This window comes from Cololabis saira, chromosome 13, assembly GCF_033807715.1.
Source record: "Cololabis saira isolate AMF1-May2022 chromosome 13, fColSai1.1, whole genome shotgun sequence".
Lineage (NCBI taxonomy): Eukaryota > Metazoa > Chordata > Actinopteri > Beloniformes > Belonidae > Cololabis > Cololabis saira.
In genome coordinates this window covers 10,253,228-10,540,487 of record NC_084599.1, presented here as the reverse complement: position 1 = coordinate 10,540,487, position 287,260 = coordinate 10,253,228, and the positions used below count along the sequence as shown (strand labels likewise).

Sequence of the window (287,260 nt, the reverse complement as noted above, 5' to 3'; positions counted from 1 at the left end):
AGCTGTGAATTTATTTGACAAGCCTCTATGAAACAGCGGGAGCAAGTGAGACTCAGTTTACCCAGTATGCACGGAGGAAACATAATCCAGGACTGCTACATTGGTATTGTTTAAACACATTTCTTAGCTGGCTGTGCTTTATTGTACTGAGGCCTAATACAAACAACAGGCTCAACAGCTGAATTACGTGAAATAGAAAAAATAAAAGTCGTCTGACAGACAAACATGGAAAAATGAAGACTGCTGTAATTTCTTTGTAGCGAGAAATGAATGGTCAGATGTAACTTTACAACAGATTGTTATTTGAGGGCTAAAGTTTGATTTTTGGAATCAACATAGCCTTAGGTTGTATACTCTTGCCCTTGTAAAAAAAAAAAAGGTCTCCACATAAGATTAACACTAAGGGCCTGATTTACTAAAGGTTTGCGTGCGTAAAAACGTGTGCAAACTTGACAGCACCCGCAAACCAAAGTGCAAGCTGATCTACTAACAGCGTGCAAAGAGGACTGCGCCTCTCAAATGAGCAAAATAGCACACGCAATTCATTTAGTACTTTTGCCCTGATGAATAATCAATATGGGGCGTACCCGCCAGAACACGCTAAATACTGGGAGGGGAAAATGCAAATAAGTCCATTTACCACGCGCAATGAGATTTACCAAGCCTGAAAGTTTTTGCGTGGATTGTGATTGCGTCTGTATTTAATACGTTCGAAAGGAAGGTTCTAATCTCCACATGCAAAAGGAGAAATATTTTATTTGAATGTTAAATCGAGCATTATTCAGCAAAAGGTTGCCACAGGAGGCACATTCATTTTTTTATTTGTGATAATAAATAAATCACGTGTTTTCATGGAGAAAAAAGTGTTTCTCATTGTGCGCCTGTTCTGTATATAAATATATTGAAGTGTGTGTGTGTTTTTTTTTTTCTTGGTCTACTTATCATTGAATATACGAGGGGGTGCTTTTCACGGCAGGGGTGCTGAATACGGCACAACAATTTGCCTCTTCCTCGTCAAATTTCATTTTGCGCTTGCAACTATCCTGCTTTCCATCCAGACTCTCCATGGCGCAAAGTTTGCGCCGCAAACCCTAAGACGCGCAACACCTCATTTAAATACTGCTGTTTGCACCTGTTATCAATTGCGCACGCAATCTTAGTTGATCACCCGCAAAACACACAACAGCACGCAAAACTTTTTCAGTGCACACGCAATTTAGTACTCTTTATTTAGGATCCTAGTAAATCGGGACCTAAGAAAGCCAGTGCTGTGGAGAGCCATCAGTAGCTGAGGGAAGGTCAGTCCAGTATCTTAACCCCGGCGTCTGGAGTTTCCAATTACTGTAATCCACAATAAATCAGAAAACCAATGAAAGGATTAAAGACATGATCAGAAAAACGCCAAAGAAGCAACGGGTTGACTTCTCACACTGTCTCTGTTGTCTTCTGTAATTTTAGAGGTGTTTTTCTTCAGTTTGATGAGTAAAACATTTATGTTTCTCTCTGTTGTGCTGCAGTAGAATCATGTGCTAAATACACAGGTTTTTTTGTTTTGCAACATGCATTTAGCCTACAGTAAATTATGTACATTTATTTCTCCAGCTTCACGTCCTGAGCAGCGTGTTTTTTATTTTTCTATGAATTTTTTAGTCAGTAGTGTATTTATTTTTGTTTGACTCCGGGCATGATTTGACAACATAGTTCAGTTGTGAGCATGGATTGACCTGTTTTGAAGTGAAGAGATTGGTTTTGCAAGAAGAGTCTGAGGTTTTGTGAATGTAGCTTGAAAAGTGGGTTTTTGTGTTCACAGCTTAGAGAGAAGGAGAGCAGTTCTCAAAAAAAGTGTTTTAGCAATATGGAAAAACTGTAATACAGTAGCCTACTTATTTATTATGTCCCAAAACATTATAGCATTCATATAATCTTTTGCAATATTTTCTTACAATAGAAATGTCTACAGTATTTTTTGTTCCAAAATACTCTGAGACTGAATCTGATAAAAGAAAAGAAGAAGAGAAATGAAAGAAAGTGTTTTTTTTCTTGTTTTGCAGAGGTCAAAGATTTGAGGAAATCTTTTCTGATATATTTCTTTTTTGGTTTTGGGTCCCGTATGCTCTCCTTCTTCAAATGACTCAGTCTGTCCATCAAGGCCTCTCCAAATCTTGTTCTCTTCACCTCCTTGTCCTTTGCCTCATTCATGGTTGATTATGTCTACAAAAAGCAAGGAGCATGGTGTTGCCTCATAGATTCTGGGTTTTATTTTGAAGGTTTGCTCACTCAGAAGGTACTGTAGGACTTGTTGTCCTTCCACTGGAGTTTTTTCTCCTCCTGTTCTGCTCTTGAACCGGAGCAGTCTTTTATTTTGAAGGTTTCTTTATTTTTCCAGCCTAAGCGGGCATCCACTTCTTCCGTCCTGGTCCTCTTAGCAGAAAGAACTACATCCAGCAGGCTGACATCTGCATGTGGCTCACTATTTTGTTTTGTTTACAGTTTTACATACAGAACAGCAGTGTCGTTCTGTATTTTAGCTGCTGAGATGCATGAAGCTCCTTGCAACTGTTCCACCTCATTTACGAAAGCATTTTCCTCCTTGAGGGACTCGTTTCAGTGTTCTTGGAGCGGAGTCTGTACTTGGGCCTGTGTAGCCTTAACTGCTGGCTTTGCAGAACTACGGAGCGCTCTTTTCCTTTTCAAGAGCTGATTTCAGATCTGACGCTGCAGAATCTGACTGCATCTTATTTATGTAAAAGTTCATTCAGCCTCTTACATCTCATTGGTAATAGGTGGGATTCTACTGTTGCAGTGCAAACATTTCTGTCCTCTCGATTACTCACAGTGTTATAAAACTCATACTCTGAGATCCCAATGAAAGGTTCTTGGGTGAGACTATGGTTCAGCCAGATTTGGTATTTCCTTCTGCAGCCTGCTGCTTCATGGCTGTCTCGGCTTACAGAAGTTGTAGAATTGGATGGTTTTTTTCCTGCAGCAGCCTGTGGCTCTAAAACTGCAACAAGTAGTTCAGAGGCTGGTGCTGGGTGTGCAGATATCACTGCAGGCTGCTGTTCTTGGTCTGCAGCTGGACCTTCACGTCGTACAGGAAGTGCAGCATGTACGTTGGTCTCAGGGGTCTTTTGCTGTAGAAAGAACTTCAACAGCAGTTCCAGGTTCCTCTGTCAGTGCAGCTGATATGTCCAGCGCCAGAGCTGACTGTAAAGGGGAATCTGCAGGCTTGGGATCTTGCTCCGCGGACCCTTCAGGATCATCACCACCCATTTACTTTGACTAGCTGTGCAGATCTTACTGTCCTGGGAATCAGAGGTGTCAAGTAACGAAGTACAAATACTTTGTTACCTTACTTAAGTAGAAATTTTGGTTATCTAAACTTCATTTGAGTAATTATTTTTCAGACGACTTTTTACTTTTACTCCTTACATTTTCACGCAATTATCTGTACTTTTTACTCCTTACATTTTAAAAACAGCCTCGTTACTCTATTTCATTTCGGCCTTTAAAAAAAAACTATCCAGTTAAATTGCTCCATCCGGATAGAGTGAATTTGGTTGTGGTTGTTTCAGATGTTCTTGTCCAGTTTTGTTCTTACATCCGTTCCCTCAGATTCCTGCAACTAAACTTGGATGTACATTCCAATAAAGGTTAGGATAAATGATAACATGCCTGTGAAGTTTGACTTTTTGCACCATTACAATACTTATAGGCAACTAGTCATCATATCTCCTGCTCTCTGAAACACATGTTAATGCTCAATAGTACACATATATGGTTCTTTAATATATTTGCATTATACTAAGATGCATTCATTTTCAATGGCTTTTTTTCCCCTTACATTACTTTTACTTTTATACTTTAAGTTGTTTTGAAACCAGTACTTTTTTACTTTTACTTGAGTAAAAAACTTGAGTTGATACTTCAACTTCTACAGGAGTATTTTTAAACTCTAGTATCTATACTTCTATCTGAGTAATGAATGTGAATACTGAAGACACCTCTGTTGGGGATGTTTGTCGTATTAAACCAAGTCATTCACCACAGATTAAGTTTTTGCATTTCTGACCCTGCTGTCTACGTGACTTGGGTTTCTTGCTCTTCGTCATCATGCCACCCAGACAGAGTTAAAGTTATCTCCCTTCTAGAGGTTTCATGTGCATTCCCAGGACCTGTGTGATTGAATAAGCTGCCCGTTATCTTCTTGGTTGGCTGAGTTTATGAAATTGAATACATCTTGTTTGAATCAGACAGGCTCTGCAGGTGGATGTGAGCTGAGAGATTCTTCTTCAAGTTGGTTAAAGTCAGACAGGATGACATTTAAGTTTCCCCCCGTAAATCTGACCTGCTGCTCCACTTGTCCCCATATTAAGAAGATTTGTTCTTTAAGTTCTCTGGGTTTCTTTGTCTGACGAGTAGAGTCATTTGTTTTTGTGTTTGTAGAGTGAGCGATGAAATAATGTGATGTGAAACTGTAAACGGTCTGCAAGGCCTTAACCCTAATTGCCCCATGGTGTGTACATCTCAGATGTAAGTCGCTTTGGATAAAAGTGTCTGCTAAATGACAGTAGTAGTAAAATGACAGTAGTTGTCATCACAATTTAGGCCATGCCACCTTCCAAAGAGCTCTATGATGTTGCCTGGTAACTGTAGAAACTCTTCACCTGCGACCAGATAAACATCTGTTGTGGTTATTACTGTGCGAGCACATCAAGAAAGGTACTTTTGGAATAAAGTTGAAAATTGTACACTTAGACTCTTTGCCGTACATCTGACAAGATTTTAGCAGATCACACAAACAGTTCTGGAGCCACTGAAAACAGACAAACAGACCTGAAAACAGAGATTCCTTGAATTAACTGAGGCGATATATGACCAAGATTATTTAAAAACTTGGTAAATGTTTATGCATAGATATACTTATATATTCCCGTTATTAACTCCAACAAGCAAGTATATTTATCCTTGAACAAGGATTTGAGAGCAAATTCCATCATCTGTCAATAAAATGTTTTGTTTTGTCTCTTGGCAATATTGCCTGCTATATATAAATATTTGATGTGCAAAATCTTCCTTTTTAAAAGAAAAAGTATCTTCTTCTCGTTATTACTAATTTTCAAACTAAACAGACGCTGCTGTTTAACACAAACATAAATAGAGTTGTCAAGCTTTAAGGATGTGATAATTTAATGATATGAAACAGAAATAAATAAAAGAAGTGTCACTTCATGTACCCAATTGTGAAATTAGACTATTCTTTTTATACTGTTTTTAACAAAAACAAAAACCCCTTTTATGTTGCAATAAAATCACATGGGATCAGCTGTGTTGACAAAGGAATCACTGATAATAATATGCTATGGAGTGGAGATGATCTGCCACATCCTCTAATACCATTTTGTCCCTCTAAAAGTGAACTTTGTTGTGTTTTATGGCAGGAAATGACACATGAACTTCCTACGGATATGAGGCCCCCATGTGGTCAAAAGTGGCATTGATACATAGAGTGGCTTTAAAACCAATCAGTAACCAGGATCCAGGATACTTGGAAATTAATAGCAAATGAAATAACAAATGATGCATGGATTACGTTTTAAAATAAACATCTGCCTCAAATGTATAAAATCGTTTGGGTCCTTAGTAAATCAGTTCAAGCCCTAATCTTCACATGAATTGTCCATATTTGGAACCAGCAGTTCGGTAAGGTCTGAAAAAAACTTCCCGTGCTTAAATCTTTGTAGGAAATAGTTTCCACAAAGAGTAAGTGGAACAAAAACTTACTTTCTTAAATCAACTTAATTTCATTTGATATGCATAAATTGTGTCATTCCAGGCTTGCAGCAGCAAAGCTTGGGAAAAGAAAAGCTTTTTCCACATTTGATTTGATAATGATGATGATTTGAATGATAATAATATTCTGCACCGTGGAAGGGGAAATATGCATAGCCCTTCCAATCTTTCTTTCCGGAACGTTGTTTTTAAATCATTTCAATGGCTCTATCTTTTATCTTTCTTTTTGTTTCTGTTCTATCAAGAGGAAACGTTGACCCTCTTTGCTGCTCAAACTACCAGCTTCTTGTGGATAGTGATTTTGGGCCAAATTCTCCTGAAATCACCTACTTTTAATTTTTGTCACCACTGTCCCACTCTTTCTTTCTTTCCAGACTTTGCTGCGGGTCTATATTAAAGCCACTTTATGTAGTAACAGCAAATTTGACCACATGGAAGTCGTCTATCGCAAGAATGTTTGTGTGTCAGCCAGGGGCCCAAGACACATCACAAAATGCACTTATAGTGGGAAGGTAATATTTCATGATATGCCAAACCATCTTCACTCATCCCTCCATAATCTACACCCACTTCTTCCTATTCAGGGCCGATTAACAACCACACACTCTCACCGACTCCTGTGGGAATCATATAATCACCATTTAGCATAACATGCATGTTTTTGGTCTGTGAAACGAAATTGGACTATCAGAGAAAACCCACAAAAGCATGGGTGGAATGCAAACGCCACCTGGAAAGCCCCCAGGCAGGATTGGAACCAGAAACAATCTAGCTGCGCGGCAACAGTCAGTACGGCATGCACATCTATATCGAGCTGTTGGCATTAATTGAGCTAAAGATTTAACTGGAGTTTCCAAGAAATCCAAGTGTACATGCACTGGAAGAGATTATTGAGTGAGGTGTGTTTGACTGAGCGATGCTCGGTGCCGCTACACGCCATTTTACGTTGGCATTCTCACGGTTAGTTGGAACAATTAGTAAACAAAACGTGACAGATTTGAAGCTTCCCAGACCCCAGAGTCCCAAGGCCAGTCAATGGCTCAGCTAACCGTGGTTTGCGTATACGAGCCAGAATAGCTCAATTTAGAACCGCCAGAGGTGTCAAGTAACGAAGTACAAATACTTTGTTACCTTACTTAAGTAGAAATTTTGGTTATCTATACTTCACTGGAGTAATTATTTTTCAGACCACTTTTTACTTTTACTCCTTACATTTTCACGCAATTATCTGTACTTTTTACTCCTTACATTTTAAAAACAGCCTCGTTACTCTATTTCATTTCGGCCTTTAAAAAAAAACTATCCAGTTAAATTGCTTCATCCGGATAGAGTGAATTTGGTTGTGGTTGTTTCAGATGTTCTTGTCCAGTTTTGTTTTTTGCACCATTACAATACTTATAGGCAACTAGTCATCATATCTTCTGCTCTCTGAAACACATGTTAATGCTCAATAGTACACATATATGGTTCTTTAATATATTTGCATTATACTAAGATGCATTCATTTTCAATGGCTGAGTGAGGTGTAAACGTGGATTTTAAAACTTCGATATCAGTCGGAATAAGGCAATAATTCGACTTTCTCTGCATATAAACGTTATGAGAGAAACACCAAGCTGCAGTGTTGCCCCGTCTCCACTCATTAGCACAGTTCTGTCAGTAGCTGTTTTACAACATAGCGTGGCTTTATCAAATAAAATAAAGCACACAAAAGCCCAAGTTAATGTAGGAATCACATCAAATGTATGATTTAACAACCGCTTTCCAGAGTTTGACAAGTGTTTAAAATATTCAGCTGTTCAGCCAGGTTGCATATGCAGGAAAAAAAAGCAAAAACAAAAAAAAAAAAAACACTGACATTCAGTTGTATTGACAAAATAGTGATTTCCGATACTTAAAAGATAGACTCATTTTGAAACACTGGGTGGTGCTGGTGGAGAGCTGCTGGAGAGCTGCTGGAGCTCGTCTGCGGGGAGAGCATCACGTACAGCAGCTTCAGCACCGCTGACACACTCAATATGATTTGTTGGTATTGGCAGAAATTCAATTACCTCCGACAGAAGAAACTGTGCTTGAGCGCTCGCCGAGTGAATCCGAGCGGAAACATCAGCACAAAGTCCACAACAGAGCACAGCCATCAGAAACAGATCAAATATCGGTGAGAGAAATGTGTATTACACATGACAACAGGCGCCGTCTCAACCGTGCTGATGCTGACCTGAATGCAGCACAGAAAACCTTCCAGACCAGGAAAAGGCCCCTCTGTCTCTCCTAATGATGCGCTGAATTAGTGCAATTTCACCAAAGATCAGGAATTTGATAAACTTGAATGGCATTTCCGAACTTCAAATGATTCATTATCTCAAAGTTAATACTACGTTCAGATAGACAATGATTATAAAGTTTGACTTGCATCAGATATCAGTGCCTCCAGATTATCTCTAGGTTTGCGTCAACGTGAGGTCACTGGTATATGGAGGATAATCAGAAACATACTGTTTCTTTCATTCGGGCCATTACTGGTTTAAATACACTTATTTCCGTGCCCATATCTGAAACTATTATACAACGATGTCTAAATATTTAGTGCTCTATATTGCAAACATCCAACAGGCCCCCTAATCCGCTGGTTTTGACTCCTCTGTTGTCGTGAGCTGGCACATTAGCAATCTCCTGACACGTGTCGGCACAGAAGGCTTGGTGAGCTCAGCTTGGGCTGCTCCAACATCACTGAGCGCAGGAAGAAATGCAGCTGCAGCTGTGTTTGATCCGTAAGAGCATTTAGACCAGACACCAGACTCTTTCTGTAGTCTACTGAAAAAGAACTGGCACAAGAAGCGTGCGTGTTTATGCTAAAACGGAGGAGGGTGTGTGCAGCTCATGATCCATCTGTCTGTATCTCACAACTCCGCATGGCTGCAGACAGGGATGGGAGGCTGGGACAGACCTGAGTCCTTTTACCGCTGGAATTAAAACTCATGTCAACCTTTTTTTTTTTTTGGCATGTATGCTACAGACCTATCCAACACGCAAGTGCAGATCGAAATGTAAAAAGCAAATACCGGTACCATGCAAATGAAAACCAATTGTTCATTCCAGCTATTTGAGGATGTTCCCTTTGAGGCCTTTCACTACAAACAGGCTTTTATTTTCTGTGCCGAGGACCAGGATGCTCATAAATGTGAGATTAGTGCAATCATTTACATTCTTTTCAAGAAATGAAGAAAACAGCCACACTTATTAACTACTGGTTACGTTTTATTCACTTATTCTTTTTAACTCTTGGAAAAAAGACGATATATTTACAAACCAAAAAAAAAAAAAGAAAATCAAACAATGGATATTAATATGTCTAGTCCTCAACAGAAATCCACAAATTTTACAATAGAAAAATGTTTCATGTCTATTTGAAGCCATAGTCTCTCATCAATCCCACACATCTTTTTTTTTCTTCAAAATATATTAAAACATTAAAGGGTTTGTTTTGCTAAGCTAAATTCCTGCTCAAAAGATGAAAAACAATTGATTTCATTAATTTACTGTGTTCATTGACTGTACCTGGGCATTTGAATAGACAAGATGTAGTGAAGTATATTCAACAAGCTCAAAGATTTACACTCAATTTGTATCTTGATGTCAGGGGAAAACAAAGTAAAAAATAAATTAAAAACGTTTTTTTTTTTTTTAAGCATTGATGTCTTTCCTTCTGAATACATGGGGGGGAAAGCAGCAGATATTAGTAAAAAGGCTAAAAAATAATTACTTTGGTTCAAAAGTTGACCAAAACGGAAAAAGGAAAATGGTAAAAATGACCATTTTCTTCAAAAGTGAATACCCGACAGACATTTTCATTCATAAATAATTTTGGTTATGAATTCAAACTTTGGGGCTTGCTAAGTGCAGCATTTGTTTCAACAAAACAAACAAAAAAACCCAGTCCATCATCACATCCACATAACAACAAAGACTTAAACAAAGAGCTGACAGAGGAAATTATGTATGCTTTACTTTGATCAGACGAAACTGACATTAACAGGGCGGGCTGCAGATAATTTTGCATCATTATTGTACACTGCTACCGAGAGAAAAATGGTCTCAAAGACGGACCACCGGGGCCGAGTTTACAGCTGGTGAAATGGACCGTGCCACTTTAAATGTGGAGACCAATCGAGAAAACATGCTATGATGCACGATGCTCTGGAAAACAGATGAATATTAAGCACAGCCTTTTAAGAAAATAGTAAATCAGTGAGGAAGTGGGCCATAAAAGATGTTCTACATTTATAAAACCCGTTTTCCTCGAGACTACAGCACAGAGTGGCAGTGGCTAATGCTGACAATGCTCTTTCCTAATGCTGTAAACCAGCTGATGAGTTACCTTACAAAAACATGGACCTGTGCTTATTTGAACAAAGGTGAGGATGCCTGACATCAATCAGAAAAATAAGCCCAGTCATGTTTGATTTTAGCAGCCAGTCACGAAAGACACAAATCCAAAGTTTCACCTCAACGGCTTACGACGGACCTAAATGAGAGTCATGATGGAGTGTAAATGAGTAACATTAGTGTTAAAAAGTTTTCAATATATAAACAGAGAAACAGATACAGGCTGGAGGTAGACAGAGCAAAGCCTGATCAATTTTAGTGATCCTTCCCCGTTCAAAACACTGGGAGAAACGAGAAGTTCGTTGACAGCTGTGACCTACCGGTGGGTGAACATAAACAAGACAAAACAAAACACGCGGGTTTCAGAGACTCTCAGATATTCAACGACATGAAAGCGCTCCAGTCTGAGTTTGATGCAGCCAATCGCACTCCGTTACTAGGATGCAGTTTTGTGAGCTGCAGGGAAGAAGCTAAGGAGACTAACCGCTAACCAGGTTCGTGCTCTGACCTGTACCTTAGTCTCAAGATCAAAGTTTGGTGCATCACATAATCAAAACTTGAGGATAAAGAGCGAGAGGAAGAGTTACATAACCATATATTGGACATATTTACTTGTAAGATGTAAAAAGATTTGTGAAGACAGTTGAAAACACATAAAACAAAGACGCTGACCCCAATGTTGAAGACAGGGTTACCTGAGCAACACCTTCAGTACAGTAAAAACTAAAAGAAACTCATTTCTAAATATGCATCATTTTCACTTTTCCCAAGAAATTAAATGAGCCACCAGTCCCGTGCATCCCCACAGCACACGTGGGAGAAGCAACATTACACTTCCCCTTCAGAACAATACAGTTTAATGCTACACCAACCAATCAAAGCTACTTCACTATGGAATTAAATCAACAAATCTGGTTGAAATTGGACTTGTTATAAAGTTTTTAGAAAGACAGCACTTGATTGTAGAGAGGCGGCAACAATCAAGCACATTTAGTGGTAACTTGAAGTAAAAACCAATTATCTATTTTAAACAGAAAAAACTAAATATTTTAGAGTTTTCTCAAACAATGGTACATGTCGGGTGTCATCAATGTGCTAAAATTACACACACACACGCACACACAAATGCACTCACACACACTTTATAATTAGGATGACATGCTCTGACGTAGATGACGTTCATGTTTCATATCAGTTTTTATTTTAACTCTTAGTTTTCTAATGTCGACAAAAGCTTTTTTCCCCCTCTTGTGGACATTTTTCGTGTTATTGCACAGTACAGAAAACAGTACAGCCACTATGTTTTTTTTTTTTACACAGTAGCAAATGTATGATAAGAAGAAAACTGAGCACGTCTTTCAGGCTGACTCTCCTTTCCTCTGCGTCTCATCGCTCCACGGTGGATTAAACAAAGCACAGTCCGCGACAGCGTGTTTCACTGGAAGCCGTGGTAGGCTGAGGGACGGCTTGGATGACTCCTGGAGAAAATTCCATTTGCAAAAAAAAAAAAAAGAAATAAAAAAATTAAGAAAACAGCGGTGGGGCTATAAGTGAACCATCAAAAATAATATCAGGTGTGATGATGATGGTAGCCGTGCCGGTCAGGCATGCTGTACTGCCAACTCTTGTCCTATGAAACGACGCAGGCGCTCCAGATACTGGCTGTACAATTCAATGTCGTTGTGGCCGGCTCCCTCCACCCACAGAGGCTCCACGGCCTTGGGGCAGCGCTCAAACAGAGCCAGGCCGTGAGAGAAGTCGATCACCTCGTCTTCTGTCCCGTGGATGATGAGCACCGGAGATGTTATCTTAGACACCTTTTCAATGCTGAAATGGAAAATAAGGGCATCAAAGATGTTAAAATAAAACAAAACAAAAACAAAAAATCTTTTCAGTTACTTGTCCCTATTTATGAATGTAATAGAAACGTAGATCATGTTGTAAAAAGGTAACCCACGTGACCCAAACTTCCTTCATCACCGTGGCAACCAGATCAAACCAATGAAACATGAATAATCAATGTATGGCTCCTACAGCCGGTCATGAACTTTCGGCCATATGATGGTCCCGTCTGTCACACATTTACTGTCAGTGTTTGCTATATAATATTTGCAATATACTGTGGACATCTGAATAAAAACCTCATAAATAGATTGAATCAAAGCGCTCTCCAGCTCTGCGTCTGATATACGTCTTTTTCTCCTCAGATCATGCCGAGCACAGAATCTTCTGACGCTCATTTCTGAGCATTGCAGGAGACCTATCTGCTGCAACTTGCAGGAAATGTGTTTGTGCGCCAAACCGCTGTGGAACAAGTCCTTAATCAATCTTTAAAAAATAATCCTTAATCTGTTGTTCCAGCGCCGCCATGGTAGCCATGGTTACCCGAACTGCCGCGTACCATGGATGTAGGACATGTCCGGGTCACGTAAACCCGACCAATTAAATATTAAAATCAAATTCAGTCCTGTGGCCCGTTTTTCTATTTCGTATTTTTGATCTGTGCCTAAAATTGAAATATGAAAAACCAGACGTTTTTTCCGTTTTTTGTGTTATAATAAAAAACAAAAAAAAAAATAACCAGTCACCTTTTCATGTTTTGGTTTTTGATTGCCAATTGAAAATGGAAAGAACGAATGATACACGGATTGGTAACAACCGTACGTGGTTAGTTTTGGAATATCTAAATGGATTTAAAGATGCTCCATGTTTGTCTGTGCAAAAATATTGATATATTTCTGGTGACACGTTTATTGTTTATGTTTTTCTTGTCTTTGTTGAGCTGTAACAGCGCCATGTCAAACAGCCAAGTTATTAAAAAGAAATTAAAATGAGCCCCCAGACATCAACAAATGCTTTGACCATACACAGATCTACAGTCGAAAGAGTTATTAAGTGACCAAGAAACACTGACAATATTTAGCAAATCTGGAAGGTGAAAGTACAAGCTCTCATCCAGGCACTTCCTTTTTTTTTTTTTTTTTTTAATGAATAAGTCTGTGTTTGGAGTTGAAAGGATGGCAGGACAAAAACATGTACAAAAATTATATACAGCCTTCTGTCAAAAGATCCAAATGAATGGTATTACCAGCCACAACTGCAATATCGACCAAACATCATGAGCTACTTTTATTAACACATCAAGGGGACGCCTTAAGGTTGTTGAGCCGGGGGGGCTTTTGTTGTGGATGATCTTTCACCTGACATCAGTACTCTGAGAATACCAAGTATCTGTTTGTGAAATAAAGATTCTGATTTTGGTTTAACGTGACTGAACAGAAGATGTTGATCCTTCATCAAAGACCTTTTACACCTGGATCAATCCTCAACAAGACGTAGCTCAAGTAGAACGGTGAACAAAGAAGAGACTTACTTGGGGAAAGCATCAAAGCAGTAGGTTTTCTTTGTTTCAGGAAAGGCCACTCTCATACCAGATGTTAGAGGAGAGTGAAGAACCACGGCAGCACACTCGTACCGCGACGCCAGATCCACAGTGGGAACTGTACCAATGCTCTGTCCATAAAGGATGATATTCTCTGGACTTATGCCGTACCTGATTAAAAAGGAGAAAGAATAGGTCATTTATACAGAATTCCAGTAGATGTGTTAAACACAACAGAAAAAGTACAATTAATGACCATCTATAAATGAATAATTACTTCATTTGATTGTTTTTTTTAAACATGGTATTAACAAGTAATCTCATGTGTTTATTTCAATGGCTTTAAAGACGGTCAGTTAAGTCAATTGAAACCAATTTAACTTATTAGATGAGGTCAGACTGACAGTAACTTTAGTTTACAGTCGTTAATTCACATAAAAAGCAACCAAGTGTAATAGGGTCTCATATCTTATGGTTATTTTAAGTGTGACAACATTATGGTGGTAGGATTAACAGCTACGCCCAACAAACTTTAGTCACTGTCTTGTCGCGTATGAAGTTCTCCTGATTATAACAGTATTAATATAACTGCCTCCACTAATAGGCGCTTCCTCAGTTCACATGTCACTCTTACATTCCTCACATGGTTCAACCTTCTTCGTCTCAGCTCAGTCCTCTAGTGCCTTCTGCCAGCTTCACCCGGTCTCTGTTAAATTATGTTTATATGACACCCTCACATCCATCTTCCTTCCCCCCCTGCTACCTTGAATTAATCTGCATCTTTTAACGTGACGTGATGGAGATATACATGCCAAAAAATGTCCCATCTGGAAAGAATATGACAGTGTAGCACAGGGCTATTCAATTGGCGGCCCGCGGGCCACATACGGCCCGCCAGGAGCTTTTATGTGGCCCCTGGTCATATTTCAAAAAAGTTGAAGTTGTTTGTTGAATTTTTTTTTTTTTTTTTTTTTTTAAATAATATTTTTATAACTGGCTACTATGGACTGAAATGCTTGTGCTCAATGCTTAATATAATATTAAAATAAGGAAATCTTGGTGGAAAGTGGTGCTTTGTCATTATGGCGTGTTTTATTAAAAGTAGGTCAATATCAATTTCATTAAGTTTGCACAATGCATGGTTTCAAAATTAACTTGCATTCAAAATAATATTTCTTTATCTGAATATTATATTTAACATTCACAATTAATAAATCTGGAGACAATTAATACATAATTCATATGTAAACTAGATATATTCAAATGTATAATACAAATGTATTATATTTACATAAGTCTTCGTCTTTGAGTGCAAAATACATTTTGAAAACCCCCACATTTTCAAATTTTTCAGCCCTCTCCATACAGTCCTTTTGCAGATGTGGCCCCCGGCCGAATCTAGTTGAATACCCCTGGTGTAGCACATCACCCTGCCAAGGAAAAAGGTGGAATTGTTTGATTTTAACGTACCGCGTACGCAGGGCGTGCCAGGCAGCATCGATATCTGCATAGAGGTTCTTCTCGGTGGGTTTGCCAGTGCTGATGCCATAGCCTGAGTAGTCGTAGGAGAAGATGTTACAGTTGATACGAGTGCCGAGGCCGATGTAGAAACTACTCATCTGGCCGAGATCAACTGCATTGCCATGTGAGAAAAGCACTGTAAATCTGAGGGGACACAAATTCAAAAGAAACATAAGAAATATGAAAATATGACTTTTGTTTATCCTATAGTAAGACCTAGATAAATATAGAGAGGTCACGTGAACTCCTTGCCCCGAAGTGTGTTAATATCTGCTTCTTGTTGGAGGACCGGTTAACCACAACAGACTCAAGTCAAACCAAGTTTTTACCATCAGAAGAGAGAAGCAAGGATCAAGTATTTTAACATCTCATGAAAAACTTACATTTTTATAACGAGATTACTAAAATTTTAAATGACAAATATACAGGACAAAGAACAGATGAGAATGCTTAAGTTTCAGAAATACTAACAACATGATTTTGACTTTTTTGCTATGATTATCATTATGAAACAGAGAAATGCAACTTTCAGGCTCTTGTAAACTTGTAGGGACTAAAAAAAGAGAAGAAAATAAGAGGGATTTTTTTAAAAGGAGAGAAAAACATTTTTTTGGAAGATTTTTCCATTGAAGAAGCAGGAAAAGAAAAAAAAATCTTTGACTCAGCTGAGTCAACAGGGAGACGAGCAAAGGAAGGAGACCTGAATGTGCACAAAAGAGAGCTGAGAGGGAAAAAAAGTGTTAAAATGCTCCTGAGGAAGTGTGCGAGACCGTCATAAAACGATTTAAAAGATCAAGAAAGCTGAAGTCTGCAACACATCACAATCACAGTTGTAAAATGCTAAGATGAGGAAACTTTTTAAATATAGTGTCACTCACCTGGCATTAGGTGCACAGCGAATGTACATGCAGCCGACTCTGTTGCCCCTGCTGGACCGAGTGACGAACACCTCTATCGTGTCCAGTTCTCTCTGAGAGTACTGAAACTCTGCTCTCTCCGTCAGGTGAAGTTTCCATCTCCCCTCGACAGCCCCGGCTCCTCCACTTCCAGCAACAGACGCTCCGCTACGCGTCCGCAGGCTCGATGTCCCGGTTGTGCTTTGTGCAGCAGGACCCGTCTCTGGGTCTGGCAGAAAGGTGTACGTGGGCTCCGGGGGCAGGAAGGCGAGCTTGGCTGCAATGCGGCTTGGGCAAGGCGGGCAGCAGAACAGGCAGCAGAGCTCACTGAGAGAGAGGCCATTCATCCTTCACTGAGCAAGAGAAGGACAAAGGGGATCACTGAGCCACTAAATCTACACCACTGCCATGACAACACAATGACACTCTTATTACAATACACAGTACGAGGCACTTGGTCTGAGGGCGACAGAAATATGAATGGAACACAAGAGATACACTGACGAGTCAAATTTAAGTGATAAATATATATCACATTTATGATTCATTGAACAACTGATAATTAAAATCTATGTTTAACCCCTAATGAATGAGGTCTATTTGTCACATTCCTGCTCAGAAATGACACCCCTAATTTAAAACAAGTATATTTCCTCAAGTACAAGGTATATTTAGATAACTGTGGTATGAAAATAGAAATAACATGCATTAAGTGTGCTGCCCCCCCGAGCAGCAGTTACTGGACCGTGGGCACAAAGGTGAAACCTCAGGAACAACGTGATGGTTGGGTTGACTGACACCTCTGAAATAATTACAACCCATGTCATTTCAGGCATCCAATCAGAACTACAAAAACAGCCAGTCTCTGAAATGACCACGAGGTGAGATTTATTTCTAATGAGGAAACACCAAAGGTAATACGAAAATCCGATAGGCTGTAGAAAAATAAAATTGTGTTTTGCCGTGTTTATGCATGTGCTGCTGCAATCTGAGTTAGCTTTAAACCCACAACAGACTGTGTGTATTTCACAAAACATGTTACTTTGATCTGTATTCTTGTCATTTATGAAGAATCATTGCAAACCTAAAAACATGATTTATGTTTCTGTTTCATGGTTATATAGAGTTGATAAAAGTGACAATTACATAATTAGGATCTGTACTTTTGCATTTTTGTTTGCATTACTCTGTTATTACACCACCAAATCCTAGATGGCGGTGCAGGGTCTTTCTTACAGTTTCCCGTGTTTTCTTTCATTAGCTACTTTTTATGTAACTCAGAGATAGCAACAGATAAAACAGAGTACACAACTACACATAGTTGGCATTTATTTCTTGTGTGTTGTTGTGCCAGCAACACACTGTAATTACGGCACATTTGCAAGCTTCAGTGCTTTTGTGGAGCACAGTAGCTTGCAGTCCAGAGGTTCATTTTGTTTACTTTCTTCATTCAGCTCAGACATGGTGACAGAAACAGAGCAGATCTCACCTGAACTAGAGTTGACAACAGCTGTTACTTTAAATGAAATTACAACAATCTCTACATCTGATTTGAAAATAGCAGAGAAGAAGTATGAGCTGAAAGAGCATAAAATGCCACAAAGTGTTACTGCAGGCCGCGTCGACATGCTGTGCAGTTACACTACCGGGAAAGTGCACCTCAGGCCACAGCATAGGGTACTAGACTATGCAACAACCACAGCACGGCTTCAATACAAAAGCATAAATCCCATATAAACCACACCATCATCTTTTTTAAAAGAAATGGCTTTCTCCAGGAAATCCTTCCCAAGAAAAAAAAAAAGATTTCTGGCACAACTTCACATACAAAATGTTCTAAGCGTAAGACTCCTTAAACAATAATACTGACTGAACCAATCATTTTGGTCTGTGATGCTCAAAAGGGTCCTTGGTAAGCTGCGTTTCCATTAGTGGGAGTCCAGGATAAAACCTTGGAGGGTGGAAATCTAACAGGGCCAACCTCCTCCAAACTTCTTTTAACCCGTGTCTCCATTTACAGTGACAGGGCCAGTAGGATGTATTGACCAAGCAAACTACATTCCACATCGCGTACTGGTGGTAGCTCACTGCTTTGCCTGTGTGTCAAATGCCAATAAAAGTAGTAGAAGACGGCAAAGACGAGGAAAACCAATCTAGAAAGACAAGATCAACACTAAAGCAGCCAAGGCGGCTGCTGCATTTCCATTTGCCGTTTGTGAATTCTGCAATGTTGATAATGTTGATGAATGAGAATAGATAACATATTCAAAAGAGGACATTGACATGGCTGAACAATGTCCTCTTCTGCTCACAGGACTACCAATCAAGTACAGAAGTACAGTCAGGACCACCATACTTGAATAGTGTTTTTTATCTTCTTCTTCAATGCTAGGGCTAAAGCCTGACATGCATTTTCTTTTTTTTTGTCCAGTCTGACCTAGGGGATAATTTGCTAAGATATTTGCTGTTTTGAAGTCTTGCATGTGGCTTGAATTTTCTTACTATACAATAGGGATGTCCGATCAGGTTTTTTCGGCCCCGATCCGGTCCGATCAGTCATTTGATTTTGAGTATCTGCTGATACGGAGTCCCGATGCAAAATAAACAGATCCAGGTTGTCTCCTATTTTTATTTTATTCACCTTATTTTATCATTTAGCACTTAAATACTGCAGTTCTCATTGAGGTAGCTTGAACAATCAAGTAATAATAGTGCAACTATTAAATAGTAAAAATAGTTCTATTTTAAACATAAATTTGAATTAAATAAAAACCGATCCTCAACTTAAAATACTCGTCAGGTATGTAAACAAATAAGCAAATAAAAGAGCCACAGTATCAAAGTAAGGCCAGTAATGTGCTTTTTAGACTGCACTGTTACTTCTTACTGTACTTTTCTGGCTTAAAGAAGAAAACGTTTGTGTTTGAAGTGACCTACAATCTTCCTAGCGCAAAATCACGTGGACCCATTGCTTGTTGATTTCCGTTGTTTATCATTTTTTCCATAGTCTGTTTGATGCGCTGATCAAAATAATGAGAGTAATATATATGTATATATCCGATCCCTGATCGGGATGCAACGTCCGATTTCAATCAGGTCTAAAACAACGTGATCGTGCCCGATTTCCGATCCTGTGATCGGATCAGGACTTCGGTTTGTTTTTAAAATGGATTTATAACTCAGATTTAAGGGCAGTAACAACTGCTTCTCTAGGATCATTACTGATACCTTTCTTCCTTGGTATTATGTTAACAGGCATCCCAATATGCAAGACAAGCAGCCTGTCTAGACTCTTATGATCAATTAATCGAGTTGTTGTTATAAGCAGGTCCCGTTACGGTTTACCCTCTTGATCCGTATGGAAGCAGTAAAAGTGTACCGGTATGTATAATTTTTCCACACTGCCTTATTATTGAGTTTTGTTACATAAATAAATAAATAAATACTGTAATACGCCATATGTTCTTTTGAGCCTGTATTACCCTACATTCAGACTTTGCCTGATCCTTTAAATATATACCGAATGAATAAAATCTAAGAATTAAACAAAAGGGTGTCATTTTGTTCTCTTATGAATGTATGTGTACATGTATGGCACCCCAAACATGACACATAAATTAAAAAAGGCAAAGAACATAAATACAGAAAAAAGTCTGTAAGTCATGCCAACCTATAACCTATATATATATATATATATATATATATATATATATATATATATATATATATATTCATAGATTAAAAGATGGTAAAATTAATAAAGAAAAACTGTTTTATAGGATAAACACTTTGTTACATTTTGAACTGTCACCATTGCGTTCGGCTTAATATAAACACATTCCCACCAGAAATTGATACAGAAAAAACACAGGAACATGTCCATAATTTAAAAATTCATTAGAAATGGGGAAATAAGCTACTCTACGAAGCCCCCATCCATGTCTTTCAGAACTAATGAGTATTTGTGAAATTATTTTCGTTCATACCAATTCCAACTGAATACCACTTTAGTGCTTCTGTTTTAGGTGTAATGGTTTATAACATCTTGCCAAAAGGACTACAGTTGCGAATTAGCCAGTTGGCTAAAACTGGCGCATTTACAGTAATGTTGATTAATGTTTACTGTCCTAAATAAACTGAAACTGAGTGTGTCACACACTACACCATCTAGGACATTATTTGATTATGAAAAAAAGGAAGAAAAAGTTGTTTTTCCCCAACCTTGAGGCGAATATAAGTAACTACATTCAAGCAGTTATTTCCATATTGTACCATAGCTGTAAATCATGAAAGAACCAGACAGTAACGTACCTGCTGAGCTGAAGATCTCGGTGTGTAAAAATGAACTATGAATCCTCCAGTAACTCAAATACAGGACAGTGAGCCCCGTCAGCACAACAAGGAAAAGTAGCGAAGCCTCCCGGATACCAGGGAAATGTTATTTACAAACCATGTACATTTGATCCCTTAAGGCTACAAAAGTCCTGATTCTACCCATTTTGTAGAGAAACTAGCGAACAATATCTAACAGATCTCCAAAAGGTTTCCTGTATAATTCAAAACAATTATTTCTGTTTTCAGTTTGTATAAGTTGTCTCAGAGTGCAAACACACTCTGAATGCTGCCCACTTGTAATCAGACGTGAACACAAGTGTTTTTCTTGTGTAAAGGAACAAAGCAGCTTTATATGAGGGAAACTCAGACCTGTCTGCGCAGCAGCTAGCCGGCTCAAGCTAGCCACTGACACAAACACGGATCCTCCCGCCACACACAGCACACACACGACTCCCTAACGCTCCCACTGCTCTCCAACGACCCATTACGGACGGTCCTTCATCATCCTCGGGGTTCGCGGACAGCGTTTTCTAGGATTTTAGTTAATCCATGTACGTGCGGTGTTTTTCAACTTCTCTGCTGGTTCACCGCATCCGGAAGTAGCAGCTGACCGGATGTGACGTCAGAGTTTTCCATCCCACTAACGAGGGGCAGACATATATGTCTATGCTTATCATAGACATATAAGTCTATTGTAGTGCCTTTGTCATTCATGTGATGTAATTCACCTGCATAGAGATGTTAGTCACAGCATTACCATACAGTGTTTATTCAGGTTTTAATATATGTGTTTAATGTGCAACGGTCCTTCTAAGTACGGTGACGTTTTTGGAGTCAGTTAGTTTGTTTGTTTGTCAGTTCACCGGTGGATTTAATAAAGGGAAACACGCTTCTGTGTCCGCACCGTGAGAAGTTGTCGGCTCATCTATTTTCACGACTTCTACACTATGCTCATCATAGACGTGTATGTCCATGATAAGCATAGACAAATATACATATGTATACTATATACTTCTTAACATAGACATATATTTCTATGTCTATACATATGTCTGTCTATGCTTCATATATATATATATATATATATATATATATATATATATATATATATATATGCTTCTTACCATATACATATATGTATATATACATATATGTATATGCTTCTTATCATATATATATATATATATATATATATATATATATATATATATATATATATATATATATATATGCTTCTTACCATATACATATATGTCTATGCTTCTTATCATAAACATGTATGTTTCTTATCATAGATTTATATACATATGCATATGCTTATCATATACACATATGTATATGTCTATGCTTCTTATAAACATATATGTATATGTTTCTTATCATAGACATATATACATATGCTTCTTATCATAGACCTATATGTATATATGTCTATGCTTCTTATAGACATATATACATGTATATGCTTCTTATCATATACATATATGTATTACCATATGTATGTATATATGTATATGCTTCTTATCATAAACATATATATGTATATGCTTCTTATCATAGATACATACATACATACATATATGCATATGCTTCTTAGCATAGACATATATACATATAGGTATATATGTCTATGCTTCTTATCATATATATATATATAGATATATATATATGTACAGTATATATACATATGTTTATATGTATATGCTTCTTATCATAGACATATATACATATATGTTTATATGTCTAGGCTTCTTATCAGACATATATACATATATGTATAGACAAAACACATATTTGTATATGTCTATGCTTCTTATCACTTTTTTTCTGCGAGTGGTCATGTTTTATTTTGAAAAAGACTTGAAGACTTCTTGTGAATCAACACTAAGATTGTAATAAAGCTAATGTCAATATTACTTACCATGTCTCAATACTGTAGTATATGACGCATCATCATGTATGTACTGTACGTTTATCATTACCCTTAACAAAGGCTATGTTTCACCATACAACAGGTATATGCTGATTCAATACTTTAAAAGTACTTTCATTTTGTAGAATATTTTGGTTTAACCCAACTATACCTTGCTTTTAAAGTCTTAAATGTGTATTTTTAAATCTAAATGTCAAATGTTCTGCCATGTTTATCTGATTATCAACCATTTGCAGAACTTTTCTGGTGGTTTACTGTAAAAACATAACATATTGTATACTGTATATTCTCCATACAGCTTAAATAAAAAAAATCTTTACTTTTAACGTGACAGAAATGGAGCGCTTAGGCTCTGTATAAGAAGACAGCTCAAGCGTCAGCAAAAAACTTTAGTAAGCCTCTGTTATTTAGTGTATTTTAGTTGTATGAGGAAGATATTGGATAGCTTCTGCAAGGCTGTAGTCGAGACTCAAGAGTGCAGTTTTATCTGTTGGAGCAGAAGCAGAGCTGTGCTGTGTCCAAAGAAACTGACCAAACTGATAAAGAAGTGGCTCTGCATGGTTTACAACTTGCAAAAATATGATAAAGAACACGGCACATCCTCTTTCTACTAACATACATTAGAAAAGGTGGCCTGTTTGCTTTTGGCTTTGCCTCCACTAACCACACATGCACCTAGTTTCTGTATGTCAATACAAAGACAGGCATCAGGATAAAGGTTAAACTCTTCACTGAGGTCCACCTCCTCCCAATGCATTTTCAAAAAAAACCTAAAGGAATTTTTACTTTCCACAGGAACCTAATTTACTTTCTCTACTCGACCTTTAATTTTATCGACCTTTAATTATATATTCTTTCTCATTGTTCTGCTTTTGTCACATTTTTTGTTCTTTCTTTGTGTTTTTTACTATTAGTTGTTTCAAGTACTTGAATTCCTGTTGCTATTGATCTTTGTCTTTTGTTGTTGTTTAGCTCATGCATGCTGTCTGCTTGTCCTTTGTTTTGTTTTTTTGACAGGGGTGGAACCTTGTACAAGTTTTTTTGACAGGGGTGGAACCTTGTACAAGTTCGCTATAGAACTTCGTTCCCTCCTTGCGCAGTGCTTCATGCATCTTTTTGTGCTAAATTAATAAACTCTAAACTCTAAACTCTAATAATGCTAAGCTTTTGAGCTTTCAGCAGTTGAATTCCCTTTTGGAAACTGCATGATACTCAATCTAATTTCCCAATTGTGTATCATACAATTCAAGTTACAGGCTATGTGACAAACACTATTCTGAGGCCAGAAAAGACTGAATACTAAAAATTGTAATGAAGGGTTTATACCCTGTTAAGAGTAAATATTTTGACATATTCAACCAGATAAAAAAAAATATATATATATATATATTTTTGAACTTCAGCAGTGGCCGTTTTGTACTTGGAGGAAGTTCACTGTAATCAATTACCAGGAAATGTAACAGAAGTGAGCCACTATTGTCAATGTTTCTGTGCGTTTGCTGCTAGTCTGTAGATCCAGAGAGTAAAGTGAGAATTTGGGGGCTCCAGGTGTCCAGTTTGGAAAGGGCTGAAGGGAAGCTATGAGGAAGTTATCACTGTGCAAAACATTTATTGATAAGGAAAAACAAATATGTACATTTCTTGCACATATCTGATTCAAATATTGTTTCCTTGTTTTTTTTGTTTTGTCTGAGCGCACCAACTCCCATCTTTTTACCGCTTCACAATAAGGGGTTGGACATTCCACGTTACCTCAGGGTTCTGTAAATAAAGTGAAATAAAACATGTCTTCTCTTCGTGTATGTTCTTTGCAACATGACACACTGAGACATACTGTATCACGTGCTATTGCAAAGAACCATTTGTTGTGTTCCCTAAGCCCAAGAACAACAGAGCATGATAAAAGCTACAGCTATACAAGTCTAGAGGAACGATTCAGTGATGAGTAGGCCCTACGTGTAATTAAATGTATTATACTTCAAATTAGTTGTTGAGTTTAAACTATTTACACTTATTGTATCAACTTCATGTTCAGACATACTCAACTTAATGCACAGTTGATGAAATACAAAAGACAAGTGTAAATTAAAATAAACTTTGTGATTTTATTGTTTTATACTTAACTTTTACACATCATACAATCCTCTTAAAAGAAAAAAAAATCTGGTGGTGTTTCTGGGGGACTGGAGTGCCAAGGGACAAGAACTACATCTCTGAATTATGTTAATTTATTTTGATATTCCTACAGCTCTTAAAAGACATAATGAACACAATCATCTTCATTTGTCTTTATTTCTGCATGAAACTTAAGCTAAACCAGTCATCATAACGTCAAGATTTATCACTGCTTCCAATCAAAACCCTTGCATGATGAAGACATTAATTATGAAAGACTATTCTAAACCGGAATTGAAAACAGCAGAAGTGTATAATAATGCAACATAAGAAAAATGCATATGTACTGATTTTATCTACTCTCGTATTTTTAAACATATGATAGCACTAATTGGTGGTGCCAACTCAAACAATCTAAATTATTTTAGTGGTGTAACTGTCCCTCAGTACAAGGCAAACATCTGGGTGTCCATCCTTTGCCCAAGCACAGTCAACATGAGGGCAAATTAATTTAACTGAAGATGGTATAATATACCATGTGATTTCTGGTGGTTTACATTCAAACTGCTCACATTAAGGAAAAGCAGGTTGAAAGGGTTGAGACCATGACATGAGCAGTCAAGTGAAAACAAGTGTAAAGCATGACAATTTTCCATAATTTACATAACTGAAAAGCCATTCTAAATATAAGGATTTCCCTATTTAGGACCAATAAATTGTAAAGCAAAACTTAACTTTTTGTATACAACAATGCTCTGTAACATCAAGCCAGCAAGTCTGACAGTTTTGTATATATGCAGAGCAGCACCAGCTACAAGTTCCCATACATTTCAAGCATTCGCTTTGTCACCAACCATAATAAACTGTGTTTGAATTTCAATTTTCAACAAAAGTGTGAGATGAGGAAGAAAATCATAATCAGGGGTTATAAATAAGTAACTTGTATAAGATAGTCTTGGTGCTGGCATGCCATCACTTCACGCCAGTCAATTACCAACACTTCAACAAGAATCCTAATGACGGAACCAAAACTAAACTTATCAAGGCCCAACATGATCTTTGAATACGCATCTAAAATAATCTGCATTTGCTTTTTGCATCCCGCAAATTCCTTGAAGCCTTTTACCCAATATTTAATAAATATTTAAAGATAAAGATCAAGCAACATTTACAGGAAAACTTAATATTAAAAAAAGATGAAATTTCAATTGTTTCCCTGAACTTGTCAATGGCCTCTCAACTTTAAGTAATATTGCTAAATTATAGACTTTGGTCGCGGGATTAGAGCATGAACTGGGTATTTCAGCATGATCTTGACTTGGAGGACAGAGTTAAGAATCTGACTAGTCCTGTAAAACGGAAGTGATGCAGCCAGGTGAAATGAAAAACACTGATAGTTGCTTATGAAATTGGGGAAAGAAGTTGAGAAAAATGTTAGTGCCATTTTGTGACACATTCCTTATTTTTTTTTGAATAATCGTGAAAAGCACTTTAAAACACATAGTACTATTCTTTACCTTCGTCTCCCACCTTCATGACCTGGCAAAAATCTACATTAAGAATATACTATATGAATAGGAGCCATATGTTATTTACATTTGGAAATAAAACAAACAAAAAAACCCAAAACAAACTGTGGAGTCCTATGAACTTGAACCTCAAGGTTCCAGCCATGCATTGTGCTACCGCTATGTGGCTTTTTAAACATCCCAGCTCAATTTCAAACTGCACAGTCACTTACAAAACAGTAACTGGCATGTTTTGGCTGCACACATGCATGTACGTCAGATCTTCCCAGAAGCGAGCTTGAAGCAGTCTTTGCATTAGAACTGGTCTGATTCTGAGCACAATGTAAAAGTACTGCACGCAACTCCACAGCGCGGTGACAATCATTCCTGGAACTTGAGCAGAGCATGTGTCGAGTAGAGGAACTGCGACCCAAGTCGTTTTCATTCAGCATGTGTCAGTGGTCTGCTGGTGGTTAGAAAAACATGGAGCTTTGCTCTGCTTCTCCCTCCAAAAAAAGACTTTCAAGGAAAACAAAATACCTTACGAAAATAAAATGATGTGTCAATTGAAAAAGGCAATTTTCTCAAGAGGCTGAACAAAAACCAAGCAGGTGTGGCAAGATAATTTTGTGCTCCACAGTTGATACTCCTTGTTGTGCTTCATCTCTGAATCCAAAATAATGGTCATTTTACTGCACAATGTTAATAGTAACGGCCCAACAGGACTCTTATCCACCATTTTAGACCTGCGTTTTTCCTGTCATGTTTAAATAATTAAGATGTAATCACATGAAAATAATTGAAAAAGTACAAATCTTAAATGATTTGTTGACACATGCTGCCAATCCTCCAGCACAAACCAACCAAACGATAAAAAATAAATAGAATGCAATCACACAATTCAAGCTAACTACAATATATTAATATAGATCTTCTGATGTCATATGCTCATTAAAACAGAAAGTTAAAAAATAAAACACAGAATTCAATCACTCAGTTAAGTCAAGGTTCTCGGTTTGCCCTCAGCTTTCCCTCCCCATCAATAACCGTTCATGCACCCAATATCCGCATAAGTCCATATAAAGAGACGTATCTGGAAAATGCTGAGCTTTTGAGGTTTCAACATGTGTTGACCCCTAACGTAAAGCAGTTGGGAGGGGGAAATGGAAGAAAGAAAAAGAAAAAGAAAAAGGCCAATTTAACAAGAAATTGACATCATTTTTCTGTCTAGGAGAAATTTAAATTCCAAAGCCCTTAGAGGTCTTGCTGTTCATTTTTCTTTAAACTAACTGGACCCTCTGAATATTTATATGCGCCATCATCCACGTTTTGACACATTCCTTAATAGCGTATCCCTATTTAAAATTCAACTACTTGAAGAAATTGTATAAATATCAACTTATACAATTACTCCAAGTTGATAAACAAAAAGGGGTAAAAATCAAATGTTTTTTCTCTTCATGGCAACACAAATGTCCAACAAGCCCCCACCGATCTCTCCCCGACTCTCAAGCAAATGTGCACACACACACACACACACACACACACACACACACACACGCACACACAAACACACACCTTCATACAAATACACACATACATAGCACTCGGGTTCAGCTGCAGTCACCAGCGGAGAGAGAGATGCTAGTAAGGGACATGTCTGGACTGTGGCTGTGACCACATCAACCCACCCTACCCGACTTTAACTAGCATGAGTGAAGCCATGATATCAGGTGTTTAATCCAAGTCGCCATTGTTCAAATTCTTCAAGTCAGAAAGACTTTATTTGCACGTAGTCCTCATAACTTCTGAATTTTCTCAGCCACCACGATGGGGTTCTCCTTGCGTATGCGTGCAGCAGCTGCACTCCGGTAATCGTAGGGACAGTCGTGTTTATCAGAGTAGCGATGAATGGCACAGAACAGGTTACCACAGCGACAGTCAAAACCTTAAAAAAGAAGCAGCAAAAAGGTAAAAAAAAAGAAAAGAAAAACAATTACTAAACTGAACACTAACTGCTACATATGCAATTTTGCATTCATATATACAAACTAGGGGATAAAAAAGTTAAAAATGTATATTAGTAAAAGTAATGTACAGCAAAATGATGGTAAACATTTTAAAAGGAAATGAATGAAGGTGATAAAACAGACTTCATTTGACCAGCCCTGTGCATAATGTCGATATGTGATTTAATTTAGGCTACTTTCTTACCCATGCATAGTCAGGATTTGCGCAGAGTTACATTAATACAAAATAAATCAGTCAACAAAAACTGATGACAAAATCAGTTGCCACTGGATCTGGAATATGCAACACCTCTTTAAGGAATTACATTAATTTTTCTTTTAACGACGTCAGTCAATATAACTGTAAAAAGTTTAAAAACGCAGATATTTCTGTCTTTGTTTTTGTGGTTGAGACCACATATTCTATTGTAAATGCAAAAAACATGCTTGGTGTGTTTTTTCTGAGACTAAGGCCAAAATAACTGCAGTTGGACATTAGTTGCTGTAATTTGATACAGAATTGATATATTTCTTTCATATATATAACCTTGAAATTCTTTCTTCACTTACCAGTAAGTCCTACTTTCTTCCGGCAAGAAAAGCAGCGGTTCTTTTTCTTGTTTTTGTCAGGAGTCTGGTCACCATCAGAAGCCTGTGCTCCTTCGCCCACTGGCTCTGATGAGAGGAGGAAACAAGTATACAAAAGAGATTTTAAACATTAACAAGTCACAATACTAAAACTAAGTCACAGTGTAAATTTCAATTACTGTAAAAAAAAAAGTTGAATGATCATTCATTTCCTCTAGGGGGAAATACATGTTACTGAAAATAAGAAAACATACAATAATCCAAAGCAGCAATTCAGATTTTAGCACTTCCCTCATTTATACATGGAATTAACACAACTACTGAATAGTTTGTAAAACCTTTACAATTTTCTGTTACTACATATATGTGGAAGAGGGGGGGATACTTACTCTTTATTATAGTCTAATCTATCTTCCCCTTTCATATTGCAATATTGTTTGGGAGAGTACATTTACAACTACTCTCCATAAAATCTTAATTCTCCAGAATCGTTTTGTAAGACTTGCATCTCGATCTGTCTGGGATGCTACTGATGCTCCTTTATTTAAAAAAATACAGATCCTTACTATTTATGACATCAACAGTTACCAAATATGCATTTTTCTTTACAAGATATTTTCCTCAGAAGGAAATGTTCCTGAGCACTTTAGGTCATACTTTGCTACAAACTCTCAATTTCATTCCTACTCAACACGGCAGGCCCTCGCCCTACATCCACCTAAATGTCTGGAATCTAGAAGCCAATTTTTGTTTAGGTTTAGAGGTGTCAAAGTCTGGAATAGTTGGTACCATATTGGAAACAATTGTAGGTCCCTATCCATTTTCAAAAGTCGCTCAAGAGAGCATTTAATTCAACAATGTAGTCAAGAAAGCTCTTGCTTTTCCCACTGTTAATGTTCTTTTGTACTTCATATTCTGTGTTGCCATTTGTTCAGCATAATATTCATACTTTTCATGATCATGTGATCATATGTTTACAGTAATATTTTTATTTTCATTCATGTTCTGCATGCAATTTTTTATGATGTATTATTTTTATTTTATGATTTTGTATCCTCATAACTATTTTGTTAAATGTTATTAGGTGGGGGCTCCTCATAAGCCTACTGGCTTGCTCGCTCCTCCCTGCACAGTTTCTTTTAACTGCACTTATTTGTGTGATGTTATTTTTTGATTTTATGTGCTAAATAAACTAATACTTAAATATATATAAAATAACTCCTTTTTAATATATATTTTTTTTATAAGTACTATATTTCTGTTAATCACTGAACTGAGTAGTAAGTATGTGAGCCTCGTAAATCAGTAGACCATAAAGTTTGAATAGGTTTTTGTTTTATTTAAAGACTATGAATTTCAGAGGACTTCAGGCAGTCGTTGATGCTCATCAGCATCACTATGACATCTCTTACAAAATCTGACTCCACTGTTGAACCGCAGCATTGTGTAGAAACAAAGAAAGCCCTAACATCAAGTGCAAAGCCTGACCACATGGTTTGAGACAAAAGCCCTTTTTACATTGGCGAAAACCAAGCGTTTAACACGCGAATCTAGCATGTCGCCTGCCCTTTTTACATTGACTGACGCGGGGTGACGTGTTGAGCTGGCCCCACGAATAACTCGCCTCCAAGGGTACACTTGACTGGTCAGGACTAATATAAACAGAACTTTCACGAGGCGGTGGGTCGTGGGGGCGATTTGTTGATGACAAAAAGAGGATATCTCAGAGCTCCTAATTCTCAGAGCGCTGGACGTCATAAACCAGTGTATTACAGAACTGTAATCAGCAATTGGCTACTAACAGACTGAGGCTTTGCAAAACACAAAACTAGAACTTATTTGCCATCAATGAACACAACAGCAGGAATGACAGAGGGAAACTGCTGGTCATACTTGTACAACATGATTTGGGAGAAGTGGCTGCGCAAATCCTGCTATTATTCAGCATGCAACCGCCACCGGCGCCGTCTCCTGCATCAGCTAACTCTTCTGATGTTGGTGAAGCTGGTGGGGCCAACCAAACAAAATGCAGGTTGTAATGTTACATAGTACCACTCAATAATGCCTCCCAACTCGTCTTCCCTCCCCTCAACTCGCATTCAGGCACCGGGCAGGCAATAACCCCCCTTGGGTTTACATCGCATAACACGCGTTATATCATCCAGGTATATTAGTGGGGTTTTATCTAAACACGCCTAAAGAAACCTTCTAAATCAGTGGTTTTCAACCCTGGTCCTCAGGGCCCGCTGTCTTATATGTTTTAGATGTTCCCCGGCATCAACACACTTGACTCTAGTTAATGGTCTGTCATCAGCTTGTTATCAATTGTTATTTTCACCAGGTTAAATTCCTGTGTACATTGTACATTCAGTGAAATAAAGCAATTTCTGATCAATGTCTGCACAGCTCTGTTGACAGTTATTTTTATCAGTGTGCGCTGGAGCAGGGAAACATCTAAAACAAGCAGGATAGTGGGCCCCGAGGACCAGGGTTGAAGACCACTGTTCTAAATGACTCCAATCCTCAGCAGGGTTTATTGTTTTACAACTCGGTGTAAATTATGTCATTGGCCTCTCATTGGGGACTGCCCCCAAAACCCAGCAGGGGTCCCTGCTGATACGCAGCAGCCCAGATCCTGCTCTAAATAGGCTCTACCCCCTTCTTGCTCTCACACAAAGTAATTCTGGTAATTTGGGATTTAACTCTCTTCTCTTCTTTCTCTTATCCTTTTCTACTAACCCACACACAACTCTTATATTCATGAGACCTCAGATTTAATTTGTTCTTGCTGGGTGACGAAATCTCGTCTGCCATTTTGAATCACGTGAGACTTGAATACCTTGTGGTTTTGTCCACCATTGTTACTATTAAACTCGTATGAACAGCCACACCCACACACATGAGGATCTGAGCAGTAACCAGTGGGATCTTTTGACCCTTCAAAAGGCCCTCTCACTAGGACCAGGTCTTACCACTGATTTCCTGAATAACCCAGCTTCTGATCTAGTTCAATTAATTGTTATATCATTACATTAGATACATCAACAGTCTGGCATATACTCAATGAACTTCAATTCTTAATAAATAATCAGGCACAGAGGAAGTTTTACACTGCCTTGTATTACAAACCTTTTCTTGTCATATCAACAACTCAATTTATATGCTTCTCTCTATTATAACTAAAGGTTACCTCACATGTGGGCTAAATAAATACATATAATAAATATGTTTCTTAATTTAAAAGGCTTTCAAAGAACTGTGAAATTTTAGGAATATTAATCTTTTTCTGTTTAGGAAAATGAACCCTCAAATGAACATCCGACAATTACAACTCGCCACTGTTGATCCAACAGTAATAAATATAAAAAGAACCGAAGTTGGCAGTTTAAGAGGGTAATTGGCAGGGGATGCTCATCAAATACACTTGATCAACTGATAAAAGTGTGGCCACTTTTATAAATTGATATGTTTTGGCAGATTGCTGGTCAGGAGTGTGTTGACATGATGTCAAGGAGGAAAAGTGGCCTACACTCCAAGCCTACGTGGATGTCTGCTGTTGCTGCTTCCGCCTGCCTGCACCCCCCCCCCCCCCCCCCCCCCCTCTGGTCATCCCGCTGCTGCTTCCACCTGCCTGCCTGCTGTGTGCTGTTGACGTCCCTGACTCCCCCAGTCTGGCCCTCGGCAGGAGGGTCCCCCCTTATGAGCCTGGTCCTGGCCCAGGTTCCTTCCTCCTAAAGGGGAGTTTTTCTTGCCACTGTTTGGCTTAAGGGTTTTCTCCCACTAGGGGAGTTTTTACCTGCCATTGTTTATATAATAATTGCTCGGGGGTTTATGTTTATGTTTATGTTTATGTTCATGTTCTGGATCTCTGGAAAGCGTCTACAGACAACATCTGTTGTATTAGACGCTATATAAATAAAATTGAAATGAATTGAAAAAGACATTAGAAATCATCTTAGTTGCTGCTAATCTGGATAGGGTTAGGAAGCCATGTCAACATTTTTTTTGAGTCCATCATTCTACACTAAGAAATCATATTTACAAGTTGAAAACCGTGGAAGGACCAACAGTGCAAAGCTCAAAGAAACTATAGGACAAAAAGCTTGAGACTGAATAAGAATGCCTTGCTTGGAAGGCCAGGAGAAAGCCCATGTCTCAAAGACGAATATCAAAGCTGAACAAGTCATAAGAACTTTGGAGCAGTATGTTCTGGACAGACGAGAAAAAGGTAAAGCTATTTGGCCAAAATGCACAGCATCACTTTAGCAAAAAACAATCACAGCACATAAGCACATGGAAACTGATATCAGCATAACAATCCCATGTCACTTCCCCTACTTTGGTAGTGTATACCAAGGATTGAAGAGTCAAATAAGAATTCACCTATTCAACAGCTAAAGCTTAGCTGAAACTGGGCCATGCAGCAAAACAATGATCAATCACACCAGCAAATCTACAACTGAATGATTAGTTTCATTTTCAGCCAGTGTTGCAATGGCCAGTCAAAATCCACACCTCAACTCGATTAAAATCCTGTCCCACGACCATAGGGGATCTGTGCATAAACACAAGCCCCCTAACATCCATGAAACTATGCTTTATAGATGAGTGGGCAACATTTCCTTGACAATGATCTGAGAGAATTATATCATCATACAGAAAATAATAACTTCAAGTTACTGAAACCATACAGGCTACTGATTCATGAGGTGTATGTTATCCTGTATGTGAAACATGGTGGTGTTAGTAGCTTAGTTTGGGACTGTTTAGTTACACCTGAGCCAAGATGGCTTGCCTTCATTAATAAGACAATCCTATAGCACAAAATGTCCTCAAATGTCAAAGCAAAATGCCCACGCATCCATTTACGAGCTGAATCTCAAGACAAAGTGAGTGTTGCAACAGGGGGAAAAAAAGTGGCCAAAGAATGGTTTAATAATAAGTTCCATGTTTTGCAATGGTCATGTTAAAGTCCTGATATTGATTAACTGGAAAGTTATTGGAAGGAGCTGAAATTAGAACTTAATTTAAGAAAACCCAGAAACATCCCGGAGTGGAGGCAGAGAAATGGGATAAAAATGCATTTGTGCAAGTGCACAAATGTGCTCTTGCGAACTGCGCTCTGACGTTTGGCACATTGTTTGCAAGATATTTGTGTCAAAAGTAAACTGACTTGTGTCTTAAGATGTGAGGAGGAGGGGGTGGGGGGTACATCATTGATAAGTCAACCAATCAGAGGGATGGGTTAGGACTCACTACCATTAGCCCTAAAAATTAAGCCACAGCGGTAGGGCCCTTGTAATCTTCCCTAGGGATTGGGACACCACTTGCTACATCACTGCGTGGTTTACGTACGGGTATGTAAGCAACTGCGTAGTTACGTTTGCACATACGTCACACCATATCAGGAAGCCCAGAGCTAAAAGCTGTTTTAATTTCAGCTGTAGCGCTGTTAATATGCCACTTTATTAAGTTTTAATATTTTTTCCACGTAAAAGTAACCGTTAAGATCCCCAACCTGGGCTCAGTTTATCCAAATAACACCTGTTAAGAAATTTGCTGCGATGTTTTTGGGATGAGAAGAGCCGCCGGGTCGGGAGCTGATTTATGGTTCTGCGTTAAATCGCAGAACCATAAATCAGCTTTTATTCTGGCGAGATCTTCGCAACAACGGGCAAGCGAGTGATTATGTACATTCACTGAGTGAATATTATGAAAGTAAGATATATATTTCTCGCTAGAAATGTAATCAAAACGCATTTTTATGCAGAAACGAACTCAAAATATTGATTTTATTCACTAAAAATTAGAAATGTTCGCCATGTTTTTTTGTTTGATTCACAGTCTGCAAATGATGATGTAATACACACTAGCCCTCGTTAAGGCCACTACCCCTAGATGCAAAGAGGAATTGTGACACCACTACCCTCACGGGAACGTGCAAACTTTAGGGGTAGGGCTGAAAAGGAGGGCTAGGGGGGGATTGGGACTGGCCCTTGGTCTTGTTGGACCTCCTGTCAGCTCTCCCAGCAGTAAATTAACACATGCCAACAAAACTTATAAAGAATTACATTAAGCTCAAGGGAATACGCACTCTGGATTGTATGAGAGTCGACTGCTGGCTAGCCATCATAGGAGTCACTCTGTGCCATTTTTATTTCGACATAATTTAAGTATATAATGTAAATATTGTACAGTTGTAACACTTGAATTTGCACATTGGATATCTTTCTAGATCTGCATGTGAATATTATTTTAGAGTGTCTATTAAGGACTTTCACCATTATAAAGTAATCACAGCACTGTTATTGTAATTCACTGTTTCATTCATATTTTCTTTAACTTTTTGATTTTTCTTAAAATAGTAAAATAGATTTATTTATAGACCCATTATTGTATATCAACTTAAGCTTTACTGCTTTTTATAGAGATGCCTTTTAAATTAGAGGATTATAATAAAAGTATAATATAATTTGTGTTAAACAAACATTCAGTAATGAATCCAGTTTTAAAAAAGCAACTGTTCACTTTCTTCTGTAACTTCAAATTCAGTTCACATGTGTGATTTGTCTTTACAGCAGAAAATTTTGATATACAAGATTTTTGTTGTGCAAGTTCTCAGATTGTATTCTAAAAGTGTCCACATCAAATCCACAAGCTTGTGCATTTTGGCACATATGGAAGTTGACAAATGTGTGTTTGTGTTACAAAATACTGGAAAAGCTTTGATGTATGATTAAGGTGCATCCGTGTCCACAAAATGCAACTGGGGTGGTTATCGAAGTAAGATTGCAGCTTACTCCAACCCTGCCTTTATTCATTTTCTGATGAATTAAGGTCATCAGAAAATGTTTGCACTGAGGTGGATGTACAGCTCTATGCAGACAATGGACACAGACTGACTTGGAACAGCCCCATATCTCTGAAGCTTACCTGTACTGTTGGAGCAACCCTCTTCCTCTCCCTCCTCAGTCTCCGCACGATCAGAGTCTACTGCTGCTGAATCCTGGGAGATGCTCATTGCTGTCATCTGTTGAGTTACAGGGCTTGGAGAGCTGGGACTAAGATTACACGAAACAGAAAAGCCAACATATTTGATCATACATCAACAATACCTTTTTAATTTAGATATAAGAACAAGGAAGTTAGACGTCTTCCACAATTTATTTTGTGAATGGCAATCTGAAGCACAGTAATCTGGTTTCTTTGTGAACACACTGTATATTAACATTTAATTATTCTGTCATTCAGGGAGAAATGCAGGAATTACTGGAGCAGGTTCTCTGGTACCTGTTTGCATTGTAACTAATGCTCAAATAAAAATGAAAATGTGCAGCGCTACTGCTGTACTGGGGACTGAATGATCACAGAGGTGTCTTACAGACGCACTCGTGTGACATGTTTTCTGATTTGAATGTCTCACACAGAGGGTCTGAAACTCACAGCATAAATACCCAAAACAAGATAGCAATAACAAACTTTAGATGCCTGCAAGATGGTTAGCAGCTCATTTTCAGCCCCGCTGTAAAGGGCTAACATCAGAGGTCAAGTAAAAAAAAAAAAAAAAACTACACTATTTATCTCAGGATAATGTGCTTTCAGAAACCGCTGCCACCACAGTCTCGGGGGTTGGGGGGCACAGTTTGACCAACCCCTCAGTTTGTTTCAGATTATACGGTTATGGCATAGTAGGTATGAACAGTTGTGCAGCAAATAATTATTTTAAAATAAATAATTATAGTCAAATTATTTTTGTAATCGTTTTCATAATCAACATAATTGATTAAGGTTAGGCTGCACCCCAGGCAGTAGTTATCAGATTTAACTTCAGTTCTATATTTGCTGTAAGTCAAGATAAGGATTTATTCAGCATGTTCCACATTTTTGTCTGTGTGTGTGTGTGTGTGTGTGTGTGTGTGTGTGTGTGTGTGTGTGTGTGTGTGTGTGTGTAAAACCTGCCAACTTTAAAAAGGGCTGGTTTAACAGGCCTCGGCTCAGGGTCATCAGGCAAAGGTATAATGTCTGACTTGAAAAACAACTCTAGCATAGATGTCAAATAGATGTCAATAGTCTCCCGTCTTGTCAAGAAGCCAAATCAAATGTAAGAAAGAAAAAAAAAATTCAAATCAACATTTATGTTGGTATTGAAATTTTTTTAATGAATGCCATCTAATTGTATAGATAGCAATTACAATGTTTTAATAATTGGAATAACAAACACATTTTTAAAAAAAAGAAAGTTTCTAGGTAGCTATGGTTCTGTGAGTGCCTGGATAACAGGTCACTAGGTTCGTCCTTGGCACGAGAAGATCTTGTAAGACTTGAAGTCATGTACCACGCAGTATTTATAGCACAAGAGCAATTGGTAGCCAACACGTCACATACGTGACTTTGTTAACATAAAAACTCAACCTGCGTGAAGTACGAGAAGACATGTCCACTTTGATAAGTGCCACTGGCAATCAGGAAGGGACGAAAAAGAACTACTGTTCAGCATACCTGGTACTTTGTTCTTCAGTTGGGGTGCCTGCTGCTTCTGTACTTAGCTCTGTAGTTGTGTTCTCCACAGTCACACCAGCTGATCCTGGTGATCCTGATGGTGATGTAGCTGCTGTGTTGAGACAAAACGGTCCAATGCCAAAACATAAAAACAAAATTCAAAAAATTAAAAATCACAGAACGTGTTGTTGTAACACTGATCACTGATGAAATGTCTCTTGTTTTTAAGTATCTCATCATGGCTAACTCACTGCACTTGCAATCAGATGCATTTTGAGTTAACATGAAACCAGAGATGATAATATAATGCTTGCTTCCTGATGCCAAAGTGTCAGAAGCTTCTGCTATCCCTGTTCTCCAATTCCTTTCTCGAATTTCAACCGCTCCCTTAAACCATATGCAGTAGACAGATTTCATCTCTCCAATCTTCCTACCTTTTTCTCCTGGGGGGCTGGATCGCCCCCCTCCCTGTTGTCTCTGCAGGTGTTCCTTGTAGCAGACAGAACACATTCCGTTGGTGCGGGGGTTACCATAGAAACCACATCCCATAGTGCAAAGCATTGGCACTTGTGTTTCATTAGTCTCCTGAGCCATGCTCTGACAGAAGGGTAGGGGGAATGGGAGAGGATATTCCTGAAAATGTGGTAAAATAGGTTAGTCAACATGTTAGCATCCTCTATTTCACCCCCAAATGTTTATTTCTTTTTGAATAAAAGAACATGGAAACTGGCATTGCAGCATGAGACCAGATCTGAACCCAACTGCAAGTTTCTCGGACAGACAGTAATAATAATGATAGTAATAACAATAATAACTTTCCTTCATTAGTCCCACAATGGGGACATTCTTTCTCTGCATTTAACCCATCTCTAGTTAAACTAGGAGCAGTGGGCTGCCATTTGTACAGCGCCCGGGGTGCAGTAAGGGTCAAGGGCCTTGCTCAGGGGCCCAAAGTGGTTAACCTCGTTTGCAATCCAGATATGATATATTAACTCCAGATATGTAAAATGTAAGCTTAAATAAGGGTGGAATTTAAAATTGAACTTGTAGTCATATAAGAAAAACAAGAAGAAACATTGTTATATTATTATTATTATTAAGTCCTCTCATTAGACAAATTACTTTATTTTAAATGGTTACATGTACAGTGTACACCATTCATCCGTCTATACATGTTTATTTATTTTTGAATAAAAGAGCATGGAAACTAGCATTGCAGCTTGAGACAAGATCTGAACCAAACAGCAAGTTTCTCTGACAGTGCAAGGTTGTTTTTTTTTAGTTTAGCGCCATTAAATGAGCCACTAACTGAAAATAAGTGTCACTTTAAGCTGAAAAGATAGTCAGATTGATACTTGAGAACAGCAGCAAACGTCAACTTAAAAAAAAAAAACAGAATAAAACTGAAAAACCCGCGTTTAAATAAAGAACACAACCATTAAAAAGAGAAAAAAAAGTGGTGAGAAAACGAGGTAAAAGTTTCCCTTTAAAAGGACAAGTTAGGGTTTGAAACCCAGATATGTAAAATGTAAGCTTAAACAAGGGTGGAATTTAAATTTAAACTTGTAGTCATATAAGAAAAACAAGAAGAAACATTGTTATATTATTAAGTCCTCTCATTAGACAAATTACTTTATTTCAAACGGTTACATGTAAAGTGTACACCATCCATCCGTCTATACATGTTTATTTTTGAATAAAAGAGCATGGAAACTAGCATTGCAGCATGAGATCAGATCTGAACCAAACTGCAAGTTTCTCTGACAGTGCAAGGTTGTTGTTTTTTTTGTTTAGCGCCATTAAATGAGCCACTAACTGAAAATAAGTGTCACTTTAAGCTGAAAAGATAATCAGATTGATACTTGAGAACAGCAAACGTCAACTTAAAAAAAGAAGAATAAAACTGACAAACCCGCGTTTAAATAAAGAACACAACCATTAAAAAGAAAAAAAAAAGTGGTAAAAAAACGAGGTAAAAGTTTCCCTTTAAAGGACAAGTTGGGGTTTGAAACCCCGGCAGCGAAAACAAGATGTTTGGACCAGCATGTTACCATCAGAGCCACACAGCAGGACGTCTCAAAGAGACCTCTAGTAAACCCTGGTAGTTCGTCCAGCAGGAATGAGAGCTGGTTTAAAGCAGTGAAAGAGTTCAAACACTGTAACATTAGCACTAGCTCCATGGCCGCTCTCTGCTGCTCTAACCCGCATACCGACGCAAACACGAGCACTAAACCCCCCCAGGTGCCTTTTAAAACAATAAAGACTTTGATAATTACAGAAAACACTACCATGTCCTTGGACACGATGAAAAAATACTCGTTTTTGATCGAAACCCGGCTGGCTTTGAGCAGGCTAACGGTTAGCTGAGGTGCTAACATAATCAGTTCGCGGTTTGTGTCCCGGCTGGTTTTAACCCCGGCGGAGCGGGGAGAGAGTCCCCCGTCGGAGTGCGGGGTCGGGTTCATACCTGGGACTCGGAGAGCAGCGGGCCGAGGTGGAGCCCGGATTGAGGTGCGGGGAGCCCGGGTTTAGGAGGTGAAGGAGCCAGCAGCCTAGCGAGGCCTGCGACCAGCTCGATGCAGCGACATGCGAAACAACGACCATGACGTCATCGCTCACATCGACCCGCGGAGCCGCGGAGTCCAGCAACAACACTACACAACAACACTACACAACTACAACACTACACAACTACAATATAACAACACAACTACAGTCCAGCAACAACACTACACACTACAATATAACAACACAACTACAGTCCAGCAACAACACTACACACTACAATATAACAACACAACTACAGTCCAGCAACAACTACACTACACACTACAACACAACCACAACACAACTACAACACTACAGTCCAGCAGCGACACCGCTACACATCAACAACACACTATAACACAACTACAACACAGTACACAACACTACAACTACAACACAACTACAACACAACAACAACACACTATAACAACACTACAACACTATCAGTGGAGTCCAGCAACAACACTACACACTACAATATAACAACACAACTACAGTCCAGCAGCAACACGATTACACTACACATCAAAAACACACAAGACACAACACAACTACAACACTACACACTACAACACAACTACAGCACTAGCGGCGGGGTCCAGCAGCAACACTACTACACACAACACTACAGTCCAGCAACAACACAAATACAACACACAACACTAGCGGCGGAGTCCAGCAGCTACAACTACACTACACACAACACTACTGTCCAGCAACAACACAAATACAACACACAACACTAGCGGCGGAGTCCAGCAGCAACAATTACACTACACACAACACAACTACACCGCTACACATCAACTACACACTATAACAGCGGAGTCCAGCAGCAACTACAACAACACTACAATATAACACACTACAACACTAGCAGAGGAGTCCAGCAACACAACTACAACACTACACACAACAACACAACTACAAAACAACTACACACAACAACAACAACAACACACTATAACAGCGGAGTCCAGCAGCAACACCACTACACAACTACAACAACACAACATCGACACAACAACATCACAACATCCACAACAACAACACACTACTACAACAACAACACATCACAACAATCACAACAACACACCACCACAACAACAACAACACACTACAACAACAACACACTACTACTACTACTACAACAACAACAACACACCACAACAACAACAACAACACACTACAACAACAACACACCACAACAACACACTACAACAACAACACACTACAACAACACACTACAACAACACACCACAACAACAACAACAACAACAACAACAACACACTACAACAACAACACACCACAACAACAACACCACACTACAACAACACACTACAACAACACACCACAACAACAACAACACACTACAACAACAACAACACACTACAACAACAACACATCACAACAACACACTACAACAACACAACCAGAGGTGTCTTCAGTATTCACATTCATTACTCAGGTAGAAGTATAGATACTAGAGTTTAAAAATACTACTGTAGAAGTTGAAGTATCAACTCAAGTTTTTTACTGAAGTAAAAGTATAAAAGTACTGGTTTCAAAACTACTTAAAGTATCAAAGTAAAAGTAATGTAAGGGGGAAAAAGCCATTAAGGACAAAAGCCATTGAAAATGAATGCATCTTAGTATAATGCAAATATATTAAAGAACCATATATGTGTACTATTGAGCATTAACATGTGTTTCAGAGAGCAGGAGATATGATGACTAGTTGCCTATACGTATTGTAATGGTGCAAAAGGTCAAACTTCAGAGGCATGTTATCATTTATCCTAACCTTTATTGGAATGTACATCCAAGTTTAGTTGCAGGAATCTGAGGGAACGGATGTAAGAACAAAACTGGACAAGAACATCTGAAACAACCACAACCAAATTCACTCTATCCGGATGGAGCAATTTAACTGGATAGTTTTTTTTTTAAAGGCCAAAATGAAATAGAGTAACGAGGTTGTTTTTAAAATGTAAGGAGTAAAAAGTACAGATAATTGTGTGAAAATGTAAGGAGTAAAAGTAAAAAGTCGTCTGAAAAATAATTACTCCAGTGAAGTATAGATAACCAAAATTTCTACTTAAGTAAGGTAACGAAGTATTTGTACTTCGTTACTTGACACCTCTGAACACAACAACACACCACAACAACACATCACAACACACCACAACAACAACAACAACAACAACACAACAACACACAACAACAACACATCACAGCAACAACACAACAACAACACACCACAACAACAACACAACAACAACACACCACACGCTGCTCATCAGCAGGTCAACACCACCGTAGATGAAGGCAAGGCAAGTTTATTTGTATAGTACAATTCAACACAAGGTAATTCAAAGTGCTTTACATCAACATTAAAAGCGGTAAGACACAATTAGACAGTAAACAACAAATAAAATGAGATAAAATCATGAGAAAAGAAGGTAAAATAATAAAAAGCACAAGTTGCTGAAAACTAAGGGCAGTAGAGTACCGCAGGTACACATCTCATTCCCGGTTTTCAGAGAGTATTTAATTTAAGAGTAAAACTTAAACTTTACTTAAACTTTATTTATTTATATAGCACTTTTCATACAGGTAGAGTGCAACACAAAGTGCTTTACATTAATAAGTAAAAGAAACAATCTCCCTTGACCCCCCCACTCCCCGTACCCTCATTCATACGACCAACACACACATACACACAGCATATTATTCAGATGCAGACACACCCGGCACCCCCCCACCCTTGTGATAAAAATGGAGTATGACTGAGCACCGATAGACCAGGTGAGGAAACACCATCCTGGGTGCCACCGCAGAGATCCCCCCGACCCAGACAGAGAGGGGCCCACACCACGACTATAAAGCCCTGGAGCAGGACCCCCAACCATCCAGGACAGCAGGACCCCCAACCATCCAGGACAGCAGGACCCCCAACCATCCAGGACAGCAGGACCCCCAACCATCCAGGCCAGGACAGCCCCCCGTAGGCAGACCAAGCTCCCGGCGTGGAGGGCCGTATGGGAGTACGGTTAAATACCAAATAAATGAAATAAAATGATAGGAAAAGAGGTAAAATAATAAAAAGCACAAGTTGTTCAAAAGTAAGGGTAGTAGAGTACCGCAGGTAAGTATTTAATTTACTTCAGTAAACAGTAATGTTTTTAGGCCTGATTTAAAGGAGCTGACAGTTGGAGCAGACCCAAGGTCTACAGGAAGTTTGTTCCACCGGTGAGGAGCAGAATAACTGACCACTCCTCACCTTGCTTGGTTCTGGTTCTTGGGAACCACAACAAACCAGATCCAGATGAACCTCAGGGGTCTGGGAGCTTCATAGGGAACTAACAGGTCCAGCATGTATTTTGGTCCAAGACCATTCAGGTCTTTGTAGACCAGCAGTAAGATTTTAAACTCTATCCTTTGACTCACTGGAAGCCAGTGTAGTGATTTCATGACCGGTGTAATATGGTCCAGTTTCCTGGTGTAATATGGTCCAGTTTCCTGGTGTTTGTAAGGACTCTGGCAGCAGCGTTCTGGATCAGCTGCAGCTGCCTGATAGATTTCTTGTTAAGGCCTGTAAAGATGCCATTGCAATAATCCAACCTACTGAAAATGAATGCATGAATAAGTTTTTCCATGCCTTGTTTAGACAGAATCCCCTTAATTCTAGCAATGTTTTTTAGGTGGTAATAGGCAGATTTAGTGATAAACTTTAGATGGCTGTTGAAGTTCAGGTCTGAGTCAATAATTACACCAAGATTTCTGGCTTGGATGGGGTCTTAGGTCAATGAGAGTACATGTGCTTCCACTTCAAACTCAGACTAATAAAATAATGACATTAGAATGATTTATGTTAAAATAAACTGAAATGCATGTGGACTCTACACTGTATGTCACCATTCCATTTTCGTTTGTTTAGGGTTGCCAACCGTCCCTTGAAAAACGGAATCGTCCCGTATTTATAAACTAAATTACGCGTCCCATATTGAGCTGAAAAGGGACGCACTTTGTCCCATATTACTGTGAGAGTCAAAAAATCGTCATAAAATGCCAATGGAAAATGGCTTCGAGCTGTTGAGTTCATAAGTAATTTTTTTATGTTTTACTACAACTGTAGCCTACAGTCATGGCCTTTGAGGCACAAATATGTTTACAAGTTTTCTACAGACTTTCTGTTTGCACTTTTGTTATGGGATTAAAAATGTGCACTATTACAAAATGGATGTTCTGCTTTCTTAATATTGTTTTATATTAATTTATACAATTTTAAGTAAAGCAGGACAGGTTTCTGTTTAAGAAAGATACTTATTTTATTCAGTTCATTTTGTTATTTTGTATTAAAGTGAATTGCCGGATAATAATTTGTTTTCCATGTGTTCATGGCATTCAAAAATATCCATCTAATTCCATTCAGGTTCAAGTCAAATAGTAAAAAAATCGTTTCACTCACAAAAAAAGGGGCAAAAAAAATTCACCATGCCAGGAAAGGTGAAGGCAATCAGGTCGGCCAGCTCTGCCGATGAGGTGTCCCTTATTTATTTTTCAGGGAGTTGGCAACCCTAGTTGTGTTCCAGACTTATCTTTTTTTAGCTGTTTGCAGAAAACATGTGACTTTCTGGAATGCTTTGAATACTGATTAAAAACGAAACATCATGTCAACAGACACTGATTCAGCTTTTGCACTGTTTTTCTTTCTTTCTCGTACTGCACTACTTTTATTTTCATTCCAATGTATATACTGTTTATATTTTGTAATTATATATTTTTTACCCTTTCGCTGCATGTGTGTGTAGGGTGTACTGCTGCTGCACAAAGTGAAATTCCCCATTGAGGTAGGAATAAAGGACAATGTAATCTAATTTAATCTAATTCAAGTGTAAAAAAAACAAATCAAAAGAGTATAGTTTCAAGATAATTAAAAGTGAGAATAAAAATAACTCATTTAATTTAATATGATAAATGTAATCTTCATGATATATACGGAAATAGGAAAATAAAGAAAACCCTTGCTTAATCTAACGTTTTTAATAACATGACATGACAAGGAATCATTACTCGGTCTTTCAATTCTTCAAATATAACCTCAGATGAGCAAGGACAAAAATTACATTTCATTATTTATTTACCATAAACTAGGTCTGGAAAAATGTGTTTAATTTAGGTACAACTCATTATTTAATAGCTTGTAGTATCACCTTCAGCAAGAATAAGTATGTGTTTTAATTATGAAATGATTAGTTGCTTACAATGTAGTGGAGATATTTTGATATTCTTCATTATAATCAATCATCATCAATTCATAGAGATTTGAAAGCACTATTTTACTAACACATCTCAACTGCCTCTGGTGGTGGTCTGGACATGGACAGGGCTAAGGCAGCATCTTGATTTTTTGTTTTAAAGCGGTTCTGTTGTATAGTGGCTCGGGATCAGTGTCCTGGTACATGACCCAATTTTGCCCAAGCTTTAGCTGATGGACAGCTGGCCTCACATTTGAGTCTAGAATTACTTGGTACACAGACAAGTTCATGGTCCACTCAATGCATTCAAGGTGCTTTGTTTATACAAAACAAGCCCAAATCATTACCCCAATGAGGGCAATGATCATCACTTTTTCCTCTTCTGTCCAAATTAAATTTTTCCAGAAGTATTATGATTTGTTCAGGTGTAACTTTGCAAACTTGGGCAATGCTCAGGTCTGCAAAAGCTCTGATAGGCAGCAGCATTTGCTTTCTAAGACAATAGCTTATATCTAATTTTAAGACATGGTAAGGACCAAATGGTTTTTATTTTCAATTAATAATAATAATTCTTATGAATAATAATAATAATAATAATAATAATAATAATAATAATAATAATAATAATAATAATAACTTTCCTTTATTAGTCCCACAATGGGGACATTCTTTCTCTGCATTTAAACCCATCTCTAGTGAAACTAGTGTAGTGTAGTAGTGGGCTGCCATTTGTACAGCGCCCGGGGTGCAGTAAGGGTTAAGGGCCTTGCTCAGGGGCCCAAAGTGGTTAACCTCGTTTGCAATCCAGATATGATATGAGATATTAACTCCAGATATGTAAAATGTAAGCTTAAACAAGGGTGGACTTTAAATGTGAACCTGTAGTCATATAAAAAAGAACAAGAAGAAACATTGTTATATTATTATTAAGTCCTCTCATTAGACAAATTACTTTATTTTAAATGGTTATATCTACAGTGTACACCATTCATCTGTCTATACAGAAGTATTCAAGTCTAGTTGCTTTGGCTAGCTTGTTCCATTTTCACATCAGTTTCTTCTGTCTCAATCTTCTGAGGAGCAAAAGGTCCAACCAGCCAGTTTAGGGGTGTATTGTGAAGTAGATATTCCATGACGCTATCCAGGGAGTGTTGGATCTAAGATAAACAGGTGAAAAATGTGTTGTGTTCAGTGATGATAATTTATTAAAAATAAAAACAGCAATAATTAAATATTACACTAAAGCATGTTGAAATTTGTACTTGTTTCAGGTGTACACGACTTCGCTCCAAAAGGTGGGGAGTGATTGTGCTAGCACTTCCTAGCGAGGCCTGCAGTTCTTCAGCGGCTTGCCGTGCACTGGTCAGCTGGTCCTGGACGGCACCTGGCAAACCCTGAGCGCTGGAAACCACGCTGGAGCATGCAGACTTCATCTGGTGACTGAGAACACGGACCATAGAGAGGACCTGCCAGTCCAGCTTCTGTGGAGTATGTATATATATTTACATATATAAATACATATTAAAAAAAAGGAGAAATAAATCAATTATATAAAGATTCACTTTAACCCGAATTAATACTATTATTATTATTATCTTCTTTATTACGGACTTAGAATGGACCGGACTATTCTAAATGCTTTTGCACAGATTAGTCCAAATGAACATTATGTACTTATTTTATGACATGCTAAAGGTAACAAAGTTAAAAAATAAAAGAGTAGAAAACAAAAAGAGAAAAAAACATATTTGAGCACTTAGCTCCTGTTCAGGTCCCTGTGAGGGAACTGGAATCTATCCCAGCTGACAACCACACAGGGCCAGAGACATAGAGGTGAGTGTGAGATACAACTCTCACACTCACCTCTGCAAATCTCCAATCAATCTAACACTTAAACTATGCAAGACAGGTAAAGCCGCGGAAAAATCATCACAAACGGTAAGAACGCCACACAATCCCACATAACCCTCATTAGGAATCGTTTAACTGGGAAGCAACAGTGATAAATTCCAGAATTCTAAACCACTTTGAGGAAAAACAAAACAAAACATGCTGCACCTGTTAAGTATACATAATATAGATTTAGATATGCAAGACTGTTCATTTTAGAAACCATTGGTTAAATCTAGTAATGAACCCTGACCTCATGTTCATCTTTGGCTCCATCTAGTTCGGATTCTGTTTGTCCAGCTTTATGATGTTTCTGCTTCCACTCTGCCCATTGCTGCTGCAGCTGCTCTGTGGCTCCTCCCATTTGACTGGTAGCAGTGCCCAGACTGGCACGGGCTTTCTCTACCAGGTCCAGAGTGCTGGTTATCTGAGCCAAGGAAGAATAGGTGGCATCCCTGGCATGTTGTGCACGGCCCAGGGAGTGCTCTAGGGCTCGCTGCTGTACCTTGGAAGAGAGTTTTCCCAATCGAACAAAGTAGCTGGAGTTGGCTGAAGTGGCGGTCAGCTCACAGCTGGGAGATTCAGCAACAGCAACTGAAAGAAAAATGCATTATAATCTCTCATAAAATCATTCCAAATGTTCTGTCTTGTAAGGTATCTAAATCTAAAAATGTGGTCTGAAAAAAAGAAAAAACGTAACAATTTAGATTTACTATATCCAAAAGTTCCAACCCTCAGAAGGAACCAATGCAGCAACAGTAAAACTTTAATTTCTGACATTATGGACATTATTATTGTGAATGTCGTCACCCACCCCCCCACCCCCTCCCCCCCCAAAAAAAAACAAAAAAAAACAAAAAAAAACACTGGGTTTGTATGTGTATATTTGTGTATGTGTACGCATATGTGTGCGTAGATATATGTATATATTAAATATAGTAATAATGCACATATATACACTTGGTTTCTGCCGTCATGGTATCGATCAGTAATGTGTGTGCAGACAAGGTAGAAAAAAAAAAAAAAAAAAAAAAAAAAAATTCTGACATTAAAATTTGATAATTTGTTTGTCCGTATCTATCATTTATTGTTTTCCACTGTTTGCTGGCCGTAGTGTATAATTAAAATACCTCTGGCGTGTTTCAGTTGGACACAGGTTGCACAACATACTTGACCAGTTAGTAGTTTTCACAGCTCTTTTGAAAAGTTGATAGTGTGTGTTTGATTGATTATCTTGCTGGCGTATTAATCTGATGCCAAATGTTTGGTGACTGGGAGCAATTCTGATGGCTGGTATTTTAAATGTTGGGTATTAGACACTGTTACAAGTTTTGAAACTTCATATCCTAATAATTACACCACTGTGCTTTACTTGGAGAAATATGCATTCATTTTGGCTGTTCTGTTGAGATTCAAGATAAACATGCGTGACCACATACAAGCTTGAAAATAATATCTCATCTTATCTGAACAATGCTGATTCAAGGTTCAATCAAAAGTTTTGTGCTGGGGAGAAAGCAAGTCCCTTTTTAATGTATTTGTTTATGGCAGTTGGCGTTATCTAGTGTACTTTGTTGTCACAGAAACTCTGAAGCATTATCTGTTTTTTATAACTAGATGATAGTGATAACTATTTGGGAAAACAGCAACTGTGGCTCTGATAAGGGAGCGTCATCCATTCCTTATGGCTTACAACTGTATTTCAAGTAAATTTTTTATTTTATTTTTTGGAGGGAGGAATCACTCATTTGTTTTAACATCTTTTCGTCACTGATGGAAACTCATCTGGTCTATTATTTCCCCTGGCAGTTTCTTTTCAATGTGGGGTCATGAAGCAGACCTGGAGATGAGACCCGGTCCTCAGCTTTAAAAGTTCTGGTGATAGTATTTTCATAAAATCGAAATAAATCCTGATTAAAGAAAGTTGTTGGTGTATACAGTTTTTTTTGTTTTAAAACTCTTTGCTTGTGGTCACAGGTAAAACCAAATTTTATGTGATATTGCACAGGAGGGTTGTCCACGTTGTTGTATTACTGTGTATTTTGGGATCCAACACAGTGAGTGTGAGCCCAAGGCTGTGATTGTAGGAATGTCTAACTTTTGTTTTTGATGTTTTCTGAATAAATGTGGCCACACATTTATTTTTTTACATGCACCATATTCGTTGCATGGATGAGTTACCGTAGTATATTATGAATGGTCGAAAGAGCCTAAAATGATTCCCTTCCATTGTACCAACTGGCACTCTTGTTTCAATCTGGCCACTTAACTCCAATCTGGTTAAAACACATCAGCTCAGAAAAAACTAAAAGATTCACTAAAAGATTCACCCTCTTGTTTTAAGTCTATGTGAGCTAATATATATGACACTCTCACTATTCAGCTGTTTAAACTCCTCTTTTGGTTTTGTGGTGTTGAATTTTCCAGTGTTCATAATTTTTAAATATGTGAAATTTAATATATTATTTCAGTACTGGAGAAACACAGGCTGCCAAAGTAAGATGAAATCATAGTAGCAGGTGTCAGAGCTGTGAGTGTTGGAAGTTGTTGGTGCTTTACAGTCCAAGTAAACAGAAGGCGAGTTCATTGGATGTCCCACCTTCCCCTCTATGAATAGGGCCAATCATTCATGTCTCCAGCTTCATTCACCGCAGTCGAGTTGAATCCTATTTATTACACCACTCCATTCTGCCAGATTACCTTCACTTGCCTTTATGTTTGTGCACAGTCTCATCGAGTTTTGCTCCACTCTCATTTGATTTAACTATCAGAGTACTCCTAATTTCTTTCCCAGGAGTAGACATGTGGCTTTATTACTCCCTCTGGTTTTTATGAGCTGATTAGGAATTCCTCATTTACTGCATTTACTCACCTAGCTCTTTTTCGGTGAGCGGTAGGTGCTGCTCAACCCAGTCCTCAGATCGGCTTAGAGCCAGGCCCATCCCACTGCTGACCATCTGGCCCATCCTGGTGCCCATGACAGTGCTGATACCTCCGCTGACTGCTGCCCGGGTCAGCTCAACGCCACCCATCACAGCTCCTACCACAGCATCTTTGGCTCCTGCCACCGACTGGTACATCATGCCTACTGTGTCTGACACCACCTGCAGGGAGTAAAGAGATGACAATGTTACATAGTCATAGAGTAAAAGCGGTGCTATTCAGCATGTTATATGTATCTTTTATTCTACAGAAACAACATTTGCAACTAAGTGACACAGGGTGCATCATTACTAGGGGTGGGCAAAAATATTGATACGGCAATATATCGCGATACATAGTCTCCCGATACGATATCGATATTCAATGTATGTATCGCAATATATTGCCGTATCAATATTTTTGCCCACCCCTAGCTGCACTTTATTTTGTGATTTCAGTGTGAGTGAGACACTGCATTTTATTTTTGTCATTTTAAGTCAGGGGCAAGTAGCTGCACTTTATTTTGAGATTTCAGTGTGGGTGAGACACTGCATTTTATTTTGAGTATTTTGTATTTAAGAATAATGCACACTCTGCACTTTTCATTGTGTTTCAGTGTGTTTTTTTCACGCAAATATGTTGCATAATTAAAATGGAAAGTTTGAATTACATTGTTTTGACTCAGTCTGTCCAATGCATTATCAGTATCATCTGATGTACATATATACAACTTGGATTTTAAGATGTGTAATGCATTTTTACATTTTTCGGTGAACTATGTAGAATATCGCGATATATCGCATTATCGGGATATCGCAATTTGTATCGTATCGTGGCTCAAGTATCGTGATGCGTATCGTATCGTGAGGTCCTTCCCAATACCCACCCCTAATCATTACGACAAAAGGAAGAAATGCCAGGACTATCAATTGAAACCATGACTGAGGGGTCTTAATACACAAAGATGACAGCAAGGGGAAAGACCTAGTGAGAAAAAGGTCAACACTGCCATTTATTAGTATGCAGTAAAAAGGTAACAAGAAAAAGAGCTTTCTACTTTTGTCTGGGACAAAAGTAGAAAGTAATGTTAAAGCGATGTTAAATGTAATCCTCGCATCGCTTCATTGTTGTGATAACATGGTTTTCTGTCCGACCTTGTCAGCTGGTATGTGAAGAATAGGCAGCTTTTCTTCCATTTTATCAAGTCCTTTCAAGGCATACTCATTCACTGTGGTCACTGAAACAAGCACACAGAATACATTCACTTTAAAACACAAGAGCAATAAGTCTGGGTGTTAACATACTGAAAAATATATTTTCTCAACCAAGTGTGAAGTAAAATGACTTAACAAAAACAGCAATCATCTTGCATTTTACATCACAGCAATGACTGAAAGAGCTTGAAAAATCCCAAATGAACAAAGTAGATATTCTGTAACAGGATTTCAATGCTACTTAAATTGCAAAAGTCTTGCATTATCTTTTTTAAGAATTTTCCCATGTTTTACATGCATGCTTTTGCTGCACATATACTAGATAATATTTTGCAAAAAGAAGAACCTACGCTGTGGTTCAATCATGTCCAAAATAGGTTTGGACCCCACTGTGGCAGCAGCTCCCAGGGTTCGGACTCCACTCTCTGCTACACCCATCACCCCCTTCAGCAAGGGAACGTTGTCTTTGGTGTTGGTGTAGGCGCTGGACACCACCCCGCAAGCTGAACTCACCAGGGGCAAGTTGCCCACCCGAGAAATAACAGTCTGGGCAAAGAATGCAACATTTTAACGTAAATGAAAACTGCAAAGTACAAACAAGAATTTGTTAAATGTGTCAAATGACACAATTTTTCTGAATTTGGGGTCATCCCGGGTCTGAGTGTTCCTCACCTGCTGGTCTCCAGTATCTGGTTCCATTGCTGCATCTCCAGTCTTATTGGTCTTTTCGGTATCTGCCATTGTGTCTGCTGGGTTCAGTCTCTGAAACAGAAGTCAGTGTGTTAGACACATAAATTCACTTCACTTTGCTTTGGGTGCATGATGAAACAGTTTCCTCTCAAAAAAGTTTTGTTAAAGTGACTGATATGCTTTATCTTGCAGGAATAGCTGTCCTGTAGGATTTTTTAAGCAGAAAAGCTGCTCAACCATGTTAAACCTTTTTGTCAACACTCTGATGCAATGACAATGAAATTGCTCTTCTTACACTATGAATTGGTGCTGCCATGCAAACAATTCAAAGTCTATGTATTTGGGCTAATTGAAATTTCTACTGACAGCTAGGTTGATAGCCTGTCCTATTAGATTTTTCTAACAGCATTTACTTGAAGTCATAACATCACTCTTTTTAATAATTTCACATTAGGTCTCAAAAGACCAATTTCAGTTTTTAAGTGCATTAAAAAAAGCAAAGTGCTTACAACCATCTGATTCCATCTTAGTATTTCAGTATTGTACAACAAAGTCAAACGTAAAATCCGCCTTTACACATGCTTGTATCCCTCGTTATGGATCACAGTTATACACACTTTATTCTGAGATCAAGAAATATAACTGAAACACACAACGATGGACATACGAAAAGAAATTGTGGATATAGAGGAAGTTCTGATTTCTAGTTATAGATTGGAGTGTTAATAAAATGATGAATTCTGGTAGGATCTGTGGACCAAAAGGGCTTTCACACTGATGACATATTGTTCTCAAGCTCTCATGAAAGCATACAGACAAAGGGCCCCTTTGATAGCATTATTCATCTAAAGTGGAAGAGAACAGAGTAAATCCGTAGATCTAATAATATAAAATGTTGCTTTACACGACAACCAGGGCAAATGAACTACTCGACATGACAGCTGTTAACACAAAGTAGTTTGTTAAATAAAAAAAAAAAAAAAAACAATTGTTTCAAATGAATATCCAATGATATATTTATTGGGCCACAGAAAGCTGTAAAATGCATTTTTTTTATTTGTATTTTTAATGGGAAGCAGAAACTGAGTGGTTTTCTCAGAGTGGCGTAGCGTCAACTTCACACAAGGCAAGAGGCATGAATTAACCGTTTCTCCCACCTGTATGCTCACATCTCTCTTCACAGCCTACATGAACATTTGTTTTGAGTGATCTAATCAAAAATAGGTGGCTGTAAGTTCACGTGTGAATACTTTCAGGTCACAGTGAGGAGGCTGTGAGGTCCCATTACTCCGACTGCCGTTAAACCATATGCTCTTATTACTGTGAAAAAAATAAGTGCTTTTAAGCGAACTGAATGAAATGCCTCAGCTAAGGAGCTCATAACTCAAAAAAACAATTATGTATGAATCCTGCACATGGTTGGTATGCCCTGGTATTATTAGTAAATCATTTTGTACAAGTCTGTGCCAAATACATCAGTAACAATCAAGCATTTTAAAAGGCATTGACTGTTTGGCCTCTACAGTAATGGCTTGGTTCACATAACTAGTATTAATGGGATGGTGTGGGTATTCTACTCGATTATCTGTCATGAATGAGCTGTAAATAGAAATTGTGGTTAATGATTCCTTTTTTAATCATGAGTATTTTACAGATGCCTTCAAATTATTGGGTCATTTATCATGTTAAAACCAAAATAATCTCACTGTGATGCTACAGCGTATTCTTCACAATCCCTTTAATGTTTTTGTCAACAGATGTTCATAAAATACTTTGGCTGAATGTTTAGAGATATTATATTAATTAATATTTTGCGATAAAGAGTTACCACTATATTCATATATACATATTTAATTCCCTTTATTTGTAAAATGCAGAAAAAAGTCAGATCAAGGCACTTACAAGTGGTCATATCTGAACCCATATTCTAATACCAGGTGTGAAGTAATGTACTTACAACTGTGTACTGAGATTGCAATTTGTTATTAGCTTGAACTCTAAAAGGTGATGCCATCTATCACCGAATATAACGTGAACTCAAGGTTCTTTTGCGCCATGTGAATGCAGAAAAATGCTCTTGAAGGTATGCAGCCCTTCTAGTTATTCTATGCCCAACCATTTTTATCAGCAAGCCTCTGAGGTTTTTTTTTTTTTTTTTTTTTAATATTTCTATCCCTGATTTTCTCCCATTTTATCACCCAGTGCTCCTATCTAAGTGACAGTCCTGGGCACTGCCATCCTCTACCAACCCCGGGAGGGCCCTGCACTGAGCTCAGGTCTCCTCCTTAACCTGAGGAGTGAGCAGGCCGCTTCTTTTCACCAGACAGGGTGGGGCTTCTCCGGCCGGACGTAGCGCGTGGAAGGATCACGTTATTCCGGCCAGATCCTCCCCACCCCATCTGGCGCCCCGGTTGGCCAGAGGGGGCATGTATAGCCCAGGACTGCTGCATGTTTTTGTGAGGGTAGCTCACATTAGCTACCAAGGGAACACGGGGAGAACATACAAACTCCACACAGAAAGATCCTTTCGCCAACCATGTTACAATCATGTAACAAAGAATCCTGGCAGAGCATCCGTTCCCTTGATCCATTTTAGTGGATGAGACATTTTTTCCTTGTATGCTTGGCATTAAGAAAGAGTGAAGAGGTATACTGGATACAAAAACTACCCCGTCCTTCCACAGTGCTTACAATTCGTGACTTCACCTGCCCTTACTGAAATGCTGTTTCCAAGTGTTTGACATGCTTTACCTGATATATATAGCACACGAGTCGCAGAAGGACAGAAGTCCGACTGGCCAGCTGTAATTGCTAACGAGACTAACATAAATACTTACATATATTGGTCTATATTAACTTGACAGGGGGGAATTGCTGATTCATCAAACTGTGCAGAGAGCAACTCCAGCCATGGCTGAGGCTTCTGTAGAAATTAATTTCACACATTTTCTGTCAAAAGTGGATGAAATCCTTGCTCTGATTTTTTTTTTCCATGAACTTTATTGTTCCAGACGATCTCTGCTCTCTGGGCACTGTGTGACGGAAGATTGCATTTTGTTGCAACAGCTTGGTTGAGCAACACACTCTATTAAGTTTCAGCTGATGACATCTTAACTGTTGCTTTATTACAAAGCAAAGTCTAACTCTGTCTTCAGTGATACCAAGCAAGATATGAAGCTGTGATGATGTGTGCAGAGAGATGGCATGTTAAGAAGAAGGTACGGTGCAAGAAACTAGGCTGCTTTAGTTCCTCAGAAATGATAATCTCATTCCTGCTGAATACTCATGAAAATACAAAGACGACTACCCTCCCTGCAAAGCTAAACTTCACATGACCTTTTATATAAATTATGCTGTATCTTAAGACATTTACATATTGAGAAAGGTGTTGAAGGCAATCCAAAAGGGAACAAAACAAACCACTCTAAATTAATAGTTTAAAAAGGAGAACACTGATTTGTGATTAAAAAAAAACAAAAGGACAGAAACAAAAAGAGACAACCTGTTCTTGAACTGTTGAATTTTGTCTTTCTTTTATTGGAAGATGTGGTGCTCCACAAGAAGTCGCAACCTAGAAGTGTAAGGCTGGGTTTTTCAAATCGAAAGTGTCTTCACTTCAGCTTTATCTGAAAGTGTATAAATTACCTAGATAACAGCTGGATTACTTTGTGGTTTCTGAAAACTATTATATCAGAAACATCCAGTGGTGCCAAGACAAATCTGACGAGTCATAGGATTATTTCTCTCTATTTCTCACAAAAAAAAACCCAAAAAAAACTCACTTGCTGAACATCCTTGCTCCCTCGGTCACAATCTGAGACGAAAGGTTATAAGAAGACATTGCTTCACATTGAAAAGAGTCACACACTGAGAAGATCAGCAGTCTTGATACAGATTTATTTTATGGAACAATAATTATTAGCACAGATGATCAGCTGGTAAGAATTTACTTCCAGTCCTATATGTATATAGTCACAATATTAGCAACTAGTAAGTAACAAGTGTTGCTTCTTCTTCCACTTTATGGGTGGTGAACTTTAACCCAGATAAGGTAATACAACTAATAACAGTGCTCCTTTCATGAGCCTCGTCTTATTCATGTGAAACTTCTCAGATTTAAGTCTGTTCAGCATCATAAAGGAAATTAAATCCAACTGTCTCCTCTGAAGATTTGTTGTGATAGTAAAAGTTGCTACGTTAAGGCTGATTTATGGTTCCGCGTTACACCAACGCAGAGTTACGCCGTAAGCTACGCCGTACCCTACGGCGTAGGCTCTGCGTCGATTTAACGCGGGACCATAATTCAGGCTGTAGTTAAGTGTGCTGAGCAGATGCTCCTTAATGCATGGCGGAGGAGTCCCACCTTCACTTCACTGACCTCGGTAGCAGCCTGCTGGTCCTCTGTCCTGCTGTGACCCTGCTGATGCTCGTCAGGAACCAGCTCCAAGACCGATCCCCTCTTTTCGTAGTGCTGTTGAGCAAGAACAAGTCGCTCTGTGGGCGTGGACTGTCAACTTTAAACCAATCACATCCCAGCAGGAAGAGACAGCCGTCCTTGTTGCAGGTCACCGCAAGTTCGAGATTAAACAGCCTGCTGTATTTATAAAACACTAAACGTCGTATCCAACATTCCCTATAACTAGGGTTGCCACCTTTCAGAAATAGAAATAAGGGACGCCCTGATTTCAGCAGCTAAGGAGCCAAAAAAAAAAGCCCCAAAACTTCTAAACTGCATAAAAATGTGTTTATTTTATATGAAAAAACAATTGATTTAATTGATTTAAAGTTTAAAGTGCTTTAATAGCATTGAACTTGCATGACTGTAGAGACAGCCAACCATACTAGCAACTGAAATAGCCTCCTATGCTTTGTATGTCCACATCAGCCCAGATGTATAATATAGCCTACAGGTGAAGAATATGGTGTAAAAGTTAATTTATTTCAATAATTCAACTAGAATATGGTGTAAAAGTGAATTTATTTCAATAATTCACCTAGAATATGGTGTAATGTTTATGTTTATGTTTATTGAAGGATCCCCATTAGAGACACATGACTGAGCCTCTAGTCTTCCTGGGGTCCTGAATAAAACAAATACAATACAAATGTACAGCTAAAAATACAATTTAAAATAAAAACAGAAAATAAAAATAAAAAATAAAATAAAATACAAAGAACACAGATACAAAGAACAAATTCACATTATAAATCAAAAGAACAGATTTACAAATCACAGTTATGTACTTGGCAAATTGGCTAGGTATATCTTGATATTCTTTTTGAAAGTAATTTTGCTATGTATTGTAGAAAATATATTTTTGGGCAGTGCATTCCAGAGGGTTATTGACCTATATATACCAGTATGTTTCAGACAGTTTGATTTAGGTGTTGTTTGTATTCTTATGTTACCAGAAGCTGCTCCCCTGGTGTTGTAACCATGTTCAGAAGTCATTTCTAACTGGTGAGCCAAGCTATACGGCTTGCCAGTGGAAATAATGTTCCGCAGTAGCATTATAAGACTCACTGCTAATTTCTTTTCAACCATTAGCCATGCCAGATGTTCATGCATATAACTAATACTTGTCATGTATGAACAGCCTAATGCCAGACGAGCCGCTTTATTCTGCGCAATCTGCAACTTTTTCAAATCAGATTGTGTAGCTGATGACCAGATAACAGGGCAGTATTCTAAATGAGACAAAACCAAAGAATGAATAACAGATTTCATTATCGAGGGAGTGATGAATGCAGAACACAGTACACAGAACACATTAACAGTAATGGTTAATTTATTTCAATAATTAAACTAGAATATGGTGTCAAAGTTCATTTATTTCAATAATTCAACTAGAATATGGTGTAAAAGTTAATTTATTTCAATAATTCAACTTAAAAGGTGAAACTAATATATTACCTAGTCTTATTACATGCAAAGCAAGATATGTTAAACCTTTATTTGTTATAATTTTAATGATGGAATTGTTTATTGATTTCATAAAATATTCTCTAATTTATTTTTTATTTGGGGTTTTCATAAACTGTGAGCCATAATCATCAAAATGATAACAAATAAAGGCTTGAAATATTTCACTTTGAATGTAGTGGGGAAATAATATATTTGTTTCACCTCTAGTTAAATTTACTACGAATGACGTTTTGCAATATATTCAAATGTTCCGACCTTCACCTGTATGACATCAATAAATAAGAGAATAATATATGTCCGTATTGGTTCAATACGGAACACAACTATTAATTCCCAATTCCCAACTCCTATCTGGAGGTGAAGCCCGAGTCCTCCCCGCTGTCTGGCACACACATATAAAGATCTGGGCACGGACGCAGCAGGTCCTGTTGTCCCGCCACAAAGATTTTGCTGGACTTAATCTTTCCTGTGTTTTATTTTGTTCATTATTGATAAAGTTAGTGTTGATGTGTGTGTGACAGACGTGTGTATGGGGCGTTAATGAAAATACAGAACAAATCGCGTCCCGTATTAGTTCAATAAGGGACGGCACATTTTTTTCTCAAATAAAGGACAATTCCGTATTTTACGGGACGGGTGGCAACCCTACCTATAACTCCAAAACATTAAACATTCTGGACATATAGTCTACTTCTAAATAAAAACTAAGATTACGTGCTCTTTCTGTGGAAATAAAATTGGAACAATCAAACCATGTCTGGCCTCATGTCATGTAACTCAGACATTTTGGCTTAAAGGGGACCTATTATGGCATGTAATATCTATTTTAAACAGGCCTTGAATGTCTTAAAAACAAGCTTTTGATTTTTTTCCCTAGATAAATTAGAAATTCAGCCTCTGAGGAATGTCTTTATCTTCCCATTTTCTAACCTCATTATCTATGTGGGATTCTGAGTGGGCGGGGCTATGATAATGAGGCTCTGTGCTGATTGGCTGCCTGAATGACGTGTAGCAGGGGAGGAAACAAAGCATCGCTCTGGGCAGAAGAGCAGCCGGCTGCGTACACTATTAAGATAAGATAAGATAAGATAATCCTTTAAAAGGAACCCTGGCTATTAAGACATGTAGGTCTTAAAAGATAAATGTTGGTATCAATTATAACAATGTGATATAAAAAACCTTGTTGATGTCTTCGTTTTTATAAAATTTGAAAATATAATTTAACTCGTAGGTCGCCATTGTTGTTTACATTCTGGGTAGTGACGTCAGACGGTGGCTCCTGCTAACCCCCGTCCACTGTTTTGACACCCAGAAACAGATGAAAACACAGCTAAACAGGTGACGGCGCACCAGAAACACAGATCAAAACACAGCTAAACATTAAGGTGACGGCGCACCTACAAAAAAGTAAAAAAAAAAAAAAAAAAAGTACCGCACCATAAAGCATGAACTATAAAAACACCATAAAACTCAGACAGACTAACAGACCACACGTTTCAACTAGCAGATAGCCGATGCTACAATAAAAACCCCAGCCAGATCTGGTGTCATTAAATTAAATAAAGATGTTCTTGCCTATTTGATGCGAAGTCTGTGCCTCCCGTTTCATCAAACTCCCGGGCCAGTCCCCTCAGCCTCTGGTCTGTCATCAAACGGTGGACCCAGCCCCGAGGCCGGTTTTAGGGGGGGGCAGGGGTGGGCTATGCCCACCCAAACGTGCATCCTACCCACCGGCGTCGGCGAGAGCGGATGGCGGAGCGCTGTAGTCTCTAGAGCCATGGCTACGCCGTCTACGCAGGAGCCTACGCCGTAGACGGCGTAGGCTCCTGCGTAGACGGCGTAGCCGTGGCTCTATGAGCCCGCAGCGCTCCGCCATCCGCCAGACCAGAGGCTGAGGGGACTGGCCCGGGACTTTGATGAAACGGGAGGCGCAGACTTCGCGTCAAATAGGCAAGAACATCTTTATTTAATTTAATGACGCCAGATATGGCTGGGGTTTTTATTGTAGCATCGGCTATCTGCTAGTTGAAACGTGTGGTCTGTTAGTCTATCTGAGTTTTATGGTGTTATTATAGTTCACGCTTTATGGTGCGGTACTTTTTTTAATTTATTTTTTTACTTTTTTGTAGGTGCACCGTCACCTTAATGTTCAGCTGTGTTTTGATCTGTGTTTTTGGTGCGCCGTCCCCTGTTTAGCTGTGTTTTCATCTGTTTCTGGGTGTCAAAACAGTGGACGGGGGTTAGCAGGAGCCACCGTCTGACGTCACTACCCAGAATGTAAACAACAATGGCGACCTACGAGTTAAATTATATTTTCAAATTTTATAAAAACAAAGACATCAACAAGGTTTTTTATATCACATTGTTATAATTGATACCAACATTTATCTTTTAAGACCTACATGTCTTAATAGCCAGGGTTCCTTTTAATAGTCCCACAGAGGGGAAATTTGCAGTTTACAGCAGCAAAGGGGATAGTTCAAAAACAAGAGGCATCAATAGAAAAGTAATAACACAGTAATAATAACACACTATAAACAGTAAACTGGTATATACAATAATAATAATAATAATAATAATAAGAAAAAATAAATAATAAGAAATACTAGTATATAAAAAATAACAGACGGATATTTACAGATGGATATTTGCATAATTGCACGTTGCAGTGAATGAAAGATATTAAAATAATAATATTAAAATATTAATAATATTAAACCGTGTCCTAACTGCATGCGATGCGTCAGCGACAAAATCAATTCCATTGCTTTATTTTCTATTGGACTGTCCTAACTGGCCGCAGCGACGCAGCGAGCTGAACATTTGTCGGACGCCCGGCTTCTATTTTCTTCCTATCGCTCGCGTTGAAAGCCGGTTGAAATCGCTGTAGGAAACGGTCATGGATGAGGAAAGGCTGATCCAGTTAGTTGAAATGAGAAGTTATCTCTATGATACCTCCTCATTTCACTACAAAAACCTCAATAAAGTGGCAGCTGCTGGAGGGAGATGGACAGAGAGCGTCTGATGTCACGCAGTGCTACGATAGTCGGACGCTCTCATGCAGTTACACAGTGTTTAGTTGTGGGCGTGGTTTGTATTTTGGTTACATAACGGAAGGGAGCAGAATCTGAACGGCTCGTAGATCCACATCACACTGGACGGCGCATCCAGCCGGGCTGCACAGACACTGCAGAATTTGGTTGCTTTCCTCCTTCTCTGAGTTGGCAGGCTGAGGGGAGACCACTTTATATATATGATAAAGCAAGAGAAAACGTGTTTTTCATAATACCGGTAGGTCCCTTTAATATTCATTAGTGGTTAATGAATAATATTGAATGTAAGACAGATTTTACAGATTTAAAAATGTCCTACAATGACAGTTTTTACGTCAACCGTCTAAGACTAAAAACATTATCAATCATAGAGAAAAAAAAAGAAGAAAGTGCCCCCCTCCCCTTCCTCCATGAAAAAATAGTCCATGTGCCCATAAAACTCTCTAAACTCCCCATCATCTTGAGTAAGCATATACTGCCAATTTAGCAGAGGCAAAAACAAAATGAAGTAGTCAGTGAATATATTTCTTCTTAGCAGAATGCTTAAGACTAAGCACAAAAGGAATGAAAACAGCTCTCCCAATATGAGGACACAACCTCCTCAGTCTTGGGCACTGCACAGCCAAATGTGAAAGAGTTTCAGATTTACAACACACTTTTCTGAATAAGAATTAGCAGGCCCAAAATGTGCTTTATACAGTATCTGTTGTAGCTATGGCACCACAAACAACCCTCCACTGAAGGTATACAAGTTGCCTGTACTGCTGGTTTGAAGTCCTCGAGAAAGCAAAAGAAAGACGAAACGAAACAAAATTATATTCCTGACAAAAATTGTTTTTAAAAATCTCTGAAACTAATGAAAGACCAAGAACACAAATATTGAGTGATACCTAACATCATTTGCACACTCAAACAGAAAATTGATAATTATAAATACTCCTTGCATGTCAAGTTATTTGTTATGCAAATATGGCTTACAGCTTACTAATGAGGATGTTTAATTGCTGTAAGTGATCTGAATTTCAAATCACAGAATTGTTTGTTTTCTGTACAGACTGTAAATGATCCCTTTAACAGTTGTTTGATCTTGAGAATGTATCTGTTTTTCCTGTATGCTTGCCAGTATATTCAACCATTCATCCATGGCCTTTATGCCTCGTCGTATTTGGGGTCACAGGGGTCTGCCGGAGCCTAAAAATGTGTAATATTTATGCCTGAAATGTAGTGGAGGAGAAATATCTAGCTTTGCAATATTGAAAAACTAAACTGCACTCAGTTCTGAAGTACGTAAGTAAAAACTTGTAGTTGCATTCCACCACTATGTTGAGGATATTTTTATATAATTATGTGAATATTTTATAATCATCTAACACCTAAGTAAAACATTTAACTAAGACTAATATTGAGAGTGGAGAGAGAGACAGAGAGAGTGGAAAAAAACACTGGCCGGACACACACACACGGGTAAGGGAGGGGGAAGTCCGCTGCACTTGCAAACCTATGACCTTGAGTGCAAGCGAAGCAAGTGAGAGGCGAAATAATGAAGATGATTGTAAATGAGCACCAAAGCTTCAGGTTCCTATGTGGCAGTTATCTAAGCGATGATAAAGGGAACATAAACAAGAACTTCAAAGTAGTAGGAACAGATGGGTATGGTGAAAATAATGCATTTATTGTCATATGTCTCTTATCTTCCTATAAAAGCCGTGGTTTCGGAGATAAAAATTTCAGAGTTTTCCTTGGACCGCGGAACATGCGATGCTCTCCTGTGGACGTCTTGTACTTTTTTTGGAATAAAGGACCTCCACAGTATTTGTTGGACGAATGCCAGCCGAAACTTTGACTCCTGTGTTTTCTTCAAGTCCACGGATGAAGGAAAAACTTAGACGATTTGGAATAATGGAAAACTTAGGATTATTGTGGAGATCCCAAAAAGGATTTTCTCTACATTTGGCGAGCCGAGCTTCAGGAGAAAGTTACCGGGTTTCAGGACTTACGGATCCCGGCGGGAGGTAGGAAATAAATCTTTTTTCTTTTTTTTTTTTTAAAAAAAAAAGAAAAAAAAAAAAAAAAGAGGAAAAAAGAGAGGAAAAGGAGAAAAGAGGTTGCAGCGGTTCTCGATGTAAAATTAAAAACAGTTTAGTTCGCCCTCTGCGGTTCAATTTGCCCTTGTGTGCTACGGATTTTCGGTTTTGTCATTAAATTTATGTTTTAAAATCCGAGTGTTTGCGCTGCCGTTAGCGGAGCGGTAGCGGCGCTCTGCCCGGCCTGCTTCCTCTCACACGGAGCGGAGAGGAGAGGAGGGAGTTTAAAACAGAGGGTCTGAAGATAAGAACCGCGTTAAATCTTCAGGGTTAGATCAGGGAGTGAAAAATAGTTGAACAGAGTTTTTCCTGTTTGAAATTATTGTTTGAGAGCGGTGGGACGATCGGAGCCTCCCGCTCGGGGGAGGACCGCCTGCCGAGCGGCTCGGGGGCTGGGTTTCCGCTGGCCGATTATGGTCGGGAATAAAAATAAATAAATAAATAAATTTAGTTTTGCTGTGGCAAATAAATAAAGGCAGACTCCTAGTCTCGAGCAAACTCCCCTAACAATTAAATTAGACACGCCGCCTTTTAACTCTTTTAACTCAGGGTCATGATCGTGCCTGTGGCGGGGGGGAGTTTGAGGAAATAGGTTCACGGCTTTAAATCTTCGGTATGACACGAGAGAATTGAGGCGGATCTCACCCATTTTATTTTTTTTTTAAGTCTCCCATATTAGACTCGGTTGTGGTTCCGTGATCGTGGCCGCTGCGGGGCCCCGCGTCCGCGGGGTGGTGCACCCCCGCGCTGCGGGCTCTGCCTCGGTCTGACGCGGGACTATGATTCGAACATTGTCCAACAAGGAATTTGACTCCGGCAGTTTCGCTCTATCTGGTTTCGCTCTATATCAGGATACTTTGTACTATTATGGGTATTATAAATAATAATAATTGTAATTATTTACGATAAGTTTCTCGGAAGCGGGAGGACAGTCATCCGCTTAGCGTCGGGGCGGTCCGCGCCCCCGCGGCATCCATCAGTGTATACCTACGACTAAGTTGTTAAGATTAAAGAGGCAGTTGTGTGTGTGTGTGTGAGAAGTTTTATTGCTTTTTCAAAGTGGAGGGAGGATTCTCTTATCTTATCTCTTCCCTGATGGGGCTACGGGAATGCTGTTTCCATAGAATTTTCAGAGTAGGCTCAGCACATGCACACATTGCATTGATCAGCATAAAACAGTTTAAATCAGCAATGGAAAAATTAAAGCTTGGTTGTGGTTCTGTGGGGGGCCGGTGCTTGGCTTGCGGATGCGGGGTGCGCGCCCCCGCGCTGCGGGCTCAGCGTCGGTCTGACACGGGACTGTGATTCAGGATAAGGGAGATTTATTACGGTATTTAATGTATATTTTAAACGGGCCTTGAATGTCTTAGAAACAATCTGGGGCTGTTTGTTTCTGCATGGGTCAGAAATTCAGCCTGTGGGACATGTCTCCCTGACATGTCTCTCTGAGGGAATGGGTAGCTGGTGGATTTCGAGGGGCGTGACTATGGTAATGAGGCTCTGTGCTGATTGGCTGGTTGATTCCAAGGGGCGTGACTTTGATCTGATTGGCTGGTGGATTTCAAGGGGCGTGACTATGGTAATGAGGCTCTGTGCTGATTGGCTGGTTGATTCCAAGGGGCGTGACTATGATCTGATTGGCTGGTGGATTTCAAGGGGCGTGACTATGGTAATGAGGCTCTGTGCTGATTGGCTGGTGGATTTCAAGGGGCGTGACTATGATCTGATTGGCTGGTTGATTCCAAGGGGAGTGACTATGATAAGGCTCTGTGCTGATTGGCTGCTGGAATGACGTGTTGGAGGGGAGGGCACAGGGGCCTCATGTGGGCTGATAAAGAGGGTTTACTCTGTCCTCGTTCACTGCTCTGGCTGCCATGCTATTTACTGCATCTTGGTCCCCATCCTTTGGACAGAGATCTCAACTTAGGCCCATAAATCATAGGGTTTTAAACATGAGTAAACAAGTTTCAACCATACAAATTATACCATTATCAGTACATTGGTTACATCTAGTTGGGAAGCTTCCATAGAAGCGTTTGGTTGATATCTCCGCTGTTTTGTGAGTGCAGCATGAGTAGTTTGGGATGATTATTCACTACTAGATGGATATACCAGTCCTCCCCTGAGGACTGGAAGTCTCAGAGTAAAGCTCAATAACTTTCTTTGGTTTTGGGGAAGTCAGGGAAGTAGGTCCCCATATGTGACCCTAGGGTCCCAGGAGGATAAAGAACATTTATGCACTATTGCTGGCTCAATGAAGGACCCTGCGTCTTCGGGAGATGTCATTGAACAGTTTCAGGTGCATTGCTTGAAAAATCTGAAAACATAAACAGGAAAAATTTATTACGATACTAATAGAGCTCCGTAACACAGAGTCACACCAGTGCTAATCTAAATACTTGACCCATGCAAAAGATCATACTTGTAGACAAATATAAATAACATAAAGATTAACGTTACTTACCGCTGAGTCGTGTGCAGTTGCCGGGTCCGTGCTGTTGGTACTGATCCTTTTATGAGGGTAAGTGTCGAAGCGAGGACTGTTAACACAAACCGAAACCGAACCGTGGGCTGCCTGAACCGCTGCACCCCTAATATCCTCCCTCCGGCCGGCTCCAATGGTCAGAAAATGCTGGTATAAACTTTCTAAAAAACCTAGAATTAACAATTTTTTAATGTATGGACGGTATCGGCTGGTATTCGGCACAAAATTAGAATATATGGATGAATGAATATGGCCAATAGATATTAGTGGTTGATTTAATGTTATTTACGGAAGCAGCTGTTAAAGTGTTTAAAAAGTTTTCGGTCTTATTTTTTTTCTTTTCTCCATGGTACGGAGATTTTAATTGTGTGTGTGTAATTGAAGTTATAAAAATTATGATTTAAGTTTTTGGGATTCGGAGTACAAAGTTTTTGGCATTTGAAGTTATAAAATTATGATTTAAGTTTTTGGGATTCGGAGTACAAAGTTTTTGGCATTTGAAGTTATAAAATTATGATTTAAGTTTTTGGGATTCGGAGTACAAAGTTTTTTGGGATTTGAAGTTATAAAATTATGATTTAAGTTTTTGGGATTCGGAATACAAAGTTTTTAGGATTGGAAGTTATAAAATTATGATTTAAGTTTTTGGGATTCGGAATACAAAGTTTTTAGGATTGGAAGTTATAAAATTATGATTTAAGTTTTTGGGATTCGGAATACAAAGTTTTTAGGATTGGAAGTTATAAAATTATGATTTAAGTTTTTGGGATTCGGAATACAAAGTTTTTAGGATTGGAAGTTATAAAATTATGATTTAAGTTTTTGGGATTCGGAATACAAAGTTTTTAGGATTGGAAGTTATAAAATTATGATTTAAGTTTTTGGGATTCGGAATACAAAGTTTTTGGGATTTGAAGTTATAAAATTATGATTTAAGTTTTTGGGATTCGGAATACAAAGTTTTTGGGATTGGAAGTTATAAAATTATGATTTAAGTTTTTGGGATTCGGAATACAAAGTTTTTAGGATTGGAAGTTATAAAATTATGATTTAAGTTTTTGGGATTCGGAATACAAAGTTTTTGGGATTTGAAGTTATAAAATTATGATTTAAGTTTTTGGGATTCGGAATACAAAGTTTTTAGGATTGGAAGTTATAAAATTATGATTTAAGTTTTTGGGATTCGGAATACAAAGTTTGTGGGATTTGAAGTTATAAAATTATGATTTAAGTTTTTGGGATTCGGAATACAAAGTTTTTAGGATTGGAAGTTATAAAATTATGATTTAAGTTTTTGGGATTCGGAATACAAAGTTTTTGGGATTTGAAGTTATAAAATTATGATTTAAGTTTTTGGGATTCGGAATACAAAGTTTTTGGGATTGGAAGTTATAAAATTATGATTTAAGTTTTTGGGATTCGGAATACAAAGTTTTTGGGATTGGAAGTTATAAAATTATGATTTAAGTTTTTGGGATTCGAAGTTATAAAAAATTATTATTTAAGTTTTTGGGATTTGAAGTTCAAAGTTTTTGGGATTTGAAGTTATCGAAATTATGATTTAAAAGAGTTTTTGTTTTAGTGTTGGACAAAGTTTTTGTATTTGAAGTTGTGAAGAGATGAGTTTTTGTTTTAGTGTTGGGAAAAGTTTTTGGTATTTAAAGTTGTGAAGAAGATTATGATTTAAAAGAGTTGCTATTTAGTGTTTGAAAAGTGGTTTTATTTTTTCCTTCTCTCTCCGGGGTGCGGAGAGTTGAGGAGCGTTTGAAGATTTTTTTTTATATATAGTTTCACATGTTTCTCACCGGCCGGAGAAATCTGTGAAAACCGCTGATGGCATATAATAATGTATAATACGTTTGAAAGAACATAACTAGGATTGGACGGAAAGACTGTGGAATCCTGCTATAGATAGTGTGATTGGATAACTAAATAATAGAAATATAAATATTAGCACAGAGGATCTGTGTGAATACATGGAATTATATATATATATATATAATGGAATGAATTGAGAGGGTAGAACATAGACGAATATTAATGGGACAATTAAGGAATGAATAACGAATAACTGATAATTACCTATAAATAATGATTAAAGGTTATGAAAAGGACCAGACTAGGTGTCTGGCCCTGTGATGTATTCACTAGTGCATAAGCACAGTGAATTAGTGTATTGTTATATAACAGTATGACTGTTGGAGTAGCAGGGGAATTAACCCCGGAGTTTGAAAATTTAGCCTGTTAAAACATGGGCATGATGGGGATGCCTGCAAAGGCGTATAGTCAGTTCTGTACAAGCTGATCTTGCTTAAATGGCAAGGGAGTTGGACCCAACAAATAAACTGTGTTACAAAATAAAATAAAAAAATGCACAGTATATTGGTATAAGGTAAAATAAAACCAAAATACACTAAATAATATTTGAAACAGAACATTAGGCATAAAAATGACCAAAATGATTATTATGAGTCTGCATTGATTGAGAGCGAGGCAGATTGGAAAAAAGGAAAAAAACAGGGGGACAAGATTAAAAGAATTAACTAAGCAACCACGGGCCGTGAGGATCGCTGTGAACTGCCAAATACCATGGGTGCCGGTGAAAGTAAAACAGGCGAAGAAGACAACACTGGCAGAAGGTAATAGTGGTTACCCATCCGTCTAACGAACAAAAGATTTTAAGAGGTATGAGAAGATGGCACAAAATGTCATCTGGACGAAAACACTGGCCTCTCGACGGCTGCTTTGATCCTAGGTGCTGTGATAGGGTTGACGGAGGGTTGGAAGGAAATACAAAAAAAGAGTATGTTGTAATTTGTAATTCTAAAAGGCAGGAAAATGCTGAGCAACACAATATATTGTAGTATTTTAATATCAAAGCTGAAAACTAGATAGGAAATATATGACAAAAAATGACACTTAAAAGTGTCAAAGAAAGGATAACTGGGGATGGAAAGAAAACGGCTATAATAAATTGAGCGACTTTAGAAAGATAGCATGCAAAGTGAATCCCATCTCGGTCAAAGTACCATAAGTTAACAGAAGGAGGGAGCAGACCAGTCAGGACATCCGTCTGACAGTACTACTGACGAATCAGAAGAAGAGTGCTGTAGAACAGAGGATGAATGGTTAATTGACTGTCCAGATGTACCAGAAGCAGGTTCAATAACGAGAAGCAAAGATCCGGATGACTCAGAGCATGGAGAGGGACGGGTCAGCCGGAGTCATCGGACTCCACGCCGGAACAGAAGTGAGTACGAATGCGATCAGCTCCACATCAGAGAACATCGCTGATTGACAGAGCCAGAGGCGGGACCATCTTACGGAGGGGTGACACAGGCACACCCACAATATCACTCCCTCCTGTTCAACAAATACCTGTTGTGCTTAATGCTTATCCTATAGCACCCTATACAGGTCGGGCCCAGACTCAGCTGGTTCCTCCAATCCAGGTTTATCTTAACCGAGGGGATGATTCCTGGGAGCCTACAGGCGGTAGGGGACCGCATCTGCCAATACTGCAAGCAGCTCCTGCAACACCACGAGCAGCTTCGACAATGCCTCAGTAATACTCAAGATTACAGTACTGGGGAGGTAGACAAATGGGACATATACAGATGGACTGTCCGATCATTCCGGGGACAGGGCCCCAAAATCCTGGGCCAGGACCTCCAGACCCTGGAGGGGGGACACGGGGGCAGCTTACTCCTGCAATAGGAGAAGATGGAGCCAACCTTCCCCGTGCTGCCTCGAAGATTCGGACAACACGCCAGTTAATCGTTTGGGAAGAGATGCGTTGTGTCAGCCCAATGCAAAAATCCAGATGGTGTATATTTTGAGATGGTACAAGACCAACCTGACAATATGACTGTTCCCATGATGCCACTAACGATTCCTGCAGAATCTCCACAGGTACCGACGAGCGACCTGGAGGCACAAGTACACTGGATGAAGCTAACAACACCGGACTCCTTCCTTCATCATGAGTGGGAAGCATGGAGACCACTGGTGGTGACACGGCTAGAAAACCAACGCCACCTCTCCTTTGTGCTATGCCTTTGAAAGAGACCAAGTTCATGAGGACTTTGAGTTTGCAGAAGTGGATATCACGGACTGGTTTCAAATCCAACTCGACACCTCATGGGAGTATTGTTTCAGATGAACTGTTTTTCAGAATTGCACTCACACTGGTGGACTAAGTCGTAAGAAGACGTAGAGAGGGTTATAGTATCTAGATGAAAAGATAAACGATTGGTTATGGCCAACGAACACATGGTGCTAATAGAACAGATCCCGTCACAAGTAGGGTCCCTATGTAGAAGAAGATGCTATAGAGGCTATAGCAGGGCCAGTGGAAAGGGGGGCCCTGATGAGAACAGATAGTGTATGCAATGCCTCAATCTTTCCCATCAACCGACCAGGTGGTAACGAATATAGACTAGTGCATGATTTGAGGAAATGCCAGTATTACCTGATCCCCACATGGTATTAGCTCTGTGCTCAGCATTTTTCAGCATGCCAGTTCATTCTTAATTCTCAGCATTTGTTTGCTTTTACTTGTAAAGGCCTACAATCGTACACTCTCCCTCCATCTTTGATCACGCGCTTGCGGATGATCGTAGTCAGTTAGGTATACAATCAACGGCTTTAATGTACATGGACGGTATTTTGATTGTCTTTCCTTGGCAGGCTACAGCAGACCCTGGGTGTGTGATTGTGCTACCAACACAGTCCCATTGAGAGTTTTAATCCGAGCAGGTGGACAAGGATGACAGTCAGCCCGGTTGCAGTGGACTGACGGGCAGAACGGGGGCTCTCCAGCTGCTAAGAAGGGAGGTTTCCGGACTGCCCCCGCTCTAGCCAATCCAGACTACACAGGAGGAAACGCCGGGCTCGTTTGGCCCGCCGGCATTTGTTTTTCCGCCGACTCTGGGGCGTGATTGGGTTTCCTCCGATTAAGACTAACTGCATGTTGTTGTTAATCCTGTATGGATTGACAAGGGGGGAAATTATAATATTAGCTAATAGTAATCCTAATAAAGAATAAGAAGGGCAGAACGTGGAAGCAGGTGTCTCGGTTTGAAAAACAGACCGATATATTCAGATTTTATTTTTATTTTTATTTTTTATTATTTAGTTTTTGCACAAGATGATCAATATGACATTTAAAGTTTAGACAGTTATCAATGAGGACCCCAAGGAAATTTGTAGAAGTTTACTTTGTATTTCTTCATCATTTTGTATTTTTTGATCTGAAAGGCAAAATATTTTCCGTATTTATCCATTTTTTACTGGAACTAAATAATTGATGAGCTTAACAAGGAATCTCGCTTTTCATTTATGGAAATAATTAATTTGATGTTTTTCATTTATTGTAATAATGAATTTGATCATCGGCCAGTAGTTTGGGGCTAATGTTTCGTGGGAGCTAATACATTTTATTTTTGTTTAGAAACGCCATTTTTCCATGAAGGTAACATTATTCACTGTAGATAATCCTAAGTACCCCCTGACCGCCTCAAAGAAGTTACTAGAGCAATTTGCAGGTCTGATTGTTCAGGTGTGTACACCCAATACCCAAGAGGAAAGAAATTAGCAAGCTTATCATTATACACTAGTAACTAATGTATTAAATCATTTGGAGTTAAGTTGCGTGGAGTAGGAAAGATCATGAGGGCGTTTGGTAAACACTAGATGGGAAGGTAATTCTCCCGCTAGGCGTTCAACAGCAACTTTAGGAACGAAAGTTTACTTCTCCGAACCGCAGAGTTTGGGTGCTTCTTACTCCAAACAGGTCAGAGACTCCAGAGGGGGGAGATGCCAGCACCACAGGCGGAGTGGGTTCCCTTGAGAGTCATCAGAAGCAAGTGCTCGGAGCTGAGGCGGGCGGGACCCAGAACGGACCACTCACACCGTTCGACTCCACGGGAAAAGAGACACGTGGTGTCACTGGTCGCAGTGGGCCCCAACCGACTAACCTCAAAGATCGGTACCCCAGATCCGGCTGGATCTGGCGCAGCGGCGGACATCAGACCTAAGCCCTCGACAAAGGGGCACAATAATCCCCTGGGCAGGTCAAACAGGTGTCAGAATAGTCTACACCCCTGACACCCGAAGAAAGAAGAATTACTGACACCCCGAAGAAAGAAGAATTAAGAAGATTACTCCTCATTAGTGTGCCAGGGAATCTTCCCTAGGACAAACCAACAGTACCTAGCTCTGTAAACAGAATAGGCATGGTTTGATGTGTGCTGTTATAATTTTAGTATTCACCAATGTATCTGATTGCATGCTCACGTATAATGCTATGAATTGTATATTACTCGTAAACTGTTGAAATGTGTAATGCTGACGTTGCCACCTGGCGAGGGTTTTACCACTCATCACTGTGGTGTTGAGGGGAAGTTTCCCTGGCCATGTCTGCAAGGGTCGGATAATGAAAAGGCCCACAGTGACTGATCGCTACACCATTGGGATGGGTTAGTCCCGGGGTGGTTCGAGTCGTGGTCCTGCTGCCACTTTGGCGGCTGGGGCAGTGTCTCGTATGGTGATTCTCACTGTGAGCTGAAATTACTGATGTACTCATGATGGTGACGCTTTTACCCTAAAAAGTTTGTGTGTTGTACTAATGAATCCTTATGGGGAGGACTATGTGTCGAGTTATGTGGGTTGGAGATGATACTTTTTAGTATCATAGGGGGGATTGTTGAGGATATTTTTATATAATTATGTGAATATTTTATAATCATCTAACACCTAAGTAAAACATTTAACTAAGACTAATATTGAGAGTGGAGAGAGAGACAGAGAGAGTGGAAAAAAACACTGGCCGGACACACACACACGGGTAAGGGAGGGGGAAGTCCGCTGCACTTGCAAACCTATGACCTTGAGTGCAAGCGAAGCAAGTGAGAGGCGAAATAATGAAGATGATTGTAAATGAGCACCAAAGCTTCAGGTTCCTATGTGGCAGTTATCTAAGCGATGATAAAGGGAACATAAACAAGAACTTCAAAGTAGTAGGAACAGATGGGTATGGTGAAAATAATGCATTTATTGTCATATGTCTCTTATCTTCCTATAAAAGCCGTGGTTTCGGAGATAAAAATTTCAGAGTTTTCCTTGGACCGCGGAACATGCGATGCTCTCCTGTGGACGTCTTGTACTTTTTTTGGAATAAAGGACCTCCACAGTATTTGTTGGACGAATGCCAGCCGAAACTTTGACTCCTGTGTTTTCTTCAAGTCCACGGATGAAGGAAAAACTTAGACGATTTGGAATAATGGAAAACTTAGGATTATTGTGGAGATCCCAAAAAGGATTTTCTCTACAACTACAACCATTCATTTTTTTTCTATCACTGATAAATAGCTTTGTCACAATGTGACAAATTCTTAATAATTGGTGAATTAAACGTAGGGTACAGTTAGATCCAGAGTGATGAAGCTGAGGTGATTTTTTTCAGCAATTCTGCATGAATCATTTGTTCAGGATGTCTACTTAGATTTTCACCAAAGTTTGTGGAACATCATGGGAAGACGAGGCCTAAACAGAGGCCTCATTCAATGTTTCTTAATATGGTCCCTGGCGGACTTTTAGGCTGTGAATCATCATCTTGATGGAGGAGATTTCTCAATCTTCTCTCTTTTCTCCAGATGTCTTGTACAATTTTTTTTCTTCTGTTTATTCTATTTTATTTTCAGTTATGTTAGGAGCTTGGCCAAAACCTCGATATTTAGAAAAATAAAAAATAGTCTTTCTTGATCAATAGTCACATGATGTGACTGAAATGTCTTGAAAATTTCTGTTGCTAATTTTGTCACTGTCCTCAGTTTAAGAGCATTCATCACTTATTTATACATCAGTTATGAATGATTAGCTCATTATAAAACTGCGGTATTCACAGAATTATGTATATATAAGATATCAAACAAACGTTCCTTTAACAATTTATAAATAGACTTGTTAAATTATATAAATCTGTTGTATGTATTAATGAACTTTTATCTATTATAAACAGTGACAGGGTGAAACAGTCAGTCAGAGATTCTCATGACTCCAGTTGATAGATAAGAAATAAAAACAAAGCCAGTAATCTCAAAGTATAGTGTATACAAACAAAATATACTGTTTATTGGAGAGAGGAGTTCATAGACCTTTTTTTACACAGTAGACTGCTTTCGTCAAGACCGCCCAGTCATCCCTCCCTAAACCTTGACTGACCTTGTGGTTCTTTGATTGATGTGTCCTTACATCCTTACGATGGGGTGGAGAAATGTTACCTCGCATTAAACCCCCCCCCCACACACACACACACACACACACACACACACACACACACACACACACACACACACACACACACACACACACACACACACACACACACACACACACACACACACACACACACACACATACACACACACACACACACACTCAAGGACACTCAGTGGCTGTCAAGGTGTTAATAACCCTGAAGGCTGAATGACTAGAACCCCCCGCAAAAACCACTCAGATCTGGGCAAGTGGTGAAATCTCTTTAAAAACCTTGCAAGGATGTCCACTTGCAATCTGCTTGAGCCTTTGGAACATATATTTGGTCACAATTATAGGATTATAAGTCATAACAAAAATACGAATAATTAAATCCTTATTACTGTAGAATCATGGGGTGTAATCTTGTGGAGAGACAGAAGTCCGAGTTGACTGCAGTTGGTATTTTGAACCCTGAGAGGGCAGTCTTTACTCATCGAGTCGGTTTATGCTTCAGCCTCGCCCACACAGAGCTCGACTCACATTTACATTCTTATGATCTTTTTTTTCACAGATATAGTACATCTCCAGAAAACCGAGCTCATTCTGTATTCTATACGAAACAAACTGAATATTTACATACATGCTGGGCAATTGGGATCAGGATAGTAAAAGAAAGACAGACAAATTAACTTCTTGCTCCAATTGAGAACATTTCTTTCCCCATAGTCTTTCTTATTAAGGTAGAAGTCACATAATATTGTACTTTAATATTGTACAGGTAGTTACACCCTTGCTCTGATACTCTGCATTAGCATCACATCCATCAAGTTGTTCATTTCATTTGGAAAGGAGTTATATTCTTCAAGTAATTACAGTCCTAACGACAGTTCCCTTTTAATTTTTTTGAAAATAGGCTCATGAGGGAGGAAAACTGATTGCATTCATTGAACAGTTCATTTAACCCTGCTGTAGAATAGTTTTGCAGGTTCACTACTCTGGTCATATAAAGAACAGCCATGAAAAGAGGGAAAAAAAGCAGCCTGTTGGATGCCTGGGTGTATTGTTTTGATCCAAGTTGTGCTACTGTTTCTCTTCTCATTGTCTGAGATGTATTTCCATGTCATTTCAGGCTTTACACAATTTATCTTTAAATAAAACACACACACAGTCATGCACATCAGTGCCACCACACTCCCCTGACAGAAAGCTGTAGCAGCATCTTTCTCTGAGGTTTTCATCTGTTAGTATTTTACTCTGAACTCTGCTTCACTGGATCAGTTGATTGAGGCCAGCATTGGTCTGGGTATTGAGTAATTGAAGATTAGCAGATAACAGGAAAATCAGTCATTCTTCAGAGTAAAATGATCACTTCACTGTCCCCCTGCTACTTCACCTCCCCTTTTCTTGTCTCTGAAGATATAGTGTTCAAGATACAATTGTCTTTTTTTTCCTTCTGGGCCAAAGACAATAGAAATGCTTTCCTGCAAAAATAGTAAAAATAATATCGTAAATACCATGTGCAGCATTTTAACTTATGTGTACATATTAAAAGTCCACTTAAAGTCATTTACACCTTGTAAAACTAAAACTAAAAATCAAAAACCAAACAGATTGAAGTGATATATTCTAGATGATAATCATAATACATTAAGATGCCAACCACTCCCCAAAAAAAACAAAACAAAAGAAAACCAAGTTCCCTTTAGCCATTTAGGGCATTTAGCACCTTCGATTGAGGGATTAATTGTTTCACCAGACATCCATAACTATCAAAAAGGAATTTGAAAAGGATGTGGTATGAAATAAAAGATAAAAGGAGCCCTACAATTACAGCATTGTGCAGTCCTCCTGCTGTTTCAAGTTCAGTATTAAACTACAGTGTCAGGTTTATCGGGAGAAGATCAAATATTTCTCTAACTTTGCATTTGTTGTATGTTATTTCACCTTCTGTTCTTTATTGTCAGTGGCCTCAAAACCTCACAAATGATCCTGCATCCAATAATAGCTGAACGGTTTGATCTGCATTACACAGTTGAAGGGAATCTTATTTCCAACATCCTGCTACAAATTTCCGTGGGTTTGCAACACAAGCTATCAGTAACATACAACACAGTGACAAATTAGCTGCAGGTTGAAAGCTGATACGGACCCCTGCGCTCAATACATTCTGCACAAGAGCATATTAACAAAGCATAACCAAGGTCAGGGGATTAAACCAGTTTGGTTTCACGACTATTTCATGTTAAAATATTAAAACAGCAATAAGCTGACCTCAAATTAAATTAACATGAATACAGTACAATCATGTGTCTTCCTGCATTGATTTAGCTTCACAAGCTGAAACACTATTTAAAGCGCTATGACAAATGCTTTTCTTTTTTTTCTCTCTCAGTTTTTTTTTTTTTTTTTAGGGGCCAAATACAAGACTATAGATGATGCTTCAGTGCAGAACATATACTGTACAACTCAACTTCCCCAAAATTGGGATACTGTGTAAAATAAATGTAAATGAAAACAAAATGTAATGATTTTCAAATCTCATGAAGCCAATTAAAAGAGATGAATAAACAAAATAAAGTCCATATCGAATTTCATGGCACCAAAAATGTCTCCAAAAGGCTGGGACGAGGTGATGTTTACCAGTGTTTACCAGTGTGTCACGTGCGCTGTAGGGTAAGTTTCTCCTGGTCCTTGAGTACACCTGCCATGCATGTTTTGGATGGGTCCCTGTTTCAACACCCTTGATTCTAATTAATAGTCACCATCGGCTTATCGCCAAGGTCTGGACAAGTCTGTTATTGACACAGCCATTTCTTTCAGGGTGTGCTGAAGTAGGGGACAAGGACAAGGGTAGTTGAGGACCAGGGTTGGGAAACACTGTTGTAGTGCACATAAAGATGCCAGAATGTTGTTTCATTCTTGTCTGATATAAAAATGAAGCTGCTCAACAAACCTGGGTCTTCGTTGTTGTACTTTTTGTTTCATGATGTGCCAAAATCTTTTCACAGTGTGTTAGGTCTGAAGTCAAGCAGGCCAGTTCAGCACCCTGACTTTTTTTCTGCCAAGCAATGCTTTTGTAAGGGATTCAGTATGGAGTTTCACAGAAATCCCTAAGTATTATGTACCACACCCATACTGATGCAACTACTACCTCATCCACTAGCTGCCTTAATAATAGTGGAATTTTAACTTTAAATTGCATTCTTATCTAAATACTAGTGTTTATTTTTCATTTTTAACTGTATACTTTTATTCTTATAGTCTTAATTTGCATATGGAACCCGTTTGTCCATTCTTGTTGCTGACTCAATTGTTCTTATGGGATTTATAGTTTTTCTGATTGGGATTCAGATTGATTTTTTTTTCTTCCAGATATACAATAGGCACTAAAGCACCCCTGCAGTGCTGGCTTCTATCATGACCACTGATAAAAAGCCAAATTTTCCCTTGTTTTCTTGCTCCAGTGTTTATGGTTTATAAAAAGGATGTCAAATTTGTATTAATCCGACCGCAGGACATGTTCTTTTTACTTTGTCTCAGCACGTATAAGCTTTGGTAGAGAGAAGATAGTTCCTAGATAATGATCACATATGGCTTTTTCTTTGGATGATAGCGCTTAAAGCTGCATTTGTGCACAACGCACTGAATGCTTAGTGATTTTCAGAAGTGCTCCTGACTCCATGCCATAATTTCCATTACAGAATCATACCTTCTTTTTTTATGCAGTGTTGTCTGAGGGCTTGAAGATCATGAACATTCAATATTGATTTTTGGCCTCCACATTTGTGGAAACTTTTTCATTTATTTACTTATGTTTTTATTGGGCACCAGTGACATGTTTAGTAAAAGCAAAGAGCAAGACAGGAATTAGGGCAGAGAGTAAGTTGTGATGACATGCAGCATTAGGTCACAGGCCACGAGTCAAGCCTGTACCAGCTGTGACGAGGACATGTAACCTCTGTAAGAGGGATACCTGCTCACTCAGGTGAGTTATCTGGTACCCCGGAAATCTCTTGAGGATGTTATGTACAGTAGATGCTGACATTCAAAGTCTTCAGAAATGATTAAGCAATCTCTTGCCATTTTCTGCAGACTGGTGGGTCTCTGCCAACATTTACTTCTGAAAGACATTGCCTTTCCAAGAGGATCTTTCCCTGACCTTTTGCCAGTTAACTGAATTAGCTGCAACATTTGCTGCGTTCCACCTTTTAAGTCGTGTCGTATTTCCCTCACTTTTAAAAGAGCTGTTATTTTTTCATGACATTATCAAATGTTTCAGCATTTGATGCATTTTATATGTTCTATTGTGAATAAATTCTGGGTCACAAATCTTTGCATTTTATATTTGTTAATTAATAGAATGTATACACAATTCTTGAATGATTTATTCTGCAGCAGGAGTACAGTCTGTCAGTGTACAATCAGTAATCTTGCAGAGGGTCTCATCGAACAAGGACAGAAACATGACGTATATGGTTGTTTACAACATGACTGTCTGTTCCTCTGCAGATGTCTGAACCAGTTTCTCCTAAACTTAACCACACACAATCCTTGTGTGTGTATTGTGTGTGGTTATTTGGCATTTAGCAGTCTGATGGCTAGGGGGAAGTAACTGTTTGTGAATCTGTCTGCAGTGGATGCTACAAAACCTTCTGTCAGACGCTGGGCGGGAGAACAGTCCATGGTTGGGGTGGGTGGGGTCAGAAAGATCCAGATCCGGTGGGCTCTGGATAAGCAGCGGCTGTCTGCAATTTCTTTGATGGGATGAAGTGGGGTCCTGATTATCTTCTCCGCTGTCCTCACGACTCTCTGCAAAGACCTCCAGTCTGCAGCCCTACAGCTCCCATACCAGACAGAGATGCAGCTGGTCAGCAGGCTTTTGATGGTCCCTCTGTAGAAGGTCTTTAGGATGGGAATGGGGGCGGGGGGCTCTGCTCATCCTTCGCAGGAAGTACAGACACTGCTGTGCCTTCTATACCAGTGATGAGGTGTGTAGTGACCAGCTGAGGTTGTCTGTGATGTGCACCCCCAAGAATTTAGTGCTACTCACAACTTCCACAGTTTTGTCATTGATGAGGAGGGATGTGTGACTGGGTCTGGGTCTCCTGAATTCGATGATGATGTCCTTCACCTTGTCGATGTTCCAGACCAGGTTGTTCACCTTAAACCAGTGCGCTACATGTTTTACTTCCTCCTTGAATGCCAGTTCATTGTTATCCTGGGAAAAACCCATAACTGTTGTGTCATCTGCATATTTCTGAATGTGGTTGGTGTTTTACCTGCGGGAGTCGGGACAGCAGTGGTTGGTCATCAGGGGGCTCAGAACACAACCCTGGGGGGACCATTGTTCAGAGAGATGACACCAGAGTTGTTTTTACCCCCACGGACAGACAATGGCCCATTTATGCTCCATTACTGTAGTGGACAGTGCTGAGTTCAGAGTTCACTTGACGTTAGTTTCAGACACCGGTTAGTGGAGGAAATGCACCACTACATAGTTGTTTGCAACCACCAAAAAACACCAGAATAACAAAAAGAATAAGAAGAAGCAGTTTCAGCAAACATGGCGACGGTGGAGGAGATCATGATAATGAACGCTCTTAAAAGAAATGGTGGCTGGTCGCATGCATGCGCCAACCATTTTACTTCCACATTGAATCTCTTTGTGGCAGTTCCTTGACTGACCGATAGAGGCTGGCTCCAAAAGTGAATCAAGCTCCATTGACTTCCATGTTGGAATGTCCAACTTTAGAGCAGAAATACACATACATGTATTTACAGTCTGGTTTGATTTCAGGCCCATGACAAATCTGAGGGGGGGTTGTACCACGGAGGGAGAGTTAATATAAACCATTACATTTGTTTCAAATATGATTGATTGACAGTTGGCTCAGCCAATGGCTAGCTGTTATCACTTTCTCATCCGTAAACTACATGCTATTGTTCTCAGTGGAGCAACCAGCTGCTTTTATTAACCCAGAGTCGACTTAATGCAATGGGCATTTTTGATTTCACCATTGATTTAACATATTAAATGGTTTATTTCGCTGTTAATGTCTGGCAGCAGCTCTGCAAATATTTCAGCGGGGTTTGGCTGAAGGAGCAAGGAGCAAAGCTAACTTTCATTTACATGCAGTGGACGTGTTCCCGTCGGCTTGCTGAGCAACATGCTCTGCATACGAGGAAAAACATGGTTGCATTTAAAGGGGACCTATTATGAAAAACATGTTTTTTCTTGCTTTAACATATATAAAGTGGTCTCCCCTCAGCCTGCCAACTCAGAGAAGGAGGAAAGCAACCAAATTCTGCAGTGTCTGTACAGCCGCCCAGATGAGCCGTCCAGTGTGATGTGGATCTACGAGCTGTTCAGATTCGGCGCATTTTCGTTACGTACACAAAACGCAAACCACGCCCACAACTATAAAAGCGTGTAACTGCATGCGAGCGTCCGACTATCGTAGCACTGCGTGACATCGGACGCTCTCTGTCAATCTCCCTCCAGCAGCTGCCACTTTATTGAGGTTTTTGTAGTGAAATGAGGAGGAATCATAGAGATAACTTCTCATTTCAACTAACTGGATCAGCCGTTCCTCATCCGTGACTGTTTCCTACAGCGCTTTCAACCGGCTTTCAACGCAAGCGACAGGAAGGAAATAGAAGCAGGGCGCCCGACAAATGTTCAGCTCGCTGCGTCGCTGCGTCCAGTTAGGACAGTCCAATAGAAAATAAAACAATGGAATTGATTTTGTCGTTGACGCTCGCTCGCATCACATGCAGTTATGACACGGTAACTCCGCCATCCGGAGCTTCAGTAATTTTTTCGTAGCGGTGTATCGCGTCATTCAGGCAGCCAATCGGCACGGAGCCTCATTATCATAGCCCCGCCCACTCAGAATCCCACATAGAGAAGGAGGTTAGAGAATGGGATGATAAAGACATTGTTTAGTGGCTGAATTTCTAATTTATTTAGCAAAAACAATCAAAAGCTTGTTTTTAAGACATTCAAGGCCTGTTTAAAATAGGGATTAGATGCCATAATAGGTCCCCTTTAAGCTATACTGCTCAACACCACCCCCAAGGTTTCCGGTGGTGTTGCTCTGTTTGCTCTGTTTGCTGCATCAAGCGAAGGATACACAAAGGCCTCTGAAAATGGACCAGATTACACATGTAAACGTCACAGGAGAAGAACGAACGGGTCTGTCCATCTGTCTATCCTTTTTCTGTTTCAACCATAAATGGCCCATAAGTCAGAAAGAGGTTGAGTTAAAAACAGTTGAAGGTGAAAAGTTCAATAAATGCATACTTTGTACATAATAGAAACTCTATTACAATATCTATTTGTACGTTAAATTAGATTTAGATGGTGATTTCATGGTTCATTGAGCAGGTAAGTGGCACACTAGCTATGTCTCCCCGCCACCCCCTGCTGTTGCCTTCACAAGGTTTTACAACCTTGAAAATATACGCAATCTCAGCTTATCAGTGTTGAATCAATAACAACACAATCCATGAAAACCATCTAAATCTCATAATACCATTACTGCCACTTACGCTTGTTGTGACAATGTACCTGATGACTTGTCAAGTCAGCAGCAGATCAGATACTCTCAACACAACCCATTCTCTGTCCCACTTTGTGACATACATCACTAACATCACTAACATTTGTCATGAACGAGTCTACACTTCACACGCTGAAGCTTGCGAGGGAGTCCTTACTATTTTTAAAACCCTGAATATGCCAGGAGCATCATTTTCAACATAAAATTGTTTTGTTTGTTGTTGTCTCTATGGTACCCTTGAAAATGTAGGAAACCTTTCCACATTACAAATATGCATTACGTAAAGCAGCACAACGTAACTTTCAGCTTTTCTGAGTTTGGCGGCATCTTTTGGACAAAAGCGGTAGTGCTTTACCAGAAAGAACACTACGTTTCCCATGAGCACCAGCGCGTTCTGCCGGAAAACTCCTGTCCCGTCGCGTGCATTTGTTTTGAGCTTTTCTGTTTCACCAAGTGAACAGACGGAACGCAATAAAAAAGATGTTAAACTGCTGGAAAGGAACTGGAATTTACCGGGATACCTTAAACAAGGCAGCCACGGAGCGGTATATGGAGAAAATAATGATTATAAACGGTTTGGATCCATATGAAATCCCTACTAAATAATGGAGCTCCTTGTCGGAGCGCCACTCTTTAGAAGGATTTACTGCCGCAGTTCTGCATAACTATCGTCTCCGGCTACCTTGTTTAGGAGTGTTTGGGAGCTGCCTTGGTAAATGTTTGACTCGCCATGTGTTTCAATAAATTAGTATAATAGTACAACATACAGTACATGTTTTGTATTACTCTTACTTTTCTTTTCTTTTTTTTTGACTGCTTTGAAGAGGCTCCGAGGCGTGAGCAATATTTTTGTTTCCTCGTGAGATTATTTTTTTCCTCTGCAGCTACAAATCACATTTAATAGTTAATATTTTTTCCTCAACAAAATTAATCGCACCCCAGAAAGCTGGCCAGCAACTGCGTTTAGCTGGAGAAGTGGGGAATAAAACCCGTGTTTTGATCCAACCCGGTCTGTGTGCGTGTTAGTTTGTTTACTGAGGAACGTTATGTTTGGTCGGACTCGTTACAGCCGCGATCCAACCGAGCCGACGACTCTTTCACTCTTTTACTCTGTTATATCAGATACTTGGCCTCCGTGGTTCTGACTCCACACAGGAAAGCGGTGAAAAGTTAAACCATTAGGATCTTTTCCCCACGTCTGTTGTGTGGAGCTGCTGCAGCCACAACACAGCAACAGGTTACCAGCTTCTGCTGAGCTCTGCGCTCCACGCCCCGCCCATTTTCGTCTTGACTACGAATCAGGAAGGAGGGGGAAGTGACGTATGCCGTAAAGCAGTCAAAGCCGTAAAAAATTGTATTTTTTTAGTGTGGCAGGGTTCCTACCATGCTCCTCAAAGTTACATAGTGCCAGTGAAGGCGATACAGACCCCTCAGACCATGACAGAGGTTCATTAAACCTGTTGGAAGTTGATGTACCATCACAATGACTCTGGAAATATTATATTAAGGTGGAAAAGTTACATAGTGCCGCTTTAAAGCTAAAGCTTATAGTCTTGTTGTATTTGTACAGTGTCTAAATCGTACAGACTTCCTGTAAGGCCTATTTCTAATCAACTATTTTAAATGCCTACATTTATCCCACTTTCTTTTTCCCCCCAATAAAAGTACATAAGCAGCCATTAAATGTGAAAAATGTAATAGGAAATAAATACAAAGTAAATAAATAAATAAAATAAATAATAATAATTAAAAAAATAAATACAAAGATGTTGGTCTTAAAGTCCTCTGACCTCTGTGTGAGGATATGGTCTCTTGTAACGAATAAACACTGGAATGAACTTTTAAAAAATTTGTTGGATTGGCAAAATATAGTTGTAGATCGGATTCATGCAGTTCAGAGATGTGGGGACACATTGCTTTGGACCCTCTCCTCAGTAAGGTGTATGGATGCTTTGGTTTATTCATAGTGTTTTTCAGGCCGTATTCTCCATCCATCCATTATCTATACCCGCTTTATCCCTTGCGGGGTCACGGGGGTCTGCTGGAGCCTATCCCAGCTCATTTCAGGTGAGAGGCAGGGGCCGTATTCTCTTCAAACTTTAACAACTACCATCATGATGCTGTAAACATAAGACCTGTATCTAGTTCATATTTCTTTATTGTAGAGATTTTTCCAATACATTTATTTCTTCTCTTAGGATTACAATTAGTTCTGCCCTAACTTGTGTTTTCAACCTTTATGTGTTCTTGCCCTCAAACGCAAATTCAGTCCTTTTATGGAAATAAAAAAACAAAATACAGTGATAATATGAGAAATGAATTGGATACTTGGTTGCCAGATTATTAATCAATCAATCATATAATCAGTCAACTGCCTAATAGATAATCTGTATTGTTCATAGAAACACCTACTGTATGTTGGCCGACATCAAGATAACATGTACACAAAATAAAAACAAGTCAATGTTCAGAATAACATGATCAAGCAAAAGTCAGTATTTAGTTTGGCGTCCCTCAGAACCAAACACAGATTTAACTCTTAAGGAGACAGGTCCATACAGATGTTTGCAATGATTTTAATTACGATCCCATTCTGTTTATGTTTAAGAGAGCCAGGTCCCTATATCTCCCATTTGTATCATAAAGAAACTAGAAGATAAATATGTCTTTCATTAGGAATTTGATAAAACAACAAGACAAGGGGTGCCTAAGCCTCTTTTATGGTTCTGTATTCCCATTAAAAAATAGAAGCTCAGTATGAGATTATATAAAAGTAATTTGCTTACTTTTACACACAGATCTTTTGAGTAAAACGGTCTGAAGAGTACAACTAACTGGCTACAGATGTTTCACAAATGTTGTGCTTCAGCTTATAAGATATTGAAAAGTGATTTGTGAGGAACCCCATGCATACCGCGACACACATAATCTTAAAGATTTGCAGCCACTGTCAAATAACATTGGAAATGCCAGGTTACAGTATGTAACCTACAAAATAAAAAGCAAAAATCTGCTTTCCTGCCACCAACAGGTAGCCTTATTGTTGCTTCAACAGAGAATGCGCTATTTTATAACGCTACATTTAACAATTGTTGCTTCTCGAATACCTGTGACTGTCATTCTACCTCCAATGTTTATTTTAGAGAGCTTATTTCACTCCAGAGTTCCTCACAACGGGAGAACTGGTGAAGAAAAGGTGGAGGAAAACATGGCCTGTCCTGAAATATTTATGGTTGTCTAGTGCTGTGATTGTATGGGTTTTGACAGTGGTGGCACATTAACGTGACCCTTCCCCAAACAAAAGATCTGTCGTGACTACGAGAGGTTACACTAAGTGCAGGGTCGTACCATATATCCATTATCAAAGCTCTGCTTTTTTATTCATTATGTGTCTGACAAATGTGATATTTCAGTTTGGTTTAACATGGTAGTCATAATCTAGCTATGTTTCATCCTTTTTTAATAATTAACTCCTTGATGTCGTTCTGAGCAGCACGAGCTTTCCCCCAGCTCTCTCTCTCTCTCTCTCTCTCTCTCTCTCTCTCTCTCTCTCTCTCTCTCTCACTTCATTCACAATGAGAGAATGATGGCTATCTCTGTGCAACCTCTCTGTAGTGATGACCTCTTAATTTACAGCAGGAAAATCTGATCTATTTATACACTGAGAGTGTATTAAATGTGCACACAATAAAAACAAGCATGTAATTAACACACAGATTGACTTAACTTTATTTCCAGGTATTTTTAATTGCGAGTCCATGCTGGAACACAGTGTTTAGACACAGGCAAATATACAACTGAGGTTGCTTGTTTTGCAAAGAGTCAAGCAGAGCAAACATCCATCTTTCATTTAAGAAGACGTTGTTACTCGATCCAAATGTTTGTGACTGAGATCTTGTTGGTTCAGCGTTTCCTTGTTACAGAGACAAAAAGAACATTTCAAGCACTGAGCTCACTTCCCTGATGATTTGTTTATGGATACAGGCTCACTGGATGTGTCATTATCATGGCATATGACCATTGTCTCATCCAGTTGAACTGCTCATTATAAAGCCCATAACACTATGAAACCAAGTGAAGAACTCCCAGCACCATCAAGTATTGTCATATTCCATCACTGAATTTTATCACCTTAGGAAGGAGAGTAGACAGGAATTATCAACATTTGCCTTGCTTCCTTGCTTGCTTCCAATGTCTTTTTTTGGTCCCATGTTTCGAAGTCCATATTTATGACAGTTCATACTGAATTGTATTATTACAAATACCTGATGTTTCGGAAGAAACAATCGCAATGATGCAGCTTTTTGTGTAGGTTGTGTTGTGTCTCCTTCTAAACCAGCAGGAATGTAGATAATTTAGTATCCAGCTCTAAGCAGCTTTCATTGTTCACCCTCATGTCTTTCACATAATATATGTGGGTATTTAAAGGATAACATGAGTAAATCCCTGCTGTCATTCTGACAGATCCACATAAAGGACATTGGAGTCCTGCTTTTTCATTTGTGTGCATAAAGTTACATATATTTAGTTTATAGCCTTAAACTTCTTGGTTCTTGTAGCAAGTAGAATATGCCCCAATAGAAAACATTAACCAGAGAGCCCTTATTTATTTTAAGCCTTTTTTTTACTGTTACTGTTACATCATTTTTTATTGAGGTGCAAAGCAGATGATGACTATTGAAATCTTCCATCTTTTCATCTAATCAAAAAAAGAAGGGAAAATGCCAATGGGATTTTTCAAATGTTTTCATTTCAGTCGGTCAGTTCTTGTACCTCAAACTCTTTCTAACAATTGATTTTTGTTTTCTAGGATCTGATCTAATCAGTCCCCACGTTTGAGGTATGCCTAGAGAAATTCAGGGTGATGAAAATAACTTAACCCCCCCTTCACAGAACTGAAACCTTCAGGTGGATGCTGGGAAAGAGGTGGGATTTCAAGAGCAACAGAGAGCTTGGTGGGTGAGAGACATCAGAAGGCAAATGAGAGGTGAGAACATCTCACTCCTTGAATAGTCCTATGAACGACATGGAGTAATTGGAATAAACCATGCAAAGGGGGCAAAAACAAGCTAATTTTTGCTTGAGATGGCTGTCTGAACTAGCTCACTGGACTCGCCTTATTGTATACATCCATCCATCCACCGATCGTCCGCCCCTTATCCGTTCCCGGGTCGCGGGGTCAGCATTCTCAACAGAGATGCCCAGACTTCCTTCACCCCAGACACTTCCTCCAGCTCCTCCGAGGGGAGTCCGAGGCGTTCCCAGGCCAGCCGAGAGACATAGTCTCTCCAGCGTGTCCTGGGTCTTCCCCGGGGTCTCCTCCCGGTGGGACATGCCTGGAACACCTCCCTAGGGAGGAGGGACATGCCTGGAACACCTCCCTAGGGAGGCGTCCAGGAGGCATCCGGTACAGATGCCCAAGCCACCTCAGCTGACTCCTCTCAATGTGAAGGAGCAGCGGCTCGACTCCGAGCTCCTCCCGGGTGACCGAACTCCTCACCCTATCTCTAAGGGAGCGTCCAGCCACCCTGCGGAGGAAACTCATCTCGGCCGCTTGTATCCGCGATCTTGTCCTTTCGGTCACTACCCAAAGTTCGTGACCATAGGTGAGGGTAGGGGCGTAGATTGACCGGTAAATCGAGAGCTTCGCCTTTCGACTCAGCTCCTTCTTCACCACGACGGTCCGGTACATCGACCGCATAACTGCGGACGCTGCACCGATCCGTCTGTCAATCTCACGCTCCATCGTTCCCTCACTCGTGAACAAGCCTCAGGTGGAGGAGTTCAAGTATCTCGGGGTCTTGTATACAATGAAATCGAAATGTCTAATACATTTTGGGGGAATTCAACCTGGAATTATTAACACCACACAAATTTGACAATCACCGGCCTGATGTTTCAATTTGCTGAAGACTGTTCTTTCTTTCCTGCAGTCATTTTCAGATTATGTGCTCAATTGCAATTTCAATTAACATTTTCAGCTATCACTCATACAAAACAGGTATCCTGCCTCAGTCATTTAAATGAATCACTAAACATATTTAATATTGATGACTTGTCATCATCATAAGCTTGGTAGTTAGAATTACAACTAAGCCCGTGTCTGATCACTGATCTGCGTATAGATTATGCATCCTTGTTCACAGCTTGTGATTATTTTGATGTGAGAAAAGTGGTCCCATTGGAGACTGAAGTATATATATTTTGTATTGATATTTATGATTAAAAAATGTATCAGAACTGATTTAACTCTGGCATCAAGGCATACTTTCTTACTCATACTAACACACACACACGTCCACCTAAGTGGATCCTCTGCTGCCCTTTCACTTTCCCTGTGCTGTTGAAAGATTATAAAATCCATATACCATCCAAGGTTGTATTTGTGTGTTATTTCATTCCTGTTATATAAGCTTCCTTGACTTTGCCATGGCAGCTCTTTGCTATCTCTCTTCTTTAAAACTCATGATGCTCAGGTCTACTGCTCGGCTGCTCTGACATACAAGTGGGATGAAAGGAAAAGTATATGAACAAAAAGAATGATTCGTTATTTATTTACTGATGGCACACAGACTTGACAGGAGATGAAACAGTGAACGTTCTTTTGTTTAGCATGGTTCAAAGTTTCTGTGCAAAGCAGCTGTAAACAGAAAAATAGAGCTGGGATTTGGAAAAAACTTTTTAAGAGCTTTGGAATGGCAGAAATATATAAGTAACAAGTAACTGGAGCATGTATATTGTTGGTATATATCATTTGGCATTTGGCATTTAACACTTTCCATACACTGCCCATTTCTTTTTGGCAGTGTATGGAAGAGATATTTATTCAAGAGTTTTATTTCCCCCCACTTCGCAATACTGTTTTTAAATTTCTTTTTACATCTGAGGACCATATATACTTTCCAGTGTCCTGTAAAGTAGTAAAGTAAAACTATTGATCCTGGATTGTCACTCTAAATGTAGGTTCATCTTACGAAACTGCTGCAGTGTCCTTCAACGAAATGTATTGACTTAAAAATATACTATTAATCTCAAAAAAGCACAAGAGCCCACAAAGTAAAATTTAATTTAAAAGCACAAGAAAAAGGGCACTAAAATGCCACTTTATGTATTAATAGCACTTGAGACCACATGTTGGCAGCATGTCAAAAGAAAGTTTATGAGTAAGTCTCTGGTGTAAGGTGCAATGAAGTCTAGCTCTAGTGGAACAAATCAGTGTTACAAGAAATGCCAGATTATCCCCGCTCATTAGCACATTACCAGCATTATCAGTGGCTCTATATGGCCCTGTGTGCTCCGAAGTGCTATTGCAACATACAGTGGCTTTAAGTGTAAATTTAATATGGAAATAATTCCGGAAAATGCCTCTATGTTCAGTTTGGGCGTCCCTAGTATTGGTCAGAGGACTGGTTACTGATTGGACGTATAACTGTTAAGGAAATGTTATTTCAATGTTAAATGCTTTGTCTTTTTTCTTTTTTACTCTTTTCTTCCTGTCCTGTTGTTCATTAAGGTATCATTCATGCATAAATGTTGCATTAACTTTGGTTTTCAAGAAAACAGACGCACACATTCACACATGTGCACACATGCAATGAATCCATTTTTGAAAAGATAGATTCAGGTACTGATTTTGGGCGGAAGATAAGTGTGGGGCAGCGGCTGGGATGAAGGAAACAAAAACAGAGTTCTCACGCTCTTAACGCAGAGATGAACGCCCATATGACTAGAACATGCACCCTCAGGTGTGTACACAAGACTTTCTCTCTGTATTCCACAGCGTCATGTAATTTGTTCTTTCATCTCAGGAACTTGCAGATATTGCATACTCGCAGGCAGCTCTTTTGATTGCAATTTGCAAGAAAACCAAACCTATTGCATTCATTTCTTATATACACCTGTGGAATACAAGTGAGAGCAATACAAAATCAGAATTCAAGTGGGGGAGGAGAACTCATGATTATTCCATCGTTTGAGAGCCGAGGTCCACCTGATTAACATTACTGTCAGAGAAGTGTCCTTTGTTGTCACCACAATCAGCCTGTGCAAAGACTTTCAATAGTTTGTTTGTCTGGTTTTTTGTTTTTGTTTTTGAAGGTACAAAGTGACAGGCAACATGAGGTGATAAGGAAGATTAATAATGAGTATCATAGTGCTGGAACACAGAATTTTGGCTGTGCAAATTGAGATAAGAAAAATAACAGGACAATACGTTAGCAAACTATGAATGTCAGACAAGAGCTGGTCATATTATAAAGTAATAAAAATGGAGCTCTTGGAATAATAATTACAGTCCTATATGTCAAGATCAAGCCTTTTTGGGACTTCTGAATGACCAAAAATTCCTGTCAAAGTTAAAGAGTTGGGTTAAGTTATTAAAGTTAATAGTTAATAAACATTTCTTGATGAATACATTTTGATTAAATTATATTTAATAATTTCTTATTTGCATAACTCTCCCACAAGAGGGCTGGGGTCATTTGAATTAGCATAGCTGTCCAGAGGCTTGTATGAAGGCTGTCAGGCTGCACTGGCTTTAGATTTATTATGATAGTAAAGAGTTGGAAATATGCACATGAGCCTTCAAGCTTGTGGAAGTCATTATTTCCAATATTAATTATTCATGGCTTAAAGCTTAAAAGTGGCTTTGGCTTCTAGCAATTTCATGAAAAGGTCCAGTGGGCTTTTAACTCCTTTTGCACATGTGACACATGCAGCGAGAGAATTGCCCACTCACAGTGCTTGCCTGTGCTCAGAACTCAATTGCATTTTAAAGTAGTTGGGACCACTGGGTGAACCACATTTGTCTAAAAAAGAAATCGAGTGATTACACATTAATTTAAAATACAAACTTCTGGAGCAACAGAGTGGAGGCTAATGGAGATCTAATGAGACCAAATTATTCTTCTGTTGTGTTAATTTAGGCTCAAAGAGACGATGCAAATGCAGGCGTGGAAACAGTATTTTCAAGTTTATTGTTCTGAATAGTGAATCAGACTTCCAGGAACTGTTTTGAAAATAGTTTCCATTAAAGAGGTTCATACAAAACTCAAATTAAAACCTAATGAAAATGGATGGAGGTGGATCTAGTTTTTACTGCAATTAATGTAACATCTTGATTTCTGCTGCACATTTAAGTTTGACAGGTTGCAATAGTCAAAAGCTGTTAATAAATAACATAAAAAGAGGGGAACAAAACTGGACAAGCCCATCTCCCACTCCCCTGCTTCCCACGTTGCTTAAAACCTGTTTCTTTTCTCTCTTTCTTCTTTTTCAAGAAATTTGAGTAGTGAGGCACATCACTGGGAAACTCAGAATCACTCCTCTGGGTTTCAGCAACAATAGTGTGACAATCATTGTGTTTGCATTCATAGATCAAAGTTTCCATGGAATAAGTTTACCAAGAAGTGATCTGTGTCAATAGAGCTGTAGCTCAGGTGTGCGCCTGCAGGTGTAATATGACCTTAACTCGGGTTTAACCACACAGATACCAGTTCTCAGATTGCAACCACGAAAGTTAGTCCGCAGTAAATTGACTCCACCTTGAATTTGGGGGATTTTATGTGGTAAGGCCTCAGGGGCATCAATTGGGTATGGCAAGGTATGGCAGCCGCCACACCTTGGCTTCAAGGGAAAATGTAAATGTTTGTTTTTTAAATACATTTATGGAATTACTCTGTGTCTATTTGTATTGATTATTCTATTACTTAATACATATAGAATAACTACAAATGCAAATCAGAACAACATGATCGATTTCACTAGTTATTATACACTGCAAAAACTCACAATCTTAACAAGAACATTTGTCTTATTTCTAGTTAAAATGTCTAATTTTTAGTCAAAAAAAAAATCTCATTACATTTAAGACAAGACTCAAAAACAACCATTTTCACCTGTTTCAAGTAGATTTTCACTTAAAATAAGTGGAAAAATCTGCCAGTGGAACAAGATTTTTTTGCTTGTAATGAGAAGATAAATCTTGTCCCACTGGCAGATTTTTCTACTTATTTCAAGTGAAAATTTACTTGAAACAGGTGAAAATGGTCAAATAACAAGTTATTTTTCTGGTGATGACTCTTGTTTTAAGTGTAGTGAGATTTTTTGACTAAAAATTAGACATTTTAACTAGAAATAAGACAAATATTCCTGGTAAGATTTTGAGTTTTTGCAGTGAGTGAGACTGGATTTGAAAAAGTTCACATTTTCTTGACCACACAGATAAGCTCCATAGCAGACTTGTGTGATGAGTATTTGCTGGACGTGTTGATTGATACTCTAGTTAAGTTCTGTGACTTGTAACCTTGCCATACCTTAGCTTCCACTGAATTGACGCCACTGATTTTATGTGGTAAGGCCTGTTTGATAATTAACCCCAATTAGTCACTAATCAATTCCATTCCAGTTGCCGTGTAATTCTGCTTCAGGTTTTGGCACTAACAGGCTCTTTCGGGATCTCTCGTGGATGACAGCAGTGCCGGAGATGCTGTAGCTCATTCAGCCGCTAGAAGACAAACGCCGAAGTGCTCCCACTTCACCGAAACTGCCGAGTGAAGCTCGGAGAACACGAGCTTGTGGGATTTTTTTTTTTATATATACACCAATGAATGGGACTTTGCAGTGCGCGGGATCCAGCGCTTGTTCTTGCATGGAAGTGAAGGCGCCGGAGCAAATAATGAAAATGCGTACACTTCTCTTACATTGAAGACTGCAGGGGAGGAAAAAGACTGCAAAAATGACAGAGCAGCAGTCGTGCGGAGCGGCGAAATAGATCAAGTATTTGCTGGCACCGGAGGGCTGGTATCACAACTGGACGGACAAGGAGGGGAGCAAATGTAAAAAAAAAAAATCTCCTACGCCGCAGCAGCAGCAGGGCTTGTGCCAGCTGTGAAGCTGGACGGGGGTATTATTGTTTGTTCCTTTCCATCACTGAGTGCTTTCCTTTCAGCCTTTTCCAGATCACTTGGAGATCTGGGACGGCTGTCTTTGAGGGAGTATTTGCTGCAGAGACCAACACCGGGGAATGTCATGTGTCGTTGCGCGACATAGAGGCTCTTTGTGGACCGCTGCTGCGCACCGGGGGACAGGTGCCGCCGCCTGGCATATTCACACCAAACAGGGGTTTTTGGGACACACAACCCCCCTGCCCTGAGACAGTTGTCTTATGGATGTCAGACCGGCGTGGGGGCTCAGTTTTTGCCAGAGACAGGTGCGACAGGGAGGAGTAGTTTGCGAAGCCCTGCGCAGGATCTGGTAACGCACCAGCGAGCCCGCTCCACTGAAACATCCCCGGGCTCTCTGCGGCTCCGCCGGGACGCATTGTTGACTCAAAGCATTGTTCTCCCGACGGCACCTTGGTCTTGATAAGCAGAGGTGAGTGAGCCGAGGGGTCCGGGGGGTGTGGGGACTGCGCTGGAGGCACTTATCGAAAATGATTAAAGCCTAAAATTATGGTTCCGCGTTAAATCGACGCAGAGCCTACGGCGTAAGGTACCGCGGCGACGCGCACCGTACGGCGCGGTACCCTACGCCGTAGGCTCTGCGTCGGTGTAACGCGGAACCTTGAATCAGCCCTAAGGTGGAATGAGAATGAGACAGCAGTCGAGAGCGGGCTCGTGTCCGGTCTTTGACGTGTCGAGGTTTGACCGTGTCATTTTTTTAATTTCTTACTGCGTAGATTGCAGATACACGAAACAAGCTGCTTCCAGCAATAAACTGGCGCTTCCCCATCCGTATTGATTTGATATTTACTCTTGTCAAATTTACATCATGATTTAAACTGGCTTTGGAGTTATTTGATCTGTTACAGTATTAGTTGGATTATGATGTCCCACTGATCCATAGGCAATATATTTATTGAGGAAATTCTACAAATTCTGGGATTGTGGACTTTCTGTAGAAAAGCTGGGTTTTTGGTCTTTACAATTATTTGCTTTACAGCTAGACCCCCCCCATTTTTTCCCCTTTTTTTCTCAAAATCTCCTCAAAATAGTGACTGTTTCAGGACTGTGGGCGCACACTCTGTCTGTCCTGGTCATGAGTGAGTTTGATGTTCATGATGTTTTGTGAATTTCTTCTATGAAGTTATTATATGCAAGGGGTCGTCTGTCCTAACCGCTGGGCCCCCCAGTGTCCACCAGTCCAGCCTTTCACGCTGTGCCATTCCTCTCTTTCTCTCTGCCTCTGCAATGGCTCATATCCTTACAGTCGGCTATTTGCAGCTGCTTCCCTGAAAAGTGTCAGATTTATGCATTTGTTATTTTATTTATTTATTTTTAGCTCACTCCAAGGAGTCCTACACATTTTTTTTTCCTTTGGCCCCCTGTTTCAAATTCAAATTGCCTTTCAACTTGCCTTTTTTGTCCACTGCTGAGGTTTGTGGACTGGAAAGAGTGAGACAGGAGAAGTAGGTAAAGTCCCCAAGGGTTCAAGCATTCTCAAATGAGCCCCAGTGTGTGTGTGAGAGACCAGACGAGTCCAGGCATCCAAAGAAAGTGAGACAGTGCGCTCATCCAGTGGGAGGATAGACACCGCCAAGGGGTTACCAGCACCTCCACTAACCTTCCTGTCACTCTTAACTCTATCAGTCCACCTTGGAGGGCCAAGGAGTCTTTAATTCCTCCTTGTCAGAGGGGTCACATGCTCTGACAGCCGGGGTTCAAAGGTCATCCTGCAGATAACATAAGATGCATAAGATATGTTTTGTGTTGGCTCTGCTGCTCAGGCGATACCAGAAAGTGCACCAACTTTGTTTCAGACCTGTTTTTTTTTTATATATACAGTAACAGAGTGGGATACATAAAGGTGATGAAAGGGAAGATGTTAGGGTGAGACATAAGCCACATGAAAGGAGAGATGATCATACACTTGTCTAATCATCTGTGTTTTGCTGCTTCCTTGACAGAAGGAGGAGAGAACATCTCTTCAGGGGCTGACATCCTCTTGTTGCTTCATCACCTGTAATTACATGACAAGCGTTATCACAGGGTCACTCTCTGATAGTGCTTGTCATATAATTACTGGGGATGATAATGACAAGAGAGGAACCACCCACCTGACACGATCTCTGATCTTCTGACGATACCGTGATTTCTTTTAGGGATGAGGGAAAAAATACTTCTGAAAGTTTAGATTAGAACCAGTTTTTTGCTGCTGCTTCTAGTTAAATCTCAGAAAGGTTTAACAGGAAAAACGTACCCACACAAGGGAGCTGCAGACGGATACTAAATATTAGCCTCTTTTCCTGACATATTTCTAAATTAGTTTTAGGAAAGGGTGATATAGAAGGAATTTATAAGGTCCCAAAAGATTTCTCTGCACCTGGGGAGGAAGGGATAAATGTTTTGTCAGTCAGTGTAAAAATAACCAGACTGCAGGAAACCTCACTTCTTTCAAGAGAAATGGCTCAGTAGGGGGCAAGATTGCACAGAAAATTGTCCAAGACAAACATAAGAAAAGCACTTTAAGAAAGATTGTACCTGATGTTAGGAGCTAATGTTCTGGACACTGAAAGAGATTAGTTCCTAATCCTCAGCAGAATCAAAATCATTATTCAAGTTTAAAGCCTAATATAGGAGCAGGATTTAGTGTCAGTGGAATAGAGAACTCAGATAACGAGGCTAAATGTGTGCCCAGGAAATCAGGCAGGGGGGGTCATACTCCTCCAAGGTCCCAGTGCTGATGTCAGTTTTTTGGCGCCGTTTTCTCTGACCCCAGTGCGTCTCCTTGCAGCTTAACAAACTGCTCACTGGAGCTTGGCTAATCCTTGGCTAGCAGTTCCCAGTGATTTATTATAAAGTTAGCTAATTTAGGGAGATCTGCAACATTTCGCCGTAGACACGTTTTCCCCTCACGGATCCCTGCTGTCTTTACCGAAGTGGCTGCATTTGCCAATTAGTTTGAAGAATTCTTTGTGTGTTTGTGGATCAAAGAGAGAAGAGAGGATGAAGGAGTGAGCTTGTCTCTACCTAACAGACAGAAACATAAGGGACACTGTCTATCACATCGCCTCTGTTTGCCTTTCTGTTTAGTGGGGACTTTGCATGTGCGCACATGTGTGAGTCAGTCTGTCTGTACCCCATACAAGTGTGATTCAACCCTGCCAGTCTTGGTTGAATGGGTGTGCTGTTTGTGACTTGTTTCTGGCGCTAACGGCCACTCGGAGCCCCTCTCTTCAGAGCAAGTGTTGCACCCAGTGTGCTAAAATAACAGGTGTCTTGTCACCGAGACTGAATCCCCCCCTCTACCCACCCACCAGCTCCTTGCTGCGCCCTGCCAGGGTGGGATTACTTCACCTGTGGGCTTGGTGCAGTTCCAACACCGTCATAAAAGTCCTACTGTAGATTAGTCACATGAAGCTTTGTTTGCCAGTTAACTTCCTGGCAGGTTCAGGACCTGAAACCATACCTCATCAATGAATTTATTGATGCTTTTTTCCCCCATTCACACTATTACAAGAATAAAAAAAAATACTTTAATGTCACTTTGCAAAGACAAGCGATATACATGTCAGAAGGGGTGGGACAGCAAATACTTCTTTAAAAACTTGTAGGTAGACTTCACGGATGAGTCTGGTGTGGCTGCCATTAGTACCACGTAGGGATGGGCGGTATGGACTAAAAAATGTATCACGATAATTTCTGGCATTTATCCCGATAACGATAAAAATGACGATAAAAAATACCAATTCAACTCCACCTTTTTAACTATAAATCTATCACCACATTCAGTCTTTGGAGCCCCCAAATCACTTTCTTTCTTTCTTTCTTTCTTTCTTTCTTTCTTTCTTTCTTTCTTTCTTTCTTTCTTTCTTTCTTTCTTTCTTTCTTTCTTTCTTTCTTTCTTTCTTTCTGTCCTTCCTTCCTTCCTTCCTTCCTTCCTTCCTTCCTTCCTTCCTTCCTTCCTTCCTTCCTTCCTTCCTTCCTTCCTTCCTTCCTTCCTTCCTTCCTTCCTTCCTTCCTTCCTTCCTTCCTTCCTTCCTTCACGTATGTTGTGCGTCGATTTAACGCAGAACCATAAATCAGCTTTACACAAAAACGTCACCAACGGGAATTTATCATTTTTACCGTGAGATGACAAATTCTTACCGTGGGGAATTTTTTTGACGGTACATCGTGAACGGTAAAATATCACCCATTCCTAGTACCACGTTTATTGTTTTTCACGTTTCTTCCTCTCCATGGTGGATTTTGTTGTGGTTGTGCATTTTCTTGTTTAACATAAATTTGAACAAGCGAAAATTTGGTGCACGAATTGTGTCATGTACCACGGTTGATGCTCTGTTGGCTTGTTGGACTTGATGCAAGCATGTCTCTGAAGTCTCTGTGGTGGTTGAGTTACCGTAATCCTTGATACAGAAAGACTTAGCGCTACTCTAAAGGACATCAGTGTGAAACCATTAATCAGTCGTTAGTAGCATCATCTTTGCAAGCAAACCCGCCACCACTTAGATCGTCAAATCAAGGATTGACAGATGGGCATCAAACAATGTTTAGCTGCAAAGTCTCAAGGCCCACATTAAACCTGGCACTTCAGCCTCCTTTTCTTTCTTTTTTTGTCTTTCTTTCTTTTCAGAATTTCCCCCCAGCTTGTTTTCCTTCACACATTCAGCCTCCATACCACTTCTACCCTCATTACCTCACGTCAACCGTTTCCCCCCTCCTTTCTCTTTCCTGTCCTCTGGACCTTGATGTCAAGGCCTCTCAGGCAGTGTGGTCTCTGTCTGCAGGCTGTCAGGACAGGGACACTGCCCACCGGGGACTCTGAATGGGACAAATTGACCGTAACAATGTTCCCACTTAGCATGTGGAGCCGGGAGAAAGAGAAGGTGAAAAGGAGGGACTGATGATTGAGGGGAAGGCCTGCCTCGCTACGGGGCTGAAGGAAAGAATGACGGGGAAAGCAGGACGGCCCTTTGAAATGTGTGAATGGGAGGCTTGCATTTAAGTGCATCGCTCATATTTTAAAGTCCTGTGGGCACAGATATGCACCGACAAATAATGTATGCCTTGGCTTGTTGCTATTAGCCCAAGGCTACTGGTTGGGTTCCCATGGAAACAGGATAAACACATGAACGTGTGACCCGGCACGGCCTCACAGACACACAAAATACACCTAATTCTTGATACCCAGATGCCTTGCTTGGGGGGGTTTGTGAAGCCGAGCGGTTTGATGTGTGCTATACGCCACCACAAAGGGTCAAGGATCATCCAGCCCCCTATTAAAATGCAATAAGGGATCTAGCCCAGCGGGACCACGTCGGCCATTTAATCACACACCGCTGCTCCCTCATCATCTGGAGTCTGCTTTTTATCTTTTAAATACTTGTTTTCCCAACCTTGTCCCTCTTTCACTCTTATCCCTCCGTCTTCACGGCTCTTCTACATCCACTACCAAGCCAAGCACAGAGAGTAGACGAGAGTTCAAAGCAGAAAGCTTGATGCAGTCAGTAATAAGCACTCTTTCATTTTTTTTTCTTTGAAAAGTCCGTTTCATAAAGTTGCTCTCATCAGCGGCCACGGGCGAGTCTGTCCTCCCAGCTTCTTAAGTCTAGAATTCCAAAACTTTTGTCCGCACACTATGAGAGTGACACAATGTCTCTGAGAAGTTAGCGTGGTATCATGTTGTGGAAGCCCGAGGTTGTGTGGTATGACAGGAACAAAGAACGCGGCCGCTATCACCATAGGCCAAGTGGCTTCTGAATAAAGATGATTCTGGTCGGGAAAACTGGCGTTCCACGTGGGCTTATTGTTCCTCCACCAGCAGAGTGTGCTTCTCCGTGTGTGTGCATATAAAACTCTGACTCTCCTACATCTGAATAAGTTGCTATCAAGGGACTCTTCCTTTCTCTGCAGCAGTGGGAAGGACACATTTCCATGTGTATAAACTGTTGGCAGCGTACCACGAGTGATATAGGACAGGATGAAGAGACCGGCACCGACGTTTACTTCCTGGAAATGAATGAACAATTCGTGTGTGAACTGAATGTTTTTCACGGCCAGTTTGCTTGTCATTAGACTGAGTTCACACAACCCCCGACCCCTCCTGCTTCTTTTTTTCTCACACTCTTTTCACACACGCGCACACACACACACGCACACGTGCACACACACGTGCACACACATACATATACAGACACACACTCATTGTGCGTCACTCACACTTCTGTGCAGTCTTGGAGTCAACAGGACATCATTTTGTTAACAAGACAAGACATAAATGAAGATATGTATACTGAGAGTTGGGGGGACATATTTATATATATATATATATATATATATATATATATATATATATATATATATATATATATATATATATATATATATATATATATATATACACACACTAGGAATGGGTGATATTTTACCGTAAAAAAAATTTCCCACGGTAAGAATTTGTATCTCACGGTAAAAACAATAAATTCCCGTTTTTGTGTAAAGCTGATTTATGGTTCTGCGTTAAATCGACGCACAACGTACGTGAAGGAAGGAAGGAAGGAAGGAAGGAAGGAAGGAAGGAAGGAAGGAAGGAAGGAAGGAAGGAAGGAAGGAAGGAAGGAAGGAAGGAAGGAAGGAAGGAAGGAAGGAAGGAAGGAAGGAAGGAAGGAAGGAAGGAAATGAGCCAGAAAGAAAGAAAGAAAGAAAGAAAGAAAGAAAGGAGCAAGAAAGATATGAGCAAGAAAGAAAGGAAGAAAGAAGGAAGGAAGGAAGGAAGGAAGGAAGGAAATGAGCCAGAAAGAAAGAAAGAAAGAAAGAAAGAAAGAAAGGAGCAAGAAAGATATGAGCAAGAAAGAAAGAAAGAAAGAAAGAAGGAATGAAGGAAGGAAGGAAATGAGCCAGAAAGAAAGAAAGAAAGAAAGAAAGAAAGAAAGAAAGATATGAGCAAGAAAGAAAGAAGGAAGGAAGGAAGGAAGGAAGGAAGGAAGGAAATGAGCCAGAAAGAAAGAAAGAAAGAAAGAAAGAAAGGAGCAAGAAAGATATGAGCAAGAAAGAAAGAAAGAAAGAAAGAAGGAAGGAAGGAAGGAAGGAATGAAGGAAGGAAGGAAGGAAGGAAGGAAGGAAATGAGCCAGAAAGAAAGAAAGAAAGAAAGAAAGAAAAGAAAGAAAAATTCCCATTGATGACGTTTAGTAGCATTTAGTATTCTTTTAGAGCAGTGTTTTGGGGGCTCCAAAGACTGAATGTGGTGATAGATTTATAGTTAAAAAGGTGGAGTTGAATTGGTATTTTTTTATCGTCATTTTTATCGTTATCGGGATAAATAATAGAAATTATTGTGATAATTTTTTTAGTCCATATCGCCCATCCCTAATACACACACACAAACACATTGCAAAGAAGCAAGGCACCACAAGCCCAAACCCTAAAGACATATTCAGTGCCAGCAGTGGTGATGAAATTACATTATTTTCTCTGAAATGATATAAATAGTAACTGTTAGTTCCGCTGCCGCATTCAGAGACATACTTTGTACACCTCCTTGGTTTTATTCCCTTGTCTGGGTTGCCATGATCACCGAGCTCATAACTAATAAGGGGCAGGTTTAACTGCTGTACAGTGGGAGACACAAAGGAGGGAATGCTGGTCATACACATCCTGAATCATTTCCCGAATCAGCTCAGCATGAATCTGAAGAAACCATGCCCCATGGGCCTGGCTGCAGTTATCCCGTTGCCGTTTTATAGCTGATTCTTTTCTTTAGGGAACTCGCAGCCAAATGCGACTCTATCCTGCGGTTTTATGGGTTACAGAGAAGCTGCGAGAGTACAATTGGAATTTTCTCATCGTCTGTTGGTCCCTCTGACCAAATTGTTTTCCACTGGTGGAGTGGCTCTTGCTGTGGTTTCTACTTGAGCTTGTGACTGGTCTCTAAAAAAATGTAATGTTTGCTAATTTTGCTGCCAGGCTGCCACTAGTTTTTGGGCTTTGAAGTAATTAACAAATTAATGTGTCCGGTGACCTGAGGGAATCAGTAATGCTGAAAAAAAAAAAAACAAGAAGAGAAAACGCTCTCTCTTTGGCACCGGTTGCAGGACAGTTGGCGAGGTAGAGGCACGGTGCAGAAACTGTGACCTACTGTCTCCCTCTGCTCAGTGATGGCAGTGTCAAGACAACAGAGAGCAGATGAGGCAAGGAGGGGGCTGTGACATGGTTTATGGATCAAACTGAACTGTATGGAAGAAGCGAAGAGACGCCGAGCAGAAAAAAACCTACAAGTACTGCGAAGAAAAAAAAAAGAGGTGGAAAATTGCGGATGGGTCTTGAGAGGATGCTTGTTCAGCTCCTGTTGCTGTTGGGAAGTGGAGGGAAAGTGGGTCCTTGAACGTACCCGTCTAAATTAATGGCTCAGAAGTCCCAATTAATGTACAGCCTCGCTGTTGGTCTCTGCTGTGGCGAATCAAAGGGGCCTCCCTGCGCAGTGCGTCTGCTCATCTCTCAAGCATCGAGCGTGCGAGTGCATGTACTCACACACACAATCCCCCGTGCACACCACGCACATTTTTTAGCCAAGAAACTGAGCCAATGAGGGAGATTTGAGATGAAAGCATCACACGGAGCTAAAAGCTGAATGTCAAGGTTACAGAACAAAAGGATGATGACTCGGACTTTGTAAGGAAGCGCGGAAAAGATGAAGGAAAGGTTCGGCTTGATGTACTTCTTTCTGCATGAGAGGGGCAGAGATGAAATAAGGAGTGGGGGAGGGAGAGAAGGAAGAGGACAGAGTGTGTTAGCTGAGGGCGGGCATCAGAAGCAGACCCGGGACCCATCTGGAGGCAACAGGTCTGATGACAGCAGGCGGATTTTTGATCCAAATATTGCAGTCGTGTGTGACAGCCAGGTTCTCCCCTTGTCCAGGACCCCTGAAGTCCCAGCCAGTCCACCAACAATCTGTCCCCTGATACGAACCACTTCAGCGTGACAGAGAAGTGCGTTTGTTAAGTTGATTTATGGATTCTTATTATTCAAACTGAAAGTGGATTGCATGTGTGGGGTTAGGCTCTAGTATGTGTGCTCAGGAGTTTTGCAGAAATTATAGGATTTAACCTTCTGCACAGCAATTTTATTGCCTTATCAGATAATGCACCTGCCTGAACTCATTCACGTTCTTTTCACAGTGTATAAAAAAGCAATACCAATAGCAGTTTCAAACCAATAACCCACAAAACTCAAAAAGAATTGATACCCTGCACACACAGCACAGAATCCTACAGCCTGTATGTCACAATAGAGCGGCTGATTGGCAAGTCCTGCGTGCCAGATTTTCTGTCGTTGCTGTGCTTTCAGAATACCACAGCCAGCGCGATCGCACTAGCTAGTGGGTCATTCGTATTTGCATGTAAATGTTTTTCACCCCTTGGCTTGACTGGTGGGGCAAATCAGAATGGGTCTCTGTCTGCATCACTTAGAGGGAGGCTGCAGAGACTGACTGTGACATTCAGAGCTCGGGCCAGGCTTCGCCACTTACTTTCATTCGCTTGTTCATTTACAAATTTGTTTCTGTGGAAAGAAGAAGGCAAAAGACAGGACTTGTGTGCGTTGATGATATATTTGGAGAGCAGGTACTTTGGTTCCCAGTTATGTGCCTTGATTTTCTTCTGGAGCACAGAACACAATCCCATGCCATCCTACTTCATCATCAAGCTCTGGCGTCTGAGTTTGGCATCCCCCATGTTCATGGATGAAGCCACTTGGTGCATTCACTTGTGCAGCAATATTAGATTAACCCAATTAAGATCACAATCTGAATAAGGCACTGTCATGTAAACAAGAGTAATCAAATTAAGCTAGTTTGTGCAGTATGCAAATCTTAATTGCATTATCCAGACGTGCGTACATGTCACTCGCCATATCACACTGTTACATGAGCTCGGCTTTTTGGGTCAGTGTAGAAAAGGATGGTTGTGGATGTGGAAAGGGAAGAATCTCACAGCGGTGTTGGGTGGCATAATGTGGGCTTGTGTTATTAATCAGATGATACTTCAAAACAGGAATATGAACGTAGTATCTTATATACAGCTTATGTTAACACGCATAGGCCGCGTTCAGACTGCAGGCAAATCTGATTCATATCTGATTCCTTGTCATATCCGATTTTCAGGGCTGACTGTCCACACTGTTTTTAGCAAGTGTCCAAATCGGATCTGGCTCTGTTCAGACTGGGCCACATCATTGACTGATCTGACGGGTTGCCGTAGCAACAACGTCGGAGCGGAGGCGTCACCCAGCGTGTGTATTGTGTGACGTCATGTAATTGCGACAACAAAAACTCTTCTTTCTTCCTCTGTCCAAGGACATTTTCCGACTGCTCCATACCTGTAACGTAGCTCCACAACTCGAAATGGGCGGGTGGTTTGGCGCATGGGTCTGGTCTGGCGTCGCGTAGAGTGACGTCATGGACAGTCAAAACCGATCTGAGTGTTTGGAGCTGTTTAGACTGAGACGCATCTGCCCAAATGCAATATGAAACTATCTCCCGGAGGTGGTTTCGATTTGGTTTGCAAAAATCGGATCTCATGCGGTTTGGGACTGTTCAGACTTCAAAAGAGTCATCCAGTTTCAATCTGGATGGGCTAAAAATCGGATATTGGCTGGCAGTCTGAACGCGGCCTAACTGCAGCATTGACTTTTTATGTCAGAAGTCAAAATATCCCGATGCAACATAGACTTCTGCAAGTATTTTCTCCCTCACACAAGCTGTACACACAGGCACACAGTCAGACACACACACCTCCCACATGGCAATGATGGATACATGTGCAAAAGCATATCTGCATGACGGAGGAGTGTTTGTTCTTGACTCATGTAGCTTGTCTTGGGGTTTGGCAGTCTGTCAGGCATCTATCAGCCTGTGTCATCAAATGATACGTGGCTCTGTAAGTATCTCAGCATGACTTGCTTCTCCGGTTGCTGAGGTAGGCATGCACAACGGATACAGCAGGAGGAGAAAACTTGGGAGGAAACAAGTGAATCAGCAAATGAGCAGGAAGGGAATAAAAGAGTGAGTGAAGCTATTTGTTCCCCACTCTGATGGAATTAATAGTTATGTCGTGAATGTATAGAAATCACATTAATTTAAACATGCCGGTTGGAGCAACATCAGTGTTGTGGTTTTGATACAGAATTGTGTTGCAGCCTTGTTGTATATTTTCTGTCTGTTTTTGCTGCATAAAAATAAAAGCTAATTATGAACAAGTCTCAGAGATTTTATTTTTGTGTTTAATGTGAGGCTTCCGCCTGCTTGGTATTTGACTGCAGCCTTATTTCATCATGATTACGAGATGCTACTGCATATCTGTTGCCTCGTGACAGGAACATTTTTATTTTGTTATTGCCTCGCTGAACTTTTTTGACTGCTCTTCTATATGTAGTCTTTTAATTTTTTTTCCTTTTAGCTCTTCCTCTAAATATAGATGATTTTATTATGCCCAAAAGGTGACAGATATTTTCTTATCTTTAGCTCACAGCGCATTAATCCTGACAGAGCCTCTCATCAATTACTGCTCTCTTGGACCGTATCCTCCCCTGGTGACATCATCATCGCCGTGTTGCCGTGGCATCCTGTTGTGTGCATCAACACCCAGCTCACTCTATACCTGCTCTGGCTGCTCTAACCTTTTCAACAATTATCTAGATTTGTTATATAAAAAGGCCTTTTTGTCCAGACTGTTTCATCTGAAGAGCAGCCATGCTCACCCGTGGCTCTGATGAGCAACAGCAACAGGCTGCTGGGGAAAAAAAACGAATATGAGAGTCTAAACTAGAAATAAACAAGACAAAGAAACGCCAAAACCCTCAGATGTGTCATGTACCATGAAGACATTAGAGATGCTTTCTCAAAGGAGAAGCAATGATTCATTTTTTCATCATGTTTGTATCTTGCAGAAAAATAAAGCTCACGTTGTTATAAGTGCAAGGAATTAGGCCCCAGAATAATGCAAAGGAAATTACTCTGCTACCACTCAGTTTTGTATCCTGTATTCCCAACACACCTCTGACATAGAATAGCTTTTTTCTAGCACCTCAGTTTAAGCGTTTATTGACGACTCTCAGTGAGCGTGTCTTTAATTGTGGTGCCCTGAGGGGGGCAATCTGAACGCTTGGTTACAGAAACACGGATGAGTAGTGCTCCTGCCAAATGTTAAAGATGGCAGTTATTCCTGAGTGACATTTTTAGTTTTTATTGCTTGCTTAGCGCTGACAGCACTTCACCTCCCTTGTGGGGAGCGTTTTTTTTTTCTTCTATTTTTTCACTTTCTTTTTCTGCTTTTTGGCTTGTGCTGTTTTACCTGGCACAGGGATCCTCTCTACTGTCATCAGCACCATTAATGGCCACTACAAAGTAGTTCTGAAGTTGTGCTGGGCTTCGTCTGGGATGGAAGGACGGCTCCATCAATATAATGGAGGGGACGTCTTGGGACTCTGTTTTTAGCTCCACAGTTTTAGCTCCACAAGAGACATCTAGGTTGATCATAGTCTATCTCTTTGTCTACTTTTCTTACATCCTCACGTCTCTGACTAATCACCCATCACATACGAGGTTAATAAGTGCAATAATATGGATCATAACTGTGAGATAAATGATGCCAAAGTGCTTAAAGCATGAGAGAATTGTTGCCTTTTGTAACTGTTTTCAGAACTGAGTAATAACTGTCTCTTTATTGGATGCATTATGTGGACTTCTATTTGCCTCTTCAAATCTTAATCCAATTTTTAGTATATTGTGATCTTTAATTAGCTGGCTAAAAAGAGAGACACTTTTGTCTTTCTTTCTTTTCTTGGTCTCCATGTTTTCCTCAGGTTGCTGTGACTCTGTGTGTGGTCCTGATCTGTGAGGGTAGGTAGATGATGTCGTAGTGTTCTCTTCAGAAGTATAAAGTGACAAATGTCTGAGACAGTCCGCAGGCTCATGAGTGGCTCAACCAATGGTGAAAGTTGTTTGAATCTGGTTACTTTGGCCTGCTGAGCTACCGTCCGAACCAGAGGATCGATAAGCTGCAGACCAAGCGACCGCTAGGGATGGGCGGTATGACTAAAAAATGTATCACGATAATTTCTGGCATTTATCCCGATAACGATAAAAATGACGATAAAAAAAATACCAATTCAACTCCATCTTTGTAACTATAAATCTATCACCACATTCAGTCTTTGGAGCCCCCAAAACACTGCTCTAAAAGATACTAAATGCTACTAAACTACACCAATTATTACACCACTCTGGTAAAGAACGAAGCAGTAGCTTTTATATATAATAACATGTTATATATAATAATATATAATGTAAAATATATAATAAATTACTTGTATTGCCATCCTTTGCACTCACTGTTATTTTGCAGACTCTGCATATAATAGATGTTTGCTCCTCGTCACTCTTTTTAAATCCAAACCAGTTCCAGATAACGGAGCTGGAGCCTCGTTTAACAACGAGCTCCTCGCTCTCAGATCCGCCTTCCGCCATGTTTGTTAAGGCTGATTTACGGTTCTGCGTTAAATCGACGCAGAGCCTACGGCGTATGGTGCGCGTCGATTTAACGCAGAACCATAAATCAGACTTTACACAAAAACGTTATCAACGGGAATTTATCGTTTTTACCACGAGATGAAAAATTCTTACCGTGGGGAATTTTTTTTACGGTATATTGTGAACGGTAAAATATTGCCCATTCCTAGCGACCGGCCATGTGGCCTCTGGCTAGCATAGCCTGGCTCAAGCCACCTTCTTCCTGGACCCTTCCAGGCCAACCCAGTCAAAGAGCCCTCTGCGGATGTCTGTTAGTACAATTAACAGCACAACAGACCATAATATTTTAAAAATAAGATTGGTCTTTATGCATCGCTCAGAGGTCAAATTCACTAAAAATGCTTAAAGATGGCAAATAGCTGCTGATTAACTGCAATGGAGCTGTCACTCATAAAACCGTGGCTCTAATTATGCATACATTTGTGGCCCCATATAATTTTATTGGACAAGGTAGATAATAATCAGTTTTTCCCATACAGGTTGCCATGAACTTTCGTATAATGCTGTAAGGACGTTTATTTCGGCTGTAAAGTTGGACATTTTAACACGGGGAACAGTGGAAATTGACTTTCTTTTGGAGTCAGACCATAGTGGTCTTTTGATGCACTGCAAATATCCCTACGACTTCTTCTATGTCTTCAGCTTTGAAAACTGGAAGTGGCAACATTGTGAGCGCCTTGTTTCAACTTCTCTCTGTGCAAGATTAATCCACTTCATCATCTCATTATTCTTGAGCATTTTAAGTAGGCTGCACATGTTCTGCAAATTCTTGCATCTAGGGCATTTTTGTTTTGAAGGCAAAACAGCGAGTTGTCAGATCCACAGCAAAATATAATAGTTGGATAGTTTGAGGCTTAATGTGTTGTAGAAGCTTTATTTATAACATGCAGGCACCATTTTTTTTACTTCCTTTTGATTTCGAATTGATGCATCATGAAGCTCAAATTTCAGACATGCCCTTAAAAAAACTGAAAAACAACCAAAAAAACCCAACTTATTTTACACTTCAGCTCCACATTACAGTACAACATGATCAGGAACTGTTAACAACTACGAATAACGTGAGAATTGGCTGTATTCTGACTCAAATATATCTGCACTCTTTATGTGACATCAGCATGTTTACCACACTTATCTACTGGCTTCCTCGCTTCGTACTCATGCATTTTTCACTACGCACAAAACCCACAAGAACAGAAGGAAATCCGATTGTGTCCTCTGCGGTCACTTTGCCATGCGCTTTTTGAGGCAGCAGCTCAGGACTTTTTCTTGTGCTGATAAGAAAAACAAGTTGCAAGTGTGGCGGTCAACTTGATTTTTTTATTTATTTTTTTTCCTTGAGAGTTCCTATCCAGTCTCAAGCAGGCTTTTAGACACTTTGTTCTCATGAAAAGTCTACATCAGTGTCTTTGTCTGGAAGTGGAGAGACTTTGTTTGCATCTGATAATCCCTTTTCACTCCTGAAATTAGTTTCTCTTTCTTGAAGTCGGCATACAGAGGCAAAATTACAAAAGAGCAAGGATTACAAATGTAAAAGTGTGGAGCAGAGAGATAAGGAAATTAGTAAGGAGTGTGTACGTGTGTGGAGCGAGTTTGTGGAGGAGGTGTCTCTTGCATGCAGTCAAGGACACTCACCGGATCTGTATAGATTTCTGAATTGTGGAATCAGATGGAGGGACTGTAGAGTGGTGACCAGATGACTTGCGAGTCATTAAATACACAAACACACACTGAGGAGGCTAGTGTAGCCGTAGGCTAGTACAGAGAGAGAAGCCGAGCAGGGATTTTCACTGTCAGCCACCCTGGGCGGCATCGAGGTACCAGCCCGGGCCCTTGCAAGTCTTTGGAATTACTCATTATTGCCCATTCAGAAACTAATGAAGAGCCTGGAGAGATGTAATAAGAGGGAGAGAAAGTGAGCTACAAATCAAACCAAAGAAAAACAAAAACAAACATTGAGCCCAAACACTTGAATACACACAGTCATTCTTAAAAAAGCAACCCGGCCAACAACTAATGATGTGCTCACAAAGGAGTTGGTGTTTAGTTAGACTTTAGGCTCAGCAGTGTCTATGTTGGTGGAGGCAGTGATAAATCTCGCCGCAGAATATTTCCCATGAACCATTTCTGTATTTTGGTGAACTACTTCTCTTTCATCCGAGCGCCAGGGGACGCAGACACACATGGGATTCTAGTTATAGAAATAGCCTCAATTTTTGTTCAAAAACACAACACCTTCCTTATGGAAACAGGAGTGTGTGTGTGTTTTGGTGAAGTCTCCCAGCTAAGTGCCAGCTAAGTATGTGAGTGCTGGTTTGGGATTCCCAGAGGTCTTTTCGTTCCCTGCGACAGATTGCATCAGAATGATTAGGAGGAGCAGCGTAGTGATTTTGTCAGAGCACTTTGAGTTTAGAATTATCGTTATTAAGCCTGTGTATACATCAGGGCATTTTGTTATTGTCAGGATCTCAGATTCAGCACAGCCTCACAAGAAAACTTATAATAGGTCCATTAATCCACATGTCAAAACCGTAATAGTGTTACAGTGAAGGTGTAGAAAATAACGATATGCTAACGTTTACTTTGCCAGCTCTTTAGTTAGTAGTGCAGCGTTATGCAATTTGATACCATGCCTGCCTGTTTCCATGGATTTAATATTTAAGCCTAACGTCTGATCCTAACTTTTCAAGACTGATGCTGAAGTAGCAAAGTAAAGAAATCCTTCAACAAATTTGGTTGGATACAGTTCCAACTTGGTTCCTTAATATAAAACTCTGCACTATCTCTTTCCTTTGCAGGGAAAAAGAGTCTTGAGAACAATAATTGTATTGTTTTTTGAGCTTTTTTTCTGAAACCGTGCTGTTGACCGACAGGTGTTATATGTTCGCCTTATTGCCTTATTAAAAAAAACCTCAAAGTGCAGTTGCAGGTTTTCAGGCCTCAGCTCGATTATGGCCAAGGCAACTAGTTCCTCTACAAAAACCTCCTGAGACTCAGCCTGAGGACCTGGAATAATTTTTCTGCATCACATTAACGCTGTCATTAATGTGAGTGATTATACACTTGGAAAGAGTGGCCACAGTCGTGGGCCTGCCAGCCAAAGTGTTTGCTTGAATGAAAATGGGGGAAAAGTCAGAATGCTCACTCATGTTGAGTCATTTGTGTCTTCCATCATTATGATGACTGCAAAGACGTCTCATCCTTTGTCGGTCCATCTCATTGAGGTGGTGATTTAGTTCGTAAGCTTGTGTTCCCGCTATTGTCAGTCTAGTGGGTATTCATGGGGAGTGTTGTTTCTGTACTTGTAAAAGCAAAGTTTGGTGATGATTACTTAAGGCTATAAGCTTTGGTAACATTCTTAAATTAGAATTGTTTTATTTTATTTATTTATTTATTGTTTCCCAAATAAAAGCAGCTGTGTTGAAGTTGCCAGCTGTTCCTCCTGAAGCATCTGTTTCCAGATTTGTCCTTGTGCTTAGCCATTTATGAAATTCTTGAAATTTAAACATCTCAACCCTAGAGGGTTGACATTTTCCATTTTATTAGTTTTTTTCCTTAATTTTCATTGTATGTTAAAGTAACCAAATATAGTCATTTGCCCAGTAATGCGTTAATATTTGAGAGGGATCAAAATAACCCAATAGAGGTGGCAAATGTGGTGGGAAAATTGTAAAATGTCTGTAAAAGAGAAAATATCTATCCTCTCCTGGGTATCATGCAATTTCCCTGAATAGGTGAAAAAGACATAATGTGTGGTGTATAAGTTGGATAATTTGATGTTATTCTGTGAAGCTTTTCCCAACTATATAGCGGTTTTGTGACTTATTACAGCTGAAACACATAAATAGCCTGTTAACTTAGAAAACAGTTGAGTATGAACTAACTTCAGAAAACACAACTGTAATGCTTGAGTTGTGGCATATTTCTTTCGAAATCACAGCTCACTTTAAACCACACAATTCAACCTCTCTTATTGTATTCCTCTTCATTCATTACAAAACGATGTTTGTTCATAGGACTGAAAAATATTTAAGAGCAAGAGTCCAGACTCCAGAGAAAGTAACATCTGTGAATGAAGGTGCCTTAACATAATGATAGCACAAGTAGTTTCATGTCCCCTCTCGAGGAATTGTTTGAAAGCATTGAAAATGTTGCGCTGCAAAAAATCTGTCAAGTAGGCAAGGTCCCTTTTTGGTCTAATGGTGTCTGACAGAGTCAGAAATTCAGTCTGGCACTATAACTGGTCAATAATAGAGTTTCTGCTTTAAAAAGCTGATGCCTTTTGTGAGAGGGAGTGAGACATTATCAAATCAGGTTTGACCACCACAACACTCCCAACTCTCATAAGCAATCCATTCAAACCTCAGATTTGGGTCACTGCCTGTGCAGCTGTTCTCAAACTGGAACACAAGAGTTAAAGTTCTGTTGGGGAAAAAAGTGGAGGCATTGGACCTTTTTTAAGAAGCTTTGAAAGGTAAACAACTTATATTGGAAAGTTTCATGCATTATATGTGTTTTTGTCTCAACAAAGTGTCTTTGAAAGTCACTCCTGTAACCAGTTAACATGAGATCGGTACTAGGCTTAAAAATAAAAAAAATGGCCTCATGAATTAAATATGATCTATTCTTAACAATAATAATAATAATAAACCGATGATAAAAGCGATAAAAGCGAGTGTGACGCGGCAGGGATGAGAATCAGCACCTCCAAATCCGAGGCCATGGTTCTCCACCGGGAAAGGGTGGTGTGCCTTCTCCGGGTGGGTGGAGAAGTCCTGCCTCAGGTGGAGGAGTTCAAGTATCTCGGGATCTTGTTCACGAGTGAGGGAACGATGGAGCATGAGATTGACAGGCGGATCGGTGCAGCGTCCGCAGTAATGCGGTCGATGTACCGGACCGTCGTGGTAAAGAGGGAGCTGAGCCGAAAGGCGAAGCTCTCGATTTACCGGTCAATCTACGCCCCTACCCTCACCTATGGTCATGAACTTTGGGTAGTGACCGAAAGGATGAGATCGCGGATACAAGCGGCCAGGTGAGTTTCCTTCGCAGGGTGGCCGGACGCTCCCTTAGAGATAGGGTGAGGAGTTCGGTCACCAGGGAGGAGCTTGGAGTCGAGCCGCTGCTCCTTCACATTGAGAGGAGTCAGCTGAGGTGGCTTGGGCATCTGTACCGGATGCCTCCTGGACGCCTCCCTAGGGAGGTGTTCCAGGCATGTCCCACTGGGAGGAGACCCCGGGGAAGACCCAGGACACACTGGAGAGACTATGTCTCTCGGCTGGCCTGGGAACGTCTCGGACTCCCCTCGGAAGAGCTGGAGGAAGTGTCTGGGGTGAGGGAAGTCTGGGCATCTCTGCTGAGGCTGCTGCCCCCGCGACCGGGGAACGGATAAGCGGAAGAAGATGAGTGAGTGAGTGAGCGATGATAAAAGCTTAAACTCCTGGATGGCTTTATCATTATAGTTGGCTTCTTTAAAATAACCCTCTTTATAAAGCTTTTCCAGCTGGGATTGTTTCCTCTTTATTCCACTCATTTGGTTTGTCGGATAAACAAATGAAAGTGGAGGCAGAATGGAGGGATCAAAACCCATACGTGTCTCAGCCAACAACCCAGCTACTCACAGAGCAAAATCTATGTGGATTTCTGTAAAAAAAAAAAGAAAAGAAAACACTACGGTATTCTTGACACTAGCACTCCTATCACATGTCACTCTGTGACCCTCACACACTATTTGAAAGCACACAGGGGAACCATATCATCCCCTTGTTTGTGCAGTGTGAATGAACAAAGCCAGCAACGTTGCTATAACAGGGGTGTCTTTTTGAGTTATAGCCCAATGTCAGTTAGAAACCTGCTAATTAAACTGGGTTTTCCCATCCCTTCTGCCAGTGTAACAATGCGTCATGGAAGTTGGTTTTTATTCCTCAAGATGAACTGAACTGGCAAATCAAGACGGGATTCATCACAGTGACAGTTTTTTCTTTTTTTTTTTCTAGTGTAACAAAAGGGAGGATATGAGTCGTCTCTTTTCTTACACACAACCTGGAACCCCTCTACCCGGCTGCTGTTTGTTCACCTGGCTGGGAAAGGATTTATCCATTTTACTTTTCTGGAAACCCCGGTGACATATAATACCCACATTCCTTAAACTCCAATGAATTAAGTTTAAATTGCTCAAATGATTTGAAAACCAACTCCTGCTCACACTTAAAAGAACATCTGTAGGGTAATGTGTTATTTTTCTTCATGACTTGGTGAAGAAAAGAAGGATGACTGCAGCTACATTAATTGGGGCACTATGGCATACCCTGCATCTCTCTAGGTGTGGGCCTGATCTATCAGGCTAACACACCTCACCTTCCACCTAATTAGCATGCATTTGTGGGTTTATGAAGCTGTAGATGTTCAAGCTTAATTCAACTCAACAATACTTTCTTAACCCATGAAAAGAAACTATATCATGCAGTAGTATGTAAGTCAGTCAACATTTTAGGCACTTCACATAGTCAGTGTGGAAGGTAGTAGGAATAAATAGGAATTAAAGCTGCAAGCAGCGATGAACGGGCCCTCGCACTCACGGCCACCGCCCCCCATAAGCATATCAGAAACGACACCACCCACGACTTCCTATGTCAAACCATTCAAAAGTTATAGCAGAAAAAAGGGACAACCAATCAGAAGAAGGGGTGGGGCTAATTCAGGCCAATGAAGGTCAAGGACTCCATACAGAATCTGATGACACCACCCACGACTCTCTATGTCAAACCATTCCAAAGTTATAGCATAAAATCGGGACAACCAATCAGAAGAAGGGGCGGGGCTAATTTGCACCAATTATGGTCAAGGACTCAATACCGAGTCCGATGACACCACCCACGACTCTCTATGTCAAACCATTCAAAAGTTATAGCAGAAAAAAGTATTCTAGGGGGCGCTGTTGAGCCATTAGGCCACGCCCATTCATGCAAACCATGAAATATCAAATTTATCACCAGGCCTGGCTTGGTGCAAAATTTGGTGACTTTTGGAGAACTATCAAATATGGACCAATCAGATGAAGGGGGCGCACTTTTTGGCGTCGAGTGTTGCCACGTTAACGCTTTTGAATGAGAAAAGTAATGCGCGTCGTCGCAGGAAGGAGACGCACATGTTGATGTAAAAAAAAAACACAAATTGCTGACAATGAACTTTGCATTGAGCTGGGATCGATCCCACGATCTCCCACACGAAAGACGGCGACATTACCGCTGAGCCACGAATCAGCTTGGCTATTTTCTGACTGACTGACTTAGGAGATACCAACATAGCGATGTAATCTGAGTCCTGAATTGTTTTTTCGTAATTTTTAAAATATTTGTAAGATATAAATATTAGTAAAACCCCACTATTTGTTCTTTTGTGAATAGCATGTTCCAGTCTTTACTTCCTAGACACACACACTGCATGGAAGGGAGCGTTTGATTTATTGTTCACGTAACATTACTTTTATTTTTTCACAACCAAACCACGCACTTTATTTATGTCATTTTCACCGGGCAAGGACAAAAAATAAATGATTCCACCAAAATTCCAGAGATTTTTGTGGTTGGCTGACACATTACCATCATATTTCAAATATGTCAAACCATTCAAAAGTTATAGTCAGAAAATATGGACAACCAATCAGAAGAAGGGGAGGGGCTAATTCAGGCCAACGAAGCTTAAGAACTCATTACAGAGTCCCTTGACACCACCCACGACTTCCTATGTCAAACCATTAAAAAGTTATAGCAGAAAAAAGGGACAACCAATCAGAAGAAGGGGCGGGGCTAATTCAGGCCAATGAAGGTCAAGGACTCCATAAAGAATCTGATGACACCACCCACGACTTCTTATGTCAAACCATTCAAAAGTTATGGCAGAGAAAAGTTTTCTAGGGGGCGCTGTTGAGCCGTTAGGCCACGCCCATTAATGCAAACCATGAAATATCACATTTATCACCAAAAAAGAGAGAAAGAGAAAAGTAATGTGCGTCGTTGCAGGACAGGGACGCACATATTGATGTAGAAAAAAAAAAAATTGCTGACAAAAAAGACTGGATACTGCGGGAATCGAACTCTGATCTCTGACTCCAAAGACGGGATCACTCTAAGACTCAGCTTCTCATTTCTATTTGACCTACTGACTTAGGAGAGACCAACATATCGATATTTAGTAATGTAAGTCTGGAGCTGTTTTTTCTAATTTTTTTAAATATTTGTAAGTTATAAATATTAGTAAAACCCTACTATTTTAATTATTACTTTTTCTGTAACCATTCTGCCAAGGTTGTAACCGGGCTGAGCTGGGAATATTTCTGACGTCACCACATTACAGGGAGCTGATTGGTCGGGGGGCCGGGCCGTCATCACCCTACTCGCCACTGATTGGTCGGGGGGCGGGGCCGTCATCACCCTACTCGCCACCGATTGGTCGGGGGGCGGGGCCGGCAGACGTTTGAATCAGGAAGCGGGAGTCAGCGCGAGAGCGACTGGCGGCTCGTGGCGATTTTATTATAAAAAAGGGACAACCAATCAGAAGAAGGGGCGGGGCTAATTCAGGCCAAAGAAGCTCAAGGACTCATTGCAGAGTCCCTTGACACCACCTACGACTTCCTAAGTCAAACCATTCAAAGTTTATAGCAGAAAATCGGGACAACCAATCAGAAGAAGGGGCGGGGCTAATTCAGGTCAATGAAGGTCAAGGACTCCATACAGAATCTGATGACACCACCCACGACTCTCTATGTCAAACCATTCAAAAGTTATGGCAGAGAAAAGTATTCAAGGTGGCGCTGTTGAGCCGTTAGGCCACGCCCATTAATGCAAACCATGAAATATAAAATTTATCACCAGGCCTGGCTTGCTTGCAAAATTTGGTGACTTTTGGAGAACTATCAAATATGGACCAATCACATGAAGGGGGGGCGCGCCTTTTGGCGTCTAGCGTCGCCACGGTAACACTTTTGAAAGAGAAAAGTAATGCGTGGTGTCGCAGGATGTAGACGCACATTTTGATGTATAACACACCTGGGTGCACGATACGGTTCGGGCTGAATTAACTCTCGAAGGAATGGCATAAATTTCGCCAAAATGACACAATTTATTCAAAATGGCCGACATCCTGTTCGGTTTTGGCCATGGCTCCAAGAGACTTTTCTTTAAGTTGTGCCATGATACAGGTGTGTAGCGATTTTCGTGCATGTACGTCAAACCGTATTGTGGGGCTTGAGGCACAAAGTTTTCCGGGGGGCGCTGTTGAGCCATTTTGCCACGCCCATTAATGCAAACCATGAAATATCAAATTTATCACCAGGCCTGGCTTGCATGCCAAATTTGGTGCCTTTTGGGGAACTATCAAATATGGACCAATCAGATGAAGGAGGGGTGCGCTTGTTGGCGTCTAGCGTCGCCACGGTAACACTTTCGAAAGAGAAAAGTAATGCGTGTAGTCGCAGGATGGAGACGCACATTTTGATGTATAACACATCTGGGTTCACGATACGGTTCGGGCTGAATTAACTCTCGAAGAATGGCATATATTGCTCCAAAATTACGCAATTAATTCAGAATGTTCAAAATGGCCGACTTCCTGTTCGATTTCGGCCATGGCGCCAAGAGACTTTTCTTTTAGTTGCGACATGATACAGGAGTGTACCAATTTTCGTTCATGTACGTCAAACCGTATTATGGGGCTTGAGGCGCAAAGTTTTTTCTGTCTGAACCAACCAGATGAAGGGGACGAGCGCTTTTTCGCGTCTAGCGTCGCCACGGTAACACTTTTGAAAGAGAAAAGTAATGCGTGTAGGCGCAGGACAGAGACGAAAATTTTGATGTAAAAAAAAAAATTTCGGCATACAGGGGGTCTCGAACTCCGGACCTCCGGCACCATAGACCATAATGCTCTGGTTGAGCTAAGACTCAACTACTACTTTTACTTTGACTTACTGGCTTAGGACAGACCAACATAGCGATATAATGTCTGGAACTTTTTTTCCTAATTTTTTAAATATTTGTAAGGTATAAATATTAGTAAAACACTACTATTTTATTATTACTTTTTCTGTAACCATTCAACCGAGGTTCTAACCGGGCTGAGCACGGGACTATTTCTGATGTCACCACATTACAACAGCTGATTGGGCGGGGCCGTCTCACCCTACTCACCACTGATTGGTCGGGGGGCGGGGCCGGCAGACGTTTGAATCAGGAAGCGGGAGTCAGCGCGAGAGCGACTGGCGGCTCGCGGCGATTTTATTATAAAAAAAGGACAACCAATCAGAAGAAGGGGCGGCGCTAATTCAGGCCAATGAAGGTCAAGGACTCAATACCGAGTCCCATGACACCACCCACAACTCTTTATGTCAAACCATTCAAAAGTTATGGCAGAGAATAGTATTCTAGGGAGCGCTGTTGAGCCGTTAGGCCACGCCCATTAATGCAAACCATGAAATATCAAATGTATCGCCAGGCCTGGCTTGCATGCAAAATTTGGTGACTTTTGGAGAACTATCAAATATGAACCAATCACATAAAGGGGGGGGCGCGCCTTTTGGCGTCTAGCGTCGCCACGGTAACACTTTTGAAAGAGAAAAGTGATGTGCGTCGTTGCAGGACAGGGACGCACATTTTGAAGTAGAAAAAAAAAATAGCTGACAAAAATATCGGGACACTGCTGGAATCGAACTCTGGATATCTGACTCCAAAGACGGGAACGCTCTGGCTGAGCTAAGACTCAGCTAGTTATTTCATTTTGACCTACTGGGTTAGGAAAGACCAACATATCGATATTAGTGATGTAAGTCTCGAACTGTTTTTTTTTCTAATTTTTTTAAATATTTGTAAGTTATAAATGGGTCATTCTTCCAAACCGGTGCAATTTAGACATTGACATTCTCAAATTTTTTACACAAATGTATTAATATTCTGAATACTTCACAACTTTAAGAACATATTAAAGTTGTAGAAAATCATATTTTCCCACCTCAGGTTGCAAATCGTAATCATTTTTGGTCATTATTGTGGGATGTGGGCACTGTTTGGCCTCAACTCCGTTATGGACACTATGGAATTGGTCTGAACTCTATTAAAAAATATTATTGTAATTAAAACATAATTTTTCTATGAATCAGATGTCCCTCACTCTAATTCAGTAATTGAGAACATAAAAAATGCTGACAATATCACACATTTGCTATTCCTCCACCTGAAATAGCATTTTTTTTAACCAAGGGCCTCCTGGACTTTGAGTTAAAGTTGTTTTAACTTCAGAATGTGAGTCAAAAATTATATTTGTATGATCTTCTAAACATTTCAGACAACCTCCAACCATCAATAGATGATGTTTTCATAAACAATGATAAATAATTGATAAAAAATGTATACGTGTGACAGAGTTGAGCCTTGTGTGACGGAGTTGAAAATCGTAACGGAGTTGAGGAAACAAACAAAGCTTACCATACCAATCTTTTTTAAACTGTCAAATCTACCCTCAGATTTTCTATAGAGTCTGTCCAGAAAAAGTAAGTCTCTAGGCCATTCCAGCCAGAAGTTATGACGGTTTAAACACATATGCTCAACTCTGTCACATTCAAACACGTAACGGAGTTGAGTGTGACGGAGTTGGATTTTTTCCTCAAGATGACCGCTGCTCCCCACATGGTGAGTAACAAAAGAGCACATGGCATGCATGAAATTAAGGTATAATATATATACTTACAATGACAGATATAAATTTGAAAAACAATACCTCTCTATCTTTTTTTCATGTAACTGAGTTGAGTTGTTATGATTGACGACCACAGTATCACAGTATAGATCACTGAAATAAGTTATGAAAGAGCACACTTAAATTTTGTCTGAAGTCTGTTGTCTGAAGACTTGTATGATGCAACTTCCTGTTTGTGATTTCATATGGACTGGTCCAATTTTCGGGGAAGGGGAGGGGGGTAATGATTTGTGGGACGGAGTTGAGCGAATACTAGGGGACGGGACTAAGTACTGTGATTTTACTGAAAAATCATAAATATATTTTGAACAAAAATATTGCAAACAAAAAAGCACAGACAGATGCACATTTTGATGTGGTCATTTATGTTCTTTATCTCCATTATATTGTCCATATCACAAGTACACTTTCATGGAAGGTTATCGGGGACATGAAAAAATAGGTGGTGTCAGCTGGAAAAAAGACACGTAATTTCTGATAGAAACTTAGTATTTATATATGTTTTATACTGTATTAAAGGGGACATCTTTGTGCATAAGGAGAGATGCTAAACATAGATTTTGGTGAAAGATTGGATAAAATACACTTATAAACATCAGTGGGACAGGAAATGCACCGGTTTGGAAGAATGACCCAAATATTAGTAAAACCCTACTATTTTAATTATTACTTTTTCTGTAACCATTTTGCCAAGGTTGTAACCGGGCTGAGCCGGGAATATTTCTGACGTCACCACATTACAGGGAGCTGATTGGTCGGGGGGCGGGGCCGTCACCACCCTCCGCGCCACTGATTGGTCGGGGGGCGGGGCCGTCATCACCCTCCGCGCCACTGATTGGTCGGGAATGGCATAAATTGCGCCAAAATTACACAATTAATTCAAAATGGCCGACTTCCTGTTGGGTTTGGGCCATGGCTCCAAGAGACTTTTCTTTAAGTTGTGCCATGATACAGGTGTGTAGCGATTTTTGTGCATGTACGTCAAACCGTATTGTGGGGCTTGAGGCACAAAGTTTTCTAGGGGGCGCTGTTGAGCCATTTTGCCACGCCCATTAATGTAAACCATAAAATATCACATTTACCGCCAGGCCTGGCTTGCATGCCAAATTGTGTGCCTTTTGGGGAACTATAAAATATGGACCAATCAGATGAAGGGGGGGTGTGCTTGTTGGCGTCTAGCGTCGCCACGGTAACACTTTTGAAAGAGAAAAGTAATGCGTGTAGTCGCAGGATGGAGACGCACATTTTGATGTATAACACATCTGGGTGCACGTTACGGTTCGGGCCGTATTAATTCTCGAAGGAATGGCATATATTGCTCCAAAATTACGCGATTAATTCAGAATGTTCAAAATCGCCGACTTCCTGTTCGGTTTCGGCCATGGCGCCAAGAGACTTTTCTTTAAGATGCGACATGATACAGGTGTGTACCGATTTTCGTTCATGTACGTCAAAGCGTATTATGGGGCTTGAGGCGCAAAGTTTTTTCGGTCTGAACCAATCAGATGAAGGGTGGGCGCGCTTTTTGGCGTCTAGCGTCGCCACGGTAACGCTTTTGAAAGAGAAAAGTAATGCGTGGTGTCGGAGGATGGAGACGCACATTTTGATGTATAACACACCTGGGTGCACGTTACGGTTCGGGCCGTATTAACTGCCGAAGGAAGGGCATAAATTGCGCCAAAATTACACAATTAATTCAAAATGGCCGACTTCCTGTTCGGTTTCGGGCATGACGCCAAGAGACTTTTCTTTAAGTTGCCACATGATACAGGTGTGTACCGATTTTCGTGCATGTACGTCAAACCGTATCGTGGGGCTTGAGGCACAAAGTTTTCAAGGGGGCGCTGTTGAGCCATTTTACCACGCCCATTAATGCAAACCCTTAAATATAAAATTTTTCGCCAGGCCTGACTTGCATGCAAAATTTGGTGACTTTTTGGGCACGTTTAGGGGGGCAAAAAGGCCTTCCTTTTGTCAGAACAATAAGAAGAAGAAGAAGAAGAATAATTCCTGCAATTACAATAGGGCCTTCGCACTGCAAGTGCTCGGGCCCTAATAAACTGTGGTGTTGTGGTCTGCATTGGGGAAAACCTGAAGAAAAGTAAATACGGAGTAAAAGGTTCTTTGTGTACGTGACCAAAAAGGAAGCATGAAAGAGAGGTAAATAACATTGTTTATAACTGTGGCTTCCAGAAATGTAAAAAATGGCAGCATATGAGCTGCTAAAACCTCATTTCATCAGAAATAAATTTAGCTAGCATCAAACGAAGTGGTAGTTGGAGCAGTTTATGGCGTTACTGCTGCGATGGCCTGTAGTCTCAGTGGAAGTGAATGACAGGAAGTGGCCTTCACTTACCTCAGCAGCGTGAGTTCATATGGAAGACGACTGGCTTAGCCAGAGAAGCTAAGTGCTTCTCCATAGAGACCTTTGCACCGATGTGTTACGAGCTGTTCTTGTAGAGAAGACAAAGCGCATGTTTTGAATCTGTGTGCATACTGTATATGAACTTGTGTGTTTGTGTTTGTCCTCTCCTGTCCTCAGCCACTCTCTGTTCTTGTTCTCTCAGTGGATGTAAGCTGGGGTACAAAAACCAGAAGAGGCTGGGTCATTTCCAAAATGATTTCCATTGCTGCATAAGTGCCTTTGGAGGAATGCAACTTTGTGCACGCCAGGAAAGGGAAGAAATAAATGACCCTGGAGTGAGAGCTTGAAGTGGGCCAATCAAACATTAGTCAGAGGGAAAGTGTGGCTGTCTCTTGGCAAGGCTCAGCAAAGCGAATGCAAGAATTCTGAAGCAGTGGAGAGTGGATAGCAGTGGAAAAAGATATAGCGAATGGGAACGATTCCTGGTAATTTGGAAAAGGGTTTTCTGCGACTTTCTGATGACCGGGACCAGGATGTAGTGGAGCTTTGAGACTCAGGTTACAGCAGGATGCGCACAAACGTCTGTTAAATTACAATATTATGCTGAAATTTTGAAAAAGAAGCAAAATGAGTGGGTGTGAAGGATGGAGAAAAAAAGAGTTAAGGGGAATGAAATGTTCCCCAGTTGTACGTTTGTAATTGTTTCAGTGTGTGCATGTTCACTCCCCCCTGTTGCTTTTGCAATTATCATCCTGAGTCCAGAGGCGGTCTGCCTGAAGTTAGAGTGCTTGAGACACTTGGGTGGCTTGATGGAGTTTGGCACCGAACAGTGCACAAACATGGCCTAGAGACACCACTTAGTTAATTAACCGAAAAGACTAAAACTGATTCTCTGGGCTGATAAACGAAAATGAGGTGAGCATCCTCTCTCCTTCTCTCCCCCGTGGGAAAAATACCACAGAGAAAAGATTTTGCAGGTGGTTTCAGGGTGTTTGCTCTCGTTTCAGCGACAAAAGGCTGGAAATCTCATCAGCAAAGAGAAGAGGGATGGAAGGTACCAATTTCAGTGCCATTTGAAATTTGATTTGTGTTTTTATTGTGTGTGTTTGTGAGAGTGTGTGTACAATTCCATATGCCACTATATTTCCTTCATGTGCTTTTTACCTTTAGATGTAGTATGTCTTTTTGTTGGAATTAATTGTTGTTTTTGTTTGTTTTGGGGTTTTTTGCCACGTGGGAGTCTTATATTTATATAAGACTCCCCGTGTTCTTGTAATTGCACGTACAAATTTTACTTCAACACAAACACAGCTGTTGTGCATGTGTGCCGGTAAATAAATTGTACAGGGGTGCTGATAGACAAAACATGCTGGGTTCTTGTAAACCGATGGCGGGAATAATTAACATTATTGTTGCTGAACAAACCCTGACTGCTGCCCCACCCTCATCACGGGTTCTCGCTGTTGGTGGGAAGGTCTCAGTTTAACCCCGGAGTAAGGGTACTGTGCGATGGCTTTAAAAGAAACACTTTGCCCAGAACAGTTCTCTGTCTTTATCACTACCTTTCTATAGACCCTTTTTCAGCCTACGTCACATAATGTTGCGCGCGCATCTTGGCAACAGAAGTGGCGTTGTTCTCCAGCAGTTCTGACTGAAAGCAAGCATTTAACAAACTGTTCCCAGCATCAACATGTCTGGTTGTTGCGTATACAGTTGTACGAATCGCTATTCCACCGGCGGACTGAAGTTTTATAGGATTCCGACAGGATCACGACCATTTCAGAGCAACCGGTGCTCCTGCGGCGGCTCGTACCTTCAGGGACAGCGGGACATCGAAGTCTCTGGCCCGCAGGAACTTGAGGAGGAAGCGGTCGGAGAAGCCGGCGGGCCCTCCGGCCCCGGGGACCCCGCACACCCGCTCCGCCCGCCGCCGCAGGCTCTCCAGGGCCGGCCGGAGCGACTCCGGATCCTCCGGGGGCCGCTCTGGATCCTCCAGAACCTCCGGGGGCCGCTCCGGGTCCTCCGGGGGTCGCTCCAGAACCTCCGGGGGTCGCTCCAGAATCTCCGGGGGTCGCTCCAGAACCTCCGGGAGCCGCTCCGGAACCTCCGGGGCTGCTCCAGGAGCTCGGGGATCCACTGGCCGCTCATGACCCTCTCAGTCCGGGTTCGAGGCTCCGCGGTGAGGGGGGAGGGACCGCCCCGGGACGACCCATTTGGCTACTTGCTAACGTCTTTAATCCACTCATTATTAGAACACGGATCTGGAAGTCGGACACCATTTGTCAAAGTCAACTTGTTAAGGTAAAATTCGTGATCTTTAGTTGATAATCCCCTTGCATAGCTTGACAAGCTGTTCATCTCCGCCGTCTTCTGTTGCCAAAATGCGCGTGCATACGTTCTACGTCATCATTGTTTACAAACAGAAAAAGGGTCTACAGTAGGCTGATTTATCTGAAACTCAGTGCCACTGAATAAAAATATGCCACAACGTGTTCACCTGCTGTTATCTGTCCCACTGTCCCTTTATTTTGCTATTTTTTTTTTTTTTGCTGAGTATTTTCTAACCGACCTGTGGTTTTGGGAGATGGATAATAGCCTGACCACCATGTGCTCCGTCACTGCTGACTCCAGCACCCAGCATGCAGACTGTGCAGACACCCCATGACCCTTTATCCCTTCACTGCTTTACACAGTTTGCCTTCCTGGCCCTGTGTATCGCCTGCTCCCTGTGCCTTGACATTTTAGCTTCGCCCTCTCATTTGCCCTGTCCTTTCTCATTATGAAACCACATCCATTGCTGTCACAGTGGCTCCTTCAGATGATCTTGTTTGTGCCTTGTTGGTGTCGCCCTTCTCTTTGCTTCAGCTTTGTGCAACGCAATCAGTTTAGTCTTCTAATTGCAAACAAGTAGATTCTAAATGATTCACTTTAAATTTTCTATCTGCACAAATTAGATTTTTCTATTAAGTCTAGACAGACACACACGTACACACACACACACACACACCTTCAAGAGGCTAATGTTTGGGGCCCAGAATTCGGTGCTACGCCCCGTTACATGGATAAATACATTGGGGGACAGTGTCTTGCCCAGTGACACTTCAGCATGTGGACTCCTCCTATTTTTGCAAGCCTACACTTTGCGCTGAATTATTCAAAAAGGAATTTAAACACGTTTTTCTTTACTGCAGAAAAAAAGAAAAAGAGTGATCTAGTTTTAATAATGAAAGCGGGGAAAAAAGATATCAATACTTTTTTTTGCTGTTTTTTGTTAGTTTTATTTAAAGAAAATTATACTGATAAGCAACACACAGTCACACAATCTTCGTCTGTTCCTTAATTCCCTATCTTTGCTCTCATTTCACGCTAAGATGTTCAGATCCTGCCAGTGTGAATGTGGTTTGTCTGTCAATTGAAACATTTCCCTTCATTAGACCGGGCTTTGTTGCAGTAGCTTTGCAAATTGGCCTCATAGAAACGGAGGCTGTTGAGCTGCCATGTCAGTAATAGTTGCCTGGCAGCCTCTTTTGTTCCCCTCTGAGGTAATTGCAACCACAGGGGTTAAATAATGATGCGGCTGGGGGGAGAGGAATAGGGTGTGTCACCTGCCATCCACCTCAAAGTTTAGCAGCACGGTTAAAGCACGCCTTTTGAAGTAGAAAATGGCATTTCTTAAGTTATAAGTGAGGGGCTTTGGTCTTAATCGCAACAGCAAAGTGAGTCTGAATACAAATTAGGTCATCAGATCAGGTACACCAGAGCTCTTGTGTGCATTTCTTTCGACTGTTTTACTTCTTGTTTCCCTTCATCTGGCATCAACTTCTTCCTTGTTTGGCCGCTCCTCTCGTCTGTTTAAGTGTATGTCACTAAGGGCAGAAAACAGTTTACTGAAGGTTTGGGAAACTAAACAAAAGAAAATCCAGCATCTCATATTTTTCTTGCTTTTATGATGAGGTTGACTTTGAAGAGAAATCAGATTGCTGCATGCTCAGAAAACACAGCCACCTTTCAATGACAACTCAAGCTGGATTTCTCTTCACTAACAGCTTTCTTCTTTTCAGGTTTTTGCTTCTCTTCCTGTCAGCTGTACATTAAAGTAACATAAAAAAGAGGACAAAGCAGCTCCACAGTATCTTAGCACTTGAATAGCTTGATTTTCATTCTGGTACAGACCGGTGTCTTGGCCTGCCAAGTGGTATGTAGCCAGATCATGGCCTGGCTCCACGTCTCTTAAAGACTTCCACTGTACACAGTCCCTCCTGATAATGAGATATACTCGGCATCCGACAGATCTGAGTCTTTTCTCTTCTCGTCTGTCACTGTGGGCGGACTCACTTCAGAGACGAGCTCTAAAAACACATTTAAAAGGTGCCATGCCTCTTTCTCTTTCTGATGCATATACACACACATCCAAGTGGCATATATCTTCTTACCACTCCAAGCTTTCAGTGGACTGTCACTGCAGACTGAGGTGAAAAAGAGCGATTCAGCCAGAGAAAGATGGTGTTTGACTGTTTGACTCTCCTCCGATCTCATTTAACTCCATGTCCCCTTACGGGCACCGGAGTGCATGTACCGATGGCATCATGTCTTCTCAGGGGCAGATGACAAAGGCTGGTGGAGGGTGCTTTACTATAGGACCTCTTTCTATTCACCAGGGGGTTATCACATACATACACCTCCCAACTTAGTTCCCAGTGCAATCTACAGTGGAAATGAAAACACTCCTGTGAGGGAGGGTTTAATGGCATTTGAGACTGCTTTTACATTCACGCCTCTCAGGTGAGAGGAAGATAAACACTCTTTCACAACATTGAGATGTGTTAAGATTAGAGTGCTTATATTATCCCAAATTACACCTACATTCTGACGTATGCATTGCTGAATAACTTGTACTTCCAGTAGCAACCTTGTTAGAAACTGAGCCATTGTCAAGACAACTTGCTAAAAGTAGATCACTTCTTGTAATGTGTGTTTACAGTATAGCTCTTTAATTGACTTGCATGATGTTGTAGGGTCAGATATTTATAGCAACACATTTAGAATACAGGAGACGATCGGGGAGTGTCAACACAGATGACAGATGGCCCAAATGTGATAAGAACACAAAGACAAATCCTCAATTTAAACAGGCCACTACTCCTGAAATGTTGCTAAACAGAAATGTCAAACATCCTCACTGTGAAGCAGCCCCTGGGTCAAAACATGCGTCCTTCTCCTGTTCCTATCTGTTGTCAGCTATGTTAGAATTTATGCAAAATTTTAGCAATTGAACAAATGTATCAAATATCAGCGACTGACTGCCTTTCACCATTGTATTTTGCTGATATAATGCTCTTTCTGTTTGAGATTAGATCACGAGTCTGTGCTAAAAAGAATGAGCCTGGTCAGCCACGCCCATTCACTGGGTTAAAATTCTCTCTCATCGAATAGGTCCGGCATATCTCCAATTCACAGCCATTTTCACCTGTGCAGAATGTACCGAAGCATTTACAACCGGCAGGCTTTAAGTGACGACTCATACAGTACAGGAGCGTTCAACGCTTATAACACTTTGGATCAATAAATGTTTACTGCAAAACTGACAAACTGAAAACTGCAAAACTCTGGCGTTCCTACTCCACTGCACACCATTTTGATTGTGTTTTCTTGATTGTTGTCTTTTTGCTGCTCTTTATGTTACAAGCTGATTGGTGTTTAGAGCTGGTTTCAGTTTTTCACTGGTACGGGTCCCTGGGAATCACAGTCGAACTCAGAGGAACCAGAATAATTATTTCTATTGAAGAGGAAAATAATTAAGGAGGCTGGCAAGGCGAGATAAAGATAGCATATCATATAGTGCATGGTGTTGCCATGGCAAGAGAGTAGAGATGCAGTGGTAATGGAGTCTTGTTTCCATTACCACTAGAACTGCACAAAACTTAAATATCACAACGAAAAACCTGTAATGGAAAAACAGTCAAATATTGCAAAGACATTTTTATTTTATGCTTTCATGAGGTGGTTTTTCAGACATCTCCGGGGCCCTCTGTTAAGGGCTGTTCGGTCTCTGTATGACTGGAGCAACAGCTTGGTTTGCCGCTTTCAGTCAGACCTGTTCCCAGTGCATGTTGGACTTCTACAGGGCTGTCCTTTGCCACTGGTTCTATTCATAGTTTTTATGGACAGGATTTCTAAGCGTAGCCAGGGGCCAGAGGGAATCCGGTTTGGGAACCACAGGATTTCATCTCTGATTTTTGCAGATGAGGCCGTCCTGGTCGTGCCTTCAGCATGTGCTGGGGTGGTTTGAAGCCGAATGCGAAGCGGCAGGGATGAGAATCAGCACCTCCAAAACCAAGGCCATGGTTCGCCACTGAAAGAGGGTGGCGTGCCGTCTCCGGGTGGGTGGAGAGGTCCTGCCTCAGGTGGAGGAGTTCAAGTATCTCGGGGTCTTGTTCACGAGCGAGGGAGAGATGGAGCGCGAGATTGACAGACGGATCGGTGCAGCGTCCGCAGTTGTGCGGTCGGTGTACTGGACTGTCGTGGTGAAGAAGGTGATTTACCGGTCAATCTACGCACCTACCCTCACCTATGGTCATGAACTTTGGGTAGTGACCGAAAGGACAAGATCGCGGATACAAGCGGCCGAGATGAGTTTCCTCCGCAGGGTGGCTGGACGCTCCCTTAGAGATAGGGTGAGGAGTTCGGTCACCCGGGAGGAGCTCGGAGTCGAGCCGCTGCTCCTTCACATTGAGAGGAGTCAGCTGAGGTGGCTTGGGCATCTGTACCGGATCCTCCTGGACGCCTCCCTAGGGAGGTGTTCCAGGCATGTCCCTCCTCCCTAGGGAGGTGTTCCAGGCATGTCCCTCCTCCCTAGGGAGGTGTTCCAGGCATGTCCCTCCTCCCTAGGGAGGTGTTCCAGGCATGTCCCACCGGGAGGAGACCCCGGGGAGGACCCAGGACACGCTGGAGAGACTATGTCTCTCGGCTGGCCTGGGAACGCCTCGGACTCCCTCCGGAAGAGCTGGAGGAAGTGTCTGGGGTGAGGGAAGTCTGGGCATCTCTGTTAAGACTGCTGCCCCCGCGACCCCCGACCCGGTATGGGATGAGCGGAAGAAGATGTATGAATTGATTATTTCTTCGTCTTCCATTGATTATTTTCACAACAGCGGTAGTGGCAGTTGCAATAATTTTTCCAAAACTAAAGAGGTCTCCGTCCATCTTCTATGAGGTCGATGTTTTGTTTTTTTTTCCCTTGAAGAAAACTCTCACTTGAGCACATATGGAAAGAGAACTTGGAGAGTAACGCTCATAAAATCAAAAAGACTGTTCACTGAAAACACAGCGGGGAAGCATGTTGTGAAGTTTTCTTTTTACTGTGAGGAACAGGAAAAAAGCAAAAAAGCAATTTGTGCAATCTGCAAAATAATAAGTCACAGTGGCACAACAATTAAGTGGTTTGGGTCAACAAACTTAATTCAGCACTTAAAACAACATCACACAGCACAAATGTTTTAAAGCAACCAAAAGTTAAGCTCGTAGAACACACATCCTGCAGTCGCTGCTATGTTTCATTAATAATTCAGTTAGTGTATGCAGTTGATTACAGTACAAAGATTTAGTCAACCTAAATCAGCATCGACAGCTCAAACCATGAGCAAAGAAAAAGAGACTATGTTAAAAGCGTGTATTCTTGTATTTTTTTTACAAGTTCTTGGAGCCGTCTGTGTTAATCGTGTATAGTGGTTTATAAGGCCACCACCTCACACACACCTCAGCTAATTTATGAGCCGTTGCTGATCGTTTGAGTGACCCAATCCTACTTGGTTCTAGAGTCAAGAGTTTCAGTATACAGTATACTGCCTCCACCATTTGTTCATGACTACTTAGGCTGTTTGTGGTAATACCATCGACATAGAGCAGGAAAATGGGATTCCAGAGCTGGTGCTGCTCAGGTCATGTTCTGCTTTGTGGGTTTTAGGAAGGGGATTGTGTTGTTTGGCTACCGTACAAGAATCAGAGGCGTGAGGAATAATGCCAAGGAAATAGCGTTGCAGGCTAAAAGAACTGCCAAAGGAGAGGGATCTGCTGTTTTAAAAAGTTCTCAAACACGTGTTTTGTTTGGCCACACAACTCAACAATATATACGACTCCCACTTGTCCTTTTAACTTAATCTCCTTCCTTTTCTCACTCTCCTACTTTTTCTCCCTTCTTTCTTGCGTAAAGTTAGTATGATACCCTACAGGCAGAGTCGTTTCTGATTAAGAAAACTAAATCAGCTCAAACTGCCAGGGGCACAATAGGGAGCAGATGATATTGCAAAGCCACAGGATGGCCCACCTTTTCCTTGCCTTCCTCTATTGCACCAGTTTTTTCCTTGGTGAGGCCGTGACTGACATTTTTCAGACTAAGGCGTAGCTTTTTTTAATTCCTATGCCTGAGAATCGAATTGTCCTCCAGGAATTGGCCTCAGCAGACATCTCTATGTCTTATAGCCATCAGAAGCATTTTATGTGGTCATTTGTCATGTTGCAAGGCATCTGAGCCTGCAATCTTTCCCCTCTGCTTCTCTTCTGGCTTGCTTTAGCTCCAACTCGAAGAGGCTGAACAGAAAGTGCGGTTAATGTAACAGGTTTGGGGAGGAGGGCCGTCCAACTGTCATTCTAATGGCATATCGGATAAACAACAGTTCAGAGGTCATGTTTACACAGCAAATCCTCCATTTCCTTCATGTCGTGTCGGGCATGAGGCTGATACGGTTAAGAGTTAAGAAAGCTTGACTTGACGCAGCGTCACGATGACCTTCACTTTTTTTGGTCGTATTCAGTCGGTCCACTCACTCCCTGCTTATCGTCTGTTTGTCTGTCACAAATATGGCTGTCATGGCTGCTAACAGCTTAATCTGCCTTACAATTCAATTTCCCCCCCAGATAACTTTAATACTATCCCTCAAATTGAGCATCTCCTAGAGGAGAAGGGGAAATCACAGTCCTTGAAGCCAGCACTTTCCTATGGGAGGTATAAAATACACAATAATGTATTTTTCCAATCTGATAAAGTGCAGCCATGATTGACTTCCATAATGCCACCACTCCGGTTCTTCCCCTCTATTTCTGCTGGTCTATATCGGCACATCCTTCCACTCCTTGTTCATTCGAGAAGCCTCAGGGAAGTTTGCCATCGCCTGTGATCTGCATAAGCAAAAATTTGGCTTGCACTTGATTCAAATCCCAAAAAATTGACACTTTCTGGCAAGAAACTCACATGTGAATTTTCTTTTTTTTTTTTTTCATTGGAGTCAAAGTAAAGCCGGAAACTTTTCTGTGCAGTTCTCCACTGAAGTGCTCTTTACTCTGCAGTCAGCTGAGCTCAGCACTAAAGATTATGCAGAATATCTATGATTATTTTTTTCTTCATTCTTTAATCCTTCTTCCAGGTTAAGAAGGGGGAAGAGCTTTATCTTTGTGTGTGCATGTGAGCGAGAGAGGAAGGAAGGAAGCGAACAGAATAGTGCAGGTGATTGGCCAAAGTAGTTTGAGTGATCTCGCGGATCAAGGTCACATCGCTGACCCCCCCCCCCCGGCTGCACGGATGAGAGCGAGTGACCTCGGCTTCATTAACGCCACGGTTCGCTCGCAGCCGTTCCTTCATGTGCGTACGTGCCGAGTGTGCGTGGTCTGCTTGTGCTCTGTTTGCTTGCATATCGAGCGTGTGATGGAGACTTGACTTTAATGAAAAAGGCAGCATCAAGAAGAGTAAAGTGGGCAAGAAACATTTTTTTCCATCAGTTTCTTGCGGTACCCTTCCTCTCAGTGTCCTGATGCCTCTCCTCAAAAGATGATGGCTGCAGACAGAACAAGCTGACGACTCTTTGATCTCCAAGATGATGGATGCCAATCCTTCTCACTCCCAGATCAACCCCGCTATATTCCCCCAATAAGCCCATCCAAGTAATGATACCCCCTGCACCTTCGCTCTCTCTCTCTCTGTCTCTCTCTGTCTCTCTCTGTCTCTCTCTGTCTCTCTCTGTCTCTCTCTCTCTCTCTTTCTCTCTCTCTGTCTGTCTCTCTCTCTCTCTTTTAGTCCAGCACCTTTCCTCTGCCTTGTCTCCCTCATCTGGTGAGTCTGCAACTGTGAGTGGAGTAAACACAAGTCGTCACTCACTTCATCCACAGCTCGTCAAAGTGCAGTGGAAGAAATGATGCAACTCATTGACTTGCATAGAATCAGGCGCTAAGTACGGCAGTCAGGTGGAATCATGGGTAATGTAACCTCAAAGGATTTGGCTTCTGTAAAAATGGGAGTTTTTAGTCTGTGTGAACTTTTGGGTCGTAAACTGCTGTTGCTTTTATTTGTTTAGTCACTTTCTACAATATGAGACTGTCCCCTGAAGACATGCGTTGTTTTGCCTCTAATTGGCGAAAATCATCCTGGACTTTATGTTTCAGTACAACTGCTTTTAATTTGATTAAACTGAATTAGTTCTAGCTTTTGAGCTGGGTAATCACGTTAAACAGTGAAACCTTGGTAACTGGCACCACTGCCACTTAACCCCTGATTCAATTATTGGTTTGTATTAGATTTATCCCCCAAATTCTGCCCTGTTTTAATGGGCCTGCATTACTTTAGTGGTGCAACGAACTGTAAGTAAGCCACCATTTGGGGAACATGGCTCATAATAAACTCAATTTTATGTTTGTTTGCGTCACAGAGAAAAGGCATTAAACAGCTAAATAGAAATCATGAGCTGTCTGGGAAGCAGATTGCTGAAGGCCAGTTTAGTAGTAGCTCAATAATGTCAACAGGTAGCAGCACGTTAATGAAGTTTGGTACAAAAAGAAAAACAAGATTTGTTTAAAAGCAACAAAACACACCTTCCATGATATAAATGTACTTGAATAAAAACGAATAAAAGCGCTTTGTATGGCTTTTCAAAAATGATTTATTTGTGGTTTTGAGCTCATTGACTAATTTGGTTAATTCTAACTGAAAGATATTTATTGATCATAACACAGATTCTGTCTATACTAATACAAGTGAAGTAAAATGATCCAACCAGAGTAGATAGCTGCTGCTGGTAAATTCTCTGTATGTTGACATTCATTTCCAATTTCTAGTATCACTCCTTTAGCAGTGAAAAGCAATAAAACTTAACTATCAGTAAAAACTAAACTAACAAAGCAGGCAATAGAATGGTGGTCTTTTCTCATTGGTCTTACTTGGTGTGTTTACGCATCTCTGCTCCTTCTTTTCTGCAGCTTCTTCGCTCTGTTCTCCTCTTTGTTGAGGGAGCTTTGTTTGGAGCTCAGAAGGTCCTTGATTAGGGGGCAATAATGCAGAAAATAGGCAGGTTTTACTCTTTCCATGATAGGGATAAGCTACAACAATAAAGGAAAGAGGAAAATATGCTTTTTGCCCTCCTGTTTTCAGAACATGCATACATTTAGATGTAGTTGCAGGTCAAAGAATTGAGCAAAGGAGGAATGAATTCCTCCTTTAATCTTATATATCTTATATATTGAACACGCACTACACGAAAAACATTTTAAAGACATCTGTAAAATGTTTGCTTTTACAGTCAGTGTGCCTTCATAAAATTGTATATGTATATAAAAGTCTATAAAATGTTGTTTATATCTTCACTTCTTGATTCTGGCCTTTTCACAGCAGCTGCACTTACTGTACATAGTCAAAGGGCAACTTTAGAAAAGAGCCTCCGTTAAGACTTTTGCTCACATGTCTGGGTAAAGTTTGACAACCTATTTTTTTGTTAGAAGGAACCCCTAGGAGGAATATTAGGGGTGTTGTCATCTTGGATTGTTTTGCTGATGACCACTGGAGGCGCTGTAACATTCAAATACTCAATTCATGCATATGGTCACAATAATGGTCAAAATGTACAGTTTATATGCAAAATCTTCAATGTTCAAGATTTTATATTTAGGGAAATGGATAAAACATCAATTGAAAAACATTTTTTTAACTGTATTGCTATATTTTGTCCAATATTGGTTAAAAAATGTGACTTTTTTATAGGCGTTTTGAACACACACATAATAAGCATCTTTTTTTTTTGCATTCTAACTAGTAATGGGCTAGTTGAAGCAGCTAGGTAGCTAGGCAAGCTAGCAAGGCAAGCTGGCTAGAGCTCTGCACCATGCTTTTTAGGGCTTCACTTTCTGGCTTGACTGAACGGAATGATGCCAATGATTAATTCTCCAGTGCCTGACTATGATACACTTTGGACAGTATTGAAAAACTGCCATAACATGACCAACAACCTAGGCCAAAAGTACACAGTCATAACATTTGATGAGCAGCTTTATTGTAAAGTGTATGTGTTATTAGTGTCACCAGCAAAAAAATCCAAGATGACAACACCCCTATTATTCCTCCTAGGGGTTCCTTCTAACAAAGAAATAAGGTTGTCAAACTTTACCCAGAAGCGTGAGCATAGTTATCAATCTTAGGGTTTGCCCCCTAACTAACATTATTAATGTTTTTCTTCATACCAAGTTTAGTCAAATAACAATGTTGCTTCATGGATAGATTCAAATAACATAGCTATCTTAACAAAAGTAAACCGTGGTATCAGTAATCGTTTTTTTTTCTTTTCTAGAGCAAACAATCCAGTTGAAAACCCTCTGATAGTTGTTGAACATTCGAGCTTCATCATGAAAACCACAAGAATGCAACAAACCAACACAAACACTCAAACACTGTTAAATGGTACATATGTCAAATGAACTGCCAGGAGGCTGTGGGCTTTTTGAAGAGGCTTTTAATGATGTCTGAATCGTATCAAACACATTTTCAGTATTGAAAAAAATGGAAAAGCAAGACACAAGTTCAAAAAGGCTCAGACTGTACAAGGGCATTGATCTGTTAAGTATTCATTTGGTCACAGTGGGAGAGTGCGCAGCATGGAAAAGACCAGAATATTTTAATACCTTTACCATAGTCTGCTCTTATTGATATACTGCATCTGCCATAGAGTGAGGTTGGTATAAATCAACATGTAGTGCATTAAGATTTAGGCCTCTGGTCATACTCAGAGATCCAAAACTAGCAAATGTGGTACAATAAAAAAAAAAGAGGGGGGGCTGGCAACAAGTAGTGATTAGTTAGATACCTAATCCAACAAAGTGCAGTTTAACGATTGTGCTGAGACTGATGGGTTGGGTTGTTAGTTAGAGATGCAGAGATGGACATAATGTATCAGTCAAAATGGCACGATCACCAGAGCTGAGAAACAGGTAAGTGCTCATTAATAAAGAGTGAAAATGTTTGTTCACCCCTTTCCTCATTCAGGATAGAGAAGGAAATCGCGAGGCAGTTGATGTTGCTGATCTTTTTTTCCCCTATCTCACGGATTAATCCTGTTCCACCACCTCTCTCTCTTTGTTATGACATCTCTTCCTTTTTTAGCCTCTTATTGTATTTCTCTGTCTGTTCCATCCGTCTCTCTATTTCTTTCTTACACATGTTCATAGTTGGTCAAAGGCAGAAGGGTTTTCTATTCTGTCACAAACCAACCTCATCCTGGAGTCTGGTGAAAAGGCACAACGTGAAAAAAAAAGCTCTGTTCATAGAGCTACAGTATTATTTGAGAGCAGGATTTGGTTAATGGATACTTGTGCTCATGTGCTTAAAATAATATGTGTGCACCTTGGGATGCTTTTCATCATTGGGGTTTTCACATGCGGTGGCGGCACAAAAGCATAACCCTTTATGAAAAACTTGACACTGTTCTCTGTAATGATACATGTAATGCAGCGGTGTCCCTTCACTCATCCATTGAGTCATTTAAGGGACACCTGCAAACATGCACCTTTTAATGTCGTATTTGCATTGGACCCATTCCAGATTACAGGGATGCAGAAAAAAACCAAAGTGCAGTTTTGCTGCACACCACCCTGAAGTGGTGATCATGAACTGAAATAGATGTTTTGGTATTAAAGACAATAGGTGTTTGTGCGTGCATCGCTATGGCTACCTGCTTAATTGCAAAAGTCAATGTTTCCTTTTCATTCTAGGGGTGTAACAATATATCGTGCCACAAAATTTCGTGATACAAAAATGTCACAATACGTGTCGTGGAGGTGACAAAGTGTATCGCGATGTTGGAATATTAATATTAATCTATTGTGTTGACTAGTAACGCGCATCCGAAAAAAGAAAAAAGTCAAATCATACATGAGAGAAACTATTCAGTTTGTGGCAAAATATTTGTACTTGTATGAAACTGAAGATGCATAATGCAAACCTGACATTTACTTTTAGTTCAGTTTGTGGAAAATGGTTGGCCTGGCTTTCTTTTTAAAACTTAATAGTCGGGGATCCACATGCCCAAAAGCTCTTGAAAATGGGTTGAACCTGTGATGTCATGCTATACTTTTTTTGTGTGTTTTTTCTATTAATTTGGTCATTAAGGTCCACAGAATGAGAGGCCTGCTCTGCCGGAAACATTGCGAAAAAAAGTTATGGACATTTTTGTATACTGAAGCCTGTATTTTTTGACTGGGTGACGCGAACTAGGTTTATTTTCTTTAAGTGCTCAATAAGTTGGTTAGGCTGTCAATAAATGATTCCCAGATACACAGAACACATATGTGAACAACACCAAGTCAAAAAATACACTCACAAAGCCTTTTCTAATGATTTTTAGTCATTTTTTGTACAAAAAATACAACCGTTTTTTGCATTTTTCCCAATACTTTCATCTTCACTTCAATAGTAATCAACTTTGCCATGGGTTATGACATCAGCTAATGTCTCATTATTTTCATCAATCTTAAAAGTCATTCCACAAAAAATATTATTAAAATCAAGCCTAAATCAAAGGAACTGTGTTGACTTTATTACCCTTATGCTCAAAATTCTAAGAGCAAAAGAAAAAATAAAAATAAAACAAAAAACTAAAGGCAATAGACATTTGCTGTTACTGGAATCTAGCAGTCTCCTTTCTCTGCACAGACAATGATTGCACATGTGTTAATAATAATAATAATCACACCTGTACAGCATCTAAGTTAATCAGGGAGTTTTGTCACTATATCAAGAGAGGTTTGCTGGACTCATTTTCTCCACTGCATTTGAACACATGGACACAGTGGATATTTTGGATGGATATAGCACATCCCAGGTAAACCTTTTATTCTTATTGTGTAATTGTTTCTTAACTTTCATAGCAGTAGCTTGAATTCTATGAAAGGGCTTGGCAACTATGTTGCATTACCTAGCTTGTTTGGTATGTGTATGTTAGCTAGCTTTGTTGACATGTTTACTAGCTACAGTGTTTTATAACTGATACATTTAAAATGTTTCAAGTTTAATTTATTTTATGTATGATTTCTATGATTTGTATGTACTCTATGGACCCCCTGATTGTCTGAAATGAAGTTTGAATTGAATTTCACCGGCACCCCACCCCTGAGGTTTTCAGCTCAACATGGAGAGAGACGCTGTCCATGGTTCTAAAATTAACAATAATTCCAACCTATTCTGAAGCAAGGTTTGTACTTTATTTTTATTTTTATATACAGTACATGATTAATAATTTGAAGTAAATCACTGCACCACCTGTTTGCCAGCTATCTAGGCATGCACATTGGTCCAAGACTAACTTTCAAATGTAATCAGAACACTTGCTTAATTGCTATTGGGTTTCTTTCTTCACATTTTCTGCTGCAGATCCTGCAGTCTTAAACATGAAGCCCAAGTTCTCAATAAAGCAGCTGAAGGGAAAGCAGCCCAATACCAACTATACTGCATGCCTAATATGTCAGAAGACAGACAGTAATGCTGGTCCTCTTCAGAAACTGACCGATAAAGGCTATCCTGCACTTCTATATGCTGTAGCCAACAGAAATGATGATGTCTCATTCCGACTTGAAAAGGAGTTGGATCCTGAGTGTGCCTTTCTGGAAAGGAATCCTGTATGCCACACAAAGTGTCGCAACAAATACACAAATCGCAAAACAGTTGATCAGAGAAAAAAACAATTTGCAAAGCAAGAAGCCACTTCATCTGAAGCAGGGCCCTCCACTGAGGCAGACAGCAGTGCTTAAAAAACACGATCTTCAGTGCCTCAGCCTTTCAAATACAAGGAAGAATGCTTCATTTGTGGAAGAGCCCGAAGTACCAAGGGGGATAGATCCCTCCTTTTGATTGCAACTTATAATAGACAAAATTCCATCTGGAAAAAAGCAAACCAACTTGAAGATGAGGATATGCTATGCAAGATACGTGGTCCTGATGTAAACACGTGCACCGATATGATTGCTAATGACTTCCGGTATCACAGGGATTGCATGAGTGTCTACCTGACAAGACGGGTTCACACGCAGGAAAAAACAAGTACTGGCACAATTCCTTATGATGCTGCACTGACCCAACTAATATCTCGCATTGATGAGCCACTTTTCAAAGATGGTGCCATATTCTTTGTTACAGCTTTGAGGGATGAATTTCGTAAATACCTGGCAAATCATGGAGTTGACAATGTTAAATCATACCAATCTCCCTCCTTGGTAGCCCGCCTTAAAAGGCACTATGAAGTAGATGGCAACTGTAAGATAATGGTTGTACCACAGAAAGGATGCTCTAGCCTAGTTTGCTCTGCAGAACTGAGCATTGGCTGCATGCTCACCAAGTTAAAAGAACTAAAGGAGACAGCCCAAGAGGCAGATTATGCAGAAGAAAGTGATGATGAGGTAACACCTGATGATACCATAGTCTCCTCCTACAATACTGCAAAGAGAATACGGATGGAGCTCCAGGCCAAATGTAAGGCAGAAAAGCAGGCAATGAAGGTTGCAAAAGAAGCCAGATCATCTTCAGCCAGTGAAAGTGAGACTGATTACACGGCAATGCAAATGGAGATATCATACTTGGAGGCATCTAGGAGAGTGAGCAGCAACCTCTACAACCACCTGGCATGGTTGATAACAGATGCATCCCCAGAAGTGGGTGAGGACGGCCGGGTGAAAGTCAGTCCCAAGCAGCATGAACAAGTTCTTAACCTTGCCCAGGATGTCTGCCATACAGTTGCAGGCATCCCAACACCAAAGCACGTTGGGACCGCATTGCACATCCTCAAGGAAACCAGAAGCAAGGCAACTGTCACACTTCTAAACAGATTTGGGAACAGCATCAGCTACCAGGATGCCCAGAGATATATTACAACAATGGCAAAGTCAGTTGATGAGCAGAGAGGTCAGGATGGCACCTTTATACCAACAAACCTTAAGGTTGGACGCTTCACACAATTTGCATTTGATAACCTTGATTTCCAAGAGTACACAAAGGATGGATGAACATTACATGGCACAACACATGTCATATTCCAGTACAAGGATCCTAATGAAGATCCCACGCCAAAGCCTTGTTTACCGTTGCTGAAAACCCGCCAAGCATCCCTGGGCCCCCTTCTCAGCCATTTCAAACCAAGGATAGCCAACTGAGTCTCTGTGCAAAACCTGCACATTGCAAGCGCAGCAAATACTGCCACTGTAAGAAAAGCAAGTGTGCCCCAGGATGCTCCTGTGCAAGAGCCGGTGTCAAGTGTGTTATTGCGTGTCTCTGCACTGGGGACCCGAACAAATGTTCACGAGTTGAACTCACGCTCGAAGACAGTGAGAGTGAGTGAGTTAATCCGTTGTTTTTATTTTCCTGATCATTTTAATTTTTGTGATATTAGACGTATCTTTATTTTATTCAGCCAATGTTTTTCCTTTTTTACTAATACATAACAAATCTACTGTGCACAACTGTTTATTTTCCTATAAAAATATATATATGTTTTGAATTTGTTTTTTTTGGGGGGGTACAGTTTTCTTCAACAACAAAAAAAGTCCCTGGTAATTTTGAGCATAAGGGTAATAAAGTCACCACAGTTTCTTTAATATAGGCTTGATTTTAATAATATTTTTTGTGGAATGACTATTAAGATTGTTGACAATAATGAGACATTAGCTGATGTCATAACCCATGGCAAAGTTGATTACTATTGAAGTAAAGATGAAAGTATTGGGAAAATGCAAAAAACGGTTGTATTTTTTGTACAAAAAATGACTAAAAATCATTAGAAAAGACTTTGTGAGTGTATTTTTTGACTTGGTGTTGTTCACATATGTGTTCTGTGTATCTGGGAATCATTTTTTGACAGCCTAACCAACCTATTGAGCACTTAAAGAAAATAAACCTAGTTCGCGTCACACAGTCAAAAAATACAGGCTTCAGTATACAAAAATGTCCATAACTTTTTTTCGCAATGTTTCCGGCAGAGCAGGCCTCTCATTCTGTGGACCTTAATGGCCAAATTAATAGAAAAAACACACAAAAAAAGTATAGCATGACATCACAGGTCCTCTCAAATTTTCAGTGACTGGATCCCCGACTATAAACAGTTATACAGCATTACAAACTACAACAACACAGGGCAAACGTACAGGATTGTTTTGTATTTTGTCATTCAAATAAAAGACAATTTTTTCCAGTCATATGTTCCTCATGCAAGGTTGTTAAAAAAATACTGCTATAATATCGTATTGTATCGTTATCGTGACCTCAATATCGTGTATCGTACCGTATCGTGAGATTAGTGTATCGTTACACCCCTACATTCTACTGACATTTGTTTCTGTTTGTCCAAAAGATTTAAAATAAATAAATCAGCTGAATGTTGTGAAACTTTGTAAATAGATGCATCACTGTGATCCAGTCTTGATTCTGGGGGTGGATTTCCTTTCCAGCTGCCCCTCTAGTTTGAAAACTAGTGTCCTGTAGGTGCCCCACTGTTCTAACTGCAGTACTTTCTCCTGAAAGTATTTGAGATGCAAAACAGGAAATTCTCTGCTAATATGTAAGCTACAATGTGAGCTCTTAGGTCGTGCCAAAGTAGTTTTATGTATGTAGTCCAACATTACAAGTCGCAAAGTGTACATACAGCAAGCCAATTATTTTGTGTACACAACTTTTCATCCCAAAATGGAGCAAAATGGAAGAAACCTCAAGAGAAAAAAAATAGGTTCCATTGTCTGGGGCAGCGGACATGATATAAACCATGTGGATGAAAATTAAATGTGGCAGACCTTCAGAATTGATAGTCAACAGAGAAAAGCAATAACATAATTTGTTAACTCAGTCTGGAGGTTTTTCTGACAACAGTTTATATGTTATTTGACATCATTTTCCATATCTGTCGTTTAACACAGTGTCTCCCAACCTGGGGTCCGGGCCCCCCCTGGCGGGGCGCCAGAGATCTCTGGGGGGGCGCGAAATTATGCAGTTGTAAAAATGATATTTGCGAATGAGTCATTCATAAAACATTGTTAGGAATAATTTATGAATGTCTTGAATATTTTTTGTGTTTTTTTATACACTAGTGAAAAACACAGGAAATTATTTCATTCCTTATTATTATATCATTACTCAACATTTAATCTACTCTGACAGGTTGTTAAAGGAAAAATGTTAAAAAATGTTGGTCTCATATAAAAAAAGACATTTTTCAGAAATATTTTTACGTCCTTTTACGTCCTTTTGTGCGTATTTTATACATTGGTGACATTGGAGAAAAACAAAGTCTACAGAGTAAACCAAAGAGAAATGTATCAAAAAAAACATAATTAATGTTAATTTTTTCAATTAAAGACTATTTTGGTGCTAGTGCGTACGGGTCGGGGGGCCTGGCTGGTCTTAGACACAAGTAGGGGGGGAACAAGGAAAAAAGGTTGGGAACCACTGGTTTAACTAGTGTGACCTGGTGTGAAATAGTCATACTAGCTGATTTTAATGAAAGATGCCTCAGACGGCCACGATCCTACGCAAGTTTAAAGAGCCAAATGGCTAAAAGATGGTTTGAAGACGAACTCACTGTATTTCCTGTGTGCAACCTGGAGCCGATCACACAAACGCACCGAAATGGATTTGTGAGCGTAATTGGAGCCCGGTCTGATATTATAGCCTTGGGCTGCGGGGCTCTAGTAGCTAGTGTAGTTTATCTCAGAACAAAGTGATCCGGGCTTAAGTCAGGTTGTAACATGATATTCGCTGCAATGATTCCCAGGCATAGAGGGGTCTCACACACACACACACACACACGCACGCAATCCGGTCTGTCAGAGGAGATGTCACATCAGAATAGGCCCCTCCTTCACCAGTGACTAAAAAAAAGAAACCTGAAGCCACTCTCACATGCCCCCCCCCCCCAACAGGCCCCAGAGTGTGAGATGGACAAGGCGTAGTTAAGTGTATGGCTTCAATGAGACAGTGTGTGTTTAGTATTGATTAGTATTTGATCCCTGCCATTCGCCCCTCTCCGGTGTCTCCCTGCAGGCTCCACGCTGACCTTCCTTGACTCTTTCTCCACAGACACCTACTCCGAGCATGAGCCATGGGCGTGATAACTTACCCTTGATGGAAATGCCATGAGACATTGACATTGGGGGAAGAAAATAAAACAAAAGAAAAGATAAGACGGACAGAAAGGAAGGAAGAATAAAGGATTTGGCTCGGAGCATGCGAGGGAACACAAATGGAGTGATTCAATGGATCCATTATGAGTTGGGGAACGGTTGAGTTTGAGAGAAGGATGGCTTCGACGAGGCTTTCACGGCATGTGAATAGACACCAGAAGGCATGGTTAGATCAGACAATCTGCTTAACCAGCTTACTGCCTCTGGCCTTGTTGCCCTCCATATATCTCCTCACACTTTCTGTGTGTAATCAGATGTACTTCAGTAGCAGTCGTTATCATAACTGTGCCAAGTGTGCATTAGCGCTCTCCTCTATATTGTTATTAAGCAAATGCTTAATTCGCCTCCGATTTCAGTGTGCCCTTATCTGTGACTCGGGGTCAGAGGATTGAAAGTAATCGCCTGTTCCTAGCTCGTGTCTACATTTCTGTGTACTCCCTCCAATTCCGAACTCTCTTTCATCTCCGCCAACCCTTCTATATACCCTTCTCTTTTTAATCTATGTTTATCTCCCGCTCTTGTTTCCTCTTGTGTCTCCCCTTCCTCTTATTGTCTGTAATATATTTTCTCTGCGCTCTTCATCTTCGCTTCCTCTCGTTCTCTATAACTGTTAAGTGATGTTTTATAGTTCTATCTGGTGGCTGGCCCAGCCGCTGTAATAGAATTGCTCCTTCCTACATGGACAACAGTTTCCAGGGTAACAGAGACGGGGGAGAGAAGGCCATAGAGCAACGCAGTATGTAGTCAATTTTAACAGCAGAATGTTTTGGCCCATTTCTGATTACACGCTGCCTGCATCACTGGTAACCTGAGGTTTTGGAAATGAAGATGTAAGACAGCGGTAATACTTCTATCAACTAAAGCATTATTAAAGATTTTATGTCAGTGCATTCATTTTTTCTTTAAATTAGATAAGTGTTTGTGTAAGCTGCTGCTGCTGCTTTCTATTGAAGTTCAGCAGGTGATGCATTTACTATTGTCAGAAGTAACCCTGGCTGGCATTTGCAAGGAGCAGGCTGAAATGCCTCACAGCAATTCACTGGCATTTCCCTAATCACTCCATCTCATCTTTTATTACCACAGAAAGTCATTCTCCTCTAGGGTGCTGGCACTGCAGATGTTTTTACTGCCTGCAGTATTGGACGTTTTGTCAGCGGTTGAATGGAGGAGAAGAGACAGACCACAATATGACTGTCAGTAATATTCTCGCTTTGCTCCCGGGAATTAATATTCTCTCACAGAATCGCAACAAACTCTGACATGTCTGCAAAACCACAATATTAAAATATTCCTCCTTCAAAATCTTTGTGCCACCACTGTGATGGAGGACAGAGTCGCACAGACAGGACGATTTCCTGATACCTATTATGACATTCATTATTTTGAGCTTTCAGAAGAACTTGCCAGAAGTGTTTGCTGATCTTTCTGTTTATAAAATATCCACTCCTCTAAAGTTAAGTCACGAAACAATGCAAATTATTTCTTAGCAGTAACCTTAAAAGAGGGTTAATCACTTAATATTTAACTTTGACTGCTGATTCTCTCAGGGTTCTGACTTGCCAAAACTGACTTTGGCTGATTCCAGTTTTCTTTCTTTGATCTGCAATCAACGGCATGCGTTGACCTAATCAACAAAGATAGCAGAAACCTGAGGCTATGTGATTAAAATCCCTGCATTTTTAACCTCTTAGCATTCATTATCCGCATAACATTGTCCATGTTCAGTGGGGTCATGCTGCTTTAAGTGCTGGATTAGGTTTGTTGTCCCATGTGTTTCGGCTGTTGTTCATCCATGATGAAACTACTTGAATGCACTTTTTAAAAATGGTTTTCTTTGCTTTTCTGTTCTCATAGTGAAAAACTCCCATGACATGCTCCCTCGTAGCTGCGCCATCATAATGTGCTTAGCTACAGGAAAAAGGTTTGGGTTTTTCTCAGTATTGTAAGCTTCTAAGCTGATGCATTACTGTTTCCTCCGACCGCAGAAACAGGAAAGAAAATACTATAGCTGCTCATATGATGTACTCACAAAAACAATAACTCAAAAAACAACAACAGATTAATCAGCAGGTATTGGTATCAGCCAAAGCTGGTCATCAGATGAAAACTTGCCAACATCTAGCCCTGAAAATGCCCTGAAAAGAATCATGATGAAGAAAGGAAAAACAAAAATGTGTGCGTGTGCGTGTGCGTGTGCGTGTGCGTGTGCGTGTGTGTGTGTGTGTGTGTGTGTGTCTGTGTGTGTGTGTGTGTGTGTTTAAGCATCTTTGCTTCAGAGTGTTTCTGGGTATGAACCTGCAGCTGATTCCACAGTCTGAACCATCGCTGTTTGGTCAGTCATGTAGCTGTAAATCTGCTGTGAGTCTGACCTTGAGTTCGTCTGTTTATCTCAGGACATTGGTGCAGAATCTAAAATATGGGATCCCCGTGAGAGGCAGGTGTTTGGTTACAACCAGTGTTGTGCTAGTTACTGAAAAATAGTTACAGTTACTAGTTACTCAATTCAAAAAGTAACTCAGTTACTTTCACCAAAAAGTAACATTTTACTGTAGAAAGTTACTTTTTGGTTACTTTTTTTAAAAGAACGTTCTTAAAAATGCTCATGTTAATGTCTTTATAATTAAATTTCGGTTTTGTAAAAAATATGATACAAACTTAAAAATTAAAGGAGCATGAGGCTCCTTTTAAGAAATGAGACTCTCTAGCGCCACCCTTTGCCACGACGGCCGTCGGGGGTACTGCAGCCAACAGTGAAACCGGCACGGGAGAACGGGGAGAACGTGCATGCAGCGTCATGTGACGTCACATCCGCAGGACAGCGCGGGAAATTCCGGCCCGGAATTGCAGCACATTTTGCAGCACACAGCCTGTTCAAGGCAACGGAGAGATAAACTAGAGGGCTCATTCGTTTTGGTTTGGAACGCTTCATCTGACATTATTACTAGAAAACCTAAAACGTATACGAATTTTTTTCATAAATCCTGCCTCAATCCTGCCTCGTGCTCCTTTAAGTGATTTTTCAACACAATTTAATTCAAGGCAGGCCAGCACACTATTTTAAAAAGAAAATACATAAAGTAAAGAATAACATTTCCATTGCTCATTCTTAACTTTAGAGTCTCAGGTTCTGAAACAGATCAAATCATCCACATGATCTGAAAGCTTAACATTTCTGCTGATTTTTTAAACTTCTGACCCAATGTCCATTCGGACTAAAAGGAAAAATAGGAAAAAAACAAACTTTGTTCTTGAAAGCAGTGACATCATGTGAAACATGCTCACATTGGATCAGGCTTCAGAGGGCGTTGCAGACAACTGTTCCCATTTGGACAGATATCTGGAAGTTTGCATGTGATCTTTGGAGGAAAAACACGAGCGAATATCCAGATTCTGTACTTGAAAAGTAATGATCAGAAATAATAAACGCTTTAACATATACTGTTGCTCCATGCTGAATGTGCTGCAAGCATTTCCTCCAGTTACTTTGAAGACGGTTTTCTACCTCCCCAAAAACAGTCTTATATGTGGAGACCAACACTAAAACCAGAGTGGGTAATGTTTGATGGTCATTTCTCTGATGCCAATAGATCCTTGTTTGTTATTGCTATCCGTGTAATGCCATCATGCTTCTATAAAAGGGGATGAGATAAGAGCATGTGCAACTGTGAAGGCAGGGCTTGGTGCTGTCACTACTCTTCTCCAAATGAGAGCTTTAAAAGAGGGGTGGAGGGGTGTGCTTGTAGAGAGTGGTGCAGCGTGGGGCAACAGAGAAAAGCAGATAGGGAGAGCACAGCTATATTTAGTCTGACCTGAGTGCCCATGTGTAGGGAGGGCCGGGGAGAGAGACAGGTGCGTTGGCTGGTCATTATGGAAGAACACAAGGGCTTCACAGTCCAAGGCTGATAATGGGACCTCATCTGACAACTACCTATAGCCCTACCTCACAAACTATATTTAGTTTCAGTATAAGACCACTGGTTGGTGCTTAGAGCTGTGTCTGTGGTTGTGTTAGTGCAACCGTGCAAATGTCTCCAAGTAAAGAAAAAAAATGATGGTGGGTGTGTGGGTGGGGACTTGACACCAGCAGAGCTGTCTCTAGGGAGACCGGCATCTGTCAGGAGATGGCATACTGTGCTAGCAGTGTTTGCTCAGGCAATGCAGCCAATCACATTGGCGTTTCTGACCTGTGGGGGTCAGACATCAACTGGTCTGTGCAAGTGTGAACTACATGTGTTTTCTCTTTATTTGCAGCACGCCTCCAACACACTACTGATGTTACACTTCAGTTATACCGTTCTACAGAATGCTCATGTTAAAATTATCCTGGTTAACATCAAAACAACTTAGTGGATGCGTTTCAAGTTTAATGTGATAAAGTGAAACACCCAAAAAAGAAGACAGCTACTAACTAGTGATGCATCGATTGTTCGGTAACCGAAATTGTTCGGCCGAAAATGGCAAAAAAACACTTTCGGTGTTCGGTGGAATAAGTGTGGGAAAAAAAACGAACAATTAATAACGTAAGTGTTGTAAAATAAGGAAATAGACTGGCCGCTCCGTCCCGTAACGTTGTGCACTACATAAATCGTTGCCCAACCAAAAACTAACCCCATAAGAATTTTACCTAATAGACTGGCCGCTCCCGTAATAAATCGTTGGCCAACCAAAAACTAACCCCATAAGAATTTTACCTAACATTCACCACGAGGTGGAACCAAAACAACATAATGCTGGGAAATTAAATATTTTTCATTTTTTTATGTTCAATAAATATTTTCTACCTTGTAATTTTTTTAATATTTTTTTCTTTGAAAAGCATGCCTAAATCAAATTTATTTGATTTATGCAATGGTGAAAAAATTGGCAAAATAAATGAAAAACTGCTGAAGAACCATGTTCGGTATTGTTCGGTATTCTGCCAAGTGTTTATTATTATTTTCGGTTTTGGTTTCGGCCACAAATTTTCATTTCGGTGCATCACTACTACAGCTACTACATCTTTTTTTTCTTGTTTCCTAACTTCTTTCTTGCTTTCTAACTTGCTTGGCTTTCTCCCATAATGAAAAAAAATATTGCAGCTTATGTGTCATGGGTTCATAATGTGTTTTTTTTTTTTTATTCACTGCCTTTCTATCTATGTAAACTCAGGGGGAAAATACTAACTATACGGTTTTACTTGGATGTGGTTCTTCCAGGTCTTAAAGTGAGAAAATTACAACTTCAGATGAACTGGAACAGAGGTACAGCGCAGTAAAAGTCTTTCTTCTTCTTAATTAAGGGGATAAGTAGCAGCCAACTGCTGCTAATCAAATGAGCTTGAACAATTGATTGGCAAGTGTGAATACTTTTACCGGTCTGGGGCATTAGAGTGTGTGTTGCCATACTTCCAGTAAGGAATTGTTATTTTCTATCCATCTGGGAAGGGTTTTAAAACCATTACTAGTCTTTCTGGAGTCCATCATTAGTAAGAAATATTATTTAAAAATAGAAAAACATTCAACCAATCTTTCCAGGAGTGGGAGTCCAAGTAAGTACACCCAATGGTCTGAAATGGACTGAAAGACCGAAAAGGTATGGTTTGCCCAGAGAAAGCCTATTAAAAGAACATTGCAGCAGGACTTGGTGTTCACAATGCTTCATCTTAAAAGGAAGCAGAAGTGTTGAAAAGTGACCTTTGGACATTTTGAAAGACTGGATGCAATGATCAACCATAACATTACGATTACCAGCTTAGTACTGAGGTGGTCCAAACTGTGTGCTCCAACTTTGGTGAGTGCAAAAATGAAATGAGCATAAATGGCAAGATGCAGGCGCAGGTTTCCCCAGCAGAGACTTGAACTGTAACAAGAGGAATGTTTAGTCACGTTACCCCTCAGTGGTCATAATGTTATGGCTGATCAGTATATTTTTGTCAGTTGCAAGAACCAAACACAGCATATTAGCACAAATACCTAATGTGAACTGTCAGGCATGTTGGTGGAAGGCTGATGATCTGGGGTTGTCTGGCAGACAGAGGACCTGATCATCTTGCAACCATTTAATCAACCATGACCTCCTCCATGCGCCAGAGTACTGTAGAGTCAAGCCTGAATCCATAGAACAGCTAAAGTTTGGCTGAATTTGAACCGTGTGTCAGGATAATGATTCCAAGCACATCAAAAAAATCAAATAATTACAAAGCTGTGGTCAAAGTGAAGACTTTAGTCAGCTTGAAGTGGCTCTGGTGAACTCTGTGAAAAGAAATGCCTGCATCCATCACTAAACTGAAGCACAGCTGTAAAGAAGAGAGACTCAAAAAATACATATGCGTTTTTTTTTCTTATTATTAATGTGAATATTAGTTTTTTTTTATAAAAAGCACCAACTGAGATAATATGCTGTCATTACATATTTGCATGTCTACTGCATTAAGCAAATGTCAAATATGGTTAGTACCATATAATCTTTATTATTTTGTATAAATCTTACATAAATCCTGAACTAAAAGAGAGTGCACATTCTTTCTTTTTCACATGACATTTGGCTTAGAATGAATTCAGGAAATGGAGGGGATTAGCTGGTCTGACACCCAGGGGTGGAAATTAGCTCCCGCCACCCGCCAAGTGTGGGTTATTTTGTGTAATGGCAGGTCCACTTGTTCAACCTAGCAGCCACTTCAGCGGACACATAAAACAAATAATAAGGAACCATGGACCGAGCAGTTTTAGATGTCCACAATAGAGACCGCATATAGAGCCCATTTGTTTTACTCCGACATTTTATGTTAAAAACAACAGGTAACTGTGGCAATTCAGTAACATGCTGAGAATTGTGCTATAAACTAGCCCCCCCCCCCCCCCCCCCCCCCACTAAGAGCTGTCATTTTCTGTCTATTTATCTTAAAGGGGACCTATTATAGCATCTAATACCTATTTTAAACAGGCCTTGAATGTCTTAAAAACAAGCTTTTGGTTGTTTTTGCTAAATAAATTAGAAATTCAGCCTCTAAACCATGTCTTTATCTTCCCATTCTCTAACCTCATTATCTATGCAGGATTCTGAGTGGGCGGGGCTATGATAATGAGGCTCTGTGCTGATTGGCTGCCTGAATGACGCCATGCACCGCTACGAAAAAATAGCGGAATCTCTGGCCGGCGGAGTTACCGTGTCATAACACTGTGTCATAACTGCATGGGATGCGAGCGAAGTTCAAAATCAATTCCATTGCTTTATTTTCTATCGGACTGTCCTAACTGGCTGCGAGCGACGCAGCACTCCGCAGCACTCCGCAGCGCTGCGCAACGCCCTGCTCCTATTCTCTTCCTGTCGCTCGCGTTGAAAGCCGGTTGAAAGCACTGTAGGAAACAATCACGGATGAGGAACGGCTGATCCAGTTAGTTGAAATGAGAAGTTATCTCTATGATTCCTCCTCATTTCACTACAAAAACCTCAATAAAGTGGCAGCTGCTGGAGGGAGATGGACAGAGAGCGTCCGATGTCACGCAGTGCGACGCGATAGTCGGACGCTCGCAAGCAGTTAGGACACGGTGTTCAGTTGCGGGCGTGGTTTGCATTTTGGTTACGTAACGAAAGGGAGCTGAATCTGAACGGCTCGTAGATCCACGTCACACTGGACGGCTCATCAGGGCGGCTGTACAGACACTGCAGAATTTGGTTGCTTTCCTCCTTCTCTGAGTTGGCATGCTGAGGGGAGACCACTTTATATATGTTAAAGCAAGAGAAAAACGTGTTTTTCATAATAGGTCCCCTTTAAAATAATGTTTAATTACATATCAGTGTAGACTTACTGATGTCAGAGACATGCTTGGCCTTTCATCTCACTTTGCTTCAGGTTAATTGAATGAAATTAAATGTATCATGTAGGAAAATCTAGCTGAAATGTGCACTATTTGAGCCGTTCCTGTAAGGGTCACAACTTCGTTCCTGCTTTCAGAGACAGCATGAATGGACTTAGTCGGGTTACAGGGTTGCATTACAGCAGAGTGTGACAAAGACAAGCGAGTTGATAGCGCCTGATGACTGTAATGCATTGGCTTTGTCATAGTGAAATATTATTGCTTGCTCAAATTACAAACACCCCCTTGAGCAGGGGGAAAAGGTAAACTTGGGCTCTTTTTTTTGTTAAAAGTCGCACTGTTTTTATAGCACAGTAAAAATGAGTTTTTCACACATTCGCCGGGTTGATTTGTGCCTTTTTCTCCAGTTTCACTGCAGAATAGCAAAAGAGTCACACGGGAATATGACACGTCAAAAGGAGATACCATTTTATATGGCTCTGCTTTTGGATGCAAATCGCAACAGATGAATAACTTTTCCTTTTTGATGTACGTGCCAGTGCTGTGAAAACTTGTCTTCATGCTTCAGAGAGGAATTCAGTTGAAAATAGATGCTGCACAAATGTGTTGTGTTGTGTTGTGTTGTGTTTACCGTTGCTAAGAGAAGCTTCATAATTGAGGCGCAGGGTTTACCAGTGACCTTTAGTTGACTCATAAATTGTCAGCTGGACCTCTGTCCGCCCGAGATATTGCAGGGGAAGGACCATTTAAACCATTAGAGTGCAATTTGAGGCAGGGCAGGGGCAGGTTGCATGGGTGGGTGGGTGCTTAAAGGAGTTGGTCAGTATTTATTTTATTTTAGTTTTGCAGTCTATCTCCTATTTTAGTTGAGACAGCCAAGGTCACTGTCTGTTGAACATTAAATTAATGTGACTTTAAGTTGTAGATAGAAAAAAAGCAGAGCCACAGTGAGGTGCATGGTTAGTTACAGCCTCTGGTCGAGGGGAATGGAAAGCATCCCAGCGAAATAGAGAGAGTGTGAGTTAGGAGGATGCTGTAAGGGGGTATGGGGGTATAAAGGCCCGTAACATACTGAAGGCAGAGAAAATGGTGGAACAAAGCCAATACAATGGAGGGAAGTGGAGGTGTGTCTGTGAGGGTTTGTAATTTAATCTCTGGGACTGAATTGAAAGTGGGAGTGCTGGGCAGTCAGGCTTCGGCGAGCAGAACAAAAAAACTCAACATACCATCAAGTCAATTAAAGTAGTGCTAAAATGAAGTATAAAAGAGAATCCAGTTTAGGCAGGCTCACACTTGTGCCTCCTGATAGCTTCCCTGTTTTAAAAACAGAGCGTGTTGTGAATCTAGTAAATAATGTATGAATATGCATGAGTGCGGTAATAACTTTTATAACACTTGCTCACTCTTTTCCAAATATTTTTTTGAGCCAGAAAGACAGCACGCAGCTAATAGGAAGCGATGCAATAAGGCTGCAGGCAAAAGTAAAGGTGCGTGGTTTTGATGAAAGACTCATGCACATAGAAAGAAAAGAGAGAAAAACCTTGTGCTGAAAGCAGTTTGCAAAAACACACAAAGCATCTCATAATTACATTTAGTAATAATGTTTTAGGTAAGGCTGTAGTTAAGTTTTGCATATAAAAAGAGTTTTACAGACTGAATGAATACCAGTAAACTGTTTAATTTTGTTTGTGGGCTGTCAAAGTCCGCTGTTTGGATTTCTTTAAAGAAGTTAAATGAATGCATCTGTTGGTTTAACAGACATTAGAGACCAATTAATGTGGCAGAGCGCTGGATTTTATTTAATGTGTGAGTGCTTATATTACTTAGTGTTTATAGTATTGATTTAAAGACTCTACATTCCAGACATCATGAAGTAAAGCTTGTTATGGAATTCTTCATGTTAAACACACACACACTCAAACAGAAACACTCACACATGCACACACACACACACCCTAAATGTTTTACCAATTTTGTGGGGACTCTCCATTGGTATTGCGTTCCCAAACCCTTTACCCCATCCTTAACTCTCCCATCTAAATGCTAAAACTTTCCTTTAACCCAAACTTTATCCTCAATGGAACAAGCTCAATTTTCACCCCAAGGCCTAATCACTAAACCGTCACAGAGTTAAATGACTTGACAGCTGCAAGTGTGTAAATGTGTCATGCAAACTGCATATCTTACAAAATAAAAGTAATGCCATTCATAAAATAATAATGATACAATATGAAATCACATTTTAGCAACCTATTAAAACCAAAGAGTTTGGGCAAAGACACAAACTGCTATTTAACAAATAACCACAATAACATTAGTCAGATTCTGTCATTCCTACAAATACACACTGTTGTCCATAAAGTTGGAATAAAACATGTTTTACGTCTTCTCATGAAATGACTGTAAATAAAAAGAGTAATGACTCTTTTTATTAACGTTAGTAAGGCCAGATCCCTACTCAACGAGTGTGTAGACTTTTATTTACCAAATTGATTCCAGCTTTATGGGCAACAGTGGATTTTGAGTGGATTTCTTCCCCACACGATCATCACTTAATTTGTGTACATTTTTGTGAGAGATGGGGTAGAAAAATGACCTTTGAACTTCCCCAATTTTCCTAAGAACCGTCATTAAATTGCAGCAGTAAAGTTTAATTGTGCAGAGTCACAGGAAGAGCACATGGTGTCATTGAAAAGTCTGTATCAGAGCCGTGCCATTGATTTAATAGCGGTGTCGCTCTTTAGCCCTCATATATTTAGCAGGACGGCAGCGGAAGTCCTGGAAGTCCTTGAGTGTGTAGATAGGGATCTGGCCTCACTAACATTAACCTCAAGATAATAAGACTATTTAAGCCTGTTGTGGTCTCTAGAAATTCGGTCTCCACAAATAAATGAGGTTCTAATTTTTAGACCCCCTCAAGTGTAGTAAAAAAAACCTACATACGAAGGCCAAGTTCCACCTCCTCACATTTACAGATGCGCCCACAGCGGTGAACGCCAATGGCTTCCTTTAAATCCAACATGTAATGTGTGGTCCCAGTATCTTGCCTGCAGCCCTTCCTTGTGCACTGCCAGCAACACACCACCCATTTATCAACTGGTATTAGGCTGTGGTAGATAGGTAGACAGGTCGGTCCAGCCCCAGATAGGCCATTATTAGAGACAGCTGCTTCATCCATCTGAGCCCAAGCCAGGGGTTCGCTTACTCGAATTTAAGAGCCCTCGAAGGGTCTGAAACACTTTCTGCACATTGCAGAAGATGGCAGTGGAAATTTGGGCTAGTATGCATGTAAAGATTAACAAATACATACTCACAGCTTATACATTATTCCTTCACAAATTAATCACATTTTCTCTCCCCATAGTGAATGTTTTTTTTTGGCTCTTCTCTCTGTCTCTCTTTGTTTTTCCCAGGTCGATAAAAGTCAAATCACTTTAAAAAGAAGATGAAAATGTGAAAGAGAGACGATGAAACTGAAATTGATAGGTTATGGGAGGGAGGCTAAGGTGACAAGTCTCATCCTCTCCTCCCTCTCGCCCCCAAAATCTTTTTTCCTCCTCACCTCTCCTTTGCAAATCTCCATCTGCCTCTCATTCCAGACGTTTTTGTTCATCACACCCTCTACCCTCCCCTTTTCCCCTTCTTTTCTTCCCTTCTTATATAGGTCGTGGATGGTGTGGCGCGGTGCTTGGATAATTAGCAGCGGTTTATTAAATATGAATGTGAGCTGGTTCAGTGGGAGCCAGTGAGTGGGCCTCTCGCTGAGGCTCATCAATTAAACAACAGACATTCCCAGCCTTTTGATTAAAGATAAAGAGGAAATATGATGATAAATAGAGACCTGTTAGATACTGGCAGAGCAGATGAGCAGAATGCAAGGAAGCAAAGACAGAAAAGGATAGACAGAAAACGCATGAAGGAAAGGAAGGATATTCAGTCCCATCGATACACAGCATCTCCCTCGGCTTTGGGGCTCAAGTCAAAGCACTGACAAGTGACTGAGTGGGTTGAAAATGTGGGATGTGTCTGTGTATGGAGACGGTGTGAGAACATTTCATGTGACATCGGCAGCACTGTGGGAAACCCATGCGAGCAGTCTGCATCAATCGTTATCCTGCCCACACAGACCAGTTCTTGAACCGATGCCAAGATAGCTCACCCGAGCGCCAGCCCTGTTGTCTGTTCTCATCTTCCTTTTTTCTTCCTTCCTCCTCCTTCGTTCAGCGCCCCTGTTTGACTCCTCTCTGCCTCTTATTTTTTTTTCTGTTTTGGTCCTTTTTTTTCTTCGCTTTCCCATCTGTTGCCCCTCCTCTTTTCTCACCTCCTGCCTCCCGGCACTGCTTCTCGCCTTAGTTGGTTGTTCAACCTATCTTCCAGTCAGCAGGGTCCCGTGCCTCATTTTTTTTTGTCTCCCTGAGGAGATTTAGAGGTCTAACATGCTTTCAAGTATTTTTCTTAATAATAGAGTAACGTTGGAGGCAAACGGTGTTGGATTTGACGGTAAATCAGCAATTGCTTTTGAAGATCCCGTGGTGTTTCAGACTATATCATGCATTCACCAGCAGGCGCATCCATCAGAGCGACCCCACACGACCTAGGGATTACAAACTGAAATCACACATACTCCCACTGTCCCGTCTGTGCATATGGGCCTCTCACGCCCCCCCCCCCCAAACACCACTCACACACACTACTACTACTACTACTACTACTACTACTACTACTATTATTACTACTACTACTACTACTACTACTACTACTACTACTACTACTACTACTACTACTACCACTGTCATTTAGCACAGTGTCTCCCAACCTGGGGTCCGGGCCCCCCCTGGGGGGGCGCCTGAGATCTCTGGGGGGGCGCAAAACTTTGTCTGCTTTGAAATTATGCAGTTGTAAATATTATATTTGCGCATGTTAAATAAATAAAAAATAATAACACACCCAATGGAATACTGTAATCCAATTCTGTATAAACCCACGTAGTATTTTAAAATGACCAAAATATATTTCTAAGTTATTTAGCAGGATAAAAACTTAATAACTTATTACTATATCATTATTCAACATTTAATCATACTGCTACTCCGACAGGTTGTTATAAGAAAAATGTTAAAAATGTTTGCGCTCATATTAAAAGAGACATTTTTCAGAAATTATTTTATGTCCTTGCAATTATTTTCTGGGCGTATTTTATACATTGTTGACACAAAATGAAGGTGAGAAAGACGAAGTCATATGTATACAGGGTAAACCAAAGAGAAATGTATCACAAAAACATAATTAATGCTCATTTTTTCAATTAAAGATTTTTAACAAATCACTTTACTCTATTGGTGCCAGTACGTACGGGTCGGGGGGCCCGGCTGGTTCTAGACACAAGTAGGGGGGAAACAAGGAAAAAAGGTTGGGAACCACTGATTTAACAGACGCTTTTATCCAAAGCGACTTACATCTGAAAGAACAACACAAGCACGACATCACATAGGAAGGATCAGCTGGATAAGTGCTGGTCAGACTGCTGTGAGTCCATGTGCTGCCATGCCAGTGCTAGAATTATTATTATTTTTTTTTTCTTTTGCCCAACCCAACAGTCCCTTTATACAAGAAAGCTACGTATAAAAAGACACCATCATGCGATCATCTCATAAGTGCATGCAGCTTATTCAGTGCTGAGTTGTGCAAAGAGCCGGACAAATCTTCTAACTAATTCTAATGAGCAGAGAAGTTAACTAGATGCAAACGAGCTGAGTCTTTAGCTTGGTCTCAAAAGTAGGTGCAGACCCTGCAGATCGGACAGAGTTAGGTTGGTCATTCCACCATTGGGGAACAATGGAGGAGAAGAGTCTGGCTACTGATTTCATTGTTAACTGACGCCACGTCTGACAACGGGTTCAGAACTTGAACAGGATGCGTTGCAGCCAAGCTTCTGTTGAATAATTAACTTTAACATAGGTGCTACATATTCAAATCTGCACACTCTTAGTGTCGAATTTCAGGTAAAGCTCAGAAAGAAATTAGCTGTCACTCAAATCTTAAGTTCACACACTATGCCTCCCTTTTTAAATAGACTTTCAAGCACTCCTTGACAGTGTTTCAAGCCCAAAAAACATGCTTAACCACCCTTCTGATGTAAAAGCTATGCCCTAAGAGCATCTACCGGGAATACAATGTTGTAATGAAAGAGATGTTTAGGGGTATTTTTTCTGATCTTTGAACACTATACTACATCTGCTGCGTTTGGACTAACACGATCCCCACCCACTTACAGAAAAACTAATAGGAAATCCATCCCAACATCTGACCCCCTGCACTGGCAGGACCAGCAGCATATTAACACCATTGGAAGCTAAAACTGAGAACATTTTTGTATCACATAAACACATTGTATTATGGATTTTGAACTTCTATATTGATCAACTTGTCTTGAACACCCACCCACCTACCTACCCCTGGGCAGTCCTTTCTTCCTCTTGGCATAGTGACTTTCCAGCTTACATAGCACTACTGTTATACAGCTGAAACAGCCTTCAAAGCGGCCCACTTATCATGGCGGGGGGGATTAAGGAAGCTTCGGGCATCTGCGGCTTCAATTGAAAGATGAACCTCAGCTCGAGAAGTCAACCAGCCACTGCAGCAAAAAGCAACTTCAGTTAGGCTCTAATGTTGCACTTTACTTGTGATTGGTTTCGGGATCTTTCTGTCTTTACAGACACGCAGCCTTTTTCTCACTTCACTGATCACGACTGCTTTTAAGAAAATCCAAGAAAATCTGAGGTTGATATCAGAGCCCCTTTACTCCTTTCAATCTGTGGCTTGATGTCCTTAAAGATATATTTTAATGATCAATGAGGACTCTCTTTTTTCGGGAAGGGAAGTTTGTTATCTATAGCAGCAATAATTTATGAACAGAAGTATTCACAGAGAGGCATGGCCTGAGGCTCAGGAACCAGACGATGCTTTGTAGCAACATCTGATAACACTTGAGTACACAAGAATTTGAGTTGTTCTGTTTTGTCTTTTTTTTCCTACTCTCTCCCACAAAATGCAGACATATTTAAATGTGCCCTTTTGTTTCTGTTAAGTGGAAAACACTTTTGCGGCGTGCCATGTGAATAAGCGTGAAGGGGTGAATGAGCAGCAGTCCAAGCTAAGATCCTGCCATCAGTGTATCAAAGTTTAACTTATACAAATTAAATGGTATCATTAATCAACCAAAGCTGCTAGTTTGCTTAATGATTTTTCTTGATAGTGCTGACCTTTGAGCTAGACAATAAAGTAAATTAAATACTTTCCATGAAGCTATCAGACTTTATTGATTATTTTAGCTCCTCCCGGCTCATTCATGTCCTTATGTCTATGTTTGCAATGCCCAGTCTTCTCATAGTCTTACATTTCCTGAGTCCTAGATTGTTGATGGTCTCCAGGTCGTGTGTTTGCAAAGTCCCATGTTTCCATGGTCTTTGTGTTACGATGGCTCTAAACTCCCAGGGTCTTGTAATCTTTAAATCATATTTTTCTGTTGGTCCTAATGGTCTGTGCTCACCGAAATGTTTTGTTTAAAAGTCCATAGCTCTCAGGATCCTACATTCACATGGTACTAAGCTTGTGTGTGGGTAATAAACGCCTAGGATCCTTTGTTTCAGTCCAGTAAAATTCTTCTCAGAATTCTATTTTTCATGTTTCATGCACAGGTCAGAGATTTTTAGGCTCACAGGACCTTTCAAAATCCAAAAACCTCTTTAGCATACTGGTTCCCATGTTTCCTGGGTGTATATTCCCTGGGTCATCCCATGTTCCTTTTTTGTAGACAAAGAGAGCTTCTCATTGTTTTGGGGCTTATCATGACCCCTAACCCTATGGACCCAATGCAGAGCTGGGGAACATAGGACTCTGGAAATGACTCCATCATATCTGAGGTGGTCTCCACAAAGCCTTACCTCGGTACGAGAAGAATGTATTCATTGTTCAAACATGATGTTGCATGGTGGCAGCACAGTGGCTCAGTGGTTGCATCACAGCAGGAAGGTTGCTGGTTTGAATCTACTACTGTCCTTTTTACTACTGTCATTTAGCACAGTGGTTCCCAACCTTTTTTCCTTGTTCCCCCCCCTACTTGTGTCTAAGACCAGCCGGGCCCCCTGACCCGTACGTACTGGCACCAAAAGAGTAAAGTGATTCGTTACAATCCTTTAATTGAAAAAATGAACATTAATTATGTTTTTGTGATACATTTCTCTTTGGTTTACCCTGTATACATATGACTTTGTCTTTCTCACCTTCATTTTGTGTCACCAATGTATAAAATACGCACAGAAAATAATTGCAAGGACATAAAATAATTTCTGAAAAATGTCTCTTTTGATATGAGAGCAAAATTTTTTAACATTTTTCCTTTAACAACCTGTCGGAGTAGTAGTATGATTAAATGTTGAATAATGATATAATAATAAGTTATTAAGTTTTTATCCTGCTAAATAACTTAGAAATATATTTTGGTCATTTTAAAATACTACATGGGTTTATACAGACTTGGATTACAGTACTCCATTAGGTGTGTTATTTTTTTATTTATTTAACATGCGCAAATATAACTTTTACAACTGCATATCCTCAAAGCAGACAAAGTTTTGCGCCCCCCCAGAGATCTCAGGCGCCCCCCCAGGTTGGGAGACACTGATTTAGCAGACACTTTTATCCAAATTGACCTACATCTGAGAGAACACACACTATTTTGCCCAGGGAGCAATTAAGGTTAAGGGCCTTTCTTAAGGGCCCAAGATTGAACCTGGGTCCTCCAGACCTAAGCCCACCTCTGTAGCCACTAGACTACCACTCCCCTAACTGGGCAGAATCTCAGCAGGCCCCCATTTTTTTTATTTATTTCACCTTTATTTAACCAGATAAAAAAGACCCATTGAGGTCAAGACCTCTTTTCCAAGGGTGCATTTTCATCCTCTCACAGTCCAAAAACCTGTATTTCATATTAATCGGTGACTATAAATTGCCTATAGGAGTGAGTGTGTGGTCATTGGTCTACTTGCAGCCCTGCGATGGACTGCTGACCTGTCCACGGTCTATCCACTGCTCTCGTCCAAAGACAGCTGGGATAGGCTCCAGCAGATGGCCGTGACCCTGAACAGTGATAAGCGGGTATCGGTGATGGATGGATGGGTTGCAGAGGGGGTAGACATTGTCTCAGCTGTCACTGAGAGAGAGGCAGCGTATGCCCTGGACAGGTTGCTGGTCCATCACAGGACCACACAGAGACAACTGAGACAACCATGCATGCTCAAAAAAATGGTCACTTTAGAATCTCCAGTCAATGTAGAGTGTATGTTTTTACACTTGTGGAAAGAAGCTTGAAATTCAGTAGAAAGTTTGCACAGATCCATGCTGGTCAGTATGCCTTCATAAGAGAGGAGGTTTCAAACATTTGCTCAATGGCAATATTACATTTACAAAAAAAAGGGATGTCCAGCTCAAAAAACTGTTTCTCACTTTACTGTAACAAAACATTAGTAAATTAAAGCAGCATAAAAAATATATTTTTGATTTGAATAAAGGCTGGATTATGGTTCTGCGTTACACCAACGCAGAGCACACGCCGCTGCCGTGACACCGTCGTGAACCCTCCGGACTTCTCCGTCACTCCATCTCGCCGCGGTGCAGTACCCCCGCGAGCGCTAGGGGGGTGCAATCTTTTCCTGAATGGTTTATCCAACTTTTCCGGTCACAGTGAATCAAAGAGATAAGGACAACTATTGTGCAAAAAACCAAAACAAAAAAAAAATCACACATACACAAACAAAAGAGCGCTGAAAGTTCACGACTGCTCCACGAACCGGAACCGAAAATGCGTTGCTACCAAGCAAACCAATCACAGCCCTCTCGGTCTGCGTTGGTCTGCAACCTCGTGACGCGTAGTTACAATTTGTGGGAGGTGCGCGTCAGGCACGGCGTGGCGTGCAGCGTGGCGTGCGGCGTGGCGTGCAGCGTGGCGTGCGGCGTGGCGTGCAGCGTGGCGTGCGGCGTGGCGTGCAGCGTGGCGTGCGGCGTGGGGTGCGCGACGCGGCGCCACCTGCAGTGTAGGCTCGGCGTCGATTTGTTGCAGAACCATAATTCAGCCTTGATTACTTCCGGGAAGCATCGTCTCACTCTAATGGCTCCCATCCCGGCCGCTGGACTTCAGTTCGTGTATTCACTAGCAACAGCTGTGTATGGTTTTGCAGCACTACGTCACACATCAGCAACAGCAAAGTATAGTCGATGTCACAGCAGAAGCAACTAAGGTATTTCAGATAGTTATTATGAGAAACAAGAGTGGCCGAGTAGGAGAACATAGAAGAGTAAATCTGTCACACAGTGGTAAAAGTACCTCAACCTCCATGTCTGTAGAGGTACAGTACACCACAGCTAAAAGCTGCAAATGTTTCTTTGTGCTGCTTTAATGTTAGCAGGTGGCTCAGCAGTTACAGTGGTTCACCATAGAAAAAAACAACAACATAATTATCTAACTCCGAATAACCTTGAGTAATGAGTAAAATCATACTTATGCATATAAGAGTAGCACATGTTGATTTTTATTTTGAAAGACTCTGCATGAGTGAGTATCTTGTTGCCATAGCACCCGTTGGCATTGAAGAACCCAGCAAGGCTTGACGGTTGAAACAGGGCATGAGAGCAATAAATAAAGAGGATGAAATGTACAGGAAAGAAATGAGAACAGCAAGTGGTGGATGTTGAAGTCAACGGACAACCGTAAAGCTGAATGTGTGGTGATTTGAACCTCTGTTGTTTTCTTCCTTTTTTGCATGTGTCCCCTCTTTCCTCCACTCGTTTTTACATCTCTGACAGACTTCTCACAGCATGACTCACTCCCGTTAGCACGGAGCAGCCATTTCAGAAGCTCACAGAGGCTGTGACATGTAGTCTGGAACAGTTCCTCCTCTTCTCTGTGGCCAGAGCTCTGCACCAAAGAAGGAGAGAAAAGAAAGCAAGAAAGGCACCAGTCATTACAGCCGCAGCCTCAAAGCCAAGGTTCTAATTCAGGAGTTCACAAATTAATGAACCACGTCTGTCCTTTTGTAATGCTCCTTGAATTTCATTTAATGCCACTGTAACGGCTAATCGCCTGTGTCTACCTCTCTGTTTGTGTGAGTTTGTCCGTGTGTGATTCGGAAACGATAGCAGCTCCTGATAAGACACTGCAGGAGAAAGAGTTTTGGGAATGTTCTTCATCCACACCTTGGGATGACTCCTTATCTTTTCATGAGCCAAACTTTTTAACCACGAGTACAGTGCATTACAGCAATGCCAGTGAGGCTGTCGCTCCTTTATCTTTCCATTTGTCTCCAACAGTTCCAATTCAAGCGTCTGTTTCATGTATATCTCCCTGTGTCATCTCACTCTGACTCCAAAATTCATTTATGCCCTCTCATTCTGAGATTCCCTCTCTCTTTGCCTTTGCCTGCGCCCTCTTTTTTCCTTCCTCATAGTTTTTCCTCATTTGTATCCCCCTCAAGATAAAAATCAGTCCACCTCATTTTTCTTCTTCTTTATTCCTTAAAATAAGGACTTGCAGCTGTCCTTCAGCTGCATGTGGTGTTTCCATGACCATCTTGGCTGCACGTGGGAACTATTGGCCAAAGGGGACTTGAGTAAACACAGCTACCGCGGGTCTTTATCTAAGCTTTAGTATCGCTGATTACTGTGTAGCTTTTCCGAGTTGGTTGTTGTGCTCTGATACAGATACTTCAGTGATTTCATGCCAGCTCACCTACTTCACTCAGCCCATGTCATGGATCTTTAGCTCAGGGGACCTTGTGAAAGTGGGGGTTTTAGGCATTTGTCCTTTGGGGCCACATGTCATCATTTTTATTTGAGAGTTTTTTGTTACCCTTTGGCAAAGCATTGTGTAATGTACGCTGCATTATGGCAATAGCACGAGATAGAGGTCTCGCTGGCCAATGATCCCACAAGCTTTAAGCAATTCACTATCAAGGTAATCTCATTTGGAAGGGAAGAAGAAGAGGTAATGCTATTCTTCATCCTAATTGTGTTCCTGCCCTAGTTTTCTGATTTTTGTTTACCAGAAAGGATCATGAGTGACATTTAAACTGCTGAGAGTCTGCAGCTATGCAAAAAAAAAACATCATTGAGGATGCACTTAGACACAGCAGTGCTTTGAGCTAAATACGAACACGAGCATCTTAACGCCAAATGCACAATAACAAATCTGAACTCCTGATGTTTAGCAGGTTAATGTGTGATGCTCTATCAGGTTACTGGAAAAAGAAAAACAACAAAATAACCTTTTGAGGGTGGAGGAAAAGTTAGGGTGTTGTCACAGTAACGTTCATCTTGTGCTATTAACATATGTTGCATGGGAGTCATGAACAGCACAAACGTGTTTATCTAGTCATGTGGTAGTTGATGATACATAAAATGAATTACATTTGAACTGTTGGATTCATCCCCTAGAGGACACTGCTATTAAGTTTCACTGCACTTAATCGAGTCGTTGCTGAGGTATTTTAGTCTCTGGTGCTGACAGCCCTTGATCCAAACACCTTCAGCATGCTATTCCTGATTAAGGTATTATTGACTGTCATTGTTCATTGTAATCATTGTCAAAACTATGAAAACAAATTGTGACTTGCTTTCTTTTTTTAAAGGACCTGCAGAGTTAAAAACCTTAACTCAATACTAAACGATAGATTTTTCTCTCATAGAAGTCACCGAACCTTAAATGGCTCCTTAATAGTGCAGGCTTTGTGTGTAGTAGTTCTACAGTACGTGCTACCCTGCTTCAGCACACTCTGATACAAGTAGCTGTGTCATCAACAGAGTTGGTCAGGCCTTGATGACAAGTTGGTGATGACCATTGATTGGAATCAGGTGTGTTGATGCAAAGAAGCATCTAAAACATGCAGGACCTTAAAGGAGCATGGGGCAGGATTGAGGCAGGATTTATGAAAAAAATTCGTAAACGTTTTAAGTTTTCTAGTAATAAGGTCAGATGAAGCGTTCCAAACCCAAAAGAATGAGCCCTCTAGTGTATCTCTCCGTTGCCTTGAACAGGCTGTGTGCTGCAAAATGTGCTGCAATTGTGGGGCCGAATTTCCCGCGCTGTCCTGCGGATGTGACGTCAAATGACGCTGCATGTGCGTTCTCCCCGTTCTCCCGTGCCGGCTTCACTGTTGGCTGCAGTACCCCCGACGGCCGTCGTGGTGAAGGGTGGCGCTATCGAGTCTCATTTCTTAAAAGGCGCCTCATGCTCCTTTAAGCCGTATTGCTCGTATTTGCATTCCAAGGTTTAGGGACGTTGGGGTTTCGAGGGTTGAAATTCTGATGTATTAAACATATTTGTGTTTTTCGCCTTGTGTCTTAACAGACGCATCTCAAATCAAGATTGTGTAATTGTTTAACGCATGATCAATTTTGACCCATAAAATAGTTTTTTTTGGACAATAAGTCATGCAGACATTTTAATGTAAATTCCCTGAGTAGCAACTTAACTTGTTAGAGCCCTAACATTTAATATTTAATTATGTTTTTTCTCTGGAATGTGATTAGCACATGCAAGAAGTTCCATTCAGACGTGTTCTTGAATAAAAATCAAGCATTAAGCGAAACGTCCGTTGCTCCAGCGGCAAGAAAGTCTTTATCTAAGTATTATTCCAGCGTAAGGACTGAATAACAGGAGTGTTCAGGCTCTGGGTCTTTTTGTTGACGGTAATACCAAGCCTGGCACTGGTGAGGCAATATTGAATGGTGCTGCTTTCACACACAAAGAGAAACAGTGAGCCTGAGGGAGAGAAAGAGGGGGAAAGCTGGAGCCCAGCAAAGTGGCCTCTGGGCATCTGTGGATCAGTGAAACCCCAGAGATCTGTCAATAACAGGCAGGTTGTTGTTGTTGTTGGATCAATCCAGGCCTCCAGCATTGCTTCACTTCTAATTGCCATGTGCACTGATAATGCACGTGCACTTACACATACTCTCATCTTTCACATGTGCCAAAATCATCGGGGTGGTTGTGTTCAGTGATTTCTGCTGCGTGGGACATGCTTTAATTTTGTGTGAATTTAAATATTTTGTGGAGTGCATAAATATCCCATAATCCAGGGTCCCTTAGACTTTTTTTTCTTTTTTCAGTCAAATGTATTTTATGTTAATTGCTTCATTTTTAAGTTTGTTTATTTATTTTTCTCAGTGGACATGACGCTCAAAAGAAAGAAGCACGTTGAAAAATGAATTACGTAGCGTATTGAGCATTATATTCAGGCAGATACATAGGTACTCATCAACCGGTTGTTCTTGTTGTTCACTGATCACCTGAAGAAGATAATGTATTCTGTTTCAACACATAGAGTAGATCATTCTCGTTGCAATAACATACTGTATATTATAAAAGTAGATTAAAGGGAAATGGTAAAATGTAAATTGATCTTTTTTTCCATGTTAATCAACATTGACAGAAACATTTTTCTTTTAGTCTGAGTCAGTCAGAACCACATTGTGGGGACTTTAGCTCCTAAATTATTATTATTTCTTTTTTCCACCAAAGCCATTCTTTTGCTAGTTTGGATCTTAGACATTAAGCTTAAAACATTTTTTTTTCTTTTTTCGATTCTTCTTTTCGACTGCCACCCACAAAGAAAGCATCATTTCAGAGTTAAAACAAAAAACAGTGACGACCATTGTTAAAAATCACGTCTGATCAAGACTAATCAAGACAAATCAAGACAGTGAAGAAGAAATTAATTTAAAAAAAAAAAGAAACTGACAAAGAATAAATATGTAAATCCAGCAGCAGTGGTTGCTGTGTAACAGCAGCAGCAGAAGACCAACATTCAGGCTCCGTTTACATGGAGCAAAAACGGAGGCGTTTTCATGCGTTTTGGCCGTTCGTTTACACGAAAATGGAGCTCAAAGCCCCCAAAAACGATCATTTCTGAAAACTCCGGCCAAAGTGGAGATTTTCAAAAACTCCGTTTTCACGTTTGCGTCTAAACAGAGGAAAACGGAGATTTAGGCTTCAGAACGTCACATTATGCAACAAAAACGTCACCAGCGTCATGTGCGACCTGTGTTTACAATTAGTTTGGCCACCGTCAATATTTTCTTGTATTTTACCTGTTTTATATTCTAAAGTCACACTTAAAAGTAGCTCCACTTCTCTGTCACTCCAAACCAAAGACTCTCGTTCCGTCTTGGAAGTAAAGCCTGAATTATGTGTCATTTGTTGATGTTTTTTCCAGGATTCTGATTGGCTGGCATGACGTTAACAGCGTTTTCATGTGGGTCCGTGTAAACGAGGATATTTTTGAAAACGTAGAGGGGAAAATATCCGTTTTTGTAAATACCCGGCTACGTGTAAACGTGGCCTTAATGTTTTAAAGTTGGTGTTTCTTAATGTTCCCAAAAAGCAGCTGTTTTAAACTAAATTTTTAAAATTGCATTTGCATCATCATTAATAAATTACCACCAGCTTGTGCCTATGGATCGTACTCAATTGCTGGGGATAAATCATGTTTGTAAAGGTGTGGATATCGCTCAGAATTTAAAAGCACGATGTTTGTGAACGCAAGGGCAGTTTTCAGCTGAATTTAACTACAGCGTTTGCATTGTCATTAATAAACATTGTTGGATGTTTCAGCATTACCTGCTGGTGTGTTGTTCCTGCCTAAAACAGCTGCTACAAATCTTGTTTCTAGCTGCAGTAATAAATCCTTATCAACATTTGAAAACGACAGTCAGTGTGTCGGTGTTATCCAGCGCGCTACCTAAAGCTGCGTTCTAAATAGCTGTTTTAAATTGACTCTAATGGCAGTGTTTGCATCCTCATTATCAAACAATTGTGGATGTTTTAATGTCATCCGATGGAAATTAAGGGTCCAACTCTGAACAGCAGGTATAAACCCTGTTTTCAGCAGCATTTTTAAATCCTAGTTAACATTTAGATATGCTGGCCTGCATACAACTGCACATCCACAAACACTATCATATACAAATGTCTTTATAAAGGCAGACTGGCAATTTGAGACAAGGATTAGGATTAGAGGCTTTTTCTTTTTAATACTTCTTAAGACAATGTCCAAAAAATTGGCAGGAACATAAGCCACTATGTCTGTGAGTTGCAAGTTGCAAAACTAGATTTGTGCATGTAGAGTGGTTCTCTCACGAGGCTGCTTTTCCTCTCGTGGATAGCACTCTGTGGGCTCTTAACGCATACACAGCCCTGTTATATATACGCACGAGTTTTGAAACTAATCAAATTCCTGAAAAAGAGATCCCTCTACTGACACTAGTTGTTAAAATCCACAAAGCTGTGCAGCCAGAGGCTACGTAGAGCTTTGGATTCGGGTTTCATTGTATTTCAGCTTTGTGTTTGTCTCCCCACATGCATCATATTTATATTTTCTCAGGGGAATTCGGCTAAGTTACCAAAGATAATTTAGGAAAACCTCAGCAAGTCTAGACCAAGTTCGTCTTAGGAAATTGAGTGTAAAGCAATGAATCACTAAAAATCCCGTGGAAGGCAGTGAATGTTACTAATGGATGATTATAACTTCACAAGAGTACCCAACAGAGAATTTTACTTTCATACAAATTCGGACCCCAGTGGTTCCAGTACTCTTTACCTTAATCAATATGTCTCTTTTCTCTGGATATTTTGAAAGAGTAATTTGTTGAAAGAAAGAAACCCCGGGAAACCAATAAGGGAATTTTTTCTTCAGTGCCTTGTTGTTTGCCCTCTTCTCTGTGTTTTTAAATGGCACCTTCTGTCAACAGCTGCAGCAGGGGGTTAGATTCCTGACGGTCCGTCTCCGCACCATTATACCCTATTGCTCAAAAACCAGGGAAAGACGGATCAATGAACACGCCACTTAGCCTGTTATTCAGAGAACATAATCATGTGTGGAGGTCCCAAGTGGAAGGAGCACAAAGAATCTGTGTAGCAGAGCGGTGCTTTAATGGAGAGATGAGCGAAACGACTGATGGAGCTGTGTGTTGGACTCTAGTTTTTGTTATGTGGGATTTAAAAAGCCGAAATGAAATGCTTCATTCCTCTCCACCGACTTCATGACAGGTAACACAGCGAGAGCGGCTCCATCGTACATCCTTGAGCCTTGTCTGTGCTCGAACCGTCACAATCAATGCAGAAAATGTGCTGCGTACTCGCCCAAATGCTTTTTCTTGCGATAGTCCTGTGGCAGATAAGTGAGAGCTCCGTTCTTGTTTTGTTTCTTTCCCTGCTCTTGTTTTTTTTCCCCCTTATTGCTGATTTTATTGAATTAACTTGACAACCGAAGTGGGTGGCCATTGACTTGTAAAAGGAAATGGCTTTTATTGATTTTATTCGCTCCATAACATCCCAGGTAGTGAATGAAATTATTAAACATCTCTTGGATTGTCATCCGGCGAGGCGCTCGGGGCTGCTTTATGCAAATCGGAGTGGATGTTACTGGGTGGCTGAGCAGAAGAAACCCCGCTGAGATGATATTTGTGAAGTGTGCCTTGCGAATGCATTTATTTCTAAGCGTGACAACAGGAACAGAGGTCAAGCCATATGGGGAGAGATGAAGAAAGGAGTCTGTCAACCATAACGCATCTTTTTTTGACTGCTGCATTGTGTTATTCAGGTCAAGAAAGCAATATGTCTTTTAATTTGTGTCGCTGCTCCTTTGTTTAATAAAGCTGAAGGGCCCCTTAATGCTCTTCACATGTGGAGTTGTTGAATGGACTTCCCCCTAAATTGACTGCACTTAGATGCGTGTTCTCCTCTTATTCTAATTGACCCTCTCCTGCCCCCCCCCTGCCCTGCACTCCCTCATCAACCCTCTCACCATTGTTATCCGTGTCTGCACTGAGATGACAACCACCACTCACTTTCCCCTGCCGCATAACTTATAACTGAGCGCTTCTGAGAAATCTCCTTAGGAACGGTCTGTGTAAACACTTAGGCTCTATATCTCTCCCCACAAAACTCTCTCTCTCTTTTCCATCTTTCTTTCCTCATCTTCTCTGCCTTCCAGCTCTTAAAGCTCACTCTGTAAGACCCTTCCTGTGAAACCTAACCCGGCGTCCACACAGCCACCCATCCCGATCCAGCCGCCATGACCAAAATTCATTTTAGTTCAGCAACCAACAGTTCCCAAACCCTTCGATGTCCAAAAAAAGAAAGAAAAAAGAAAAGCAAGCGTGATCAACTAAGGAAAAGAAAAATTAAAGCAGTAAAATGCAGCAATGAATACAGAGGCCAAGAGTGTTGGGTGTCCCTCCCACATCACACAGGGTTTTAAGCTGAACCACAGTCAGTGCGGTTACATGCACATCTAAATCAGGCTGTTGGCAACAACCTAGCTAAGGATTAAACTGGAGTTGCAGACAAATCCAAGTACACATGAGAAGACAATCGATTATTGAGTGAGGTGCGTTTGACTCCGCAATGCTAGGTGGTGCCAGACGCACTTTTGCGTTGGCGTTCTTCCAGTTACTTCTTTGTGGTCCGTCTTCTTCTTCTCCTATTGTGCTGATATTCTGGCATTCGCAGTGTTGTCATTTCTGGAAGGTGGAGTCCCGGGGCAGTCAGTAGTAGGGCTGGGCGATATGGACCAAAAGTCATATCTCGATATTTTCTAGCTGAATGGCGATACTCGATATATATCGATATTTTTTCTGTGCCATAATTGGGGTTTCCCCCAAAGCATTATAGCATAGCATCTCTGTTAGCTTCATTTTTTCTGAGGCAAACCCTTAAAAAAACAGTCAGTTTTAATACAAAGCCTCGTGCCAAATGTCACACAGGTACCTTTATTAACAGAGGTCTGCACAATATCAAAATGTATAAAACAAATGAAATAAAAATAAACTGCCTGCAAATATAGAATAAAAATGCTTCTTGAATAAAATAAAACAAATATCCCTTTCCTGCATAACAATTAAATTAAAATACACTGTGCAATTAATACAATGTAGACAGTAACAGGCAGACTTTTCCACTGAGGTTGACAGTTGTGCAAATAACAAAACATTTGTGCAAATCTCAAATAAAACATTCAAGTCAATTTGTCACAAAATAAGCTATATCAAAATCATTAAAAAAAATAATAAAGTTTTTTAAATCGATATAAACGATATTGTCTCGTACCATATCGCGTTTTAAAATATATCGATATATATTAAAATCTCGATATATCGCCCAGCCCTAGTCAGTAGCTCGGCTAAGCGTGTGTTCCGTATACATGCCGAAATGACTCGAATTAGCATTATCTGGCCCTAGTAGCTCGATCTCAAGAGCTTCAGTTCGGTTCGACTACAGCACGGCTAAGGTGTATACATGGCTTTTAAAAATTCGATATCGGTCGGATTAAGGCAACAATTTGACTTTCTGTAAGTGCATGTAAATGTACTGACTGAGTTTTCTTTATCTAAAGCTAAGCAAGCAGTGAGTGGAAAAAAATGTGATGGTTTCTAGCAGGACACTCATTAGCGACTGGAATCAGAGACCAAGTTAAAAACAACAGTGGTGCCTCCGATAATGGTACGGTGATTACTCCGTCAGCCCCACCTGCAAATTCCTGCTCGTCTGCTGATTGAAAGGGTGCAAGCTTGTGGCATGCTGGGGTTGGTAGATGTCAGTCTGGTATGTAGAAGTTGTCTGTCTTCAAAGAGCGTCTCTAAATAAACCATCCAGTCTTCAGTATCTTAAATCCCCTCAGTCTAACCCAAGATTATTAAAATGTAGGAGTATAAGGACAGATGTGATTTGTTGTGATGGGATGAAAACTTGAGGGAGAACAGGAGGAGAGAGTAATGTGAGATAAATCCAAGGAGGTAGAGTTTTGACTCGAGCATAGACGGATTGGAGAGAAGAGATGCGGAAAGAAGCTGAGAGATGGCGACCCGGGGAAGAAGATGGAGACATATACGGCTGAGCTGGCAGCCTCCTTTGCTGATTAACATGCTTCTCAGACACGGTGAGAAGGACCAAACTTGCACACTGCTCAGCCTGGGAGTTGAGCGTGAACTGCAATGAAAAACTGTGTGTGTGCATCCGTATATATATATATATATCTCTTTGTTTTCAGGCAGGAATGCGTCTTTGTTCGCAGCTGCCCTGTGTGCAGTGTCAACCTGAGACATCTGCTGACTGACGCTGCGGCATTTGAGTGTTTGTGTGGCCGTACGCCACATGAGGTGTGACAGCCAAAGCACCGGCGAGCGATAAAGCAGGGAAGGGACTGTAAAGTTAATGTAGTGCACAAGCTTGTGTTAACACTGAAATTGATACAGGTGGAATATACAGTATGTGGCTAAATTGGATGAGCAGGTGGCTGATTTGTGCTGAGAGGAGAAGGGGGGGAGGCGGTGGGAGAGGCGTCTGTGTGTGGGTCTGGTCCGGGAGGCTGATAATGTACTGAGTTTGAGCTGGCATGTGCATAGCGACAGCGAAGGAGCATGTGCATGTGAGCGTCAGTGTGAAATCAAAGGCTGGGACTTGCAGGTATCTATCTTTACTGGTGCCAGCCTGCGCTGTCAGCCTTCTGCTGGCGGAAGATACTGCGCCATACCGCCCTGTCTTTGTCAGGACACAGAAAATTGCTTTCTGATACAGTTTAGGACGGGGGGCAGTGGAACTCTTGACAAAATGATTCCATGCAAATTAAAATAAAAAAACTATTAAAAAAAAGTTCTGGACACAGCTGAGAGATTATTATTCCTGATTACCGAGTTTTGCAGAGTGGATTATTTTCATCATCAACCATGTGCTGAGTATCTTGAAATCAAACAGTGGCTTCATCTGGCAGAGCATCACTGTGCTGTACAGGGAGGCTGGAGAGGGGCCTACGGTAAACAACATTAGCATACAGAGATGTCTGAGTGAAACCAAACACTCGGACCTCCATGTGTTCTCTCCCTCTCTCTCTTAACTCACTTTAATGCTTAAAACAGAATTGCTTGAATAGACAGTTTTATTTTGTCCTTTTCATAAACGCCATTGAAGGTTCAGAGTGGGTGCTCGTTTCTGCTAATGCACATATTTGTTAAACTTCAAACCCGTATGCATAACAGCACGTCTCGGAGTACGTATGCGTGTGCATGTCTACCTAGCCATCACCATTATCACACTGCTGCATTACAAAAAGCAGTTTTCACGGCTCATTTGCGGCAATTGAGTAACACAAAATGGCAAATCTAGCCTTTCAGTTCATGTATTCTGGGACAGAAAGAGAGTTGCATTGTCTCCACTTACTATTAATTTTCTCATTTGAGACGTGCCCACAAGATCTCAGTAGGATTTAAATCAGGTGAGGCTGGAAGGCGGGCCGTTATTGAAGCCTTTGAGGCACAGGAGTTCTGTGATGAATATGATGGAGTGTTGTCCTGCATGAAGATAATTTTTGAGTGCAACAGACTTCCTCCTATAAAACAGTTAAAGATTGTATCTTTAATAAAATGACAACAGGTTTGGAAGTTAATGTCAAGCATTATTAACTCCAGAACTGAACAATTTGCAACAGTTGTTTGATTGCCTACAGGTGACGTCTCAGATGTTCAGCTAAAGTTCAGTGTTGTACATAATTATTTCACCTTTTAGTCTCTTTTTTGTCCCATTTCCATAGAAGTAAATGCACTACCTTCTTATTATCAGCATTGCCACAAACCATTAATCACCGTGGGTCTCGTCCTCCTTCATAACATGACATTTGAAAATAATTACATTCAATAAGCATTCAAATTTGGATCATTTGAACTTTCAGAACAGTTATTGTCTAACAATTGTCCACAGAGTTCATCTGTGCGCTGTGTAATTTGATTTCTTGAAATCTTTTTGCTCGTGGAAAGAATATATGTACGGGAAATTGAATTCTTTGAGTTAGTTGCATGCTTTTCTTGGAACAGGCTAATGAGAAGATTAATACGGATGTCATACATTTATCAGGTGAATTCATTGTAAAATGACATTCAGCTGATGGGTTTTGATTTTAGAGATAAAGACTTCGATCTAGAGGCAAATATCGCCATAAGATTCCAGGAGTTATTTCTATGAGCCCAAAAACTCATAAAACATAAAATGTAAAAACCAAAACAGAAAACCTTGTTTTTACCTACTTTATTTTCAAAAGGTGATTAACGTTCGTTTTCCTTTTTTAGTCCACATGAACACAAATGCCATCCCTGCCTGCCAACTGATGTCCGTGGTTCTCTGATAGTCATTTGTTGCCAGTGCAATAAATCCACCTGTTTTCCCGATACATGATCAAAATGGGCAGTCAGTAGGTGATAGCATGTTTCCCTATCAAGTTACCTCTGAGTATTTATGCAGGCTAATGCATCCCCTTTGGGAACATTTAGACAAATAATCACATCGAGAGAGGCTCTGTTATGCTGCAGGACCCCTTATTACCATTAGCAAGGTTTCTGTATTATTTATAACGGTGATGAAGATTATCGCCTTGTGTGTTTTCCCTTACCGACTTTATGGAGCCTCCAGCCAGTAATGGATGGAGTCACTTTTAGCCTCCTGTCAGTCTCACAGTGTGTTTCTTTTCAATTTTACTGCAGTGTATCAGAGTTCCTCCTACATGGATCGTTTGAGCATGATTGATGGCCTTGCCCTCTGATCTCTGCCCTGCTAATGATGGTTGTAAAGTGGTAGAAAGTCAAAGGTCAAACTTTTCTCTGTCATTGTGATGTGGCGTGATGTTTCTTCTCATTTCGTGTATCGCTATTTTGATGACCAAAGTTTCCCTTTCTCAGGTATAATGCAGAGCAGAAGATTGCACATGTCTTCTCACGACTGGTTTAGACCCTCCTTGTTTAAACCAAACAAAGTACCGTATTTTCTGGACTATAAGCCGCTACTTTTTTCATAGGTTTTCAACCATGCAGCTTATACAAAATTTCTATTCTGTGGATTTTTCTACCACCGCTAGGGGGCGCTCTAACCGGAATTAGAATAAAAACTAAGACAAAATAAATGCAAAGAAGAATGCGCTACTTCTTCTTTAGCAGATAGAAGTAAGTAGAAGCAGATTTCAAACAGATAAACAGATAAATAAATACCGGTTGTTTTCTCTTGGTTCTGTCCCGTTTTAATCAGCAAAGTTGCTGCCGTGTTAAAAGACACTGTTAGGAAAGGATCTATTTAGGTACAAACATGTACATCATTTACAGTTCAAAATCCTTCTGTACATGTAGTAAATATCTAATCTAAGAAAAGAAATATCTGCGGCTTGCATATCTTTTTTTTTAAATAGAGCGGATGCGGCTTATATGCAGGTGCGGCTTATAGTCCAGAAAATACTTACAGGAAACAGGATGCAAAAGCATTGTGCGGTCACATAGCTGGTTTATAAGTTGATCATAAATAACCAGAATGTTCCCATTTCTGAAATTTGTGTGAAAATGTCACTTCCAAAAGTTCAAAAATTAAAAAAAATACCTATTTATTTCCTCTCAGATGTTGAGTCAGGCTCAAGAGACTTTTTTTTTTTCCCAAGGAGCCAACAGGTTAAATCCTGTTTCAGTTTAGTCCAGCTAATTTGGGCATTTGCATTCTTTCATGCCGCGCTTCCAGATACGGTCAACTGAAATTCAAAGATGCAGTGCGTGTGTGGAAATGGCTCAGCGGGGTCAGAAGGAGGTGTGTTGAAACTTAAAACATGAAAGCAGCAAAAATTAACATGAAAGGGAGTTAAAAAAAAAAGATGGAAATGAAAAGATTTATCTCTTTCTGAGTGTTCCTGAAACACAGAACCATAATTACTGTGAGCACTCCTTTAAACATTGCCAGAGCTCTACCAAGTCTTTGTTCTGCTTCTTCTCGATTGTGACTGCAGCCATTCTGTCTCCTGATGTTCCCACAGCTGTAATTTTTGGGGACTGCGAAGGTTAATCACAGTGACACAACTGAAGGAAGAGCTTCAGTCGTACTAAAATGTATCCATTCATCAACAATAAGCTATTACAAGTATTGCATTGCCACACTATCATTCAGCCCTCTTTTATCCGGTTGCTTCTCACATGTTAATGGAGCACATCCGCATCTGAGAGAACGAGTCAAAGATTATCTTATTCCAGCACCAATCTTTAAATCCTCTGAAATTATATATCCATTAGACCCACGGTTCTGTGTAAAAGAAATACTATACCAAGCAAATTAGAAGTGGGTAAGCAGAGCGGAGAAATAGCACGCATTCTCGTGCATCTGATTCTGACAAAAGAAGGCTGTTGATTGAAATTTTTGTCCTTCTGCTCACACTGAACTTATTTTCGCCACATAAATCTGTACTGTTTCTCGCTGCATGAGAAAACCAGTGTTCTGTGCAAAAAGGTCACTCCTCATTTTTCATTTGCTGCGCTCTTCCCTTCTTTTCCTTTCCCTCGTTCACTTTCTTTAAATGTGTGTAACGCTACTGAGGCTGTAGGATTTCATGCTGATGCAAATTTTTTAGTAAACAGACCCCAGGTCAGTCAAGTCCCAAGCAAAAAGGATGGAACTTTGTTTTTCACTGCAGTTGAAGGGGCTTCCTATTTGTTTGTATTTTTTTTTTTTTACATTAAGCCTTAGAGAGATAAAGGGAGAGGACTGTGGTTAAGCTGAATTGAAAGCAGAACGCCCAGAAGGAACGTACGTGTGTTTTTACACTGCGTATGGTGAATATGTTTATGGCTATTTGCATTTACTTTGTGTCGGGGAGCTAACTGCTTGGAGTCAGCACAGTGCATGTTAAGTTTTCACAAGAAAGCGAAATGATTCACAGTAATAATAGCAAGTGTCTGATCTTTTTATCAATGAGTATAATGCTAGAGCACATCCTATGCAGGGTTGGTATTTGTTCATTTCAGTTTTTGTCAAAGAAAGTTCCCTTTAACCCTTGATCTAAAAACTTTTAAATGTTACGTAAAAATGTGAAGCAATTTACTTGTATTAATGTGTTTCTTATTTTCAATATTTTGAATAGAGAACAAGTCTTAAAAGCAAGACCTTGGCTGGCTTTCTCTGTTCATTAACAGTCTGAATGGATTTCAAGTTTTTATTTTTTTTTATAACTTCTGGATGAACTTTGTGCAAAGACTACATGTGGCTTTTGTGGTCCATCGTCTCCGTGTCACTGCTCTGTTGCGTACTTTCAGTGTTAGGTAATTAGACGAGAGCAAATGTCCCCAGCACAACACACTCTCTGATATAAACTTGGCATAAGAACCAGATCTTTATCAATTAAACCATTAAATATAGTTACACATAATATTTGATGGAAGGATGTTTTTTTTTTTAACTTTGGAAATCAAAAACTGACTTCAAGCTTAGTTGAAATAAACTCTCGAATGTTAAAAGCAATCTTTATGAGAATAACAAAGAACGTGCCACTTAAAAGTGAGGTGAGTGGTTTCTGGATGGCATTACATCTTTTTATATTTGAAACAAACTTCAACAAAGCCATTGTTTGTCCCTCCAGCTCCCTCCTATGCTCTGTGTGAAAACAGGCCCCATCCTGAACCCTGTCAAGCCTCCTCCCTTCCCCCAATTCATGTGACTGAGTATGAACCCTTCAGGCCCTGACACGCCAACCCGACGTCGCCCGCTCTCTGCCGACTGCTGTGTCGGCTCGCGTCGCCTGTGTCGGGCTGTGTCGGGCTCACTAGACACACCGCAAATACGACACCCGACGGCGAACTAGCACGTACGTTCTGCGCATGCGTGAGAGGTAATTCCCCTCCATACCAGCAGACAAAACAGACAAACAAAACTCTGGAGAATTAGCGCTGGCTGAAATAAATCCTATAGGAAGATAAATGTTGGTTTAATAGATGAAATCTAACAGTTGTAGCTACGCCTGTTAAGAAATTTGCTCCGAAAATGTCAGGATTTTGTGCCTGCCTGCCGGCTCAGGAGCTGGTTTATGGTTCCGTGTTAAATCGACGCAGAGCCTACGGCGTGGGGTACGGCGTATGGCGCGCGTCGCCGCGTAACCTACGCCGTAGGGTCTGCGTTGGTGTAACGCAGAACCATAAATCAGCCTTTGTTCTGGCGAGGTTTGAAAAAGACAAGCGAGTGATTATATACATTCACTGAGTGAATATGTATGAATATGTATATATATTATGAAAGTAAAATATATTTCTCGCTAGAAATGTAATCAAAACGCATTTTTATGCAGAAACTAACTCAAAATATTGATTTTATTCATAAGAAATGTCCGCCATGTTTTTTTTTTAATTCAGTCCGCAAATGACGACGAAAAGCATTCTGGGAAATCCTGGGAACAGCCAATCACAGAGTGAGCTGTTTGACCGACGGCCGACGCCGATTCAACATGTCGAATCGGCTGAAAAGCTCCCGACGGGAGGCCGACCTGTGGCGACGTGCGGGACACACCGGGGAAACTAGCCCGACAGACGCGCACCGACGCTCACCGACGGCCCGACGGTCAAAAATCGGCTTGGTGTCTCAGGGCCTTTCCTTGTGAAGCAGGAAGAATTGGTTCTGGTTTAGGCCACAGGCTGACCCGACTTTGTTTGCTTCCAGTGTACATGCATGTAGACCGGGTTCTTTCTTTTGTACCATGTAAGTAAGATGATGAGATTTTACACTGAATGTTACATTATGTGCAATCGGGTCAAATCGCTTACCCTACCTTTTAAGCTACCTCTTCTACCAATGTGGTGTGGATCAAGATTGAGTCTCATTCATTTTATATCACAAACAGATTCCCAGTATGATCACTCACACCTACTTTCTCTGCACAAATCTGAGCAATAGGGTGCTGACTACAGTTAATGATATTCAGAAGGGTATTAATAACAGAGGTTTTCGGAAAGCTAGCCTACTTTTAGTACCTTTGGGCTATTAAAACAAAAGTCCATACACCATTGGACTAATCTACACCTCAAGCTTTACATTTATTGCCTATATTCAGCATAATGTCAACATAAAAGAAATGTGCCTTTTTATGAAGGAAAATTGAAGGTTAGTGTATAGAAATTTGCTCACTAAAGGACTCTATGTGGCATCACGTTTAATATGGCTTCCCCTGGCATTATCTCACCTGAACCACTTTTGTTTTATTTAACTATAAGCAAGCACAGATGCTGTTTTTACAATTTTACCATGAAGATTTTTTTTCCTTTTAAATCATTCTTTAATGACAGTTTGGTTAGATCCCTCGCAGAATAAAATCGGGGGGGATTCTGCACCCATTACATGGATAAACTTCATTTCTCAGGTGTAGGGAACTGGTAATTTGTCTGAGGAATGTTATGTTATAATGAACGATAACCTCCTTGGTTCTTCCAGACAAGGACTAATCGTTTCCTGCCCCGGCTGCTTAACACTAATAACAAAACTTTAGCTTTGTCTTGAATTACAGGAAGTTTTGGCTCATCCAGATAATGATGTCAGCATGCGGCCACTGACTGAATAATAGACACAGAAAACTATCACCCCTCCGAGGAGCTTGAAGGTTCTTTCCGCATGTTGACTCCACGCTCAGGGTGAAGATAAATCTAGTAGTACAAGTAGACTATTGGCTCTAAACTCCGTCTTTCCTTTGTCTTTGTTTTTCAGTCTTTCTCATTCCACACATTCTTTGGCTTCACTGTATATATTTCCTGTGTGGCTTCCCCTCTCTTCCCCTCGTTTAAAAGGCTCACTTGTCTCTATTTTTCGTCTCTTCCCCTTCACGTATCCCTGTGTTGGATTATTTTCTTAGTCCTCCCTTGTCCTTTCCCTGTTCCGTCACCTCAGTTACAGCTGCTGTGCTCATTTTCATCTTTCTCTTAAAGCCTTTTTCCCAGCCGGCAGTCTTACATCTCTTTATTCCCACGTCTCTCTCACATCCCTGCATCTTCTCATATTGTTGCCGAGTGAAGAGGATCCAAGCAGCATCAGGCTGTCACCTGCCATCGATTCTACACACTCCATAAAGCAGCTTCTCCCATCTCACTAATATGATGATTAGCCATGCCGATTGGAAATCTATGAAGTGGCTTTAAATCCACATAAAGAAAATAGAACAATCATAAAGTTCTCCACCGCTGACTTAACGCCCTTCCCCACGTTCCTGCTCTGATGTCTGATGTCTGATGTTCAAAGCCTTCAGGGTCATCTCAGTGGAACCTCGCCCTTGTGCCCGCAGCGACTCTCTTTGAACATTTACCCCTCTTTTAAAGTTATTAAGTATTTTAAGGATCAGGCTCGAAGACATGGAAGTTGTAGTTGAGCAGGTTCCTTTGCAGGAACATAGGTCATGTAGCGGTGAATGCCTTCAGATTGCTGATGGCTGGTAATATAGGCAACCCTTTTGCTTAGCGAGAATAATTTGAAAGGGTGAATTGAACTAAATCGAAACACTTCAGTGATGCGCAGATAGGTTTGGAAATGACTTGTGATTGGCAGACGTTTTCATTCAAAAATAAGATAAATAAATGTAAGCTTTTGATTTATCATTGCCTTAATGCTAAACAGCAAATACAAGTGTTGATATGTTAATTTCCCATTACGCATATAGTCTATAGACGTCCGTCCAAGGTTTTACCCCATAAGCAAGACATTATGCTTGTGCTAGCATTATCATAAGGCTAAAGCCTATTGCCCAGACTTAAAAAGGGCTTTATGTGACCAATTCTTGGATATATCTTAGGGTGCTTTCACACCTGTGGCCCGTTTTTTTTGTTCCGTTTCAGGGGCTGAACCGATACAGTTGTTCCGTTTCTCGTTCGTGGGGTTTGTGTTCACAAGGCAAACGTCTGTACCGTTTCAAAGCTGATAACAAATTCCATGCGCGAACCAGCTGCTCTCTGATTGGTCAAATGAACGCGGAAGGAGTTTCCTCTTCTGTACCCCGGGAAAAACAACACGCCCCTTTCAGCGCAGCGCAGACTGCAGCCGTTGGCTTTGGCTGATTTATGGTTCCGCGTTACACCAACGTAGAGCCTACAGCGTAGAGTACGGCGTAGGCTCTGCGTCGATTTAACGCGGAACCATAAATCAGGCTTTACACATTCATTTATGTGCTACCGGCGCAGAGCGGAGCCCGGCAGCGGACGAGAGGCCGCCTGCTGCAGCCGGGTTTGCGCTGCGCAAACCAGGCCCGAATTGAACATTGTTTAATTTCAAACAATGTTTAATTTGTGCCGTGCTGGGAAGTGGGAAGACATCTCGCACGTCCAATAGGAGAGGAGTTGGTGGAGGCTGGACCGACTCCTCTCCTGGAGTTGTATCGGTTGCTGTGTGGATCATGTTCTCACTCCAAATAAAAAAAATGAACCGTTTCAGGTCTCGATTGGAATCGGGCCGAGACCACCTCTCCTAGGCGATCTCGGAACGCTTGTTTTGTACCGTTTCAGAGCGCGATTGCTGTGTTCACATATACCAAAACGTTCCGATCTTTAGGGGGAAACGTTCCCTGTATCGGAACAACTGCTTGAAACGGTACAGGTGTGAAAGCACCCTTAAACATATTGTTGCTGTTACTGATGTTTGATTTTAAAAGAAAAAAAAAATGATTGTGTTTCCCTGTGCTAGGAATAATCAGGGTCTGTGTTAACCCAAACATTCAAATGCTAATGATCTATCAGACCAACAAATTGATATCGATTTACTTATTTTCAAACTTTCTATCCATGTAGCTTTTTTTATCCCCCCCGCCGTCTTCAACTTTTCCCAGACCATCTCCATCACCTGCCTTGTGTCACGCATGCCTGCTCGTGCTGCATCTTCTTGTCAATCAGCCAATGATGTCATAGTATTTATGACTTACATAGTGTGAGCAGCTAAATTAAATACATAAGCAAATTATTTTTCAAAGATCAATAATTATTCTAACTAGCCCGACCGAAACTGACCCAAATATTGTTATGCATATTTTTGTATGACTCTCTGTTGACCGCTCAGTTGGGATCAGCCCGGGCATCACTGTGGTACAGAATCCACTACGTGCACTGAATTTTCTTAGCACAAACAAGGATTTGTAGATAGTTTCAAAAAAGATCATATCTCAGTGAGAAAGTTCATTCTTGTACCTTTCTATAAGAAATTAATAATCAAAAAGAAAAAAATAAATGAAGCTGGAAAATCACCCATTCACCGCAGTAAAACAGCCGCTTTGAACAGAAAAAAAGTGCGTTTGTTATTAATACCTACAATATTTGGACCAACACATGTCACTGACAGTTTAATAAGACTTCAGGACATTGTGTCAGCTTTAATAAAAATGATTAATGTTGACCATTTTTGGTCGTGTGGCCCGCTACAGTCAAATGAGCCTTTGTTGTAATACAATATAGATATCTACTGATTAATGCAGCTGTAATACACAGAACATCTGCAAAACATTACATTTGCTGGTAACCAGAAAAGTAATTTGCCTGGAAGAATAGTGATAAAGGAATGTGAGTGAGAGAGGATCATGTTTATATTCATTCTTCCTCTTGTGCAGGCTTTTGAAGCTGGGCAACCTGCGTGAAAAAGGATTATATTATAAACTATTGACCGAATACTGTGTTCTGATACCTTTGCATAATGCTTGGCAGCTATGGTACTAAATATTTTAATCATAAATACCCCAACCACCACAAGCACTCGTCATGCCCCCATTAATACAGCTCTATTATATTACCTGTTTTCTTATATCTAGGACAAGCATGATCGTGTTTTTTCTTTCAAGCTTTTTCGCCAATTTTTGGTACCAGTACCTCATAGCTGTGTTACAGAGATGTATTATTTTCTCTGGAGCTGAGGTAAAGCCTTACCACGAAACCACTGCATAATGAGATGGCAAGAAACACAGGAAGACAGAAGAGAAAACAATGAGTTTGTGTGCCGCCATGGCAACTGTAATAAATAACAAAAATATTTCAAAGCATATTAGCGTCTTCATTTGCTGATCAAGTGTTCTATTTTCATGCAAGTATTCACCCTTTGAAACAGGAACACCATCTGCAACCGGCATTGCTGACATGCTTTACATGTCTTATTCCAGCATCAAATCTTCTCCTTCTTCTCTTGAAGCCTTTGTACTTCAGCCTGACTTGACTCTTTCTTTATAATGGATTTGCATAAGACACTGAACATAATTGATTTGCTGGTGATTTGTTTGGTAAGCCGTCCACAGTTGAGGATCATTTTGAGGTGCGACTAATGAGGTCCAGGAGGGAACTTGCACCCCTTACCCTCACCTTGCACCAGTCCAACCTTTTGTGGCAGCTAAATGATTCTTTAATTACTCTAAGGAAATTACCTAAAGTCATCATCAGATTGATCCGATCTGATCTAATTAAATTAGAAAAATTAACACGTTTGAGTAAACCCTGCGGCCCTGCATAAGTCAGGGGTCTCATCTTGATAAGTAAAGCACAGATTGCTGATGTGGATGATATAACCAGCCATAATTTGAAATCTTCCTCCATTTGCTGACTGTGATGACAGAAACAAGTTTCAGAAATTGAGATAAGTCTCTGACTCTGACTTATGATTTACTCCAGACATTTTCATTTTTGATATTCATATTTTTCTAATCCATGTAGCTCACGCAGTGTGCCAGCTTCAACCTGACTTTACTTGTGTCTATTAACATTTAACACCTGAACACTGAGTTTTATTTTGAATGTGTGTTTCCTTCAAATGGGAAAATGCATATGTGAGCTGTTATGTGCCTTTTGCAATGAGCATGGCATTTCACTGCACAGCTTGTACCGTGCAGGAATGCTCCTAAATGGACTCTACTTTCACCATTTGTCATAATTACGGAGATCCTTGGGCTTAAAACCATTTGCACATCCACACATGCATAACTGTGTGTATATCACACAATAAACAACACAAAGATTTAGTTTAATGCTTGTGTATATACTAATTCTTCTGTTGTGTAAGACTGTATCTCACAGTTTTCTAATTATACTAATTGAATGCATACTGCCCGACATTTACTCATACATTATTAATAGGTGTAACAATAGATCGTCTGATTGGATATACTGCCTTCCCAGCTTCTCATCTTTTGCCTGTGTGTCTTACTCATTCTCATTTATCTCTCACTCAATCTATCTCTTTCTAGCCAGTGACCTCCGTCCTTCTCTGTGACTCTTTCCCTTTCACCTCCCGCAATTTTGGTTGTGGGTGTCGAGCAATTAGCATGCCTCCCACTTTTATTGTGGTGTCAGGGCAGGGAATTTGAGAAATGTCCCATAAAGATTATGTATCTTGATAAGGTTATGTCTGAGACTCCATTAAAGCAATGAGGCTGCACAAAGGCTGTTTGTATGCTTCGGGGAAGACGAGGAGTGCTTGAGAGAGGAAGAGAAACAGAGATAGAGGGATAGAAAGTGAGACAGAGAGACATTGAAAATGACCTCAGAGAGAAAGCTCATTCTGATAGTGGAAAAGGTATTCGGGACCTTTAGTTCAGTGAAACCAGGACTGCTACAGTATTATGTATTATTAAGATAACATGGACATTTTAAATATACATGCTGAAAAATAACCAAGTGTGAATTATTTTGCTATCCCAATGCTGGGTCAAATATGGATTGACCCCAAACTTCAGATGTTCAGACGCAATGGCGGTTGGTTTGACCTAGAATATAGCGTAAGGTTTGGAGAAAGATGTGAAGTAAAGCAGTTTTGAGTGTGTATTTGCAGGAAAATGGAAATTACTGTTAGCACTTGGGGGAATCGACCTATACATCAAAATAAAGTGCTATTTTATGCTTCTGAAAAGACTCCAAAATGTCATTCCATTAAGTCACAGAGCCGATAGGGACTAGAGACGAACTTGAATTTAATGTTTACTTTGTATGTGCACATAAAGCGTATAAAAATGACTGTTTGTACAGGCATCCTCTTCCGTTCATTGCCTTTTTGTTATACGTGTTCAAGCTGGCTGGATGTTGACATGCAGACGACTACTAATAGATGCAAAAAGAGGGGAGTTCATGGCCTCAGCTTCCATAGAACTGCATCAGTGTTTACATATTCATGACAAAATAGGCAAGTGTTAGAAGCAGAGGCTTTATCATTGTCTGCATGCTCTCTAAAATTGCTGTGCTTGGAGATCCTGCCGATTTTCAGGAATAGTTCAACTTTTCAGCGGAATAAAAGCTAAATCTGTTCAGACAAATTCAGTTGGGTTAAAGTGCAATATTTGTTTCTAAAATTAGTTGGGATAAAATAATACCATTCCCTCTGATAATTGGAAATTCAAGAGGAAAATGCAAGTAACTTAATTTAAGTAAGTTCAATACTTTATCAAGTGCTGTTAATTAGATTCCACAACAGGCTCATTTCATGGTCTGGATGCATGAATAATGTGGATGTGAGATTGTGTATGCCTTTATCACAAAAACTAATATTTACAAAGGAGGCATGCATGAGAATGTGTGTACTTCCCGCACACTTTTCAAATCATCTACACATTGTTGTTATTGTAGAGCAAATAGACCCTGTCGTGGAACTGAAAAATAAGGCTGGACAGAGGTTAACTAGAATCAAAACAGACAATTTTACACAGCACTTGTTGTTGGCATTGGTTTATTTTTATGCTGACATTCACGTGTACTGTACATAGATGCACAGACATACCATTTAGAATTCACAAACTAAACTATCAGTCATTAGATGTGTAACAACACAAAACTGGATGGTTGTCCACAGAAATGATTTGTTAAAACAGTATTTAAACTATATTTAGTCTGTGAGGATTCACACTTTCTACACCAGCCATCTCTACACTGCTGTATGCATTTGTAACTCAAACTTTTGACACAGCCAGTAGGAACTACATTTTTATAAGGCCAACTTGGTACCATAAATGAGTGTGAACCCTTGGTGTCAGTTTTTAAAGTCTGCACTTTAAACGTGAACATAATCCTTTTCTTGACATTGACCAGAAGGGCATATTCCCCAACATGTGGAATAATTTGTTATTTTTCATTTTCAGTAAAGACTCACTTCCTTCCCAAAGTGGTCTCCAATTTAGACCCATCTTTGTATTTTTCTTTGACTAACTCCACCTGCATGGCTCCAGCTGGTGTGCCATTGCGTCGACAACAAATGCATATGTCAAAGACACCAAAGATCTTGACATAACCCCAGTAGTTGATGAATGGGTTTCTTTATGTGCTGCAGTGGTGGACTTGTCTCCCCGTCAGGTAAAATCCACCAGTAGGTGCCACATGTTTTCTTAAAGAGAAAATGCTTAGCCTCTGCCACAAAAACATAGCTTTGACTTGTGTAAAATTGGATCCTGTAGTGATTCACTCTGCGTTGGTGTTCATTGATGTTGCCTGTTCTTTTGTTGTTATAGTCTTCCTGTTTTAACCCCGTCACGGTCCTTTGATCCACTGATTTCTTTCATTGCCATCTAGTATTTTTTGTTTTGCTCATGATTAAAAAACTGAGATATACAATATGTATGTATGTGTATGTGTATGTGTATGTGTGTATGTGTGTATATTTATATATATATATATATATATATATATATATATATATATATACAGGACTGGCTCAGAAAATTAGAATATTGTGGTAAAGTCCTTTATTTTCTGTAATGCAAAAATGTCATACATTCTGGATTCATTACAAATCAACTGAAATATTGCAAGTCTTTTATTATTTTAATATTGCTGATCATGGTTTACAGCTTAAGAAAACTCAAATATCCTATCTAAAAAATTTGAATATTCTGGGAATCTTAATCTTAAACTGTAAGCCATAATCATCAATATTAAAATAATAAAAGGCTTGCAATATTTCAGTTGATTTGTAATGAATCCAGAATGTATGACATTTTTGTTTTTTTTAACTGCATTACAGAAAATAAAGAACTTTATCACAATATTCTAATTTTCTGAGACAGTCCTGTGTTTATGTGTATGTATATATATATATATATATATATATATATATATATATATATATATATATATATATATATATATATATATATATATATATATATATATATATGTATATATATATATGTGTATGTGTGTATATATATGTGTATGTGTATATATATGTGTATGTGTATATATATATATATATATATATATATATATATATATATATATATATATATATATATATATATATTTATATAAAGCTTTTCAGTTACATTTTTATATTCATGTCATTATAAACACATGGACGTTCACATCTTTATATACTTTTCGATCTGTGTACAATTATATATGTTTAGCCTTTTACCTTTTATAAAAGCCGCTTCGTTATCATTTTCATGCATTCAGTGTTTTTGCATAGTTTAACACATTGTGCATTCACAACCACAGTAAAATGCTGTGATGTTTTGCATAAAGAAATCCAACTTTCAATATTCAAATTTGAGATGTTGCAATTGTGCATGACTGTGTGGCATGTTTGGTGTTTTTATGCGGTGGCTTTGAAGGATTTTCAAAGCAAATAAGTGTAAGAAACAAGTGTTACGATTCTGAAAAGCTACGATTTGCAGTGTTCCCAATATGTGCAATTTCTGTGAAACCTTAAATTCAAGCCAGGCGAGAAGGAACAGCCTGATATGGTTGCAGATGAGTTTGAGCTTGAGACAGTAACAACTTGATAAAAGTGCTTGTTGAAAGCACACTGAGTCATGCGTGTGCTCTGGGAACAAAAATTGCAGCATCAGAACCCCGAAGGTTGTGGTCATATCCTCTGAGGTTCACAGCTTCATTCAGCCGCAGTGCTTTCCTCCTGCGAGGCTGAGTACCGGAGTCATTTTCCAGATGGATCGTTGAGGGTAACTTCATTTGGGTATCATTTGTATTTCCACATGAATTACATCCCAGACCTGCGTGTGCCTCAGTGCAGCCCGATGAAAAATACCGTCAGTTTAGCACTCCTGGCAGAGGGCTGATTTGTGTCACTGGAGGGCATTTAGTTTAAGTAAACTACCACTTCTCTCCCTCTTTCAGTTGCTTTCATATCCTGGATAATGTTCAGTGTCTGGAGCACTTGGCTCACTCTGCGCCTTTGGAGATTTTGCTTCATTCATGTATGGGGCATATCTTTCCCCCTGGCATGCCCTAGATGTCACTCGCTCCTCTGCTCTGATGTCTCTTTCTCATAGGTTTTAGTTGTGTCATTGTGGCTAGATGTTTGATGCCCCATTCAGAGCTGATTGGACACTTTTCCCAGAGCTGGTGACTTAATCCCTCTCTTAGCTCAGCTGTTTATCTCCCCGAACATCTGGACACAGAGATAAAAAGCTGTAGGAGGAAAAGAAGGAGTCTTGAAAACCATCCTCCCAGTTAGTTTCATTCATTAGAAAGTCAGTGGCAGACTGATTCTCTGTATTTTAACACGCTGTTTCACCATTAACTCCTTTCCTTTCTTTTTTCCTTCTTTTTTTTTTTTACAGAGAATCCATTGTTGTGTAACTATGGCAGCAGTGGCCTCTCCCATCTTCTTCCTTCTGTGTTGGCTGCTCCGAACGGCTAGCCTTGCTTTCCCGGAAGAACCAGGACCTGTGAACTTCATCCCCACTGAAGGTAACAATGGCCCGTCTCTCACTTCCTCACGTTTGCCGCCACCAGAGGTGTCTTCAGTATTCACATTCAATACTCAGGTAGAAGTATAGATACTAGAGTTTAAAAATACTCCTGTAGAAGTTGAAGTATCAACTCAAGTTTTTTACTCAAGTAAAAGTATAAAAGTACTGGTTTCAAAACTACTTAAAGTATAAAAGTAAAAGTAATGTAAGGGGGGAAAAGCCATTAAGGACAAACGCTATTGAAAATGAATGTATCTTAGTATAATGCAAATATATTAAAGAAGCATATATGTGTACTATTGAGCACTAACACGTGTTTCAGAGAGCAGGAGATATGATGACTAGTTGCCTATAAGTATTGTAATGGTGCAAAAAGTCAAACTTCAGAGGCATGTTATCATTTATCCTAACCTTTATTGGAATGTACATCCAAGTTTAGTTGCAGGAATCTGAGGGAACGGATGTAAGAACAAAACTGGACAAGAACATCTGAAACAACCACAACCAAATTCACTCTATCCGGATGGAGCAATTTAACTGTAGATAGTTTTTTTTTAAAGGCCAAAATGAAATAGAGTAATAAGGCTGTTTTTTAAAATGTAAGGAGTAAAAAGTGCAGATAATTGCGTGAAAATGTAAGGAGTAAAAGTAAAAAGTCGTCTGAAAAAAATTACTCCAATAGATAACCAAAATTTCTACTTAAGTAAGGTAACAAAGTATTTGTACTTTGTTACTTTACACCTCTGGCCGCCACACAGGCTGTAACGGGTGAAGGGCAGGGCTGCAGCCAAGCACGCATGCTGATTAATTGGGAGTAATGGGACGGAGGAGAGTCGTGCTGTAGGCTGTGGAGGTCAGACAGGCTTTCACACGAAAAAGTGTTGACTGGTTGCCAGGTCGGGAGGTGTGGGGTCACTTTTGGTATCGAGAGCAGAATGTAGGAAAGGCGCTTTCAGGAAAAACAAGCTAAGGCCCTCAGGAGACATAGCTCTTGAAACGCTCAGACTCTGCGTCTCCACGTCAGCTTGGCAGTCTCTCGCTCTGACCAGACTTTGATTGATTGCAGTTCCATAATATTGACAGATGGTTTCCCAGCCAGGTCTAGACCCTTCCTCATGTATCAATACTGAGTAGTGGGGAGTAGATATGTGTCAGACTATAGAGATCTATGCTTAAGACTCAGCAGCATTACATTTTATCAAAAGGCTCACAGACAAATGAAAGGAAATGTACAGGACAGAAAGAGGGAAAATAGAAGACACGGACAGAAAAGAGGTTTTGGTTTGTCAGGGAAATGTAGTGAAACATAGTGTAAACAGCACAAGAGTGAGGAAAAAGCAGATCAAATCCAGAAGAGCTGACTATGTAATGATAAAAGTAATGATGGCAAAGCATGACGAAAGGATATTAAATGAAAATAGTCTCCAACACCTCTGTAGTGCCGCCTGTCTTTCCACTTCCCTGTGGTTTTTACCTATCTTGTGCTCAACTAAATGGAAAGTCACTGAAAATGTTTAATCTTTGATTCCTGTTTTTCTTCGTCGTTGCACAGAAAACCGTGTCCTCCGAAGAAACGTTTTGCGTTACCTTTGTGATTTGAATTATCTGAATGAGTGGGCAGAGCAAATGAACAGTTCATCCAAAGAAATCCCAATCAGTCAATAGGCAAAAAAGTCATGAATGCAACAACATGTTAGGTGATTGAGTCATCTTTCTATTTTCAAGTTATTATTTTGTGCACTCTTCTGTGTCGGTGCTGACGCCAGCTCGAATATTTGAACTGTCGCCTCAAGCTAACACAAAACTGTCTTTTTTTTGCAAAACATATTTTCAGTTTAATATCAGCCATTGTGTTTCTCTTCTCTGACAGTGGTAAGAAGATACCCGGTGTTTCTGGGCCGACCACACAGAACATGGCTGAGACAAGAGCCTCTGCACATCCAGAGGATCCTCCAGATCAATCGAACTCTCTACATCGGGGCCAGGTACCAAATATGCCAGCTCACTCGCACTTCCATACAAAACTTCTTATTCAGGTTAAAACTGAATTGAGAAATGGTTGAGCTTTGAAATATGTGTCTTTGATTTCTTTCTTGCACCGCCTAAACACACCGCACAAATCTTGCCCTCTTTTTCTCTCTCCCTTTTAGCAATTTACAGCTAAATTTTCCACCCTTGCCTGTTGGATTCTCTGTTAAAAATACATTAGTTGCCAAGCAACATTAGTCACTTGCATTGAACACTATTGTATGAATGGAAGAGCCTGAAAAACTGCTAATACTAGCATTCATCTCTAAGAAACGCTTATTACTACATATGAGTCACATTACATACGTGGGGTGCTCAAATCATAATATCATAATAACATAAAATGTAGGCCGGTTGTTTTTTTTGGAGCTAAATTATAAATCGTAAATTGTGTAAATTGTGGCACCACAGATGCATATTATTCCCACTTTACTGAAACTAAACAGCCATGTCAAGCCCACCTTCTGAAATAGTCACGCTGTGACAAGGTGTGAGGAACATGTAGGGTTTTGTAAAGCTTTTACCTCAAACCATGGTATTTTCTTAACCCTTAGCAACTCGCTATCTTAACTGGCCAGTGCTTTTGCTGAAAAATGAAAGTGTTGGAGAGATAAAGTGAAAAATGAGGGAGAGAAAGAGAGAAAAAAAGGTGTGTTCTCACACATGACTCTCACGGGACTGGTAGAGCATGCCTAAGGTGAAACTAAGAGGAAAAGAAAATAGTTTTAGTTTCTAGAGTTACACACTTAGGTGTCCCAAACACATGACCCAGGGACTCCACTGCCATCTCAACCTGGAAATGCTTTCTACAGCCTGAGCTAATGCCTTGTAAAGCAAAAATAACAAGTGGTTTTTGCTTTTATAAGGCATGTGCTCCTGCAGGCTAAGGCCTGTGCTTTAGGAAAAGTAATAGCGCAAGAAAATAAAGATTCTATGCATCTGTAGCTTTCAGAAATGTAAAATCTCATTATTTAGTGAGAATAGCTCACTGCTGATCATTGTAGCATGTGTTTTTCACCTGGAAGTTGTAGGCATCTGTTGAAAACCAACCATCAAATGACATTTCCAAACAAATTCCTGCGTTAATGGGAACCTTGCAGATTAGCCCAGCTGTTTTGCGTTATTGTTGCTTATTCCATTTAAATATATTCAGCCTTTAAATGTTAAATTATAGGTTAAGACCATATTGTAAATGTACAGCTAATGTGTTACACAATCCGTGTAGTGATTTCAGAAAAGATTTGTCCATTTCATTGCTGCTCACCGCTACTAAATACTCTTTTTTTTGTTTTTCCTTTTAATGACAAATCTGTAACAGCAGCTGCATCTGAGGATACAGGACCCGTATTTGGCCTGACAAATGTTAGGTCAAGTATGTTCTAGTTCTGTGTCCTCGTGATGATGTTCTCCATATGTGTGCCAGTCTGATTCTCCACAGACCGCAGCCCTGCTGGTCAATGCGGGTCAGACAAGGACGGTCTACTCATTGTGGTTTTAACTGTAAATCTACCTCCCCTGCTCTCCGGAGACATTCAGGAACTGATGTGAAACAGAATGAGCAAGCACATGAAAAAGAAAAAACTAGAGAAAAACACACACATTCACCTCGAGATTTATTGTCCGTGTTGTCCAAAAATTTAATTAGCTTGAAACATGCTGAAAGAAAACGGAGCAGAGTTTCCATATGCGGCACCAGCAGTCCGCTGTAGAAGTCAGAGAGAAGCCTGAAGTGGTTTCCAATAAGAGACGCCGTTGTGGTCCAGGAAATGACCCAGTCCCTGGTCTCCAGCTGGTCTAACCTCACTCCTGAGACTTGGTAGTAAATTTATCAGACTATGTAACATGCTTCCAGCCAATCTGTCTCCACGAGTGTATATAAGCACACACATGCACACGGACCAGCGCAGCTACTGTAGTTCCAAGTTCTACTTTTACTTATTACCTGAAACATGAAACAGCTTTGAAAAGTCTTCGCTGTTATTTACAGGTGCAGAAAAATGATTTCTGAACAGTTGATTTCGGATTTATTAATCAAGACGATGTTAAAAAAAGGAAAATCGGAAAATCGATTTTCCTCTCTCTTTTTCATATAGCTGGAAAAGAAGAAGAGAGCTGTCTGCATTACAGACAGAGCTCGTCTAGTCATCTTTCTTTTCTTTTTCTTTTCTTTCTTTTTTCTTTTATTGTTTATTTTGGTCATCCAAAAAACATAAAACAATGTTACATCGGTGCAACCATCATCATCATACAGCACACATGGGGAAAACAGCAAAACCAGAGAGAGAGAAACTAAAGAGATGGCTCAAAAGATGTGACCAAAAAAGGTGTAGGCTGAAGCATGAGCTTGTGATGCCTACCCTATTATCATACAATCAATACACACACACACACACGCACGCACGCACACACGCCAGACGCACGCACGCACGCACAACAATAATACATCTGTTACACTATCATATATTGGTGGATGCGAAGAAGCAAACAAAAGCCCAGTAATAATACTATACTATACTTTGTTTGGTCAAGAAAATTGTAAATGTTGTCACTTTACTAAACTCAAGGAGGATTTACAGTATCTTTCAATTGCACTTCATTCCCAATAGGGAAATTTGTTTGCTATTTTTCTTTAAAAATAAAGACAAAATATTTGAAACAATTTATTCCATTGTCTTTTGTAGTTTTACCAAAAAAATCGAAATCGAAATCGAAAATCGGGTTTTCAGAGAAAAAAATTGGGATTTTATTTTTGTCCAAAATCACCCAGCCCTACTCTGCCAACTGGGTGATAATGCAATTCTTAAGAGGCAGAAAAAGGTATTTGTCTTCCTGGTGGAAGACAAACAGAGAAACAGATCAATGTGCAAATGCATGCACGAGCCAGACACAGCCCAGGAGGGGAACAGAGTTTTAAACATGTACAGGGAATAAATATGTACCTGTGGTGGCAGCCAGGTATAACTGACAAAAGCTCCCACAGAGTGTATGCCCTGATAAGATGCCTCACTCATCCCAAAATCCTGTCACCATTAGCATAGCTGCTGCTCAGACTGCCAGCAGTTCTAAATCCATACTCCAAGCACCTGCTGCGAGCAGCTCCCTCTCACTGCCCGCTTTCAATCCTTGCTAAATAAAAGGGAACTATGTATTCGGCTGATGCCAGGTGGTTTGATCTCCGTACCGTGCTGAGTCCTGCTGCACTGCCGTTAAGAAGAGCAGCTGTACTAGTCTGCAGCTCTCAGTCAGATCAAAACATCTCAATCCATAATAATACAATCCAAATGAAGACCGTTTATCATTTGACAATATAAGTCAAAGAAGGAGGGCGACTGTCTTTCCTGCTGTAAGATGTTTCTGCCCTCAGAGGAAACTGTTTACGTCTCTTCACATTTTGCATTAGCTGGAGATGGAAGGTATGCTGACTTGTTGCCAGGTTGGACGATGTTCAGCTTTTTATCCCACAGACACTGAGTGACCTTAGAGGTCAATCTGGGTTCCTGAAGAGTTCACAGTCAGGTCAAGTGCTTCATAGCAGACACAGAAGAAGATACTCAGTCTCACGAAAGACTGCAAGGCTCGGGAGGCAGTCGGCTGGGGCTGGATAAGGGAACCTTTGTATGCAGGCGAGAGTAAGTTTGAGGACACAGACAAATGAGAACACACATGGATGCTGATACCACACATACCAAAGATAGATGCAATCTTGAAACACTTATTTTTTTTGACAAGGGCTAAAATTAAGAATTACTTTCAGTCAAATTCTAAATAAATGCATTTCTCAGACAACTGTTCGGCAACTACACATAGGATAATGCTTTTTTTGCTGACACAACAGTGGAAAAAGTGACAGTTACTGCAACAAATGAATAGAATAAATGAAGCAATTTATTGGAAAAAATTGAATGCAAAAAGAAATACACATAAATGCTTCAGGTATCACTGCACTCGCTGTTATTATCTGCACAGATGACTGAAATGGGAGCTGAAGTGAAATGAGATGGAATTAGAGGTTGTTACACTGAAATGAGCTGTTTGAGAAATAAAGCGGATATTGATTTTAGCATCACAAAAAACTACCAATGCCAAACCCACAGTCTTGGTTTTTTGTCATTAATTATATATGGACGGCTTGGATAGAGCTTCTCTGTGTCAAAGGTCTTCCGAGAGCCTGAAAGTGGCAGTTTTTCTTCGCTTAAAGGAGCATGAGGCTCCTTTTAAGAAATGAGACTCTCTAGCGCCGCCCTTCACCACGACGGCCGTCGGGGGTACTGCAGCCAACAGCGAAGCCGGCACGGGAGAACGGGGAGAACGTGCATGCAGCGTCATGTGACGTCACATCTGCAGGACAGCGCGGGAAATTACGGTCACAATTGCAGCACATTTTGCAGCACACAGCCTGTTCAAGGCAAAGGAGAGATACACTAGAGGGCTCATTCTTTTTGGTTTGGAACGCTTCATCTGACATTATTACTAGAAAACTTAAACTAAACTAAAACTAAACTTAAATCATATACAAATTTTTTTCATAAATCCTGCCTCAATCCTGCCTCATGCTCCTTTAAACTTGAATTCCTGAACCTCCAGTTTCCTTTATCCTGTGATATACAGTAATTCATAGTTTTTTTCTTTTGTGACATGAAATTCTGAGTGAAGATGGCATGTACTAAAATCACAAGTTCAAGTGATTTTTCACCAAAGTTTCTATACTTGCATGCATCTCAGATTACCTAGTTCCACACACAGCCCTCTCTCTCAGTCGGCACTAGCATCAGGGTAACTGTGGGGTCAGTCCAAATCTTCCTTTTCATTTTTATCCAGTGGTGTAACCTCTCATATCGTCAGAATCTGCCGGAGGGAATTTGCCACTCAAATTGAACCACAGTGCCACAGAAGAAGAAATGTGAGAGGCTTAAGAGGTCTTGACCTGAAGTTGACTGTTGTCTGGTGAGCCAAAGGGAGTAGGTTCATGAGCTGGTCAAGTAAAAATGTAGGAAATGTTGACAGTTTATCTGGAGGAAATGTTGACTTTGTATTAACCGGGTCGAAAGGGTGGGTGTCTTACCTCTATGAGGTAAGAGCTAAGTTATACACTGCAAGACAAGGCCAGACAAAGAAAGCACAACATGAGAAATGGTGTAAGAGTTAAGGAAAGATTGGAGATGATGACCTGAGGTGGGTCATGGCTTGTAACAGAGCTCTCCGTGGGTGAATACGGACAGATTATGAGTTTAATTCCTTATTTTGCAGTTTTAAAATAATTATTTCAGATCGATAACAAAATTTACTGGATCAATATTTTCCTGCCCTGCACCACCCTTCAACCAAGGTTTGTGAAATTCAGCTCGATAGTTTTTGCATAAACGTGCTGAAAAACAGCCAAACAATGACAATCATCACGCATCTAAAGCTTGTCTCTCACCCCGGGGCTTAATAGATAAATCCTTGCATAGTTCACATATTGATTTTTTTTTTTTTTCTTATTTTCACCTCATCCTGTTGCCAATGCATTTAACCACATGCAGGAAGAATTAAGTTTGCCATCACTTTTAGAAGCAAACAAAAAACATTGTGGTGTCGTTCATTCGTCTAACCTGGAGCAAATAAGAGTGGGGATGAAAAAGAAAGAAAGAGAAGCAGCAGTGTAAATAATTCTCCTTCCTCTGTACTATCAGAGGCAGCGGTGCTGGCTGCCAGCCACTCTGGCTAGAAGGCCTGTTGCTATATTCATAGTATTTATGTGGAGACAGCGCTGAAGCCGCCTGAATGAGATTAGACCTCAGTCTCTGGCTCACTCCAGCGTTTTTTTGAATCCTTAGACTTCGACCTGCTAAGCAGGGATGTTTGGTGTTTTTAAACCTGTCCTAGAGAAATTACCCAGCTGTGCAAGGGTGGTTAAAGATGGTAATCTCCTCACGCAGCAAAAAGGAAGTGAAGAGTAAATAGTCAGGAGGAGAGTAACCAATATGGTAACCGTGGTCTCCTTAAGAAAACGCTCTCAGAGCTCAGTCTTCCTATAAAAAATGCTTAATTTGTAGATAAATATGCCTGAGCTGCCAGAGGATGCACCTAAGCAAAGGGATGCAAACAGGATAACACCTCTGTATGCCGAAGAAAAGGTGAAACAAAGAGCAAACATGCAGCACAGATGGGAGGCAGAGGTGGATCAGAGATGAAATCGATACTGCAGCACTAACATGGAGAGAGCAGATTTATAGATAAGCCCTTTCAGAGCAAGGCCCGGCTCTCAGACGAAGCCCACACTTTAGATCCATCCCAGCAGATACAAAGGCCTTGATCAATATGCAAACGTCAGCTGTTAGCTGCCCAGTACGATTCTGGTATAGTCTGCATTTTTCACAGGAAACTCCAAGGTTACTGCAGAATTATCAACAGATTAAGAGTGAAAGAAAGCAGCGTGTGGAGTGTGTGGGCCGCATGTGAGGGCGGCAAAGCATCACTGCAGCGACTTGATTAAATCATCCATTAATTCAATTACAGGCTTTTGAATAAGATGGATAAGCCAAATTGGGGGCTGAGCAGAAAATGTAATGCAACAAGTCAAGTTTAATGAACAAAGGCAAAAGATGAGGGGGAAATATGCAACATCATCATTTAGTCTATGATGATGCAATGTATCTGCCTGTCCGACCAATTTTCACTGAAGGAATATAACTGATCTTTGGGCTGGCCATTGCTGCAAATATGGAAACATGCAACAGAAGTGAGGAAAGTATTCACTAATAAAGCCACGCCAAATGAATGTGCAAAGGGACTATTTGTTCTTGGAGTTTGATTTAAATGTGTGGCCTGGATTTTTCCCCAAAGTATCATCATATCCAACTGGGACTGATATTCAAAGCTTGCATTGTAAGGTGAATTGTGTTACTTGAAACTTACTCGCTGCATTTGTTAACTACAGCTCACTCTATTTCTCTCTGTCTCTCCAGGGACGACCTTTACCGTGTGGAGCTGGACATTGTTGCCGGGGATGAAATGTTTTACAGCAAAGTAAGCTGCTTCTGCACAGACAAGTGTAGCATTTACAGCCTTTGCACAGTTGTACTTGTCATCAGGATTGATATTCTTCTGCAGATAAATGGAAAAGTGGCTAACTGGCTGTATTTACCTGTGTGCATTTTAATGTGTAGAAGAGAACATGGGAGTCCAACAAGAATGACATCAGAATCTGCAGGATGAAGGGCAAACATGAGGTGAGACAGTCTGTGACTGTTATGTCATTTTTCACTTGTTTCGAAAAGAAGCAGCACAGTTACCTATTTGCCTAGTTACACAGGGTGCAGATAGTTTCCAGATATGTCACACGTCAGTGGATTATATTGGTGAAATGATCCAAGATCAGCTGAGTGATTCAGCATGCCCCAGACCTAGATGTTTTCTTTTTCTTTTTTTTTCTTGAAGCACACTTGGGAATGTGATTTGTGGGACTGGATTCAGTCACCCAAGCCTGTAGATGCATTTCCCTGGTCATTAATGAGCATAATGATGCAAGACGCGACGAACAGCATTTTCATAACTGTCGGAAAGGTGGAATTTTTTTATCCCTGCAGAGGAAAAAAAGATAATGCTGCAAGATCAGTAGAGAAGGGATGACATAAAACTGCTGACAAATTAAATACGTGAGAAATAATCCTCAAAGAAATTATAATTTTTAGGATGTGCTTTCTTTAATGGTGCAGTAGAACTTAAACCCCAAAAAAGAAACAAGAGCATAATACAACTCTTACTTAACATTACACAGAAGTCTGCAAGGGAGAAAGTTAAACTAAAAAAAGGTATTTGAGTAAGAGGATCAGAATAAGAAGGATGATTGAATCCAGAGCAGAAAGCCATAAAACAGAACTGTGCTTGACTTTTTTTTATTGCATTGCATTATAAATCTTACCATTTCTATCATTTATATGTAGAAAAAAGTAGAAACAAATACAAATGTTTTTGTTTTTCTAAGAAAATTGTATTTAATCAGTGGAGGATGGACTTGACCCCAGATAATGTGTTAGTTATCCATCAAAATATCCATCTCCCAATTTTAGCAAGTACATGTAGGGCACATTTTTCCTGGAGCGTCTGGCGGAAATCCTCCTCCTAAGCCTCAGTCAAGCATGTGCTGCTTTCTATTGATCTGAATGTGCCGGCATCGTGAGCACCCTGATGCTTTATGGCGTCACTTTGCAATCTGATCACGGTGGACCCAATAACATTTATGGGGACCTATTACTTCCACCAAAGCACAAATCTGAACTGCACGTGGCCACATGAACTGACAGGTGCACACAGTGGTTGGTCTCATTTGAAACAGATTATATTTAACTTGCAACAACCCCCCCCCCCCCAAAAAAAAAAACAAAAAACAAAATAATACATTTCTTAGGAAATTCTAGTAAAAAAAATGTTTTTACCTTCTTAGCAAAGATATATTTAGCCAAAAAATAAGACAATTTCTACTAGATTTATGGAGCATATATTGGGCTTATTTCTAAAGGGGCTGTTTTTGCAGTGCAATGGTCCTCACAGTCATGACTATGAAGACCCTAAATTAAGTAAAAATCATGTTTTTTTTGAAAGTATGATAACTGTGTTTATTACTGTGATCATTTTTGTAGCCAAGTTTCTTTATGTCACAGATTTTCATTGAGTTTAAATTTATAAAAGCAGGATTTTCAGCTGCTTCCATCCCCTGCTGGCATGCTTTATACTACCATGGCACATTAATATACATTTTTACAGCAGTATGAAGTTCTGTGCTGTCTCTTTGATAATTCAGTTAATGTGTGAGCAGCATTGTGTGCCTGTCGTAGATGTCTGAATAAGGCAAAACCACAGGGAGCGTAAACTTAAACATGAACCGCGTCTAAATGACTAACTGCTGTTGCTTTAATGACTGACAAAATCATTAATGCTACATATCTTGTTTCTGAAAAGGCATTTTACAACGCCAGTAGTGCAACCATGGTTGGGGGAATTTACAAAAACAGCAATGTTGAAGTCCATCATCTAATCCTGTTTACATTGATTAAACCCGCTCCTGAGAAGGTCTGACCTTGCAGATATTTTCCTGTGACATTGTAAAAAACGTATTCAGCTGGAATATAAATCCACATATGGAGAACAGGCCTCATATCCACTCTCCTGTTAAGCTCCAATTTAGTCTGGGGCAACTTCTGAAGCAAATACTTGCTTCTGTATTCTCAGACTTAGACGCTCTGCTGCTTGGTGCAGAGTGTAGTACAAAAAAAAAGAATCTCCTAAAACTATAAAGCTGAGTAGAACTGCACACCTACTTGATCCATATCTGTGGATTGGTCCTTTAAAGGGGACTTATTATGGCATCTAATACCTATTTTAAACAGGCCTTGAATGTCTTAAAAACAAGCTTTTGATTGTTTTTGCTAAATAAATTAGAAATTCAGCCTCTGAGTCATGTCTTTATCTTCCCATTCTCTAACCTCATTATCTATGCGGGATTCTGAGTGGGTGGGGCTATGATAATGAACACTGTGCTGATTGGCTGCCTGAATGACGCGATACACCGCTACGAAAAAATGACGGAAGCTCCGGCCGGCGGAGTTAGTTGTGAGCGTGGTTTCACGCATCGCTCCTGTCGTTACGTAACGACAGGAGCAGAATCTGAACGGCTCGTAGATCCACATCACACTGGACGGCTCATCCGGGCGGCTGCACAGACACTGCAGAATTTGGTTTCTTTCCTCCTTCTCTGAGTTGGCAGGCTGAGGGGAGACCACTTTATATATGTTAAAGCAAGAAAAAACTTTGATGCAGTGTTAAAATTAGATAAAGTAAGTTAGATAGTAGCATAATAAAGAATAATAATTCAAACAAAACAACTTCTCTTTAGAAGCTTTGGACAGGTACTAACATATCAAACGGTTTTGAAAAACTGCCTGACAATGGGTAAAAAAATGGAATAAAAACGATTAATGATGCAGCTCTTGTATGAAAAACAGACTTTGAAGTAGACCGATAATTTGCAGCAAAAGAAGTGTTTACTGATTCAGAAGATAATGAAAAGCATTACATTTTTCATTTCCCTTCCACATATTACTTCTCCTTTCATTTACCACAACCATTTACAGAGCTGCTTTTTCTATCATCCTTTCTTTTTGCTGTAAATCAGGACTGATTAATGATTACAAATTATTGGTTAAATATCAGGTAAACTATAATATTTCAGCATCAAATCCCAGCTGGGGCCTTCTGGTGTGTTGCGTCTTCTTTCATTGTCGCAGGGGGTGGGGTGGTGGTAGGGGTGATCTGGTGATCCTTCTAGGATCCAAAAACATGAATTTCAGGTTGATTGCAGATTTAAAATTGCCTTTAGGAGTGATTGTGAGTGTGCATGTTTTTTTTTTCCTCTTTGAGGCCTTGTGATGGACTGGATAACCTTCCAGTATGTAGCTTCCTCTTATCCAATCCTAGCTGAGATCAGCTCCAGACCACCCGTGACCCCAAATAGAATGAAGTGGGTTTAGTTGATGGATATCAAAAATTTGATTATTGAAATGTGTTTCCATTCATATCTTTACCCTTTGTTTTTGACCATCTGTTCCTTTCACACATGCGCAGACATATCCATGTTCTAATAAGGGATGGCAGACGGTTCTGACTAAAGCCTTAGCTTCCCTGTGCTTGACATCTGCCTGCTTGAACAAACACTGATTCGAGAACCATAACCTCTTCAGCAACATGTAACACCATCATGAATTATGACTGTGGTGCACGCCCTCCCAGATGCAGGTGGGGGTAAGAAAGACTAACGCTGTCCCAGCGGTGTCAGCCCACACCTCCAGCGTGCACATATTTCAGGCTGCTGTGTGCCGTACATAAACAGAGCAATTTCAGCCTCTGTGTCTGAGTGGGTCTGTGCAGCGGGGATGGCTGTGGTTGACGGGTTAGACGCAGGCTCTGCCCAACTCCAGGCACCGAAAAAGAAACTTGACACACCGCGAGAATACCTGACACTGAATCTGTGCGAGGCAGAGAAAGACAGAGGCACAATGGAAAATAGAGGGATGGAAGCAGAAAAAAAAAAAAACAAGGCAAAGTAGCGGGAGTAGGGGTTGGGGGTTGGGGGGGGGGGTCCCTGTTGGTCGACTCTGAGCGGAGCTGTGGGGCTGACTGAGATATGAAAGGTCTTCTCGCCCCTAATGACTGTGGTGCATGCTAATGCTGTGAGTCACAGCAATGTGAGGAAGATAAGAACACTGCCAGGTCCTTTCAGACGGCTCTCTGTGGGCCCAGATGCTTTTCAATGGATGTGCACACATGAATGCACACACACACACACACACACACACACACACACACACACACACACACACACACACACACACACACACACACACACACACACACACACACACACACACACGCACGCACACACACACACATACGAGAGTATTCACGTCACACGTTTTACTTTTAAATTATATTTTATAAAAAGTAGGAATTATTCACAATTGCCTGCATGGTATACTGTCGTTCTTCAAAAGAGCAACAACATAATCTTTCTGGCACAGCAACAACTTAAAGATACCCAGTGGAGTTTTTATACTCAGTGTTTATCACAAAGAAAATACATTTCAGCGTTTTTTATCTTAGAAACACTTTTATTTACAATTGATGACCTTTTATTATTTATAATTCACTTTGAAAATTGTGAAGTTCATTATTATTTTTATCCATGGTGATGCTGCGCTACCATCTGTGGATCTGTGAAATAGTCTGAAACATTTATCATGTATGGCGTCGCTTGCATGTCATTGCCCGTGTGCGAAGTCCCTCATGTGCAATTCTGTAACAAAAAACAGACACTGACTAATGAAAGAAAAATAGCGCTAAAAATTATTTTTATCAAGGCAATAGTTTTGTGGCATGAAAAGCTGCATTTATAAGGTCAAATGCGGAAAAAATGAAAAAAATGAATTACAGCCACAAATAAAGTGGCGTATATGAAAAACCCACAAAAGGAAAAAAGAAAGAAAACAACATCTGTTTGAGTGATTACATTGACTTCTACCTCACAGTAGGCCGTATGAACCCCTGAGAGTTCACGCTTTCTCTCCTAACCCTTGTTTTATTGATTAATATGTATCCATTTTTGCATTAGAGGTCTGCAACACGTTCCAAAGAAATAGTTGGGACGGTAAAGCTTTCTCCGCTTTGTAATGTTGCCATTCCCTCTCACAACACTTATAAATCATTCTGCCATAAAGGATACAAAGTGAGGGTTTCATTAATTATTTTATCTCATACTTGCTGCCAACACATGTGTGCAGCGGTGCAGGGTTGTTGTAGCAAGGCTTTCATTCAGCTTTCTCCACACTTTCTTTATGGAAGTCAGGGGTGCAGGCGAGTCGTTTTAGTACCTCCACCCTCTTCCTCCACAGCAGTGCTTCTGTAATCCCTGCAGAATGTTGTTTTGCGTTGTCTTGTTGAAAAATAAATTGATATTTTAGATAAGGCTGGGACTTTAGCGCGTTAATTTCGATTAATTAATTACAGAAAAAATAGCGCACTAGAAAAAATAGCGCATTTTAATCGCATTCGTTTTTTCCCCTCAGAACGTTTCTCACGGGACGACTTTCACACAGACGGCGCACCAACCAACCAGACCCTTGAGAGAGAGGCTGCGTCCGAAATCGCATACTTCCACCCTAATGATATTTACTGATATTTACTGATATTTACTCAAAAGTGTGCCGAACTTAAGTATAATTTTTAGTATATACTTTTTAGTATGGCATTTCGGACGCACAGAGAGAGTTACGACACTTACGTGGACTCCCATTGTAATCTCCACGGCGAGATCAAAGCGTTTTACAACTCTCTCTCAAGAGTTCTGCAACCAACGTGCATTGAGTGTTACAGCGAAGTGCAGCCGCCGTCATAACACAAGCTAAGTTGTTACCACACACGTTAAAGATGAATGAAGTCGCAGACGAAAAGGGTCTCGTTGGTCCCGTTGATGGGAAATTTTGTTTTAAAAAACGGATGGATGGAAGCGTGCTCTGTTTTCTAATGTGTTTCCATGTTCTGGAATGAACTTGAAACAGTTGAAAGTATTTTATTATATTTAAGTGTTGTTTACAGAAGGTCCTTGACTATAGGCTACCTGTCTCATTCAATATGCATACTGCATATATTTAATTTACTGCACTTTATGGCAAATTGCACTGATTTGTTCTTGGTGAAGCACCACCTTGATAAAAATAAACTGTTTCATAAATTGAACATATGTTTTCACTAGTCAATCATTCACTCATATACAAAAATCCATTTGAAACAAACAAAAAAAGGAAATCTTATTGTTCTCATGTCTAAAATTGATATGCGATCAAATTGCGATTAATTGCGATTAATTAATTACAAAGCCTGTAATTAATTCGATTAATTTCTTTAATCGAGTCCCAGCCCTAATTTTAGAGTAACATTGTTGCTCTAAATGATGTGTATACATGTCTGCATTAATGCTGCCATCATGGGGGGCTGTGACTGACCTTTACCAAGAGTACTGATACAACCCCCTATTTTACACCTGACGTTTGATGCTGATAACAATCTGGATGGTCCTTTTCATCTTTGCTCTGGAGCACACAGCACCCATTTCTTTCGAAAAAGAGATACGAATCACTGATTCTCCTGACCACAATGCACATTTCCACTGTCATGGTCCTTTCCAGACTCCTTTGACCCTAGAGACATCAATACCACATCTGGACAACATAAGGTTTCTTTATTGCACAGTGAAGTTTGAAGTGGTGCTCATGAATGGAGCTCCGTATTGTAGTTCTTCACAAAGGTCTCTCAAAGTAATCCCTCAGTAATCCCTCACCCAAGTGGTCGTGTCAGCTGTAGATGGATGGCTTTTTTTGATGTGGTTCCATCTGAAAGATGGTAGATATCTAACATGTCTCCGACCATGCCCTTTACACTGAAATTCCCTCAGATTACTGGCATTGTTTGATATTATTGACTGCAGAAGTAGAAACATAAAACTCCTCCATTATTACTGTGAAGAGCATCACTTTTAAGCATTTCAATGATGTCTTCAGACATTTGTTGACAAAGTGGAGATCTTCTGCCCTAAAGACTCACTGTGCAACCAAAAGACTCAACTCGTCATTACAACTTATTTTTTTAATTACCTGATTGACATACAGTAGAATTTCTATACCTCATTAAAAGCGCTAAATTGCTCCTATCACATCATATGATACAGGCCTATAATGCAAAAATGGATGCATGAATTCAAATGAAATTAAGCTGATATCTTGGTTTAATTTTGTTGGGAAATAAATTCTTTCTTTTTTCATTTTTTTTTCTGCCTTTCCCATACCATCTTTTTTTTTTTTTTGCAATAGGTTTTAGGACCCTTGTCAACCACTCAAACAAGTAAGTTCATATAATTGCCAAAAAAATAAACTTATTTCAGTTGCTGCTCATGGAAATTTAGAATAATTAGCTATGTGATCCAACCTGTGCTGTCATAATAAACTACAGTACACACAATGTATCAGCTTTCATGCAAAAGCACACACAAGCATTATTTGATGTCATTAAAGATGATCTCTTATGGCAGACAGTTACCCTGCTGAACCTTAGCTTTATCCTGACATCACTCGTGACTCTATTTGCCCTGCAGCAACTTTGAGGTTTATCATCTGTTCCTCATCTTAGATTTTCTGCTGGCCATTGTTCTTTGTTGGACTGCAACAAAAAATGTGACTACTTCCAGCTTCTAAAATAGCGTCACATAGCTCTAACTCAGACCTAAAAGTCAAATGGAATGAGTTTTTGTTTTGTTTTTTTAATGCCGCTAGCAGTCTGGCTTGTTTATTTGAACCTTGAGACTTTTAATCAATTCAGCTAAATTCAATTCATAAACAGTTTATTAATCCCCAAAGGGAAATAATTTAACTAATGAATCCGATTGTGTCTTAAGTATAAGCATTTAATAAGATATTTTTACCAGAGTAACCAACATTTCCTGGATAAATTAGCTTGTTTTACCAATAAGCAAAGGTCTTTTTCTACTGTAGCTAATCAGGCCGCTCTGGGTCAGTTTATTTATACAGTTTAGATTTTAACAAACTGTTCCTACAGGACAGAAAATCAGAGCAAAAGAAATGGTGAGCCTCATTAATCCCCTAAGGCCTGGTGCAATTGTTTTCTTTTCTTTTTTTATGCTTTGGGCCCCCATTAAGAAATTCAATATTATAACAAACAACAAAATGTGTAATGTGCACATAAGTATACACAAGGTCTCAGGAGGTTAATACATTTTTGTATAAATCTGTGAGTAGATTTGCACTTGAATCACATTTGTACTAAAAACCGACTCTGGATTCATGAAGTGCATGTGTACCTGACACATGTTAGGTGATTTAACTACAGTGGAGCAAACAAAGACATTTTTTCTTTAGCTCTGTTAGTAGGCTGGGGCAGAGGGACTGGTGAGGAACAGGCCTGGAAAGCGGCTAATGCGAGTCAATGCCATGTCTTCTGACCAACAAGGCATTCAAGATAGATCCAAATGGATATACAGTAACTGGAAGCCAAAAAAGCCCTCTATCGTTACCTATATAACTAGATAGACCTCCAATAGGCTGTTAACGTCATGCCAGCCAATCAGAATCCTGGAAAAAACATCAACAAATGACACGTGTAACTTCCAGTTAAGGCTGATTTATGGTTCCGCGTTACACCAACGCAGAGCCTACGGCGTAGGGTACGCGGCGACGCACACCGTACGGTGCGCATCGCCGCGTCCCCTATGCCGTAGGCCCTGCATCGATTTAACGCAGGACAATAATTCAGGCTTTACTTCCAAGATGGAACGAGAGTCTTTCGTTTGGAGTGACAGAGAAGTGGAGTTACTTTTAATTGTGACTTTAGAATATAAAACAGGTAAAATACAAGAAAATATTGACGGTGGCCAAACTAATTGTAAGGTCGCACACATGAAACACTGGTGACGTTTCTGTTGCATAATGTGCAATCTGAAGCCTAAATCTCTGTTTTCCTCTGTTTAGACGCAAACGTGAAAACTGAGTTTTTGAAAATCTCCACTTTGCCCGGAGTTTTCAGAAATGATCGTTTTTGGTGACTTTGAGCTCCGTTTTCGTGTAAACGAACGGCCAAAACGCATGAAAACGCCTCCATTTTTGCTCCGTGTAAACGGGGCCTTACACTTTTGATGTTATGTTACAGCTTTCTCCATAGGAGCATTCGGTGGGGGAGCTCACACAGACAAGTGTGGAAAGATGGGATGGGAGCCATCTCTGTTGTGTTGTTCAGCTTGTTTGAAATCCAAAGATGTAACTCAATATATGCCAAAATGTTAATAACTGTCTAGGTTAAAAAAATACATTTTATTCAGTAGTGATTACACATGAGGTCGGGCTCACCAGTAATCAGGAGAATATTTTTAATCAAGAGTTCAAGTTTCTGTTTTTTTTTGTTCTCCCTTTATCTTTTATTCACATGCAAATACATACCCTTACTTTTCTGAAACCGAACAAACAACTCATTTTACATTTACCTCTTCTGTCTTCTTTCCCCTTTGTGTTCTGCTCCACTTCACCCCTGGAAAATATCCTGTTCTTATTGGAGGATGGTTGTATGAGATGTGACTCATTCGCCACTTGATAATTGGTTTCTTTATTAAATGTTTCTGCTTGGTTGATCAGGAAGGACATAGTATTCTCCTTTAATTAGGCTTGAAATTCAATATCCTAATTCCTCTGCCATTTTCCTCCTCCTGTGCTGACCAATGGATCGTTGATGAATGCAACAACTGGCCTGATTCACAGCGCTTCCTCCCTTCATGGTTTCTCTGACTGTTGTTTAACACTTTCCTTTCATCTTCCTGTCTTTAGCATTTTATTGCCTCCTGCTGTCATTTCCCTCCTTATTTTACTCTTTTCTTTCACCCGTCATAAAAGCAAGACAAGTCAGAGATAACAGTGTAGACTTTCACGAGGCACGGCTCTGTGCCAGCACATCAAGCCATAACAGCGTGGCATGTGCAGGCAAACAAAGAGCGATTGTCCATCATTATGCGCAGCACTTAGCCAGATTGTTTAATCAATATTGCGTTGATTTTGCCCCCGGGGGACGCCTGGATTTTCAGCCGTTGAACCGAAATGCCACCTGTGGATTAGTCCATGAAAACATTTGGTTTCACTGCTGATTTTTTTTATTTTTTATTTTGTCAGCTGCTAAATGAACTCATGCATAAGCTCCCCTTTAATTCCTTACACCTGGAGTTTTCTGTTTTTTCCGCTCCGCTGCTTCATTCATGCTGTGTATGTAGCTTTTTTGTTCATTTTAAGTTAAAGTTTCTATCTGTTGTACTCCACCTGCACATTTGATGGTGGGATGATCCTAAAAGCATCAAATGTGAAGCTTTATGTATGAACTTTATACAAATCTGATCTTATACAAGACTACAAAGCATGTATTTATCCAAATATCACTTTCTTTATTGAATCCACAATTTACTGACGTCACATCCTACTTATACTCATCTACAAATGCGCAACAAGTTTCCTTATTAACTACAAATTAGATTTGTTTAGAAAAAATGCCGTGACAAAGGTATAAAATGTTGGGGTTTTTTCTTATTATTTTCCTTTTTTCACACACCTAAAATGAAACTTCTTGAAGTGCTGTCAAGGACTAGTGTAAATGAAGCTCTCGTGTGTGTATGTTTCTATGGAGCTAGAACAGTCTCATAATTCACAAATGCACAGGACAAGTTTTACAAATGCACAGACCGATTTGCAAATACACACACAGTTTCACACGTGCACAGAACAATTCACACGTGCGTAGGACAAGATATACAAATGTATTTTTGATGCACACACAAATATAACCTGATTTACAAATGTTTTTTTGTCTGTGAGCTGCGCTGGATTTGTGTGTGACTTTTGAGACTCCCTTGACGTGACTAGATCCACAAATAGTTTTTTTTTAAACACGGAAGGATCTGCAACCAATCAGATGTCTTCCTTTGTTCCAGCCAATCATAAGAGCGCACCCCACGTGGGGGACGCAGAGCAGTGGATAAAACACGATTTACTCTAAACCAATCAGATTAAAAGGGCGGATACACCTGCTGTTTCAACTGCGTTAGCGCTGTTCACTTAGAAAAGTGATTAATATTTCGAGTTGGTGGACTAAAGATAAATAAAGAGCAACAGGAGATAAAACATAAATAAACAGGATGGAGAGGAGATCACTGTTCTGATTTTCTTGTGATCTCGGTAAAGAAAACAGCGCGATCTGAGATGGTTTGTCGGGCTGTTCAACCAGAGCCGTCAGGAGACTGCACTCCAAGTCCTGCCGATGATGATTATGAGACTGTTCTAGCTCCATATGTTTCCACCTCGGGGTCGTGTCACCACGGAGGCGGCCACACAGGTGACTGGCCTCGCCAGCTCTCAGCATTTCTCCTTCTGTGTCCCCTCATCCCGGCGACGTCGCCATGCCACTCTTTGTCCTGCTCACTTCTAGTTTGTGTTGTGTTCAGTCAGAATTACCATCAAACAGTGGCAAGGAGTTGCAGTGGGATGCGGATTAGCTTTATCATGCTGAGTAAGACCGCAGCACTCAGAAGAGCACATTTCTGCTAATTTGGCAGCGTTGTTAATTTATCCTCCGCCCACATGCATACAAACATAGACTCACACTGTGTTCCTGCCATGGAGAGTCATCTCTTTTTCCGTCAGAACTGCGCATCAGGGACTTTTCTGGAAATGACGGACCTGTTCTCTGTGTGTGTGTGTGTGTGTGTGTGTGTGTGTGTGTGTGTGTGCGTGTGGATCTTGTATACAGTCCGAGTGCATGTGTGTGGGAGTTCTGGCTCAATGGCAGCTTTTCTCTCCCGGATTGCTAACATCAGGCGACCAGCCAGCCATATAATGAAAACTTTGGAGATTTAGAAGAGCATCTCACTAAATACACCCCCCCCCCCGATGCACTGGCTGAGATGGCTCCCATTGTGCAGGTTATCACGATAACTTATTGGGTTTTATGAGACTAGTATGGACAAATGGTGTAGCAGCTCATGGAGCTATAAAGAAAAGGGGGAAAAAATTGCAGTCTTTAACCGTGTTGTAATTTGGTTCAGCCAAACACAAGCACGCTAATTGTAGCGTTTTATTAGAACCAACACCCAGATTCAGCGTAGGCAAAATAAAAGGTTAAGTTGCAGATGTAGATGGAAAACAGGTGCTGGAAGTGGAACATCCTCAGTCTCAGCGGTGTCTGGAGGTTGGAGCAGATGTGTTGTAACAATAGAGAACTTTCTGTTGACCTTCTGATTTCGAGTGCATCTCTTGCATTAATATGCAATATTTTTGGCTGGACATGTTTTCTTATGTTTCTAAGGAAGATGATGTCTTTGCCTGTGCTGAGAATAACAAAGCACAGCACAGCACTCTCTGCAGAGCAGAACCAGCCTGGCTAACATCTCCCTACAAGAGCGAGTGACTGATTTAAAACCTCCACCTGCTCAGTGTTAAATTGATTACATATTCACATATGTCCACATGCTTTTATTTACAGTTACTCTTTTTTTCTTCCAATTGTTAGTCTCCACTTTTACTTGAAATTGCATCCATATTTGCACCGTGGCATATGCTCCCATGTAACTCATCTGGGCTGCCAGTTATTCCCTTTAGAGTCCAGGCCGTTCTGCTACCAAGAGAAACAGTCAGAAGAAGTCAAAGGAGAAGATTTGCAGTCATCAGGGTCTCGGGAAGGATTGACAGCCAGAACAGGTGGCTTTTAGTTTGGATTCTGTCCATGGAGCCCGGGTGCTGAAACAGGGGAGAGAGCAGTGGGAAAGAGCGGCAGGCAACAGTACATTCAGCATTTGGATTTAGATGTAATTTTTTAATTCAGTGATTCACTGCTTGATCCTTTATAATTGGTTTTATTTTTTTATGTGAAAAGCACAATAAAGCCTTAATCCTGTAGACAGAATTGGGCTTTGAATAAAGACAGACTCCTCCACTACATGGAAGTGCTGAATTACTTCCTGGAATAGTTGAATATGTTCAAATGGAGGCTGCAAGCAGGCAGGGGGAGATAAATTTTGACGATCTCTGTAAAATGAAAATGGCAATCAGAATCCAATCACTGGTGTTACAAAGACGCCAATCCTTGTTTTGATTCTGCAGCCCTGAAATCTTTTTATTTTGTGTGTACAACCGCTGCCAGTGGAAAGCATTTGTGCAGAGGTTTGACTCCTCCAAGCATTCACTTCCTTCCCTGAAATGTTGGCAGTTGGACTGGGTTGTTATTAAGAGTGCTTCATCTGGGTTTGTGATTACAGCTTTGGCCAAGTTGACAGACTGTAACCCGCCAATTCACATCATGCAAATGATTCTCACACACACAAGTACACATCTGTGCTGCGATCCAAGGAAATCCATGCTGTGCAAGTACATATAGAAATATATTTATATAGACAAATAATCTATTACCCCTGTGACAAAGTTTTTACTCGCTGCTGTGTATACCTTGTACTTGACACACCCCCTGCACCCCAGTATTCGAACACTGTGCACATACACATGAGACGCTTCCTTCTTTCTTGTGTCTTCTTTTCTCTTCTATTGAAGACAAAATATAAAAAAAAGAGCACCCTGCAGGGGGTGAAGGTGCCAAGTTTTGGGAGAGAAGTGTTGGGTGGACCATCTGGAATAACATTCGCCTGCGTTTCATATCACTGCGCACCGTCTGATCTTTTTTCCAGAGACGCATAGTCACACTTTCATTTGACATATCAGCTATCACCCCCCACAGCAGCCTCCGCCTCAGCCCCGCCACTCTTTCCAATGACATCAGTGCAGGTGGCGGCCTTGAAGCAAACCCCGTCTTGTGTCTGTAAGTGTGTGTGTGTGTGTGTGTGTGTGTGTGCGTGTGCGTGTGCGTGTGCGTGTGCGTGTGCGCGTGCGCGTGCGCGTGCGCGTGCGCGTGCGCGCGCGTGCGCGTGCGCGTGCGCGCGCGCGTGCGTGTGTGTGTGTGTGTGTGTGTGTGTGTGTGTGTGTGTGTGTGTGTGTGTGGGTGTGGGTGTGGGTGTGGGTGTGGGTGTCAGAAGTGGTGCCATCCTGGCTGGAACACTTGTAGTGTTTGGGGGGTGGGGTGTGGGGGGGGTGCTGGCTGCTACTGTAGCTCTCTCTCTCTTACAGGTGGCTGACTTGACTACGAATGCAAACTGCTGTCAGAGCATTTTGACTTTTAATGTCAGAGGTCATAAATAGAATGTATGCATACAACCACGTGGTGGTGGTGTGTGTGTGTGTGGGGGGGGGGGTAAGAAGAGTAACACCGACTTAATTTACAAGAAAAGTCAGCAGCGTCTGTACTGTCTTAGAAAACTGTCCAAATTTCATGTTGATTCATCCTTGATGTCCATGTTTTATCGCTCTTTCATTGAGTCTGTGTTAACTTTTTCTTTCATTTGTTGGTTTTCATCACTTAGGGTAAAGCAGAAAACTGTTCTTACCAAGGTGGTTAATGTCTGTAGCAAAATAATTGGCTCTGCTCAGGTGACTCTACAGGACCTGTAGAACAAACAGCTGTATAGGAAAGCAAAAACTATCCTATCAGACTGTTCCGTCCTCTACACCAAGAGTTTCAGTTCCTTCCACTGCTTACACTGCTCTGACTTCCACTTCTCAAAACTAACAGACATAAACATTCTTTTGTACCTTCTGCCATCTCCCTCCTCAATTCCATGAGGAAAGGTAGCTGTTGTGGGGCTTGGATTTTTAGATTTTTAGATTTAAAGTCATTGTCCTTTTTTTATTATGTGTATATGTTTACATATTGCTGCAAGATTAATTGCATTGGGGACAAATAAAGTAAAAAAAAAAAAAGAAAAAGACAAAAAAAACTCTTTGCACAAATAGCTCTGAAGCTCTGTTATAAACATGTTCATTACAACCCTGCTGTTTATAATTTACAAACAACTACAATTAAATAATTTAGCATAAAGAGGCTGAATATAATTTTAAAGCTGAAATGAATGATTAAACATGATTTTGAATGTGATTCCAGCACATCCTCTGACAGTCTGACTCTGTTTTAAAGGGATTTTTCTCAGTTTCACGTTACCAGTACGTGTTGTTATTTGGTGCATGTGCAGGCAGCTATATGTGGTTCTTTTGCAGCAACTTTTCATTTCAGAGAATGAACACAGAATGACACTGTGAAATGGCATCAAGAGGGCTTTGTGTAGTTTGATACCAATTGTTGACATTAGCCCAAAGTGTTTTCCCTGTTTTCAAATCCAAAGTCTGGTTTGAATTACAGCCTTTCAATCAACACCAGCTGGCTACGCGCTCGTGTGTGTGTGTAACGCGGGTAGGCACTTAAAGTCTCTGCAGGCCACTTTCAGGCGATAGCAGCCTGACTGACAGCGCTAACAGTGTGACTATTCCACACAACAGGAAACTAAAACGCTAAATTTCACAGAGTGGTTTGGATAATCAATCCCTTTATAAATAAACCTTTTTTTCTCTCCCCCTTTTTCTAGTATCTTGCCATTTGTGTAGTTAGTTCATACCCACCTGCATATTGAGCTCCAGCTCATGTTCTCTCTTTTATTCCTGCAGGATGAATGTCGAAACTTCATGAAGGTGCTGCTCAGGAGAGAAGGAGGCCTGTTTTTGTGTGGGACCAATGCCTTCAACCCGCTCTGTGCCAACTACACTGTAAGTAAAAACACTTGAGCACACCTGCAATTACAGATTTACGATACCTGTTCCGGGCGTTCCAGCGGCCCCAATCGTGTACATTAATTCTCATAACGGTTGCGACATAATTGATAAATAGCTTTTTTATTTTTCCAGACGAGAGGTCTCACTTCTAGCGCGCAATTAGCGCATCTGCCGAGGTGAAAACACACGGCTTGATTAGAGCTGTTTGTTCAAGCACTTGAAGCAGCGTTTACTTCTTCCCGAGGAGTTATTTATCCAGACTGCCTGGCAGTTTCACTTCCTCGTTTTCCTGAGATACAACAGTTGTTAATTCTCAGTGGTTGAACTTTGTGGTTTGCTGAGCTCAAGAGACAGAGATGGAAATTCAAGAAGAACACAAAGAGCGGAAGAGAGAGAGGACTCAGAGAGTAAAGATGGAGACATGACATGGTTATTTATTTATTTAGTTTGTTTATTTATGCTTGTGCTAAAGAGTGAGAAGCAATTCCACAGATGGGGATTGGAATTTGAAATGCACCTGCGTATGAGCTGCAAGTGTAAGTGTTGACTGGCCTGATTCAGTCAATTAGCCGCAGTATTTTCTGAATATCAACCGCCCCATCATCTGCCCCAAACTGCACTTGTCAGAATGTGAAGGCTTGCATCCATCCAGTAACAACTCACCTGAATCCCTTGTCATGTGGCAGAGTTTTGCCCGCGCTTCCCAGCCAATTCCTTTCTCGCTCAATTACAATGACAGTTTCAACCTGCAGGGGAAAAAACGATGCTTAAATATTTATATTTGGTTCTGCCAAATTTGCATCGTTCTGCCAAGATTTTGAGGGGAAAGAAAAATATTGGTACCTGTGTTGGAGAGAGCCAGGAAGCCAGAGGATGAAATCCTTTCCATATCAGGGGCTTTATAATTGTTATTTGCACCCTCTCACATTTCAAACCTGGCACAGCAGCGGAGCCCATTATCTGTCAGCTACAAATGACATTCTACAACGGTGTACGACACACCTATCTCTGCACGGTAGGCTGTTTGTTTCTCAGGGGACTAGTTACTGATGCTAGCTGCTGTTTTATTTAAAGCTGCATTTTTATGTAATGGCATTTATACATTATTTAATTTCAACTTTAAATAGGAACTGGTGTCAAAGTTGGGCTGTTCTCGTGAAACGGTTTCTTATTACTGACTCTTACACATTTTAATTGACAGTGAAAAGCAGAAAAAAGACTCAAATGTAAATATAAGCTGCAAACTTGAGCGAAATGTGAATATAATTCTGTGTGTGTCAGTAAGGACCCTTGTTTATCTCTATGTTTGAGTTTGTCTGTCTTATTTATGTATGAGACTCTCTTGTTGCTTCTGCTATGCCCAATTTGCCACCAGTGAATCATTAGTTTGCACTCTTGGTAACACTGCCTAATTGCCATTCTCTGGTGGCTAGTTTTTGTGGTACTGTCATAGATGCATTTATATTATTCAGGAGGGTGACTGAAGAAAGCTTCTGCATGTCATGTGTTTTTGATTTGCCAGGGAGACACTCTGGAGATGATAGGAGACCCAGTCAGTGGGATGGCGAGATGCCCTTATGATCCCAAACACGCCAATGTAGCTCTGTTTGCAGGTAAGACACACACACCGTCTTTGCTCCCTCTGCAGTATTGGGATCACGGGGAGCCATCACACTTGAATAAATAACTGAGGAGCATTACTCTTTCTCCATGAATATACATGTTTGTCCATTGAAGGGAAAATTTGCACAGTTAAAAAAAACCACAGGTCTATTATTAGATAGTAAGTAGTGTAAAGTTTTGCCAGGGACCAAGATTATTTGAATCAAAGCAGATTTTAGTGGGATTGGGATATACATTTGCAGTAGAATGGAAATGAATGCTAGCACAGTCGACCTAGTAAGTTGCTATTTTAAGCCTCTGGCAAGACTCAAAACCAAAGTAATTTAAACGTTGTGATTTTGCTCTCCACGTACTGTAAGTGATAGTGTTGTTTTAACTCTGGATTGTTCAGTTGAGACCGTAGCCGTATACGTTCAGCAGAGCTCAACGCTATTCCCTTTTCAACTATATTTGGTTTTATGAAGCTCCTTTATTTACTTCATCAGACGTAAACACTTCACTAATAATTTCATCACGAGTCTTCTCTGCCTAAATCTTTAGGGAGACATTACAGCTGAGTCATGAATTCGTTGAGTAAGTTTTATGGCGTTACTCCAATTACGGTGGTGTCTCATCAGTTGTCATTTTTATGATAATATACTTTGTAAAATGATTGGACCTGGCTGATTCATTGGATGTAGTTACTGTGAGATGCATACATTTGGACACCTTTTTTTGGTTCTGTGAATAGCTGAGTAGCAGATGAAATGATGACCAACGCACCAAAGTCAGAGATGAAATACTCTTTGTAATATTTCAGGCAAGAGCACTGCATGACGTTAGTAAATAAAGAAAAATAAAGAGTATGAGCATCCCAAGTTGAGCTCTCTTTTACTGTAATTTATTATTTGTTTATTTATTAATTACAACGTTCCAGGTCTTAAGCGGTTCATTAGCTCTAATAGTCCTTCACTATGCATTTAGGGCTGGGTATCGATTCAAATGTCAAGAATCGATTCGATTCCGATTCTTAATGTTCAGAATCGATTATCGTGATCCGATTCGATCCGATCCGATTCGATATTGATTTGGCTTAGTGTTATTTAAAATGTTTTTTGAGCTGTTGCCTGAATTATATGATTGTAAAATAACTAGTGAAATAATAATTTCACAATAATTATTGTGAAATAACTTAGAAATAAATAACTCAAACAGGCCTTTCAATATCCATTTAAAGTGCAAAAAAGAAAGAAATTGCAACAGTTCATGCAGTAAACAAATCATTTTAGCTTATCTAACTGTGTGTCCGACTACTGGGATTAAAGTTCACCTGGCGAAAATGATTGGGAAAAAAAAAAAAAAAAAAAAAAAAAAAAATCGATCTTTAGACATAAGAATCGATTTTTAGGAATTAATATGAGAATCGATTTAGAATCAGAAAATCGATTTTTTTCAACACAGGCCTATATGCATTATCTATATGCTTTACTTTCTATTGTGTTACGAGGGTCTGCTGGGGCCAATCCCAGCTACCTTCTGTTGGAAAGCAGGTGTACGCCCTGGACGGGCCACCAGTCCAACTCAGGGCTGCACACAGACAAAGAGTTGCAAATTTCAAAACTCAAATTTCAAACTGTTAATACTCTGACTCCTCCAACCTTGTCGCGATCAGCAGCTATGGACCCCTCCAGCCAGCTGTCTTTCACAGATAAAGTGTTTGTAGATAGATGCTCTGTCAGTTCCACAGAGGTCTGAAAATGCAAAGAAAAAGCCTTCAGAGGGAACTGCTTACAGAATTGCTACAAAGATGAATCACAACTCCTGGAAAAGTACAGAAACTCGACTTACGCACAAATTCAACAATCATGGAAGCGTTATTAAGGAAACCTGTCCTGTGTCCTGCCTTTTGGAAATCAGTGGACCAATAAAGTTCAAATGAAACTTTTTGAGATGAGTCAGAGAACGGATGTTTGGAGACCAGTCCATTACAAGACCAGAAACAGACAACAATAACCCTTTGGTCCCTTTGGAATCACCTGGAAACAGAACCCAGCTGCTCAACGTCACCTCCAGCAGAGCGCAACACACAATTTGTCTAGCCAAGTTGGTTTATTGAGAATCTCTTTTCAGAGTACAGAAGCACAGATACGGGTTGACAGGGTTCCAGTCCCTGTGGTCTCAGCTGCTCCGGCCTCAAAGGGAGATGGGTGATCAGCAGGGTTGATGCAGCTGCTCCAAGTCTCTGCTGACACTATCACCTGCAGCTCTGCCACACAGCTCCCCCTGCAGCTGAGCCCGAGCCACGCCCTGCTGCCACACACCAATTAGCCTAACATGCATGTTTTTGGACTGTGGGAGGAAACCAGAGTTCTCAGAGAAAAGCCACGCAAGCACAGGGAGAGCATGCAACTCCACACAGAAAGACCCCAGCTGTGAGGCAGCGGTGTTAACCACACAGCCATCACAGGTGTGTTTAGTACACCTGAAAATATGTGGAGAGTAGGGCTGTGCGATTAATGGATTTTAAATCTAAATCGGATTTATTAATCAAGACGATGTTAAAAAAAAGGAAAATCATTAAATCGATTTTCCTTTTTTGCAGCTGGCTGCATTACAGACAGAACTCGTCTAGTCATCTTTGTTTGGTCAAGAAAATTGTAAATGTTGTCACTTTACTAAACTCAAGAAGGATTTGCAGTATCTTTCAATTGCACTTAATTCCCAATAGGGAAATTTGTTTAGTATTTTTATTTAAAAATAAAGATAAAATATTTGAAACAATTTATTCCATTGTCTGTTGTAGTTTTACCAAAAAAATCAAAATCGAAAATCGGGTTTTCGGAGAAGAAAATCAGGATTTTTTTTTTGTCCAAAATCGCCCAGCCCTAGTGGAGAGATGGATGCTGGAGGTTCTCCTGTCGATCCTCCACCAGCCTAAATGTTGTCCTTAATCTGTGGTTACACCCTTAAAAAAAATTGGTACAGCCAAGATGTCAAAAGTTAAGCCGGTTGGTGAAGAGAATGAAAAGTCACCTTCATGGAAAACCAACAGGTTTTCTCTTCATGGATTTAGAAATGCTAAATGTTTTTTCATGCCGGGTGCTCAGTTAATGTTTGACTTTATACATTTTGAAGTGAATTTTGAATGTGACTTATATCGTGACTGGGGGAGTAAACTTTTCCGTGTGTGTGTGTGTGTGTGTGTGTGTGTGTGTGTGTGTGTGTGTGTGTGTGTGTTTCAGAGGGGAATCTGTTTACAGCTACAGTGACAGACTTCCTGGCCATTGATGCTGTGATTTATCGTAGCCTCGGGGACAGTCCTGCTCTGCGAACCGTCAAGCACGACTCCAAGTGGTTCAGAGGTACCGAAAGATACGAGTGTTCATATGAATGCTTATTACGGTGTGCTTGTTTGTTGGCGCTCTTATCAAGTGCAGCCACGCCGATGCAGTTTTCTCAAGTACCTCTTCTGCTCAGCATCACTCCTGCTGTTGGTGTTGCTGTCAGAGCCTGTTGGTTTTGAGTGGTTGTCCACATGACTTAGCAGCATGCAGGATCGATACATGAGGCAGCAGCAGAGGTCTGAGTCAGCAGGCTGACAGCTTCATGTGCACATCGCCCGACTCAAAACTATCAAACTTATTGCTGTCTTTTTGAAAAAGTTTGGCCCATCCTCACCATGTTTGGAGTTGCTGCTGACACAGGTGGAAGAAGTTCTGAGTCTTAAATCACCAGAATCCCAGCCTGAAAGTCATTTCTCAGAAACACCAGAGTCATACATCCTCATTGTTTGCTGTGAAATCCCCCTGCACCATGTAATGAAATTAAGCCTGACTTGTGCTTCTGTATCCTTGTCCCCATTGTTGCTTCAGGGGTGTGGGAATTAATAATTCATTTGCAAATACGAGTTAATGTTTGATACACCGTCTTATGTCATCTATTCTCTCATCATGCACCTCTCATTTGCCTATTTCTAAATCTAAACTTTTCCTTTTCCCATAATACAGAGCCATATTTTGTCAGCGCTGTGGAGTGGGGAAATCACATCTACTTCTTCTTCAGAGAGATAGCCATGGAGTTCAATTACTTGGAGAAGGTTTGGAAGTCATTCCTATGGAAAAATATCCTGTTTTCCACCAGAATTTCCACCAGCATGAACAGTGTTCTTGCTGGTCCATTCAATGCATCTTTTGAAAGCAGTGCTGTGGAAATTATAAAAATGTATTGAAAATACAACTTTGAAAGGAGGTTCTGAGCTAGTACTATTATCTGAATGTCAATATCGACTCTTTTCCGCACAGCTACACTAATGTTTATTCTTAATTTAGTTTAATGTTAATCCATCAGCCCCTCACCTCATGCAATTATCCTACAAAAAAAGTGTTTTTAGTTTTTATATTTCCTACCCTTACTAAAGCTAATCATACTCAATTTAAAATTGGAAAATTAAGAAAAAAAAATCTTTGCGATTAATAAATAAGCCTTTCCCATTTGTAGAGAAGGTGGATTTGACTTGTTTGCAGAAAACAAAGTAAATGGATGCTTAAACATCATCAACATTGTGTGTTCAAAGAAGCAATTTTGAGATCTAATGACATTTTCATGAATAATTGATGCTGAAATTGCCACGATAAAACAATGATCTGTCACAACAGCTTTTTCACATTGCAAATAGTATGCAAATGACTCTTTAGAGACGGCCCTGGAGTTGAAAGCAGCTTTTGAAAATCCCATTTTGAAGATAAAATCTCGGGAAATATTATTCAACTCGGCTCTTTATCGTTACAGTTCAGTGTAGGCTGTGTGTTGTCATGTGTCAGTGAGCTGCAGACCTTTATTACAGCAGCCATATTTTTATGCTGACGCCTGCCTGCCTGGGTGGGTGGCTTCTCACAGGTGGTGGTGTCCCGCGTAGCCCGAGTGTGTAAACGGGATCAGGGCGGGTCACAGCGCGTCCTGGAGAAGCAGTGGACGTCGTTCCTGAAGGCTCGGCTGAACTGCTCCATACCCGGTGATTCCCACTTCTATTTCAACCTGCTGCACTCCACCAGCCCCATCATCAGGATGCACGGCAGGGACATCATCCTGGGAGTGTTCTCCACACCAGCGAACAGGTACAAGTTAAAATACACATTTTTTCTAACCCTGCTACAAAAGGTTCAGCATTTTTCTACTTTTCACCATTTGACCTTTTACTTTTACTTCACTTTTTGTTCCATTACAGTAAGCTGTCTCACAACTCACAGCCATCACAGTGTTTGGTGTGTTCCACCTGACTCACTATACAGATATTTAATCTGCTATTTTTTTCTGGGGTTTTCAAATGTCCCCTTTTGTTCTCTGCTAATTCAATAGCAGGAATATGTTTTCTAATATTCTGCTTCTGTCTCTTCAAACTTGGTTCTGGTTAAATTAGGGTTGCTGAATGGATGTGGATGTAATTTGTACGGTGGCCGAGACCTGCCATTGCTGAAAATAAAAGTAACGCCGCAAACAGAAACAAACGGCGCTGCAAATAAAATAAACACTTTGCAAATAAAATAAACGCTGCAAACAAAAAGAAACGCCGCTGCAAATAAAATAAACGCTTTGCAAATAAAATAAATGCTGCAAACAAAAAGAAACGCCGCTGCAAATAAAAGAAACGCTGCAAATAAAATAAAAAAAACGACGCAAATAAAAAAGCCACAACGGAAGTGAATTACCGGGGACTATTTTTGCCGATGCACCGGTGTTGCACATTAAAAATTACACGTAGCGACGTTGAACACTAACCTTTTCACTTATTTTCTCGTTCGTTGTTCTTCTTATTCCGCGCTCTTCTTATTTCTTCCTTTTCCCTTACGTCCTCTTCGTCTTCTTCTTCTCCTCTCACGTAAAAAACACCGGTGCATCGGCAAAAATAGTCCCCGGTAATTCACTTCCGTTGTGGCTTTTTTATTTGCGTCGGTTTTTTTTTATTTGCAGCGGCGTTTCTTTATATTTGCAGCATTTATTTTATTTGCAGCAGCGTTTGTTTTTATTTGCAGCGTTTATTTTATTTGCAAAGCGTTTATTTTATTTGCAGCAGCGTTTATTTTTATTTGCAGCATTTCTTTAATTTTCCGCAATGGCGGGTCTCGGCCACTGTAAATTTGAGGCTGGGATCACAAAAAAGGAGCTGGAGAAATTTCCAGTAAAACCAGCGAGGATTCTTGATAATAAATGTACTTCGGGGCAGCATTTTGCTGATAATGAGGCAAAAATTGCCTCAGAACTGTAAACGGTTGAATACCAGTTTGACTCTTTCCTGCAGAAAACTAAAGGTAGACTTTTTTTTTGTTTAAAAGAGGTGTTTGAAGGTGTGCACATGCTTAAAACCATCTTGACTTCCTTCACATGGAGAGCGTGACGGACACCCAGCGTGTAGCCTCCCCCACACAGCTAACTTGGAAAATTTACTGGACCACCAAGGTTTGTTCCTTCACCTGTGAAGTTGGAAAGAGCCAGATTTCTCTGAGACAAGAAATAGTCCCGAAAAAAATGAAAGTGCCTGTGTGGAAGTGCAGAGGTCAAGACTGTGAGGGGGGCAACTAGTTCAAGGAATGCAAAGTGCTTTTATTGAGGACAAAAGTGTGATTCACTGAAAGATAAGATTAAGTTGTGTAAAAACATGGACAAAGAGAGTGGTATTTGAAGATATTTGCAGGGCCTTTTTACAACTCAACCTGTAAAGCAGAGAAATTGAACATCGGGGAAAGGAAGCAAATGTGACAAAACTCTTCAAGTGTGACTCAAAGAGAACATTTCTGTTCTCTTGCTGTGCTAAAAATAGAACTGTCTTTCATTGGAGAGGCACACATGCACTTTTGATTTAATGTACCAATGACTTTCAAGAAATGTTTTGATTTTTCTATTGTTTTTTCTTTTTAAATCCATGTATCATCCCCAATGCAGCATTTAATCTTATAATGTATTTTTTGAGTATGCAGGTGACTAAAATGCTTATGCCCAAGATAAGATGAGGTAAATTTTGTTACCGTGCCTCTCAGTTTATTTGGTTCAAACTGTAGACAAGAATACAGGACAGTTCCTGAATGGCCTGGTTAGTAGTTGTGGAGTCTAGCTGGGTCCCAGTATGCTACTGTTTTGCTTTTTTTGATTATGAACACAAAGCTCCACAAGTGAAATGGCAGCGTCTCAGCCTCCCAGTGCCAGACACAAAAAAAAAAGATGGGAAGCATTCAGAAAATAAAGATAAAGATGAGAGATGATTGGCCAGGGATGGTGAAGAGCGAGAGGAAGCGCAGGATGATGAGAAATTCAAGGACATGGAAGTCAATAATGAGCAACATGTGGGATCACCGCTCTCTGAGATCTAAAAGTGTTTCATCAGCTGCATCTTGTCTGCATGTTGGGGAGGATAACTCTGCGTGAGGATCCACTGCCTGCAGAGACAGATGGATGTTTCTCACATGCAGCCTCTTACACAAACACATGCATTCAAAAACACTCACAATGGTCCCGGATAAAAGCATTCACAGCTCACCGCTGAGGAGAGCCAGCCTAACACACACACAGACCAGACACATGCCTCTGCCTGGGTAACCTGCGACTGGGTCCTGTTTTAATGCCAAGACAGAGTGAATGGGAGCTTTTGATGAAAAGATATGAATGTATGAGTGAGAATGTGTGAGGTGAGCTGAAAAACTCCCGCTGGCCTCGCGTGGCCCACTGCACCACACTGCTTAAGTGCTTGCCAGACAAATTGCTTTGGCTGGCAGCGTGTAGTGAAAACAGTGTGAAGCAGGACTTTGGAGCCAGGGAATAGCTGTTCTCTCCTGCTATTTGTCCCTCTGCAGCATACACTGGCGGTACCGTAGTATGGGAATGAGAGGAGGAAGTCAAGTATTCGTCTCACTTGGGCGCTCTGATGTCCCACTTCTTGCCCTCTGTTCACATACGGTACTCCAAGGGTGACTTCATAGCCACCTACCAGCTCCTCAAATACTAAGGAGCTGCATTTGAGGATTCACTCAGCCTCTGTTTTTAAAGTACCTCAGCGTCGCGGGTTGGCATTTCCTTTAGATATCCACAGAGGATCATTACTGTGGAAGAGGCTGGAAGCAGAGCTCTGCTTTTCTTGTGAGCTCCAAATCAGTGGAGAAAAGATTTATTTTGGGCTACACGGCAAGCTCAGATAAGTTGGTATGTATTGAAAGAACAAATTGAATACTTAACTAAATATACAGCGTTTATGGGAATATTCTGTCTGCTGAGATTCAGCTAAACATGGAAATGTTGACTGTATGTTGCAATAACATCCAGATGAAAAACAAAACAAAAATGCTGTTAAAGCAACCCCGCAAAGTACTGCCGTCTGACAGCGAGAAGGTTCCAGGTTTTAAACTCAGCCGAGGCTTTTTTCTTCACCTTAGAACAGGTTGAAGAAGGTATTGAAAATAGATACATAGTAATGTGAGGGAAATATCTCATGCAAAGCCACATAAATCTATGCATCCTGAAAGCAGGAGGCCATGTTTAGCTTTGTTGGCAGAGCAGTTTGTGTGACGGGGTCAGACAGCTGGGTGACCCTGTGGGAAATCACAGAAGACGGGGGAGAAATGAGGACGACAAGGAGCGGGAGGAGAACAGGTTTACGATGCCAGGAGAAGTGTGGCACAGGGAAGGATGCACAGATGTGCAAGCTAGACTCCTGGGTCTGCAAGCAGAGGAGGCAAAGGAATATTTAATGAGGTTGCCAGCCAGAGCTGAAGAAATTGGTATGGGGAAAGCAGGTTTTCAACATCGAAACCATGTCACAAGAGAAATGCAGACTTGTTAGAGATTTTAGCTAATGCACGAAGGGCACCACCGTTGACCTAGTAAAAGAAAACAGAAAAGCTACTGGGGTTTTAAGCAAAGGTCAGTGAACTGTCTATGGGACTGGGTTGTAAAAAGTAAAATTGAGATGACGGAAGTTGTGTGTGGGGCAGTAAATACAAGTTTAAAAGAAATAAATTAAAAGGAAACTTTGATTCAGGTTATCGACTTTAATGGCTTACTCATACTCATATTTTCTGATGTTTTGTAAGACAAATGTATAAAAATGATACTACGATTTATACATCCCACAAGTCAGACTGATCGGAGGTCCATACTGTAGTTCTACCAACCGAATGCTACACGATATGTTAAAAATACGTTAAAAAAACAACATGTAGGATACTGCATTTCAAGGAACTCTTTATTCTAGTGGCTGCTCCTCTGGTGAATTTATAAAATAAAATGTGGATTTATTTGGCAAAAGATTGGTATTTCATGTCCGCTGCAAAGTTTCTTCCATCAGATTGGTCAAACTTTTTTATTTTGGCTGAAAACAGAATAAAGTGTAGCTGAAATCTCACTGGCAGCACATGAAGAACGTTATGACAACAATCACTCACTGTTGTCAACTTGGATTGTTTGAAAAATAATTAAAAGTAAAACATTCTAAAGACTCATATCCGGCACTTTTTAATCCTCATATTGTACATTTCTGTTTATTTCTGTTTATACATTTTATTTTATTCTATCTCTTATTTTATCTCTATATATTTGTTTGTTTTTATATTTTGATTTTTATTGTATTGCACCAATCACCACAACAAATTCTTTGTGTGTGTTAACAAACTTGGCAATAAACCCCCATTCTGATTCTGATTCTGATTCTGATTGCACAGAAATCATATTTCTGTTGTAGTTAATTGTCATGAGAGGTTTAAAAATTTTGCAAGCAAAAAGTCTGCAGCATTTTTTTTAAACTTGTCTTTATTGAGGTTCTGACAGCATTACAAGTATTTCGGTTCAGCACTTATTATAGAACCACTTTTTTTTTTTTTCCTCCCCAAAAATTGAACATATTAATGGGAGAACAAAACTCAGCAGGACGTCTGCAGCATTTCTACGAGTTAAACCCATAGTGAATGTGTTGATGGTAGAAGTTCTCCTGCTTCACATCATCTTTTTTTCTTCCTCACCAAACTCTGTGTCCCTCGGAGTGGTGTTTCTTCATGCAAGCTGGATGGCTTGTAACTTAACTTCAGTCAAAAAGGGAGCAGGAAATAGTCCCAGTAAGAGATGGGGAAAGGGTACATAAACAAGCTTAACCTCAAGGGAGAAGATAAGTTGTAAAATGACTTTGAGTAGTTAGTACAAAGTGGTAGTTACAACCAAAAATTCAGAGAGAAAGACGGCTGTTGGTGTTTTTGGCTTTGGAGAGCTGCACATGGGGCCAAACCAGCGCCCTTCAGTCAGGGACGGTGGAGAAAGCTGGCAGTGATGCAACACTGGCAGACATGTCACATGTAGCATCTGGTACCTGCGGTCCTTGGAGAGGCTCTGTAATGTACACACACAGGCCTGCGGCTCTGCAGCATTGTCCAGAGTCGAGTCCCATCCCTGCCTGTGAATGATAACTAACAGGGGGAAGCGGCCCGACCTGATCAAATGGCACAACGGCTGAGCACGGCTCCCTGCTGCAGCCAAAATCCAGCCTTCAGGCGCTGCCTTTCCTCATACGTCGGCAGCTTTCAAAAGAGCACTCAACAGAAACGGCTCAGAGCTCAATAGAGAACCTTGGGGCCGAGCTGCACAGACCCTCAAATCGTACTTGAGAAAGAGGTAACCAGATGGGGTTTGTGTGGGATTTATGTAGCAGCAGGTCACATATGACTAAGTCTCTCTTTTATTTTTCTTCCCAGTGTGTGTTTCTCCACAGTTACTCACTGGCTCCCACACCATGTGCACAATTAGTCACTGATGAGGACACATTTGGAGAAGGGAGTGCAGTCAGGGAGCAGACCCTTTTCTTCAGACTCACTTCTTATCTCACCCCGACACCGCTTTTTTTTCTTTCCCAGTCTCTACAATGTTTTATCTCTGCAATTGAAACACTCTGAGGGGACAGTTAAACTGTGGAAGCGTGGGTTGGAAGCGTCTTTGTGTATTATTTGAGTCGGGGGTGCGCTGGACACTTCGCGGAGCAGATGCTCCTGTTCCTGTGCCGCTGGGTTCACGAGAAAAGAGTCTCTGAGGTGCACCAGGTTTTTTACTGGAATGTTTTGTTGGGTTCATCTCCTTTATGAGAATCTTCCCCTCCCCTTTTGCGATAAACAGAATTTTCTGTGACTCATTTCCTATTTCGTTTTATATTCCAGGAATTCCAGCCAAGATCTTTTCATGGGCCCGAATATTGCTGTTGCATCTGCGGCATATCTCTTCTGTGGCTGATGGCGTCTATCTTACCTAGTTTCTCTTTCCATTACAGCCCCAATTTCCTTCGTGTGCCAGGGCTAGGTGTCAAAATATGAACAACTTACATTCAATTTGCCACATTTGCTGGGTCTCTATCCCTTTCTCATCCTTAAAATTGACCTTCTATACTGCAACCTCTCCTCCTTGAGGTTTCACACACCCTTTTCAGTCCAGGTTTAATCCACATAAGCTTTTCTCTTTCAGTCCCTTATTCTCTTTGCACCCTTGCCGGAAAGTAAAGCCTACTTGACATGAGATTGACAGTCATTTTGTGTCGGCTCAAAGTCTTTAAACCGTCTCGTTCTGCCTCTGTCTCCGCAGTATACCCGGTTCAGCGGTGTGTGCCTTTGACATGGAGCAGCTGGCTGCTGTGTTTGACGGGAGGTTTAAGGAACAGAAATCACCTGAGTCTATTTGGACGCCTGTCCCAGACGAACTCATCCCAAAGCCAAGGTCCAGATGGCAGAATTCAATTCTTGCACTTGTATTTACATTGTCTTTAAAGAGCTGTGAACAAGCTGATATTGCAGAAAAACATTAACACTACTAAAGATATTGAGTTTTGAAGCAGGTTGATAGGGTTTTGGTAATAAAGGACAATACATTTATTGATTCATTACTTTAGTAAATGTTCCTCTTAGGTATTTATTTGTTTATTTTTTGTTTGTTTTTTAAATGAGCGTGGTGTATTAGAGACTGCAGAAAGATTCTGCACAAAGCACTGCAGCCTGTAATAGGGCTGTGCGATTAATCGATTTTAAATCTAAATCGGATTTATTAATCAAGACGATGTTAAAAAAAGGAAAATCGGAAAATGGATTTTCCTTTTGTGCAGCTGGCTGCATTACAGACAGAGCTCGTCTAGTCATCTTTGTTTGATCAAGAAAATTGTAAATGTTGTCACTTTACTAAACTCAAGGAGGATTTACAGTATCTTTCAATTGCACTTCATTCCCAATAGGGACATTTGTTTGCTATTTTTCTATAAAAATAAAGATAAAATATTTTAAATAATTTATTCCATTATCTTTTGTAGTTTTACCAAAAAAATCAAAATCGAAATCGAAAATCGGGTTTTCAGAGAAAAAAATCGGGATTTTATTTTTGTCCAAAATCGCCCAGCCCTAGCCTGTAACAATTCGTGCAATAAACAGGGACTCAAATGGGAGATTCTTTGGACCAAATCGGTCTCTTGTTGTAGAAAAAAAAAGAAAAGTATTTCTATTTGAATGGGAGTCCCTGAGACAGTGTAGAATGTGCTCTTGATGGCTCGTCACTACAAAGGCATGTCGTTTTCAGATAAGTCCTCTCTGCAATGTCTAATGTGCTGAATGTTGATGCCCACAGACCTGGAGGCTGTGCAGTTCAAGGATCCAAGTTTAACTCCTCCAACTCTTTCCCTGATGAGATGCTGAACTTTGTCAAGACACATCCCCTGATGGATGAGGCCGTGCCGTCTCTTGGACAAAGACCCTGGATAGTCAGAACCATGGTCAGGTGAGACCAAACTCATACAAGCACTTCGGGAAACTGTGAAAAAGTGGTTCAGTGACACAGTGTGTGTTTATAACCGTTTAACAAAACATATTCAAGTTAAGTTCATGTTTTAGTTATGGATCTAAGATGTGGAGATTGTTTTTAACATGATTATATATTTATGTGTCAGATATTAACAGATCATTAAGATAACTTTTTTTTTCCTTTCTGCGAAAAATTATTTCCCAGACATGAAAGTTTTGAATGAACAAAAATCACTGATTTATTACAGTGGCACACCAAGACAAAACATCCACACTCATGGTCAATTTAAAATCAATAATAAACACAACGTACATGCTTTACACTTGTTAGAAGAAGCTACAGCGGCTGTTAAAACACTTATGGACACCAGGAGAACGTGCAAACATGCCTTGGAATTTTTTGGGTTATTTATCCATCTGGACTGTCATACCATTCATTCAGCTTTCCAACATTTGGCTGAATTGTTTTGAGAAAATATATCCCCAGAAACTCCACATAGAAAATTCACATTGGTTCTGAATTCTGTCACATCCTCAGCAATCACTGAAACAGAGCCGCTGGAAACCAGTCATGTCGTCTTCTTTTGTTTTATAGATGTTTTTTTGACGTATTTAGTTTTTATCAAGCATTAAAGCCTGTCCACACTTTCTTCATCTTTTGATTAAGCTACAGTTTTGAACTGGCTTTCATCTGTCTGGAAAAGACTACGCGGGCTTCTTAAGAGCTTTTGGCCGGATTAGATTTTGTCGTTTCTTTGAAGGAATTGGTTGTATTCTGTGGTGAATCTTGTGTGCACACACACAGACACACACACACACACACACACACACACACACACACACACACACACACACACACACACACACACACACACACACACACACACACACACACACACACACACATGCATACAGTCTTCCGGCTTTGCACTCTGTTAAGGTTGCCCTGGTTTGATGTTGAAGCTTGTTGTAGTAGGACGCACCTGTAATCCCACGTACATCTACACATGTCCTGCACATCTCCTTCTGGTCCTCTGTTGTTTAAAGTTGCCCTGACGACCTCCCACTGAAGAATTATGGGAACCAGATCTATGTAGTGCAACAAGGCTTGTGTTGTAGTCACTAGACCAGGGGTCGGCAACCCGCGGCTCTAGAGCCGCATGCGGCTCTTTAGCGCCGCCCTAGTGGCTCCTGGAGCTTTTCAAAAATGTTTGACCTTTTTTTTTGTCTTTTTTTCTTCTTTTCTTCTTTTCTCTTTTTTTCCTTTTTTTCTTCTTTTTTCTTTTTTTTTCTTCTTCTTTTCCTTTTTTCCTTTTTCTCTTCTTTTTCCTTTCCTTTTTAATCTCGACATTTCAACTTTGTCTCGTAATTTTGAATTTTTCTCAACATTTTGACTTTTTTCTTGACATTTCGATTTTTCTCTCAACAATTTCAACTTTTTTCTCGAGATTGTACTTCAACATTAATCTCGACATTTCGACTTTTTTCTCAACATTAGACTTTTTTCTCAACATTTTGACTTTTTTCTCAACATTTCGACTTTTTTCTCGACATTTCGAATTTTTTCTCGACATTTCGACTTTCTCGAAGTGCATAATGAAAAAAATAAATCTTCCCCCAGTTATAACTAATATAGAAACATGCAGCATGTGTTTGCCTTCATTCTAAGGCTTATACAAGACTTTTCATTTTTTGCAGCTCCAGACATATTTGTTTTTTGTGTTTTTGGTCCAATATGGCTCTTTTAACATTTTGGGTTGCCGACCCCTGGACTGGACCCACTCGCCCAGGTCTGTGTGCAGCTAAGCTGCACTCTGTTATTGTTCCAGGACAAACCCATTTACTTGACTGATATTATTAATGACTGAAACGTCTGGTGTAATTATTTTATCATGCAAATTTGATGAGCAGTTTCTTCTCTGTAGGATTCATTTCGTTTTGCCTTGACTCAAGAGAAAATGGCATATTTTGATTTAACTTCACCAGAGTCCATGTGTTTCACCTAAGCCAATTTATTTCAGTGCACTTAAATCATAGACTGGCCTGCAGGAGCTACTTGCTTTTAATGCTTTTAGTTTCCATAGAAGGAATGTCTCAAATGAGCTGCACAGCGGTATCGATGCCCTGCTCTGTCTCTCTTCTGCGGTTCAGGTACCAGCTGAATAAGATTGTGGTGGACACTGAAGCCGGCCCGTACAGAAACCGCACCGTGCTATTCCTCGGGTCGAGCAGAGGGACCATCCTCAAGTTTCTCATTATGCCAAACCAGGACAATACGGTCACCAACAGCAACATCTTCCTGGAGGAGCTGGAAGGATTCAATCCCGATAAGTAAGACCACAGTCTCATAGTCAGGCTTATGGGATAAAGGAAAGAGAGTAGAGGATTTTGAAGTGTTACATTTTTCATATATTTTACAAAACATGCAGTCTGACCAGGATTCTTCAGTATGAAGCAAGGAGACACAATTCACAAAAACATTTGAAAAAAAATAATCTAAATCTCAATATTTAAGATGTAATAGTACGTGGGGCATTATCTCTGCAAACGGAAGCATTAACATGTGAAAAATAAAATGTTATGATTTCTGTTGCTGCTTAATGAAGTGCACTTTCTCTATATTCTTGTCATTAAGAGGTTACTATGAGATATATCGGCTATAGCAGACTTTCGAGACGCAGGAGTCAGACCAGCTTTTTCTCTTTATTTATTGTGTTTCCATTAGTAAATGCAGGATGGAGCCTTACAGTATATTTACCGTGTGGACCTTTTAAGCTCGATGAATCATTATCTCTTGGAAACAGAGGGAACAGACATTTTTTTATTGTTTAATTTAAGTCAAATCTGGAAAAAAATCAGTTGAGAAGACCAGGAAGTGGTTTTATGTATACACAGTGAGTGAAGCTACTAAAATGATGTACACTGAAAAAGAGTTACAGAAAAGAAAATGATATGTCCTGAGTTTTGCTGAAAACCTCAACAGTTCTTTATGAAATACATTTTAAGACACAGCCACATTCACAGAGAGAGATAGCAGTAATAGACACGACTATAATTAGAGGATAATATTCATCATCAACAAATCTAAGCCTCTTCTAATGAATCCAACACAAACTGTAGTACAGCATGAAAGGAGAACATAAAAATAATCAGGTGTTGTGTGTTTGTGTGGTGGGATCTTTACATTCCTTTTATTAATTTCCTCTTACATTTGTCTCACCGGTTGAGTTTTATAGAACCTTTTTACATAAGATATTTTTATAAGCTCTTTTATGATTGCTCGCAGAAAAAGAATCTCAATTTTGCACGCTTACTTTGTTGCACTGTACATGTATAATGGCAATAATGTTCGGCTGTAGTAATAGAAATTATGCGATCCTTGGTCCTGACCAGTTACTCGCGCTCTCTCTTCGGCCTGGAGTCGAATCACATTTAATATCTGGATCTTGACACATTATTGGAAGACATTAGGCCTCTTCTGCTTTCCTAATTAGCATTTTTACATAGGCCTTGCAGCTTTGAGGCTTCACTTGATGTTGATCATTAGCTAATGAACAGTGGGCGCGTTGCCTTTTAAGTCCTCGTTTTTCCATTTTGTTCTTTGTTGAAATTCAGAGTTTCACATGAGGCAAGAAAACTGCCACACAGATGCGGGCAGATTTGGATGGCGATTATCTTTTACCAAGGCTAATTAGAAGCATTTAAAAAGAAAGTAGATGCTTCTAAACATTCTCCGTGGTGGTAATTGCACTCGTGGATGTATATGCCATTTTTTTCCTCAGTAAGTTGAAGCTCAATTAAAGTATCATTTCTTTAACCAACTGGCTGGAAACAGACGTTCAGTCTTTTTCCTCTCTTCTCCAAAATATGCTCACCAGTTGCTCTCATTGCATCAAGAAGAAGAAGGATAGTGCTTGCAAGCGAAATGAAGAGAGCGTATGAATAAGCTGCTGCAGACTGAAGCCAGCGGGTTTGGGAATAATTCCAAGTTCACGGTGAGCTCACCAGGAGGCCAGTGGCCGTCCAGATATCACAGCAGGCCCCCAGCTAATCAAGAGACATAGTGCAGCCACATTGTTTCCTGCTCCAGGCGAGGCCACCCTCAGCTTACGTTCACAGACACAAGAAAAAAAAACCTGCCCACAATAAACTCTGAGTTCCACAAAATCGAGGCCTGCTTACTAAGTTATCTTTTAAAAGGTCAGAGATGGAAATCAAGAGCCTGGATATGTTGTTAGGAAATATTTCTAAACCAGATATTACAGAAACATACCCCGTTTTATTCTTTGATATTCACTCTCCTTCGCCTTTTTTTTTTTGCTCCCCACATCTCTCTCTGATCTCCGCTGCCTTTCATGATATTGGCTGTGAAGAATGACTTGCAGTTCGGCCCCAGCAGAATGATAGATTCTTCCTAATGACTATGGTCCCACCAGAGTGTTATTACCATAAACCATCCAGATACAACCGATGCATGAGTGCACATGTTCATAAAAAGGTATAAATCTGCTGTATGCAGGCAGGATGTTACCAGCTATTGAAGCTCCAAATGCCAATTAGAAGTGATTTTGTTCCTGCTGCCGTGTTTGATGGCCAACCAATCCCTCAAACTTGCACAGTCTAAAGTGTGAATTTGGGTTGACACTGTAACAACAGGCTCTCAGTGCTTTCACTTTTGTCTTTTGCTCACAGAGCTCTTTATGTTTGGTCCTGTTCCACAATAAGTCACGAGGAAAGCTTTTTCCTTGCTTTTATGCTCAGAGTGAGGTCATAGGTTTAATGCACAATGTCTTAGACTAGTAATTGAAATTCCTTAATGCATTTGTTTGTTTATTTATAATATATGAACGCTTGTTAAAGTGTTACTGCTTGTTTGTGTGGTGTAGGTGTGCTGAGGACTCGCCGCAGGCCAGGCAGCTGCTGTCTCTGACTCTGGACAGGGTGAGCCACACTCTGCTCCTCGCCTTCCCCTCCTGTGTGGTCAGAGTACCGGTGGCACGATGCCAGCTCTACTCCCGATGCATGAAGTAAGCCTGCACCACGTTACACCACACACATGGCCATAAAAGGGCAGCGGATTGAGAGAAGGGGGTACGTGACCACAAAGACTTGTCGAGCGAGATGAAGCAAAGCGCTGCTTGCTTTAACAGTGGGAGAGCTGACTTTTCCAGTAAACACGTCTAAACAGCAAGATGATATTCTGTTAACCACTGAGATGATGCCAGGTCCAACAAAACTGACTTGTACGTGCAGAGAATATCTTTGTAAAGGTGAATTGAATTGAATTGAGTTCAATGAATTATTTGCCCCAAAGACAATTTATATTGTTGCAACATAAATTGAGATAAACAAATTAAGAAAGAATAAATTATAACTAGTCAAAAAACACCTGGAAGTTAGAAGTTTCGAAGAGAAATAGGCTTGTTTTGAATCTCCAGAGAATGCGTCCATGAACTCTTTGCGGTGTTGCTTTTGTAGCTTAGAAACAATCAATAATAATTATAAGTGAATAAATAAGCCATTGCGCAGACATCATTATAACAAATATACTTTTGGTTGTTGTCCCTTAATCTGTTGATAGAAGCATGGTAATTCTAGGACCACTAGTTATTTTCTGTGCATAGTATCTTAAATAGATACTTTTTCATGTCACACAAAATATAAGTACGTCCGCGAACAGTTACTACGCCATCTGCTCTGATAAGTTACACTAAGTTCCAGTCAGTAATCGGTAAAGTGACTTGTTCAACAGATGCTAACTAGATTCAGAAAAGGCTCAGTTAATTTTGTTTTGGTCATGTTCTGTTATCAACTAAACTTGGCAGCAGGTGAAAAGGAGCGATATCGTAGAAGCTCTTGTTAATACAGATAAATACAGATAAAGATGTGCATATTTGGAGTATTCATTGACATATGTGCAGTGGGAGCATTGTAGAGCCCGTCTTCCCAGCTGGGGCTCTTTTTATTTCTTGCGTCTTCACGCGTGTGGGCGTGGCCACTGATACGCCATCACAATCCAGTGCACACGCCGGCAGCAATGAGCCGTGCACTGTGTTCACCCAAGCAGGTGAGTCATACAAGCGTGTAATCCAGACCACATGAAAACTCCACCGACGTGGTCCCTGAGGGCCATTTAGTTGTCTGTGTGAAGATACTTGGACGTGAAGATGGAGGTTAATTTTCCATGAGAATATTTCTGAGTCATGCTTCAGTAGCTTCTAGTCAGGATTTTTTTATTGTTTCTTTCTTGGACTTTTTGATATATATATATATATATATATATATATATTTTTTTTTTTTTTTTTTTTAATATAATTTCTTATTCATTTAAGTTATTAACCTAATTCCACCACAAATCATTAACTATGGCTTATAACTGAAGGACCATTTCATTTTGCATTATTACTGTATTTCTGACTGGAAAACGGTTGCTGGAAAAGTGAAGTGGCCTAAAAGGGATTAGTTACTGAGAACTATATGATCTTCTTCAGAGGTGTACATACTTTTATGGATATAATTTTGAATTGTTGGTAATAGAGAATGGACAGGTTTTTTTTGTTTGGCTCTACTCTATTGAAAGTACTACAAAAATGGAACCAAAGATGGTGTAAATAATATATGACTCTTGTTTTCTAACAATTAAACCGAGACCACAAACCTCAGGCAAAGTTGACAGCTAGAATAAATTGGACATCAAATCTCTGACTGTTGGATTTCTTATAAATGAAATCTGGGTCCAGTTTTTCCACAGCATTCAGTTCCATACCCTGAAAATGTTAAGACATGTGGTTGGAAAATCAGTAAAAGACTAGCTGAGGCTGTTGAGGCTAGTGTGCTGCTCTCTGTATGAACAGAAGAATCTGTCAAGCTCAGTTCCTATTTTGGAAATGGATTTTAATTATTGTTTAATCTTCTTAGCTCCTTTAATGATTTGCTGAGCTTTGAGGGGGGAAACATGACAAATCTTTACTGTGAATATTAATGACGTGTCCAGCAAATTCCTGTTTTAGAATGCTGGAAAAAACAATATTTAAAACTGAAAAGGCTGGCTTTCTCTAGAGGTGGAGTAAACAAAGCGAGCAGAAGGTCTTTAAACTGATCTACAATCCCACCATGTGTTGAAGTGTCCTTGGACATGACACTGATACGCTCATCGGTGTGTAATTGTAGAGATAAGAGGACTGTTTATTGAATATATGTATAATAAGAAGCCCTGTGTTTTTCTGAATGACTGTACGGATGGACAACACTTTGTAAAATGCTTTTCCCTATCCAGACAAGGTTAAAAGGCACTCTTCAACCATTTAACGTTTTAAAAATTCAAACTGCACTTGTTAATATCCAGTGTTGTTGGTAGCTGATAAGATCCATTGAAAATCATATCAGCTCCCAATATACAGCATTGAGAAAGTGACTTAAAAAAATATCTCAAAACTTCTGAAAAAGGCCATCATGAACTAGTTTGAATATATTCCCATAAGTAATTAACTAATTGCATCCCTAATATTGTTTTAAAGTGAGCTATAAACCTGTAAAGCTCACTTCAGGCTGTAAACGTCTCATCAGGTTGGACATGGAACGTTTAAATGTTGACAGCATCTGCACAACCCATAATATCCCTTGAATCTGTTACATAATGTCAGCATCTTTTCTAATTTCAGAAGGAAAATATTTTCCTGCACTGAAGGCCATTTAATCTGACAGCCTGTTCAGGGACCTTTTGCCTGATCAGCTGCAAGAAGGCATTGCTGACTCAGGCTGCTCGATGTGCAGCGATTTGATTGGCAGATGACAGACGTTGCAAATTTAAACAAGTGAACCAATCAGAGATAATGTTTACAACTTGAGTCTATTTACAAAAGAAGAGTGCAGAGATTTTCTTATAGCCTCCGGTCGCTAAATTTTATTTATTTTTTATTTATTTTCTTTAAAGATTTGTCTGTGACCCTAGTGACCTTTACTTTGAAGTTGGCTAGACAGGAAACTCGGGTAGAGAGAGTGGGGAAGAAAGGCTGTAAGGAGCTGCAGGCCAAGATTCAAACCTGCGCCGCCTGCACAGGGACGATAGTCTCTGTATAAGGTGCACCCAAATGTCATTCATGTAACTTTCACATTGAGGCTCATGCAGAACTAAAATTCGTTGCAGCTCCTCAACCGACTACGAGAGTCTTGCTGCAAAAGCAGGTCAGACATAAACATATTTACAGCCTGGTTCACAAAAACATTTTGGTCTCAGTCATTTGATTCCACATCCATGAAAACTCTGAGGGGGGTGAATTTTTTGTGCCATGCCAGGAGAGTTTATCTCACGCAATATATATGTATTTGTATTATGATTACTTGGCCAACGGCTAGCCGTTGTCACTTTCTCATCTGTTAGGGCGCTTAACGAAGCAACCAGCCATTTGTATTAACCCAGCATCGACCAAATGCGACTGTCATTTTTGATTTTGCAGTCGAGTCAACAAATTAAACGGTATATCCTGCTGTAAATGTCTGACAGCAGCTCTGCAGATATTTCAGCTAGGAGCTGACAGCAAAGCTAAATTTGGCATACAGTGCACTGTATTCCCACTCACTGCTTCACCTGTAGCCTTGATTACCCATTTTATATATATATATATATATATATATATATATATATATATATATATATATATATATGTATATGTGGTGTGTGTGTGTTCAAATAAAGAACTGAAAAACTTTAAATTAAGTCACTGCATAAACAATGCAGTGACTGCAGTAATAAGTTAATTATGGCCTATATTTTACATTTGAAAACACTCAGATTAGATTAGATTAGATTAGATTGTGTCATAAAACAAAATCGGGGAGTAATTCTGAACTTCCAGACCTTTGAGATTTAACCAGTCCTTCCCATCTCTGCAGGAACTGCATCGCCTCCAGGGATCCGTACTGTGGCTGGACCAGAGGAAGCACCTGCTCTTTCCTGAGGCCTGGAACCAGGTACAAGCCCTTTGCTTTGTGTTTTTCTTTTATCTGTCTTTATCTCTTTTCTCAAAATTTCATTTGTTATTTTGTCATCGCTCTGTTTTTTCTTTATTCCATCACTTTGCTCCTACAAACGTTTTTTTTTGTTTTGTTTTGTTTTGGTCCACATCTACCTTTAGCATTCCTCCCAAGGTTAGTTTTCTGGCGGCACACCAAGCACCCACAGAGACACCCCATATATCATTTATCTGGTCTGGGAGTTCTTAGTGTGCGTCTACAGTGTTTTGAGCCTTTTGAGTAAGCGCTGTGCCCTCTAAGTAGTCTGCTACACAGTCTGTTCCATGTATGTCCTTATTGATTCAAGATGTCTGAGCTTAAACATTACAATGTGCTTCCACTCCACTTGTTATTGAGTTGCGGTTATAAAACATTGAGTAAGGTGAGTGACATAGGGAATTTCAGTATTTGTTTCCCTCTTGTGTAACGCTGCGTGTTGGCCAAATGTACAGACGGTGCGTTGTCTCTGCGTGTGTGACCCAGTCTCCTCCTGCTACTGAGACGCAGCGGTCTGTCTTGACAGCTCACCTCCAGTCGTGGTTGTTTCCCCCTCCAGTGAAATCAAATTTCTCTTGAGTCAAGCTGCTTATTGCATTATACTTTCAAACACAGGTGTGGTGCCAGCTGAACAGACAACATGAACCTTAAAGACCACCTCGGGCTGCCTGCTTATACCATTAAAGGCCTCTGTGTTTGTCTTGATTTGATTTTCCAAGGGCGGTCAACTCGGCAATCGATTCTGCATCGAGTTACCGCAGATTTCCTCTTTTTAGAATAACGCAGCCTCCCTTTGCAACCTGACTCCAGAGGAGAGCACAACATGTGGCGTGAAATAACATTACACTGTAATTTGGACCGCTGAGGGAAAGAAGTTTACTACTTTTAATGAAGTAGATATTATGCAAAGTTAGATGTATGGTTTCATTGTTATTTATGATGCTGTACTCTCCCTATATTTGAGATTTATGAGGGGGGGAGGTATATTTTAAGATTTGTATCATAGTTTATTATTATAGATTGCATTTGAAAAGCTTTCAGGTACTGAAGCTTATTTGTCCTTTTCAACTTCAAACTGCTTTTTTTATTTTTCCTATTCACTGACAAGTAGCAAATTAAATGTCTGGCCGTTCTGGTGAGTAATGTCATTTTAAAAATAACTTTACTTCCTGTCAACTGTAAAACAAAAGTCTGAGGGACACCAGCGTTTAATTTTCCACAGTATTCAGTGTGCACATTGTATGGTTTTTATCATGTCAAAGACTTAAATACTAACACTATGTGCATGGAAGAATGAGAACGAAATAAAATAAACCTGTAGGTAAAAAAAAACAAAACATGCAAAAGGACCCACTGGCAAAGCTACACAATGACCCACAGTGTGTGAAAGGCAGCCAGCTGAACACGAAACATTATTCTTTATTATGATGACAACCGCTGCACGTTCAGTGTATTTGGGCTCATTTGTCAGGGGGGTTTTCAGGCATTAAAAGCATAAATGCTGGCTGAGCAGCTGCTTTAGATAATTGCAGAATACGGACTTCCTGAGATCAATCCAGCATCTCTGTGCAGTTCGTGATCTGGTGTTTCAGATGTTCTCTGTGGGTCGAATACTGCTTCACTGTAAAGCCATAACTCTGTGTGTGCGTGCGTGCGTGCGTGCGTGTATGTGTGTGTGTGCGCGTGTGTGTGTGTGTGTGGAAAAACTTACTGCACAGATCTGCCAGCAACCAAGCGAGTCCACACAGCAGTTTCAGTTCAATCAGGGAACTATTTTCTTTGTATGAAAGACATTAGATGGCATTCAGACCACTCTTAGTCTTCGTAGGATATATGTAATTTTAAATAATGAACATGACCTATGACATAAGAATCAAGTCACTTCTGTTTGATTGCAAGTGTGTGTGTGTGTGTGTGTGTGTGTCTTGTTCTTAAATTCAAAGAATTTGTTCCAGTATCATTTTGCAGTATCAGAGACCAAGCATTAAAGCCAAAGAGATTGCTATAAGGAACGTGCTTGGTTGATTGCACTTATTTGCTCTCCTGCTGAGGCCAAGAAATTATTCAAGCATGCAAACTTTACGGTGAGCCTAATATTTGGTAACTGTGGACAGAGCCAGGTGAACATATTCCTTTCGTTTTCCAGCCTTCCCGGCCTGTTAAGCTGATGGTCCGCTGCCTGTGGCTTCATATTGAGAGTAATAAGAGAACGTACTCGTCAAACGCGCAGCAAGAATATAAAACAAGCCCACTATTCCCTCCATATCTGTTTTTGTTATGAATCTGCTAGTGGTGGTGTTCTTTGGCCTTGTCCGGCTGCAGGCTAATCATTAAGTATTTAGGACATTGATTTATCTTTGAAAAATCACCATGTCATCTGTATTGGTAGTTGCAGTTGCAGTTTCTTTTAGAAGCCAGCAGATGAACCATTATTTTTCTTCGTCCTTCACACTTGTCCGTGTAATCGTCATTGGTGTTTCCCAATAAAAGCATGATTTCTGTGTCTATTTGAGTCAAGAAAAACGGAAAAGTCACCACTTCTGATCAACCACAGCAACTGAGACAGACATGCAGACAATATCAGAAAACATCAAAACTTCTAAAGCCTTTTGTTGGTGTGACTAGGTTTCAGCAGAGGTGTCAAGTAACGAAGTACAAATACTTTGTTACCTTACTTAAGTAGAAATTTTGGTTATCTATACTTCACTGGAGTAATTATTTTTCAGATGACTTTTTACTTTTACTCCTTACATTTTCATGCAATTATCTGTACTTTTTACTCCTTACATTTTAAAAACAGCCTTGTTACTCTATTTCATTTCGGCCTTTAAAAAAAAAAACTATCCAGTTAAATTGCTCCATCCGGATAGAGTGAATTTGGTTGTGGTTGTTTCAGATGTTCTTGTCCAGTTTTGTTCTTACATCCGTTCCCTCAGATTCCTGCAACTAAACTTGGATGTAAATTCCAATAAAGGTTAGGATAAATGATAACATGCCTCTGAAGTTTGACTTTTTGCACCATTACAATACTTATAGGCAACTAGTCATCATATCTCCTGCTCTCTGAAAATCATGTTAATGCTCAATAGTACACATATATGGTTCTTTAATATATTTGCATTATACTAAGATGCATTCATTTTCAATGGCTTTTTCCCCCTTACATTACTTTTACTTTTATACTTTAAGTAGTTTTGAAACCAGTACTTTTATACTTTTACTTGAGTAAAAAACTTGAGTTGATACTTCAACTTCTACAGGAGTATTTTTAAACTCTAGTATCTATACTTCTACCTGAGTATGAATGTGAATACTGAAGACACCTCTGGGTTTCAGTGCATAAAAGAACCACTAATAGTCATAGTCCATATGTATGTGTGTGGGTTTTCCTGTATTGTATATCACAAGGGAGATCAGTGTAGACACCTATGCTAGTTTGTAAGTTAAAAGTTCATCATATTCTTTTAACACTCTTATCAGGATTGTGCGTTTAGTGCGTTCCTTTTGTGTCTTCCATAACGTTAATCTATTAAAACACAAGCAAAACAGCTCTTGCTCAGAGTTTTCACCCCCCTCGTCACTTGCAGGTTTTCCATTTACATGAACTTCATGCGCTCTTTACTGAATGAAGCCTGCAGGCACTTTCATTGATGTGCTCACGTACACCTACACACTCTCTCAGTCATTCTGTCCATTGTAACTTGGTACGGCTTCCCCTGACAAAAGCCATAACCAAAAGCAGTTGTGTTTTCTCTGGGAGCACCTGGCCCGTGAGCTGTTCTCATTTCCTCTCGGCTTCCTCACTTCATCACATGTTATTGTCTGTTGAGTTTTCCCTGCTCCCCTGTGTCCCGAATGGGAAATGAGTTGCAGGTATTGCAATATTTCATAATTTCTGTGGAATTATTGAAGTTCAGAACTCTGGTTTTCAATATTTTCAACGCTTAGTTGATAAGTCAAGGTACTGTTTTCATAAATATGTAATTGGTTTTCATAAAAACTGATATATCTTAATGATTTTTATGTTTCTTTAAGAGCCTTCCCACCTTGAGCTACATATTAATGGCGAAACCAAATGTTCGTGAAAGTCCTTCCTGCTGGAAGATGTGGAGTTTATATCAACAGCAAAGATATGTAATATTAAGATGCTGACCTAGAAATGTTTGCAATTCATTGCATTAATTAGCTTAATTATGGGCATTGTTGCAGGCATAAGTAATTTATCTTCAAAATTATGTGAATATTAGTTAGCTTTAGGGCCTCTTAAGTTCTTGTTCCAATTTAATGACTTTCATACTTTCTTAAAATAAAAACACTTGTCCGAGTGTGAAAGAATCTTGTGGAGATATTGGCTGTATTGTCCCCTGTCCTGAGCTGTGACGCTGTGATAGTTTTCCTCTATCGGAGCAGATCTGTGCTGGGTGTCAGTGGCCGACTCGCTGTCCCCGCGCGTCCTCTGATTAATGACTGTGTCTTTTCTCCTCTGCAGATTGCCATTTGAGCAAGATGTTGAACAGGGAAACGTGGCGCACTTGGGTGACTGTGACGGTAAGAGGACTTTGGGTTGATGTGTATGTGTTTACCTACGAGTGTAAAAGCAAGTTTCCTTTTTTTGTTTTTGCTCAGATCTTCACATAACTCGCCTTCAGAGTAAACAATACCTCATTAATGTGTGTGTGTGTGTGTGTGTGTGTGTGGGGTAGGGGTAGTTTCATCTTGTAATGAGGAAATCCACAAATGGATACAGACAAGTCTCATTCTACCTCGATGTTCTGTAGTATCTCTTTTTGTCCCTCGAGTAAACACAGAGATTTAACATGACGGTCTGTTAGTTTCATTTTGTCTCTGAGCTGGCCAGAAAATCTTTATGTTTGCTTTGTTCTTACTTGTATTCCGTCTCCGTTTTGGTCTGATAAGTACGGATCCATCCACGTCTGGTTAATTACATTAAAATCAGGCTTTTTAAGTCCTCTTTCTCCTTTCGCTGCATCGTTACAAGTGGCAAGTAGCACAGCAAAAAATCTCTATCTTACATTTGTCATCATATCTTAGACACAAGAGATTTTAAGGGTGTTCCCGTGACATCCACTCACTTTGATCAGAGCGCGAATGCCAACGCGTGCAAATTAATCCTTTGCTTTTTTTTTTAAAGTTCTTTCAGTTCATGTGCCGTGATCCCTGAGAAAAAGAACAGATCATTTTTCCAAGATCAAAACCCCCTGAACAACTCTAATCCTGTTTCAGATTCAGCGCTCTCGCTACAGGTCCTCTGACCACCAAACCACAGGGAATGGCCTCTGTAATTGAGGGCTGGGGCTCACTCGGAGCATGGATAAGTTGAGCTAGCTGTTAGTCATCACTGAGTCCTTGTGTGGCGCTTTGCTGGACATGCAAAGGATCATAATCAAAGTGTTGGCTCCGCCAGTGATCTTCCACTGGCTGTTCTGTATTTAATGCACATCGTGTTATGCAAGTGTCCTGCTTTTCACCGTTAAGAGAATATTCTTACGAAATATTATAATTAAAAGTAAAATCTGATGCAATTATTACTCCACCTTTTCTACTTGCAGTTTCTCCTTCCATACAGGAGGCTCTTAATTAAAGGGGGTGACTTTGATTATAATTCTTCTATTTGTGCACTACACCTTTTGTTGTTGTTGTTGAGAAATAAACATAATAACTCCTGCTGCTGATGTAAATGAAGACCTTGACAACCGTTATATTTCTGGATCGTCTCACAGATGTTGAAGGTCTCATCTAAGTTTTCTAAAATAAAGACAGTAATACTGAAAGTTACTGAAAGCAACACGTTGGGGATCATTACCTACCTTCCAATACAGCTAAATTATTATGAGATTTGCTAGACTATGATCAAAAGACCAAAAGAATGAATTAAAAAACAACCTTCCATGGTTCAAGCTCTATTCTTGGAGCGGAGGAGCACAGGTTGGACCCACCGCTGTGATACTCACAGCTACGGGCAGGTTTTGCTGTAGGTGTAATGACGGTCTGCGCTTCGTCTGCAATATTCTAGCATAAATTACATTAGAACTGTAGACCTTTTCTTGGAAGAGGAGCAGTGAACATTCACAGCAGTATTGTGAGCATTTCAAAGAATAAAATGTTATTTTCCTAACTGGCGTTGGCAAGGATTTGATTGAATCCTGTTGGATATGATGCGTTGATGTTATAGGTTAAGCTGGTTAACTTCACTTGTGGTTGTCACATGCCAAGATCTTTTTTCTTTTTTGTATTTGCCAATCCATTTATAAACACTTACCAACAGTGGCCTCCCAGATGGTTGTTGGTAAGAAACCGTCAGGAACATGTAACTGGAGCATCACTGCACCCCTCCTGAAAGGAAAACAACGTTAAATGTCTCACTATTCCTTACATCTTCAGGCCATTTCCATCAAACTTTAAAAGTAAATGTTACAAATCTTTTTGTAAGTACTCCTCAGTCTTGCTTCTTGGACCTGCATGCCTTGCTGTATACACTTGCAACCTGGAAGGTGTGCAGTATTTACTTTCTGTGATATCTTTTTGATTGGCAAATGTTAAAAGGCCGTGTTATTGCCTTCTGGTAAAAATCCAATAACAACTAGATATAAATATATTGATCCTGAATTATTACTTAATTCTTTCCCAAGCAACAAACCGTCACATGGCACAGGATGCACTTATATAGCAACTACTGTACAAACAAAAGACACTTAAAGAAGCATGAGGCAGGATTGAGGCAGGATTTATGAAAAAAATATGTTTTAAGTTTTCTAGTAATAATGTCAGATTAAGCGTTCCAAACCAAAAAGAATGAGCCCTCTAGTGTATCTCTCCGTTGCCTTGAACAGGCTGTGTGCTGCAAAATGTGCTGCAATTCGGTCCCGAATTTCCCGCGCTGTCCTGCAGATGTGACGTCACATGACGCTGCATGCACGTTCTCCCCGTTCTCCCGTGCCGGCTTCACTGTTGGCTGCAGTACCCCCGACGGCCGTCGTGGTGAAGGGTGGCGCTAGAGTCTCATTTCTTTAAAGGAGCCTCATGCTCCTTTAAGAGGACAAAAATCAATACAACTGTAAGATACTACCATATAAGTTTTCATACACTTTGGCTTTGGTTCTTGATCTCTTGGTTGTAACTGGAGAAACTGAATATAATATTTGTTTTTGGGTTTGTTTGTTTTTTTGTTTTTTGAAAGACATTCCCTTACCTTACCTGTACTTTCCCAGGTTCCATTTTTCATAATCATGACTTACGTGTCATGTTCACCGGATGAAGGTGATGTGATCCTGGCAGAGACCACTCCCACCAGGATAAAAATGTTATCAAAGTGATAACTCACACTGACTTTCTGTATTGATTCACATTGTGGGGACACTTTCCTCTAAGTTAGCACAAATCAATTGGGACTTTTTCCGGTTTTTCCATTTTTTGGTGTCACCGCAGTAGACCGTACACGTATTGATTTGGTTTATGTTTAACATCAAATGCCTTTCATGGCACAACCCTTCCCACTTATCCGGGCTTGGGACCGACAGTGGCGTGCATGACCCCTCAGTGTCGGAGTAACACCAGCAGAAAGTCCACAGAGCCAGCAGACCTCTGCTTTTTACTGTTTTCTTTGATCTTCAATGAGCTTTGAAGGAAATTAGCTGTATGTAATCAGCCCAAGATGATGTGAAAATTACATATTTTTTATTTTTTTTTTTTACAGAAGCAACATTTTTCTTCTGCAGTGAATAAAAATGGGCTTATTTGCAGACCTCACATTCAAACAGCCATTCCAGTTATTGTAACTCCAACAACTATTACCAAACAAAGCAGCCTATTCCAGAGCAACAGACACCAGGAATCTGTTTCTGTTCAGTATTATTTATTTCTTCACTTTTTTTTCCACTTCTTTTTTTCTTTAAACTGAATTTGACATATTTGGTTAGTGCACTGCTTACTGTAGCAAATCCAAAGGAGTGTTTTAACTTTCAGATGCGTGCAGGTGCTGTGCTGATATTCACATTAAGATGTACTGCCCAGGTTCTTGAGGAATATCTAAGCTCTCTGTAATGCTTTCCGCTGATCCTGTCGTGAAATATGTCTCAGCAGAGTGCCGTTAACAGCAGCCCGCTCTGTTGGAGCTAGATGAATGAGAGTTGCTGGTCTGCCGTGGCAGGAGCGTGAGCCAGCATCTATATGATGTCTGCCACAAACACTTACGCAGCGCTTTGTCTCAGATATTGTGATGAACTTGATGTCACGGCCCATCTTTTCATCATGTCTCTTGTTTTATTTGACACTTTCCTTTTGTCTTATATGGATGCGCGCCTTTCTGCTCCGTGCTCCTAGTAAATGCTCAGTCCATCTTTCTTCGTCTTTCTGTAAGAAAGAGACTCCCAGCCATCTCCAAACAGTGTTCAGTCAGAGGAAGACAGAGACGGAGATTCAATAAGCTTGTTATGACAAAGTGTCACTGACAGGAGGAAGACATTAAAACTGATGGCACACTGTTTACATCTTAAAGTATTCATCTACAAGGTCCTCTTTACATGCACAATTCTTTAGAAACATGCTGTACATCAGTGTACTCGCACAAATACATAGATGCCTCGGTACATAGATGCATCAACACAAACACCTCTGTGATTTGTGTTGGTTTAACAGACAGGAGGCTTTTGGCTGCTGAATATTTCATACCTTTTATATTGGACTCATTCCACCTGTCTGTATCTTGACCCAACAGATGAGAGGTGAAATATGATTTGGTCGGTTTATCTCTCTTTGGGGGAAACTTGGCAAACTCATTTCCACTCTCCCATTGCTTGCTTCTCTCCGAGAGGATGAGTCACTCTCTGCAGAGGCCTGTGAGAAAATAACGCTCTGGTTTCCATTCACCTCTCCAAGTCACAGTAGTAGTGAGCTCATTTTTGAAATTACGATGCGGTAAAAATTCTAGGATCATCCAAATCAAATTATAATCAAACGTGTAAGCCACAATGAACTCAATCATATGACAAAATTTAATCAAAAGCAACTTCTTTTGGCTATTTCTCTTCTTTTAGAGCTCACCACAGTGGTTCATCATGTTCCGCATATTGATTTGATGCAACCCTCCCCATTTATCTCCACTGCATCCCTTAGTGGATGGTTTTCTGTGGGTGTTGTCCGGGAAAATGTAAGTTCTTTGACATGTGAAGGGGCTGTGGATCAATTCGCTCGAGGCCAACTGACTCCAGCGCACACCCCTCCTGGTATGTGGCAAATTCAAGTCAAGGAAATAAGATAATGTTTCTCTACTTAATGTTTTTATACACTTACATGCAAAAGAAATCTGGGCAGCAAAGTATACTGTATTGTAAATTAACCTCAATCAATCAATCAATCAATCAATCAATCAATCAATCAATCAATCAATTACTTTATTTGTCCCCAAGGGGGCGATTAGTTTCGCAACAAGAGAAGCACACAATGGGTAAATATACATAAAATATACATACTAAATTACAATAATAGTATCACCCACTACCTTTTCCTTCCTGCATTTAAAAGAACAATAGCAGAGGGAACAAAGGAGTGTTTGTATCTGTTAGTCTTTGCAAAAGGGAGTCTAAGCAGTGTACCTGATGGTAGAAACTGAAACTGTTGATGTAAGGGATGTGAGCAATCAGACAATACAGAGTTTTCCTTCTTGATCAGCTGTTTGTTATAAAGTTCTTGTAATTTTTGTTGAGCCGACCCGATTATTTTACTGCTTAGACTGACAACCTTATTGAGCAAATTAGGTTGTAAATGAACCTTTATTTGGTATTAAGATTATTTGGGAAGTATTAGATCTTTTTAGAAAAGCTTTTTCAACTCTAACTTTAGTAATCTTTCCTCCTCCAATAAACTTCAACAGGAGGTTGAAACTGGGTCTTTTCTGACACCAGTTGATGAAAGCCTGCTGAGTTACTACATGGGGGTAAAAAAACAGATGCCAGATCAAACCAATGCGACTTTTATCAACTTAAATAACAATTAGTTGCAACTATTCTGTTCTTACTCGGCCACTGAAAAATATGTAGTTGAATTTAACCTTCAGGATGCTTTATGTTTTAATCACAATTTACTCTTCAGGCAATTAGTCAATACAAGTAGCTTTTACATTTACACAATATTGTGAACAATCTTTGGCACCTCTAGTTTAGATATTTAATGAAAGTTTCAGTCACCATCCATATCTGCTTTTCAGTCTCTTTATCAAGAGGCAAAAATAAACTACAGTGATACATCAGAGAGAGACTGATTTAATAGCTTATAAACTGTAATATTGACATTGACCATAGAAAAATGCATGTTATTGGACCTCTGGATAACATCTACAACAAATGAAACCAGACATTGGTCAGAACAAAATAACTCTACGAGTGAAAGTCAGTATTTATGCGACTTCCTTCAGAACCAAGCACGGATTTAACTCTTTTTCAGAAGACTAATTACTCTATTATATTTAGATTTAAGAGAGCCAGGTTCCTGTATTTTCTATTTTTATCATGGAAGACTGGAAAATAACTCGTCGTCATTAAAACTTTGACAGAGCGTCAAGATAAAGGCTGCCTAAGACTCAGATGAAACCAGTACCTTCTATGGAAGTACTGTCTTTTTCTGTTTGTTTCTTTTTAACTTTTCTTTCAAACCACATATTGCGCCGTGCTTTGCTCCTCTCTCACCTCTGTGCCTGTCCTCTAACTTCTTTCTCGCCAGTCTCACTCGGTGCTGTACTGATTTGAGAGCAGCGTTGTCGTCAGACCTCAAGGGGAGATGGATGGACGGCCTTACTTAGTGGCCGGCTAACTGCCTCTCCTTTCTCCTAACCAGAGAGAAGCAGTTGCTGGAAGGAGAATCGATTTTCATCTCTTCTCTGGCTGATGGCAGGTGAATAGATATCAAGGGTGATACTGCAAGGGGAAAGGAATGGGGCTGGGGAAAGGCAAGGACAGAGAGGTAAATCAGATCAAGGAATACAGAGCAGAGAGGAAAGAAGGCACTGAGAGATCATAGGAAGCATGCAAACTTTGAGGATGGAAAGAGTAATGTGGTTCAGAGATCAGAGTTGACTGCAGAAAGAGGATGGAGAGAAGGGCTACAGTAGGTAGAGTACGAGGGATCACATAACAAGAAGTTAATGGTAGCTTGTTTGGGTTTTGAATCATTTAAAAGTAATTTCCCCTTTTAATCACTTACCTAATGTGTGGTTGTAGTTTGTTTTACTTTTGTCTGTTCTTGTTTGTTGGTTGAGCTGAATTGTAATTGCCTGTCATTTGGACTTTTTCATAGCTACTGCCTGTGTTTTTGTTGGTTGGCCTTTCTATTTTTTTTGCTTCAGAAGTCCACTTTTTGCTTTTGGAAACGGCCTCCCATGCTCCGAGAGTAGAGAAAGATGCAGGCGGACCAGAGGAGCATCTGTTTTTAGGGACACTTGGCTGGGCTGGCGTGACAAATGGGCTACATGTGCCACCGGCGTCTCCCGTGTCGCAGCGCTGTCACCGGCCCCCTTAGCTGGCCTGTCGCCAGGCTGTAACTCTGTCAAGGTGGTGTAAGCCGCCAGCCTCGTATCCTCTTAATCTTTCCTTTTCATTATCACACTCCTGCTGCCCCTCTCTTTTTCCAATCCTTTAGTTTGCATCGGTCTCTTTTTTTTTTTTTTCTCGCCTGACGTGAAAATCAATGAAATGAGAACAATATTCTTCACGGCATCACTGAGGGAATGCCATTCTGCTATGTCAGAGGACGGCAGAGTGAGATCAGGCTCATAATGGGAAACTGAGGGAGTTGACTACAGCTTTGGCTTTACACATAACACTATGCATTTATTGGAAGCAAAACGTACTCACCCTTCCCCCCTTGCAGCACGACGTTGACATTAGTATGTAGAGAAGATCTGCCATTCCTCTGAACCTGCCACGATCAAAGCAGAGTTTGGAAGCACAGCATCTAAATGAGATGAAATGCTGTGGGAGGGACACTTATGATGAAAGAGATGAGGTCAGGGAAATATATGGATTCAATTATGTGTGTTTGTGTGGGTGTAGAGGTGTGTGTGTGTGTGTGTGTGTGTGCGCGTGCGTGCGTGCGTGCGTGCGTGCGTGTGTGTGTGTGTGTGTGCGCGCGCGCATGCGTGTGTGTGTAACGTACTATAAGTTTATCACGCCCTAGGTTGTACTTTCTGTCAGGCTCTAAAATGTACTTCATTTTTGGTTCATAATCCCTTGCAAACCAACATACAGGCCCCATTAGGGATGAGGTGACGCACACACACGTGTAATTGCACACAAGTGTGTAAGTAGATCACACTCCACTTTCAGTGTCTTCAAATATAATTTACGACAACTATTTACATTTCAATGCAGCTTACATTTAGATGTGCTTCTGCAAAAAAAGCAATTTCAGAGTCATTAAGGCAGAACAGACAGTATTGTTTTTTAATTCTTTTTTCATTTTACTCTGTGTGTTCACTTTTTATGCCTATTTTAAAAATCACGTCCAAAGTCCAGTCCAAAGTGGGTTAATTAGCCCAACACACAACGAAACATCTTTAAGCAACACCTGCCGGTTTGCCCACTTTGGCACATCTCACAGAACAAGCAGCTGCTCGCTCTCCAGGACACAAGGTAATAAGAGGTGCTGGTAAATAATACAAAATAAAATCATTCATCTTAGTAAGATAAGATATGTGCGTCTAAAGATCTCTGCTCATTTACTCTATTAAGCAGGTAAGCCCATCGTACCGCATTATTTATACATCTCCCTTTTACAGTTTATCTGTTGACTTCGGTCAACCGTGTTGGTACATTCATTAAATATTCCATCAGCTCTGAGAGGAAACCACATTTTAATTGTATAAATACACAAAGGTGTCTAATTTTCTAAACACAAAACTATTACAGAGGCTATGTTTGTACAACATGATGAAATCATTCAGCAAACCTGAAATGATTGTCCATCAGAGAAGCCTGCTCTGTTTGCAGTAAGATCTTTATTCTACTATTGGTTTGGAATGTACGACGGAGTATTAGGGCCAAACTAAGACAAAAAAAATGGAAATTACGAGAATAAAATCATAATAATATGAGAATAAAGTCGTAAAATCACGAGAATAAAGTCATAATATTACGAGAATAAAGTCGTAATATTTTGAGAATAAAGTCGTAATATTTTGAGAATAAAGTCGTAATACTACAAGAATAAAGTCGTAATATTAAATATATTATAAATATATAAATATAACTTAATAAGATGCTCAATATTCCTCATTTTAACACAGGAAAAAGATGCTCTTCCTGTTAGAGTTCTCATAAATTATATTCTCATAATATTACGACTTTATTCTCATAATATTATGACTTTATTCTCATAAATTATGACGTTATTCTCTTAATATTACGACTTTATTCTCGTAATGTTACGACTTTATTCTCGTAATATTACGACTTTATTCTCATGATATTAAGACTTTATTCTCATAATATTACGACTTTATTCTCGCAACATTATGACTTTATTTTTGTAATTTTACTACTTTATTCTCATTATATTATGACTTTATGCTCGTAATTTCCAATAATTTTTTTTGTCTTAGTTTGGCCCTAATACTCCGTCGTAGGAATGTGCACCTGTGTTCAAAATGATGAGAAATGTGTTTATTTCATCTATTTGTGCACACGTTGGCATTTTAAAATCTGCATCCAAGAGAAAAATAGTGAACACCTCAGAGTGGGCATCTCAACTAGCGTGACCAACTGCAGCTGGATTTACTCTGGGTGTTGGTGTAAGGATGTCTGAGCAGAACGTATCATTGCTGACAGAAACCAGCAAAGTAACTGTTCAGCGTTTGTGTGAGCACAGCTATACGTGTGTCTAGCTATGTGCACGAGGGGTGTGCATGTGGGAATGTGACAGGTGACATAAACTGTTTCCGTAAACAACATAATGAGTTCGATTTGGTTCATGCATTATCAGGTGGTTCTAAGATGTCAGCTCCACTTTCTGCAGGTTATCACAACGTGTCGATTGGCTGGCTTCAGTTTTTCTGTGTCATGACCTTTGCTGACAGGCTAATCAGTTACAGCCTAAACATCGAATAAATGGACTGGCGCTCTGACAACTTCACTTTTGCTGTGAAGGCCTTTGAATTATAAGATTCTTGCATCCAAATCATCTCTTTGGGACTCTGCAACCGTGTCTCAACCCTTACAGCAGAAATGAGAGCCACACTCCCTCGTTTTATTTCACAGTTTGGATGCTTTCGGGAGCGATCCATTCAAACTGTGTTTGCAAAGACAGCTCATCAGCAAAAGTCAACTCTGTTTGGCTTGTTATCAAAAGAGATTGGGAAGGCAGCGTGTGTGCTGCTTTAGCTGCACAGGCATCCTTCCCCTTCGCATTCCCTCGTTGCTCCATCTCAACTCTTTTCTCAAATCTCTGCATCCTCTCTGTTGATGAAGACACAGTCAGCTTTTCAACAAGCGCTTGCATCCAGTGGACACACAAGCGTACAGTCACGCATGCACATTTGCCCCCTATTTTGCTGTGAACTCACTCAGCCATAATGACACAGCTAGTGTTGCTGCAGTGTAGCTACAGATGGAGGCAATTATGGTGCTGTGAAAATATTTCCTGGAGAAAGGCAGTGTTTTGACTGGTGGAACAGCGGGATGCAGTCACTCAGTAATTGAGGTCCACTAAAATACCAATGAGGCGTGAGCAGATTGAAGATTCCTTGTTGTGGTGTCATGTAAGCGTGGATGAGAATCACCGCAGAACCGGGACAGACTCCGGCTTTCTGTCTGGGGGTTGTAATGTTGTGATGGGCTTTTGTGCAGGAAAGAATATTTGCTGCCAAATTTACAGCTGTGGTCTCATCGAACTCCATCCTAATTGCTGCGGTTTGGAAGACGGCCCGTGTTGAGGCTTAGGAGGGAGAACTGACAAAGCCAGCACAGTTCTTTGCCTTTACATGACAGCATGTTAAAACAGAAGGTCTTAACTCTGCTGATGATAAAAAATAACGTCCTGACAGAGACGGATGTAAAGGAAACGAGAAGGAAGGAGATGGGGAACTCAACACTGTCATTTGTTTCCTCTTTCTAAAGGAGAGAAGGCTCTGTAACCTTCGTGCCACTTTCCTCCACTCCTAACTCCCGCTTCTATCACTCCTGCAAGTCAGACACCAAGGGCAGAAAGATGAAGCCAGACAATAGATGAGCAGATAAAGGGAAATGTTGTGTGTAGCAGTGCAACCACCGGCCACTCTCACGTCCCTCCCGTCCCAGGAAGGGAGCTGATTTATTCTCTGAATACTATGATTCTCTCGTAGGGCTTTTTAACCACGGTGCTTCCAGCGCTAGTGTGGTGGTTGTGCCAGACTTGGCACCAGTTCTTTGCTTTTTGGACTGCAGGCTGTGAGCACAGCAACGTCTCAGTGCCAAGAAAACTGGTGCTATGCTGGCCTTAAAACATTGCTGGACCAGATGCAAGAACCGCTACGTCATGCCGGGGGTCGTGTTTATTGTGACCAGCCAAAACAAAGCAACCATCATGTCTAAACAACCTCTGTGAGTTTAAACCATATATCACTGGGACATTCTGGATGCATTTTAGCTGATTTTAACCATTCAATCAGAAATACGCGTAGGCAGCAAACGTGATTATAAAAAGACTTCCTTTTATCCTGAAACGTAGCCGTCGATGTTGATTGAAGGAAGTCAATTCCGGACTCCAAACAAAGTTTTAGGGGCCTAGATCAGCATCTGTACATACCAACATTCGATTTGCATTGTTGTTATTCTGAAGGATTCTGTTGGGTCCTGCTCTCCAGTCCTCTCCGGCCAGTGGAAAGGTGAGCTAGGGCTGGGCGATATATCGAGATTTTAATATATATCGATATATTTTCACATGTTTCACACGATATGGTACGAGACAATATCGTTTATAACGATTTAAAAAAAAAAAAAAAACGCGGTATGGTACGAGACAATATCGTTTATATCGATTATTAATTATTTTTTTAGGTTTTTTTTATGATTTTGATATAGCTTATTTTGTGACAAATTGACTTGAATGTTTTATTTGAGATTTGCACAAATGTTTTGTTATTTGCACAACTGTCAACCTCAGTGGAAAAGTCTGCCTGTTACTGTCTACATTGTATTAATTGCACAGTGTATTTGAATTTAATTGTTTTGCAGGAAAGGGATATTTGTTTTATTTTATTCAAGAAGCATTTTTATTCTATATATGCAGGCAGTTTATTTTTATTTCATTTGTTTTATACATTTTGATATTGTGCAGAGCTCTGTTAATAAAGGAACCTGTGTGACATTTGGCACGAGGCTTTGTATTTAAACTGACTGTTTTTTTAAGGGTTTGCCTCAGAAAATAATGAAGCTAACAGAGATGCTATGCTATAATGCTTTGGGGGAAACCCCAATTAAGGCACAGAAAAAATATCGATATATATCGAGTATCGCCATTTAGCTAGAAAATATCAAGATATGACTTTTGGTCCATATCGCCCAGCCCTAAGGTGAGCCATGTCTTTGTTGAACCTGTTTGGAACTGGCTCTAGCACCGGCCTGGCGTCGGCCTAGCACCGGTCTAGCACCGGTCTAGCACCAGCGCCGATTTTGAGTTGGTGGAAAAGCCCTGTGAGTTAAATACCATTGGAATTGACGTGATCCTGTGTAGTTAAGGCAATAAGAGGGAAGTAAAATAGCATCTGCTCGCTGCAGTTTCCAGTTTAGAGATAACAACAGTGGAGGGGTTGAACTTCTGGAGGTCTTGGCAAAGCATACGGATTCCTGGAGGGCTTTAGATCTTTCATCAGCCTTTTTCCTCTGAGCCCTCCCCCTGCTCCTCTCCCCCTCTCACAGGGGTCCAGCTGGCCCTTCAACCAGATGCAGGTCCTTGCTGATAGATGGCTGTTTTCAAGGACTTGTTGAAATAGGTTTGTGTGTTTAGGGGGTCTACAGTTACTATATAGCCCACAGTTAAGGTTCACGGCCATTGCTTAGAGGGTGTAAACCATAAATGTCACATATTGATAAGAAACATTTTTTGAATTTATTGAATTACCCGTACAGTTTGTTATCCTTTCATCTTTTCCAAAAGCTTCAGATTTTTTTTGGTCATGTTCATATTATGTCCATAATAAATGCATATATCTGCCAAAGCAAATGCAATGCTTGAACACATATCTATAGAACAAACATGTAGACACAAAACATGAAGAGGTTGTTTATTTTGAGTAGGATAGGATTTCTTTTTCTTTTTCTTTGCTGATCTGAAGCCAACTGAAGCATATTGTCGTGCATCCAAACAATAGTAATAATTTGTATGTGTGTCTTTATTGACCACAGCAATTAAACATTTACAGTTTCACAGTACTGGTGGAAAACATTAGTCCGCCCCCTGACAAATGACTTGAACAAGAACTAATTGGATTAATCAGTTTGAACACATGTTGTCCTCTTAGGAAAATAAGATTAGAATTGTGGTTTAGATATATGGTGTGGATTGATAAAAGAAGCTATTATTAAATCTGCTAATGTGATGTATGTATCCCAAAAAAAGAGATTTCTAAAGAATGCTCTGCGTACGATTGGAAAGACATACATGCTGACACGTACATAGTGTTCAGGCTTCCATCAGTCCACACTATGACTAACACATGGAGACACTTTAGTAGTGTGGCTATTCTTCCTGGACGATGACACGGGTTGTGGGTGGTTCCTTTGAAGCTACAATGGCTTCAAAGGAACCACCCACAACCCTCAGTGAAGTAAAATAGATGAGCAAACACCTCTGTTGAACCTACCAGACATAAATCATTCAACAAGCAGATGCCACTGCTCTGCGAAAAGCACTGCTATGTGTCTGAAGCTTGTCAAAAATGTACATCATAGCGGAGGGAACATCATGATTCGGGCTACGTTTTTGCCGTGGGATCTGGATCACATACCATCATTAAGGACAATGTTCATTCTCAAGTTCATCAACATTTCCTGCAGAGTATTATCCAGGTGGCTGTCGACCAGCTGAAAGTGGAAGATGCAGCAAGTTGCTTAAAAATAAAAATACAAACAAAATTAACCTTTTGGCAGACCCAGACTTTAACAACCCATAGAGATGCCGTGGAATCATCTTTTGCGTCACTTAAAGGGGACATATTATGGCATTTAATGTATATTTTAAACAGGCCTTGAATGTCTTAAAAACAATCTAAAGCTTGTTTTTTCTACATAAAACAGAAATTCAGCCTGTATGCCATGTCTCTAGTTTTACCGTTTCTAACCTCATTATCTGTGAGTGATTCTGAGGGGAGGGGGGGCTATGATAATGAGGCTCTGTGCTGATTGGCTGCTTGAATGACGTGTAGCAGGGGAGGAGACAAAACCTCGCTCCAGCCAGAGCAGCGGCTCCGTACACAAAGCGTCTCCCATGCGAGAAGCTTCTGCGACAAAATAAATTCCACGGCTTTATTTTTTTTGTATTGGACTGTCCTAACTGGCCGCGAGTTTAACGGTTTCAGTGTGGACAGAGAGCGTCCGATGTCACGCAGCTTGACGTGATAGTCGGACGCTCGCATTCAGTTACACGGTGGAAACGGATCTTAAAGCCTGATTTACGGTTCTGCGTTAAATCGACGTGTACCCTACGCCGTAGGCTCTGCGTTGGTGTAACGCGGAACCATAAATCAGCCTTTAGTCACCTCGTCTTCACACAGGAAGATTTAATTGAATTCTAAACAGTTACACCAACGTTATTTACTCCGATTCCTCATCATTTCATATGTTACAAGAAATCACAACACTGAATTTTCACAAATTTTACAAACTTTATTGTTAAAAAAGAACATAAGTTGTATATAAATAACATGTATGCACTATTGCTGGCTCAAGGAAGGACCGTGCATCTTCTGAAGGTGTCGTTGAACAGCTTCAGGTGCTTTGCTTGGAAGATCTGAAACCGTGAACAGAAGAAAAATGTATTACGGTACTAATAGAGCCACCGGGGCCCCTCACCGGTCCGGTCCGGTCCGGTCCGGGGCTCCGGAGGCCACAGAACTTAGCCCATGCAAAGATCATACTTGTAGACAAATATAAATAACATTAAAAAAATAACGTCACTTACCGCTGACTCGTGTGCAGTTGCCGGGTCCGTACTGTTGGTACTGATCCTTTTATGAGGGTAAATGTCGATGCAAAACCTCATTTTTACTGTCCCCTTGCTGTGGAAACAGTCACCGCTTCTAAACAATGGCTGAAGCTCCAGCCGTCGGAGCTGGTTGTGGGCGTGGTTTCAGCAGCGGAGGCCGGCCTATGGAAATCTGCTCCCGTTGTTACGTAAGGACGGGAGCGGATTCTGAACGGCTCGCAGAAGTCACATGACACTGGGGGATTCAGTCGGGCGGGGGGTACAGACCTTGCAGAAATTCATGGGATTTCATCTTTCCTGTGTTGGCAAGGTGAGGGGTGACCCCTTTATATATGTTAAAACAAGAAATAATAATAGGTCCCCTTTAATCAAAAACAACTGCACTCAAATTTCAGTTTTCTGTATGCTGAAATGTATTTTGTTACTTAAAGACTTGGGTTGTTTAAGTATGCACTTTGGGATAGTTTGAATACTGGACAAGTATGTTCCTCGAGCGAAGCCTGCAAGCCCATGTGTGTGTGTGTGTGTGTGTGTGTGTGTTTGTTTGCGTGCACCACTAAATGCATGTGATGTCATCCAGATCCTAGTCTCATGTTGCGCATGCGTGTTAACAGAAAAATATGTCCCAAAGCCGTTTTACACACAACTCCACAGACATGTAATAGATGCAACTTCCTCATCTCACTGTAGACGGAAACGAGCAGCACACACTGCATGGCATTTAACGAATTTGGTTGGCTGTCCCTCAGGCACTGCAGCCAATGCTGAGTAAGAAGAGCCTCCACTTAGATTTGAACAAGTCTTGTAGGCCGTGTAATACTTGAGCCCATTGAGACATCAGGCTTTGTTAAAACAAACGAGCTAACATACCTAAGACCAAGAAAGCCCTTTTTAAGTTTCAGCCTCTAAAGTATTTAGGAACATGACATGAGAGGTTCTGCTTCTAATGTAAGATTGTGACTTAGCCCACATGTTTACCAATATTCTTCCAAAAAAGGGATTTGTTTGTGTGTCTTAAAAACATTGATGCAACACACACGTTGCATCAGGCTTAAGAGATTGCATATGTTGCATCAACTCAAATTGGGCTGAGAGTCCTGCAGCGTGACACCAGAGTGTCGGAACTGCTCTCTCCCACCGGGGATTGTTCCTCTGTTTTCAGTCAGACAAGAGTCAACCACGGTCAGCCCCCTTTAATTCAGGATCAAACACTTTTTCCTCCTTTCTGCAACACATCAATAACACGACTGCGCTTCTTTCAGACTTACACTTCTCTCAAACTTTCACTCAGCCACACTATTGTACAAAGGTCTCATTTAATTTCGCATCATCTGTCTTTTCCTTCCTTTTGATGCATCTTCTGTGTTCTTTTTCTATCTTTTTTTCAACTTTTTCCAGCCTCTTGTCCTTCCCGTTTCATCTTAAGTTTAATGCAGCAGCTCAGTATTGATCACCTCTAGCTGTAGTCCGGCTGTTGTCCTGACAAGCATAGTGATTGCGAGTGATTATTCAGCCCAGGATGTGCCCTGACACCATGTACACTTGAAAAGCATTGGCCTGTGTCGCAATGGAGACATCTAATTGAAGATGTAAATTAGGGGTGTCAAACTCATATTGCTTGGCGGGCCGGATTTGACCAATTTTTTTGCTCGCGGGCCGCACGCTCAAAATAACAAAAACGGTGCGAATTTTTTTTTTTTTTTCGAATTCTTTTTTTTTTTTACTATTGTTATCTAATCCAATATCAGTTTAGTTAATTTTAAAGGAAATATGCACTTTGTTTACACTCTAATTATGTAAAATATATTTCTTCAGGATCTTTTCTTGAAATTTCTCATTTTTTTTTCAAATTATGTAAGATACTTTTAATATAATTTTACAAAGATAAACAGAAACAAGTATGTTTTTTTTTATATTTCGCTTTTTTATGGGAAATTTAATTAAAAGCAAAATCTTTCTTATTACATCCGAGAGTGTTTCTTTGTGATTTAGAGATTTTTCCAGTACAATTAAGTGTATTTATTTTTAAAAATTGGCGCGGATATTTACGCCAGTGTGCCGAAAAAGTCAGCACTTCTCTTTTAACTGTTTTACTTTGTCACTATCCTCGTATTCAAAACAGAAATTCTCCGAATAAATATCTTCTATCGTCTTTTTTAGCAGTGATATTTTCCCTGCGAAAATATATAATAGTAGTCAGTTAATAAAAATAAACAACCGTCTACAAAGAAATAAAATCGGCAAATGCATTCTAGAAAACTAAAAAAATGTCAAAAACTGCTCTATTTGTGGAATAACAATGGATTTGTAGAAGAAATATATTATCGGATATGCTGCGATTCATGGCAAATATTTATACCTTCCTTTTTAGTAAATTAACATTTCGGTTTTTTGCGTTGGAAACTTCTCGCGGGCCGCATGAAAATCTCTCTCTGGCCGCATGTGGCCCGCGGGCCGCACATTTGACAACCCTGATGTAAATTGTAACTTAACAAAACTGGTGGGTGGTTGAACGAATGGGGTAGGAGCAGTTTCAGCCAGCCACTCGGATGGCGTGTTGCCCCGGTATGAAACCCGATGGTTCAATCAGTGTGTCAAACCATCAGAAATTTGTATTCGGGAAAGAGTCCAACTCTTCAGCTCTGGGGGTGTCTCCATAAAAAACAAATCGGTGTGTGTTTTCAGCTGGTGGGCGTACAGCTCTGATATATGAATGTAGCATGTGAGAGAGATTAAGTTGAAACTGCCTGGTTCAGGAGTTGAGAATTAAAAATATGAACCCTCTGGGCAGATCGTTAGACTAATTCTATGCGGACCTGCTCTCCAGTTCAACGGCTGCGACATGTTTGTGAATATTTATTATTGCTATCCAGTGTACGATTGACTCTGCACCTAAAATGGGAATATCAGTTACCAAATGAAAACACAGCCAGCTGTGTCACTGTTAAGCCATGCTGTAGAGAAAGGAGAAAAAGAATAAGACAATCCTTTTGGGGAAAAAACCCACACATACTTTAGCACACATCCACACAAAAGTCTCTGCAAAACAATTTAATTCGCCACAGTGTCCACCACAGCCGAGCTGCTTTGTTAGGATTGGATGCAGCTGAAACACGTTCACTCTTGTTAAGCTGATTTTTCAAAAGTTTGACCAGAAAACAAGGTCTGCTGGTATAATTGAATCCATAAATTCAACGAGGAACATCTCTGATTACAGAATAGGTGGTGAAAAAAATTAAAAAACAAAAAAAGAAAGAAACCCTGTGGCATTTGATTATACAGCAGCAGAGTGAGTTAACCCCCTGCTGATGACTTTAACACACAGTCATCCCCAGAGCAAATCTAGAGTTACCTCATTTGTCCCAAGCAGAGTTTTTTTTTATACACTAAAGGCCTGATTTACTAAAGGTTTGCGTGCGTAAAAATCGTGTGCAAACTTGACAGCACCCGCAAACCAATGTGCAAGCTGATCTACTAACAGCGTGCAAAGAGGACTGCGCCTCTCAAATGAGCAAAATAGCACACGCTGTTCATTTAGTACTTTTGCCCTGATGAATAATCAATATGGGGCGTACCCACCAGAAATAAATACTGGGAGGGGAAAATGCAAAGTATAGATACTAGAGTTTAAAAATACTCCTGTAGACGTTGAAGTATCAACTCAAGTTTTTTACTCTACTTTTAAAGTATAAAAGTACTGGTTTCAAAACTACTTAAAGTATAAAAGTACTGGTATCAAAACTACTTAAAGTATAAAAGTAAAAGTAATGTAAGGGGGAAAAAAGCCATTGAGGACAAAAGCCATTGAAAATGAATGCATCTTAGTATAATGCAAATATATTAAAGAACCATATATGTGTACTATTGAGCATTAACATGTGTTTCAGAGAGCAGGAGATATGATGACTAGTTGCCTATAAGTATTGTAATGGTGCAAAAAGTCAAACTTCATGTTCATGTTATCATTTATCCTAACCTTTATTGGAATGTACATCCAAGTTTAGTTGCAGGAATCTGAGGGAACGGATGTAAGAACAAAACTGGACAAGAACATCTGAAACAACCACAACCAAATTCACTTTGAAATTCACTTTCATCCAAGTAATGAAGCAATTTAACTGGATAGTTTTTTTTTAAAGGCCGAAATGAAATAGAGTTACGAGGCTGTTTTTTAAATGTAAGGAGTAAAAAGTACAGATAATTGCGTGAAAATGTAAGGAGTAAAAGTAAAAAGTCGTCTGAAAAATAATTACTCCAGTGAAGTATAGATAACCAAAGTTTCTACTTAAGTAAGGTAACGATGTATTTGTACTTTCTTACTTGACACCTCTGATCACAACATGGAAGCAGCACTGTGACCCCTGGGGCAGGTTTGGGGAGCCGGCCCAACCCGCCCCAGCACAGACATCATGGCAGCGATGCCTTTAGTTTAAAGATCTCCATGTCCCTGAATTAGAGATGGATGGATGGATGGATGGATGGATGGATGGATGGATGGATGGATGGATGGATGGATGGATGGATGGATGGATGGATGGATGGATGGATGGATGGATGGATGGATGGATGGATGGATGGATGGATGGATGGATGGATGGATGGATGGATGGATGGATGGATGGATGGATGGAGGAGCAGATTGAAAGGTGTGGTAGAGGAATGTGTATAAAGAGCAAAAAGAGTGGTGCAGGTGAACTATTCTGATTTTGTTACTGCCTTGACTCGAATAAACCCGACGAAAGACCTGAATCTATCAACCGTGTTTTGAGGGGAGATTTTATGGAATTTTAATTACAAACACATAGCTGGCGCGCATAAATGTTTTAACATATTGATCAGCCGAGTGCGAGCAGGAAAGTCTGACAGGCCCTTAAGGATACAAGGCTCAAGGATTTTATTTTTCTTTCTTTCCTTCTTGATTTTTCCTTCTTCTTTTTTTTTTTTTTTTTAGAAACCAGACTTGTGCAGAACTCTGCAGCAGCCTTCATCAGCTATACACTGAAAATGCTGTCAGGGAGCAGCCGTAAATGGTTTAACGCTCATTCCAGGAGTAAACATAGTTTACGAGACAGTGAGGTTTAGACCAAGTAAGGAGCTGTGCTTCTTTTTAGTCTATTTATTCTTGCTCAGGTTGTTTCCACCCTTGAACAATATGTGGTGTTAGTTTGACAGCTCACACCATGATGTGCACTGTATTTGCACGTGACAGAGAATTAAATGCGGTAGTGGAAGATACAGTATGGTACCTGAAAGATAAGTAATGCAGATGCTAAAAAAAGGACCAAGGTAAGGAGGAGAAGGTGCTAAGAACGGGATGCAGAGATCCGCCCTGCAGTGTTTAAACAGATGGGAAAAAAAAGGATGATAATAAACCAAGACACTGAGCCATGGGTGCAGGCAGTTTCTGCATTTACTCACTAGCCCACACATATACATCTCTCCAAACATATTCACAGTACATCTCACATGCTCTGCCACGTGCATCTTCCTGTAACGGACATAAAAATGTGAACATTATGCAGTGAAATGGTAGATTCTGGAGATGAAAGCCCTTCACATCCTTGCCTGTTCGCTGACACAGTCGTAACCTATCAAGCTCAGAAGTGTGCGCTGGTGCCATCAACAGGTCTGCCGGGATGCTGTGAAGTCTCTTTGTTCTGTTTTGATGTGCTGGATTTCTAATACATGTATTCCTGCTCTCAAACTGCATAAAAATCGCCTGGCTTGGCTTTTGATTAAGGAGCTTACCGAACCGTATACAGTCTCAGAATAGCTCCCAAATTAGTTAGCATCTAACAAGGCCAAAACCTCCAAACGGTAATCAAAACCAGTGTGGAAGTGAAGCAGGTGATGCACAAGCCTCAAGTACGGAGGAGTATTAGGGCCAGGCAGGAGAAAAATAAAAATTATATTTTAGAGGATTAAGATTTTTTTATCATTATGCACTTCGAGAAAAAAAGTCGAAATGTCGAGATTAATGTTGAAGTAGAATTTCGAGAAAAAAGTTGAAATGTTGAGAAATAAGTCAAAATTTCGTGAAAAAAGTCGAAATGTCGAGAAAAAAGTCGAAATGTTGAGAAAAAAGTCAAAATTTTGTGAATAAAGTCGAAATGTTGAGAAAAAAGTCGAAATTTTAAGAAAAAAGTCAAGATGTCGAGATTAATGTTGAAGTACAATTTCGAGAAAAAAGTCGAAATCTCAAGAATATTGTTGAAGTATAATTTCGAGAAAAAAGTCGAAATGTTGAGAAAAAAGGCGAAATTTCAACTTTATTCACAAAATTTCGACTTTTTTCTCGAAATTGTATTTCAACATTAATCTTGACATTTCGACTTTTTTCTCGAAGTGCACAATAAAAAAAAATCTTCCACTCTCAATTTTTTTTTCTCTTGCCTGGCCCTGGTACCTCAAGGCTTATTGGTACTGACTTTTTTTTTTTTTTTAAGAAAGAAAAAATGAGTCGCCCGTACCAGAGGCACTGTTGGCTTTATCAGGATTAACACATGCACGCATGTGTCAAAGCCTTCGTCTTTGGACATCAGGCACGATAAGTTAAATGATTTGATCGTCTGTAGCCCGCACCGCTACTTGAAAAGTTGAATTATTCCCTACTTTTCACTGCAAACAACACTAAAACAGCAAACAGACTCAGAATTCAGTGTAGCGATTGAAGGACGTGACTTCATTTAAGGGGAATTACTGTTGAAGTGAAACAATTGAAGCCCTGACCACATCCGTGTAAATCCTGTCCTCAGCAGAAATGCCAGCGTCTGATGAATAATAGCAGGTGAATCAGAGTTTTAAAGCACGTGATCAAAGGCTGATGTTTCCCCCTCATTGTTCAAAGTTTTTAGGGCATACAGAAGTAAAACAAAAAAAAAACAGATACACAGAGATAAAGTGTTTGCAAGATTTGAAACCCCTCATATGGGCTTGTTTGAAAGTGATTGTTGCAGTGAATTTACTTACATTATTTCTCTCATACCCAAAGAAAGAAAGAAAGAAATTACAAGCAGATCTAAGAATCCAAAGGGGATTATCTTTTGAATACATGTGTATAATCCAGATCATCGTGGATGGCAGGCTCGAAAATGAATCTTCAACTATCCTATTCATCTGTCTTCTTCATTGATTTCATTCACTTATTTTCACAAGGCCATTGTCAAAAGTGGAGCCAAATGTGTGAGCAGGGACCGAGCAGACGCCGCATTGTCTGTCGGAGCTCCAATCAAAACTGGAGTTACAGTAGCAGGATTTTATCAAATATTTATTTTCCCCCCTAACTTAATCAATAAAAGAAAAAAATTAGAGAAGATGAAGAGATGTACAGGTAGACAAAAAAAAAAGAAATCATGTTCATATACCAACAAGCATCACTTTGTTGTTTTAATATTGGATTTTTAGGGAACAACTTTGACTTAAAAGTGTGTCAGTAAAAGTTTCTCACTTCTCTATGAATTTTTAAGCTTTTACCCCATCGTGCTGCCACCCTTGTGATCAAAGGAGCAGCGGGCACAGGAGAATATGGGGAGAGGATTACCGGCTAACAAGAGAATCAGTGTGCAGGCTTCTTCTTGCTTTGAATTTTGACAGTTAACTGTTGCAGAAGTATAATTACGCAAACATACTATCAGGGTCGTTTTGAACTACAAAGCTGTCACAGCTTCGGTGTTTTTAGGTCTCTTCTCTCTTCAATAACCTCTTTCTTTTTCATTTTTTTTATTCACCTTTTTAATCTGCTGTTGCAACTTCTGCCTGTGCTCTCCTCTTGTTCTCTCATTTCTTCTGCATCTCCTCTTTTGTCTCATCTCCTCACTCATCCTCAGTCTCCTCTCCTTGCCCATTCGACTCCTCTCTCCTCTCTTCTCCTTTCCTCTCCTCACCCATTTTTCTTCTCTCCTCGTTACACTGTAATTGGAGTTGGATGCCTTGAGACAAGCAGCTCGGTGTTCGTCAGCCTGACAAGCCGCCTGTTGGCTTCTATTAAGCTTTAATAACAGAGCAGGATTGGATAAGACGGAAGGAGTTGAAGGGAGGGGAAAGTGCACGAGCGACTGCTTTTACTGTCACTGCTGATGGGATGTGGTGAAAGCTGTCTCCTGTCACAATAACATATGCACATACAACCAAATCTTAATCTGTCCACCCTTGTATTCTCTACACAGTCCTTTTACCGTTTTTTTTGCCATGCCTACCCAAAAGAGGCATATAAAATATATAAAACAGGCAAAATACAAGATATGCTGAATGTCTACGTCAAAGTGAAAGAGCCGAGGAGCCGCGTTTGGTTTGTTTCTCTAGATAAAACACTGGCACCCACACCTCTCCAGTACTAACACACAACTGTCAAGACGTCTCCTTAAGCACGAAAATGACAGCAGTATTATTGCACCATGCTGAATTTAATCCTCACAGGAACCCTGGACCACAGTGGAGATAAATGTCAGAATGCCGGCAACATCCTCTGCAGCCGAGTGCAGCGAGAACATTTCCAGATGTGATGTGCGCGAGTGCTTATTGACTTTATCTGAATTTTTTTGGCGGCCGCAGCACTTCATCTTTGTTTACAGTGCCGTCAAGGCTGTGGTCAGCCCATTCATGGCCTGACCTTAAAACTCCTAACGTGCCTGGGAAAGTACAGGTGCATGTGTGTGAACATGATTATAACTTCTTCTCTGTGTCGTGTTTGCTGACCACAGTTTCAATTTCAATTTCAATTTTATTTATTTGGTAAGGAGGGACAGTGCACATCATTATGCATTTACAAAATAAAAGCAGATGCACCCAAATATAGCCTATTGGCTAATTCCCATTGGCAGTCCCCCCGGCTAGGATATAAAAACAATGCGAGTTTAAGAGCAATACAATGTTCAGTTAAAAAAATATAATAGTACAATAGTACAATAATAACAGAGCACCATTTTTTTTATAATCAGGAGACAAACTTGAATGTAACTGAAACTGGCAGCCTTTCCAAAGTCATGATTGGCCAGAAACGTATAAGGAATACAGCAGATTTGGGAACATGCAACAAAAATCCCAACAGGAGGGAAAAAAGGAAAAATCCCACAGAAAAAAAAAAATCCCAAATTCAATATAAACATGTGAGCGTGGGGTTAAAATGGATACACAAAGACTTAGAAGATGTCTGGAGGATTAGCCTGAGTTACCAAGAGCTGGCGGTGTGTCAGCATGAAGGAGTGAGGAGAAAAAGGATACTCTGTGGGATCTCAGTCATGAACAGCCGACTGTTTTCAGAGCAATTATAAATTAGTGAGTAATCAAGCTTTTACACCCGGTTAGGCAATACCTTCTTGCATTAACCTCTATACTTTCTTGAATAAATGCTTAATAATCCAAAACTTAAGCCATATACTGAGACCTTAAGTACAGATAGTTGATTTTTGATGAAAAATTACCTATTCATATTCAGAGGTACGACTGAACTACTCAAAATGAGAACAGAAATGGGTCCGGGCATCACACGAAAAAGACATTAAAAACCAATTTTGCCTCAATCTACCTGAATTCTCCTGAAAAAAATATTAATAAAGATTTGAAGAGATTTGTCTGGTAGTGAGCTGACCTGAAAGGCACTCAATGCCACATAATTAACACACTGTAAGTAGAGCCTTTGTCCATGTGTACCACCGAGCTTATTGGATTAGTGAAGAAGCACTAATTAGTGCAGAAAAGGACATTGATTTACCAACAAGGCAAGCTGATTAATGGCAGTTCACAATCAATGGAGATGAAAAACTTGTTCAGAGTATGGTCTTACACTGATGGTGTCAATGACCTTTTGTCCATTTCAGCAGATATAACTGTGAGTGATTGGAGACTCGAGGATGATTGAGTACATTTATGGTCATAACCTTAAGTTTTTGTGGGCTCTTATGCTTTTAAGCATCGGTTCATCAGAAATAGAGCAGAACATTGTTTGAGTGAAGAAGAGGGAACATTGGGGAGGTTCCCTACCTTTTAGATACTAAAAAAGTTAACACTTAAGCAATGCTGAAGATTTTAAACTTCCCCTCAGCTATAATAATCCCAAAACAAATTTCAGCTAAAATACAAGCAAAAAAACATAACTCAGACATCAGAAATGTCATAATTTACTTTGTTGTGTACAAAAAGTATCCTTACATGTGTTCACTCAAAGCTTTACTTACACGTGAAATGTACAAGAGAGCGCTATCTCAACGCACAGGGACCATTGTGCTATTGAGGGCAAACTTTTTATTTGGCTGTTTTACTGGAGTTGCTTCCAAAATGCATCTAATCTCTCCCCTTTTTTAGGATACATTACCATTTTTTACCTTTTTTTAATCAAAAAGTTGTACATTTTTGTCCCACCACATCTACATCCTTAAGGTGGTGATGATTGAGTTTGTGAAGTGTTCAGTATTTCTGCTTGGTACCTGTACCAAGTACCTGCAGTATTCTTTGCCCGAGTGCATTTTACATAACAATTCAGTCCAGTAACTGCCAAATAACTCAATTTGGAGCAAAGACATGGTTACAAATTGCAGAATAAGAAGGCTGATCCTAATCTGTTGGTGTGTGTAGGGCTGAGTCACGTAATGCAGGAAAAAAGGTCAAAAGATGGTGGAAAGCATCATGTGGTTTGAGTCTCAGACTGAGTTCTGCAGCCTGGGAATCAGGAGACGCCTCCAGTCACCCCTTTTACAGCTTTATGAGTGTGTTTTGGGCCAAATTGTCATCATACAGTGAGATGTCAAAGTTAATGTTGTGACAGATGTAGCAAGATAACTTATATTACATATTAAAATGCGGTGAAACATTTTAAGGCCACATCACTGCGCAGGGAGGGATCAGTTGCAACTCTGTAGGGAAGTGAGAGAGAAAAAATGTCAAATCTGTATGATTCTTTTGAGCCTTTATTATGAAAATGCAACAGTTTATGCTTTGGACAAACAAGGTTGCTTTATAATTTGTCATGAGATTATATCGTCCTCTCTATTTCTTTTATTTTTATGAGCAATTAGTTAAATAAAGGATATCCTGTTGCTGAGAGGCTAAAAATGTTGTTTTTGCCAAACAGCATTTCTGTAGTCCTATCAGGAGGTAAAAATGTTAATACTGATAAACAGGGATTATTGTAATTTAGAAGTGTTGCAGAGATTTTTATTTTTTCTGGTCTTGCTGTGCTCTGTATGCATTAATATGTGACCAAACTTGAAATGAACATTTCAGATTCAACAGGTTTCTACATTCAACACGTAGCAAATTCTGCATCTACTTCTCAACGTCCATACTCAGATATTTTTTTTGTACTCCTTACGTTCTGTAATCACTACGTTTAGCATCAGGTCTACTCTTGTGACACCAGGACCCCAGGGCCTCCCCAGGACCCAAAGGCATCAGAAATGTCTAAACTTAGGCACAAAACAAGAAATTAGGGTTGAAGGGTGCAAGCTGTCCCAGCGGCCATCAGGGAAGTGTTGCGGTACACTCTGACAAAGTCACCTGTCACGGCTCAAAGACAGAGAACCCAAATGCACGACACCAAACAGAATCAGAGTCCAAGAGGCTTTAATCAGGGTCAAAGGCAGGCAGGGGTCAAAACCGGGTAGTCAGGCAGATCAGGCAAACAATCCAAGGGGGCAGGCAAAAATCCAAAAACCGGAATCAGGCAGGGTCACAGACAGGCAGGCAGGCAGGCAGAAAACTGATCAGAAATCGGGAACGCTGGAAAGTGAGGCACAAACACTCGACAATCTGGCAAACTAGAAGGTGGAAATGGGCCGGTATATGAGGGGAACTGCTGATGAGGGAAACCAGGTGTGGAGCAGGGCTGGGGAAGCACAGGTGAAGGGAATGAGTGGATTTCTGGCTGATGAGGGTGGCAGGATCTGGAACGACAGGAGAGTGAGTTAACAAGTAAAAAACATATCCAACTGAGAAACCATGACAGTAACCAGTCCATCACTGGGCCACACAGACAATCAAGATAGACAGCCATTCACAATAATACTTCTTGTCTATATTATCTAAAAAGTATAGCATATAATCTTGTAAAACACAATGAAAAACCAGAAACAAAATCACTGTCTTGTATTTTCAGTGAAATGTGCTTCTTCTTCTATGTAAAATTATGTTGCTTTCATTCCAGATTTTTCTGAAAACAAATTGAATAATGTTATTAATCTGATTATCATCAAATGTGCTTCAATTGGATGTTGACAATTTTTGTTTTCAAATGAAAGTCTGTGCCGTGGGCTCCAAACTAAGTTTGATTTCTACTGGAAATGTGAAGAACAAGCACCGCTATTTTATTTTATCCAGACTCAACTCCCAAGGATGCTTAGGTAATAAACTGACAGTATAATGAAATACCAAATTCAATTTTTACCTAAAAAAAAAATATATTAAAATCACATTGTGAAGTAGAACTTAAAGAGTGCATAAATCACTTATTACATGAGTTAAGACAATTCAACTTTTTGGCTTTCATCTGCTGTCTTTTCATCGTTGTGAAAGAGGTTTAAGACTCTCTCAGCCCACAGGATGCAGCTGTGTTTTTGATGCTGGTGGACTGTACAGCCTCGTGTTGCCATGGTTATTATTTTAAATGACTAGAGGGGCATTGAATCAGCTTCTTTGGATTGTGGCTTCCTTTTCAGGCTGCGTTTGCATCTGTTGTGGGTTGTTGTAATTAAACTTATCACTCCTTATTCACTAGCGAGTTTGTGCTCAGAAAGTGAAACATTATCATAATTTAGTTTCAGTTTTTTTTGTCTGTGCATCATGCTCTTTTTAATGTTTACAAGATGGCCTCTGGTGCAGCGCAGCAGTTCAGCAGTCTTTCACAGGGCTTAATCTGCCATTACTCATCTTCACGTCATCGTGCAGAGTAACAGTTTACTATACAAAGCCACAGGCCACATTCATTACCCACTAGGCTGTCTATTACTGGAATATTTGGACTACAACTGGCTCCCTTTGTTCCCATTAAAGAAGAATTTTTCAGATGATATGAGAATGTTTATTTACAAAATAAATGTTCTTGCTTTCGCTCATCTTTCACCCTGATCCTTTTGTATGCACAGTTTAAGTGAGTCAGTAGCTTCCCATGTCTATTAATGACACCCATTTATTTTCTGTGAAAAAGGATTTATTTGTCCGTCCTTGTGGAGACACTCTCCATCTGCCACGAACGCATTTGTAATTTAACAACTATTACCACTGTTTGTCTAAGGCCCCAAATGCTCAAGTTTGCTTAGGGCGACCGTCTTTTTCTCCCTCTCTTCCTGTAACACTCTCTTCTTTTCTTCATCTGGTTTTCTGCAATCTGCTTTCACTTGGCAGTTTCATTGTGTTTACTGATGTCAGTCCCATAAGCTCATGCAGTTAAAAAAAAAAAAGAAATGGGGAAAAAAAAGACTTTTCCTCAGGCATTTTTCTAATTGATCTTTGGGTGCCTGTGTTGTGGTCTTGCTGTATTCATATCTTCAATAATTCATAAACGGGCCCATGGGGACAGAGTTAATCTCATGTGCTTATTAGAGATACAGAGATTTAGCACTTACTCTGCAGATGTCTTGCTCTTTATCCTTCAAAAACGTTGCCATATACTATAGTGAAGAAAAGAAAATCTGCATATTTATTTTAGCTAAAATGCACGTTCTTTTGGCTCCTGCGACAGCAGATCATAGTGTTCTGTATATTGATTTGGCATGAGTTTTTATGTCGGATACCCTTCCTGAAGCAACCCTCTCCACTTCTCTGGGCTCTGCACTGTATTATAAGAGGGTTCAGTGATCGGGTCACGCCGGGGTTCAGTGTCCTGGCCAGGCTAACCGTACCCAACACACATTGGTCATCCCTTATTTTAGGTAATAGATGGACACAGGTGTTTTTTTAATCATTTATAACAGGGAAATTAGTTCAAATGTACAGTAATTACAAGACAATACGTTTTTTTTTTTGGTTGTTGGTCATAGTTATATGTTAACTGTTCAGATTTATTATGAAAAAATTGTCATGAGCCTTGATTTTTATCTCAATGTAGCAACATTTTCATTAGTGTAATTCAGATCTATTTTTAGCAATATTATTTATATTTTTGTTGGCACAGTTGATCTTCATGACAGCCTTTGAGCAGCTCTTTGCAGGAAAATATGTAATACTCCCATCTCCTTAAAATGCTGCAAAGGTCCTCTGTTGGAGTCGGATGAGGCAATATTTTTGGCAGGTTATAGTTTTTTTTTCTTTTTCTTTTTTTTCTGGTTTGATGCTCATGTTGTGCTTTTCCAAAGTTAGTGTGCGAGTATTAAATTGTCAATCTTGTCAATCTGGCACTACTTTTATGATGTGGCCCTCATACGTGGTGTGTTGGCTTGTTTTCCACCCCGTGATTACTATCACAGCTGCGTTTCCACGTATAACTCATTCTTTTTTGTCTTCAGATTGATTTACACAGACAGAATACTTAGGTCAGATCCAAAATCTGATTCTCCCATTTCCATCTACAATCCTTTTCCATGTGGAACCGTAATAATAACTTGGAGATGAATACATGCCAAAAGTGTAGTGCTTAAGAAGTTCAAAAGGTCATTTTATAACCATATTTATATAATTAGAGACCACCGATGTACTGATTTAATAATTGTTTTTCTGAGTTGTAAGTCAGTGATCACAAGTTAACTACTTTGACTTTGCGACAGCATCTTATTTAGACCAGTAGATAGTTTCCGAAAAAAAAATGTGATCGCTCAAAAAAGGAAACAATGTTCATTTTGACTCATAATAAAAGCAGTTATTGCAAAATGATACACATCTGAATCATTTGATCTTTAACTGATATTGCACAAGTGTTTGCATTACTTCAGTACTGCTGTATACTGTACATGGGACAGAATTTCATGGCTTAAAAACATTAGATTATTACTCTTCATTAATGCCAGACTTGGCTTCTCTCCCTTTACAGTTAATGTTGTGAAACATGTTACGGTTGAGAGCTATTCTCAATCAGGAAGACAGTTATTATAGCTATTAAAATCACCATCCACTTTACGTAATGAAGGCAATTAACCAGAGGTAGCTTGGCTGGGAAGCATATGTCTGTTCCCACCCACAGAGAGGAGGGAGCAAATAGGACTTCTTGTTTAGCCGTTTATTAGCTCCCACGTCCTTACTGCAGGAAATACTTATGCCATTAAGATGATTCCACCAGTTGACTGATGATCCTCTTTTTTTTCTGTATGATTGTATCTCTGTGCAGGAATGTTCCTCCAAGAGAGTTTCATTGAAGAGCCCGATGGCCTGGTGTCTGTAAACCTGCTGGTGGTGTCTGCAGTCTCAGCCTTCTCAACGGGAGCCATCCTCTCCGGCCTAACTGTCTGCTGGATCATGAGTCATCGCCACCGCCATTCCCGCAGCTCCGGCGCCAACGGTGCCCGCCGCAAAAGTGACAAAGAGCATAGCATGCTGGGGCACGCCCGAAGCGGATCGGTAATGAGCGTAACAAGAACCAGCGGAGGCGAGAGGCGTCGCTCGCAGGCAGACAACCCCTTTGTGACGCCTAACGGTTGGGCTAAAGGAGAAATGGACCCGGGCTTGCTTCCCACACCGGAGCAGACACCTCTGCAGCAGAAACGGGCCATGCGACTCCCCGACACGGAGTGGGACCAGAGTCAGACTTTCCTCACCTCCGTAGGGACTCCCTGCCCCAACAACGCCGTCATCTACCTGAGCTCAAAGTTCCTGCACGGAGGCGGAGGAGGCGGGGGAATGGTCCGGATAGAAGACCCGGGGGAGGTGGTGCTGCCCCCGCACACGGATCGCCAACGTTACCTGATCCTCGCCACCCAACGGGGCGAGCACGGTGGCAGTCGTCCCACCGGCACCCTGAGGAACTCGGCAGGAGAATACATCTACCCCGCCACCCCGCAAGAGTCCCCCGACCGACGGAGGGTGGTCTCTGCTCCCACTCCCCACATGGACTACGGGGAGCCTCGCTGGAGTCACGAGGCGCTCAATTACAATAGCAACAATGGCGTGTCCTATAACTCTCAGCGCCAGGGCCTCATCAGGCCAGACATGCACGGGCCTCGGGGGCTGGGAGACCTGGCTGATTTCAGCCATCTTATGGGGAAGAACATGGGAGAGCGCACCCCCAGTGGCCAGTGAGCTGAAGGAAGTGAGCCTTTGACGCTAAGCTCTCTCTGAAAACCCATTCCCACCAAAAAGCCACTGGACTAAATCAACCCGTCAGACTCACTGTTCTAGTCCAACCTTACCCCTATCTGTCCTCTCTCACTGTCATTCAATGTTTTGACGCCATTCAGCTGACTGAAGAGAGAGAGACAAGAGAGAAAAGAAACAAAGAGAGTTAAAAAGGAGGTGAGAACTCTCAAATCAGAGACCTTTCTCTATTCGTAGTCCACGGCGTTGCCCCCTCTGCGCTGCCGGTGGTGCCGCCCACAGATCATAACTGACACCACAGGACAAACAAAGTGCATAGAGGGGTGCAGAGAAAAGAGGAATCTTCTAAAAAGGGACAGTTTGAAGATTAACGAGATAATTTCGCTTGCAGCGCCAAGGGAAAAAGTTTCCCTCCACCTTTTTTTGTTCACTGTTTTGTCACCATGAATCTTCTCTAGAAGTGAAATTTTAGCTTCTCATTTGTTTTGTTGTGCCTGTGGCATCCAGCAGATAATGACGTGCTTTACATTGGACTTCACACGAGACAAAAACAGTTGTAGCTGGGCCAGAGGACGGTGACTTGTCAAAGAATCATGCAGAGTGAATGTGTGCGGCCGCAACAACCCCCAACCAGCGTCCTATTTTACTGTAACTGTGAAGTATGACTATATATTGAAGTCTGTGGCAGCACTGTTTATACAGAAGAGAAGAGATTTTATTATGTGTCTACTTGAAACTCTGTGTTTACCAATCAAAAGATTGAAGAATTGACCAGGGGCTAGTGAGGACTCAGGCTCACCGTCGAGAGCCATGATGAAGTTAAAGAGAGCAATAATTAGCAACAAGCAAATGTCAGTGAAGATAAAGCCAATTTAATTTGATATTTTTATAATGTTAGTCTTCTCAGTAAAATTATCTGGAAGTTTAGAGACTCTAGATAAAGCAAAGGCTCTGGGAAAAGCAACAGTATCTCCCTTCTGTTCCTCTCTCTCCCTCGCTGCTACTCCATGTGCCTGGATCAGTCTGACCTGACCCGAGGCCTCCATGGGCTTTCGCAGTGCATTTGTTGAAGGGAATGTGAGCTCAGGCTGTCTGGCGATATGACCGAGGCTGTGAAGCTCGGGCCTCGTGGGAGCTCCATTCAGTCTCCTCTGCCCGACACTGAGCCTCTTTGTGCCCCCCGGAGCAGGAGGAGACTGCAGCAACAAATAACCGTTAAGAGTCAGCGACCTAGCCCACCAACACAATCTTTGCAGAATATCAATGAGGAGGGACAGCAGCTTCGTTCCGGCATACACCGTCCCCGAGCTCGAGCATCTCTTGTGGTTCACCCACGCAGGCAAATTACTGGCTGACCAGGACTGGGAAGAGCTGAGGATGGAGGCCAGAGTTGGGGCACAGCTAACGGTCACAATGGTTATCCCCAGTGACTTTATCTCTTTCTTTCTTTCAGTGTGTTTCCCAAACAAAAGCTGGATATAGAAAAACAGATGGGCATTGGCATACTTGGGTGTAAAGTTTCTCTTTGACTTCATTGTCAGACCTTTTTGATGTTTTCTGTTTTTTGTCTGCCCTCATCCGTTCTTGATGCAAATGTAGATATGCTCAGCTTTAGTTCATCTGAATAATGGTTTAGTAAAAGTGATGTTTTCGTGCGTGTCTGTCGGCTTCTGTGTGAGTTTTGTTTGTCTACACAGATGTGTTACTCATATTGAGTGCAAAAACATCTTTGATCACTTGTACTCTCATGCTCAGCTTTCTTCCCTTTTCAAACCTGTTTTCTTTTATTTTTCGTTTTTTTGTTTTCACCCACCAGTGTCACAATTGCAGGGAGTGTTGGATTGTGTGCTGGAGCAGCATCCATTATACAACATACACACACAGTGGTAAAAGGAAATAAAGGATAAAAACAAAACAATGTCCTATTAAAATGGAGACGCTGCCTTTCAGATCAGATAGTAGATGCTGTCAAAATACACAACTTTAAGTAACAGAACCTTAATTTACAAAAGAATTCTACTAACAGTGCTCGTTTTTCTTTTAAATACGGTGTCCGTTTGACCAAATTTTATGAAAATCTGCTGGAAAAGAATTTAATCCCATTTCCATCTATTACCTTTAGACAGTTATCACAGATTGATTTATTGAAATAAACAATTGATGATACCAGTTCTCCAGGCAGAACTGCATTAGAAAAGGATATAAAGACATGATGCACTTAATGTCAGCAACCTGAAATGAATGAAAATAAATCAAAACTGACATGCTGGAAAGCTTGGCAATAGTGACCATAGTTCATAAGAAAATTGCAGCTTTTTGAATAACTATTATACCTACCGATGTGAATTTAACAATAGCGTTTATGAAGCCGTGACTACTGAACAACATTTATTCACCTGACTTGATTGCATTGCACTTATTTGTATATTATTTTATTAATAACCAAGATTTCCACCTTTTCCACACATACAAAAAACATTTATGATCATTTTTACTTTTTTTTTTTTGTATTTGCGTAACATGCAAATCACACGACGGACCCAACTTTGTAGAGATCCTTTATTCCGTCATTTTCCAGCTTCAAATCATGTTCACCATCAGCCTCTTTTTATTGATGCTGTGGCAGTATCTCAAATTCAATCATCCTTCCACCCCTCACGTGCACCTACTATATTAGGTAAAGACTCATGAGGGGCTGGATATCATCACAGAATTAAAAAGAAAAAAGGAAAGCTAGACCTGGAATGATGCGGTTCATCTCATGCCTTCAAATGGGATAACGTGCTGATCGTTTATGCTACTCTCTTACGTTTCTTCTTCCTGTGTTACTGTTTTCAAAATCCCCGTTAGTACAGGAACACAACACCGTTCAAGGTGTAAACATGGATCCTAAACTGGCTAATTATAATGGAGATTTGTGCAGAGGGACACACCTGCCTGGTGCAGTGCTCTGCAGTAGCCACTATTCTGAATTATGTTTTTTTTTATTGTGAAAATATGTCCAACAAAGAGCCATGGCCATACTTGGAAATATTCCTCTAGGCCAGAAAAGGTTGAGTCATGAAATATAATCCCATCTTCCAGTATTTAAACTCTGTGTACAAACTTTGGTTTGCAGCCTTTGCTTCACGTAATTGGTTGATTTAACTAGTTACACAGAACCAGCAACGTTCAACGTTGCCCTCAATAAAACACCAAATCTTAAAGCAAATCTTTCAGAATTTTGGTATAAATCTTCCAGCTGATCAGTGTAATGTAATTAGCAGTAAAAATGTGACTATATATTCAGTGGTAGCTGACAGGTTTCAGTAAAGAGCTGCAAACACATTTCTGTAAAGGGTTTAATACACTGCCCCAGCAAATTTACAGCCAGCTGCAGAGGTAATATATGAGACAAGCCAGTGAAAGAGATTTATAAAATCAAGGACAGAGGAGGAGGTCAGGCAGGCGAACGTGATGTTACTACATTACCGCCTCGCTACATTAATACAGTGTATTCTTTACACATTCCACCCTGAAACAGGTCATTAGTATTGAGGCTGTGAAGCGCCCCACAAGCCAAGGGATCTTTATCCTGTATCCATGTTTCTGCTTCATCCGAGTGCTGCTTGTTTCTACGTGTGAGCACGTGTGAATGAGGCCGCTCTATCTTAGTTGGCGTGCCCACCCAGCCGTGTTCATGCTCCGCAACTCCTCTGTGTTTCACTAAACATGCTTGATTAGGCAAAGTACATGCCCGGCCCTCTAATGGCCCGATGTGCCCCCGGGAATATTACTGCAGACGCATCAGCCCTGAAAGGGGGTTATTCTTTCAACCAGCTCTTTTTGACCCTTTGCTAACCAACAGACACACACACACACAAATGCGCACACACACACACACACACACACGCTCATACATAAGCAGGCCATTTAACCAATTCAGAATGTAATTGAATGAAGAACAGAAACGAAGCTCAGGCCTGACGTCACCTGACTGGTTCTAAGAAAGATACCGTACATCACGATGTTATCTTACTGGCTGGACAATTTGATTACCTAAACTCAAACATTACAGGGCAGCTGAAGAATTTAGATGCAGAGACATGTCTGTTTATTGAAGCCATCATCCTCCCTCTTCTTTGCATACTTTATCATTCCTGTTCCTCCTCCTCTAACATCCACACTCTGTCTCTTTGGTTGTTCAAGCTTCTTTTTTTTCTTTTACTGTTAACAGACTTATACTATCTATTAAATGAAAACCATGACCATGTTTTCATTGTATTTTTCACTATTAAAGGTTTTCTTATTAATTTAATGAGTCAGAAACAGAAGTCAAAGTAACCCCCGTTATAAGTCATGCCAAATCCTTTATGTTCAACAGTTCTTTTGTTTTTTGTTTTTTGAAACATTTCCAAAGCCACTCATGCGATAAATTGCTTCAGAATTATTTTGTACAGTTTTTTTTTTTACTTCGTATATATTTTCTCCTTTCCCGCATACACACACATTCGTGCTCCTTATCTCTATCCTGCACGTATCACCGCGCACATGCGCTAAATTCCCACCCTGCCTCTGTGACCTGCTCTGTTTTCATTCATTAAGCCGTGTACTGTATGTGCGCTTGCTGAAGAGACCGCGTCGTCGTGCGATGGGGTTGTTTGTGCGCGTGGCCCCGCGTTGTGTGCCCCCCAGCCAATAACTGCCACTTTGCTCTGCAGTGCTCCACTGTACTCTGCGTGCTCTATGCCCCAGAAGAAGTTCAGAGAAGGGACCGAGCTTGTGTCAAATCCAACGACACACAGGGAGGCCGTGACATGGACCTGTTCTTCTTCAAAACTAACATATGAGAGGAATAAGCACAAAAAAGAAGACTCAAATAAACGTTTGCATTTTTGTAAAAGCTGTAGGTGTTATTTAGTCAGCACTGATCTTTTTTTTTTTTTGTTGTCATGTTTGTTTTTTCTATTGTTTGTTTCTGTGGTAGATATTTGTTTTGAATTTTTTATGGAATATTACTGTATTTGATTTCAATTTAAAATCTCTGGTGTGCCGAATTTGATGATGACAATGAAGCTGAACCTGAAGACTATCATGATTCTTATTACGAAGCAGTACTGTGAGCACCTAAGTGCTGCGTCCTGTTTGGATGCAGAATATGAAACAAAGAGGAAGTGAGTCTGAATTAGAGACTTTACAGAGAGGTTGAAAATGCAGACCAGAGTCTCCTGCTACTGTGAAGGACCCCGCTGACACCAGAGGCTGGACCCCAGTCCCCCCCCAGCGTGGTTGGAGGTTGGAGCTTTGGGGCAGGCTGTCATCAGAAGACAACACATGTCCCTACTACGTGTACATAACTTTAATGCTTACATGTAATTTCAGTGCAGTAGCTGCATGACAACACAGCCTCTGTGTGTGTACAGAAGTAGCGATGTGTGAATTTGTACAGTACATGCAAGTGTGTGTGCTTGTGTCTGCAAAGAAATCTGTCTGTTGTCACGCAAAAAAAAAGAAAAGATAAAACAACACGTGCATGCACCCTCGGACAACTGCACAGGACACACATACACCAATCACACAAATGCGCAAATACACGGACACACTGCAGCAGTTGTTCACCATTCTCCACATGTGCTGAGCTCCGCCTGTCACTCCGCATGGAGACTTTGCTCTATGTGATCTTTCTTATTCTAATAAACCACTCTGACATTCATGTCTAAGTTGTGATCGCTGACTAAAGTTTTTTTTTTAACTTGATTTATTTACTTTTGACTTCCAAACTCACTGATTACTGAATTCTAAGAGACTGTGCTCCATCACTTATTTCAAGAGAATTTCATGCACTTTTTCACAAGCTGACATGAGACTTGATTTTAGCTATCTGTATAGCTGTGTATGAAGCATCTAGTGTTAAAGGTGGGGAAAGATATTCTGGGAGATTCCTGAGCCAGAACACTGTTGCATGTGCCTATGTGCTGGAGACTTTGCAGGTGATGGGAGAAGGTTGGTGTTTGTCAATCTGAAGTCGGGGACATGCACTTGAGAGAGTTCACAATGGGTTAGGGATGGGCGGTATGGACTAAAACAAGTATCACGATAATTTCTGGCATTTATCCGATAAAAAAAAAAAACGATAAAAATACCAATCCAACTCCACCTTTGTAACTATAAATCTATTAGATCCACCATGTTTGTTACACAAAAAACTCTTTCTGTCTTTCCGTCTTTCCGTCTTTCTTTCTTTCTTTCTTTCTTTCTTTCTTTCTTTCTTTCTTTCTTTCTTTCTTTCAGGCTCATTTCTTTCTTTCTTTCTTTCTTTCTTTCTTTCAGGCTCATTTCTTTCTTTCTTTCTGGCTCATTCCTTTCTTTCTTTTAGGCTCATTTCTTTCTTTCTTTCTGGCTCATTCATTTCTTTCTTTCAGGCTCATTTCTTTCTTTCTTTCAGGCTCATTTCTTTCTTTCTTTCTGGCTCATTCCTTTCTTTCTCTTTCTTTCTTTCTTCCTTCCTTCCGTCCTTCCTTCCTCCCTTCCTTCCTTCCTTCCTTCCTTCCTTCCTTCCTTCCTTCCTTCCTTCCTTCCTTCCTTCCTTCCTTCCTTCCTTCCTTCCTTCCTTCCATAAATCAGTTTTACACAAAAACGTCATCAACAAGGATTTATTACGAGATACAAATTGTTACCGTGGGGAATTTCTTTGACGGTTTATCGTGAACGGTAAAATATCACCCATTCCTACAATGGGTCATGTTTTCTTAGGGAGGGCACTGGAGGGAGCTCGCTCTACAGCTCGCTCTATGTTTTAATGATATTATGTCAAATATTAACATGGGGTGACATCCAAAAATCTATTATCCTTGAAACTCAGATTGTATAAATCTAGTCAAAAATGTCACTCAGTAATCTCCTGTAACGGACAAACGAGAGAGAACCTAGCCTGGGAAATCACACCAAAAACGACTTCACACTACCACGCACTAAACTGTTAATTGATAATGATTTATAATCTTTTGTTGTTGCTCTAAATCAGAGCTGCTATGCTATTTACCTGCAAGTCATACAGTGTGATGTGTAATCATTTTTCAGCATTTTTCAACAAATACTACTGGTGATGCTGTTTGCATTAGTAGATGTGCAAATGTGCTGTTTTGTGGGATGAACTTGATGCTAATGCTCCCACTGCTATCAAGTTTGTGAGGAGACTATAGCAGAGAGACGTGTACGAGCTTGGGAGCAGGAGGGCCTTATCTTTACAGTGGATGCTAGCAGAACTACCAGCACAGGGGGAACTTGCAACCTCTCATGCTACTGCCAAAGAAAAAGGAGCAGAAATTCTCAGAAAAAGAACTTAACCAGGGACCAAAACATCAGACGAGGGATAAGGATAAATGCTGGTGCAATACTGTTGCTGTCGTTAAGTAAAGAAAATGTGAAGTAAATGGCTGGGTTTGTTCACTTACAAGTGATATATTTTGCAGGAGATTACCTAATCCACCACAAGCACAATGGGAGTGGCTATTAAAGTCACCATCAACTGGAAATGTGTTCAGTTTTAAAGGAATATACATTTTTTGGTAGGTTTTATGACTGGAATCGTGAACCATGCATCTTTTAACATGAGAGCAGACCAGACCTTATGTCTGACATGCCTGAAATAATGAGGAGGCCCAACTGGGGAGACTGGTTCAGTCCTGCTAGAGCAAACTTTGAATGATGAGCAATATTGCAGAGCACTTCCATATCCTTTTATTGCTGTGGTCAAGTTTTTGGAAAAAAAAGAGCTCTGGGATTCATCACATAGGGAGAGAGATATTTGGGGATTTTGGAGTCGATGATCAAATCTGATCCATTTCTAGCACAGCATATCAAAATAAATAGCCACATAGGCAGAAGCAACACCTCTTCCCTGTCGTCAATATGTCAGGCGTAAAAAAAAAAAAAAAACAGCAAAAAAGCAGATTTGTGATGATCCTGTCCTTGCTCGTGTAGATAAGGCTACATTAATTAATTTTAGATTTATTGGCAAACCCTGCAGTATTTTTAGGGTTTTGAGCCAATTCATAACCATACAAGGCAACATTTGGCAGACTGTCCGTTGCCATGACATCCTGCCCTTAGCTGAGTAAATGAGTTAACTAGAGTCCTATGATAATGTCAGGGATATGTCAGGGTGTTATAGCTGCCTACAGACACATTTAAAGTAGAGTGAGATAGATAGATAGATAGATGGATAGATGGATAGATGGATAGATAGATAAAGATGGTGTCAAACTTTTCAGAACTTAAATATTCATGTTTATTTGACATTAATAGCACTATAAAACATTTAACAGAATTTGCGCTATAAAGCTGTCCAATGAAATAAATTGCCTTTATAAAAGGAAACAGAGAAAAGTTTGCTATGAGTCAGCGTGTCGTGTCAAAACTGCAGGGTTGGACGAGTTCTTTGTGGTTATGGGCTGCCCATGTTATGGTCAAGGGACTCAGCAGTTAGCAGGGCACATGAGGTGCGAATATGTGCCCAGCGCCAGTAGTCATGATTATCATGATTATCCTTTCATGGGAAGTGGTTGTGTTTGGAAACACCACAATAAACATGAACTTTTTAACTTTGTCATCATGTGCTTACAGTGTTTTCCAAAGTCTTGCAGGGCAAATGTATTCATAAAGCACCTTCATACCCAAAGGTAAGTGCAGGGGTTTTACAAAGGCATTATGAAGACACAAGAAGAAAACATACAACATAAGACATATACAGTAAGAAAAAGGTGCAGATGTGTTTATTATAAGCATTTTAAGCTGAATAAATACATTTGCTTTAATTGAAAGCATGTGAACAAACGAAGCATTTCATTTGGGTTTAAAGCTTCACGTGGCATTTTTTATTTTATTTTTATTTAGTCTTTATTTTACCAGGTTGGTCCCATTGAGACACAATGGTCTCTTTTACAAGGGAAGCCTGGCCAAGACAGCAGCGTTAAACATTGAGTTTCAAAAGTTAAAACAGACAGTACAGAATTACCTAAAACACCAAGTCAAACAACAATAAAATAAACCGAATATAATCTGATCAAATCAGTAGAGCTAGATAATCGGGCTTTCATGAACAAGAACAAGAACGGTATGAGGCCGACTCTATGTCACTCATAACATTCTTGAATGATCCCAAAGAAACAAGATCCCTAAACTTCAGGGTGCTCTGCAATGAATTCCAGGCAAAAGGTGCAAAGTACATAAAAGAGCATTGACTCCAGCAGAGGGCAGCATGACAACTGAAAGGTTGGTTGGTTTGAACTCTGGATAAAACCAGCCGGTCAGCCCCTGCTGATCAAAGAAGCCTTCCAGCTACATATGCTGAAAACATTTCTCTGATTTAATTAACCATTCAGCAATTCATAGACAGTAAAGAAGAGCCTTAAGCTGAATGATTTGATCAACAGGATGCCAGTGTATTGGACTGATGTGTTCCCAGTTCCTGGTGCTGGTCAGGATTTTGAGTTTAAATTAAAGATTAGATAAAAAAAAATCTAACTGCATTTTACAATACATAAGTTTTATATGTAAAATAAATGACCTACTTATCCCACATCAATAAATAATGCAACAGTTAAAAATACCACATTAATAACCAGTGATTATTGCCTGCAGCCTTACTGAAACTATGCTAGTATGCTAATATAATAGCATATTATATAATGTGCTAAATACCTAGTACTGTTAGTAACAAATGTAAAATTCAGCTATGTGATGATTTTTAATCTTTCATCCATTTAAACCCTAAACACTAATACTAAACAGTCATCTTTTGTCCCGCCAGTCCTTTATGCCCATCAGAGATGAGTTCAGCAAGTCTCCCTTGTTTCACAAGGTCTCATCTATCAGGAAGAAAATCAGTCATTCACTCGATGGCAGTGTATTTCTTCTTTAAATCTGCCGTGCACCACCTTCAGACTTAAAAAAAAAACGACTACCTGTAAGTATCACATTAAATATTGCCCAAAGCAAGCAAATGCCCCTCTAAAATGGTGAAAGCAATAGAAATTGAATGCATCAATGTTCTCATACTTCTACTTGCATGCAACTCTTCATGATTTACCATCATTTTCCTCCTGTAGAGGCTTTCTCACAGGTTCAAACATGTATGGTGGATTTATCCCAATGTTAACTACAACCATTGCATAGCTGCAATGCTGCAGAGCAGGGGATGGTGCAATGTCATCTGCAAGCAGGCAGATGTGGGAGAGAACAGTTTCATGGGTATATTTTTTTCTTTTTACAGCAAAATCTTGGAAAGTATTTAATATTAATTCATTGATACAGCTCAGGGATTAAAGAACAGATTATTTACCAACATAAAGATACCAAGCAATACCAAGCTCATCATGGTGCTTGTGATCTTGTCAGAGAAAATCTTGGAGGAAAAAGCAGCATCCTTCTCAGTGGGAGTGTCTCATCATTTGTCAGAGGCGCCCCAGCATGAGTAATGTTTCTGCAGATGTACGTGATACACGGATATACATGGACTGGACTCACCCCACTGATGCACTCTACAGGAAAGGACAGAGCTGGCTCTGGGGGACTCCTGAAGACCTTCTACCACTCTGTGGTGGCATCAGCCTGGTCTGCTGGAACAGTGGCATCACAGAGAGGGAGAGGAAGAAGCTGGATAAGTCCAGCTCTGCCCTTTGGACTCGGTGAGGGAGGTGGGGGACAGGAGAGTCGTGGCTAAAGCATGCTGGACAATGAGTCCCACTCCCTGCACGGTGACCACAGTGACAGACTGGTTCACCCTCAATGTGTGAAGGAAAGATATAGAAGGTCTTTCCTTCCTGCTGCTGTAAGACTCCACAACAAACACTCTTAATCTATCTCTTACTGTATGTTGTTGCAAACTGCAATTTCCCCATTGTAGGTCAAATAAAGGTATCTTATCTTATCTTATTTTACAAACTGGGTAACAGCTGTTAAACCTGTGCAGAGAAGCGGAGGTTTAAAGTATGTGGCCTAACTTATATATTTCACTGCACTGGTGAGCTGAAGACCTGTTACTGCACAAATTGTCCTTATTATTGATAAAAGAAGAAAAAAAAACATGAGAAAGCAATTTTTCTTATTACCTATTCCCACACATTTTCATCATATTTTCAGCAGAGTTTAATACATGTAGAACATTTTTGACATGTTTATGTTCAACAGAAGAACAAAAGCAAAAGCTCTACAATTTGAGCACTGGAGCTAAGATTATCAGAGGTGTCTTCAGTATTCACATTCATTACTCAGGTAGAAGTATAGATACTAGAGTTTAAAAATACTCCTGTAGAAGTTGAAGTATCAACTCAAGTTTTTTACTCAAGTAAAAGTATAAAAGTACTGGTTTCAAAACTACTTAAAGTATAAAAGTAAAAGTAATGTAAGGGGGAAAAAAGCCATTAAGGACAAAAGCCATTGAAAATGAATGTATCTTAGTATAATGCAAATATATTAAAGAAGCATATATGTGTACTATTGAGCATTAACATGTGTTTCAGAGAGCAGCAGATATGATGACTAGTTGCCTATAAGTATTGTAATGGTGCAAAAAGTCAAACTTCAGAGGCATGTTATCATTTATCCTAACCTTTATTGGAATGTACATCCAAGTTTAGTTGCAGGAATCTGAGGGAACGGATGTAAGAACAAAACTGGACAAGAACATCTGAAACAACCACAACCAAATTCACTCTATCCGGATGGAGCAATTTAACTGGATAGTTTTTTTTAAAGGCCGAAAAGAAATAGAGTAACGAGGCTGTTTTTAAAATGTAAGGAGTAAAATGTACAGATAATTGCGTGAAAATGTAAGGAGTAAAAGTAAAAAGTCTGAAAAATAATTACTCCAGTGAAGTATAGATAACCAAAATTTCTACTTAAGTAAGGTAACAAAGTATTTGTACTTCGTTACTTGACACCTCTGAAGATTATTGCTTCATTTCAGTATTTTGTGTTTGCATACGCAGAGATGGTGGCGATGAATGACTAGAGAAGAGTCGAGAGGGCTGAACAGCATCTGCTGCTACAACACACCCAGTTAGCACTGAGTCAACATTATGTCCCACCCAGCAGCTCTGAAGTAGCTCAAAGCAGAGACTCATCTCACCCTCACAGAAGCTCCTGCACATCCTCATGATCTCTCACAGTTTCTTGTATTGGAGACTCTTGCCAACAGCCGAGGCTCCTTTAAAAAAAAAAAATACCCAAGACCCCCACTAGAAACCCTCCCACTGTTTTCACAAGAGGCACACCCCATGGAAGAGGGCAGTGGAATGGATCGTCTCCTCCTAAAACCTGCCGCTATGAAGATATGATCGGAAAGGCAGTTTTTGTACAGTATCTGTAATCCTAGTTGTACTTTGAGCAAAGCATGTTGAAGACGTATGTAGACAGGTATGAATAACGTAACCTGACCCTGTACTTGAAGTGATGCTCACTGTCTTGGACATGTGAAGATGTTGGGGATCAGCCCAGCGACCTCCCGTCTGATGGACGACCACTCTGGTACCTGAGTCACAGCTGGCTCCATGATCGGATATTTTAATATAATCACTTCTGACCTTGTGGAGGTATGCGGCTTTCTGCCAAATGTATTTTGGACAGCATTTGGGATATCATTTAGGACAAAGAAAAAAGGATCCACAAAGATGGAAAGTATCCATTTTACAGCTGTTAGCACTTTAAAAGATGTTTTTTTTTTTCCGTGCAGTGGTATTCACCAGAAAGGAATGAAGTATTCAATGTGAACATTCCTTTATTTGAGCAAAGTTTTGTCATGCTCCCTGAAATCAGACTGATTGCTTTCATGAGCAAGCAATCAGGAACCTGCGGCGCCACATGGGATGTAGATTTGTGTGAGAAAAAACAGCGTACCAACTTTTTACAGAAACAAAAACCCTTATCCAGCTAAAGCCTCGTAAAGGTTGCAGAATTTCAAAATGATTTGAATTTGCTGTTTTAGAAATATGTTTATTTCACAATCGTCTCTTGCACTTCCTCTAACTCAGACTCAGTTTATGCCAAAACTAACTAGGATTGAGCCACATGAATTTTCACTGCAGTGATCAAATGTTGTACTCGTGTCAGTCATCGTTAGAGGCCGCAGGGTCTCTGATAAGCTTACTATTATTGTTTCCTTATATGCCAAAACCCAGATGCAAGAGCACTGTCCTTTCAATAAAAACAACCATAAAAGAGTTATTTCTCTCACTGTAAATCAGTGAGAGAAATGGTCATTTGCTGTCCCTATCGGCCACAGTTCCACACTGAGAATTTCCTTGAGCACCCTCCCACCCCCCTGTACCTCTCCCCTTCCTCTCCATGCAGCTCTTCATCTCTCCAGGGAGCCGATCCGTCCATTTCACATCTGTTGACTGGTGCAGGACCGAGAGGATCTGTCAGGGCTTCTCATTCGCTGATGTTTTATGGGAGTGAAGTCCTCCAGTGCTGCAGCATGATGGGAATGGTGAAACTGACTGCATGGGCCGGCTATCTATCTATCTGTCTATCTATCTATCTATCTATCTATCTATCTATCTATCTATCTATCTATCTATCTATCTATCTATCTATCTATCTATCTATCTATCTATCTATCTATCTATCTATCTATCTATCTATCTATCTATCTATCTATCTATCTATCTATCTATCTATCTATCTATCTATCTATCTATCTATCTATCTATCTATCTATCTATCTATCTATCTATCTATCTATCTATCTATCTATCTATCTATCTATCTATCTATCTATCTATCTAAAAGCACCATCACCTTTTCAGTGCAATAAAATATTATATAAAAAGGTTAAAAAAGGTTAAGGTGCATATTTAGATAGTCAAACCCGAGATCCTATCTACAGATACTTACACATGATTATACATGTAGTGGAATATTGCACAGATAGGCCAGGAAAAAGTATTACACGGTAAATCAGTAATTGCACATGAAGACATTGACAGTTATCAACAGTTATTAACAGTTATTTATTAATCTGCACTATGTACATATATATATATATATATATATATATATATATATATATATATATATATATATATATATATATATATATATATATATATATACAAATATATACATATATATATATATATGTGTGTGTGTGTGTGTGTGTGTGTGTGTTTATTTCACTGCATAAGCACCTCTGGTTAGATGCTAACTGCATTCCATCGCCATGTACTTTTTGACATGTGCAATGACAATAAAGTTGAATCTAATCTTGAATCTATCTATCTATCTATCTATCTATCTATCTATCTATCTATCTATCTATCTATCTATCTATCTATCTATCTATCTATCTATCTATCTATCTATCTATCTATCTATATATCTATCTATCTATCTATCTATCTATCTATCTATCTATCTATCTATCTATCTATCTATCTATCTATCTATCTATCTATCTATCTATCTATCTATCTATCTATCTATCTATCTATCTATCTATCTATCTATCTATCTATCTATCTATCTATCTATCTATCTATCTATCTATCTATCTATCTATCTATCTATCTATCTTCCCTCTCTTTCTCCCACTCTTCCATCCCCTTGTGTCCTGCCCTGCAGGGACACACACTCCTCATTATGATGAATCTGATTAATGAAGAGGCTGAAACAGTGCCAGTGGGCACTCTCCTTGATTTGACTCACTCTTTCACAGCTGAGCTCGACACCATGCCAGCTCTGACCCATTTCACCATCCCAACATTTTAATACTCCAAATACCTACTTTTATTCCCTCAGACATAAGAAATAGTCACATGCCGTGAGAACTAATAATGACCATTTGCTGCACATTAATGTTACATTGAAATTGGGACGCATGAGAGCTTGTGAAAATCACATCCAAGACAATGCTGTGGACATATTATCTTTTTCGCAAGTCGAGCAGCTCTGATTTTCCAGTGACTGGAGAAGCTTGTGCAGGTATTAACAGTGAACACCTAAGCTGTGACATTTCATATTTACCTGACCATGCAGTACAATGAATGCAAAATGCAGTGATGAAAGCAGAAACACTGGTTTATCGAGTGCACATGACTGGCTGATGTGGTTACTGTGGTAAACCTGAATAAATTACAACATTTTACAATCTGACACTTCTTTGGCTGATCAGACAATGTTTATCTCATAAAAAGCACCCACAAACCCCTTTATTACCAGTCATTGCATCAGATCAATGTTATCTTGCTCTATTTACAAATGCTGGCATCTTGATTAAGACTAAACAGAAACTTCATGACATGAATGAGTTGACATATCACACATACTTTAGAGCACGTATTGCTTGAGTGTTGTTAATTTTAAATTGCACTAAAAAGGGAATAACAAGTGTGCGACAGAACATGTGCAAATGGTTGCAATAACAATTCTGACCATTAGAGGGCGGCACAAGCTGCTGAAGAAAGAACTGCTGGCGTAAATATAAAATTCACTAATCATTATTCCGTCTATTCCTACTTTAATATCAAGCTGAATATAGTTTTTTTTCCCCGACATATTCTGTTTGAAAGGTTTTAAACATTTTCCCTCAATGCCTAGAAGGGAATCAGAGATTGAATATTGTATGATGAAAATACAATATAGAAGAAGGTAAAAGTAAAGCAATAAGAAAAGATGATGAAATCAAAACCAAGATAACTGAAAGGTCCAATAAAGACAGACGTGCAGGGAGATTTCAGTGGAATTAGATGGGCTCATAGACAGCCTCATTACATTAGCTTTGGTACTTTAACTGGGAGTGGGGAGCCCCCAGGTGGACAGATAGAGACAAACACAAACTAAGGAGCGTTTATTGCTTCAATTAAAACAAGACTAAATGGCTTCCAGGGCACAAGCGCTAAAATAATGTAGATACTACTTTTATGAGGATCATTTGAGCTCTGGACTTTTTTGGTTTATTTATTTATTTCATAATTTCTGGTTATTTATGCTCTTTGTGCCGCTGTTGTTCAACAGCGACCACTGCAGAACTAGCACTCTTGCATTCAGGGGTCTTATTCTGAATCAGTTTTGACATAAAATGATTCAGAGTTAGAGTGGGGCATCAACTGATTCCCATAAAGAGGCAGAAGGCTGTTAGAAGATAATGTTTTTGTATTGTTCCCTCAGCTTGAGATAGAAAAATTGCAACAACAGAAACAGGGAAGGCCAAGTTCAAGAAACAAGAAAAGACTTGGTGTGCTGGTTTGAACACAAAATGAAACCTTTAAAGCAGCACTATGTAACTTTTCCACCATAATCTAATATTTCCAGAGTCATTGTGATGGAACATCAATTTCCAACAGGTTTAATGACACCTCTGTCATGGTCTGAGGGGTCTGTATCTCCTTCACTGGCACTATGTAACTTTGAAGAGCATGGTAGGAACCCTTCCACACTAATGGTAAAGCACTACCGCTTTTGTCCACAGGAGCCGCCAAACTCAACAAAAGCTGAAAGTTACATTGTGCTGCTTTACAGTTTTTCTCAAGTCGCTTTGGTACATTTCTCAGATCAGAATTGAAATTCTCAAAACTACCCTTTCAATCTTCACATCATTGTGTCACTTGTGCACATCAGAAAAGCAGTTTCTCATTTCTTTGAACAAGTTGCAAATGCATTTGTCATCCATGCAAATGATAATGTACAATTTTCTGCTGTTTCCTACATTATCAGTTGTTTATGTCATGTTGATCAAAATGTATTATAATGGGTCTCTGTTGAATAGTCTCACCCCCCACAACATTTAGGCATTAGTTCATCGCATAAGTCTTTACATGCAAAATGGTTGAACAAGTTGTCATAATATGTCAGCATATTTCTATACATTTCCATTAGACTTTGTTTGTAAATCTGGCCTGAATTGGTAAATAGATCCCAGGTGAATCTTGACTTTCTGTAATGAAGGGAAACATGTCAAGCATTAGATCAACCAATGATCAACCAGTTTTCTGAAATAGCTCAAAGGTGCATCTCATGAACTATCAGCTGGCAAGTATACATATAGCCGGAGCACAACACAATGTTACAATGTCTGACAATGGAAGGACAAGGAATTGGACGGGGTCAACAGCCAGAGAGAAGAAGAAGAGGAAGAGGAGTGAGGCTGCGTGGCGGAGGAGTTGGGAGGCAAAACAGAGGAAGAGGCAGAAGAGGCCGAGGACAGAACAGGTATGTAATCTAACAATAGGCACTGTACTGTAATTCCTACAGTACTGCATGTATAGTTTTCCCTAAGGAGATTGTCCTATGTTACATTTCTACTTTTGTTTTTTGTCTTTTTGCTCTGCAGTGCTGTCTTTTTCTTTTCTGTATCGCAAATACATGATCTGTCAACAAATTGTGGTACAAACAATAAAAATGAATGAAAATGAATAAAAAACATGACTAAGCAATTTGACTGTCTTATCCGTACACAATGACACAGGCACTTGTGATTCTGATGCACTGACACGTTCATTGACACAGATATTTAATTTTCAGAGATGAACTAAGGATTTTGAGCAAGAGACTGGCTTTTGCAGGTAATCCATGGTGTTTTGCTATTTGTACAAACTGTTTTGAGAAATGCACTTACTGTTTTGCAAATGTCGAGGATGATCTGAGAAATGTACCAAAGCGACTGAGAAAAACTGTAAAAGAGCTTGAGGCTCCTTTTAAGAAATGAGACTCTCTAGCGCCACCATTCACCACGATGGCCGTCGGGGGTACTGCAGCCAACAGCGAAGCCGGCACGGGAGAACGGGGAGAACGTGCATGCAGCGTCATGTGACGTCACATCCGCAGCCCAGCGCGGGAAATTTGGGCCCGAATTGCAGCACATTTTGCAGCACACAGCCTGTTCAAGGCAAAGGAGAGATACGCTAGAGGAAACATTCTTTTGGGTTTGGAACGCTTCATCTGACATTATTACTAGAAAACTTAAAACGTATACGAATTTTTTTCATAAATTCTGCCTCAATCCTGCCTCATGCTCCTTTAAAACCTCGCTCTTACCTCAAAAGACCGTCATATTTTTGGCGGCAATGACCGAATCAAAAGGACGGATGGATTTTGTTTTAAGCTTCTGTTTAGTTTTAAGCCAGTTATGTGAGGAACATTTTGCAGGTAAACAGATTCAAATAATAATGATAATCTGTAGGTAAATATCACACCACCTGTAAAGAGCTGAAGATGAAAAACGTAAGTAAACAACTCTTAATATACTGTACTTCAAAATATGAAAAGGAAAACATCAAGAGTCACAAGTTGAAAGTTTTGCCATGAGCCTCACAGTTCCCAGACCTGAAACAGCGTATTATCAGAACCATGCGTACTCTCCATGTCTCTCCTGACACTACACAGACATCCAGACATCCCGTACGGCTCTCAAGTCCAGAAACACTCCAGTGGTGGACAAGAGGGCTGAAACAGAGAACTAGTAGACAGAAAAGGTCACCTAAAAGGACATGAGTCTGAATTTTAGAAAAAACTGGAATATGTCAAAAAGTATTTTCTGCCTGGGAGAAGAGGCGGAGGTGATGGAGGATTACAGATGCTGCATGTGGGTTTGGATATACACCACTGAAGCTGTGTGAGAGATCAGACAGAGCAGACTGTACTTCTTAAGGAAACTTGCTTCACTCAGCAACTGCAGAAAAAATGTTGCAAAATGTCAGTAAGTCTGTGGCAAAAAACTGCAGTTGGATCCGTAGCGAGTCAAAGAAACTGAACCAACACATGAAGAGGGTCGGCTGCTCCGGGGTCCCTGGAGCTGACTGTGCGAAGAGGAACGTTACATAAGTTGCAAAAGACATTTAATAACTCTTCACATCCTCCGCACAAAGCAGTGATTAAACAACAGAGACTTCTTGGGGTTTGCTGCAGTACAGATCTCCACAGGAAATCACTCTTGCCTGCAGTTATAACCTTTTACACTCTCTCTATACTGACTTCATAATACTGAGTTTCTATTTCAAAATATTATATAATTGAGTTCATTTCAAAGTCAAATTAAATCAAAACAAGCTGAATTGAGTTCATCAAACAAACATTTAGCCCCTGACCTTTTGAATGCTAGCTCTTTTGACAGTTGGGTTTAGTTTACGTCTAGATTATTAGTTGTGTAGTTACAAATAGCTGGACTCACGAAGACAAAAGATGAACACTGAATAGCGTGGAGAGTGGAGGGGATTTACTCCATATGGCATGTCTTTTCCAAGCACATCTTTCCATCTTCATGTTGATTTCTTGGCTGTTCTACAGCTTTACATTAAACATACGAACCTTACCGGTTGTGGACGTGATCTGGACATCTGTGAGTCCCAGGGTGTGTCCAGGCCTAATTACAGTCACCCGCGTTTGTGGCGATGTAAGTGTAATTGGAAAATCAGCAGGGTAAGTGACTGAATGTGTAGGCCTAATTGGCAAGCC

At 40.3% G+C, this 287,260-nt stretch overlaps 4 protein-coding genes across 9 annotated transcripts; 1 reads left to right on the top strand and 3 right to left on the bottom strand.

Moving 5' to 3' along the window:
• Nucleotides 1-9,043: 9,043 nt before the first annotated feature.
• abhd17ab (abhydrolase domain containing 17A, depalmitoylase b) lies at nucleotides 9,044-20,902 on the bottom strand. 2 transcript variants are annotated; one of them, XM_061737652.1, is made up of 5 exons: nucleotides 20,290-20,902; nucleotides 15,961-16,331; nucleotides 15,032-15,226; nucleotides 13,553-13,732; nucleotides 9,044-12,006 (listed from the first exon to the last, which is right to left on the bottom strand). In XM_061737652.1, the coding sequence occupies exons 2-5, from the start codon at nucleotides 16,323-16,325 to the stop codon at nucleotides 11,781-11,783; spliced, it is 966 nt and encodes a 321-aa protein (XP_061593636.1). In that variant the 5' UTR covers nucleotides 16,326-16,331; nucleotides 20,290-20,902; the 3' UTR covers nucleotides 9,044-11,780. The 2 variants fall into 2 exon arrangements, with proteins under 2 accessions (XP_061593636.1, XP_061593637.1); XM_061737653.1 differs by having other exon boundaries at nucleotides 15,961-16,326.
• A 3,425-nt stretch (nucleotides 20,903-24,327) lies between these two features.
• Nucleotides 24,328-39,568, bottom strand: zgc:77486 (uncharacterized protein LOC405808 homolog). Of its 3 annotated transcripts, none has more exons than XM_061737651.1 (6): nucleotides 39,433-39,568; nucleotides 37,401-37,598; nucleotides 36,966-37,105; nucleotides 35,400-35,527; nucleotides 28,449-28,553; nucleotides 24,328-27,817 (listed from the first exon to the last, which is right to left on the bottom strand). In XM_061737651.1, exons 2-6 carry the CDS (start codon nucleotides 37,557-37,559, stop codon nucleotides 27,669-27,671), a joined length of 681 nt encoding a protein of 226 aa, XP_061593635.1. In that variant the 5' UTR covers nucleotides 37,560-37,598; nucleotides 39,433-39,568; the 3' UTR covers nucleotides 24,328-27,668. The 3 variants fall into 3 exon arrangements, with proteins under 3 accessions (XP_061593635.1, XP_061593633.1, XP_061593634.1); XM_061737649.1 differs by having other exon boundaries at nucleotides 36,966-37,077; nucleotides 37,400-37,598; nucleotides 39,433-39,565; XM_061737650.1 differs by having other exon boundaries at nucleotides 36,966-37,074; nucleotides 37,400-37,598; nucleotides 39,433-39,565.
• A 6,118-nt stretch (nucleotides 39,569-45,686) lies between these two features.
• plin3 (perilipin 3) lies at nucleotides 45,687-56,001 on the bottom strand. Of its 3 annotated transcripts, none has more exons than XM_061737646.1 (8): nucleotides 55,869-56,001; nucleotides 51,473-51,562; nucleotides 51,151-51,346; nucleotides 50,741-50,823; nucleotides 49,537-49,768; nucleotides 46,918-47,258; nucleotides 46,037-46,255; nucleotides 45,687-45,931 (listed from the first exon to the last, which is right to left on the bottom strand). In XM_061737646.1, the coding sequence occupies exons 2-8, from the start codon at nucleotides 51,539-51,541 to the stop codon at nucleotides 45,791-45,793; spliced, it is 1,281 nt and encodes a 426-aa protein (XP_061593630.1). In that variant the 5' UTR covers nucleotides 51,542-51,562; nucleotides 55,869-56,001; the 3' UTR covers nucleotides 45,687-45,790. The 3 variants fall into 3 exon arrangements, with proteins under 3 accessions (XP_061593630.1, XP_061593631.1, XP_061593632.1); XM_061737647.1 differs by having other exon boundaries at nucleotides 55,854-55,975; XM_061737648.1 differs by lacking the exon at nucleotides 55,869-56,001 and adding an exon at nucleotides 55,273-55,291.
• Nucleotides 56,002-91,370: 35,369 nt separating this feature from the next.
• sema6bb (sema domain, transmembrane domain (TM), and cytoplasmic domain, (semaphorin) 6Bb) lies at nucleotides 91,371-273,514 on the top strand. Its single transcript, XM_061737645.1, has 17 exons — nucleotides 91,371-92,232; nucleotides 184,138-184,267; nucleotides 186,140-186,254; nucleotides 193,245-193,305; nucleotides 193,446-193,508; nucleotides 208,968-209,066; nucleotides 210,595-210,685; nucleotides 213,917-214,036; nucleotides 214,682-214,770; nucleotides 215,571-215,788; nucleotides 222,270-222,401; nucleotides 223,296-223,445; nucleotides 225,620-225,799; nucleotides 228,355-228,495; nucleotides 232,361-232,438; nucleotides 236,967-237,025; nucleotides 266,910-273,514. The coding sequence occupies exons 2-17, from the start codon at nucleotides 184,159-184,161 to the stop codon at nucleotides 267,815-267,817; spliced, it is 2,613 nt and encodes an 870-aa protein (XP_061593629.1). The 5' UTR covers nucleotides 91,371-92,232; nucleotides 184,138-184,158; the 3' UTR covers nucleotides 267,818-273,514.
• Nucleotides 273,515-287,260: the final 13,746 nt, after the last annotated feature.

Bases quoted from the DNA above. Each gene is read 5' to 3' on its own strand.
- abhd17ab (XM_061737652.1), bottom strand. From the start codon at position 16,325: ATGAATGGCCTCTCTCTCAGTGAGCTCTGCTGCCTGTTCTGCTGCCCG. The intron at 13,733-15,031 runs GTACGTTAAAAT...CTTTTTAATCAG, and splicing joins TGGCACGCCCTGCGTACGCG to GTACGGCATAAGTCCAGAGA. The intron at 12,007-13,552 runs GTAAGTCTCTTC...TTTCCATTTCAG, and splicing joins TGCTTTGATGCTTTCCCCAA to CATTGAAAAGGTGTCTAAGA.
- zgc:77486 (XM_061737651.1), bottom strand. From the start codon at position 37,559: ATGGCTCAGGAGACTAATGAAACACAAGTGCCAATGCTTTGCACTATG. The intron at 28,554-35,399 runs GTAAGCTTCAGA...TCCTCTCATCAG, and splicing joins GGGTTGCTCCAACAGTACAG to AGCCAGTGGGCGAAGGAGCA. The intron at 27,818-28,448 runs GTAAGTGAAGAA...TTCTTTTTTAAG, and splicing joins GAAGAAAGTAGGACTTACTG to GTTTTGACTGTCGCTGTGGT.
- plin3 (XM_061737646.1), bottom strand. From the start codon at position 51,541: ATGGCAGATACCGAAAAGACCAATAAGACTGGAGATGCAGCAATGGAA. The intron at 49,769-50,740 runs GTCGGACAGAAA...TACTCCCTGCAG, and splicing joins TTCACATACCAGCTGACAAG to GTGGTGTCAGACACAGTAGG. The intron at 47,259-49,536 runs GTGAGTAAATGC...TTTTTCTTTCAG, and splicing joins GCTCACCGAAAAAGAGCTAG to TTGCTGTTGCTGAATCTCCC.
- sema6bb (XM_061737645.1), top strand. From the start codon at position 184,159: ATGGCAGCAGTGGCCTCTCCCATCTTCTTCCTTCTGTGTTGGCTGCTC. The intron at 214,037-214,681 runs GTACCGAAAGAT...CCCATAATACAG, and splicing joins CGACTCCAAGTGGTTCAGAG to AGCCATATTTTGTCAGCGCT. The intron at 228,496-232,360 runs GTAAGCCTGCAC...CCATCTCTGCAG, and splicing joins CTCTACTCCCGATGCATGAA to GAACTGCATCGCCTCCAGGG.